We start from the raw sequence: 268,820 nt of genomic DNA, 5'->3' as shown, positions 1-268,820 counted from the left end.
TCGCTATGGTAACGCGTAAATATTTCTTTCAAAATAAGACAGAGTTAATAATAAAAACCCTGAAAACCATAAATTTCACGCGTGAGCTTCAACTTTCGCAGCCGGTACCAAACGACTCACGGCCCGGGGGTTGGGGACTGCTGTATAGCACAGTGTGTGACTGGTGCGCAGCAGCTGTGGTGCTCATGGTCAGAGTTAGATTAAAGGGTAGCAGAAATGAATTTGGATTTCAGATAATGACACTTAGAATATCAACTTTATACCAACTGTATTAGAATTTAGATTCGTATATTTGCATTCTCATGTAATATTATTTAATTATTATATTGAAATGTAGCACATAGTTCAGTTACCTTTGTACCAAAATGGTAGGTAGAATTGTCCTTCAGAGAGCTACTTTTTACTTTCTTACTCTGACTACCTTTCAGAGCCTGTTACATTTTCACTTCTGCTTGAGTGAAGAAGTTGTATTATTTAAGAAAAACATCTGTACTTCTACTTAAGTACAGAAAGTCTGTGCTTTAGCCACCTCAGTCACCTCACTGTAAATAAGTTTAACTACACATTTAATCGCTCAGCTATCCTAATATAAGACAAAGAATTTCAACAGTACAGTTTTTCTACATGATACAGAAATACTGCTCTAATAAATAAATCTGTCAGCACGACTCTCTGAGCTTAAGTAGTAAGAAATTACTGTGTAAAGTTACAGAAAGGTTCAGGTACCTCATGGCACAGACTGTCTTGTAATTATAAAACAGAAAGTTTTTGTTAATTTGCACAATGATCCACATAACACAAACAGTAGATAGGGGGAAACATGAACTTTCCCGTTATTTAATTGTTGATCTATTACTTAATTACTTTGGTGTCGTATAAATTGCCATGGGGGAGGTCTTTATCAGCAGAAAAAGCTGTAAAACTGCTGTAAACGTTTTCCAGTGTACCCGATAAGAATCTGTGCAGGGAGGATTCTGGCCTGCAGGCCTTAGGTTTGACCCCCCTGGTTTAAATGCAATGGTGCATGGTAAAATATGACTGTTTTCATTTCACATTTCTCATCCCACGTAGACTTTTAAACCAGAAATCTTCAATTAAAATTAAAACATGAGTTTGCATGCAACTACAGATTCTAACACTGTAGGCATGAGCATAAAAATGATGCTCCACCCATCATTTCTACACAGGTATATACATGCAGTATTAAGTTTTGTTTGAGAGGCTATGAGCTGAGTAAAAATAACCAAAACAAATATTAAACTATATTTAGCAACACTGCTTTGCTGTTGCCATGATCATGACAAACTGGAGTTATTTGTTTGCATAATTAAGGTCTAAACAAGTAAAAAGAGGTCATTCAAATACAAAAAAGGATAATGATTTGTTCTAGAAAACAGATGAACCCCACCTTTAGCTCCCTAAAAATAACTATTCCAACTACGTAACCAGAGCAACGGTGCTAATTGTTATGCCTGACATAACAAGCTATTTCCTAGTTCTTCAACAAACACACTCAGACTGAGGCACTATCAGAGGTAAAAATGTTCCAGATTTTTCTACAATTACATGATCAATGTAGTTGTTCTCCCAGGTGTTACAATCAAGCTCAGCATTGATACACCGACCAAACCAAGAAGTCAGGCTCTTGATCTTTTTTGATAAGATAAAAGAGCAAAAAACAAGTTCATCCGAACAATGCTGCAGCTCTTTACACAGAAACATAACTTTCACATGGTATGCTTTAAAGGTAGTGTCAATCAATTTTTGAGTTTATTGATCAGGGGAAAAGATATTGTACTGATAAATATGCATTGGTTACATGTCTTCTCATACTTAAAGTAAACCCATTAAAAATAAATAGGTGTGAGTGGCAGTTTATGGAAACAGCCATGTTGAATACAGTGGCCTAGTGGTATTTTATGGACATGCCTAGAGACTAGCCATCTACACTACTAGTCAAAACTTTAGGCAGACCTTCTCATTTTTGTTTTATTTAAAAAAAAAAAAAGAAAGAAAAATAAAGGTTAGGTCATTGTGTCTTGATTTATGCTCAATCATCCTGGTAAGTAAATCCCAAAGGTTAGTTCTGTTCATCTGGACATTTTCAGTGGGAGAAACGTTTCGTCAATCATCCAAGTGACTTCTTCAGTTTCAGCTGACTGCAGGTTTCCCCAACCTTAGAAACAGTACATTTGCACAATGACTGAAACCAGCCCACTGAAGGAACAATGGACAGTGAGGTCAATTCCTTGATCATTAATATGCAAATTGTCATGACCATGAGTACTGTTTCTAAGGTTGGGGAAACCTGCAGTCAGCTGAGACTGAAGAAGTCCCTTGGATGATTGACGAAACGTTTCTCCCACTGAAAGCGCTACGTCCAGATGAACAGAATCAGCTTTTTAGGAAAGGTTATGTTAGGTTTCGCTTTTTTTAAATGACTATTTACATTGTAGATTTTCACTAAAGGCATCAAAACTATGAATGAACATATTGAATGAACAATATTTAGTAAACAAAAAAGTGTGAAACAACTCAAACATGTTTTATATTTTAGATTCTTCAAAGTAGCCGCCCTTTGGTTTGATTACTGCTTTGCACACACTTGACATTCTCTCATTGAGCTTCATGATGTCGTCACCTGAAATGGTTTTCCAACAGTCTTGAGGAAGTTCCTAGAGATGCTGAGCACTTGTTGGCCTGTTTGCCTTCACTCTGAGGCTCATTTCATCCCAAACCATCTCCATTGGGCTTAGGTCAGGTGACCGTGGAGGCCAGGCCATCTGGTGCAGCACTCCATCACTTTCCTTCTTGGTCAAATAGACCTTACTCAGCCTGGAGGTGTGTTTGGGGTCATTGTCCTGTTGAAAAAAAAAGATGGTTCAACTAAATGCAAACCAGATGGGATGGCTTGTTGCTGCAGGATGCTGTGGTAGCCATGCTGGTTCAGTGTGCTTTCAGTTTTGAATCCCCAACAGTGTCAGCAGCAAGCACCCCCACACCATCGCACAGTCTCCTCTGAACAGTTAATGTAGAAATGTGTCTGCTACTGTAGCTCTGTGGGGCATTTATCTGCGCTCTAATCTGCGCTGTTAACTTTTTTGACTCTTGGTCTTCCTGCGGCGGTCCTCATGTGTCCTCAGTTTTATCGTAGCGCTTAATGGTTTTTGCAACTGCACTTGTGGGCACATTCAAAGTCTGAGCAATTTTACGGACTAACTGACCTTCAGTTTTTAAAGTAACGATGGACTTTCTCTTTACTTAGCTGATTGGTTCTAATGTGAATTTTAACAGTTGTCAAATAGGGCTGTCAGCTATGTACCAACCTCACTTCTGCACAACACAACTGATGGTCCCAACCCCACTAAGAAGGCAAGAAATTCCACAAATGAATCCTGACGCACCTGTGAAGGCCAAGGGTTTGCAGCACTGTCACTACTTTCAGGAGTCTAAAATATAAGACATTTTAGAGTTATTTATCATTTCTTTCTTTGCTACATACAATATCGCATAAAAGTGAGTACACCCCTCACATTTTTGTAGATATTTTATTAAATCTTTTCATGAAACATCACTGAAGATATGACACTTTGATACAATGTGAAGTGATCAGTGCACAGCTTGTATAATAGTGTAAATTTGATGTCCCCTCAAAATAACTCAACACATGTCTAAACAACTGGCAACAAAAGTAAGTATACTGCTAAGGGAAAATGTCCAAATTATGCCCAAAGTGTCAATAAGAAGAAGGAAAAATATAACCTCCAACAATATTTCCGAAAGTATGTTTGTGTGATAACGGCTTTGTCATTGTGGCAAGTTAGAAATGATGTGGCACATGCGTTACATGACAAATTTAAATCCAGCTGTTTTTTCGCAGCGTGCTTGATGTGTAAAGGCGTAAGTCTTGTTCCAGACTGTGTTATCTGTCATAGCCATGTATAATCCTATTTGACTGATGAGTCACAGCGACTCATCTCTTATGCTTTTTGCAATAAAACTTTCGATAAATAACGAATAATGGTAATTGTCTTGGACAACAGCAGATGACACTACATATCCAGTGCTTGTCATCAGCTCTCAGTAACCCTTTGTGTGTTATGACGTAAAGCTACAACCTCAGTTCAAGTGCAGAGCAACACAACAGTGTAGCAACCACCCACTGGTGTATGCCCGCAGGTTTGCTCTGAAACAGCTTAAGCACACATACTTTTACATTATGGATGAATGCTCTGTGCTGATACTGAGGTGGTCCAGCAGCACTCGAGTCCCAATGAATTCAGTTTCAAGTGCAGTATGAAAAAGACACCTGGGCACTCGGCTGCATTTAGACAAGGAAGGAGCCCCCGCGCTCCCTTTTACACACCTACACAAGCAGACGCGCATACCTGGAAGGAAATCATCCAATCCTGCATCCATTACAAACTCAAAAGGGAATAGTAAAAGCTCATTTCTCAGCATCCTTATGCAGATCTCAGTTTCTTTCAATCTCATTGTTAGCTTACCATACACGGACCATATATCTAAATCAATTCTTTTATAGAAATCTAGTGAAAAAAACTGGAAACATTATTAAAACAGAGATTTTATTCATCCCTTTGCTGGACATTTAGGATTCATTTCTACACATGAAGCTTTTCCATTTTCCTTCGCGGACCGTAGGCGACGTCTCGTGTGAATGAATCTCACAGGAGATGGAGCACCAGCACGGACAGGACAAGGAGACCTATTACACCCTGCTTCCCATCAATTGTTCTGACACATGGGTTGATGAGACTGAACTCGTCTCACCGCAGCAATGGACCCACTATGATGGACATGCTCACACATATTATCAAGTGCGAATTGCTCAGAAATTCTTCCTGTTAAGCTTTTTCTTTCTTTCTTTTGGTCCATGTTATTCCTCCCGTCTCATATGACAGAGATGGGAATGTACAGGGAGTGCAGAATTATTAGGCAAGTTGTATTTTTGAGGAATAATTTTATTATTGAACAACAACCATGTTCTCAATGAACCCAAAAAACTCATTAATATCAAAGCTGAATGTTTTTGGAAGTAGTTTTTGTTTTTAGTTTGAGCTATTTTAGGGGGATATCTGTGTGTGCAGGTGACTATTACTGTGCATAATTATTAGGCAACTTAACAAAAAACAAATATATACCCATTTCAATTATTTATTTTTACTAGTGAAACCAATATAACATCTCCACATTCACAAATATACATTTCTGGCATTCAAAAACAAAACAAAAACAAATCAGCGACCAATATAGCCACCTTTCTTTGCAAGGACACTCAAAAGCCTGCCATCCATGGATTCTGTCAGTGTTTTGATCTGTTCACCATCAACATTGCGTGCAGCAGCAACCACAGCCTCCCAGACACTGTTCAGAGAGGTGTACTGTTTTCCCTCCTTGTAAATCTCACATTTGATGATGGACCACAGGTTCTCAATGGGGTTCAGATCAGGTGAACAAGGTGGCCATGTCATTAGTTTTTCTTCTTTTATACCCTTTCTTGCCAGCCACGCTGTGGAGTACTTGGACGCGTGTGATGGAGCATTGTCCTCCATGAAAATCATGTTTTTCTTGAAGGATGCAGACTTCTTCCTGTACCAGTGCTTGAAGAAGGTGTCTTCCAGAAACTGGCAGTAGGACTGGGAGTTGAGCTTGACTCCATCCTCAACCCGAAAAGGCCCCACAAGCTCATCTTTGATGATACCAGCCCAAACCAGTACTCCACCTCCACCTTGCTGGCGTCTGAGTCGGACTGGAGCTCTCTGCCCTTTACCAATCCAGCCACGGGCCCATCCATCTGGCCCATCAAGACTCACTCTCATTTCATCGGTCCATAAAACCTTAGAAAAACCAGTCTTGAGATATTTCTTGGCCCAGTCTTGACGTTTCAGCTTGTGTGTCTTGTTCAGTGGTGGTCGTCTTTCAGCCTTTCTTACCTTGGCCATGTCTCTGAGTATTGCACACCTTGTGCTTTTGGGCACTCCAGTGATGTTGCAGCTCTGAAATATGGCCAAACTGGTGGCAAGTGGCATCTTGGCAGCTGCACGCTTGACTTTTCTCAGTTCATGGGCAGTTATTTTGCGCCTTGGTTTTTCCACACGCTTCTTGCGACCCTGTTGACTATTTTGAATGAAACGCTTGATTGTTCGATGATCACGCTTCAGAAGCTTTGCAATTTTGAGACTGCTGCATCCCTCTGCAAGATATCTCACTATTTTTGACTTTTCTGAGCCTGTCAAGTCCTTCTTTTGACCCATTTTGCCAAAGGAAAGGACGTTGCCTAATAATTATGCACACCTGATATAGGGTGTTGATGTCATTAGACCACACCCCTTCTCATTACAGAGATGCACATCACCTAATATGCTTAATTGGTAGTAGGCTTTCGAGCCTATACAGCTTGGGGTAAGACAACATGCATGAAGAGGATGATGTGGACAAAATACTCATTTGCCTAATAATTCTGCACTCCCTGTATTAGGTGGAAGAAATTAATATAATATATTGGCTATCTAATTTATTTTTGATTTCCCTCTGTGGTGTTCATTTTCTATTCTAAATTAAACTGACGACAGGAGTGAAAAGAGGGGAAACAGACAGCAGAAAAGAGCAGACAAAAGGAAGAGGCTCAGATTAAAAAAACAAACAAAAAAAACAAGAGGAAGGAAGGAATCATTAACAGCAGGTATAGTTTAGCTGTTATTTAAAAGATGTTCAGGTGGTCAATAGTATGGATTCACTTTAATGAAAACATTGTTTCACCTGCTTTTTGAAAAGCTTCTCTGCTGCCAGAGCTTAAGGCAGCTCGTGGCTTCCAGGAGCATCTGCGCTTTCATTTTTCCACTTTTCACATTTCATGATAAGCTCATCTGTTAACACATTGTTCCAGCAGCACATAGTTGGTCCTCTGCGATTTGTAGTAAATGAGCCTTTTTCTCATATTTAACTTTGAAACGCCAGTGGTTATCAGTCTATGTAGAGTACACTCAGTGTGAGTTGTGTTTTGCATGTTTCATTTCCATACAAATAAAAGGCATTATATTTTGTATTCACTGAGAAGACTATGTTTCCTCTCAGTCTAAAGATTCAAGTTAGTTTTGTATTCGCTAAATTGCATCTCATCAGCTCGGGACTAATTTGTGAATGTCACAAAAACCAAGCCAACTCCAGCGAGCTGGCAGACTCTTGCTTCTATTTGGTAGTCCAAACATGCAAAATTTACATCATCTCCAGCCAAATAAGCCATGGCAGCGTACCCATGTGGTTCTCTACAATGAGCATACACTGAATGATCAGCTCCATCAAAACATGCATGATTTGGCACATGAACTATAAGCTTTTTTTTTTTTTTAAACAACAATACTCCTCCTGCTATGTTCCCGTAGCTCCATTAAAAGAACTTACGGTTTTACTGCTTGAGGTTAATAAGAAAAGTACAAACATGTAGTCCAACTTATAATAATGCAACATGAGAAAATATCTGATCAACCTAAAATTCAGATTAAAAAACAAAGAAAAACAGACACATGAGAAGAAACACTGTGGAAAAAAGCCAGAGATTAATAATACCTAATGATTCAAGAGAGTGACGTATAAACTTAAGGTGAGTGATGAAAACACTCAGTGCATCATGGGAAGCCCCCAAGCCTAGGACTATTGCAGCGTAACTAAAGAAGGATTCAGGGTCACCTGTTCCAGCCCTAACTGTAAGCTTCATGAAAAAGGAAAGTTTTAAGCCTAATCTTAAAAGTAGAGATAGTGTCTGTCTCCCAAATCCAAACTGGAAGCTGGTTCCACAGAAGAGGGGCCTGAAAGCTGAAGGCTCTGCCTCCCATTCTACTTTTAAATACTCCAGGAAGCACAAAAACAGCGACGTCCTCTAATGAGGTGATACGGTGCTATGACTTTGTACGTGAGGAGAAGGATTTTACATTTGATTCTGAATTTAACAGGGAGGTTTTAGGACATCCTGATAATAATGAACCACAATAAGCATCACTCTGAGACAGGAAGTTTCTAATTTGAGAGACTGCACAAATGCAACAAACCAGTCCTACATATTTCTTTCATGTGCACATTGAAGGACATATCGTGGTCAAAAACGACTCAAAGATTCCTCACAGTGATACTGAAGGCCATCCAGATTCAGGTCAAGTCAAAAGTAAAGAACAGCCAACATTATTTTATAGCTTTGCCCTCAACAACATCTGAATCAGTTTCATCAAGCCTGGCACAACAGAGGCAGGCGTTTTTGATTTAGGGCAGAACACACGACACTTCTTATTATTCAGTCACCTTGTTGCTGTAGACTGAACTGCAAATAGTGTTAAATGTGTCATTGTGACTTTTGCAGAAGTCAAATTGCATGATGTCAAACAGGGAAAAGTGGGAAAACTGACTCGATTTCCACATTTAGTAATGGTGGGTAATGAGACTGTACCGAGATGGGGTCATCTATTTAAGTGACTACTACCTCATGTCAACCTAGGATGTAAAATGCAGCAGAGCTGTAACAGTCTGCTTGCTTTTAGTGTCATTATCATTCAGGAAAACATGTAGATACAGAAACATATTTTGTATTTCACTGGGAAGCCAGGTTTTTGCCCTCAGCTATATTCTCGCAAACTGTTCCTTCGTGTCCTGATCTTTGGCATCTCCTCGTCAGGACTTGTTATATAACAGCATCACTTTTCTTATTTAGAAAACTACTGGCGTCGAGGGATACAGCCCAGAAGAAGAGAAAACTGTCGAAATAAGTAGGCCTTTTGTTTTTTTATAGATATCCTGACCTGCAATACCAAGCATGGATCTGCCTCTTTAGAGGAAGAATGGCTTTTAGAGAAAACTTGCTCATTAATGCTTGCAAAAGGCTTCCAGCTGAAATGATGGCTTTTTTGGATTTTCTTCCCAAAAACAGGAACAGCTTCCATTAAGAAACTATTTCCTGTACAATAAATTTTCCTCCTAGCTGCTCGGCTAAAGCCTGAATCAGGACGCAAATATGTTATCGTGCACTTTTTCATTCAACTCGTACAGTATGTGCGCGTGCACATTTATCTGTATGTGTGCAGTCAGCTGCTATATTGACTGTATGTGAATCGTGCGCATCCAATTAAGTTGATGAGCCTTCATTAATTGACACCACATTTCTGAACCCAAAGCAATTAACAAAGCTTTTGAAGGAAAGGCAGCCTGTGACAAAAACTAGTGAAGGCCTATGGAAGAAGATGGGGTAAGCTGAAACCTTATTAATTCTCTCATGGAACATGGATTCCCACTGTCAGTCCTCCCGGTATTTATCTAAAAGCTCTAAAATGTCATCAACGAATTTGCACGGCGTGTTTACACATGCGGCACACATGGGTGGAGAGGAGAGGAGCCCGACAGGATGGTGGTTGTTTCTCGGCTGCGGCGTTGTCTGCAGGAAAGCTATCCGTATGGCTCCTCTGGCTCTACTTGGTCTCTGCAATGAATTATAAATGATCCTGTGGTGTGTCACGGCTGACAGACGACAGTGGATATACTGTAGGTTACTCCGACTGAGCAAACAGCGGCATCAAGCAGCGAAAAGATATCTGAGATGGCTTTATTCCTACACTTATACTTAGACACGGACTCATGTGCAGTAAATGTGAAACAGTATGAGGTTTTTTTTTCTCTTCAATTTAACAAAAGGGGCAAATGGGACTCTTTTCATCAAATCTGACTCATAGGGGCTGCAAATCAGACGGCTGTAACTGACAGAAACGAGGTAAAAGCTAATAAAAATATTATAATTAGGAACATAAGAGGGAGATACAGTTAGGGAAGAGGAGGCACATCTTTTTCGTCATCATGAGTGGATAAACTGCTGATGATTACGCATGCAGTGAAACCACTTGTGTATTCTACGTGAGTGCATGTTTAGGTCAATTTTTTTAACAAACTCATTACATGCGTATTTCATCAAAAAACACAAACATAGCATACAGTTGTTGATGAATGTGTCCCAAATGACAGATTCTGGTTTACTCTGATTGTAAGAAAGAACAGGGAAAATTTGGGGTTTTATTTGTGATAGATTTTGATATTCATCTTCAGTTATGGCCTCAGATTTCAATGTGCAAACAAAAAAAAGGGGTCTGTGGCGTGAGGGTGTATGGTAGGCAGAGAGAGGACTCAAAATGCAGGACTTGGCAGGTTTACAAGAACTTAAACAGATCAAACAGTTCACAAAATAAAATACAAAAAAAACAAGAAACACACCTTAAATTGAAATCTAGAACTTACTGTGTTCATAACAGAACAAATAGGAAACACACAAGGAAGGAATGATGACGATGTGACAAGGAACACGGGAAAACTAAGGGCCTAAATGCACAGGATAAAAAGAGGATGGGCAACAGGTGGAAAACACAGATGGAAGAAATCCAACTAATGAAACACAGGAAGCAAAACCAAACGGAATGCACATGAGATGAGGGACTATCAGAATAAAACAGGAAGTGGCCAGCACACTGAGACGTGCTTGACACTAGGACACTTGATAACAGACATGGAAACACACAACAGACTGGACACGAAAAGGGGAACAGACATTAAAGCAAGCAATAGCCAAAGTAGAACATGAGAACCACACACATGACGAGGCCAACAGACACGGGTTAAATGTAAACATACATGACTGACAACACACTCTGGACGCTGAGCAGCGAGGAAGGACTAAGAGACTGGACAAGAAAAGGGAATGAAATTAAACAAGAACTAATAACTAGAACTTCAACAAAACTCAGAGGCTCTCTCAATATTCTGCAACAAGAAGTCTAAACAAACTCAAAAACCCACGACAGGCTCTGAAAATAAAGACATACTTTACAAAATTCTTTATTTTATTTTTCACTTTTTAAAAGAATTAGCAAACATTTTATTAGCTGATCAGAAACTTCACATTTTTATTCTATTTAGAGAAGACAGGATTCTGACATATTTGTTTAATCCAGCATGAATTTTGAATAAAAAATAGCATTTTCTCAATTTTTCTTTTAGGTCACAACTGATAAAGAATTCCATATTAAAAAGTTCAATTCAATTCAATTTTATTTATATAGCGCCAAATCACAACAAAAGTCGCCTCAAGGCGCTTCATAGATGCAGAGAAAAACCCAACAATCATATGACCCCCTATGAGCAAGCACTTTGGCGACAGTGGGAAGGAAAAACTCCCTTTTAACAGGAAGAAACCTCCGGCAGAACCAGGCTCAGGGAGGGGCGGGGCCATCTGCTGCGACCGGTTGGGGTGAGAGAAGGAAGACAGGATAAAAGACATGCTGTGGAAGAGAGACAGAGGTTAATAACAGATATGATTCAATGCAGAGAGGTCTATTAACACATACAGGGAGTGCAGAATTATTAGGCAAGTTGTATTTCTGAGGAATAATTTTATTATTGAACAACAACCATGTTCTCAATGAACCCAAAAAACTCATTAATATCAAAGCTGAATGTTTTTGGAAGTAGTTTTTAGTTTGTTTTTAGTTTGAGCTATTTTAGGGGGATATCTGTGTGTGCAGGTGACTATTACTGTGCATAATTATTAGGCAACTCAACAAAAAACAAATATATACCCATTTCAATTATTTATTTTTACCAGTGAAACCAATATAACATCTCCACATTCACAAATATACATTTCTGACATTCAAAAACAAAACAAAAACAAATCAGCGACCAATATAGCCACCTTTCTTTGCAAGGACACTCAAAAGCCTGCCATCCATGGATTCTGTCAGTGTTTTGATCTGTTCACCATCAACATTGCGTGCAGCAGCAACCACAGCCTCCCAGACACTGTTCAGAGAGGTGTACTGTTTTCCCTCCTTGTAAATCTCACATTTGATGATGGACCACAGGTTCTCAATGGGGTTCAGATCAGGTGAACAAGGTGGCCATGTCATTAGTTTTTCTTCTTTTATACCCTTTCTTGCCAGCCACGCTGTGGAGTACTTGGACGCGTGTGATGGAGCATTGTCCTGCATGAAAATCATGTTTTTCTTGAAGGATGCAGACTTCTTCCTGTACCACTGCTTGAAGAAGGTGTCTTCCAGAAACTGGCAGTAGGACTGGGAGTTGAGCTTGACTCCATCCTCAACCCGAAAAGGCCCCACAAGCTCATCTTTGATGATACCAGCCCAAACCAGTACTCCACCTCCACCTTGCTGGCGTCTGAGTCGGACTGGAGCTCTCTGCCCTTTACCAATCCAGCCACGGGCCCATCCATCTGGCCCATCAAGACTCACTCTCATTTCATCGGTCCATAAAACCTTAGAAAAACCAGTCTTGAGATATTTCTTGGCCCAGTCTTGACGTTTCAGCTTGTGTGTCTTGTTCAGTGGTGGTCGTCTTTCAGCCTTTCTTACCTTGGCCATGTCTCTGAGTATTGCACACCTTGTGCTTTTGGGCACTCCAGTGATGTTGCAGCTCTGAAATATGGCCAAACTGGTGGCAAGTGGCATCTTGGCAGCTGCACGCTTGACTTTTCTCAGTTCATGGGCAGTTATTTTGCGCCTTGGTTTTTCCACACGCTTCTTGCGACCCTGTTGACTATTTTGAATGAAACGCTTGATTGTTCGATGATCACGCTTCAGAAGCTTTGCAATTTTGAGACTGCTGCATCCCTCTGCAAGATATCTCACTATTTTTGACTTTTCTGAGCCTGTCAAGTCCTTCTTTTGACCCATTTTGCCAAAGGAAAGGACGTTGCCTAATAATTATGCACACCTGATATAGGGTGTTGATGTCATTAGACCACACCCCTTCTCATTACAGAGATGCACATCACCTAATATGCTTAATTGGTAGTAGGCTTTCGAGCCTATACAGCTTGGGGTAAGACAACATGCATGAAGAGGATGATGTGGACAAAATACTCATTTGCCTAATAATTCTGCACTCCCTGTAGTGAGTGAGAAAGGTGACTGGAAAGGAAAAACTCAATGCATCATGGGAATCCCCCGGCAGCCTACGTCTATTGCAGCATAACTAAGGGAGGATTCAGGGTCACCTGGTCCAGCCCTAACTATATGCTTTAGCAAAAAGGAAAGTATGCTACTAAATCTCACAATAATCATTCTATGTGTCCAAACTTTAAACCATAAAATTTTAAGGCAAAGAAAAAATGGTTGACTAGAAAATGTTTGTAAAATATGCTGATTTGAGATGGAATGACTCATCATTCTGAAGCTACAGCTGTATGTTCCAGACAAAATCAGCATCTTCACCAGCAACTCGTTTATTTAGTCAAAGTTTTTAAAAAGTAGCGCTCAACAGTCTAACGGATACTTTGTCACAGAGATGTTGCCACAGGACTACATTACTCTGTAGGTGAAGTCAGAGTGATGGGCTCCGTCCATGCAAGCCTGGGGACGGATCCACAACATTCTGGCAACCACTGCACGGAAGAGAAACATTTATTCCCTGACTGGTTGCTGGAGGTTATTCCCTGAGCTGTTGGCCAAAGCTCCTTGCAGTCACTTTGGTTGCTTGCACACTGCACATCCAAAGAAGGACAAAGATCTGGAACAACTTTATTAGCTCACTGACGCGTTTCAGCTTGTGGCCTTCAGCCGTGGTCACAAGTTGCAGACGTGTCTGGAAGCTGCTAGAGCTTTGTGGCACAAGCAAGAAACAAAAAGTAAAAGTTGCTCTTTAAAGTGCAAAACTTTTACTTTGAAGCCAAGTGGGTTTCCAGTTTAGCTTCCTCTTGGCAAGTAGTTAGCAAGTGTTTGCAGACAAGTTGTTGTCTTTTATACAAAATACAGCTTGCAACCAATGCAGTGACAAGTAGGTTTTTGGGGAAACTTGCATTTTTCCTTAGTGACTGGTGGTTGTATCGCATCCAATATGGAGGAAACCTCATGATTAATTTGTCCAGGACTTTAGAAACACTTACTCTGATTTAAATCCTCTCCCTTCATTTTGGTTTTTGGAAAGTTTCACTTGATTCATCATGTTTTGTTTTTTTCTTTTTTCACCCCATGGTGTTTGCCTGGGAAAAGTCGGGCGCGTTAATGCGAACCGCAACTCACGTCAAAGCCAGTTAAGTACAAATCCATTAGATAAATCATTAAATATTAAACAAACAAGCTAATTGTCATTTAGAATGATGGACTCACACTTGGATGTGCGTATATGAGGCGTGCGCCGCAGATTTTGTGTTCAATGTTTGCGCTGGTGACACAAGAAGGAATCGGCCAATAAAAGGAGATAAGCAGCGGTCGTTATCTGTCATCAGGGGAAACCATTAACTAGATTTAAAATCCAGCCCAGAGAATCTCTATTGATTGCTGCAGTTGTAACGATCAAACACAATCTTAACAAACTAACCAAATATTGATCGGCTGAGATTAATATTTATGCGCCGCATGTGACACGTGCTATTGCTCAAGGAAATGTATAATACTGCGTGTTCTGGATCGCGTAGAATAACACAGCATATTGACTTTAAACTATTTTAATTTTTTATTTATTTGTTGTGTGATTAGGCAGCATGAATGTTAAAAAAAAAAAAAAGAACAACAGATAAGGCTTAAAAGGTTTGCACCACAGACAACAAACTGAAGGTGTGACTGCAGCAGATCGCTGGTCCGCTCTGTTACCTATTGCTCTGTAAGCTTTCCTGCAAGCTTTCCTGAATTTGAATGAGGTTTTTCTTTTTTTTCATGTCTCTCAGTCATAAAAATTAGAACTAATTAGTGTCAGTTAACTAAAATCCTCATACAAATGTTCTCACTATTCCTTCAACTTCCATTTCTAAATACTTGTTGAATGGTAAAGACAGCAGGGAAGTTAATGACTTAAGAACACACACACACACACACACACCCTTTGCCTGGCTCTTCCTCGAATAGGATGTACTATTAATTATGCGTTAGTGGAGTTTGGCAGCTGCTGGCTCTGTGAGAGTTCAGAGTAGTAATGTGACACAAATTTGGCAATTACCAGAAGTAAAGGGTCCAAGCACAGAGAAGAAGAAGAGTGTGTGGGGGTGTGCAAGCACTGACCCGAGAGAATGACAGATGCTGAAAGCACTGAGGTACGTTGCACATGTCAGAGATGCTACTGAGGAATTCAGAAGTGGAAAGCATCTATTAGTCTTCCTAAGCAGCAGTGATTCAGTCGATCCAATCCAAAAGATTTTTAGGGTGATATTCAGGGCTTCCCATATGGAAAAGATATATATAAATCTTATAAAGTTTGTTTCTGTCTTGTGTGAAACTTGTATGAAAAGCATATAAGAGTGAAAACAGATATAAGATCCCTAGAAAAATTATATAAATGAAATTTGTATGTTTTGGATACTTGCTAAAACAATACATGAAAGTGGCCACTTTCATGAGTAAATCATATAAGGCTTATATGATTCACTATATGAAGTGAAAGGCCACCAAGTCTTTTATAAGTTTTTTCTATTTCTTTTCCATATGGGTTATGTCACCCTAGCTCTTATAAATCTTTCTGAGTTTTATCACACTCACAGTCCTGTGAAAGTATTTGCTCCCTTCCTGAGTTCTTTGCTTTTTACATATTTGCCACACTTACATGTTTCAGATCAACAAAAAGAGACTAGGCAAAAATGGCATCCATGGGAGCGCTCCAAGGAAAAACACCACAGCTGACCAAAAAGAATAAAAAGGTTTGTCTCACATTTGCCCAAAAACATTTTGATGGTCCCTGAGACTTCTGGGAAAAATATTCTGTGGACTTGTGAGACAAACGCTGAACTTTTAGGAAATTTGAGTCCCGTCACATAGTGAAATCAGGTTGAGATGTTTGGGCTTGACCTTAAACAGACTGTTTATGGTGAAACCCCCCAGTGTGGCAGAATTAAAGCAATTCTTCAAAGAAGAGCGAGCCAAAATCCCTCCAAAGGGAAATACTCATTACCAGTAATCACAAACGCTTGATTCCAGTTATTACTCCCAAGGGTGGCACAACCACACCAAGCCAAGTAGGTTGGATAACATTTTTTCACTTAATAAATGAAATTATAATTTAAAAACTGCATTTTGTATTTACTTAGGATGATCTGAAACATTTAAGTGTGACAAATATGCAACAAAAATAAGAACTATAGATGTATATATTAATAAAATCTATTTATTAGACTTTTAATTACTTAAGTTTACTTTTTAATTATAGCTCCGGTATTTTTCCCTTTTTTGCACAGTAGAGCTGTGAAGATAGCAATGGGCGACCAGTTGAACTTGAATTTGGACCGCTGATTTTTCTTTCATGTGCTATATGGTTGCCTGCTCACTCAGTGAGCTCAAACAGCACATTAATAAAAGTAAAGTTTTTACTTTCCATTAAATATTTGTAATTTCTAGACCATGATCTTTTTAGGATGACAGTTAATTTTTTTTCTGAGCACCCTCAGGACTTCAAAATGCTTTGATGTGTTCAACAAAACAACATCAGTTGCTTTCAAAGGACCTTGCAAAGAAAAGCGTCTGGACTTCTTTAAGTTACTTCAAGACGTTTCACCTCTCATCCAAGAAGCTTCTTCAGTTCTAAGGTCAAATGGTGGAGATACCAGATATAACCTAGTGGGAGTATCCCCCCACAGAGGGACAAAAGGACCCCTTGATGATCCTCTAATCGCCTGAGCCAAGGTGTGAAACTGGGTGTGGGTCCCAATCAGCCAGAGTTTCGGGTGCGTTCATTGTGAAACCTGGCCTCACCTTATCATGCGAAATCCTGGGATCAGATGGCCCAGGATGTGAGTGGGCATTAAGGCGTCTGGGAAGGGATCTCAAAACTGGATTATAGATGGCAGACAGTTGGTGTTGTAAACCCCCGCCTCTGTTCAAAGATGGTCGCTCACAGTGGACATAGATGGCTTCTTTCACTCCTCTTTCAAACCATGACTGAGAACCTTCACAGACAACATCAGTTGCTCAAAATATGTTAAAAGTGTTTAAAGTGATTAGTTGTTTCCAGTGTAGGGAATCAACTGGTGTCCTGGACCTGGATCTGGTGTCTCTCCAGCTGTCACAGAATGAGAAGCACGGTATACCTGGACATGTCACCAGTGGATAGATCTATAAATCTGACTTTTAACTCTATATTTGTGGTTTTTTGGGTTTTGGTTTTTTTTTTTTGCTAAAGTAGAAATTCAACTTGCAGCTTTCGTGGAAACTTATAATATTTGTTGTATAAATTATCGGCTATACAGCATTTGTTTTCTGATGGGACTTTGTCAGCAAAATTTGACCTTTATCATTGCTTTGATGGGAATAAATAAAAGGAGTGGGTAGTAAGCTGAACACTGATCGCCACCTTGAATAAACAGAGTGCCACCTACGGAGAGAGTGCTGACAGGAAGTGCTGTCTGATTGACAGGTTATCTCTAGGAGGTGCAAAAACACTCCTCTTATACAGAGCTATTAGTACAGAGAAAGAAGACAAAAGCTTACAAGAAATTTAATTATGAGCACTGCAAACACCCACTGAGAGCAGATTTGGTCTGTTTCAAGAAGAGTGCCTTACAAACAACTCGTGTAACACATAAGCAGCAACCTGTAGGTCTGGAAAATGAAGCCAGTGCAGAACTGCTGAAAACTGCAGTTTCTAGCTTGAGAACTTGAGGCCAGATCAGAAGGCTGGTGTGATATGTTCACACCTAAAGCCTTCTTTTTGTAAAAATAAAAATAAAAATATGCAGCTACAACAGTATTTTCTTTTCTTCTTGGAGCTAAAAATGCAGTAAATTTAAACATTAAAAAAGCTAACAGTTAGCGTTAGGGTCAGGGCTGTTCTATCAGAGGTAAATGTACCATAAACGTGATAAGCTCAGCTTTGAATGTGACAGTCAAGGGCTAAACCAGTGGTTCCCAAACTGTGGTACGCGTACCACTGGTGGTACGTGGGCTCCCTCTAGTGGCATGTGGGAAGTCTCCAAGAAATTTTAAGATTAAATAATATACCATGTTCTGATTGAGGGATTTCTGAAAAATTACAACATACAGCTCTGCTATCACTTCCAACATAAAGACAGAAAACTAAACAGCAGTGACGGTTATAGGGTTATTGAAGTCGGGCTAGCTGGTATATAACGATGTGCTAACGTGGTGGCTAGCTATACAGCTGTGGTTAGCATAATATAAACATTATTAACACAGTGAAGAATGATGAACGCTAACTTTTTTAACGTGAGGGTTCCCGATGGTTAGGGACAAATGGCAACGGACAAAACTTCAGTCAGGAGAACAACTGAGATAATCCATCCACAATACGAGGTTAGTCAATAATATACTGCTGCATGGGCTGGGCTGAAGTTACATCGTAAGGTTTTAAAAACTGAGTTTTAAATTGAATAGCGGCAATAAAAACAGAGAGAGGCTGACAGTGATCACTGACTTTTTTTAGGAGCTTGTTCAGATTAAATACAACAAGATACAAAACATTAAAATGTATTAAAAACATAAAAGGCCTTAATAAACGCAGAGTAGTTTGGACCCAGAAGCAGGGTTTATAGATCATCACTTAAAAGATTGGATATCCCACCTGCTGTGAATGTTTTAGTGCGTAAACCATTAAACACCAGGGGCGGATCTAGAAGGGTGGCATGGGGTGGCAAGTGCCACCCTAAAATGATCCCTTGCCACCCCAGTTTTGCATATGACAGTGTTGTTTATTAAAATAAGATAGCATTAACAGTTTGAGCGTAGTTACAGTCAACAGTGAATATAAATGCTAAAACTGAATATATTGCATAGTGTTCCCCCCTCCACCATTAACAAATGGTTCAGCCCATAGGCTTTTTTCTTGTTTTCAGTAGCAAGTGATGGTTATGATTGTGCCAGAGCACATTTTGAACAACACCATGGAAATTTCACTTTTTACACAGGTGGTTGGATGTTACACTGTGGAAATGGAAGGAAGGTGAGTGTTATTAACCCTGCGTGGTCCACGGACACGCTGCACCTCCAAATCACATGACTGATGTAAGCTGACATAGCAACAAGCTGCAGCCACGCTGAGTCTCTATTTCAGCCCACATTGAAAGTTCGAACTTCAAAGTTTTTACATTTTAATTACAGGCCAGTAAATCCAGAGTTATGATAATATATATATATAAGCCATGCTTTTTTCTAAATACTGTCGTCACGTTTGTGTGTGTGTGTGTTTTAAGCGTTTTCTAAGGACAGCGCAAAAACGGTAAAGAAAGAAATAAAGCCACATGTTTCCTATCGGTGGAAAAATGTACCATGTCGACCAATTAAAAAAAAAAAGTCAACACGTGGGATTTGGTTGTTTAGGAAGAGGGGAGAGTTTTGGGAGTGACGGCAACGGCAGCAAGACAGAGCGAGCGAGAGAGTTTTTAGATGTGGGAGATTTGTGATGTTTAGTGTGGAGTATATAAGTGTGTTGTGTTGTGTAGTTGTTCTGTTGTGTAGTCGTTGTTTTGTTTTGTGTGTCAGTGAGGGCACTAATTAATGTCACTAAGACACATTTGCAACGTAAACACTGTCACTAAGTAGAAAACCAGCGGAGTGATACACCTCCTGTTGTCAGGCCTGCAGGTTTATCCCTGTGCTGTTCTCCTGTTTTTACTGGCACACAACATTTGTGGGGCATCTTATTGCAACACCTGATTGTTCTCTCATTTTAGTTTTAGTAATATTTTTAAATGGTTGTACAAAATAAAAAAAGGTCTATTGGCCGCATTTTTAGATAAATTGTTGTTTATGTTTCCAAAATGTACATTTTATATTTGCATTTCAAGTTATAAAAATTTACTCCACATGTCTGTGGTTTTTTTAACAGTAAAGAAATACTACTAGGATTTTAAGTTCTTTGTGTGATTTCAGATCAGTAATACTAATGCAGTATGTCAGTGAAAAAAACAGTTAAATTCAGTTGAGCTGAAAAGAAAGATACCAAACGAGGCAAGGGGAAAAAATAAAATGAAACAATTTGAGGGTGAAATACAAACGTAAACTCAAAAGGAGTCAAAAATGGCCGGTTGTATTTCAGACCTCAGTGGGTTCATCCAACAAATCATGAAAAATTAGATTTAAATTTTTGTTCATAACAGTGCAGATTTCTGACATTTTGTGTAATTTAAGCTGTAACAATGTGATTGTTTTCTAACAAAAAACAGTGTGAAACTTAAGTTAGACTTGTGTTTGTAAATGAACCGCCCCATGTTGTGTAGCTTTCTGGGTTTTATAGTTATTGGGCTACATATTTATTTATTATACAGGCTATACAGAAACTCACATGTTTTATGTAACTAAAGTGTGTAATTATGTGGGCTACAGACAATAATCAAGTTATAGACTGTATTTATATGAAAAACGTGTATACTTACTGCATTTGAATTATTTTAACCATATGTAACCACCTGCACATGTGTTTGAAAAAAAAAAAGGCTTTGATTTTGCCACCCCATTTGATTTCTTTGCCACCCTAAGAAAATTTCTCTAGATCCGCCCCTGTTAAACACCAGACAGATAAGTGAACTTATCACAACAACATACTATTATTATTATTATTATTATTATTATTATCTGCATGACTGTACTTGTTTTTTCGAGCACTGGCTTTGTCACTTTCTGATCCACATACACAGAAATCAGTTTGTTTCACACATGCTCAGAAATTGATTTTTCCAGTTCCTTTCCTGTCATACTGCATGTCTTCTGTACACACACGACTTCTGGTAGAGTTATGTCCAAGTTATGTGTGTATGTCTAAAGACATATCCCAATTAATAACAGCGTGGTTAGGCTTTCCTTCATAATTAATAATTTTAATTGTTACGATAAAGACAACGTCTTTGTAGAAACAAACGTGAAAATATAGTATACATTTTTTTAAAATAAAATTAATATAATTGGAGACCTGATATAAAGACAAAAACACTGCAATAATTTTTGAAAAATTACCAGCCAGAAAATAACATTTAAAACTGCAGCAGTTCGAGTATCAACGGCCTTCAAGGCATCCAGAAAGATGGGGGCTGAGATGTTACACTGAAGCGTCAACATCAGACTTCAATCACTCACATGGGTGTCATAGGGGCTTCATCCTTTATATATATAATTTAACCTTGTTTAAATGTTCACAAATAATTCCTTTATTCTCAGAATCTTTATCATCCATATATTTAAAACTGTGGACAAATCTTTTACTTTACAGAACTGCTGGAAATAAATCCAAAAATCCACACATACACAAAAATACTATGAAAACATTTATGGGTGGGAATGGTGGGGACGTTTCTTTTTTTCCTTGGAATAACACAGTCATATAGTAGCCCAGCAATGACAGGCTAAACGCTCCTAACTAGAGCTGGCATGAAGGAATTAGTCACAGAGCCATGACAACAGCCGCACTGAAACCCAGACAGTTATTTTATGTGGGCACTCGGTCTCTCTTTCTCACACATCCCGACAGCTACATCCAGCTCCCAGCTTATTGCATATGGATGTCCGTAGCCTCGAACCCTGCTGAAATGCAGTATGCATGGTATGGCTGTGTGTGTGTGTGTGTGTCTATGAATCATAATGAATATTTCATATTTGGCATGCCTTGTCCAGATAAGCAGATGGTACCTCTTCTGCCTGTCTCCTGTACACCTGGACCTTGTTCACGTATTAGCATTTAAGAATGTATTTCTCTCTCTCCACTCTCCTTTCTCTCTTCTTTGCACACACTGTGGTATGTACTCACTTTCCGGGAAAGGTCTGGTTAGTTGGGCATGGCTACATTAGATCAGCTGCTCAATTGCTTCCCGATTTCACCCTATTTTGTTCTTTTCAGACTCAAATGGGATCCATAAAAAATTTGAAAGTCATGCAGCCAGTTGCTTCTCTGTAAAACTTCCTTTTTTCTACTCGTATTTGTCTTACTTTAGGTTTAATGACCAAAGATGCTGTTTCACATTTGTCAGGAGAGAAGCAGGAAAACTTAACAAGGAAGTCGCTCCGTGAGGCGAGTGAACTAGGTAGATATTTGCTCAGAGCTAATTTTGGCAATAACGCTTCATCTTCTTTTCTAGAGTTGCTTAAAAATTAGATAAAAGCTTTTTAACTTCTACATTTTTAAACAAAAGTCAAGGCTAAGAAATTAACAATGTGCGGACTCATAAATGTTTGTTAGCAGAGACGTCTAATGCACAGCCACGTTACCCATGTGGCAGGCAACCCATTAGTCCATGTGGTCCACGAGATACCGAAGTAAAACAAAGACGAAGAAGAAAGCAACCTGAATCTACAGAGAATCCCACAGAGACGAAGCCAAACAGGCGAGGCAGCACTAAGGCTTGACAGACGATCTCAGAGGAGCCAAGCCGCCCATCTCCCAGATGGCGCCATCCACAACCGGTTAGGGGGGTGTAGGCTTCAAAATTCCTTTAAGAACTAATGAAGCTTCTGTCGCTGTGCGAAAACCTTTTTAAAACAAACCATGTTCAGGTCTGAGAGAAAGTGTGAAGCTCTTCAATTTGGTTATAGAGCTGTGAAAGTGAAAATGAAAAAAGGCTGTACTCCATGTTTCCTTTTTGTAATAACATTTAAATTGACCCTTGTGTGGATTTTATGATGTCATACGACCTGGCTGGCTTGTGCTTGTGTTTGTGAAGTGTTCAGATGACATGATTTACTCTTCTGACCGACGGTAAACCGCCAAGAGTTTTAATAAAACTGAGAAGTTTTATTTATAGGAGATATTTACAATCTAAAAATGGTTCCAGATCCTCAAAACATCTTTTGGTTATTGGACTAGCAGTTAGAATACGTTTCCATTTTTTCAATAAATCAATGAATAATCAAATGGTTTCAGTGAGTCTTTAGGTAAGACTGTGTGTTGAGCTGTTTAACAACAGGTCATGAAATGAAAAAGTGCATTTTAGCTGTAAGTTTTAAGCCCACTTAAAACTGTATGTGCTTATTTTGTAATAAAGTATTTAATCTGAAGCTTCAACAGTATAGGAAAAGCTCAGTTTGCATTAGCAGGAACTAAATCACCACATTTTGCAGGAATAAGACCCCACCGGAGTGATGTGGGTGGGCCTCATGGGGCCAGGGCCCGCCCACTTCACCAGCAGCCCCATCCTGACTGCCCGTGCTTATTCTTAGGTTTTGTTTTCAGCTATTAAAATGAATGTTTAAATAAGCAGCAGATGAAATGTGTTTACTTTTATTAAGTTAGCAAAGGCGAATCGCAACAGTCTGCAATTCAGCGAGCAGTATGTGTTAAATCTGAGCAGCACGTCACAGTTCAGAGGTTGCTCAGCAGAGAATTAAAAAACGTTCCTTAATATTTTTTTCCATTGTCTCTGTCTGTGGATGCCATATGTTGTGACACAGGCGTGACGTTTTACTCGGATTGAGCGTGGTGTTTGTCCTGTAATTAAAATTATATGTTGTGAGAGTCATTAACAAATAGGTCACACCTGTAGTTAAGTGAGTGTGTATCACTCGAAGGGGCAAATGGTAAAAAAACAAACAAACTAGAGAGCAATAAATAAAACAAGATTTAGGGGAATTTTTCAGTGTGACATAAGTGACATAAGTCAGCGTAGCTCACTCAGCAGCCCCTTTCTTATTTATATGACAGCAACAGCAGCAAAAAATGATAATTTTCTGGCAATTACTTCATGCTTGAAGCTTTACACAGTAATAATCAGACATCTGTAGACATCTTAACATTTTTTGGTTTTCATTTCAAGTCTGCTGAGAGAATCTTCCCCGGTCCTGTTTGAGTGGATGAGTCAGTGGATGGATGTTTTAACGGACTTTGGCTTCATCCAAGTAAACAGTCTGAGAGCAGAAGAGTAGCACATCGGCTGATTGGCTTTCTTGAAAGCATTGGCTACCATCTTACAATGTTTTCCTTTTTTCTTTTTTTAAAAATCGGCTTTGCTTTCTTTATTTATTTGACTGAATCTGAATGTGAACGTGGGATGGCACATGATCCAGGAAGCCCGTTATGAAAATACTTGCTGGCTACATTGCTCCCTAAAGTGTTCTAAGTAATCAGTTAATAGAAGAGGCGTTTCCAGACTTCACAGCTCTTTATACGGTAAATACATAAATATCGTAATACTTTCCTCGGTGGTCATCTTTATGAATTTGGTTATGAATACTGACTTTCACTAACCGTATGAAGTTTACCATGTTAGTGGTTTGGAGTGATTCCCTGATAGCATTGGAGTCTTGCTGGGAAAACCCTTCTGGAGTCACCGGCCTATCATAGAGCTAACATTTAAAGACAACCATTTGCACCTAAGGCCGATTTAAAGCTCTATGTAACCCAGCATGCATATGTTTGGACTTGGGGACGAAGCAAGAAGACCAGAGAGAACCCATACAAGCACAGGGAGAACATGTAATCTGCTCCAGCTGACTGAACCCAGAGCCTTCTTGTTCTCCCCTGCACCAGTGCAGCCATCTAACAACTGCATTACTGTTTTAATTCAGCTTTAAATTAAATAATACAGTAATTCTGAAGAGTTACTTGAAATGTTGTATCACAGAGAGAGAAAAAAAACACGTTTTCACAGCATGCTTTGCACTTTGATCCATTCAGTTGACTCATATTACACTAATGGACCAGAAACTGCGCGGCTGAAATGACACAGTGAGTCTTATCACTCCACTACATGGATATTAGATATAATTTTATCCTCGAGAATTTATGAAGTTCATTTTGTGCGAGTTTTAATGGCTTGTACGAGATGAGCGAACAGCAGTGAACAGCTGGGTCTTTCGGTGATCAAGGTTACTCGGGAATGAATTGGATCATTCTTTTTTTTTTCTGGGGAAGATTAAAAACTGCACGTTAGCCCCAGATGTGCTGTTGTAGTTTGGGCATGGGCTAATTTTTTTTTTAAATCAAATAAATGTATCGACATTGACCGTAACTCCTAATTTTGTTCCAGAATGCACGGAAGATGCCTTAATTTTGAAAATCAAGCCCCCCTCGGTTGAAGTATGTGGGTGATACAGTAAAGAGGCAACCTTTGGGAGGTTTTAATAAAGACAAAATGTCTCAAATGTTTTATGTAATTTAGGGCAAACTACCTCTCTTGACTGATTACTTGTCATTTTAGTGTAAGCCATGTCCTGTAACAGTACTAATTATCACTCCCTCTAAGACAAGGGAATTGACAATGGAGCACTCAAGACTAAAATCAATCTGCACTGATGTTTGTCTGAGGGGGTGTTAATTAGAAAGAGGGGGTGATAACATCTGTCTGTCCCTCAATCACAGCTGTGGTTTTGTCTTTTTTCTTCTCCTTTACTGTTCGTCAGGAGAAGCAGGAGCTACAGCGCAGCGATGATCGACTGCTACGATTTCTAGAAGGCCATCCTATCGCTGACCCTACCAAAAATACACCAGCGCTGCTCCTAATTAAATTATTACAGTAGATTATTTAATTTCCTGCGAGAAGCAGTCGATAATTGAAAAACAACTTGTTACTGTGTAGTTTGAGAGAATGACAACAGCTAGAGACAACACAATGGTCAGAAATGATTCAGGGAACACTCGATCATCACGGCGTGACACAAAGTCAATGAAGTTTCAGGGATGTCATCTGTCCAGCTAGGAAGCAGAAACCACGGTGAATGCATTTCATCTGCTTTGGTGCAAATGGAAGTGACAACAGGTGCACTGAAGAGACTATCGAGACAAACCCTAAAAAGGGAACCGTTTAGCAGGTGGTGGCCACAGACCATTGCATAATCCTCCTCACTGGTTTTTTCTTTAGTTTTGCTTTTCACTGGTGTCCTTCTCACTGCTGGTGGCATGGCACGTTCCCTAGCCCATTTAGGTTGCACAGGGACTCCAGCTCCAGGAATTTTTACTGTCTCCCTGCACAGTTCAAGAGTGTAGAGGAGATGCCGGGAGATACACGAGGAGAGCTCGAGAAGTCCGTAGAATGACTTCAACCAAGCAGCAGGAGCGCTATCTGGTCCATAAGAAGGAACAGGAGGAGCACTGCCAGAATGACCTCGAGCAGGTTATTCATGGGCATGTTTCTGACCAAAGGTCTTAGTGTCCGTGAGGGTGGGATGTAGTCACAGCCTAGCAGCTCAACTGGCATTCACCAGAGATCACCAGAACTAGCAGGTCCACCACTGGCACCTGATTCTCTGCACAGATGAGAGCAGGTTCACAGTCTGGAGACACCTTGGTGAACGTTATGCTCTCTACAACATCATCTGTGAATAGAATAGGGCACTGGCACCAGTTTAGCTCACCTGGTTTAAAGAGAAACCATATGCTGCAAGGCTCACTGCAGCAGCCTGAGTTTGACCAAGGGTACATTAATGTGCGTCTTCCCCCAATTTCTTATCTAATGCACTAATATTCACTGTTCTGGTGAACAAACACCCTTTAATTTTTCTTTTTGTTTATTTTTTGAAAACAACAGGACACCAGTAGTCTAATTTATTAATTAATAACAATAATAATAATAATAGGTTCAGGTGTAAGGATAATAATTTTACTAATATCTAAGCATAACAGTGGATTTAGTTGAATGGATTGCAGGAGTCCTTTAAACCTGGATTCTTTCTAATGGTCAGTAGTGGTATACATCAGTCTTTACAAATTACAATTATATAGAAGTCAGTGGAAAATGACCCTTCAGCTCATGGTTCAGTTTTCCACTTCATTATTTTGTGCATCCTTCCATAAAGCTTTGTATTAGTTTGGCTTAGGTCATGAAAAATAATCTATAACAGTAAACTCTGTCCCCAAAAGATATTGTACTCATTACACTCTGAATAATTTCACTAACGCTATCACCACCAGTGGGCATGCATTGCCTGGCTAAATAGCTCATTACACCACCTAGTGGTACAAGCTGATATTTGACAAAAGTACAGCCCAGCCCTGCTTAAGCTTCAGCTGATATCACTTCAACAAAGTACTGCACACAGATGTTTTTGGAAATAAAAAACTGAAGTTTTTTTCTTGACATTTTCTTAAGAAATGTAAAGAAAGCTTTTTAAAATAGGAATTTGCAATAAGTAACTTTAACAATCGTGTATGAGTCAAGGATATCTATCTTAGGCAACAAACCAGTGCTCTCAGTTTAAGCCGCAGACCCAATCTTAGCTTTTCCATAAAGTGTCAACATTTTAAATTTTTAACTTTTACCCTGTGGAACTTCCGTGTTTTTTGTAGTGCCACTGATCACCAGTGTTTTTGCTGTCAAAGTGAAAGATTTAGCATGCGTTTGAGAATGCAAAAAAAAAGGCACGCATCCATCCATAACTGCCTCTTTAAAAATGTACTACAGTTCTCCCAGCAGCGTCACATCACTTGTCCTCCATGCTGACAGCGAGGACGGCAGTAAAGCTTCTAATCTCTTGATCCCCCTGTCCTGTTCAACCTGATGGATTCATCCACAATCACTGCATGTCAAAATACAGCAGCCTTGAGACACACAACAATCACAACAGCATATGGCGGTGCTTCTGCTGTTGCAGAGGGATATTCACACAGGGGTCTATGCATGGTGGAAGGTTATCGGTCTGCTCCTCATTTTACACCAAATATCACATGAGTTTCTAGCTCAAGTCAAGTCATCATCATAATAATGATGAAGATGAAAAAATCCTTCACTGTCATTCCGTCTTAATTCATCAAAGCCTGCAGACCTTTGTGGTGACGTGCCATTATGAAGTCTCCCTGGTCTTCATTAGTTTTTATTCCAAACTTTTGTTACAGAGTAAGAACGAAAGAGAAAAGGGAATAAAGGAAGAGGAAATAGAGTTGGGAGCAAAGGAAGAGAGAGGTAGGGAGACGGCAGAGATATCAAAGAACATTTGCACTTTAAATGTATTTCTGCCATTCTCTTCAACTATCAGTTTAAGAGCAATGTATCCAGCTGGAATGCAGAAAAACTGGAGCCTTTGGGTAAATGCAGTGAAGCGTAATATCTAAATATGCATAAACCTGCAGTGTATAATTACAGATGCAGACTGAAGTGCTGATGACAGAGAAATGGTCTCAGGGTCACGGCTCCTCTAAAGATGTAAAGTGGAAGATGTTTGACATATTCTTCCAATAATAAAAAAGGTACTGCCATCTAAAAAAGAGAAAAAAAACAACCTTCTTTTCAATTTGTTCGACGTCAATAACACCGTGTGCTCCCAGAGAAATAAAACTGATCGAGTGAAATTGCACTGGAAACCGTATTGGCGATGATTCATGTTCGTGCGAGGGCTCGTTGTGTAAGCGGCCGCTTGTCTGGGTCCTTTAAAGGTGATCAGTGGGAAAAGGATCAGAGAAACAACTCACTATTGTTAACCTCGTGCATTTTTAATGCACATCCCTTCAATATTTGATGGGCCCAGAGACTTTGCAGATATTGTGGTGTCAACTGACACACGTCGGCTTTCGCAAATCTGGCTCCGAAGTTTAAATCTCAATTCTGTGAAAAAGAAAAGAGGCCACGCTTTCTGTGAGCTGTGCTTATTTTTTTCTTCTCCTGCATCAAGAAAGAAGGGAACATTAGCAGCATGTGTGAAATTAGGGCTCTGGTTTGGTTTTGTAAGCTGCTTTTCTTTTTTTTTATTGTGCTGACCTGATTTTCAAAGCCAACTGAGCATCAAGCTTGAACACTGACATGTTATTGTGACATATTATTATGACAGACCTGTTATTGTTACCTTTAAAAAAAGAAAAGTAAATCTATTAGAAAACAGTAGTTTCACTTATCCAGAACAAACAAATGCATGTGAGGATATACAGCACAACTAAAACCTGAATGACTACGACCCCAACCCTGCCCCTGGAAACCTAATCACTCAGTGGTTTGTTGTGCCAACAGCTCCGTGTTTGCCGTCCTCAGGTGATATTGACTGAATGATTACCTGCAATGAAACAAAGACTGTATTGCAGTCCCTTATCTCGCTATCAGATGACTTTTACATGTTGAGCACATATCATTTATGTCAAGGTGCGGTTTGTCTCCGTCATGAACGAAGGTTTACCCACGTGTCCCCTGTAGATCATTAACAACTTGGGTCCTTAAAATCAGTCATATCTAAATAAAATAAATGCTAAGAACAGTTACCACCTGAACCCTCAGACTCAACTTCTTTTTCTTATCCCCACCAAATTATATTTTTATATTTTGTAATTGCAACTTCAGCATCTAGCTAGCGCGACAAAGGATAAAGAGAGAACATAAAGAGAGTGACTTTTTAAGTGGCAGGTAATTTTAAATGCAGCGTTTCTATGAGCTCAACAAACATCAGCAAATACACAAACTGTGTGCAGTTTGTCTCACAGTGTGTTGCTAGCTAAAGGTCCAGCTAACTTCACTCAGAGATGGAAAAAGATAAGAAAGAGGGCAGGAGAGGAAGAAAAGAGGTTAGATGTAACGGTAATGACTGCTCAGTGGGATTTAAGAAATGGGAATGTAAAGCTTACATCTAAGTCTTTATGTTTTTAAAGCAGATATTGGGTCTGTACATTTAACATTATGGTTTTTTTTTATATTGTGAAACATGCTGTAAAACAAACTGAGGTAGACTAACTGTGTTATTTAAAGACTGCATGAAAATCCTCTGCAGGATAAACAGTTCAGTTTGCTGTACTGTGATGGATTTAAAGTAAAGAACAGTGTGTGACTGGTGCACAGCAGCTGTGGTGCTCATGGTCAGAGTTAGGTTACATCAAGTGTCACAGAGATTAATCTGAATTTAAGCTGATGCTGAGTTTATTCACTGACTTCCACCTTTATACCAGCTGTACAGTGTCTAATATAAAGACAGAATAAACTGTGTACTGTCAGTGTAGAGGATGGAAATCAGCCAGGACAACTCATTAAACATCTGCTGACATCTGGTTAAATTCAGGTGTGTAAATCCACAAAAAACAGTGAACCTCAGAGCAGCTAAACTATTTCCTCACTTGTGACTTCACCGTATCCTACACCTAATTTGCTTGAGATACACCCATGAGTCAGGGCAACATCCAAAATTGAAAGCTTAAAAGTTTAAGCTTCCCGTAGAGAGCAGTGCTGTTGATTTGCTTGAGGCGTGTGAGTGTTTCCTGCCTCAGCTGCTCGTGTGTGTCTGACTTTTTACCTTTTTTATGGGCGTTTCAAGGACAGCTGGTATCAGAACATAATTTTGCAGTACTTTTTGTCACTGAGCCGGATGTCTTTCGGTTTTTGCTGGGTTTTCCTCTCCATTCCTGCCCATTTGATGTATCCCAGGAGTTTATGCATGAGATGTCTAATGTTTTCTTGTTGTCTTATAAAGTGGAAGGATGATAGATCCAGTGGAAGGATGGATCTATCAAAAATGCACGTGACTAAGGTCTGAGCTCTCATTACTTAGACTAATTTATAAAACAGGCCACAAGGCTTTAAAAATCCAGCAAATTCATCTACAGCGCATCAGAGGTTCAGAATAAAAGCCTCAGCATGAAACAAACTTTGATGCTCTTCACCAGTGGGTTTTCCACAGTCACCAGAGAGGAAGAAACAAATGGAAAACTCTATGAATGAGTGGGAGGTTAAGAGAAAGGACCCAGAAAAGAACACAATCGTGACACAGATGCAGGAAAATGGGTGATGATGATTGATCTGTGTTCATGTGATGACCTGCGTGCATGTATGCATGTGTGCTGACTTTTTCACACCGGCTACATGGAGTTTAGTTTTTAAGAGTAGTTCATTCAGTCTTCAGGCTGTTGACAGACTTGCAGGAAACAAGAACAAGAAAGATGAAGAGACATGCTGAATGAATAAATAAAAGTATTATATTGACAGCAGCACCTGTTTATGCATGGCTGACTTCAAGGGGGTTGATTTAACAAACAAGAGGAGTGGGGGGGAAATCACAAATTGGCTGGGTGAATTATTAAAAAACAGACAAATTGTTAAATTAAGCCAGTCTCTGGAGAGACTGAGCTTATCTGGAAGCAAGACATAGACCAAAAAACAAGTGAATAGATGAATATTTATACTGAAAATGTAAAGATGTTTTATGTTTTAGCAGGAAGCCTGTGTCTTTTCCTTTGCGTCCTGCTGTGAGTTCAAATGTGGGGACCTCAAAACTGCAGCTGCTTGGAAAAACTTTCTGTATTACTGTCCACAAGCCAGTGCATGAAACGCAATTGGGCAGTTTCACTCATTGTGGCCAACTTGTACATGAAAGGAGTGGAAAAGAGGGCTCTGTTATCCTACCCTGGAACACCAAGTCATCAGTTCAGGTATGTGGATGACACTTGGGTGAAAATCAAATCTCAGGGTGTACCACAGTTCACTGATCACAGTAACTCGGTGGACCAACACATTCACCACGGACGACATAAAAAAGGACAGGTTAGACTTCTTAGACTGTGAGATTTCTATCAGTAATGGGGGACATCTAAAAGCTGATGTGTACCGTAAACCACGCATATGGATCAGTATTTAAGGTTTGACTCTTATCGTCTCAGCATAAACTGGGTGTCATGTCGAAGACCATCCACACAGAAACAGCAGGCAGGGAAGCAGAAGAACATCACATCAAGAAGGCCCTGAGTAAATGTGGTTATCCCAGCTGGACATTTTTCAAAGCTGAGAAGGCACCTAAAGAAAACTCCAGGTGATCCAGGAGAGAAGAAGGACAGCTCCTTCCTAAGCGAAAATCCTTAGTGATCCTTTATGTGTCAGGAGTGTCAGAACAGCTGAGACAAAATTTCTCCAAACGTGGCATTTTAAAACAAGAAATGCCGAAAATTGGTCCACCCTAAGGATCGGATCCCCGGCACAAACAGAGTATTATAGTGTACGCTGTTAAGTGCCAGGAGGATTGCCATGATTTATACATCGGGAAACCAAACAACTGTTGGGGAGGCGGATGGCACAACACAACGGGTGGCTGTAGCTCAGGTGGTAGAGCAGGTCATCTACTGATCGGAAGGTTGGTGGTTCGATTCCCGGCTTCCCCCTAGTCTGCATGCCAAATATCCTTGGGCAAGATACTAACCCGAAATTGCTCTCCGATGCATTCATCGGAGTATGAATGTGTGTGAATGTCAGTTGTGCTTGTGTGAATGGGTGAATGCACAAGTTGTGTAAAGCGCTTTGAGTGCTCAGAAGAGTGGAAAAGCGCTATATAAGAACTAGTCCATTTACCAAAAGAGCTAACTCGTCAGGCCAGGACTCCGCAGTCTTTTTACACCTACAGGCCAGTGGACACTCTTTGAGGCATGAGGATGTACTTATCCTGGACAGGGAGGAACGCTGGTTTGAGCGCGGAGTCAAGGAGGCCATTTACGTGAAAAGGGAAAGACCATCGAGGAGGGGGCTGATGTTTACCTTCAGGGGACCGTCATATGAATTTTTCGGTCACTTGGATTCTGACACCACATGAACAATGTGATGCAACCACCAGTTGCTAGGGAAACATTTGCTTTTGGAGGCGGTTCCTGGAGGCTGGTGGTGGACCAAAAAACCTTGTGGTCATTGCTTTGGTCGCTAGCAGAACAATCGCCTGTAATTTTTCCTTTCAGGGCAAGCAGGGCTTACCAATTATCAATTAAAAAGTGAAAGTGATATTTCCCATCCTCTTATAAAGCTTCTTGCCTATTTGTTTCCATTCTTTGCATCGCTGCCATCTTGTGACCGCAGTTCGCTTGTGTCTCTGAAAGTTGTTCTCGCCTTGGATCCTGCTGAAAACTGTAGCATGTCTCCATTTCACAGGTGCGGTAACAATGCCTGGTGCTCTCCGAGCTAACAGTTTAGCAGCTTTTCTGTTTGTTTGCACATGCACATTATGGATAAGCCTGTGGTGTTTGACACAAACTAATGGGAGGCGCGCAATGAAAGCTGCCTCTGGCTCTACTTTTACTGCTCTGAGATCAGTTACAAGTTGCACTTTGGAAACAGAAAGCATTTCCTGGTAAACAACCTTCTATGATTTGTCATCATGACATGGGTTTCTTCTCGCCAACCACCTTGGCAAACATCTTTGATGTAGAAAAGATGGAGTGTGAAAAGGTTATTAGTAACTACTTTAGAAGGAAACTTCGACGATCAAGAGGAGACATCAAATTTGAAAAAAACAAAAACAAAACAGGCGTGCTGAATAGGTCAAACCTCAGCTAGCACTTTCAGCATCTCTGCGTAATCACTCAAGTTAAAACAACTGTTTTGCCAACACAGAGATATAGATTTAGAGATATGTGGTCCTCACAGGAGAGTCACACAAACATTATTTTATAGAATATGATGTACTATAGTAGATTATACAGTTTAGTTTGTGTGTTTCAGTAGTAGTATTAATCCATATAACACTGATTTGGAACATATTCCTGCAGAATCATGTTTTTATTCTTACATTTATGTACAACACAGATCTGTGTGTGGTGAGGTTTAACAGGATTTAGATATATTTTCATTCCTATGCTTCCTCTGTGACTTTACTGCTCATAAACACAAATGAAAGAAGCCTAATCTCTGGAAAGGAGGGGGTTACATCTGTGAAGGAAAGTCAGTCATCCAAAGTCAGTCTCCTTGTGCTAAGAGGGTACGTGGGATGGATGGACAGGTAATTTGCACCGAAGAATAACTGTGCCCAGAACAGCAGGGGTCAGTGGGCTCCAACATGACTCTATGTTGCACCGGTCACTTCATGTGGTTGTCAGTGCACTGCTTTCTATGAAGGCTTGCTCAAATGTGTGTGTGTGTGTGTGTGTGTGTGTGTGTGTGTGTGTGTGTGTGTGTGTGTGTGTGTGTGTGTGTGTGTGTGTGTGTGTGTGTGTGTGTGATGCACGATGACCATGTAGAGAAGTGGTCAGCCTAGGCAAACTTTGAGGTTACAAGGCTGCTGTGAGTCTGTATTGATTTATGTCCCGCCTCACATTACTCACATTGTGTCTGACAATGGTGCAATTGTGGAGTTGCCATGACTCCCTGACAGGATGGGAGAAAGATGAAGATGTCATGATGAAATCAACATGGGAAGAAATAAAGTTCATTGTATACGTCTATAATTTACCCTATGGCTCCAGCTGCTACAGCAGCACAGTGTCTTCCACACGGCTCTATCCCATCTTCTGAAAAGAGGGGTTACCAAAAAAAACCCCAAACTACCAGGAAGGAAAATGAGCGAAAGCATGACTCAACATGTCACTTCAATCTTCCTCACTAGAAAAGGGGGCATGAACTTCTTAGGTTAGCATTCATTGAGTATTGTTGTCATCTGTGTAGAAGAGTTGGGTGAGTAAGTGTGCTCAGGATGTATGAGAGTGGGTTTGTGTGTGAGAGTGAAACTCATGGACTGTCCTGAAAATGGGTCTTTGCTTCCGTTAAGAAGGTTAGCTTGTATACATGAAATATTTCAGAGGTGGTCCAGTGCCAGTGAGTACTGACACTGTATTTAAAAGATATGAAGTCTCAAGTTTGGCATTATGGCCATCTTTGTTTTTTGGAGGGGGGAGTGAGTACATTTGGAAGAAAAGATGTCAGTTATGAACTAAGACTAGCAAGCTCGATTGGGAGTCTGTAGCAAAACTTTCTTGAATGCCTTGTGGCAATATTAACCACACAGCGAGCCCTGTTATCACATATTTGAATTAAAAACACAAATAGTCTTGAGAGATCTTAAGAGTCTTAAGTGTGGGTGACAGCAGACTGTAAGCACTTTCCTCGTAATCCAGGCAGCTAGCAGCCTCTAACAATGCAATAATGCTAAGCCACAATACTAATAAGAGCTAGCTCAAGCAGGCTTGGAGACCAGTTGCAGACCTGCTGGCAATCTGATTGCAAAGGAAAAATGTATGTTCCCCAACTGTTTGGCAAGTAGTTACTGGGGGTCGTTGGGTGAAATTAGTTAGAATAAGGGCCAAAAACCTCCTTGGGATTGCTATGGTTGCTAGCTATTTGCCAGTGTCACCTTTACTTTGTATGGAAATTGCAGATTTGTTCGCAAACAATCATAAACTAACCACTGAATTGTAAATGGACTGGTTCTTATGTAGTGCTTTTCTACTCTACCCGAGCACTCAAAGCACTTCATACAGCATGCCTCATTTACCAATTCATACAAGCTATTTTATCTGTGCTTGCTTTCTAACATTCACACAGATGGACAAGGATATTTAGCATGCAGACTGGAGCAGGTAGGGATCAAACCGTCAATTTTCTGTAGTAGATGATCTGCTCTACCTCCTGACTTGCAGGCACCCCACTGGGATTGAAACTCTGTTTCCAAAACTGGAAAAGGTGAACATTCAGCATTGTGTAACTGAGGACTGGCAATCAACTTTAATGTCAGCAACCAATCACAAAGGGCTTAAAACTTTTTGGGTATTTCAAAAATTGAGTCTTTGGGGGACTTACTCACTTTTGGAGCCAGACTCAAGTGGTTACTCAGTGAATGACAGTTTTTGATGTTTTAGCTTCCTTTTTTAAACTGCTTGTTCCTTATAGATGAGGTGGATGAGGTAAAGTCTTGGCCTGACACAAACGGTCCCAGAAGCAACCACAGAGAACTAACAGTTGCTGCATCTGGACATAAGGATGACTTTAACACCTTATTTTTAGCTCCCTGCTGAGCAAAATCTGTCTGTGCATTTCTGTCCACAGCTCTGTTCAGCAGGCATGAAAAGAGCCAACAGAGAAAAATCCAACTGCACACATTACATGACACCGCGCACAGTAAAAGATGGAGCAGACATTAGCAACTTAAGACAACGCATGAGAGCTAAATGAAAAATAAAATGGGGGGAAATGCATAAAATGTTTTTATGTCAGTCCGGTCAGGAGAAGTTTTTTGATTTTTTTTTGTTTTTCCCTGCCTTCACTGTGTGTGTCTTGTTATCTGTCTGAGTGGAAAGCCTCATTATCTCATGGGCAGGCTTGTTTTCTGGTTGTCTCTGTGATGAGGCGGAGCGTAAACATTTCTTGGCTGTGAGTTGGGGTCAATGTGCTTGAAAAGTCTTTGAAGACTGTGAAATACAAGACAAAATCGATGTGCATCTTTCTCTCTCTGTGGTTTCCTCTCCCTGCCACTCGTGCCACACATCTGCCCCCTCTTTACCGCCTTCCTGACACCACCTCAACTCAGAGGCTTCAATTGGATGTGAAGGCACATAAAGGGTGGGGGGGAGGGTGGAAGGGATGGTCACATTCCTCTGGAGCCTCGAGGACGTCACGCCCGTCATCGCCTCAACGTCAAGACTGCGTCAGCTGCCAGCTCCGCTCCGTACGAATGGGGTCGGCCAAATCCGCCCACGCCTCGGAGTATCAGGTGAAAAATCAGGTCCCTCCAAGAAGAAAGAAAGAAACTTCTTAACTCATTCACAGCAAACGTAGCAGCGCATAGATGACTCAAAATGACTTTTTACCCAGTAAAGTGTATTGGAGTTATGATGCACTTTCTTCCCTTCTCCTTCCCTTTTGCCCCCACTTGAGATCATCATGACTGAGATTTGATCTGATTTGACACCGCAATATACATGCAATGTGTCTCTGAGGGTAGCCCTATGAAGCTATATAAACTTGCAGTATTGCACAGCACTACTGTGTAGTGCTGTAATGCTCACCCTCGCCCAGCCATGTGACAGAAACTGCTCATTTCAGAAAACAGAAACCAGGGTTTCCTAAAGTAGGTGTCAGAGGGGGAAAGGGTTAAAAAGAATCATTTTTAATGGGACCGTAATGGGAATGTGCTGTTGAACCTCACGTTAAACCTCCATTTTTAACTTGTTAGTGGTTTTAATGGAGCTAGCTAGCTATCTGAAAGGTCCTCATGCATTTTAATCATTACTTCAATTTCTTCATGATTTCTTGATTCGGTTATTTTTCATTTTTTCCCTCTTATTAACTAATAAAAACTGTGAAACTATCTTTCAGCTCTTTGGTGGCTAAAGGTGACTGAAGCTTTCGGCGGATTCTGGCAGAACAGTCGAGTTTGTGCCGCCACCAAGGCGAAGCAGTCTGGATCTCGGTGCTCTGCGGGGCCTTCTCAGTCTGCTGCAGCTAATTGGCTCCTCTGAGAGCCGTGTACAGTCACTCATAAACACAGTGGATGCAGAAATCCACACGAAAAACACTGACACACCAACTCAGGACCTCCCAGCCATCTGCTGGGGGCTCGCACATACAGGTGCTCCTGTTTTCCCAACTCTGAGCTCAGGAGACGCTCGGGGTCCCAGCAGCCTGCTGTTGTGTTTGATCAGTGACGCCGCGCCGCTCCTTGTCATTGTGATTCTGCAAACCTGCGGTTCACAACTCATGTCTGTCCAAACAGCTGTTTCTTTTGTAAGAATCCCCCTCTCTCTGCTCGAGGACCAGAAGAGCACTTTACACAACAAGAGAGCTCATCATCATCATCATCACTTTTATGGCCCACAGAAGACCTGCATTTCACACAGCTTGCAAACCTCATCTTGATCAGAGCGCAGTCACTGCATCAACACGGTATCATACCACAAATCCACTGTGTCATAATTAACCCACAGTGGAGCACTTAGGAAGTGAGGTGTAGCACTGCTGACATCAAGTTGTAGAGAAAGGGAACTGCATTCGACTGCATTGGATGCACTTTTTTCCATCCTCGAGGGCGAGAGAGTGGCAGTCAGAAAAACACTCCAGCTCACGGGAACTGTAGAAGAAAAGAGCCGCTCAATACAGACGTCAAAACACAATCAGATTTAGAAATGGAAAAACTTGAGAGGATTAAAATACCCTCCATTATACAGCTCACATTTAAAACAGCTGCCTTCAGGTTCAGTGGTTCCACCCTCCCAGTGCTGCACAGTGGACCTCCATGTCTATTTTTGATTGATCTGCACCATCGTTGATCAATTTTGCTTTCAGAGAAACGGCCAAAAAAAGTTTAATGCTATTGTCAGACGAAGATTTTAGGCAGTTTTGTACTTAATTATACTAATAGGTTTGCTTTCCTTGCTTTTATCAGTAGTCGGGAAATTTTATCAGGTATAGTAATGTTAGGGTTTCGTTTTTTAAGGCCACAGAATAGGATCCCAGATCCAAGAAATGAAAACGAGCCTTGTCCAAAGGATGGCTGGGCTACTCTTAGTGATAAGAGGCAGGGGTGCCACCAGGGATCAGAAATATAACACTGTGCAGACATGGATCAATATTCTGCTTAGATAAATAATTTTTTTGATTAGATTGATGAGAGATGTGAAGCCATTTTTCTTCATTTTAATCAACATTATCAGGGTTTGTTTGTTTTGTTTTTAACATTGATTGGTTCCTTACACCAAAATAAACATTAACTTTTTGGAATGAAGTAAATAAAATAATAATTATAATAATAATTCAATAAAATTGTGTAAAATTGTTTAAAGATTTTAATTTATAATATTTAGTATTGGTAAATATAACCTAAATAATCTTGGAGAGAAAGGTGTCTGGACCCTTTTAGGTTTCTTGAAGACGTTTCACCTTTCATCCGAGAAGCTTTTTCTGTCACGATCCTGGGTCTTATGACCCAGTGTTTTGAGTTTTAGTTCATTTTTGATGTTTTAGTTTATGTAAGCCCTTCAGGTTCCTAAGTTCATTTGTTATCATGCTTAAGTGTTTCTAGTTATTATTTCCCCCTCGTGCTTCCACCATGTTAAGTCTCCCCTGCTTTTCATGTATTTCATGTCTGTGGCTTATGTTGTCAAGTTCAGGTTGTCATGTCTATATCTCACTCTGTTTCCTGTTTTATTGTGAAGAGGTCTGGCGTTTCTGTGTTCATCGTGTTCAGTTTTACTCTCCCACTGTGACGTCATTATGTTCATGTGTGCCAGCTGTTTCCCCAGGTGTTGCCACTTCCCCTAATCACCTCCTGTGTATTTAAGTCCTCTGTTTTCAGTGTGTGATTGTCAGGTCGTCTGTTGTCCACGCCATGTTTCCTATGCCATGCTTCCAAGTTTCTTGTCTAGGTTTTTCTTATTGTTTGTTTAGATTTCCCAGTTTAGGTTTGTGTTAATTTTGCTTCAGTTTGCCTTGCCCTTTGTTTGTACCTTTTTTACCAGCCATATTAAACGGCTCGCTTTTTGTTAACATTCAAGTTTTGTTCCCTGTTCCTTGGAGTCTGCATTTTGGGTCCTTTTTCAATTCATACAGTCTGCCCTCGCCAGACTGTGACATTTTCAGTTTTAAGAGCAACTGGTGGAGAGTCCCAGATTTTGACTTTGGTGACCCACACCCGTTTTTACACCTTGGCTCATGTCGTGTGATTAGGTAGACTCACTAGAGGATCAATAGGGATTCGAAGGCCCTTCAGATATCAGTGGGCCTGGTTAAGGGTCAGGAGTGTGGGGAGATGGGAGTGGGACTGAGCCTGAGCCAGAGGGTTGATCTGTTTAGCCGGGCAGCAGGTCGGCAGATTAGTTATTTAACACTCAAATGTCCAAAGTGTCTGCGTGCTGGCTAAAATAACACAAACGTTATCTTCTGTTAGGAATGAAGCTAACTAATAAGCAGTTTCTTTCATGTGGACTTCTCTAGGAGTTTATTTTCCACCTGTCTCTCTTTTCTTTTTTGAAGCCCAACGAGCCGTCTAGGGTTTAGTGCTCGTCATCAGCTAGGAGTGCGTGCACCTGGACCAAACCAAATCGTGAAATAAGGAGGGGGTGTTAGCAGCTAACTGAATTTTATTATTTGTTGCCAAAAAAGAAAATAAAGCTAATGATAGCAACAAAAAAAACCAACACCTTTATAAGTTGAGACAGTTTTAACGCCGTCAATGTAATGGTTCTCAAATGTAACTTGATATCTGAGTCTTCCTTGTCTAATGTCCGCCCTCCCCCTGTTTACTCAAGAAATGAGTCACCAGCAACATACCTAGATAAACAAGCTTGCTAGCCGTTTGCTGTCAGCGCTCCACTGTCACCCAAATATGCTTTCCATTTCTTTCTAATGAAAAAACAAACAACAAACAACAACAAACAAAAATAGCGGCTGCCAAATTGGGCTATGTATGGGCAGTCTATGCATGCATCACCCAACCCTGGATTACCTTAGTACCTAAAGGTTTTCTTAATGACTCCTTTTCTCTAAAACAGTGATTGTTTTTTGTGTACAGTCCTTTCAAAGCCTTTTCATATATTTTACTTAAATTCACGAAACCCCATCTGCTGTTTTTGGAGATAGGAGTCCAGCAGAGAGGATGTGAAGGTGTGGACTATTACATTAAAGACTAATCTAAATCTGCTTTAAGGTCTTTAATTCAAATAGACTCTAAAATGTAGTCATCTTTAGGTTTCCCCTGAGAGCCCTTAAACACAAATATAGACCATCAGCACCCTGGAGAATATGCTTAACCAGCTTATACCAGCTTTCTAAATTATTAATTTCATTTTTCTTGCTATGTGATAAAGAAAACTAAATGAGACACCCACTTGATGCACATAGGAGCTCTGTAAGAAGTAATGATGTAGCGAGACATTTCACTGAAAAGCAACATTAGAGAGAAGCTTTTTGCATTACTGATGTTTAATGTAAACTTCCAGTGGGGTGAATGAGGTTTTCGCTCTACATTATGCAATTTTGCATTAGTTTAAATGATGTATCTCAAGGAGATGGTGATTTTAGTACCATATCTTGTTGCTATTCTGACACTTCAGCTGTGAGGTCTTTTACAAAATAAAAATAATCATTGTGTGTAGATGGGGCTGCGGTCTCACTAGATGCAGTTTTCAAAATTCCACACAACACCTTAAAAAGTTCATTATGAGTTTTCCCTAGACTCTTCTTCTTTTAGCCTATTGCACATGTTTTGTAGCTATAGCTGACTGATTTAAAAGTCAGAGGCGAGTGCTTTTTGCTGTATAAAATCCAGAAACATGTTGGGAGTGTTGGTCTGTGCACGACAAAATTACTAAGATGTGGTTACTAAGAAGGTTTAAATGTTTACAACCTACCCCAGCAGTAGGCCAGGTTGTAACAAAGGATATAGTCGAACAGGTTAAAAACTTTGCAGTGCACAAATAGTCTGTGAAGTGCTGACACGATCATCGCCGGTCTGGAGTTCAGTCCTGCATGTGAGCTTGTCTCGTGATCTTGTAACTTTGAACAAAGATTTTTACCCATCGTGTCCACTAGATGGCGATGACAGCCCAGAATGCGCTAATCAAGGACCATCAACATGAGTTCCATGAGACTTTTATAACTTAATGCACAATTTTAATCAAACAATACTGCTCCATTTCTTCACATATTTTTAAACTTCTCATTGTTTCCTTACAGTGGGGACTGTAAAGCTGTTAGCAAAGAAAGGATGATTGCCTAATAGGATGAAGTGCTTGCTTCCCTCCCCCAGTGAAACCAGTGTCTGTCCAATCCAGTTAAATAGTAAGCTTGGGTGGGGCCGGGGGGGGGGGGAATCCAGCCTAGGGCAGGTTTACCCGTTTACTCAGTTATTCCTGGAATCTTTAACTGAAACTTAAGAAACTTAACACAGACCCTTACATTCAGTTATTTAGGCTCTAAATGTCTGCTTTAATACACAGTATTATGTTGTTTACCAGCTAAAGATTTTCCAGTTTCATGACCCAGCTCGGGACAGCGACCCCAAACAAATCAAGGTGCAACAGTGGTTCAAAGTCCAGACCTCAATCTGACTGATAAACCACAAATATCAACACTGTAAAGAAGAGAGGGCCAAAACTCATCCACAACAATGTGATGGACAGATAAAGTCATGCAGAAGATTAGTTGATGTTATTGCTGATAAAGTGGTGCTACAAGCTACTGAATTGTTGGGTGTGCTTAGTTTTTCCACTGGACTGCATACACTGTAAATACCAATATACTGTCTGGGGAAGTAAGCCAGGATTGGTCGACAAAAGGCTCAGTGGACGTCTGAGCCACACCGTTTGAGAACTGCACAGAACTGGGCATGAATATTGTGTTTTTTCATTAGGAAGCAGTTGTTAGCTGTAGTGTTATCAGAGTGAGGTCTCGGTTGCAGTACTAACAGTGGTTGTGTCAAGGTTTCACTGATTATTGAATGTGTAGTGTCAAGCTTTGAAAATGGGTGGCTCACTAAACAAAAACCAAAAATCTCAAAAGGAAAAAAAATTATTTTAAAAGAATTTCACTGGGCCGGCCCACATGTGATGAAACAGGGCTGTGTGAAGCAATCCTCAAGTGTTTTAGCGTGGCCTAAGAGCAAAAGAACAAAACAAAAAACCACTCACAGGAGATTTAAGTCAAAGAAACAACTTTATTTAAGTGTAATCAAAGAAAACCCCCAAAAAAAACTGCATAGGAAATGTTTAAAGTCCACAGAGTGCAGAGAGAGCAGCACGTGGCCGTTATCTTATAGTCTCCGATGCCTTATTTAGACTGAAGACCTGACATTTGCACTTCCATCCATTACAACGTGCATGTGTGTGCACACATGTGTAAAAACACACACACTGAGATTGAACTGATAACAACACACACTGCAGCGTGGATGAGAAAGCACCAGCAGCACCCATCTAAACTCAGCTGGCCACGCTGGCTCACCCCAGCTCTTGGACTGCGAGGAGAATACATTCAGTGGATTTCTGCACAGACGACACAGATGCAGCGCAAACACGCAGACACACGCACATGGCGCCCACTTGACACGCAACAACCAGCTGCTGGAAGAACAGGATACAGCTGACAGGACGAGACGGCTCCCACCTCGGCCGGTGGTAACACAGATTTTCTGTGGTCTCTGCCGTGTCGTGTATCTGCCACCAGCAGATGGCGCCGGCGAGTGAGCAGCAAGATGCCATTTAAGCCTTTTCTTCACAAAATACATTCTAAAAGGGCCAATGAGCATCAAGTGGTGTGAATAGTTGTACTTTTTGTTAAAGATAAAAATAAACAAACCAAAACTTGAACCAGAGGGGAAAGAAAAATAAAATCAGGGTACAAATTGAAAGCATTATTTTCAAATTGAGAAATTATTTGTTTTATATATGCAAGTGGACACACAAAAAGAATCAGACTAGTACAGAGATCATAACAGTGGGGGGTGGGGAGAAAAAAGTCACTACATTATCACTACACGATTCAATGAGACACCTGCAGCACAGCGCTGCTGAGAACTACCTGAGTTTTGTCTTTTTCCTTTCTAAACACATCCCAACCCCTTTTTTTCCCCCCTCGTTCTTTTCTTAAGCGTATACAATCATTTAAAAGCAGGTCTATGACCTCGCACACCTGGCTTTGCTTTGTTCTCTCCTGTTAAATTGTGGGAGGCCAGAAATAAAATGGTAGCACAAAGAAACAAAAAAACAAAACAAAAAGCAACGCAGAGCAGGGCCACAGTCGACTGATCATGTGCTCAGCGGCCATCCCTGCACGCTGTCGGGTTCGAATTCAAGAAGGGGAGGCGATTTTTTTAGTTTGTGCTGTTCCTCACACCTACTAAAAGGATTTCTCATCTTAAATTTGAGCAGGGAAGGTTTTTACATCACTTCAGCATGAAAGGACAGCATTCCTATATGCCCGCTCATATAAAGCATTTTAGAGGGAGTTGAGGAAAATTCATTACTAACGGTCGAGGGTCACGCTAGTCAAAACTCTGCCGGTTGTTTCTGTGGATTCAAAGTATGGCTACCCAAACAGTGGGTGCTTTGCAGAGCCTCTAGAGAACAGGAAATACAATCACAAAAGTCAACGGTTAATTCCATCCAACGCAATCCTAACACACACTCGCGCGCTCAAACACACACGCATTTTTGGGTATCCATTTTGGAAACACCACCCCAATAATCAGCTACCCACTCCATCTCAGTTTATCATCTATCTAAAGAGACATCAGTATAATACATAGACTTTTTAAAGCATGCAACAAAATTTAAAAAAAAAAAAAAAAAAAAAAAAAAGGTTTAAAATACATTTTTTTCCTCTTTAAGAGTGAAGACCTAAGGATCTTAAAGATAGAATTCTGTAATCTTAATTAAAAAATAAAACCCGATGCAACATGAACAAACATGTCAAAGAGTAATACTGAGAAGAAGAGGAAAAAAAATGTTCTACTTTACTGGTTGAAACTGGGTGTTGTAGTCAAAGCAGCAGTGGTTAAATGTGCTAATAGCTACATCCACAATCCTGTCATGCATTTGTTTAAACCAGTGATTCCAACCTATTTCACGATGTTCCCGCCATTCATTCGCTACCTGTAGCTATTACTACTACTATTACTACTACTACATTTTAATTTTTTTGACATTCCATCTGGCTATTTTAACTATTCAATCCAAGCTATTAGCTAACAATTTATCTGCTACCTGTACTTTTAGTCAAATAACAGATGTTTTATAAAAATTGGAAAAATAATTTTAGCTAGCAGTTTAAGGTGTCCTTTACATCCTTTGTTTACCCATTCAGTTTTATTTGTTTATCCATACTGCCATTCAACTGTTTGGCTATGGTTTTGGCAAACAATTTAACAGTTCATCCATCATGTACTACAGCCTGGTCTCGCACCAAACCAGAAACTGTCAAAGAAAAATCCCAAAAAACATAGCGGCTAATTTTTGTCTTCTTGATCGATTGTGTTTTTTACATTTTTATTCATAGACATGAATTGTGACCGAGCGCAAATTTGTGAGTCATTTGTCAGAAGCAGAATTTTCACCACAGAGTATAATGAAACATGGATGTAGCTTTTGAATGGAAAAACGAAGCAGATACGTCAGTGCCTTAAACCTGCATTCTATCCAAAGGCCACTAGATGGCGATAGCTATAGTTCTAAAAAAGGCTTCTGGTCCTTCAGAAATATGTGAGGAAATGGCTGTCTTGTCTTTCCTCCTAAGTTTGTGCTCAGCCACCTGTCTCAAGTCATACTAAAGTCCATTTTATAAATCTTGTACATACCATGTTTTTAAATGGAGGCCTATCCGTGGTACGCTCATTGGCTAATGATTTATGATTAACTACTCGTTAGCCAAATAGTAAGATTCACAATCTGACCTGCCCCTCATCAAAAATGTGGTTTTTGCGAGATTCACATAACAGTGGATGCCATCATGTTAGCCAAGTCTATCTTTTGTATACAGTCTACGATTTTATCCAGAGAAAGTGGGTACGTGTCACCATGGAAACCAAGAAAACAAAGATTTAAAAAGGAGGTGACAACTGTGATATTCTAACCCAAATTAAATGAAATCCCATCTTGAAATGATACAAATGATGTTGAAAATCTGAAATGCAAGACTGTCTCTGGTGACTCCACCATTGATTCCTCAGAATATCCTCAGATATTTTACCCCCCCTCCCCCATCACCACCACCACCACCACCACCTTTTAAAAAGTGGGGGGGAAAAAAAAAAAAAAAATCTATTTCATACAAAAATTAGTACAAGGGTAGTGAACAGTTTAAATGTGATTTTCAGGGACATCATATAACATTTAAATTATAAGTATTCATTTAAATTTGTGTAGAAACAACAGATTAAAGTTGTAACTACATTGCATGCCATTGGCCTACCATCAAGCTTTCCAACCATTTTCTCACTTTGATACTAGTTAATCATTTTGCAGCTTTTTCCGGATTTATTTTTTGTTAACTTTACACCTCACATTTCTTCATCTTCACTCGATCTTTATTGGGGAACAGGTTTTGCTCAGTTGGGAATCACTGCTTTAAACCACCAGTCTGAAAGGATACTCCCAGAGGCTACTCCTCTGGAAGAGCCAGCACCAAGCATCCTGAAAATCCACGCGGCAATATTGTGCTGAAATAAGAGGTAATTCATGTGCAGTCAAAAAAGGCGGACATGTGATGGTAACGCTTTAAAAGAGGACATTTCCTCTTGCCCTCACCCCCGGCTCACTAGAACAACTTACAAGTGGAATGGACATGTCCATTATCATCATGAGGTAAAGGTAAACGGGGCCCAGCCCTCTTAAATGCATCCAGTCAGAGGAAGAGGATTTATCCTCAGGTGCTCTGATTTAACATTTGTATCTTTGATAATAGTCCAGTGACATTAGTCGCCTACAAAGGCATGGTCCAAAAAATTTTAACTCTGCTTGGCACAGAACTATCACAAATCATTTTGGCACAATGCTTTCGTCTGAATCATTTGGTTTCTTGGTGAGAAAAAGCATAAACATACCCCGACATTTACAGTAGATGCAACAAACCAAGGGCTGTTCAGGTTTATGAGCATGGAGCGATGACCATAAAGCGCATTTCATTCAAACTTTGAACAGTACCGTGGATCTTTGGTCCTAGAACTATGGGGCATGTACTGTATTGTGCGGTATGTGAATGAGGTATAAATATCCTAGGAGGTATGCATAAATAAAAGAGTAAACACGATCTATTCAGAATGAATAACAAAAGTAGAGGTATTTGAAGGTTTACATGCACAGTAGCAACGAGTGACAAACTTGAGGTATTTTTTAAGAGTTGAGGTATATGAAACAGTTCTGAGGTAAAGGAAATGTGAGATGAGAGGATGGAAATCCTGATCACGTGCAGACAGACCTCACCTCAGAGGTGAGAGCCAGTCAGCCAATATTTAATAGTTCAAGAACTTTGCAAGGCTAAGGAAGTGGTTAACAAAACTGCAATAGTCTGGTGTTTGTGGTGAGAGGTAGATTGAAGGACAAGGGGATTCCCATAGTGCTTTCACCACAAATGAGTCTCCATCACTTTATGGGAATCTGGATATGTGCGAGGATGACCAAAGACGCTACTTTGAGCCTATGGTAAAACTGTGGCACTGCTCGATGAGCTGGGGGTGATAAATGTGAGGGGGGAGGGAGAATTTCTCTTTGGTGCAAGTATCTCCTGTACTCTATGACAAGGATCTAATTTAAAAATGCACTCACACAGGCAGTGCCTGTGTCTTAGTGGGAAGTGGAAGTACTTGTGCACCCAAGCACGTGTTCTTCTTCAAAACCCACAACTCATTTCAATGAGTGTTATCAACTTTTAGACTTCTCAACAACAATGATTATTTGAGAAATGTTTTACAATTGAGATTCTGATTTGCTTTAAAATCGCCAAATCTTCCGTTGGCCATTGTGCAGGATTTCTAACTTTGGTTGACTCTAGTAGTTATTCTGTAGACCTCCATCTTTAGAGGAATTGATCTACTAGCGTTCAGTCTGGAGGCGTCTCAACTCCAAGCATCAATAAGTAGGGCCGGGCTTTGGAGGTCGTCCTCTCTCATTGGACAGGACTGAATACTTGGCCCCTGGAGCCAAAGAAAGTGGCTTTGAACCACAATGTGAATGCAGAGGATTGTAATGTTAGGCCTTTAATCTGATGTCATTAATGTCATCTGAATGGCCAAATGAGGTGTCCATTTCCGAGGCTTTCGTCACACAGCACGCCTCATCATAAGGGTGTCATTCGATTACTTAAATAACCATTTTAATTTATTTTCTTAATTAAACGTTCAGACAAATCTATTAGGTACAGATCTTGGAAGATTCAATTCTAAAATCCTTTATCTAGTCCTCCTATTGGGAGACCACACAAAGGATGCTGCTTTCCTTGCATATTACTCTCTCTTTAACTGACTGGGTAGTAATTACTAATCCAGTCAGTGGGTTAGAGGTGAGGCCGGGGTTTATGGGGTATTATTCAAAGAATTCATATCATTAGAGGGGCTATGTAAAATCTGACCTCCTGAACTTTATATTTCTACACATCAGTAAATTCATCATAAAAGCCTTAGCCAGTAAAGCTAGAGGGAGAGCCTGAGGTTACAGTTAATTAATGACCTGAGCTCATTTTAAGTCTATCAAGTTTGGCATTGCTTCACACAGACTTCTTAGGCTATCATGACACTAACACCACCACAGAGCCACACAAAGACAACGTTAAATGCGAGAGCAAAAAAAAAAAAAAAAAAAGAAACAAAAACAAAACAAAGAAAAAAGCAAAACTACAAACATCAAAAGACGCTATTCTACGAGTTTCCTCTCAGCCAAGCCTTCTAATTAGGGCGAATCATGCAACCTCTACAGCGGTCTGAGTATTGTCTCAGCAACAACATTCAGGAGGTTTACTCAAATTTCCAAATGCACAGAAAGAATTCTATTAATCCTGTGCAAATATTAAATGTAGAGTCTATTGTTTTTTTGTCTCTCTTAAATAACAAAGTATAGAGGTAGACTTTTCTTCTTTGTAAAACTTCACGGACAAAAACCTCTGCTTGGAGACTGTGTACATTCATAAGGTAAATGAGGTAGGTACGGAGCAGAGAGTACAAGATTTGAACAAGTGAGAAATTCCCTGAGATGTTTCCTTAAGGAGAGCCGACAGAGGATTCGGAACAGCTGAGGCAGAGGAAGGGAAATATGGCTCTTTTTCTATTGATTATCAATTTTTAGAGGTCCCCCTTTGATGTATATATCACAGGTATCAGATTTTTTTTAAAGAATAGAAATGAAAATGACAAAAATAATCTATAGTTTCAATTTCCCTTCTTTTCAGCATGCTCCCAATCATCTTTGAGCTCTCCTCCTTTCTGCCGATCCATTCTCTCTCCACCGTTTCCTTCATCGGAAAAACTGCAAAAAAAAAAAAAAAAAAAAAAAAAAAAAAAAAAAAAAGGCAAAGGTAGGGAGAGAATACAAAAAAAGGTCGTTTTTTTCCTTTTAGAACTTGAGGATGCGATTATTTCCAAAGTCAACGACCACAATGGCTCCATCGGGCGACACGGCCACACCGGAGGGGCGATCCATCTGTCCGAAGCTGCTCCCCTGCGATCCGAATTTGCATAAGAAGTTTCCGTTGGGCTCGAATATTTGGATTCGGTGGTTGCGGGAGTCGGCCACGATGATGCGGTTCTCTTGGTCCACGGCGACGCCCTGGGGACGCAGAAACTGTCCGTTCCCGGTGCCCTCGGAGCCCAGGAAGCGAGCAGACTGGCAATCTGGTCGAATAACCAAGAGGCGGTGGTTGTTGAAGTCGGTCACCACCAGGTGGTCTTCGTGGTTAAAGGCTACACCTCTGGGAGAGTCGAAGTGTTTCCACAGGGCCCCTTCAAACCCGTACTTGTTGAGGAAAGAACCGTCAGGGGCAAAGAGCTGCACACGATGGTTTCGGGTGTCTGAGACCAGGATCTTACCCTCAGAGTTGACAGCCACATCCCAGGGATAATTAAACTGCCCATTCTTGGTACCCTTTTCCCCAAACTTCAGCAGGAACTGGCCTTCGAAAGTAAACACCTGTCAGAGAGAGCAAACATTTTAGAGCCTCTTATGTTTACATGAGGAGTAGACAGAAAGTAAGCGTGAGGAGCTATGTTTTATCAAAAGCTGACTTTTTAAAGGGCTTTACCCTCCCACCTAATTTTTCTGTGAATAATGGAAAGTCAAAGGCAATTCCAGCTGTGTTGATCATCTCTAACGGGGCTTTCATACCTGCACACGGTGATTGTCCTTATCAGCCACAACAATTCGCCTCTGAGAGTCACATGCAACCCCAGCCGGACGATCAAACTGACCAGGTCGAGAACCCAGAGAGCCAAACTTATGGTGGAAGGCACCGCAAGGCTTGAATATCTGGAGAGAAAACACCGTTTTATTACTCTTTAAAAGTTTCACAGCGCTCCATACTGCAAGACTCATTCATGCACTCACGCTAATGTAAACACAGCTAATGCTTTCATGCTAAGCATCACTCAAACACCTCAAACCAAGCTGTTCCTTGTATTTTATATCTAAAATTCATGCTCACTCTTTAATTCAATAAAGTGCTATTTCTAAGTCTTTCCGTTAGTGATGACATCACAATAACAAACCTACCTGTATACGGTTGTTGCTGCGATCAGCCACCACCACGTATCCCTCCTTGTCCACACAGATGCCCCAGGGTCGACAAAGTTGACCGTCTCCCTCGCCCTCACAGCCAAAGGATGACACTTGGGTGCCGAGTGACCCATAGCTCCGCCCAGACTTCACAATCACCTTGAAGGGGCTGCCCTGGATGTGCTGGTTGCACACCAGCACGGACAGGAGATGCTCCCCCTCACATTTTGGCAGGTAGCCGACGGTGTACGAGCCATTCTGGTGATCCGTTACATCAGCTGTGGACACGTTACCATCTGTAACCGACATGACTATTGCAGACAGCGCGTCCCCACCTGAAAGACGTGGCTCGCCATCGTGATCGTATCCAACCACAGTGAAGGAGGTAGGCTTACTGCGAAGGGCACTTTTCAGACCCTCACCGTGGGCTTTGGTCACGGGGGCAAAAGCCCCACTGCTAATCAGGCCCATGGACTGGATGGCAATGTAGAGAGCCTGCAGGGACCATTGATGCAGTTAATTGAGCTTCTGTGTTATAACATTTATTTGTAAATGTGAAAATACTGAACAGTGAAATGAGGTAAGCTAAGACTGGCTTGCGATCGTTCTAATGCTGACCTGGTCTGGAGGAGTGAACATGAAGCGGTCGTCCTCTTGTGGCTGCAGCAAGCCTCTGAGGGCCTTGAGTTCATGGATCTGAGTGAGCATTCGCTCCCTCGCCAGCAACACATCCAGGTGGTGGCCCTCATCCAACACCTGGCTTACAGCAGCAATGGTGCTGTCCAGCTTGGTGAGACTCTGGTGGAGTTTCTCCACCTGCAGGTACAGAGACTTGGCCTTCACCTGGCGGATCTTCTCCACCTGCAAGGAGTTGGTACGGGTGATTAGGAAGACAGCTACAGCGAATGTTTACCCACATTCAAGAGCATCCTGTTCGACAAGATTCAACTCATTAGAAATGCACTTTGACTCACAATAGCAAAGTAGAGTCTTGCAAAAATAAATGCACCCATCAACACACACAGTTAGCAGACTTATTTTGTTTCATGGTGTCACCCCCTCTTGTTCAAAAGAACTTAAAGGCTGAAAATGAAAAAGATCATTAAGAGAAATTTTCATTTTCACCCAAAGTCCTGCCGCTCACTCGATATTTTCCCCTTTTTCAGACCGTTCCCTGTGAACTCCAGAGATGTTTCCGTGGGAAATTCCCAGAACATCAGCAGCTTCTGAAATACTCCAAAGACCATCAACCATGCCACGTTAAGTCACTTAAATCACCTTCCTTCCCCATTCCTATGCCATTTGATCTGCAGCAGATCATCCTGACCATGTCTACTAAATAGCACTGCATAACTGCCATGTGATTGATTGATTAGATGTGTGTTTTAACAAGCAGTTAGCGAGCCTAATGATGTGCCTAATGAAGTGGCCGGTGAATAGTTTCTGCCATGTGGATCAGGTCACACACCAATAATGTCTATAAATACTAAACCACTAAGTTTAATGAAGGCTAGTAATGTTACTGTTATAAGTTACTTTCAATAATTTTATCAAACTGCTAAAACTACGACTAGAAGGAAACAGATTACGCACCTTCTTATTTTCTATCATATACATACGCAGTGAAAATATCAGGTCAGTGTACGTTTTACCCTGAACCAAAAAGCTCAGTCATCAAATGCTCTAAATGTGCCGTTTCAGACAGTTTTTTCTACTGTTAGCCCTGTATGTCAGATAGGATATATAACCGTCTCAGGTACGCATCATCAGCTGTGACCAAAGAACAGTCATCTGCCTTTTAAATTTTCCATTTGTGAAGGCCAGTCAATCCAAAGAAAGTTGGCCTTAAGTCAGAGCAGCTAAACAGCTCGTTTCAAGAGCATGAACTGAGCCCCAGCATAACATACAAGATGATTATTCTGAACTGTCAAGCAAAGAGAAAACCGTCTCCTCTTTTATGAACTGAAAAACATTTTCTTTATCCAAGTAATAAAATCATGATGTAGCACATATTCTTAATACCTTTTTAGAAGACCTTTGCAAGTGAAAAACACTGATAAAGATTTGTTTAAATGTTCTAAATAGTTGCTTATATATTTCTGTTATATTTTAAATACAACATTCACAAAACATCATCATCTATGCAAAAAGACGACTCTAGTCAAGATTTCCTAACCAATGTCCAGAGACCTTTTTCCTTTGTTGAACAACAGAACACAATAAAGTGCGTAACACTGTATCAAAGACACCAGGACTGGAGATGAAAAGCTGAGAGGGGAAGAACCAAAATGATTTATTAGTTTAAAAAAAAAATGGTGTGGTTTTTTCCACCTCTTTTTAAGTACTTTGACTCTCGTTTAACTGTAACACTGCTCCTGTTAGAAGTCATATTAGGTTCCATTAGAGTCAGAGAGTATAAAGCATTAAAGAGGGTGGTATAACCTGAGAAGCACCGACTGGGCTCTTACTTACTGCAACCCAACAAAAAAGAAAAAAAAAAAAGAAGTAAAACACAATAGCCCGACTGCCTCTGTGGTTAGAAGGACTTCTGATAGCGGGGAGGGACCCAAAAGAAACAAAGACTCCAGAAGAGAGGGATTCTTTGTTAACCCGTGGCATAGGTGAAACTGTAATTTGCATCTGTGAGACTAGAGTTACACTTAAGAGTCGCCGAGGACAAAGACTCAAGTTGGGCTTTCTGATGAACAGACAACTAGTTTTAGTCCCTCGGCTGAATGTGGTGAAGAGAGGAATGGCTGAGGTGGTGTGCATTTCAACGAGACAGAGCAAAGCAGGACCAGCTCCTGTCCTAGTTATTCAAGCGCACACCGACTCAGTCACGTATGCAGCATGTTTACCCTCAACTCAGAATCATGAAACTGTCCACTTTCAGATATACAGTGCTGGGTGACTGAAGAGCACCTGACTGGAGACTGTTTCCTTTATTCTAGCACCACTGGGCCGGGCCCACCAGTAACCCTCACAGTGGCCAGCAGAAGACAGCATCCCTGTCCTGTTTTACGTGTGGTACGACCGGTCTGTTGGTGAATCATCCTTATGCTCAAGTTGGTTGTCGGAGCATTTGGAGAGATGTGCAACTGGTATATTGGAAGACAGCACAGGAGCCCGTTTGCATTGGTTTAAAATGCAGTAAGTCAAACATGAGGAGCTGCTCAGTGCACCCAGCAAGTTCCCCATAGTATGAGAGCAAAGTCCGGAAACAGTCCTCATAGATAACACTGGTTACATTGTTACACTGCATTTAGGTTGATGCTCATCGTGTTTTACTCCAATTAGCCATTATAAAAACCTCTTTAAATTGTGTTTTTACTGAAAAATAGTTACAAATAACCCAAATACCATTTTGTTTAAATTAACAGACACATAATGGAACAAAACTAGCTTGCAAAACTCATAGCACATCAATATTATGCTAAGGACTTCCAAAGTGTTGTGAGGATGAAAGGCTGCTATTACTGTGGTGAGGATTCAAAAAGAGAAAAATGAAAAACCACAAGAATGACTAAAACAATAGAAGAGTTTGGAGGAGCACTGTGTCACGCTCCATCAGGTCAAAATATCAGACTTAGTCATATTTCCTAAACTCGCGACATACGGACTATTTTCATGTGATTCAAATAATGATACGCATGTTGGAGAATTGGAAGCAGAGTTATCCCAGGGTGATGGATCTTCCTGTAAACCTGGGTGGCCCTGCGTCTTCTGTAGGCTTTAGGCCAAACTGTCAGCGTAACAGCTGATTTTGTTTAATTAACCAATCTCGACATGTATGCTTTCAAGCACTGCGTATTCCCCTTAACTATGATTTACAGCCCCGTGTTTAATCCCCACGGAGACTCCGCCCCAATGGGTGCTATCATTTGCATTTTCACTCCTGCACTGGTGTGCGTGAACGCTAAAGCTGAGATGATTACATTGGATATGAACCACTTAAATAACAGTTATTTTACTGAAAGGTAAAAGGAAAGGAGAAAGAAAATGGATGGAGCAAACCAGATTTAAAAAAAAAAAAAAAACCTCCATCCTGAAGTCCTTTAAAGACTGGATGTCTAAAGTGATTGTGAATATGTCCTGCGTTAAAATATTTCTGGACTATTTTTGAACCAAGCTCCATTTTTCACATGCAAATAAACAGGTCCAGCCAATCACATTACTGCATTTCCCAACAAATGCACTCACAGCTCAAGACATGCACAGATGCTGGATATATAATGATATAGAAATGGTAACAACCTGAAATATGTAAGCGGTCATGATACAGCTTCAACTTGAAAATGGATTAATCCAGAATCTCTGTTTCTGTTTAGAAACGTCAGGACCAGCTCATCGTCACTTGATGCTGACTTCAGTGCATTTTTGAGGAAATTTTTTTATACGTTTTGTTTATACGTTACAACAAGTTTGAATCCAAAAAAATCCTGAAGTGTGGGGTGTTTTTCTTCTGTGTGTAATGTCCTTTATCCTTGTTGCTGTGGTGTTGTTGCTACAACATGACCTGTAGTTGCTTTTCCTATAGGAAGGTGTAACTCTGCGACACTGGAGGCAACATCTGAGTCTAGTTTGCTTTGTTTAAGTCCCACTTTCACAGGAAAAAAAAAAACAAAAAAACAAAAAAACATACACTCCACACAGAAAGACCCAAGCCGGTCAGTAGATTAAAACCCAGGATGTTCTTAATGTGAGGACAGTGCTAACTAGTGGTGCAACAGATCAAAAATCTCACGGTTCGGATCGGATCACGGTTTTAAGTCACGGATGGGATCAATTTTCGGATCAGCAAAAAAAGACAAAAATTTAACATTTACTTCTTGAGGTATTTTTTGCCTGTTAAAAACATTTAACTCTAGACTCATTCCACGCAATTAAAAAAAACCCCAATATGGTACAATATAGTTCAGTACAGTCTTTGTATCTACCACTCAATTCAATTTTATTTATAAAGTGCCAAATCACAACAACAGTCGCCTCAAGGCGCTTTATATTGTAAGGTAGACCCTAGAATAATACATATCGCTCATTATATCGCACTCTGCTGTGATATAATGAGCTGTCACGGTCACGTAGCTTTTCGTTGCCCTGGAGGTCCACCCATTTGTAGTAGTTAGGGCAACAGAAGATGCCTGGGACAGTTCAGCCACAACTTAAATCTTTTCCTGCTCATACATGCTTGGAACGATCTTGCCACTAAAGTGGACGCGAACGGGATATCATAGCGTGGCTCAAGCACGTTCATCATAGTTTAAACCCCTTGTTTTGCACAACAGAATACAGCCTTCCGTCTGCAGCTAAACACCCTAGCAGCTTTTGTAATAGCTTTAGTCCGGTCGGACTGGGCAGCAAAGGGCTGCTTAAATACTGTAAACTCCTCTGCTCCTCCACTTGGACCGCTAGCGCTGGCCATAACTATCGCTTGACAGACCCACCACACGCACCATACACACACTTTTTTTTTTTCTCCCCTCGTTTTTAAATCTTCGGATCACGTGCCAAACCGTGGAGTGGGATCGGTTTGGATTACGGATCAACCGTGATCCGTTGCCCCACTAGTGCTAACCCACCACACCACCATGCTGACCATGAACAGTGACCAGTAGTATACCTTTTAGACATCCAATATTTAGTAAAGAAGTGTTATCAGTCAAACGTAGTGACATTTGGACTAATATTTCAGCTATAATAAGACAATGCACTACCGCCAATCCATTTAAAACTCAATGGCTAAAGAGGAATCAGATCCGTGAGCATTCATTTTGGACTGATTTGTTATCTTTGATGGTGTGTGTTTTTAAAGGACTTTAAAGGACTACAGATAAAAAGGTAGCCGTTTGGCTAACTCTGGCACATTGACACTAATATGTCCCTTTTGAATAAAATGAGTTCAAAGTCAGGTGTAAAAATGTTTCACTAAAGGCTGATAAATACACAAAGTAGCAGCTCACCTTCCATAGAAGCTCACACTCCCTCTCCTCCAGCGCTTTCTTGTGTCTCAGGACAAGAGCCTTCACTTCTGTTTGCACCACTTTAGCCTTGATCTCCACCTGCTCGGACATGGCCTGGACCTTGTCCATGCTTAGCTAGAGACACACAACACAAAATTGTAAGATGTGACATAGAAATGCTGTCAACTTTGGAGACAATCAGAACAGAAAAGAAAACCCAGGCTGCTATTTAAAAATAAAAAATAAAAAAATATAATAAAAAAAAATAAAAAAATACCACTAGCAATGGAAAGGCACAAAGAGAGGACTATAATGTGCAAATGTAGCTGTCACTCTGTAGTGTGACAAAGGGCGGGAACGTATAAAGACTGGCCTGTTTTATTAGCCATATGGGACCCAGAAACAGGACGCAGAGGATCAGGAAACATAAAAGGACACTGTATGTGACATCCAAATCAGTGCACGAGCACCTGCAGAGATTTTGTGATCTATTCTTTTGTCACATTTGGTGGTACTTTTAGAAGGGAAGAGGAAACATGAGCCAGGAATAGGAAGTCACTTCACACTGCCCAAAAATGATGCAACTTCCTACTAGAAGGGACAGACTTTGGGGAAGAAAAAAAAAAAAAAAAAAAATCACATGAAGATCATGTTTGACGTGGATTTCTCCATTTGTTGAGACACTGAGGATTTAAAGTCCACAGAATGGATACTGAAAAGTATTGGAAGATGCCATTGCATGGTTAGACTGGTTAGATTAGACTAAAGTATTTACAATGTGAATCTCTGTGAACTTAAAAGCAGTCTCATTTTACAGTCGGGCTCAACAGAAAGAGCACGTTTATAACCTGGATCAATACAAGCACTGAAAAGCAATAGCACCAAACAAAAGGTCTTAGCTTTTACAACACTGAGTTTCCCTTTGCCTCCCCCCGCCTCTCAGTTTTATCTGGCCTTTCCTCTGGCAGTTTCTGGGGGGTCAGAGGGTGATCAGGACCTCACAGGGACGAAGGGGAGGAGGGTTTAAGTCTTCCTTTGTGATATCGGCCGCAAGGATCAAAGGTCAGCTAAACCACCGCTCGCGCTCTGCAGCCCCGGTCTTAAGACACATAACACCCCCAATGCATCCCTGCAGCAATAAAGCCTGGCAGCAGGGCTCTTTTCTCTTTGGCCTGGCTATTTGAAACAGCCAGCTAAAGGGACAACTAAATCAGGCCCCCAGAGAAGAAACAGCAGGACGGGAATTCTGAAGGAATCAGAGGGGCCGACTGTTGTCAAAGTTAATAAGGAGCCACGTTGAAATTAAAATGCTACCACCTTTTTCTCACCATCTGTACATTTCTACAAGACTGATTTTTTGATACTGATAGGAAATCTATTTAACGATTTCTTTCACCCTCTCCTCTCTTAACCATCTCTGTTTCCCTCCCTGTGATTTTTTTTTTTTGCATCTCCTGCTTCCACCCCTCCATCTCTCTCTCTCTCCCTCGCAGTCTCTGTGTCGCCATCATCTTCCGCATTTCTCTTCACATTCCCAGAGGAGCACAGCTTGCAGCACAAAGAGAGTCAAACTAACCAATCAAACCTTCTGAGGCATAGAGCTCCGGCCAACCAGGAGGTCACAAGTCCAGGGTTAGGGGTCAACGAAGATAATGGGTATAGAGTGGGCGGAAATTTCCTACCTCAGGGGACAGCAGAGTGTGTGCGTGTGTGTTGCCTATGCCTACGTTTGTGTTTGCACATTATCTGGCGTCAGTATTTACTCCCGCGGTGACCTGGACAAAAGTGGACAGACACACAAACACACACACAAAGCCCAAGGTGCTGCCAGACGACAGGTGGTGTATCTTATGACTCAGCTACTCGTACCCCAGTGCTTCTCATGAAACCAAGTGTGTGGTGTTTGTTGTTGTTGATGATAATGATGATCCCAGTGTGTGCTGTGGGACATGACTTTTATTTCTGGCCAGGAGTTTGGCAATCTATGTGGTGACATTTCTGAATTTGTTGACATAAGCGCTGCTCACGCACCAATAAATCAGCCAAGCAGCACAAAGATACAGAGAGTGTGACAAAGGCCAAGGGTTAAAACAAACAACAAAACGAACACACGAAAAAGCCACATTTGTTAACTTGCTATTTTAAACACTGGTATCGGCTGAGAATTTCACAATCAGTGCATCCCTACAACTACCCATCCATTAAGGTACAAAGCAAGGCGCGGTCACACAGAGGTTAAGCTGGGAAATGGATAGGCGAGGCACATGCTCTACTGAATAGATAGTACGTGCCAGCAAGTCGTGTGACCTCAGCGCAATGAGCTAGTGTTTCATGTTTTGGGTGAGTGTTTACCAAAGTCACAACCACCACCCCGCCTTTGAGGCAACTTAGATAACACTCGTGTGTCTGACGTATCCCTGTGAGCCAGTTACCATTTCAAACTAACAACTAATCCATTACCCGACTTTACGATTGGCTGAGTGTTTGACCACAAGGCATTCAAAAAGGAATTTATAAACTTTCTTTTTTTTTTCTTTTTTTTTTTTTAAACTGCTCATTGCAATTTATCCATTCTTCCCCCTACCTTAATCAAAATTTAGACTGACATGTGAATAACTGAAGATTCCACTATTACTCACAGAAAATCCTTCTGCTCATTGTTTGGAATTTTTAATGTGACAAAAAAACAAAACAAAACAAAAAAACCCAAAACATGACCAGGCAGACTAAAGTGTTAATAAAACTCACATTTTTTCCTCCAACTTATTCATGTGTCACTGTATAAGCAGGAATTTTGGTTGGGGGTGGGGGGGCTTAGGAAGCTGCCACCCAATCTATAATTATGTAAATGAAGAGAGGTGTTGTGTGTTTGTGTGGGAGTGGGAGAAAGAGGTGGAGGGGGAGCGAGTGAATACAGGGGGGCAAAGTGCTGCACTTCTGTGAAAGAAGAGGGGAGTTTTCCTTTCTCTGAAATCCTTTAAATACCTCATCTACCCTCCCCCATACTCCTTTCCACTCCTCCTCCCCTTTGACCTTCAGCCTTATCCCCCCCACCCTCACCCCCACTCAAAAGAACTCACTCCATACAGCCCCACCCCCCCCTTCTTTTAGGGCCAGCTGGAGACCTCTAACCCCTAAGGCTTCCCAGCACCAGGGACTGGTCACTCTCAAACATATTGAAGCTGATTGTCTCCCATAGGTGGTCACTCTGTCCTGAAGGGGGGGGGGGGGGGGGGGGGGGGGGGGGGGCACGCACAGCTGCTCTCTAGTTTCCACTCAGCCTCATTAGGCAGTGATAAAGGTTCATTTGGATATTTTAATCTTGGCAAGAACCTTGTTTTTGTCAGAAGTAGGACAACCTTACCTGTAAGTCCTTGAATTGTTTGGGTTTGTTGAGTTAGCACTCAAATCACGTTCTTCTGATTCTTCTCCAACACAGTGTGTTGAGTCACCTCACCAGCACCAACATACAAACAACAGAATTTATCATCAGTGAGGTTGCGGTCCTACCTGCACCGCCTGTCGTCCCTGCTGTGCATCTGCCAGCAGCTGGATGGTGATGGCCCGGCAGTCCTGAACGGCGTCTTGCAGGTAAACGAAAGTGTGGCCCATGTGACGGCCCATGCTGCACTCTCTGCAGATAGGCACCGTGCAGGTTTCACAGAAGAACAGAAACACCTGAGAAAACAGGTAGCACACGCATCGTTTCAGCTGTGCATTCAGACATCAACATCAAGCTCAAAGGGGCCAAAGTCTGGGTGCTGACCACAGCAACTCCAGTCTCAGAGGCATGCATCAGTTTGAATGTGTGTGAATGTTAGATAGCTATATAGCACTTACATAAAAAAGGAAAAAAAAAAAGTGCTTATATGAATGGGTGAGTGAGGCATATTGTACAAAGCGCTTTGAGTACTTGGGTAGAGTAGAAAAGTGCTATATAAGAACAGTTTAACATAGGGCTTAATGCTACACACATGCTGACACATGAACCTCATCTCCAAATAATAAAATCAAGTCTTCTCTTTCGGATACTGCTAATATGGTTGTGTCTGGCAAAGAAAGCCCCACCCATCTGCTTCTTGAACCGTCGGTTTATGTGGAGCAACCAAACAGAAGAAAGCTGGCTTAAAGGGAGGGCGGGACCTAAAGCAGCTCGTTTTAGAGAGTGGATACAATGAGGGCGATGCACTGAGGTCCAGCGTAAGATAAACGAGTCTGGTTTGACTGGATGACTTCCATCTATGCTGTATTTTGTTTTTTTGCATTTTAAATCGCTACTAGCACGAGCAGCAAATGTTCAGGTGATATGCGTTTTCACGCCTGTTACTGATGGATGTTATTTCTGAAACGGTGCCCGACTCCTCATCTCAACTATAATCTGGATGCAGCGTCGGCGTTGTGTTTTGCTGCTGTGAGTCAACAAAAGGTCGACGGTAAAATGAGACAAGCAGCATGAATAAATTAAGCACCACAATAAGAGTTAGTCACACACACACACACACACACACACACACACACACACACACACACACACACACACACACACACACACACACACACACACACACACACACCTAATTTAAGAGAAAAGGCTTTGAATGATAAAGAAGTTATCCATATGCATGTCCTAGCAGGGAGGCTCAAACAGAGCTCAAAACCCCTGAGCGCACTTCTCTTCTTAAACATGGCGGCCAAGAGGCCACCAAAACTCAATCAATACTCAATCTGGAAAGAAGTCTTGGGCTTGTTGAGATTTTAACACAAATATTGCTAATATGCTCCCATGTTTATCAGGATGCACCACATACAGGAGATGAGGTAAAAGCTGCACTGATCATCGTGGACAAAAATGTCCCTCAGGACAGAAATGGAAGATGTCATTTAACCTTTGCTGCTAAACGCTGAGCTTTGCTTTAAACCCTCCTGCTTGAATACCGATCGCTTGTAATGGAGGGCTAATTAAATATGCACAGGGCGTCATATCCCAAAGAGACACCAGATCAGTGGCACCCAATAGCAGGAGACCTGAGTGGATGGGGAGGGGCCTGCAATCAATTCATCAATATTGGCTGTTCCCCTGGGGAGCAGGATAATCTAATAGGACGCACACCTCCCCCTTTATCAGACTTCCTCCTCTTTCTGCCTCTGGCTGTTGGATCCTTTTCTTCTTGTGCTTTTCTTACAATCTCTCCTTCTGTTAACGTCAGTGCTTCACTTCGATCTCGGCACCACTTTGTCACTCAGTGCCTTCCTCTTCCCGGCTTTCCTGTCCCATCCCTCCCCCGATGACTTCTCACAAATTCCAGGAGCACAGGACACACAACAGCGAGGAATGCAGCTGGTTTGGAGAGGAGGGGGTGAGGAGGATGAGGAAGGTGATGTGGGGTGGGGTGGGGTTGAGCGATTGACGAATAGCTGCAAATCAGCAGTACAGGGATCAAACGCAACTCCTCCAAGTGACTACTGCATGACCAGTTATTTAATGAAATCCATGTTTAAGGCGGGTGGGAAAATAATTTTAGATGAAGACTCTTCTTATAATCATTTAGGGTGACAAATAGAGGGAATCAATTCCACTGAACACCTCTATCATCACTAAAGTTTAATATGGGTCATTCAGAAACCAATACCTCAAAGCTGTGTTATTTCAGGCTGCCATTTGTGCATGCTGTAACATGGCCAAGAGAAAAACAACAGGAGTCTTCTTTCACGGTAGCAGATCTTCGCTGCAAGGCCCTTCACACATTTTTAATCCTATCTGCTCCACACATGTCATCAACGGTCCTTGAGGTGAATCATACTCTCTCATACACACAGTGTTGGAGATTACATAACACCACCAGGCCTCTAGGAGCAAGGATCGATATTATTGACTTGCACAGAATACAGTCTCTTTAAGGCAGTGCTCTCTCTCAGCCTGCCTCTGTCTTCAGTACCTCTTTCAGTCTGAGGCAGGTTCTTTCTAGGAGATCGGTTGAAGTGGATTTGCAAGTTTTAAACTGTATAAGGACTGTGTTTTTATTAGAAATAGGAGAATCATGCCTGAGAGTTGTGGCTTTAAGTTAGGACCACAGATTGTACATGAAAGAGAGACACTGCCATCCTGTCGTTGCCCAGAGGTTAAATGCTAACATTTAATGAAACAGTGATGTGTCAAGTTATTTGCAAAGGACGGGGGTATTACACAGTCACTGATTTTAAAATTTAAAGGGGGGGAAAAAAAAAAAGTCAAAAATTGAATCTGCCCGAGTCCTTTTACTGCTTGTCTTCCCCCTGCTGTCTCACATTTTTCATGTCTTCTCTCTAATACCCTATATTAATAAAGGTTCAAAATTCTTCCCCTGGAGCTGTTATGGAGGAAACCAGTTTTTGTAAAAGACTATTTACTTTCTTTTTAAAAAGGAGTTTAGTTAAAAAAAAAAATATTTACAGATGCAGCCCACAGGCTTTTGGACAGTGAGACACTCTGTAATTGTGTTTATGTACCACCACAACTTTGCATTACCTGTTTAGGACTTATGGTCATTTTTAAGTAAACAGTGCCCCAATTTCAGAGGCTCAAAAGTAACTGGCCAATTTATTGATGAGCAGTGTCATGGTCAGGTGAAGCCTGTTCCCTGGTCACCCCATTACAAATTACATAAATATTCTGAGATGACTACAGGTGTTGGACTTGTATTTGAAAGCGTCTGACTAGAACTTCAATTGCCAAATCAAAATAACATTTGCCTCGAGGCGCTTTATAACTGTAAGATAAAGGTTCTACAATAATACAGCAACCTCCAAATAGCAGACACCCCCCTATCAGCAAACACTTGGCAACAGTGGGAAGGAAAAAACATGCTTTTAACGGGAAGAAACCTCTGGTAGAGCCAGGCTAAGAGAGAGGCCATCACTAGGATGGAAAACAAAAAACAAAGCTATCAAAGAGATAGCAAAGCTTTAACAGTCTGCAGACTTTGAAAGACCCAACTGTAACATTCACTTTTCAAACTTAACATGTGCACTGGTGTTGAAAATTGTTAATAGTTGACGCGTCGTTTGAAGCTTTGTAAGATCCCAAAACATGCAGGAATAAGTAGTAGGAATTAAGCGTGTAATAACGGACTGAAACAGAAGATGGCAGCACTGCATGTACAAGGATGCCAGCTGCCGTTAAACCCCGAAAAAGAAGAAGCAGTGTCCGGTATCGTAGCTGTGTCCAAATTCAGGAACCGCATCCTCCTGTTCCCACTTTTGTAGGCCGATTACGTTACAGCGACACGACGAAGACTGTCCAAATTTGAAGACTCCGACAAATGCGCCCTTCATTTTCCGGCTCACTAGAGCCGGTGAGAACACCGGACTCCCGGCAAATAATTTTCAAACCCACCTCCGTCTTTCGCTACTCAGGTTAAACATGATAAAAGTTACTTAGATAACTTAAAAATGTTATTGTTTGGCTTTTTTCAGTATTTTATTTGTTCCTGAGTAAATCGGTTTGTCTGAGATTAAAGTTATAGTTTTTACACAGCTGAATAAACGTCAAGCAGGCAACTGATTATCAGAAGTGTGAGATGCTCGAGAATATACTCCGGTGTCCTGTTATATTTTAGATAGCAAGGAGCACACGGCTGAGTTTATTAAATTCCACCGAAACAATCTGCAAATGTCATTAAAATTTAATAAACTACCATCTTGTCTTTATTTTTAGTTAGCACATACCTTAAACACTTAAAGCTGTAAGCTAATGATAGTTATATAAGAGCAGATGCTGCTGGCGCAATAAGCTGTACGTTTTATGTCCAATGGATGCATGATCTGATTAGTCGACTAATCGCAAAAATAATCAATGACTAGTCGACTATCAAAATAATCGTTTGTGGCAGCCCTAGAGACAATTCTGACATGTCCAAAATATTGTAGATGTCACATCAGGCAGCACCATGTGCTTGCCATGAAGAAATGAGAACAACATGAAAAGATGTGAAATGTGGGTAATGCCATCAAAGTTGTAAATTCCACAGAGAACAGCCTGGAGGGGAGGCCTCGAGGCAGAGCAGACTCACCAACATTATTTATTACACACTAATGCGTGGCACGAGCAAAGGCTTCAGGCAGAGGGACATTCTGCTCGTCTACATCCAAAAGGCATGGTGACACAGAGGGTCAAGTACCAATCACGTCCAGACTGCTGGATCTTTGCACACTTTTATTGCTTGAATGTTATTTTGCTCCTATACCTTCTTGGTTCTTCTGCATTCGGCTCCACAGTTCACAAAAGCCTTGTGCTGTAATGAGAATGTTAAATGAAATGACGATTTCATGAAAATGGTAAACACCTTAGCTAACACATCATAAATACTATTATTGGGTAATTCATAATAGCAAAAGGACTAACATCAATACGCGTTAATATTAGCCATTTAATCATTAAACAACTTTAACTTTTTAACATTTATGATAACCTATGTTTACCACTTTAATGTTGTTCAAACAGGAGGTCTGACCCCTGAAATTTGCCCCAAAATCATTGTTCAGTGTTGTGAACTTCAATTTTAGCTGTTAGTATTGCTAACAGCAACAGAGGCAATCGTGGCTCAAAGAGTTGGCAGTTCGTCTTGTAACCGGAAGGTTGCCGGTTCGAGCTCGGACAGTCTCGGTCGTTGTGTCCTTGGGCAAGACACTTCACCTGCCGCCTACTGGTGAAGGCCAGAGGGGCCGATGGCGCAATATGGCAGCCTCGCCTCTGTCAGTCTGCCCCAGGGCAGCTGTGGCTACACCTGTAGCTTGCCTCCACCAGTGTGTGAATGTGAGAGTGAATGAATAGTGGAATTGTAAAGCGCTTTTCGAGACCCTCAAAGCGCTATATAAATGCAATCCATTATTATTACTGTATGAAATGTAGGCATCCTAAATCTTAAAATTATAAAACTAAAAACAAAGAGGAGAAGCTGGAGAGGAAGAGGAGTAAACAGAAACTGATTCAATGACAAAAATAAATACATAAAAAAAATTTAGTGTTGATCTTTGTAACCTCAAAATCATGAATTGATTAATACACTGATGAGTTAGGGTGTGCATTTTCACCCGAATCTGACGTTGTGTTGCATTTTTGTCTTTTTAAATAAATGCCAATAGTTTCACGCCGCAGCACCGTCACAAAGCAAAAAGGTTAACTCCTGAGGGAAATAACAGCGATGCACAATGGCTGCAAGTTCCCCGTATTTGTATTCACACAGCAGCAGGATCAATCCTGTTTCCCCTTTCCCACCATGCAATGCACTGGGAAGGGGGGGGGGGGGGGGGGCACAAACTTCAATAGCCAATTTAAAAAAAAAAAAAAAAAAAAAAAAAAAAAAAAAAATCACTGCATGCAGCATGCATGCGCTCCCTGCGTGCACAGCCGAGTGGGGGGAAGGGACGAGGGCCATGTAATGTCACACAGTGGTGCCACAGAAACAGGGCTGCTTGGGAAACTGAAAACAAGTTTGCTCAAAAAACAAAACAAAAAACTAATCGCGCACGCATTGCAGCAGTGAATTTCTACAGCTGCCCACTGGTACCAGACAATGAATAGACGTTAACCTGCTGGATTACTTTTACAAAGCATAGTAGTGTCAATAAAGCAGTTTACCATCACATCATTTGACCAGCCCGCAACACGCTTTATCCACAAACCAACACAAGAAAAAAAAAAAAAACCTGAGTTTTTCCTGCTGCCAAGATTGCCGGGCAGAGACACTTGGATATCTGTAAACTTACGGCTTAATTCAGCTTGTTACCAGTTAAGAGACTCTTGTTAACACGACCTTTAAACTAGATTGAGATTTGAAAAGGAAAAAAAATTGTAAGAATTTATTAAATTGCACAAAAAACCAAGCAATTTTCAGACCTGGCAACCATATTTCTGTCAGCCCCTACAAAGCACTTATGTTTGACAGCTGAAATTTGTAGGTATTTGTCTACAAAGGGTGACTGTCTATGTAGACACTTTGTATATCAGAACCTCGTCTCCTCCAAAGCCGACTCAATGATCAACAGCAGCACAAGCAGAAGATTGTTGTCTCCAGTGTTGTTGACAGTAAGCAGCTCCAGCATCTAGAAGGCCGACTCACAGCCCTGCTAGCAACTGCATGTCCGCATGTGCAGCCTCCTCTAATTTGTACAAATACTATCATTTTAAACTCAACTGAAGTAAATTGAAGTAAGCTGAAGCCAGCAAGATTTAGCAAGTTTACACTTTAATTTCATAATTTTAAAAAACAGCTGTGATCCAAACGCGTTTCCTCCTGTATTTTATTTTTCCACCAACAGTGTGTAAGAGCTCTGTGAGAAAACTCATGAACATTTTAACCCAGAATGAATCTGTTTAAAGTTGAATTCATTTAAAACATCTTTTAAATGGAAATGGTTTCCAAAGTTCAAAAAGTGACGCATGAGTACAACAGGACTTGCTTGAATCATTTAAATAGAGACCTTCTGTTAATCTGTGTCATCGCCTCAGGTCTCTGTGCTCTTTTCTTTAACTGCCTGTCAACACAACGACAGAAAAGGTCAGAGCGAAAAGGAAAATTCCTAGAAGCTGATGTCACATGTCAGTGTGAATTTGTGAAAGGCAGTTTTATTCACCAGTGGAAAAAATAAAGCTTCAAGTAACCAAGTGATTAAGTAACTCACTTTATGTAATTACTATACTCAGACTGCTCATCTCTTTTTTGAAGACAACAACAAAACTTCAAACACTGCTTTTAAAGATAGTTATACTGGACTTCACTTGAAAGATGTTTTTATGTAAAACAAAGTTCAGCAATAAATATATTTCACACAATCACAAAGAGGCAAAAAAAGCTAAATAAATACTGTTGTTATCATTTTTAGAAAGTGTGTCGGTTTTAAACTTCCAAACACTTGATTACCAGTCCAGAATTGCAGCACACCCCATTGCAACACTTCAGGCAGGAGCAGACGTCAGGACATAAGGTTAAGCATGTGCACGTACACACACGAAACCTTCCTTTACTAAGACATGACTTAGAGGCCACAATGTGAAGTGCAAAAAAAAAAGCTGTCTCAGCTACAGCAGAGGTCCTTTTTCTTCAAACAGGCTGTTACACCAGGCAGATTTTATGCATCAGTCATCCTTCAGTGAGCAAACTAACTTCAGCATGTGCTGGAGTTAAATTAGAAAACTAGAGGAAGATCAGCAGAGTTACTCCACTTATGAAAGCTTAACCAGCCAGCATCAGCACTAAGCCACTTTGGTATGTTCGGGCTGGATAATCTGAGGAATAACTGATCCTAACATTCCCAGCAATCCTTGGAAAGCCATCTGGCAGACAAAGGTCCTTCGATGCAAATCACAGACACCTACTCTTATCTTTTGAGAAAACGCTCTGCATATCTTGTTCACAAAGTTTCTCCCTCCCCTCTTTGTTCCCACCATTGCTGTCTCTCTCTCTCTCCTCTCCTCATTCTCAACACCTCGCCCCCACCCCCACCGGCCGCTGCTCCGCCCTCTTGTGGCAACCCCGGTGGCTCGCTGCCACGAACACAACATGCACACGGACACTCCTGCCGATGTTTTGAAACTTAGCCAGCTACAACACGCGGAGGGCGGTGGCTGTAATACAACGATCTGATTGGACAGCCCCGCTGAAGGAAAAACCCACAGTCAGCTGGCCTCCTTTGCATGGACAGCATGTGAGTGATTGTGATGCGCTCACTGGAGCAGTGAAGTTTAAAAATAAATAAATAAATAAACTGAAGTAATGACACAGAGACGGGGCAGATAAAAGGAATAATCGCAACAATACAATTATGAAACGCAAGCCGGCAGAAAAGAGGAATTAAATGAATAGGATGTAATGTGCAGCAGCGTTCTGCCTAATAAACAACCCACATGCTCCATGAGCCTCAGCTCGTCACAGCCACCTCTTCCCCTCTTTTTCTTAACATAAGGCTTCAACTGTTATCTTGAAAGCTCATTTGCTGGAAAATATTCACAACGTATTTAATAAACTCTGACACTGGTTACAAAAACACAATGTTCACAGTCAGCCCGCCATCCTAGCTGTTATTCAGCATTTACTTTCTGTACTTTTGTAGCCAGTTCTCTGCACATTACTTATGCTCTGATGTTGCCACCTTTCTTTGCAGTCACCCTTCTTTGGTCTCACGTCCATCATCTGATTTGTCACACACCACAACATCAGCCCTGAAAGCTGAGAGATTCATTGTGAGTGAGGCTGCAAATAATGTCACAAAGTGAAGTGGCAGTAAGACCTGAAGTGTGAGTTGCATCAAAAACTGGTGCACGTGTTCCTCAAGCACAGAGCCATCACTCAAAAACTGAAGAAGCCCTAGCAATCACCACAAATCAGGCAATTAGCTACTCTTACGTATGAAAGGCTAAGATACTAATACAGACTAGCCCAAAACTAATATTATGAAGGAAGGATTAAGACTTATTTTTCTATTTTCTTTTAAAGCTACAGCTTCCCTGCTACACATATTCTTAATATAAAACATTCAAATGACTGAAAGAAAGTCTTGGGTTATTCTGAATGTTTGTGGGGGGGGGGGTTTTCTTAAGTTCTCTTAATTTTTACAACTAATGTGTATATCAGCTTTTTTCTAACTTATTGGAAAAAGAAAGCACGTTAGTCACTGGTCAAATCCAGTTGGTACAGTACAAAGATTACTTCTTCATGTTAGCGTTGCTTCTGTTTTGGAGGCATGGAGGAGGAGGACACTTAACATCTTAATGATTAATAAACGTTCTCTTTTGTTGGAAGAGGAAACCTTTAATGTTGGAATGTGAGCCAGAGTAAGTAGCAAATGTGATTGGTTTGCCTTTTGTGTTGAACAACTCAGCGTTATCACACAGTGTTTCACTTGCACAAATGTGCAATCTTTCAGAAAAAGCAGGTCATGGAAAACACATCCAAAAGTAACAACAAAGCATGCAAACTACCGCAACTGCATCAAACACCTGCTTAAAGCCTAAAGACTAAATAAAGTGAGGTGGACAAATTATGACTGGAAGCTGTGCAGTGTTACCCAAATAAAGTCAAATGTGTTAACAACACAATCCCACCGAGTGAGGTCAAATAATGGCCAATTAAAACCCCATTTGGACACAGCCACGGAGGAGGAAGTGGCAGGCTCCAGGTTTTGAATGGGTTTTAAATCCAGTTGTCAGAGAGAATGTGATAAATGCCTTCCTTTCTATCCATTAAATTTATATGGCCCAAAGTCCTCGAATGGACTTCAAAGTCAACACACACACACTTCCCTTTAGCCTACATGAAACACAGTCACAACACACAGGAAACAAGGAATGCTTTCTAATTACTAGGCACATGTTGCACATTAAAACTCTGGAAGTCCAACTTCATATAATCCAACTCTGGTGGCTGTGTGGAAACACACACAGAAACACTAAAATCCTCTTCAGAGGATAACTACCTACAGATGGGAGATGCTCTTGGATGAAAATGCTGCTGCCACACTCGTACAGATACTTTGAGTGATGAAAAGAAATCACTCGCTCCTCAACAGCAACAGCTGCTACATCACGCCGAGGAGACTTTCTGCATCTATAATGGTCATCGTCTCTGACACAGAACAGAGTGCTGATGAGAAAGACAGGAGTCGACAGAGGAAATACCCGGTGTGTGTGTGAGTGAGAGAGAGGGGGGAGAAAGAGAACCCAGGAGGTATAAACTCAAGTTACAGGAATTCCTCTGGCCTTGTATCAGCGTCAGTGTTGGGTTAGGTTTCCTTACAAACATTCTGTGTTAGCGAGCTCTGGGAGAGGGGGGAGTAGCGCTCAGGATCACAGAGCCGAGCATGCATGTGTTTTAAGTGACCACATTCCTTGGCAGAACATGACAATGGTTCAGTAAAGTTTAACAAATAACAAGATGAACTGTGGAAAAGCCTGACAAACGCTCCTCACCAGTACTGACTTTAAATCCTGACCCAACTGGTCCCTGAGCAGATACGAGAGCACCGTCAAAGTAATTAGTTCAACTTCACCTCATCCTCATACCGCTGCACAATTTAGGTACTCACTGCCCAGCATCCACTTTGTGCCTGCTCTCAGGCTGCTCCACCAACCCCCGAGACTATTTGGGCGTGTGCTGCTGAAAAACCACGCACGTGCACAACCACCCACGTAGCTATGGCGACAACAATTTAATTTGAAGCACAGGGTGACATTCTGTGGGATTATCATACCATTATCCCTCTCTCAGACCAGGATCCATATGTATTTGGGTATTGGAGGGTGACACCACAGCAAGCAGAGGGCACTCCTTCGATGTAATCCAATTTTCCATTGCTGCTTCACACTAACACACAGACGCAGCGTGGGACACTCTCTGCACAGTCCAGATTAGGAGCAGGGGCATTTATGCTGCTAAAGTAGACCAACATATTCACTTGGCCGTCATCTATAGTGCAGCAATACCAGCTCTCCAGCCAGAAGCATTAAGAGCAATTTAAAACTCAAGTTTTAAAGTTAGATTTCTTTTAGAGGAAGAGAATAAAGTCATAGAAAGCTTCAGCCATAAAAAAAGAACTCTGGATGACCACAGTTCATTAACCCAAGTTTCTCCACCATCTTCTTGACAAGAGGATAGCATACACAAAGTCACAAATTTAAATCTTTACATCCTCATTTCGCATTTTATTTTTTTTCCTCATAAATCAATCAATATCAGCATGCTGCAGCATTTGCGAGCAAAAAGTTGATGGACATTACTGATGCAGTAACAGTGAAAGAACAGAGCTGGTTAAAAAGCTTCACCCAAGATATGACCTCCCAGGCAGAAAATATTCATATATCAGTGCATTCCTGACTGGTAACAAGATTGTGTTCTTTTAGCTGTGGAACAGCCATGTTGTACTTTTATTTGAGGTTTTCAGCCAGAACACTACAACTACAGGCGTAGTTGACAGTGCTGTGTCACTGGATATAATGCTGAGTCACTACTATTGCAATGTGATACTGCTGTTGGCACTGTTTGAGAAGATTCACACCTCAAATTAGACGGTGTGTCATCAGCACCTGAAGCTACCTGGAAAAGGAGGATGGAAAGTGCTCTTGATTTGCTCACACTCACAAGTGCTGCTGCCTGCAAACATGAATAAAATGATATTCCCTTTTTTTTTTTACATTTTAAATGATAACTAAATTTAAATAAAATGTTAATATTACCACATGTTTTCTTGAAATGTGGAATATCTGCAGTGCAAACCAGTTAACATTAGCCATTTGATCAGTATCGTCATTTATAACAGCCGGTAGAAGTCAAGAAGAGTCGAGAGAAACACCCTTCAGCAATGTTGTGACAGTTGACGTTGTACAGAAGGTGCTCTTCAACTTCCTTATTGGACACATGCTTTTGGAACGCCACAAAGCTCCTTTTAAATTACAACCTACTCAGATCGACTCTTTTTCCATAACAATCGAGTACCACATGCATAATGTGCGTGGTCGTCATCATAGTAATGCAGCCGAGCGTCCTGTGATGCAATTAATATGTAACGCGAACGCGACAACAAAGGTGGACATCAAGGCGATGATATATCTGCTGCTCAGTCTGTGGCTTTTTGTCACTGTGGTGTTGTTTTTGTAGCCATTTCCCTTGTTGCCAGATTTCAAAAAAAGCTGTTTTGATTTTTGTGAACAATTCTTAGCGAGTATGCATGGACCGGTCTATCACATCTTATACTGTGTGGCCAGTTTCCTTTACGGCCTACAGAGCTTTGTCTCCCATCCACAACTCTTCACTGGCAATTCCACCAGTTGGAAATCAATCAAATCCAAGCTGTAGCCAAAATACCTTAAACGAGTCATCTGTAGATTAAACCAGTAGGGTAAATATGCAAACGGCAAGAAAACTCAAGCCAGAGCAAATTAAGATTCATTATACGGATTCTTTAAAGGGGGAGAGGGGTGGCTTTCTCCATTACAGCTAATGAGGTTAAACATGAGTGAGGGTTTCAGCACGTCTCTCCAACACCATCACATCTTTTCTTACAATGCTTGAAGAGGCTGAAAAACCTGATCATGCACAGAGTATCAACAGACAGGATTCCCACTGCACGTCAGCAGCTGCCAGTACAAACAGTCGAAATAAGAAGCATCAGCTGCTTACAATTAACACCAAACCTTTACACGTCTGCAGACTGCACTGCATCATTTCTTTTAGTGTTTCTCCAAACCAAACCGCTGCCTGAACCAGTGTTCTTCAGAATGTTTTCTGGGGGAGTTTGGAAGTTCAGCACATATTATCAGAAGTCCTTCTGGAGTCAAGTTTTGCCTCTTAATGGCCATCTTGAATCTCAGAACAGCTCAAAACAGTACCTCAGTGGGCTTGCTTAACTCTTCAGATGGAACAGCTCCTAGAAAAACTCTTGAGGGCCCTCGCAGACCAAGCCAGCCTCGAAGAACTAGCCCAGGCAAAAGCCGCACATAACACCTCTCGACTTCTGCTAAGAGTTACACCTGAATACACACAGAGCCTACAGCTGATGGCCAGCTGAACGCCAGACAAACATGAATATCTGGATTTACATGAGAGGGAGCAACTAGTCAGAATATATTCTGCAGACGGTCAAGCAGAAAACCTTTATTGCTCTAGTACATGTCTATTTATAAAGGATAATTCAAATATAGAGCCCCGTGATCAGTAACTAGCTCCCATGATGCACACAATTACAGTACATAAACATCTGATTAAAACTTTGCTGTATAAGAGTATTGAGAGGCCTTTACATTCTCATACCCAGAACTGTACGAGACTATATGTGGTTTATGAAGAAGCTATACTGACTCACTGTGCACAAGTGAAGCCGTAAATGTCAGTAACTGGATGACAGAAAAAAAGATGTGAAATTTATCACTTCAGCGATTACATCAAATTATCTCCTATTGATACTTTGTTGCCAGATATTAAAATCATGTTGTCACTCTTAAAAGGTTTCCAACTCTTAATAGATCAGCAATGATAATATGGAGCAAAGAAACCAATCCCCTACCTCAGACAACCTAAGAAATTGTCTTTCAAATGGGTTTCGTGTAAACTATAAGGCAGACTAGTATACAGGATTTAGTATAACACAAGAAACTGATTTTGATGAAAAACGACCAACTATAAAAAAGCTAAAATTGTTTCTCCCGTCAGTCAGAAAGACTAGGCAGTTGATGAAAGTTTAAGATATGATAGACACAGTCCTGGATGCTGGACAATGTCTCAGCTTTCTCAGTGCTTGCAGGCAAAGAAAGACTCGCCTGCTCCTGTGTCATTCCCTCCCCCAGGGCTGAAGCTCTGAGTAAGTGAATGGGAAATGAAGCCCTTACTGGAAAACTGAACCCACCTACTTACTGGCAATGGACAGGGGGTATGCGGGGGTAGGGGTTATTCTAATTAAAAAAAAAAAAAAAAAAACTTAAAAAAAAAAAAAACTTAAATTGGAAAATTAAATTGGAAATTTGAACTGGGCTTTAGTGATTAGTTGGGTTACGTTTTTAAACACTGCCCCATTTACTTAAATTTCACACATTTTAACGAACACCGGGTAACTGAACCCCACTCACGCCAGTAAACAGCTAAAAGTAAAGCAAGAGGAAGCTGAGCTAAACAGCGCTAATGGTGGGGAGGCAAAGTCATTAAACTGATACTTTACTTGGGAGACATTACCTGTGTTGTTACATTATTGTTGGCAAAATTAAATGGCAACATTTGACTTTCCTAACATCTGTTTCAAACAGAGAGGGTTAAGGCTGTTTGTTCTCTTTTTTACCCTTCACAAGCCTCCGCCTTGTGGGTGCTTTAAGGCTGAGCACTTAACACACCCTGAGAAGTTTTTGAGCACTAATGACAGGCTTTCCCCTTAGGTATCTGGGGGGCCTCAGGCACAGCACGTAGAGGGTGAGCATTTTCAGGCTGTTTTTGCAATCATCTGTGACAGCCACCATTTCTCCCTGCTTGTCATGGATTTATTTCCTGTGACACACTAACACACAGCACAGGAGCCTTCATCACCTCCGGCAAATAAAACTGGGCTAACCACCCTAATGCTCCAAAGGCACCAACAGCACAAATACAGCTGATACGTGCAGGTCATTGGCTCAAATTAGGCAAGCCGAGAACTGGGAAAACAGCCACACCCCTAACTTTAAGCCTTAGCAAATTCTAAATATCCCCCTCCTACATTTGTTATTAAGGGTTAAACCACTCATAGAGACCAAACATGTGTTTTAAGCCAGACTATAAACAGGTTTATATTTGCTTTAAATGCATTTTAACATGAGACTCTATGAAGAGAGACTTATTTTTGGAGCTGGCCTCAAATGGCCAATCAAGGAACTGCAGTTGGGTTTTTCGTGTGTGAAATGATGGTAGATTTGTGTGTGTTTTGCTCATAAAAAGGTTCATCTTGGAAACAATGGAAACAACAGTCCCCAATGCATTTCTGTTCTTATACTCACAATTAGGGGCCAATAACTATAGAGATTGACAGACCACGTGACTTTCGCGCATTGCATGCCGGGAACTCGTGGCAAAACAATCCAAGTACCGCATCAAATGCGAGCATTTGCAGCACCGCAAAACGTTCATTCTCCGGTTCCAATACCTTCTTGCTTTTTCTTTGCTCCCCAAAAAAGTTATGTACAAAATGAAGAAGAGCAACAATGCCGGTCCGTACAAAGACAGACTTGATGAAAAGTCAAAGAAAGACACGAGGAAAAAAAAAAAAAAAAAGAAAAAAATCAAAGGAGTGAAAGGGTTAGACCCTTACGAGCACACAGAGTGGACAAAATACGTTAGCGTGCTGCCCAACTTTCACCACGCTAATTATACGGTTCTTGGAGTGAGTGCATACACTCATGAAGTTTAGTAACTTCAGGTCACTGCAACAAGCCCAGGTACAGTTTACCGACGGATGGGTACAGGACCTTGAAATGCACCGTGTAGAACGAAAGACCATTTTCATTTCATTTTCATTTATTTATTTAACACTTGGTACAACAAATCAAACAAACCAACCACACTTTCTATCAATAAAGCACTACAACCATGTGTGAAAAGGAGCAGGAAGAAGAAAATATTCTTATTAAACCCTGCCCCCTATCTACATTCCAACTTATATTACAAGTGGGCACCAAAAATCAGGGAACAAACTAATATTAACATTTATCTCCGGTCCTAACCCAAACCAAATGACCAATTTACAATCAGAATATACCACTCCACATAGTAACAAGGAGAAAATAAAATTAAAATAAATAAAACAAAAAATTATAATGGATCCATTTTCAATGAACTCCAATTTCATTCGCATTCTTCATATTGAGTTATCGTTTTAAGCATGTAACACTTTTTAAAACAATGTAAACTTATACAATTCTTTAAATTATAATGAAGAGAGTTCCACAGTCGTATACCCCTAACCGTTGGACTCATTAATCTTTGTGTAGTCCTAGCTAACTGTATAATTTTAATAATTTTGATTTTATAAATAATTTATTTGTATGTTCTCTATATTTAACATTATGAATCATTCATATCACTTTCTTCTGTAATAAGTTTAGAGGTTTTATAGTATTCTCATATGTTTTCCCCCAAACTGCAACACAGTAACTAAAATATGAGAAAAACAATGAAAAATATAAAATGCGCATTGTTTTATAATCTAATAAATCTCTTACATTTCCCAAAATATAAATGCTTTTAACCATCTTCTTTCTAATATAGTCAATATGTGATTTCCACGTCAAATTTTCATCTACTATTACACCCAAAAAAACGAAATTCAGTAACTCTTTCAATCAATTCTCCATCAATGGACATAATGACTTCATCCTCCTTTAGACGATTGCCAAATATCATGAATTTTGTTTTTGTCAGATTCAAAGATAATTTATTTACATCAAACCATTTTTTAATCTTAACATCTCAGAAGTCATAATTTCAACCAAATCTTTCAAATTCTCTCCAGAGCAATAAAAATTTGTGTCATCTGCAAATAAAATAGAATTTAACCTTTTTGATACGTCACAGATATCATTAATATATAAATATATAAGTTTAGGTCCCAAAATTGAACCTTGAGGAACGCCACATACAATCTTCAATCTTTCAGAGGTATTGCTGAGATAATGTACATATTGCAACCTATTTTCTAAATAACTCCTTAACCAATTCAATGCCACTCCTCTCACACCATAGTTATACAATTTAGAAATCAAAATAGAATGTTGTAACGTATCAAAAGCTTTTTTTTAAAATCAACAAATACCCCCACTGTATATTTATTATTATTATGGGTTGCAGATGAAATATCGTCAATGAAAGTCAACAATGCTAATGCCGTTGATCTATTTTTACGAAATCAAAATTGATTTTCATTTATTAGTTGATATTTTTCAATAAAACTATCAAGTCTTTGCGCAAAGAGTTTTTCAAGCACTTTTGAAAACTGTGACAAAAGAGACACTGGCCTATAATTGTTAAAACTATGCTTATCTCCTGATTTATATAAGGGTATCACTTTTGCCACTTTCATTTGATCAGGAAATACTCCTGATTGTAGCGAAAGATTAAAAATATAGCAAAGAGGAATCCTTATACAATCTAAAGTCTTTTTAATTATAACCATGTCTATACCATCACAGTCAGTAGATTTTTTATTTTTAAAATTTTCTACAATTGCTACCATTTCTTTTATGGTAATATCAGCCAAGAATATGGAATTAACCATTCTATTATCTCCTTTCCAGGCTTCCTCATATTCTGGATCGTCATTTTTCCTAATTAAATTTGCTAAAGTAGGTCCAACATTTACAAAAAAGGAATTGAATTTGTTTACTACTTCAGTCTTGTCTTCGACAACTTGATTATTCTTAATAAAATAATTAGGCCGATCTAAGGGTGTGTTCTTGTTACCCAATACCTCCTTAAAAATATTCCAAATGCCCTTAATATTATTCTTGTTTTCCTGAAAAGGTTTTTTATAGTAGTCTTTCTTGGCTTTCCTCAATATTAATACCAACTTATTTTTATAAACTTTATATTTCATTTCCGCATTCTTTGTTCTATGTGTTATATAATCCCTATATAAATTATTTTTCTTTTTACACGCATTTGCAAGACCCTTAGTTATCCAAGGTTTCATATTCTTATTCTTTTTCTTATGCTTAAATGCTACCAATGGACAATCATCGTACGTATCATAAGTTTACCAGTCTCACAAATCGTCTTCATAAATACACATTCGTTAACAGTTTATTAATGGGAACTTTGAGCTAAACAGTAATTAATTAATAGTGGAAATACCTTCTGGTACGCGTTACAGATATGTAGCAGTGACAATAATATTGTATGCTGTAATCGTACTGGGCAATTAGTGATACAAAAAACCTGTTTTATCCTGTGAATAAAAGTATATGTTTTTGTCAATGTACCATGGTAATAACAGAAGCGAAACCCAATATTGTGTCAAGACAATTTACTATTTATGCACAATAAACACAGGAGCATAGCGCGACAATTTCTGTTCAGCGCCAGACTTGCTTGTAACCTATATCACCAATTATGTTAAGAAAAATGACGTATTAACTGCTAAAAAACACTGACCTTCGTGTAAATGCTTGGAGCAGACTAACCTGTGAGCTGGAGTGTTATGGGACGTTATATTTGGTCGTTGAATGGCTGCAATCCAGGCCATCCGTCGGCTCTTTGTTACTTCGGAAACATGGCTCGAACAATTTCTCTTCAACGACGTAATCCGATAACAATTGATCTCTTTACCCGTCGGCTTCCCGTGGCTGACATGCGACCGCTAGTTAATAATACAACAGCTTCTTGCCATTTTTTGTTTCTTTTTATCGCTGTGTAACCAATTTCAATTGAAAGCCTGCGTGCGCTAGTACCTCTTGCCATGAGTTCCCAGAATCCTTTGCGGTTTTACCCCTGAATGACGTCACATTTTCAATCTCTATTGGCCGATACTGGCCTTATAGACCGATATTGACAAATAACATTTACTGATGTTAGCTGCATCACATCAATCCCATATTAGTTAAAACTTGTCTCATGGCAAGTTCAAACCATAAAACAAGTCAATTACTTTTGTTATTTAACAAAAATCAGCAACAAATGACGACAAAAACAAAGATAAAAAGACATCACCATCACCTTCTGGCTGATGGTGATGACAATTTGCTTCAGTTTAGAACAAAGCAAATAGCCGTCTGGTCATGAAAGGGCACATTTTCATAAAGTCAAACCCTTTATTTCTCAGCGTTGTATTCTCAGTGTGCACAGCGAGCCTTAAGTCATTGCAAGGTTCTGTTAACAATGAATGGCATCCTGCGGCGTCTACAGCGTTTAACTGCTGGGACAAGGCTACACATGCTGCTGCAACTTAAAAGATTGATGTGCAACCCACGTCTGTTATTGGTTATGTGAAAAAATTAGCTCTGCTTTAACATTTGCAGTCTATTATTCTGTTTGATTAAGTGACTTACTAGAATGCAGGTAAATGTACCGGGTGATATTCTGCACTGGTCTGCATCTGCTGACCACTCTCGATCAACCGGTTTGCTGACCTGCTCGGGCAAAACTGCGTTTTGTTTCTAGAAGATGCGGTGAGAACTATTTGGAAGCAACTCAACAGAAACCAGAAGTGGGTCAAAAATGACATTCCAAGACCTCCTGCTGGTGCTATTTGTTATTCTTCCTGACCATATGACTCTACCAAGAAAAAGCTGTTTTCCTGTTTGACGGGCCTTTGTAGTTCTGCCCAGATCACACAGCGCACAAGGAGAGAATTCCAACTTGTCTTTCCCATTACCAGAGCAAAAGTAGATCTCCACAGCATGTCCAAAGCCAAGAACTTCTAACAGTCAGAGAAACATGTGTGCACTTACTACAGGGGCCTCTGTCTGCCCTGAATGGATGGTGTGGTACAGATTAACCAGACTCTGTGTACACACAGAGCGAGAGAGAGTGTGTGTGTGTGTGTGTGTGTGTGTGTGTGTGTGTGTGTGTGTGTGTGTGTGTGTGTGTGTGTGTGTGTGTGTGTGTGTGTGTGTGTGAGTGAGAGAGAGAGAAAATCCAGCTTAACACACGTGCCTGTTCATCTCCAGGGTACTAGGTGAAGAGCCAGTTAGCTCCCTTTGAATCCAAGGCCATATGGCCCCCCAGTATGACTCCATACTACATACTGAGACTAAAAACTAGCCAGTATCTATAACATACTGGTACTATGAATGAGTGTTTGTCCTCCCCAGTGCTGGACTTACCTCGCTGTCGTGGTGCTGGCAGTAGCTCATGCGATCCTGGAACAGGGACAGCAGCGCGAAATTGTTCTGCAGGGACTGGGCGAGGGACACTGACATCCCTGGCTGGCTGGCGTTGCTGTTAGCGTTGACCCTGCTCAGATGGAGGTTCTCTCCCAGGCGCTCGATGAAGTGGTCTTTGGTGAGTCGCACCCGCTGGTGTGCTCGCACGCAGTTATCACACAGGTACTCCTGGCAGTCAAGGCAGTGGGATGTGGCCAGGTTCTCCTCGTCGCAGGAGCTGCACTGAGGCTCTCCCAGGTGGTGCGAGTGCAACAGGCTTCCACGTGACGGATGACTGAAGCCAGAGGAGCCTCCACCCAGACCTCCCCGGGAGTGGTGGTGGTGGTGGTGGTGGCCATTCTTGTTCTGGATCTGCTCCTCTGAGCTCACCACCACATCCAGCAGGTTGCTGAAGAGGAAATTGGAGGAAGGCAGGGAGTCCACTCCGGCCTCTGAGATGGACACCTTCTGGTCGCAGGTGGGGCACCGCAGCTTCAGCGGGTCCCCGGGACTGCGCTGTCCCTCCAGGCACTGCCTGCAGAAGGCGTGCAGGCACGGCAGAACGTGGAGCCTCTTGGTGGTTTGGCTGGAGGAAGACGAGGTGTGAGATGAAGACGATGAGGTAGAAGAGCTGGAGGAAATGGGAGCAGAAGAGCCGCACAGCTCCTTGCAGAGCGGGCACGTCTGCAGGTCCGAGTCGGGAAACGAAGCCATCTGCAGCGTCACCAAAACTGGGCTCAGTTTACAACATGCACGACGACGAGGCTGAGGTATTCATTTGGAGACACATCAGCCCGTTTGGGGTGTGTAGAAGATAATTATCTCTCCGCGTTAATGTGGTGTTTGAGGTAGATTCAACGATTTAAAAAATGAAAAAGGAAGAAAGATTTGCCACAAAAAACAAAACAAGGAGGTAGCCACTTATTCATAAAGTTATTCAAAAACAGTTGTGAGATCAGATGAAAAATCAGAATACTTAAATCAGTTGTGTGAGGCGTTTTTTTCTCTCTTTAGCAGAACCGACAGTCCTCCTTTTAAATACAGCATTCAGCAACAGACGACGCTGGTGCTTCCGTGGAGAAAAATAGTGCGATGCTGTTCGGGATAGCTCATAACATAAACCCGAAAATGGAAAGATACTGGGTCGGCTGGGGGGCTCGGTCTCTCCTCCCCCACCAGATCGGCAACATGACTACAGGACAGAGCTACAAAGCAGCACCCGGACGAGTAGCTACCTCAAATTTTTTCCCTTTAGTTCTCCGTTATCGCTAAGCCTCCAAATTCAGACCGGTGTGGCTGACCGTCGGGATCCGTTCAGGCGGCCAACGGTCGTATGGTTGTCGCAGCGCGAGCCTTGGACCGCGAGAGCTTGAATTATTCATCAAAGCAAGGGTATCATAGCGTGCCTCTGGTCACCGAGGGTTCACCAACAACCACAGCGAGCCTCCAACAAAGCCAGACCACAAGACAGCGCGTCTATCCCCAGTGTGGGAGAATTCACCGGCCCACCTTGTGAGGAGGCCCCCTTCCAGCTCACCTTTCCCCGCTGCTGGTCGCTCCCTCCGGGTTCTGCGTGGAGGAATGCGCAGGGTTTTCTCCCCGGCTCGGTGTATGGGGGTGGGGGTGGGAACGGTGGCTTACAACCAGGTGAAACTCGGTACAGCGACAGTTTGGACCTTTAATGTGCTGCTGCTGGTTTTTCTTTTATTCTCGGATGAATTTTTTTTTTTTAAAAAAGTCAAATTAAAAACAAGCTGTGCGCTCTCATGCGCGTGCTGCTGGGCTTGCAGCTCCTCGAGCTGCTCTTATCGGACTGAGGAGGAGAAATGGAGCCAGCTACTTCCGCCCTAGGGGAGGAGAGAAGGGTGTGAGCCAAACGCACGCTCCCGATAGCTGGGGGTATGTGGTCACGTGCGCGTGAGTGCGAATTTAAAGGGATTCGCTGTCATCAATTTACCTTCCCTTCATAATATACTGCGCGTATATTTTATTATAAAAGAGTATAGTTGTTGTTTTTAGTTTAGACTAGCTAATGGCTGCCGAAGTCGAGAATCTGGGCCTGAAAATGTCAATTTTACTAAGTAACCTCAATGGTGTTCTTGTACATGCACGAAATATCACGATCCGCGTGTACTGGCGACAACTGTAAAGGTCTGGGGTTCGAACCCTGCCTGATCCAAAATGTAACTCAAAATGTCCTCTGGTGAGATATTATCGCTGTGCAATAGTCCACATTTTGATATTGATCTGTTACCAAGTGAATACAGTCAGTATTGCTGAAAACAATACCGATACTTTTAATTTACAAACCATCTTATGTAGGGAACAGGAGTTTGTCATATTTTAAAGACCTGTAAATCACTGTGATTTTTTAAGTTCAGCAATAATTAGTTAACACAGCAAAAAAACTAAACTTTGTGTATTTTTAAATAGTTTTGTGTGTGTGTGTGTGTGTGTGTGGGGGGGGGGGGGGGGGGGGGGGGGGGGATTTGAAATGTAAATGTGCCTGTCTCTTTGGGCCAGCTTCTCTCGTTTAACTGTGTTATAGGCTATATTGTGCATGTTTGAGATTTTTTTTCACTTCCAAAATAATAATTAATTTCACACAATTCAGTGGGCTGCATACTGAACTTGGAGGACAGCATTAATCATATCATGCTAGTGTTGAACCGACATCAATACCATCGATCTTTTGATCAGTCTCTACAAGATACTGAACCCCGAGTTTCCCCTGACGCATCTCTGTATGTGGATGATGGATGGATGTTTTACAGATGTAGTTACAGACTCACTCTCTTTTTTTTTTAAGTTTAATCCATTGTATCAAGCAAAGAATTTTCTGTTTTCTCTAAAATAACAGTAGATGCTCTGCTAAGCTAATGCCACAGGGTTCACCAACACAGGGGTGTGGCTAAAGTGGGCTAAACGGTGGCATCCTCCCTCAGTTTTGTCATATCAACGCAATCATGGGTGGAAATGATCAAAGTGAGAGAACATTGCACTCAACTGTCCACGAAGCACGATGTGTTACACTGTTCCTCGAATAAGCTACTGCAGGCACAGCGGATGATTGCTCGTGGCACTGACTGCAGAATTAGTGTATTCTTTAAAGCTGAAGAAGAAGAATTCCCTGTTTGTCAGATGACACGGGCCAAAGTGCAAAGGGTTGTTTTGAGAGACTGAAGAAGGCGCTCATTAAGACCACTGCTCTGAGTGAAAATGAGTCAGACAAACGGCCCTCTGTTAGGGTGCCATCCTGGAATGACACATGCACAGGCGCCCGTTTTCCTGCTCGCTGTATCATCTGACTTCGTGATCTCTTGACAGAGTTCACATAAAGTGTCGTCTCTACAGATATTCATAGTCCACAGACACGTGAGGGCATATTTTGACTCTCATTGTTAAAGACATATCTCCTTATTACTTGAGCGTCTCTCAAAATGAAGCTCTAAAAGGCAGTGAAGCTTGTGAGTTCAAAAGTGATTTCACCATCACATACTGACATATTGTAAGAAACCGAGGGGTCAGTAAAGGGACCATTAAAGCCTGTATTGTACTCCACTTGCCTTTTTAAATGGCAGCATTTGTCTCATTGCTGACCCTACCTTAACACAATACTTCCCCCTGGTGGGTATGAAGCTCTGCCACACCTTCACAGTGCTGTTTAATCAGTGCAGAGTAGACACACATGCATGTAAAGAATGACCCATCTGGACAGTCTTGATGCATGCTCAACCATCCAGGTAAGGAAATCCCAGAAAGTTGATTCTGTTCATCTGGATGAAGAGTTTTCAGTGGGAGAAACCTTTCCCAGTCTCAGCTGACTGCAGGTTTTACCCACCTTATAAACAGTACAGTGGGGCAAAAAAGTATTTAGTCAGCCACCGATTGTGCAAGTTCCCCCACCTAAAATGATGACAGAGGTCAGTAATTTGCACCAGAGGTACACTTCAACTGTGAGAGACAGAATGTGAAAAAAAAAAAATCTATGAATCCACATGGTAGGATTTGTAAAGAATTTATTCGTAAACCAGGGTGGAAAATAAGTATTTGGTCAATAACAAAAATACAACTCAATACTTTGTAACATAACCTTTGTTGGCAATAACAGAGGTCAAAGGTTTACTATAGGTCTTTACCAGGTTTGCACACACAGTAGCTGGTATTTTGGCCCATTCCTCCATGCAGATCTTCTCGAGAGCAGTGATGTTTTGGGGCTGTCGCCGAGCAACACGGACTTTCAACTCCCGCCACAGATTTTCTATGGGGTTGAGGTCTGGAGACTGGCTAGGCCACTCCAGGACTTTCAAATGCTTCTTACGGAGCCACTCCTTTGTTGCCCGGGCGGTGTGTTTTGGATCATTGTCATGTTGGAAGACCCAGCCTCGTTTCATCTTCAAAGTTCTCACTGATGGAAGGAGGTTTTGGCTCAAAATCTCACGATACATGGCCCCATTCATTCTGTCCTTAACACGGATCAGTCGTCCTGTCCCCTTGGCAGAAAAACAGCCCCATAGCATGATGTTTCCACCCCCATGCTTCACAGTAGGTATGGTGTTCTTGGGATGCAACTCAGTATTCTTCTTCCTCCAAACACGACGAGTTGAGTTTATACCAAAAAGTTCTACTTTGGTTTCATCTGACCACATGACATTCTCCCAATCCTCTGCTGTATCATCCATGTGCTCTCTGGCAAACTTCAGACGGGCCTGGACATGCACTGGCTTCAGCAGCGGAACACGTCTGGCACTGCGGGATTTGATTCCCTGCCGTTGTAGTGTGTTACTGATGGTGACCTTTGTTACTTTGGTCCCAGCTCTCTGCAGGTCATTCACCAGGTCCCCCCGTGTGGTTCTGGGATCTTTGCTCACCGTTCTCATGATCATTTTGACCCCACGCGTGAAGCCCCAGATCGTGGGAGATTATCAGTGGTCTTGTATGTCTTCCATTTTCTGATGATTGCTCCCACAGTTGATTTTTTCACACCAAGCTGCTTGCCTATTGTAGATTCACTCTTCCCAGTCTGGTGCAGGTCTACAATACTTTTCCTGGTGTCCTTCGAAAGCTCTTTGGTCTTGGCCATGGCGGAGTTTGGAGTCTGACTGTTTGAGGCTGTGGACAGGTGTCTTTTATACAGATGATGAGTTCAAACAGGTGCCATTCATACAGGTAACGAGTGGGGGACAGAAAAGCTTCTTACAGAAGACGTTACAGGTCTGTGAGAGCCAGAGATTTTCCTTGTTTGAGGTGACCAAATACTTATTTTCCACCCTGATTTACGAATAAATTCTTTACAAATCCTACCATGTGGATTCATGGATTTTTTTTTCCACATTCTGTCTCTCACAGTTGAAGTGTACCTCTGGTGCAAATTACTGACCTCTGTCATCATTTTAAGTGGGGGAACTTGCACAATCGGTGGCTGACTAAATACTTTTTTTGCCCCACTGTACATTTGCATAATAACTGAAATAAGCACCACTGAATGAACAATGAGCTGTGAGGTCAGTTTCTTGATCATTTATAGGCAAATTGTCTTGTACAGTGAAGAAGTGGAAAAAAGGGCTCTGTTATCCTGCCCTGAAACACCAAGTCATTGGTTCAGGTATGTGATGACACCTGGGTGAAAATCAAATTTCAAGACGTACCACAGTTCACTGATCACAGTAACTCGGTGGACCACCGCATTAAGATCATGGGGAAGGATATGAAAAATGACACGGGTAGCCTTCTTAGACTGTGAGACTCCCATCAGTAATGGGGGACATTTAAAATCATCTACTTGAGCTCAAACCGAGTGTCATCAGGATGCTACAACACAGAGCAAACACCATCCCCACAGAAACGGCGGCCAAATGTATATTATACATTTGTTTTGTATAATATTAAAAGAGGAGGACAACTGCTCCCTGAGCGAAAACCTTCAGTGATCCTTTATGTGTCAGGAGTATCAGAACAGCTGAGAAACATCTTCTCTAAACACCGGTCTCTGTGGCTTTCAAACCATGTGTCAGCAAATGTGTTTATTTTATGGTCTGCTCATGTCAAAGTTCGCCATCTAGTGGCTGAATAGCAGAAACACCACGTAAGGGCCACAGCAGGGCTTTTATTCCAAGCACTGAAGGGAAAGTCAAGTCAGTGAGTTCTGGATAGAAGCAACTAAATTACATTAAATTATTTAGCTGTTCTGCCACAAAGTAAAAAAATCAAATAAAAACCTCACCAAATAGTATGCAAAAACTTTTATTGTCAATCAGCACTTTGATATTTTTGTGACAGACATTTCAACCTATGCTGCAAAGACTCTGCAACAATATTAAATCCACCTTTCTGTCACGCACGATCAGACATGTCAGTCAGCCAGGGTTGTGCTTTTTAACCAAGACACCGCGTCAAATGCTTCACGCCTCAACTGATGTTCCAGTAATCAAGCTCCTCAAACATGTCGCAGTCACAGATAACTGATTTTTTTCTTTCATGAGGAACCCGTCTTCTACTACAGGGACCATAAAATGAGACCCGTACAGTGAGCGATGCTGGCTGCGAAAAGAAGAGGAAAACATGCCTGAAAGAATTTTGAATAGGAAAGTTCTCTGGAACAGAAATTATAAGTAATGTTGTGTATTGTAAAGTGGCCAGAATCTGAGATTCCAGTAACGCTGCATTTACCCGCTACATCATTGCTGGAGGAGAAATGTTAAAGACTGCAGGGAAGCAACTGTGGTCAAATCCAAAAATCACTTTTTAGAGAAATGTCCTTTCTCATTTGAAAGAAGAAGAAGAAAAAAAAAAAAAGAGCCTTTTTTTTTTAAGTAGAACCTTTTTATTTATATATATATATATATATATATATATATATATATATATATATATATATATATATATATATATATATATATATATATATATATATATATATATATATATATAAAAACTTCATACAAAGAAAAGGTAAATCACAGCTCCTTAACTGGCAACAATTGAGGTTTTGACATTAATATAACAACATAATACTGTCAAAGACTAAACACCATTATAAATATATACCTATTTACACTCAGATGTTATTTACAATGAAGTAAACACAATCGTGCAACAAACATGCTGGACTCTGTTCCTAAACAGAGTTTTTGCTTTCAAAGAGTCAATCTCACAAACAGATTGACAAATCAGCTAAAAGAACTCAGGAAACAACCTCTTAACCTATTTTAAAACTACTCTGAACCAAAAAAAAATAAAGATAGAAAGAAAGAAAGAAAAGAATAGTAGTTTTTGGTCTTTGTGTTTTTCTGCTCCTCAGTTCAAGTCAATTGAAACATGACCAAGAAATATGCAATCTTTCATATTCCTGATTTCATTGGTTGTTTTCCTGAGAGTCAGCGGCTGTTGAGCACAAGCAGTTTCTAAAGGAAAGAGAAGGAGTTCTGTAGACAGCAAAGAAATAAACAGCTGGTGGTTTAGTGTGTCCACACCTCATGGGCCCACAGATGATTGTGGCGGAGCCAGCGGCGGGCAGAGGGAACGTCCAGCATGAACACTTGTTCTTGTTCTGAGTTGACTGCTGTGTAATGGACTATTAGTTTGGGCTGAGGGATACAAGCTGCAGAGAGGAGGCGGCTGCCAGCAGAGAGGTACTCGCTCTCACAGCTTTGAGTCCTGGAAGAGGAGAAAGCACGAACATCACGTACCACTGCAGTCGAATCTTTACATACACTAACCATGGACAATCTTTTTTTTATAATTTTGAATGCAAAGAGTTCTTTTTTTATTTATTTATTTATTTCTGGGTGAAATTATCACATATCAAAGTTAATTGACATCAATCCAGCCCCCCCCCCCATGCCAATATTTCACTGATTCCATCTGAACAGACTCCTTATACACAAAAACACAATTTACCTTTTGAGAGTAATGGTGAGAGAAGTAATGGGCTCTGATAGGTGGTGAATGACTGTTGCGTTGACAGTGATGAACATCTCGAAGGTGAGAGCCAGCTCCACCTCCCCCAGTCGACAGGGGACAATCAGTGTCATGAAACCAGGGGGAGCTGAGACTCCAGGGTAGTAGCCCACACTCAGAGAATCTAATGAACATGAACGCAGCGAGCACACCTCAGAGTCTAATCTAATCCAAATCTTTGACCATTTGTAAACGTTAGCTGAGACTGATCAGACTCAACATCTGGTGCCGTAATAGAATCTGCAGCTGTTTCCTGCCTTCGACAACTCACATTTATGATGCAATGATGTAAGTGTAGCAGTAAAAACCAGAGTGTGGTACTTACGTTTGAAGACTTCCCGAGCCCGGAGCCAGAGGTTTTGCTTGCCCAGTTTCTGTAAAAGTATCCGAAGCACTGTGTGGTCAACAGCCAGGTTTTTAGAGAGCATAAAGTCCACCGTGTCTGAAGCCACAGGAAGTATCTGCCTGTCCACACACACTTGAAGGTGAGAGTTAAACAAGGGGCTGTACCTGGAGATATCCATCGAGTCTGGAGAAAAAAGAAAAACCTCTTTATCAACTAAATTTTTCTCACAGCTGAGCATCTATTAGCGCTAGCAAACACTGTACAAAATTAAACCAGCACTTTCTAATCAGAGTGTAGCGAGTCAGTTAAACTTGTGGGATACTGATCTGGCCAGTTTAGTAGCAAAGCTGACTAACCTGCTGTATCATTGTTTGTTTGTTTTTTTTAACTTTAATTTCAGCTCTCTGTAGGTTACTCACCACTTGACTCTTTAACTCCAGGAAGATTACAGAGAAGCTCCAGCGTGTCTCTGTGAGAGGTTTTTTCAGCCAGACGTATCAGCACACGAGTCCTACTCTCCAGATCGGCAGGCTCACACGGCCATGAGGACGAACTCAGGAACCACTTGTTTTCTGGATTAACAGATGTATAAACAAAATTTAAACAATTCAGCAAATAACTGGTTTCACAGTTCTACAACATTACCTACAAGACTATGAAAGCTAGCATTTCTCAGGGCAGCGAGACGACTATCACTTTTAAGGTTTCCACATAAAGTCTGAGGACATAAAACCAAATTTGCTTTTACTGATTTACAGGGAAAGAACTTTAAGTTTGTGAGTGTTAAGAAAAGACATTAATGGAAACCTATTATTGAGGATTGTGCAAAGTCTTGAGTCATTTTTTACACTTTCCTCGCAAGAAGCCAGACTTGTCTTTGTTACACAACTGATCCTGAGCAGCAGCTCTCAGCACTTTCTGATGGTCATTCAAATCTGTCTTTTAGACATTGGTTGCTTTTCCCCTCATCTTCAGCGCAGTCCTTGCACCTGACCACTTTCTTGTTTGCAAAGCTACTTAACACTGACATAGAACTCATCCAAGCATAAAATGATTCATAATGGCCCATACATATCAGACAATTTCTGACATTGATTCTTCAGGCACTTTGTTTTTAGCAGCCAGTCACAAAAACAAAAGAAATCATGTTTTCATCTTAAGAGCTCAGAAAAAGAAGAAAACTTCAGTTCTGATCCGAAAAAGCCTCTTGGATCAAATGTCTTGACAAACGTAATGAAGTCTCCTTTTTTCCAAGCTCTTAAGACTACCATGAATGAGAAACTACACAGACATAATTTGTTCCCATTTCTTTATGCCAAAGATGACACAGTTTAGACAGGCGCAAAATAAAATCTTTGGGATTCAGCTTGTTGACACAAACAGCTATTAGCTGTAAAGCTGACATATCTCAGCACCAGTTAAAAGTTGGCCCTTTAGTTGACTTTGCTTTGCTAATGCAGCATAAATCCCATTTTTATTCGAGCTGTGAAACTCTGCACTTATAAACCATGAAAATAAAACGCTGGTTACATTTTAAGCATGACGACATTAGCTAAATAAACATCGATCAGCTTCACGAGTCACTACCTCGGAGTGTGTTCAGAGCTCCCTCCACGCTGCCACTCAGGAGGAAGACCTCTGCAGCCACAGTGATCAGGCAGCATCGTGACGCTCCGTCCTCGTTCCCAAACAGACCTTTCAGAGTTGAGAAGCCGACTTTTAAAACAGACAGCGTCTCGACCACCCTGCGACCCTGCATCAGTAAACATGACACAGACAAACAATGACATCCTAAATTCGAAGATGCTGCTCAGATGTGACGAGGAGAGTGTGATGCGAGCTGCACGGCCTGATTACCTTGGCCCACTGATGCGTTTTGTGGTACCGTAACATCAGAGAGACTCCAATTCTGCCTACGAAACTCCTCACCATGCTGTCCTCACTTTCATTCTGACACACTAAAGAACATTTGAATGAATAAATAAATGAACAGCTACTTTTTTCCCCTCCAGACTGGAATCTGGAAGGTGCTAGTACACAGAACCACACTGGGAGAAGAAAACTGATGTTTATCTCTACTTAGAGCTTTTACCTGTCTCAGCAAATACAGAAAAGGGCAGTGACAGCTTGTCTTTGCCCTCAGACAGGAGCGCGACAGCAATGCGACCACTGATGCGCTCCACTTGGCTGGGGTGCTGGTTGGACTGGCAGATCCCTCTAAAAACCTCACCTATCCTCCTCCAGTCCTCTTGTTTCATACAAAGCTGACACAGACAACAAATACAACAAATACACACATGAGCACAACGCACCACCATCTTTACAGACAAAGCTGTCAAAAGATGTGAAGCTCTTACCTCCATTTCCACAATGGAATGGGCTAAATTCAGGTACTCTGGAAACGGTGCACCAGAGGAAACCCTTTAAGAGTGAAAATAAGAATTATAAGAGTTATGATTAACAAATGAAAACAATTGTGAACTTTGTGGCTCACTCACTTGTTGTTGCCGGACACCGAAGGCGAGTTTGGATGAATCATTTGCTGGAAAAGAGGAGTGTTCCTTACACAGTCGAGGCAGTCCAAACTCAGCTCTAGTCCAGCGTTGGCCATCTGTAAACATACAGACAGGTAGTCTAAATTCTTCCAGAGGCACATAAAGCAAATGAGCTAAACTCAGAGCATAATGAAAGGCAAACAACTGATACCTTGAAAGTGAGCTGCATGAGTTCAGGCACAAAGCCCATCACACCCTTTTCTCTCACGCAGTTAAAAAGGGAGAGGAGGAACTCGTGGCTGGGCTAAAAAGAAAACAAGATCAACGTCTAATCTCATGTCAGCATCAATCAGTTGTTTAGTTTTCTCCGTGGTTAATGTCAGGACTGCTACACTGACCACTATGTTGTGAGCCAAGCCAACACTGAGGACGGAAAAGACCTCGGACAACATGCCAGCTTTCAGCAGAGCCCAGAGGAGGGAGAAAAATATCGGCAAAGAGAAATACACTCCTGGCGGGTTTTTCTGGTAATATCCTGTAAACACAGCTCCTGAGGAGAACAGGGGTAGAGCAGGAGAGGAGAAAGGAGACCGATGACGCAGCAAAGATGGGCAATCAGTTTAGCATGCAGCGTGCACAAAGGCTGTGGGAGAAAAAGAGAAGTGGGAAGGAAAGGAAGGAAACTCACCTGCTTTCTGAAGGCACGTTGGATTTTTGATGAATCTTGTCACGTTTTCAATACAAAACTAGCAAATGAAAAAGAAAGTGTGCAATTACAGCGATGTCACAACAGAGGGTGATGTTGGCCCTGCAATCTCCAACAATTCGATTTGATTTTTTAAATTCAAGATTAAAAACATAAAATGTACACAATACACAAACAATTTACTGTCTTTGGTGAAATCAAGAAAAAATAAATAAATAAATAAATAAATAAAGTAAAAACCACAGAGTGTACCTTTTCATCCCCCTCCATAGGCAGATGTTGGAAGCGACACATTTTGAACCCACAGGTCAGTGATTCACTGAAGTACAGCCTGCAGTACTGGGCATTTAGACAGCATCACACAGTCAAGTTATAGCAATGCAATTCACCCACAGTGCAAAACATATTTATTGTACAGAAGAACGAACTGTACATCTGCAGTAACCACGGCGACATTAGTTTAATTCTTTTGGGAAACCTCAAGCTGAAACCGAATGATTGTCAGAGCAGACCGTGAAACTGAGGCCATTTCTGTTCATGGTTTAGAAAATGGAAATCGTGCTGTATTCAGCAAGGATTCATTAGTTTTAGAGACCACAAACTCATCAGTGAGTTGTTTACTGAGGTCAGAGATTTAAAGGTATTTAAGATTCATTTTCAAAAAGGCCACATCCATCTTTATACACAGACTATGGAAAGGACCCTCATATCTCCAGATACTGTATATATGACAGTAATTTCTTTATAAGTTTAAAATTAGTTGTCCTACTAGAACTTCCAAAACCAGTTCTGACTTTTCCAGATTTATTTCAGTTATATTCTATTAAATAACTGGAAAGTCCAATCTATGCTAACGCCACCGAACATGTATTTAAACTGAGCATTTTTTCAGTAGCAACATGGTAATATACAAAGGAACACTTACAGAACTTGATTTCAGGCGCCTAAAATCCATCATGTTTGCGGAGTTTGTGATCCATGCCCCTGCTTGGAGACCAGAAGAGCCAAAGAATAAAGTAACGCTGAGCACTCACATTGGCAATTAAGTTATAAAATGAGGAGTTATTAGTGAGAACAAGATAAACGCAACAGCAATTAAAGTTCATTGTCTGAGCCCTTTTCATTCTCCCTCACCGGTTCCCATGGACATGAGTGGGGGGATGTTTTGAAAGGAGTTCACCGTCTTGATGGGCTGGCTCCTGTTACAGAACATAAACAATATGATGATCGCGAGACTGAAAGATTAATGTGACAAATCAAAGATCAGGTCATGTGCACTAAGCAAACTGGTACCTTTCTGGGCCACTATTTACATGATTGCTGTTGGTATCAGATTGAACCTATTGGAGAAAAAAAAAAACAACAACACATGACAGATACACTATTGTGCATTTATTATACTTTAGAAGCAGGATAACGTATGAAACACCCATTCCTTTGAAAATAAAATTATTTAAATTCAGTATTTGATGTGTCAGATCTTTAAACATTGTCGCTGTAATACATCAGACTCAGTGCTCTCTAAAATGCACAGAGAGCATTTATGCAGAAGAAGCCCTATTAAAAGCCCTGCCATGTTTTTCTACAAAACCTCAGGGAAGTTAAAACCACTGACGTGCACGCTGCTCCTTTCTCTATCTATCTGATTGTGCAGAGGACCCATTACTTTACCACATGTTTGCTTTGCTTCTCAGTGGAGGTAGGGCATGTGTCGCTCTGTGTTCCAGTATGGGTGCTGCTAGAATGAGGTCTCCATGGCCTGCTGTTACTCTCCTCTATAGGATTTGAAGAAGAAAAAAAAACAATCACAAGTTAATCTCTGGTCTACTGAAGTCTGTTCCAATCATAGAGGGGAATTTTTTTTAAAGTATGTCAAAGTTTTGGGTCATTTCAGGCCATTGTCTCCATTATAATGGCCATTATCAAAGTTAGTTGAGTTAGGCATCTTAAAATTTCCACTTACTAACTAAAACGTCTGAGACAATAACTTGAAATTTTGAACAAACATCTGTACTGGACAAAATATAATCACATTTACCACATTTCATCTCTCACAAAAGGACCACAAGCTTTGAAACTCGTGTAAGAAAATCAACTTACTGCACAATATTAACCAGAAAATCAATCCTTTAAAGCTTAATGGCGATAAACAACTTAGACATGTTGGTATTTTCATGTGGGACATCATAAGCAGTCAGTTAAATATAAAATGCAAAAAAATTTAATTTCCTTTTAAAAGCAGTGAGTTTCTCATTTAGGAGCTGTTGGGATTTTCAGTAAGCTCCGTAAAACCAGTTTACATGTCTCTCTAATCTTTGAATTAAAAACAGTTTGAGATATTAGGAGCAATGCAAGAACTAAGTAACTTAGTAATGTACTGCTGCAGAGGTGCCAAAGTGGATTTTAGCCACATAAAAGAATCAACCAGGACATTTTTATTGCTTTAACTGCAGTCGGACTGCTCTTTCCAGCAAGTAAGTGAATCCATAAAACTCCAGACTCACGCTGTTTATCTATATCTGTAAAAAAAAAAAAAAAAAACAAGCAGCTTTCTCCATTTCTTTCACAGCAACTAGGGCTGTGTGATATGACCAAAATCTCATTTCCCGATATAAGACATTTATCATCCCAACAATGATAAATATCACAAAAATTTTACATTTTCTGTGAATTTCGGGCAACTTGACTTGCGTGAAGTGGCTTCAGCTGGGCACCGATGCATTAAACTACATTTTAAGGCACAAGTTGAAACAGCCACAGTTTTATTTGTGAGCATTTATTACACGGCGCGCTGCAGGCAAAATCCTGTTCTAAGGTTTATTTTTTAGCACCTGACGGCTCTTTTTAGCTTCTTGTCCGTAAACACTCTGCATACTATTTCATGTGATTCGGTTTATTTTGAAAAATCTTAACAGGATCTTCAGCTTTATTGTGAAAGGTTTATTTGGAAAATAAGCGGACGGCGGAGCCACGCGATAGTTTTACTGTCATTGTTGCTAATGACAACACATAAAAGCAGTCGCTTGTCCGTCCGTAGTGTGGTTATATTAAATATAAGAGAAAGAGAGAACTTAATTAAAATTAATTCTACAGTGACCATCAAAACCATGAAAAAAATATTACCGTAAACAATTTATTTTGTGACACCACGAAACAAATGATAGCGTAAAATGAAACAATAGATGTTTTCATATGGTCATCTGATATATATCATTATATCGAACAGCCCTAACAGCAACCCTGTTACTTTAGATCATAACAGGTAAAAATCACAGACTCTGGCTGTCAGACGAGCACTGCGTCCCATCCATGTGGCAGAACTTTAGGTTGAGTCACAAACACTGACATGCCTTTACTTTTACCGAGCGTTCTACTGTTTTTACTTATTTTCCTTTTTTTAAAATGTTTAGCTTCTTTTGTCTTATTTTCACTTTATACATATCGAAGGAAACAATAAAATATAGAAGACACTGTCATCATGGCTCAGTTTCTCTGCGCACTGATCGTACCTGTGTTATTGGGACTGTCACAAGGCAAATCCACAGTAACTGGAGCCAATCTAGAACAAAAGTAACTTTTATTTATAAAGCATTCAACAATTAATCTGTCACTTGCAGGACTTAATGTTAAATATAAGACCTTACCTCTCTTGCAGCTCCTGTGACGCTCCATCTCTTCTTGGAGTATTCACCACAGCAGCAGGTTTGGTTCCCGGAGCCTCGGCAGCTCGGGTAGGACCCAGCTTCAGCAAACTTTGATCAGGCAGGTTGTCAAACAGTTCTGGGTCGTCCTGGATCACGTCAACAAGCAGGATGTCCTGTTCGTAGGCTGTTAACTCGTCCAAAATGCCAGGCTGAGAATCACCAGCTGCTTCTCCTTGGGTTTTATCCTCTTCGCTGTTTGCTATTTTAGACGGGCTTGATCCCTCTTCTGTGTCTGAGTGTGATTCTCCATCACTCAAGGCCGCACCGTTCTTTTCGTCGCTGCAGGAAGAAGAGCAGGGCTCTGTCAGAACACCTGAGCTAAGGCTCGGCTTTATTTTACGATGTAAGGAAACTTGTTCTGAAATTCGGTTACCCTGCTCCACATCATCCTCGTCATCACTTTCTTCTTCACTGCTGGGAGAAGACTGAGGTTCCCTTGGTGTCTCAGGAGTTGTAAAGTCTGACAAGTCTCTTTCCAACTCTTCAATATGGTGCTCAAGACAATCCTTGCAATTATCATTTTGTGGCAAGTTGCTCACATCTTTGTTCATTTCTTCCTCATCTGTACTGCTTGAGCTGCAGCACGAGAAGCTTCTCTGGCACAACTGCCGTTGTGGTGAATGGACAGGGGAGAGCAAAGGTGGAAGCATGAATTCATTCAAGTCTGACTCTACGCAGTGTTCCTGGGAGATGCTGCACAATAGTGAACCCACTGAAGCATTGCCCCTAAACGAACTTGCACAATAATATGGGTCCAGTCTGGGGGGGCTCCTGCATGGGAATGGTTCCTTGTCATTTTCATATTCATCTTGAGGAAGGACAAAGGATTCACATGTATGAAAGGAGTCAGGGCTGTGCAGAGGAACATTGGGAGAGGAAGAAGCTGTTTGGGCTTCTTCACAGGAGGACAATATTTTGTCAGCAACATTGACTCTCTTGGGAATAAGCGATGAAGGTGGGAGAGAAGATGTTGTGGCTGAGAGGCTGCTCATGCTGCCCTGTGTGAATGGAGATGACATAAGAGACAGAGTGGTGGCAGTGTCCCAGTCACTCAGGCCGAGGACTGAGGGGGAAGGGGTCGATATGGAGGTGACAGTTTCTGGTCCATTAACTAGCAAAGCCGAGGCTGAGACTCCATCAGTGCCACGCTCCCTTCCACACTGAGCTGGAGGGGGGAATGATGCCGTATCTGAATTAGGCCTGGTTTCTAACTCTTCAGGCTGGTTAAACAGCGGTGAGGTCTCCATGTCTTTTCTGTGCCTTTTCTCATTTCCCTGAGCAAAAGCGCTTTCTCCATCCTCTTCCCATTTCTCTGTAGGTGCCTTCGGGGGAATGTCCTTGAACAGGTTACTGGATGAACCTGGCATACTTTGATTAGCTGTTGCAGAGTCAATCCCATCCTTTGCTGATGGATCAATAGTCCCTGCTGTGGTAGAAGCATTTGCTGTGCAAGTCTTTGAGAAAGGCCAGGCCATGTAAGTGCGTGCACATGAAAAATGTATTTTTCTCAAATACGCCCTTACTCTCTGGCAAGTGTACGACTCTGGTGCATCTGTATCCTCGTCACTAACATGATCGATGAGATCTGACAACACGTGTGATCCATCAGCATTTGTGGGATCGCCTTTCTGACCACCTGAAGCGCTACACTTATCGGTGGGCGCGAAGTCCAAAGTGCTGCTGCACTCAATGCTATCCCCTACCTTTCCTTTTTCTCTACAAGTCTCTGGGCTTACTGGATCTGATCCTGGACCAAGGTCCACTTCAGCATCTCTGTCACGCATGCCACCTCTGCAGTTGCCTGTCTTTGTATGCTCATCTAGTAAAAAAGAAGCAGAACAAGTTGCAGAGTCTTCGCCTGTCTGACTCCGGTGGAAAGGACTCACGGTATGATGGGATAATGGCTGTGAATGCATGCCTTCATCCAGGTGGTTCTGGCGGGTCAGACTTTGAGACTGACAGACGGTCTTCTCATCCTGAGCACTTGGACAGCACTTGCTACTTTTAAACAGAGCCTTTTTCTCAGTTTCTGATTCATTATGCCTTAAACAAGTAGGCCAAAACCGTATTGAAGCTCTCATCTCCTGCTGGAAGCAACGCACAACCTTGTTCTCGAGAGCATCCGGTAACACATACCCACAATCGTGACCGCAAGCTTCACATTTTTTGGCAACGTCACAAAGGATCACTTTGGGATACTGGTTTATCCACACGATAATCTTCTTAGAGCTCTGAGTGATTGTGTTTTCTTTTTCGATTTCTGACTGAGTAGCAGGTGGCTCTGACCCTGGGCTAGCTCTTTTTAGCTTACCCGGCACCTTGCGCTGAGGGGAAGTGTATTTACATTCCCCACAGACACCACAGTGGGAGGCTCCGACGGCTCTTCTTAGTAACACTTCTGAACCAGTAAGACCGGAGAGGTTTGGCTCTTTATGTCTACCAACATCTGCAAGTGGAAACAAAACACTTGTCAGAGAGTGCAAAACGAAATAACAATGATTTACCTAAGCATCAGAAAGAAAGATCACCGTAGCTTTCTTTCCTTTTTTCTTTTTAATAACTGCTTTTCAAACAGCATCGATTCCAATCAATATCGGCACCATTTGGGATCATCTCATTCACCATCTTGAACAAAGGCTTAGAGCAATGACTGATTTCATTAGAGGCAGGAAAGTCAAACAGACCAGTTAATCACAGAGGCATCAAACGAAAAAAACCTGAACAGAAATCAAGAAAATCAATCAAAATTTTAAAACTGTATATATACTGTATATTCTGTATATTTATTATCTCACTCTTATTGCCTGTTTATGCCCCGTCCTTACCCTCAACGTCATGCTGCTCTGGTGTACCTTAATTGCACCTTGAGGATAAATAAAGTCTTTCTGATTCTGATTTTGAAAAGCCAAACCAGGAGATATACGAACCAATCGTGTTGCTGCACTGAGGAACGTGGATGACGTCCTCACATATATCGCGGTGGATATATTTACTCATGGATCAATTAAATCAACAGTGTCTATTCAAATGAACTAGAATGGCATTTGCTCAGTGTTCTGTCAGGATGAGCAGGGACCTTTTCCCCCCCCCCCCCCCCGCATATAATTTTAAATTCTGATGACATCTCAAAGTTAAGGTGCTCTCTTTGTTCATTTAGGTATAGGCTTCAAAATCAGCTGAGATGGCTTCTGAGTCGCGGAGACTTGCTTCTTGAAGAACTTTGTTAGGATTTGTCCTTCTTAACGTCTCACCCTTGAGAAAATAAATAAAATAAAAATCGATTTTCATATCAGTTTAATTTACCGAATCTACCCAGGCACAACCTTTTTTTGAAGGCTAACCCATAACTGATTATAATTGTGACTGGTACAACAAAAAGGCAGAGAGGTTTTGAATTATGTCAGAAAATAAGCTCCATAGGAAATAAATGAAGACACTTTTGTTAGGCCATAAATGTTCTGTGTTCAGTGCAATGACACTGTACACATAATTTACCAGACAACACCTTCTCTGGGACAATGGACATCATTAAAAAATGTAAAAAAAAAAAAAAAAAAGATTCACAATTGGGGCACTATTTACTGAAGTATTTCATATTGCAGGAAAAAAATGTCTAGAGCTTGTGTTAACCAGAGATCTTATTTCAGACATCTAACCAAAATATCACTCAAAAGATTGACTTTAGGGAACTTGAAATACAAAAATGTAAATGTGTGTTAAGGTTTAGAGAAAGAAAAAAAAAAGCTCTTACTTTATAACTGGTTATGATTTAGTAACAACGACTGACTGAGCCTGGAAAACATACATTTGGTTAACGTTCCCACTTCTAATAAAGAACTGTAAAGAGTAGGTTCACTAAGCTTGAGTGGCAGCTATGTGGAACAGCTTCCCAGGCTGTGAATGAGACAATCCCCAAATTACCCAACTGAGGTTTTGTCGATATGTGAAGCACTAACCAGGTGATATTAAACTGCCTGCCATTTGGACGTTTGACTATCACGAGCAAGTGAATAAGGCCTCAGTCACACAGGCCCGCAACCATCAGTAATGAGGGAAAATTGAGTACTCCAGCCAGTTTTGACTGGATGCTAGAGGTTAATGGCATTCACTAAAGGATTGCTGATAAACCGGTGCGAGACCCCCTGGCAACCACCTGCTACTAGGGAAAAAGGTGTATTCCCCAAACATTTGGATGAAACATACTTTTGACTGCTTTGGTCACTGACATAGTACCGGGATTTTGGTTTAAATGATAGCGAATGACTTGCATAGGCTGAACTTTTACTTTCAAGACCATCTTCAGGTTTTACTTCAGCTGGGAGAGCAGTATTTGCAGACAAACATGAAAAACTACAGGCAAGTGCACCATCTTTTTGAGCAACGTTCAAGAACATAAGAACCACTCCCAAAAAGTGTGGGAATAGGCATGTTTCCCTAGCAACCGGTGGTACTATCACGTCCAATATGGGGACAAATCTGTAACAACATTGTTTTTATACACTTTATAAAATAAATAGATTATATTAAAAAACCTTAATAGGAATATACAGCCGGGGATTTATTTAGTCAATCTAGCTCATGTTCAGCAAGTAAGACGAGTGCCAGCTATATGAACAGGAAATGTATCTGCTATTAGCAGGCTGCTAGTTAGTGTATAATTAAACTCCATCAACTCCAATCCGGGCAAGTAATAGCTAAGAAGATCCTTCATGTCAGGTTCAACCATGAACTGCATGATATCCACTAAAACTGGATCGTGTTCAGTAGGACTTTACCACATTGTTAGCTTAGCATCTGACACAATTTGGCACAAATTAGCAAAGAGTTAGCTAAAAGCATAAACCTATCACAAAACGCCCAATTGTAAAATCAATTTAAAGGCAGTGCAATTTAACCAACCTTAAAACCTTTAACCTTAAAAACTCTAACTTATAATCCAGCTAAAGTGCACCTTACTTGGGATTCCCTTCGCACTCCTCCCGATTTTGCAGAAGCAGCAGCGGGCTGAGGATCACACCCGGCGGACGTGGCCTTCACTGAACTCCGTCCCTCTCTAACACCGACCCTCACGCTTTTAGCCCGGCGTGCCACACCACTTTTACCATTAACGTCGCACTGTCTGAAAGGACATCTACCCGACGTTAAATCGGTCTGTCTCCTCCTCCTGGCCAGAGTCGCCTGGCTTGTCAGCTTCATTTGATATTTGGACCTTTCACTCCTTGGATTCGTCCTACCGTGGAGCCGTTTGAAAACACACCAAATAAACCGCGGTCTGAGGCACGTGTTTCTGACCCCCCCTGCTCTGTTGATACTTGCCTCTAGTGTTCGGCCCGTCTTGTTTATCAGCGCCTCGTGACTCAGAGTCTACTTTACTCTTTGTTTTCTGCGTACCTGAGCCATTCTCCTCCGGCTCCTCCTCGTCGTGAGTGCTCGGCGGCTGTGTCTTCTTTTCGGAACCCATTGTGTGCGTTAAGTTTTGGTCGGGTTCATTGCTGCCCGGAGGTGACACCATATCTTTCTCTGAAATTAGCTGCACGGAATCAAAGTTTTTCTCTTGTTTTTTGCTTTCAGCCTTAATTCTATTCAGTAACTTTGGGACTCGTCTCCGCCGCGGGGTCAGCTTTAACCCAACAACGTCTTTTAGCGCAACTCTGTTGAGTTTCACCCTGCTAGAAGATGGAAACATGCTAACAGTTAAAACTGTGCCTTCCAAAACTTATTAAATAATTTACCAGGCTGCTATAAAAGTATTTTTCAGAGTAACGCTGGAACTTGTTCTTCTTAAACCATCATTACGTTACTATTCGGGGCCCTCGCACTCGTGTTCCTGCCGCTCACTGTTAATTTGAGATTGACATGGGGAGCTAAGGTGTGCCCGAATCATTGCGCATGCGCAGATCATTTTGCGTTTCTTAGCCGTCCTACGCACATTGCCAAATAGCTTCTATAACTATACTAACTTTTAACCAGAGGTGGCCCAACTATAGATATTCTGTACTCAATTAGAAGTGCACATACTTGTATTAAAATACTCTTGTAATACTCTTGTTAATGATTTAACCTATTCACTCAAGTAAAAGCAACAAAGTACAGGCTCTGGAATGTACTCAAGGGAAAAGTAACAATTGAGTACGCTTCTACCAGGAATTTTGGTCTAAAGCCAACAGAATCTCGCACTATGTTAATATAATAAAATCATATAAATTGCTGTGAACACAAACTTATTTCAAAGAGAATTTTAATTCTAATGATTGTGCATTAGTTCTCCAGGCTTTGGTCTTTCAAAGTCTTCTCTGGACATTGGCTGCTTTTTCACTCATTTTCATTCTTGTCCCTGTATTGGACTATTTTCAGAGGAATATTTTCATGTGCTAAATGACTAAAACTTGACCCATGAATCATTGAAGAGTTAAGAAAAATGGTACCAAAAAGCCTGCCAAAAACTCTCCACAGCAGACGAACAACAACTGAAAGTCATGTATGTAAGAAACAGGAAAAAAACCCAGCAATGACCTGACACAGGACGTGAGACATGCATCTGGCCCTTCAGATGATCCATCTACTGTTCCCCACTCGCTGTCTGAGGAGGGTGCACAGTATCCTGCGGGACCAACATCACCCTGCGCGCCACCTTTTCCATCTGCTGCCCTCAGGGAGAAGGTACAGGTCTATACAGGCCAGAACATCCAGACTGGCCAACAGCCTGTATCCACAGGCTGTGAGGCTCCTGAACTCTGCCCCCCTCTCACGGACAATAACCATATCCAACTTCTTAATAGCAATGAACTGGTCTGCATTGGTGCATCATATCTTTATTCTCTTCCCCCTCCTGCCCCCCCCCCCCCCCCCTCTTTCTTAAATAGATAACTATCATATCTGATATCATATCTCACAGTACAATAATATTGAATGGGTTGCATTGTTGTATTTTGTCATGTTTCTCAGGTCTTTGTCTGAATTTCTACGAACATTATTGCTAAGGATTGTCTTATTGCATTGGAGTCACACTGGGTTAAATATGTACACTTGGGTTTTAAGGGGTATTTATTATTTTCTTCTTTTTTTTGGGTTGTATGGAAGCCCCAAACGCAATTTCATTGTTCTTGACAATGACAATAAATAAATAAATACTAAAATACTACTAAATACTAAAGCCTCGTCAGAAATGTTGCAAGTGAAAGGTTGGCTGTAAAGAAGCCGTACCTAATAAAGGGAACTGGGAAGAAAAGGCTTATGTATGCCAAATTACAAAAGAAGTGGACTGAACAACATTTCTGATCACGTAAGGAACCCAAAATTCTTTGGTTCACATCACTGTATGTACAGACTAATGTACAGGTTGCTGTTCAGGTTATACCCTGCTTTTCACCCTATCCCTAGCACATCTGCAACCCTGAATGGAATGGATGGTCATCAGTAAGTACATAGGAGGACAGAAGAGAAACACAACAGTGAGTTTCTACAGTCATCAGTAAAAGATGGTGGAAACTTTGTCTTGGTTTGGGGTTACATGAGCTAGTTACGATGAGGATCTTGTTGAAAATATAATATGTGTTTATAATTTCAATCACTGATGAAATTATAAACAGAGAAAAGTACCATCAGACATTGATCTCTGTGCAATACCATCTGCAATGTATGGTTTGGCAGCAGATTTATTTTTCAGTATGACAGTGATCCCAAACAGACTGTCAATGAAGCATACCTGGATATAAAAACACACAATGGAGCACTATAAGTCATGGACTGGCCTCCCCAGAGCCTGAATCTCAGCATTAGTGTGGGATCATCTTGATCATCTTAATAGAGAATGGAAGAAAAGGCAGCCAACATCCAAAGAGCTTTGATTGTCTAAGAAGCCTCGAACTATTCCTTGACTCTTTAAATAAATTATGAGCAAGCTTGCCTAAGAGAGTTCAGGTAGTGTTGAAGGTGGTCATACCAAATATTGACTTTCAAGCTTGTTAGATTTGTACAATCTCCGATTTTGCCTTGTATACTGTATTTCCTTTTATATTTGCACATATCAATAAATCACCTCACATATTTCCACATTTCCAAGAAATATATAAAGAAATAAATGGTGGCTTGAGACTTTTGCACAGTACTGTAAATAATAAATAAATTAGCCGGCATTTTGCTGGTTGTCTGATATGCACCACTACCTGAATGAGTGATGAAATACATGTCACTGGAGTAGAGTTCCACCGGGAGGAGGCCCCGGGGCAGACCCAGGACACGCTGGAGAGATTATATCTCTCGGCTGGCCTGGGAACGCCTTGGTATTCCCCCGGACAAGCTGGAGGAGGTGGCTGGGGAGAGGGAGGTCTGGGCCTCTTTGCTTAGGCTGCTGCCCCCGCGACCCGACCCCGGACAAAGCGGATGACGATGGATGGATGGATGGATGGATGGAGTAGAGTTCAGTAGCAGTGCAGTGTTAGAACAGTCATAAACCTTGAGATTCCCCTGCATAACCCTTCCCATTTTCATTTTTAAGGGTTCTTTAATTCTCTTAAGGATATTACTGACTGGAGTGAGATAGTCCAAGGATCACATTCCAGCCCTCAGGCCATATTTAGATGATATAGCTGCATATTCTCATGTGAGTGTAATAAGTACATTAATGGGATGAAATAGAAAACTGTTTTTATCCAAGGTCTAAAACTAAGACATGAACTAGAGTGGTGCAGCAAATACTGTGTGTAGATGTGCGAGTGAACCGAAACTGTAATTGTTTGATATTAGTGTGTGGTGGAGGTGTGGTCCCGGGCTCGGCTGCAGGGGTGGAGTGGTGCAGTGGGCTCAACGGGGCGGTGCTGGGGAGGCAGGTGAGAACACAGCTGGTGGCGTTTGGACTGATAACAGTCTTCTTTCCGTTTTTTTAGTGAGGCGGGAGAGGTGTGCTTAAAAAAAGCTGAGACCGGCACTGCATCAAACTGTGTGTGTGTGGAGTGCATTCTACGTAGTTCTTTTCTGAATTGACTGAAAATGCCCAATTATGGCTATAGCATCCTGAAAGCGGGGCTTAATTTTAGAGGTGTTTTATATACTTCTTTCCATCAACCACACTTGTGCCAGCTATTCATGCAGATGTCTGAAAAAAGTATGCTATGTATTTTGTGCATAGTTTTCAAGTAGATCATGCATCTCTTGAAACGGGGAAACGAGATGAATGCAGCATAATGATGGATGCAGATTAATAAGAAGGAGGTAAAACTGATGTGCCATATATTCATCACATTTTATAATGTTAAGTTTCACATGTGTTGGGGCTTATGTGATTCAGTCAGTGTGCACTAAAGTTCAAGAGCGCTGGCACCACAGTAAGCCCTTTCCTTGGGCTTATCACACAAAACCATAAATGTCCAGATGTCCAGTCATAAATTAAGTTTATTTACATCACTGAAACTTTCAGATCGTGAGGCAGGGTACAACCTGGACAGGTCAAAAAGTCAAATATAAAGGCCCCAAAATAGAGCCCTGTGGGATCCCATTACTGTTTGATTCCTATTTAATATGGATGGAACTAGTGAGGAGTATTGGCAACTCTGACATTTTATTACAAATTATAATTGGGACAACAACAAAAAAACTGACAAATGTTCTCAGAAATATTTTGACGACTTTATTTAATTACCCTACTAAAACGACAGATAATTTATAGTCTCATTTTTTCCATATTTTTTGGAAGATTTACTCTCACAATGGCACTTCAACTGGGTTTTTTGTTGTATTTTTTCAGGTATTATAGTGTGTAATTTACAACACAGGCAATTTTACTTTCAGTCAAGTGAGAAGTAGTTTTTACAAAAAACAAACAAGTAACAACATGAACGAATGTAAGAGACTACAACAACAACCAAACTAGAACATTAGCTGACAAATACACGCAGAATGAGATGTGAGGGGTGATGGTGAGACCCTGGTGTTGGGAAGTAGCCGGTCCCTGGACTGTGGCGGCCTGATTCACAACACCAGCTGTCCCGCCCCACCGTGTCCGTGTCAGCAGATGGCGCTCTGATGGGTAAAGTTTTTTTTTCCAGTGGGAAACTGAGAGGCAGTTCCACCTCATTGCATCCTCCCTGGGTGCACAGAGTCAGCTATGCCTCTTCTTCTCTCTCCTAATCTTCGCTACATCTGTGGCAGCTGTGAAAAAAGAAAAAAAGGAAGAAGAAGATGCAAATTAGAATCCGAGGAAACCATCTGAGGTGAGCAGAGAGAGAGACGCCGAGACACGAGGGAACTTTCTCTGGGTTCCTCTTGTTGGGTTATCGTAAATCCAGACGTGAGCGAGATTCTGGGAGTCTCTGTCCCACCTCTCTACACCTGCCAGACATTAGACCACCCACAACCCCCGCTTTAGCTCTCCACAGCTCCAAAAACATCCTCTATGCAAATTTTATAATCACGCCACAGCGATGAAGTGCGTGTGTGTACGTACAGTGAAGAGGGGATATAAGCTTTTACTTAGCATATGAAATGAGTTGGGATTAGAGTGAGATAAAGAGCAGAGTGAAGAGCGGAGCGAGTATTACGAGCGGAGGGAGTGTTACGAGAGAGGTCACTCATAATTTTGCTTCTATGAAGCACTTTAAATCTTCCTGACTGCTCTCACAGGCTTTGGAACAGCACGCTGGGCTCGACTCAGTGATAAAGAACACCAGTGGTTTTATCCGTTATTGTGCACTTCAAATTAAAATGGTGGTGAATATCAGCATGATAAAAGAACATTAATGAGAGAGGAAGAATCACCTATCCACCCAGTGATCCCAAACCGGCGAGTCTGATTCCTCCAAAGTGTTAAACGTTTTCACTTTTCTAGCTGATGCTAATTTGTTCTGGAACAGACCCATTAAAGTAAGTCTGCAACTAGCTGTCATGTTTAATATAAATTAACCTTCCCATTATTTTCTTAATTAAACCATTAACAGTTTAGGAAACTGTGTAAACGTCACACAAATACCTACAATTAAGGTCGAAAATGAAGTCCTGTCTGGACTCCTCCCCCTTGATTAATAAACATCACTGTTTCACTCCTGGATCGCCCAGGCTGCTGCAGCTTATTTGATCTCTGCCTTAATTTGCTGACTTGGGAAAACTAACTTTTATATCCTGAATACTGTGCTCATAACAGCTTCCTGTGGGGGCTTATTTGGTGTAAAGCTGAGATGGAGAAGTAAAAGAAAAATAAAGCACTGCCTCTCATTCATCAGTTAAATGTTGCGACACATGGGAGGCTAAGCTAAAATCCAATTTCCTCAAGAGGGCAATAGGAAATATATGTACGCTTTCCTTCAAGTCTGCATCTTCAAATGACTATACTGACAGAGAAAGCGGTGTACGAGGAGTGTGTTCCCTTTGTGCGCGCTCTCTGCTTTCCTGTGTGTGTGTGTGTGTGTGTGTGTGTGTGTGTGTGTGTGTGTGTGTGTGTGTGTGTGTGTGTGTGTGTGTGTGTGTGTGTGTGTGCACAGCAGTTGTTCTTCGTCTCGCACTTGTTTCCTCGTGTGCTGCTGCTGTCCACTGAGAAATACCTCTCTGGAGGAAAAGTATGGGTTTATTTGTCATGAATAATTTGAGACATTACACAGTACAGTGGCCCCTTCTGCAGATAATTCAAGCATATACACATCAATGTAAAATAAAGAAAATGCCACAAACATCAAGCTTTAACTACATTTTATATTTTAACAGAAAACAGGAAGTGCATTCGTTTTTTTGCAGTTAGAAGCTGGATGCGAGATTTGCCGGGAAGGCTGCGATTAAAGCTGATTTATTAAAAACACTTCAAATGGTGCTTGGAGAATACATCCTGAGGAGTTGTAGACAACAACAAAAAAACAAACAAAACAGAATATTTCAGTATTGTACGTATTGTAAGTTGTTTAAGGGGAGTACGTCTACATTTAGACGTTCCCTTTGTCACATTTTCTCCATTTTGTCACCGAGCCATTAGATCGGAGGGCTCGGAAAGACGGGGATCTATTTCTTTGTCTTTCGCTGGACCGGTTTGAAGCTGACGGGAACGCGAGCAGCAGCTGAATTCCTTTAAATAGCCCTGCCTGCTTCATCATATGGTTGCTATGGCAGCCAGCCCCTCGTTTCAAGATAACGTCAAGACCCCCCCTCCACTACCCCTCCTCCTCACTTCCCCACCTCCACCTGAGCACTATGGATCTACACAGCTGCTCGGCAGACAAAAAAAAAAAAAAAAGCCATTTAACAGCATATACAAATAACGCTTTGTGTGCTCGCCGAGTGAGAAATAATCAATATTGGCGCTATACATGTGAGCGAGTTCTCAGAGGGCGATTCAGGAGAAGTGCTTATTGAAGAAAAGTGAGTGTTTAAGGCTTATAAGAGAGGGAGGAAAAAAAATTGTTAAGGAGGCAGAGAGAAAGAGTGTGATGCAAAAATGAGCAGATCAAAAGTGAAACAGATGAGTGAACAGCTGGTACAAGAAATGGGGTGATGCTGCGAGAAATGGAGGGTGAAAAAAGAGGCTGAATGATCTGTGACATTTGTGCGAGAACGCAGGAACCGAAAGATAAGGCGGCGTAATGGCAGATCTATTCAAACGTGTCTCTTTCTTCTCTTTCAACCGCCGCTTTCTCCATCTCTTCCTCTGATTTCTGCCGCTGCCGGCCCTCCTCCTTTGTCTGCTCCTGCCTCTTCAGTTTTTTGCTTTTTTTTTTTATTACCTTGAGCTCGCAATTAGTCATATGTTTAGCTAAGGGTCAAACAGGATGTTGCACGTTGCAGGATTGTAGGCATTGCAACTGGAACTACGTGGATAGAGTGGACTTTGTTCTGAGTGTCTCCACTAAGCACACTCACAAAACTACTGCGAAGCTTAAACGTGTGAAATCAATTACAGAGACAGAGAGAATCTGCTGGTTTCACGAAGCCAGGTTTAAAGAGTGCTTCTTTATTTATATCAGGATCTGAGATCAACAGAAACAAAACTGTCAAACTAGCTTATTTTTGGTAATTAAGTAAGTATGTGGTGGGCTGCATTTAACATTTAGCCCTGCATTTAATTTTAGATGGGCCCTTTGTAAAAAAAAAAAAGAAGCTTAGAAATAACATTAACTGAAATAAAACTGTGAGATTGATTGAAAAACCTCTTTTCAGGAGACGTGAGGCCTTAAATCTTAGGACTTAAAGGGCTTTGTTGTTCTTCGGCACCTAAAAATAATCAAAAATTTGCAAAACGTGCTCAGATGAATGAACATTAACCAAGCAGCTAAAGACAGACCTGATTTTTTGAAATCTAAAGAGCAGTGATATTTTGAACCTACCACAGCATAAATGATGACTACATCTAAAGCTTTGACAGAATGGTTTCAGCACACACGTGCTCAGATTTTCATGTAAAAGGAAGTCGAATTAGGAAAGGTTGGCTGTGAATAAAGTCTGCATGCAGAAAAAGAAAAACAGCGAGTCTCCAGAAGACGAGAGGAGAAGTCAAAAAGGAGTCGATAAAGAAGGCACCCTCAATTTCCTCTTAAAACACACAGGCGGGCTGATTGCATTTGAGAGAGTTGGGCGCGTCTCAGCATCTCCTAATGCGTCTGTAAATTGAGTTGGAAAATGACGATGTCTGTTGTCTTGGGAAGGAAGCCAGGGAGGCAAAAAGCTTTGCTGTGGAGAACATCCTCCCCTCTCTGCATTTTAGACCCACATTATTAACCGCAATACCCACTTCTGTCAAACTCTCCTCCTCTTTATTTATTTATTTTTTTTAGCAAATCATCACACGCTGGGGAAAACGAAGAAAAAAATGGTCACAATGATGATTTCTTTAGTTTCCCGTTTCCTTCCTCTTCCTCTTTAAATCAGATGATAACTGTCTGCGTTAATGGAGCCGAGCGGTCCGCTGTATGGCGGCACATCTTATATATTATCTCTAGAAAGGTACTGACAGGCTGCGAGGTGTTATTGCGAGTATAAATAGACGTGACTCTGTGTTTTGTGTGTCTGTTATTAAGGAGCTGTGGTGGTCAGCTCTGAGAGCAGCAGCGATAAAGATGCTGGCTGAGCATTTGCCAAGCATCCATTTCCTTTTTACTCAGGTCTGAAAGGCCGTCTGCCAAACACAGGTACACACACACACACACTCATGTCCTCATATTACCTTTTAGTCCAAAGTGAGCATCCATATAATTCCATTCAAACAGTTTAAGAAAACAAGATTATGTCTTTACTTCGGCCTCTTTAACTTTACCTCTTGTATGGCCCGATTTTTAAATTGTCCTTAGGTTAGCACCGAAAACCAGAAGCTCTTTTAAGTGAGTCTCTACTTGTACTGCTCTGTAACAGCACGTATAATTATCAGATATTATGACGGATAAAATATCGCAGGATGTGCGTTTGTCTCATTTAGAAAACAACACGGTGCGTTTACGGTTATCTGGTCCCCATTAAGAGTAGAAGGTAATTTCAGAGATCATATTCGACGTTTTCTTAAATTCTTCTATTTTTTTTTTTTTTAAAGCCAAGCTGCCTTTTTTTTCTCCCCTGGAGCCTCTATTGTATTTATAGGCATTAAGCTAATGGCTCCTTTGTATTGATATTACAGTAGTTGGCAGCGAGAGCGTAGGGGAGACAATTATACACTCAATCAATAGCAGATAGCAGAGGTATCTCACGTTCACACGCATACTCTCTTTATGTCACACACACCTATACATACACATCCACAGACACACCCCATCAGCAGGCCCGTCTCATGTGAACGTACGGCGGCGCGTTACTCGTCTCCGTCTTTCCTCGCCGCTATTCGACAGGACGTTGTGTCCATGCCATCGCTTGACAAATGCACTGGAAGCGGCGGCAGAGATCTATATGTGTACGCCCGACCTTTGGCGTGCGCACGCGCACACACGCCGTCGCTCTCTCTTACACATGAGCACACAAGCCGCACACCCACACAGTCGCGATAAGGCCCGAGCGCTGGTAGTCATTTAGTTCAGCTTTGTCTTTTTAGAGCGTCTCCCTGATGAACTGCAGAAAAGGCGAGCACTTGCAGTATTTGAATTTTTAGCAAAACGGCACAGCTTTAGCTTAATCCAGTGATGCTTATAATCTGTGTGTGTGTGTGTGTGTAGGCTAATAAGAGCAGAAAAAAGTGGGTATGTAAATGAAAGAATGCTGCTTATCTCTGTACAAAAGCGTGTGGGACTACATGTGTGCGTGTGTACTTAAGCAGGCAGCCACCTCTGGAAGCTGCTCTTTCTTAGATAATGTATCGAGCTGCTGTCAGAAGAGAACTGATGAGGAAAATGAACTCTGTGCTCTTTGTGTAAACGCATGAAGAGATCCGAGGATGTCAACAAACAAAATGGCCGTCAGTAAACCCCCACCCCCCTTAAGATGACAAGGATACGCCGCTTTTCGTCGCTCGGATTGTGACTGCGAGAAGCAGCCTTGTTTTATTAGCGGCTCTTTGTTCATTCACCCGCTTCGGCTTTTCCTCCATATTATCTGATTGTCTGGCCTTTGGGTTTAAGTGCAGATCTATAGGTTTACGATATGATTTTGGCACGGAGGCGTGCCAATGGAGCACTAACCCTGATGACTCCTGCGAGTTGCCAGTTCTGCGCAGGGCTGGGCTGGCTGTTTGGGCGGATGGATGGGTGGGTGGGTAGCTGGACGTGGTGCTGGCCGTGCATTTGGGTCCTGGACTGGCCAAGGCAGAGAGCTGTAAAGAAACAACAAAGTCAGCTTTTCGGCAGAACACATTCAGCACCTTAATGGCGATCTTGTGATAACGCAGACGTTTTGAAGATGGCCGCCGTGAAGCCGAAAGCCAAAAAAATAAAAATAAAAAAACGGAGATGTTGAGTCTTCTTCTCAAAGCTAAACGTCTGCGCTTTTTTACCGAAGCCAGGAAACATAATCATCAACTGTTACAGTAAGATGGTTTGACATAATGGCTCCTACAGTCTAGGTATACTGAGGTGGGTAATTATGGATTAGCAGAGCTCTCCGGCGAGCGGAGACTTCCCCTGACACAAAGCAAACGAAAAAAAAAAAAAAAAAGCAAACGCAGGATTACTCTCATATAGACTTATCGCACACACACACACACATTTATATACAATCAGGCATACAGACAGACAAATACACACACGCAGCTATACACGCCTCAAACCTACACACTCTTGTCGGCCATCACAGACAACATGCCGGCTCGGCAGCCATTTTGCAGGACTGTTCTGGAATCTTCAATTAGGGTAATTGTTGCTTACGCCGTCATTTTGCAGCGTTCGAGCCGTCACACGAACAAACCGCGCTGTGCCACTTACCTCATATTATCCAAAATATATAAGAGGACGCCTTAATTGTGGGTCTTCGACGTCTTTTTTGAAGTGTGTCTCTGCGTGGGGGGCCTCTCAGTGGAAACCCACGACACGTATGACGGCCGGCGTGTCAGTTGAGTGTGCAGCCGTGTGTGAACTCCACATGGCGTGGATGTATGTACGCTGCATGGCTCGCTGTAAACGTACATTACGGTGTTGGGTGTGTGTGTGTGTGTGTGTGTGGGGAGGGGGCACGCCCTACAGCTTGTCAGTGCTCACATATGGAGGAGGAGGAGGAGGAGGAGGGGGAATGAGTGTGTGCATATGAGCTCGGAGAAAAGAGGAAATGGAAGAGTGAGAAATGGAATAAATTGAAAGGAGGGAGAGAGAAGAAAAGGACACTGAAAGAGAAACGTACAGCTCGTTCTTGTCACCACCATTTTCCCTCGCAGACTGTGCAGTTTGGACACCGAAAGCTTCATTTTTTGGGGAGGATATGGATGACTCAGATCTTACGATGTATAGAATAGCACTGAGTGACAGCCCACACCTGTCATGCAATTAATAAACCTCCATCTGTTTGACTTCGATGCATCGTTCCTTGTGTTCAGAATATGGGTCCCGTGCACTTGTGTGTCACGGGTCTGAGCCCGGTTCTTCCACCCTCGTAGACCCTTAACTTTCTTGTCTCACCCACACTGCGCGATCCACCACAAACCTGATGTGGGAAAAAGATGGAATAGTCTCTTCTTACGTAAGAGATATTTTTGTCCAAAGTAAACGGGTCCTTCTGAATGCAAAAACCTTCATTAATTCAAGCGTCCAACTGTCTGATACAGCATTCCCCCCCTTTTTAAAATAAAAGCCCATAAAATGCTAATCAAGAGGACTATAAACTTCCCCAGACTGCACTCCCTCTACAAAGATCTGCAGTCACATGGGCAGAATTTAACAAAGGCCACCTAAGGATATGAGAACATCTATTACAGTAGCTGACACAAAGAGAGGATTGATAATTTAGTGTCATATGGACGGGGTTGAACCAGTTCACAGCCTTGTTAGAGGGAGGCTCTGCTGCTGGTGCCGCTGCTGCTGCAAGACGGCGGAGGGTTAGGGTGGGATGACGACCGGCTGTCAAATGGGACGGGTTGAACGAGGGTGTCAGAGAGGACCACGCGCACAGCGGCGCAATGCAACTCACACGTGTGACGAACAACACCATACTCATACGTGGCGCTCACGCGTTACAGTTTGCAGGCGTTTATGGAGCGTATACCATTCAATGTACGGACCCAACCCCCATCACCCCCACCCACACATCCACCCACGACACGAGACTGCACATATGATCCAACGCCCCTTTGTCTGGGATCATCGGTCAGTAACGGATTGGCACATTTATGTTCCTCATCTCTCTCTCTGTTCTATTTTTTCCCTGCCTGCTCGAACTCTGTCACATGCATGCATGTAGTCATGTGAACGGTTGATAACCCACTGCCCCCCCCCCCCTCCCAGCCCGGACACACAGATTTTAACCCCGTTCTGTACGTCTATTACACATTACAGTAGTGTCATGACCGCCAACCACCCTCCCTCCCGCTTCCTCTCAGCCTCCGTGTCCTCAGAGCGCACCCCCACCCCCACCGACCGGCTGATCATCTGCTGTGACCGTGTCCTCCTATCACCGTGAGTCAGGAGTGTTCGACGAGGATGGGGTGGGAGGTGGTGGTGGTGGGCATCCTATTTGACTTCTTTTTTTTTGGGGCTTTTTCTGATCACATATGATTGCTGACAGGGAGAACTTTCCCACCCATTGGCGGAGGTGTGAGCAGTGGTGCTACAGCGCCAGACAGAGGGGACCCTTTGTCTCCCACCACCACAGGGAGGGATGGCGTACATACGCACACACACATATACGCATATACTGTACATTCTGGCATGGCTACAAACACACACAAATCCACACACTCCACTCAGCTCCACTATTGTGTTAACAGCATCCCAAAAAGTGACACATGCCAGAGCACATCAGCAGCTGAACACCTGTGCATGTAACTCTGCCAATTCAACACATTCCTGCATGTGCAGTCACTTCATGTGTACAGCATGTGTATCAAAGTGTGTGTGTGTGTGTCCTCAGACTCACCTGGAGGCACCCCCGGAGTTGGTTGTCGTGGTAATGCAGCTTCAACTGGGGTTGCAGATCTGTGACACCTGATGTCCCTCCTCCTCCTCCCTTTCACTCTCTCTCTCTCGCTGCTGTACCATGGGATCAGCAGCTACACCCTAGCACTGACAGAAGAGGGGGAGACAGAGAGGAGGGGGTTCTTATCGAGCCACTGGTGGATCGTACCACCAGCCGCACCGAGCCAAGGGGACGTAAGGGGCCAGAGCTGACAGGGAGGGCCCGGCCGACTGCCTCCAAACCTCCCTGCTGTCTGCTCCGAGATGGTCTCTCCCCGCTCTGATTGGACGACGTGCTTCCTCCTTCATCAAAATGTAAAATTCCAAGACAGAGAGAGTAGTGCATCGTTTGTGTGTGTGTCTGTGTGTGTGTGAGAAAGAGAAAAAGAGAGAGTGTGCATGTGAGAGAGAGACAGACAATGCAAGAGAAAAGAAGATGTGCATTTGAGAAATACTTGTCATGCAGACTAGTATGACTGTGGGCATGAATTTAAGTGTGTGAGTGTGTGTGTTGATTCGAATGTGTGTGTGCGAGTGTTTGCGCCTTTGCGTCAGGGAGACAATATACAGGATGCCATTGTCTGTGTGGGCGTGTGATAGAGGAAGAGGTAGTCGAGGGAGAGAGACACAAGACAAAGAGAGTGAGGGATAGGAAGACATCGTGAGTGTGAGTGTTTCAGTGTGTGTGTGTGTGTGTGAGAGATGGAGGGGGAGAAAAAGAAAGCAGTGTGTATGGCCTGAGAGATGTCATCATTAGTCTCTCTGCAGTGGTTGGTGTTGAGCTGCAAAGAGCTTGTCAGTCAGTTTCTGTCACAACATGTCACTGAGTGGACGCGTGTACACACACACACTTTCCCAGAGGGAGATCATGTCAAGATGGGGGCCAGGCTGCTCTGACAAGCACATCCAAAACCTCCCCGGTAACCTTTCACCCCCCCCACTCCTCTGCCACACGCAGGATCAATCCCCAGATTCATATTCATATGAAGTGCAAACATCTGATTTTTGCAGGGGGGAGGGGGGCAGGTAGAGGCAGTAAAAAGGGCGAGAGAGTGGCAAGAGGCAGATGGCAGCCGGCGCTCACATACAGCCGAGTCTCATGAGAACCAACCGCTGAAATAGTGCTGACTCACTGCGCTCTGAAGGCCCTGAAACACACGCAGTCCAACCGCCATATCTCGTGTGTGTGCGTGCACGCAAATCTACCCCGAAAATGACAAAATCGACAGAGCGAGTTTGAGGAAAATGAGGCCACACAACGAATGGCGTTTTGCTGGCGTTCAATCGATCCTCGCGATCCCCTGCAGAGGGGAGTTTTACCCTCGCACATAAAGCAGACCTTTCCTTTTTCCCTGGCTTTTCTCTGCCTCTTTCTCCTGCTGCCGATTTAATTACCTTCTATATTTATCGGAGCTCAAGATGCTATTTTGGTTTCGAGACTCTTGTCACTGATATCGGGAGGCTACATTATTCAGAGTGAGAGCACTGGGGGCCATCAGACAGAGCAAGAGCACTGCTGTTAACCCTATGGAGAAGGATGTGTCGCACGATGTGTGTGTTTGCGTGTTTGTTCCCTTTTGCTCATAACATAAGGTGTGGTCTGTGTTTCTCCTGTCTCCATTTTGTGACTACTTCATCTCAGATCTCTGCTTCAACCAGAGCATCGAGAGAAAGAAGACGACTGTTTCGCACGGGACGCACTAACACTGTCACCGACGAGTTACCACAGACAAAAACAAAGAGCCGCGTCCATCCTTGTGCACACGCGTGCACACAGGCAGGCACGCACGCAGCGACAAACTCAGTAGGTATAGATCGCTGTCCTCCATATTTGGTTGTGATTTATGATTGCTCTTCAGCAGAGGCCACAGTCATCTGGGAGATGATGGCCATATTGATCTGATAAACAGTTTCATTTACTGCCAAAGCCTGCCATTTATACTCACACACACACACACACACACACACACACACACACCGAGCAAAGACACATAGGTTCACAGCAGGAATAACCCAGCTTTCTGCTTCATCAATTCCTCACCTCCTCCTCCACGTCTGCTTTTCTGTTTCTCTGCTCTTCTTTTCTTCTTCTCCTCCCCCCCAGGCCACCTCGCCCTCTCCTCTGCTCTCAGCACGCTTTAACCCGTTCCACTTCGGCCCTCGCTCTCGCTCTTTCTATCAGCACCGACTGTCGTTCACCTGGCAGCAGATGCCACGCTCCATGGCCTCTTTGTTTCTCCTATAAATTCCACAAGGCTTCACGTTAAGCTTACGTTATGGTTTGCCGATGTTTATCAGCAAACACAAGAAGACCAGACGGTTAAGGTTGGGTTAAGTTTACCATTACACGAAACAATGCACAGAATATGATCACAAATCAAGGAATAGATTTTAAGTCTATTCTACTGCAAAAAAGAGGCAGTGTAACTGTAACCCTTTGCACAGGTCGCACAAATACCATAAACCTGAAGATTTTCAAGATACTATATCCAATGCAGATGCATGTAAAGGCACCAATGTCCTTTAATTTGCCACTTTTCCGGTACAGCGTCTGCTGATGATGTCTGATTGCTCCAATTTTTGCAGCGCTGATACTAGTACAGTGTACTGACAGCTAATGAGCAGCCGTCCTGTCTCCTGCACACTCTACCCAGGCAATACCCTCACCTAAACCAAACTAAGTATTCTCGGCATTTCTCTGCATCCACAAAAGCACAACTTCACACAATGTGCTAATCTGACTTTCTGACTCTTTGGTTTGTGTGTCAAAACAATTCTAGTCGCACAGACCAGCAGTGCTATTTAATACAACATGAAATTTATCCTCTAAGTTATGGTCACCATCAGTGTCCAGATCCAGAACATCTGGAACTCAAAATACTCAAAAGCCAACACACCAAGATCAGAATCTTGAACACCAATTGTGAAATCTGTGTTGCTCTATGATGCAGAATTAATAAGATACCGATGTTGATCAACAGCTGGCTGAGGAAAGTTTTAAAGGTCTACTGGCTCAACAAGATCTGCAATTACGACCTGTGGGGAAAAAAGTGAAGCAAGTACCTGTAGAGGGAGAGATGGGAAGAAGATGATGAAGATGGACAGGAAGAAACCAACCAACAACATCACCACCAGACAAGCCCTGATGTGGAAGCTCCAAGGGAGGAGAAAAAGAGGAAGGCCAAAGAATGCAATGCATCGCAACAAGACCTTCGAAAGAATACAAGAAATTGATACACACCTGACATCAGATTAAGACTATAACTCAAAACTGAACACCTTGGAGGATCCCTTGTTGATGGCCTACATCCCAGGAGGAATGCTGGGCATAAGTAAACTGATTGGTTTACTTATGTCAAAGTGCCGAGTACGGTACGACAAAAGTACAACTTTAGTGTGTAACATTACTCTAAAAAAATAACAAGGCACTTTGTGAAGTCTCCAAGTGGCATCCTAACTAGTTAACCTTTATACAGTAAGAAGCTCTGAGAAGAAAGCACACCACGGCCTCCCATCATTACCCACTGAAGTGAAGCGGAGACTCTGCTATGCCTCGGCGTTTTGTAGTCTCTGTTGTTGTGCTAGCTGTTACATTTGGTGCAGAATCACCTGCGTCAGATTTACCTGATTTACATGCCCACGCCTCACCAGCAGCACAGAACCAAGACTCCTTTTTATGTAGGCCTGCCACAACATCCCCAGTTATAACTCCCCGGTGTTTGAGCTGCTGTTTTATGATATTCACTTCATCTTAACCAACTTGACTCGTCTTCATGAATGCATTTCATTTTATAGTACTTTTGCATTAACATAACAGGTTTTGCTGTCTCTGTGACGACTTGCTCTTCTACCTGCTTTCTGAGTGGTGTTTGGAACTGCTATTCACACTTTTTATGCACATTAAAGTCTAAAAAGTTGGGTTTTTTTTAAAATTGCATTTGCATTTGTATGCAGCTGTTATCAGCAACTGATGTTAAAAACTGCACATGTTCAGTCTGCGTCGCTTTGAACTGAGGCCCGCTGTGAAATGAAATAGGGACTGATCTATCTAATTTAATTTTTTTAAAACTGATGTCAGGAATTAATCCAACATTAGAAGGACTAATGTTTTCCTGAGATTCACCACCATTTAATTGGTGTGAGGGGTCAGGCTGCCTTAATTAGACCTTCTGTTATGGCTAAAATTAGTAGGAGAGTTTAAGTGTCTGATGACAGCCAAAACATTTGTGCTGAGGCTTTGACGCTCTGAAAAGAATAAAACTGTGGCATGAAACTCTGCATATATGTAAACATTATACATCATCACTGAACAGCCTTCATTAAAACTGGTAAAACGCCTTCATTTTTTTTTTATAAATAATGCCAAAACGAGTGGAACTGAAGAAAAAACACCACTGAGTGTACAATATATTCCCCCCACAAGCACATATACACAAGCACTAACCCATACACACACTAGAAGGCTTTCAGTTTCTAAATCAATCCCACATCCGTAGCTAATGCAGTGCTGGGCCCTCTTCAGGAAGCATTAGGCCTATTAGTCAAAGTGTGTACGCATTCCTGTGTGTGTGTGTGTGTGTGTGTGTGTGTGTGTGTGTGTGTGTGTGTGTGTGTGTGTGTGTGTGTGTGTGTATACAAGCCGCACATTCAGCAGTAGCAGATCTCGGTGGATCCTGTGGGGTCAGCAGGTGCAACAGGGAATGAGGGACCATCTTGTTGTGTGTGCGTGTGCGCGTTCCCTCCCCTCGATATCCTCCGGGCTCTTTATCGCTCTAAAATTATCCTCCATTTACTGGAAGACAGTGGACGGACGGAGAGAGAGAGAGAAAGAGAGATGTGGACACTCTAGTTTGAATGTCTTCCTGGATCACTTATGGGCGCAGAATGAAGAGAATAACAGGCTAGCTGCTTTATCGAATAAACTTATTTCATAAGTGCAGATGAGTTAAGAAGCCAGACTGGAAGGGTGGTAATGCCACAGCTAACCGGGTGAGACATTTCAGCTTCACAGAATAACTCATTTGTCAGATCAGACACAGCAGGGAAGCATGAACCTACTGTAGCTACACTGAAACGTCGTAGCTGCTACAGCTAAGCATACTCCCCACGGAACAACTCTGGCTCTCTTTTCACCAACACGTTGCTAACCCCAGTGGGATTGTTACGATTGAATTGTTTTAAATACCTAAAAATGAGAGTGACAGTACACTCTGCAAAGTGACTTGTGTCGTTGTTCTTCCACTGTAACGCCACAGTGAACAGAAAGAGTGAATACTGAAGTGAAAAGACTGTCAGTAACAGAGATACCACCTTGACCTGCGTAACAAAGCGTGTATATTTGCACAGAATGATGACCGTGGATTTTGTTCCCTGGTCTGTTATTGCTTTAGGGAGGGATCTCCTCACAGTCAGTATGGACAGGAGGAATGATTACAGTGACCTGAAACTGTCACTGTGTATAGGCGTGTGAGCACTGTTAGACAGGCTTGAAAAATGTGAAACCATCCTTTAAGGAAGTGAAACTAAAACTAAGAAGACTTCTAAGTAACAAATTTAAAGGACATTTATTTGATGCTCTGCAAATAATAATCCTATAAACTAATCCTTAATAGTCTCACAAGCAAAAACCACCTATTGCTTTTGCTAGTAAGACTAGTAAAAACTGTCTGTAGTAAATTTATCTTTATCTTATTTCTATTTGTTGTATCACTGTATATAACAACAGAATGATCAGAATTATACACACATACACACAAAACCTAAACTGTAAACCTCAGGTCGCACATAACCTGTAGTTTTAGGAGACATGTAATAAACTATATCTATATATCTTGTTTGTAAGTCTAAATTTACACAGACTGATCGTTTAACCTCAAACTGCTGCCGTTATACCAGTGTTAACTTTGTTGCCCAATAATTTTCATCATTTATTTTTCATCGTTTTTCTTCTTACAAATACAAGATGGAAGCTAAATAAAAACTATGATTAGGTGTATCGGTGCTTTCGTCATTAAATAAAAATGAGATGAAAAAATTCCTGAGAGATGAGATCCAGTCAGAACTGATTAAGTTGTGTAGAAAGGTGGATGATCCAATCAGAAGTAATCTTTTTGTGCAGTAAGGTTAGACACGCACGTTTAATTTGCCCCCCTGGCTTTTTTTGGTTTTTTGGTTGTTGGTTTTATTTTCTGAGGCGGTACGACGAGCTCCGTGTTTCTCATGAAAATGCAACGAATTGTGAAAGCTTGGGAGGAAGGGAAGAGCAGACGTACGGACACATTTCACACTTAATGTCAAAGAAAATAAGATGCACTGCAAACTGCGTGAAGCAACTCTCACCGGTAAAAACACGACGAGCCTTTACACTTTGTATTTTAACTGAACCCACTCCAGATTTAGTCTGTTATAAAAAACATATTAAACATTACATTTAAAAACAGTTTTACATTAAATTTTGCAAAACATGCCGTAGGGTTCATGAAACAAACACAAATGGAGCATAGAACATAATGCAGCATTCATGGGAGAGTGGGATGAAATTAAGATGATAAAACAAAAAATCAAAAGAATTGGGATTTTGTTTTTAAAAGAAAATATATAGATGCTAATAATCAACGTATGTGTGACGATGTTAGTGCAAAGTCTCGTTCAGATCAGCCCACCCATGAAGGAGGAGCTAGGGCACAGACAGACATATATACTGACGTATGCTGTGGTCGTTACAGTAAGATACTGGGCCTCGTCTCAAGCCCTCAGGTCATCCTGTCTGAAACCAGCTGCTTTAGCTGCGATCCACTCTACTTTAATCACCTCCATCTCTGTGCACACGCACACACACACACACACACATATGGCAAAAATAAAGAAAACAGTATAACAGGTGCCTTATAAACAAGCCATGGCCTGCAGTTGAGATGCCGTGCAATCTGTTGAAATAAAGGACCGACAGCCGCAGTATCTCAAAATAAAACTCATCTAAAGCGAGCTCCAGTTACGCTCGTGTGCAGCTAAATGTTGATTTATATAAGAAATAAAGCAGAAGAATAAACACATGCTTACTGCGAGGATCTTAATTAAAGTGTAACATAATCTGGTTATGTAGAAAACGTGTGTCTAGCCTGGGTGCTCTTTAGGGTTCACAGGAACTACAGCTACCTGCAGCAGGCCTCCCATTAACCCCAGTTCAGATGGTTTGGATGCTCTCGAAGGCTTCATGTTGAATTAATAGAAATTCTGAAAAAAAATAAAAAATAAAATAAAATAGTGGTCTCTCTCGTAGGGATGCACGGATATATGCGCCTATAGCCCAGCACTGAGCTGAGTACAATTTTGATTGCGGTGCCCCGACCTTTTGAAAAATTCAAGGACAACATGTCTCTGCTGGACTGTTCCTAATGGAATGGGAAGCCGTTTCTGGAGAACCACACTGTTGTTGACTTTTTTAATTTTTTTCTTTTCGCTGTGAAGTTTTTGTAATTTGATTGAGGTGCTGTGAGAAATCTGAAAACTTCAGCAGATGAGACGTGCATGAAAATCAAACAGAAATCAGTGTCATCTGCCCCTGATTTAAAAATAAACATCAAAGTCTGTCTGTAAAAACCTGTGTCACTCCACTTGGAGGAGTCACTAAGCAAAGAGTAATCATGTTAGTCTGTGTTTTAGTGGAAACTTGCAGAGCCTGGTGATATGGCTGAATGCTGCTCTGAGGCAAATCCCAAACCAAATGCCTTTTTTTCCTGAGAAATACGATTTTTTAACAACAAAAATATCTTTCAAGAGCGCTAATTAGACTCAACGTCACAATCGAACACTCAAGATCCATCCTTATGTGCTTTCATCTTACATGCAGACCTCCATTTCCCCTTGTGACCCTCCATCAAGTGTCCTTGTACACCCTCTTCCTCTCTGTATTTGTCCCTGAGGGTTCTACCATCCTGAGCTGGATCAAGTCTCAGTAAAATCAATAGTATCCATGCATGCAGCTTTTGCATGACCACTTGAACATGCACAGACACTGGCGTTGCTTCACCTTCATATACAGTGGGGCAAAAAAGTATTTAGTCAGCTACCGATTGTGCAAGTTCCCCCACTTAAAATGATGACAGAGGTCAGTAATTTGCACCAGAGGTACACTTCAACTGTGAGAGACAGAATGTTAAAAAAAATATCCTTGAATCCACATGGTAGGATTTGTAAAGAATTTATTCGTAAATCAGGGTGGAAAATAAGTATTTGGTCAATAACAAAAATACAACTCAATACTTTGTAACATAACCTTTGTTGGCAATAACAGAGGTCAAAGGTTTACTATAGGTCTTTACCAGGTTTGCACACACAGTAGCTGGTATTTTGGCCCATTCCTCCATGCAGATCTTCTCGAGAGCAGTGATGTTTTGGGGCTGTCGCCGAGCAACACGGACTTTCAACTCCCGCCACAGATTTTCTATGGGGTTGAGGTCTGGAGACTGGCTAGGCCACTCCAGGACTTTCAAATGCTTCTTACGGAGCCACTCCTTTGTTGCCCGGGCGGTGTGTTTTGGATCATTGTCATGTTGGAAGACCCAGCCTCGTTTCATCTTCAAAGTTCTCACTGATGGAAGGAGGTTTTGGCTCAAAATCTCACGATACATGGCCCCATTCATTCTGTCCTTAACACGGATCAGTCGTCCTGTCCCCTTGGCAGAAAAACAGCCCCATAGCATGATGTTTCCACCCCCATGCTTCACAGTAGGTATGGTGTTCTTGGGATGCAACTCAGTATTCTTCTTCCTCCAAACACGACGAGTTGAGTTTATACCAAAAAGTTCTACTTTGGTTTCATCTGACCACATGACATTCTCCCAATCCTCTGCTGTATCATCCATGTGCTCTCTGGCAAACTTCAGACGGGCCTGGACATGCACTGGCTTCAGCAGCGGAACACGTCTGGCACTGCGGGATTTGATTCCCTGCCGTTGTAGTGTGTTACTGATGGTGACCTTTGTTACTTTGGTCCCAGCTCTCTGCAGGTCATTCACCAGGTCCCCCCGTGTGGTTCTGGGATCTTTGCTCACCGTTCTCATGATCAGTTTGACCCCACGGGATGAGATCTTGCGTGGAGCCCCAGATCGAGGGAGATTATCAGTGGTCTTGTATGTCTTCCATTTTCTGATGATTGCTCCCACAGTTGATTTTTTCACACCAAGCTGCTTGCCTATTGTAGATTCACTCTTCCCAGTCTGGTGCAGGTCTACAATACTTTTCCTGGTGTCCTTCGAAAGCTCTTTGGTCTTGGCCATGGCGGAGTTTGGAGTCTGACTGTTTGAGGCTGTGGACAGGTGTCTTTTATACAGATGATGAGTTCAAACAGGTGCCATTCATACAGGTAACGAGTGGGGGACAGAAAAGCTTCTTACAGAAGACGTTACAGGTCTGTGAGAGCCAGAGATTTTCCTTGTTTGAGGTGACCAAATACTTATTTTCCACCCTAATTTACGAATAAATTCTTTACAAATCCTACCATGTGAATTCATGGATTTTTTTTTCACATTCTGTCTCTCACAGTTGAAGTGTACCTCTGGTGCAAATTACTGACCTCTGTCATCATTTTAAGTGGGGGAACTTGCACAATCGGTGGCTGACTAAATACTTTTTTGCCCCACTGTATATATAATTAGAAAAGTCTCTACATGATTATTGTCATTATCCCCAGACAAATTAAAGTTTCTTTACATTATCTCATGATGGACACAGGTGTTAATATCAGGAACATCCATAGTAACCCCTGTGGTGGCTGACGGGGCCAGCACAGAGTTTTTTGATAGTCTGAGGATAGAAATGAGGATGGAAGACGGAGAGTGTCAGTGGAAAAGTGAGCGAGAGGAGAGGAAGAAGGAAACAAGTGCAGAAAGCGAGACAGTCAGACTGGCCATTATAAATCATATCCGCTGTTGGCGCCGGCCACGTATCCTAGCAACCAGACAGACCCTCCGCCTCTCCTCCATCCCCATCTCTTTCTTCTGCTAACAGCCTGGTCACTGTTATTACCCATACTGCACTGGGCTATGGCCCATAAACTCATGGCAGAGTTTGGTTTGTGCTTACAGTTTGCAGACTGATGTAAGGAGGGCTTGTACTGAGCAAAGCTGCACACAGTGCTCTCTCACTCTAACGCACACACAACATGTGACTGAAAATATTACGGTACCTTCAATCACTGTATGCTGTATGGTTTTATTCATTCATTGATTTGCAATATAATCCACAAAAGAGCACAAAACTATGGACAGGTTTAAGAAATAGATGAGAAATGACTCGTAACAAATTACATTAAGAAAAGCATACAATGTCACACACAAGCCTGTGTGGACAATAGCTATGCTGAACGTCAACTCTTTGGCTACATTTATATAAATACAATGTTGCTAACTCTGCCGTCTGTAAAACATGGAGGAGGCTCTGTCGTGGTTTTGGGGGCTACATTTGAACCAGTGGTGAAAATCAAAATTTATGGAATTATGAACACAGGAAAGTACAATCAGATCACTGATCCACCATGCAATGCAATGTGGTCGCATCTGATCAGCAACAGCTTCGTGTTTCTGCATAACAATAACCTCAAACACAAAGCCACTGCAGTAAAAGCATACCTGGAAAAACACACAACAGTCATAGATTTTTTCCCCAGAGCTCATACCTCAACATTTTTGAAGCGGTGTGGGATCATCCTGACATAGAACGGAGCAAAACGCACCCAACATCCAGACAAGAGCTTTGAATGTCCTTCAAGAAGCCTGGAGAACTATTCCTGAAGACGACTTAAAGAAATACGAGTAAGCTTGCTTAAAAGAGTTCAGGCTGTGTTAAAGAATAAAGGCGATCCATAACAAATACTTCAAGCTCATCAGAATTGTGCCTTAGATGTTGTATTTCCATGTATGTTTACATATATTTATATGAACTACTGAAATTTCTAAGCACTATATAAAGAAATGGTGGGTGGCTTGAGAGTTTTGCAAAGGTCTGTAATTAATAAATCAACATTTAAATTATCCTGCAATAAAAAAAAGCTGTAAAAGAGCAGAATAGTGCTCCTTTTGTATGTAACCTGGTAGTGTATCTTACTGGGACATAATTTAGCCTTTGTGCTCTTTTGTGTGAAAATTCAATAGCCTTTCTAACAGGAAACGATGCCACACATGTAAAGATGGACTTTAACCTGACACGTCATTAAGTCAACTGCAACTGAACAAAAATAATAATCAGAATTGTTCCTTTTATGTTGCTTTTAAAGATTTTTTCACACGTGTCTCAGCACTAAATATTTTACAGTAGTTAGCAACGCTTTGGTGTTTCTCCTGTTTTTGTACATTCTATTTTGGGACAATAGCGCACCTCTACAGCACAGGCTTCTTTATGCTTTAAGTACTCTGTTTTGGGGAAGTACACTTAATTGTATGCCCTTTCCAGTATAAACACATAACATACTCAAAACCTGCTTAGCATTACAATGTCGTATTGATTGGGGACTCAGCTTCAGCTTACCTGACTCCTGTGGTTACTTGACATCTAAATGCAGTGTTTTGGGATTTTTTAGCAGTATTTTTGTCAGGTAATTTAAATAATGGGTGGAAACTGGAGGAATTTTTTTGCTAAACCTTAACATACAGAATAAAACTTGACTTAAAGACGCATCTAAATATCAGTGTAAAGATCTCTGGGAAACTGTCTAAATCTGATGCATCCACTCTGATGTCACAATAAAGCCGCACACCTGCAGCGATTTTACACTGAATTGTAAAGGTTTTGCCATATTTTCTGAAATTTCCTCTTGATTGTCCCAGGACTGGTGAGACTGAACAGACTCTTTGTTTAAGTCAGTCTGGTGCCAGACCACGGGTTACTGATTTTGATCCTCAGATAAAACAAAAGGCTCGAGCTAGCATGACTAGCACTTGGCTGTGATGCTCGACGAGCAGGCCGGCTCTCTGCTGCAGCTTTATGCAGTCTCCTCACTAAAAGCTTCACCCAGTTACTGGTCTCCAGACAGTTACGGGCTTACCTCTTCTCTTTGGGCTTGGCTACTGCCTCATTGTCTACTGGCTTATGAAATTCTGAGTACTCAGCAGAGTGAACGGACAGTAACACACAGGGAGAATGAGTGTGCGCATCTATGGGAGCAAAGGAAATGAAGCACTCAGGAACCACTCAGTCAACCCATAGTCTGAGAGCAATCACAAGTGGGTGGTATGAGAGGAAAATTGTGTTTGAGGAATGAAGGACAAAGTTGCCAGAGAGTGTGTGTCTAACTGTGCATGAGTGTGTGCTCGGACGTATGTGTGTGTAAAGGAAGTACGCCACCTTGTGGACCAGGATTGACAGGAACCTCCTGCTATTGTCCATCTGTGAGAGAGAAAATCAAAGCACAGGTAGTCAAATGTTGGTTCTTCCTTATATAATGTACTGTATTTAACATGGGCAATTTGCTGGTGGGGGATCAGGGGTGGGTTTCCATTCTTTGGTCTACATATCTTTGCCTCAGGCTGCTTAAACAACAGCTAAACCTAAACTAAAATTACTTTAGCACTGCAATGCTATACTGCAAACAAGGCTAAAATAAGAATTCAGCTTGCACCGAAAATAAAGACAATACTGTCTGGGGACCAAATACACTTCGATCCATGAGAGAAAAGAAATGAAAACAATCCAGAGCAGAGGACAGCAGTCGACCAGCAAACCAAACTGTTTTCTTACTCTGACACGTAGGAAAATACTGTAACGACCAACTTATTTATTCATTTTACTGGTGATGGCATGTTGCACTGTTGCATTTTAAGATGTATGTTAAATGTTGAAGTGGTATGCGTGGACAAATGGCGCTACAGTAAATAAAGATTTGACATGTTAAAATAGCATTTAGCCCTTTTCATTGTGCTTGACTGTGTGTACGAAAGGCCAGTCACACAGGCATAGAGACCACTCCATGACCGTGTGGCAACTGCTGCCTGTGAGGGAAAAATCTCCATTTTTCAACTGGTTGGTGACTGGTTCCTGGAGGTTGCTGGCTGTTGTTAAAACTGCACTCACAGGCCTAGAGACCAGTCAGTGACCCTCCTGGCAGCCATTGTCGGTAGATGAAATCAGACACAAAGAAGGTGTTGCACCAAAAAAACCTTTTGGAATTGCTTTGGTCACTAGCAGATTGATGGAGTTACCTGTAGGTTGCATGTTTGTATGTGAACACTCACAAACTACTCTTGGAGCTGTAGTGAAACTATGAAAACGGGAAACAGAGATCGTTTGCTTTCAAAGTAAAAGTTGTGCCTTTTGAAAAGTGTTGGGTGCTGAGCTGAGGCACAACTTTTACTTGAAAGGTAAACCTTTTCAGTCTCGTTTGCACTTTTCACAGCTTGACTAAAGCTCGGAAAGTAGTTTGCAAGTTTTTGCAGAGAAGTTGGCGTCTTCCATGTAAACTACAGGTAACTGTGGTAACCTTACAGTGACCAAAGCATTTACAAGGAGGTTTTAGGTGCAGCACCCTTTTTGCAAGTGATTTCACACAGTGACACCCACCTACCTCCAGGAACCATTCACCAATGTTTTAGGGAATCTACAGTTTTTCTCTAGTGACCAGTGGCTATGTAACGTCTGATATAGTGGATAACTCTTGAGCTACGTCGACATGACATTCTGCGTGAAAACTGAGATACCTGAACTATTTTCATTTTTAAAAACTGGTTTTGTATCATTCAGTATTAATGGTGCCCTCGCACATGTGCAAGTTACCCATGCCATGTGCACCAATGCTGCTTCCAAACCATCATGTTGATATCTGTTTGATCATTTTTTTAATCTCTTTTTTTTAAGGTATTCTAGTCTTAACCTTCATTTATGACTGTATTCACAAATTGTGCTTTAGAGGTGTTCCTGAGCCTTTGCAGTGATTTCACATGTAGAATAATGGTGCTACCTGAGGGGCTGAAGATAACGGTCATTCAGTATGCATTTTATGGCTTATCTTTTGCTTGCATGGACCACTCCTGAATCCTTGAATGATATAATGTACTGTAAATAATTAAATCCTTTGTCATTTTACATCCAGAAACTTTGCACTTTAAATACATGCCCACACATGCTTTCACAGAGTGTTGTCCCTCAGTTATCTTTACACGTGAAAGAGTCAGCCTGCCTAGGACACTCTTTTTAAAACCAATTATGTTACTGACTTGCTTCTAATCAAGCTAATTAGTTGAGATGGTATCACACATATATTTCAGTCTTTTTGTTGTCCCTTTAGAACTTTTTACTTACATTTTACTCAACATCGGATAACATTTTGCTGAATTCATTAGCAGACTGTTACTCGATGAGGCTTTGCAAAACACACAAATAACCTTTAAATGTGCAGCTAGAACACACTAACTGCGGGATAATTTCTTGAAGGACACTCATGAGCTTTTCAAGGCTAGCACGCCTATAAATCTATAACGCCCTCCCTTTAAGAATTAATGAGAATCACAGTAAGAGTAGAAAAGATAGTGAAGGGACTATTCCTGCAAAAACATAATCATACTTTACAGTCACATCCTTGAAGATAAGGCAGATTACATGAAAAGTTCATTATCTTAAATTATACTAAGAAAAAAGGATTAGAAAAAAGTTCGATAGGGATCCAACGTGACTGATTTTCTCTGTCCATTTTAGCCTGCATGTAAGCTTGAAAGGGGAAAGAATATCCTTGGGTTTGTCACTACAATACCTAAAAAACAGATGTATTTAAATTTTATATACAGACAAAAAAAGGCCTCTGGCTAAAAGGGGGGCTGCTGTTTGATGTAATTTAAATAAACTACTTTTTACAGGATTACTTTTGTCATAGTAGCGATAATGCAGATAATAGTTTAATATTTAAAACAGGCTTTAAACAGTTGTTTCTAGAATTTTTTTACAACCTAATATAATATTATATAATATTATAATATTATGCAAGTGGCATTAGTATAAACTTTTAAGGGAACAATACATATTTTTGGAAATGTATGTAATTAAGGTAAACAGTTCAAACACTCTCGTGCAGGCATCTCATTATTTGCAACTTATGCTAATTAGCATGCCAAAGCTAGCTCTAACAAAATCCGAGTGTCGCTGGCAATTCTTTAAAAACGTTTCTTCCTTGGATTAAGCGTTTTATAGCCTTCATTAGTTCGGTTGTATTAAACTATATGAGATGCTGTGCGAAAGAAGCACATTAACAATATAAGTTACACAAAGCCAAGAAGGTGACGTAGCCAACCTGAGTACAGAGGTTAAAATCATGATGTTACCTTCAATACAGTTGGAAAAAACAAATACGAAGCGCTGAAAATGCCAACTCCAAAGAATTAAATAACCCCAAGAAATTAAATGAGCGGAGGGATAGCTGAACTCTAACTTATTATGAAATGTACAGCATTCTAATTAAGCAGCATGTCGTTATTATGTTAGGCAGCTATTTTTATTTTCCGTCCGAATGTACTTGAACGCAGCACCACAGACCGTAGTTTTTCAACAGTTTCGTAAGCTCGGGAGGAGACCCTCACTGCAGGCTACACAATGCGAAGGATGGCGGAGGAGCTACAACCTGCCAAGGAGCAGAGGTGAGTTGTTTTCGTTTCTTTCTTTCTTTCTTCCTTTCTTCTTCACGTTGGACATGCTAGTTGTTTTTGTCGTTTAGTTTCTTCTCAGCGTGAATGCTGTTCATTTGTGTGACAACAAACACAACTTTGTTCTCTTCGTGTGAACCCGCATTAGTGTATTCACAGGTAGATTAAAAAAAATAGATCCACCCACACTAAACCTATAGGAAAACGGTGTCGTGTAAATATACAGGCCACCCGCTTGCTGGCAAACGTCCAAAGTGAAAAGTTTTCGAGCCCGAATCTTCCTGTTAATTCTGGCTGCTGTGTGAGTGACTTCCTATACAAAACTTTATTGTAGAAAAAATACTTTAAATCTTAGGGTGACCAAACGTTTTGCACTTGTTGAGTTGTAAAACCCTATATGACTTATTTTTTTTATTTTTTTATTTCACCATTCATTAACCGCACAGAGAAGGCATCGTTAAATATGTCAAAGTTTTCTTTAAGCAAACAGTATTATTAAAGTTCTTCATGACTCGGCCAAGTGTCCTCTGTTTTTGAAATCAAAATATGGTCACCCTATCTTATCGGCGTCTGCCTTTGTCCTCCAAATGTTAAAATCGTGCTGATTTACAATGCATTTGACCATAAGTGACCCAAAATACACAGAACAAAGACATGTTTGGGCTTCTTTCTGGACATTGATTGCATGTTGTTGTCAAGTACTGCATACCAGCAGCACTGATTACAAAAATATCATATAGCCAAAGGTCAGTTTATTGTTGGGTTTGCACGTGCTTTGTGTCTTTCATGCATGTTTTTGTGTATCCTTTCTGTCTGAGTCACAGTTCCTGGATATCAAGTTGGCTTCCCTCCTGGTGTCCCACCTCTCCTTCTCAACTAAAAGATGCCGAGGAAAAAATCCTCAAGAGTGAGTGTGTCTGATGTAGCTGTTTCCGATCTGTAGTTTATGTGTTTCATAAAGTCAGAGTTAAAACAGTTTCTCTATCCCTGCCCTATAATCTTTTCTGTCTGCCGCAGCTGTGAAGCGGCCTTTCTCCAGGCAGCATGTTCGGATATCGAGTGGCAACTACCTGTGGACCTTAGCTTTCTCCACGCAGCAGCAGCAGTCAGCAGCCCCGTGTGTCCCACAGCCCCCAACCCCGCCCACCACTCCTTTGGTTCTGCTGCACGGCTTCGGAGGTGGTGTCGCCCTCTGGGCTCTTAACCTGGATTCTCTCTCCAGCAGTGGACCGGTCTACGCTCTAGACCTGCTGGGCTTTGGCAGGAGCAGCCGTCCCCAGTTCAGCACCGACCCCAGGGAGGCCGAGGATCAGTTTGTGGCATCCCTGGAGGAGTGGAGGGAGAAGGTGGGGCTTCAGGAGATGGTGCTGCTGGGACACAACCTTGGAGGATACCTGTCTGCAGCCTACACGCTGAAATACCCACACAGGTGCTTTGTGTCTGTGTGAGAGTGTGTGTGAGAGGACACAGTTCCAGGTGGTTTTCTAGTTTAGCCATCTCTTTTTTTTTTCTTTTTTTTTTTTTGCACCACTTGCCAAATAAACTACAAGCCCATATATAAAAAAAGAAGTAAATGTGTGGAGTTTTAATTGAATTTCTACATTTTAGTTTGTACATTTGATCAGGTAACTGCATGTGTGTGTATGCAGGGTAAAGCATCTGCTGCTGGTGGAGCCGTGGGGATTCCCAGCACGCCCAGAGAACCCCAACCACAACTCCATCCCAATGTGGATCAGAGCAATTGGCGCCGTCATGAGCCCCTTCAACCCTCTGGCCGGTCTCAGACTGGCTGGACCTCTAGGTTAGCACACACAAACACACATTGAACACACACTGAACAAACACATATTTGTTTCTCTTACGCATCTGTGTATTTTGAATGTTTTCAACTTCTAAGTGACAAATTATTATCAGCAGCGATGGGGGTTGGCTTAAAATGTCCCAGTTATCTAAACCATGCCATACCACTGTTCTTGCATCATTTCAAAATTAATCCCCCAGGAAAGAAAATAATTCCTATAAAAACGATACGCTTTTAAAAAAATACAGTAAGTATTTTAAATACTTCCATCCACCATGCACTTCCATCTTTATGCTTACATAAGCTCAGGTCTATTGGTAGAAGGCTACGGAGGTATTGCCAGATGTTCATTTTGCTAGCAGTGTTTTCCAATTCTCGCAGGGAATTCTGAGACGGTTCCAGGCCAGATGAGATGTATAGTCTTAACTTTCGAGTTCTGGGTCTATCCCAGTGTCTTCTGGCTGGGAACGACCCGAAAAAAAGGAATTTGCACAGGAGGCATCGTAATTTAAATACACATATACCTTCTTTTACAAGAAGCCCCACCCACCTGCTGTTATATATTGGTAAATATTCTGTCTGTGTGGGGCAGCCAATCAGAAGATAGCTGGGCTAAAGAGAGAGGATGGATGAACTCTGATCAAAATGACATAAATATAGATTACTTTGAACTGTGAATAATGCAGTAATTACTCTGGAAAAGTCAAAGAGCAAAAAATATGAGGATAAAATTGGCAGTAACGCCACCTTAAATGCCTTTAATTAATTCTATGGCAACACCCACCCCCCCACCCCAGCTTCTTCTGAGTCGGGGGAGCACCAGACATCAAACGTCTGCTTGAGGTGCCATTGTTCTATTCAAAGGTCTGAACTGTAACTAAATCTCCTTCTTTTCTTGTGCGTCTCTTAGGCCCGATGCTCGTCCAGACCATCAGGTCAGACTTCAAGCAGAAATACTCCTCTGTGTTCAGTGACTACACTGTGTGTGACTACATCTATCATCTGAATGCCCAGACTCCGAGGTGACGAACATTTTAAACCATCCGTGCACAAATATGTCCATTCTCAGAAGATCTTAGGAGCTTGTGCATTTTTCTTTTCTATTTTTTCATTTCAGTGGCGAGACAGCCTTTAAGAACATGACCGTTCCCTACGGCTGGGCTAAGAGGCCCATGCTAGACAGGATCGGCCAGATCCAGGTTGAAATTCCTATTTCTTTCATTTATGGATCCCGGTCCAGTATTGACAGCCACTCTGGATATGCATTCAAGAAAACCAGGCCAGATGTGGAAATCCGAGTAGGTTCTCTATTTTACATTTTGCACCTTTAACTTTGTCAGTACAAGGTTCAAAATACATTTTAAGCAAGATTTTAAGCATTTTTTTGTGCCTAAATCTGCCTGAATGTATGTCAAGTTACTTTTATTTGCCTTGTGGAACGGTGGCACCTTTATCTCAAAACTATTTCGCATCCACTGTGTGTGCGCTTGTCAGGTGATCAGAGGAGCGGGCCATTATGTTTTCGCAGACCAGCCTGAGGACTTCAACCAGACGGTGCTTCAGATTCTCGCCAGGACGGAGGAGAAAGGGGAAGGAACAGAGCAGTGAGAAAACACACAGGAGAGCCAGAGAAGTGTTATACTGTAAGACTCTTCATCAGTGCTGGATTGAGGATTCCTCATTATCTGTCTAATACTCCATGAGGCCCGGCGTCTGAAGTCAGACGGTGCCACAGGTTTATTTATCCTGCCTCAAGCACATACAACAATTTTGTAAATAATTGTGAAATGCAGCCAGTGTTGCATTTGTTGCTAAATGTTTTTGAGATTGTGGGAAGAGGAGCTGGGTCTAACATTTTTCCTAGAACTTGTTGGGAAACTCTTATCAAAAAAATGAAGAAATGTCATCTCAAGGGAATTAGTTGTTTTCTGTATGGATCTAGACAAAGTAAACAGACTGTTCCTTTTCTGACCCCTCACCCGCTCTGTGAGAGATATGAGGGAGAAGTAAGTGGGGCAAAGGGCTGGATGGGATTTTTAGGAAACCTTTTCACTTCTAAGAAGAGCCGCTGTGACTGTGTGGGAAGTGACCAGCAGGTGGCAGCACAGTAACAGCGTGCGTGCATCAGCGCCTCTCTGTTTTGCACACTCGTGCCAGCGAATCCCACACAAAGTAACCTCACATGCATATTGAGTTGAGTGACCTACTCAGGAGACCTGGACAGTGATGCTCTAAGAGCAGTACGTCGCTCGGCTTGCTGCTAAGTCACAACTGCAGTGACAGAATAGGGTCAGAGATGAGTGCTGGACTAAAAATAGGACTTCTGTTCAAAGACCCATCAGCATGAAGGAAACATGTTACTGTGAGACATTAAATTTGTGAATGTGTGAGTGTGCAAAAATACTATTATCTGTCCTTTTGTTTGCTCTTTTTCCGGTCGTATTGTACACTCCATTTAAATCCATTTTTAACCCTGTTTATTGTATAACTCAGTAAATTGGAGAAATTCAAGCTTCATCTTCTTTTGTAATTTTCTGCATCAAAATACACACTACACAATTCAAAACACACACATCAGCCGCAACATTAAAACCACTGACAGGCACAGTGAACAGCACTGATTATTTCAGTTTGCCTGGAAACCTTAGGTCCTGGCATATATTTGGATGTTACATGCACAACCTGCCAAAACACTGCTACAGACCCAGCTATGGCAAAGAGATATTCTCCCCAGCAGGAAAATACACCCTGCTGCACCTTAAGAAGTATTCAGGAAATGCACTGAGAAACAGCACAAAGTAAAATAAAATTGCACTGAGCTAAATTGAGGGATTTTATTTATCAACTTGCTTTATATTGAAACATACAGATCCTACAGTGTAAGGAAGGGAAGAAGATTTCCATTTTAAGATGGGAGAGTGAAAGAAGAGAAGAAAAAAAGAGCACAGCGATCAGAAAAAAATACAAATTATGAGAGAGAAAAGTCATCATTTTGATAGGCAGACGATGGGATACCATATAAATGCACCGAGAGTGGAGTTCAAGTGCTTAGTGCATCATGGGAAGTCCCCAGGAAGCCTGAGTCTACAGGGAGTGCAGAATTATTAGGCAAATGAGTATTTTGTCCACATCATCCTCTTCATGCATGTTGTCTTACTCCAAGCTGTATAGGCTCGAAAGCCTACTACCAATTAAGCATATTAGGTGATGTGCATCTCTGTAATGAGAAGGGGTGTGGTCTAATGACATCAACACCCTATATCAGGTGTGCATAATTATTAGGCAACGTCCTTTCCTTTGGCAAAATGGGTCAAAAGAAGAACTTGACAGGCTCAGAAAAGTCAAAAATAGTGAGATATCTTGCAGAGGGATGCAGCAGTCTCAAAATTGCAAAGCTTCTGAAGCGTAATCAGAATCAGAATCAGAATGGGGTTTATTGCCAAATGTTGAGCAGGTTTACAACATTAGGAAATTGCTGCGGTGCTTCAGTGCAAACATGCTGTCATAAATAGCACTTAAATAGACATGGAAAGAAATAAAAGTAGGGATAAGAATTAAAAGTGCTACGTGGAAAGATATGTGCATGAGATATACATGAGATATATACATGAGAATAAGAATTAAGAGTGCTACGTTGAAAGATATATACATGAGTGCAGGTGGTGATCAGTGCCAAACATAGAATGATGCAGTGACACAGCGTAGGGTCATGTGTTAATGGCGGGTACAGTCATATGGTTATTGTTCATGTGTCCAACAGCAGAGGGGAAGAAACTGTTCTTATGGCGAGAGGTTCTGGTGCGAATGGACCGGAGCCTCCTGCCTGAGGGGAGCAGGTCAAACAGACTGTGTCCAGGGTGATCATCGAACAATCAAGCGTTTCATTCAAAATAGTCAACAGGGTCGCAAGAAGCGTGTGGAAAAACCAAGGCGCAAAATAACTGCCCATGAACTGAGAAAAGTCAAGCGTGCAGCTGCCAACATGCCACTTGCCACCAGTTTGGCCATATTTCAGAGCTGCAACATCACTGGAGTGCCCAAAAGCACAAGGTGTGCAATACTCAGAGACATGGCCAAGGTAAGAAAGGCTGAAAGACGACCACCACCGAACAAGACACACAAGCTGAAACGTCAAGACTGGGCCAAGAAATATCTCAAGACTGATTTTTCTAAGGTTTTATGGACTGATGAAATGAGAGTGAGTCTTGATGGGCCAGATGGGTGGGCCCGTGGCTGGATTGGTAAAGGGCAGAGAGCTCCAGTCTGACTCAGACGCCAGCAAGGTGGAGGTGGAGTACTGGTTTGGGCTGGTATCATCAAAGATGAGCTTGTGGGGCCTTTTCGGGTTGAGGATGGAGTCAAGCTCAACTCCCAGTCCTACTGCCAGTTTCTGGAAGACACCTTCTTCAAGCAGTGGTACAGGAAGAAGTCTGCATCCTTCAAGAAAAACATGATTTTCATGCAGGACAATGCTCCATCACACGCGTCCAAGTACTCCACAGCGTGGCTGGCAAGAAAGGGTATAAAAGAAGAAAAACTAATGACATGGCCACCTTGTTCACCTGATCTGAACCCCATTGAGAACCTGTGGTCCATCATCAAATGTGAGATTTACAAGGAGGGAAAACAGTACACCTCTCTGAACAGTGGGAGGCTGTGGTTGCTGCTGCACGCAATGTTGATGGTGAACAGATCAAAACACTGACAGAATCCATGGATGGCAGGCTTTTGAGTGTCCTTGCAAAGAAAGGTGGCTATATTGGTCGCTGATTTGTTTTTGTTTTGTTTTTGAATGTCAGAAATGTATATTTGTGAATGTGGAGATGTTATATTGGTTTCACTGGTAAAAATAAATAAATGAAATGGGTATATATTTGTTTTTTGTTAAGTTGCCTAATAATCATGCACAGTAATAGTCACCTGCACACACAGATATCCCCCTAAAATAGCTCAAACTAAAAACAAACTAAAAACTACTTCCAAAAACATTCAGCTTTGATATTAATGAGTTTTTTGGGTTCATTGAGAACATGGTTGTTGTTCAATAATAAAATTATTCCTCAGAAATACAACTTGCCTAATAATTCTGCACTCCCTGTATACAAGCATGATTAATCATTCAGTTTTATTTATATAGCTATAAGTCACAACAGCAGTCACCTCAGGCTGCTTTATATTGTAAGGTAAAGACCCTACAATAATACAGAGAAAGCCCTATGAGTAAGCACTTGGCAACAGTGGAAAGGAAAAACTCCCTTTTAACAGGAAGAAACCAGCAGCAGAACCAGGCTCAAGGAGGAGCAGCCACCTGCCACCACCAGTTATTTTCAATTAATATGGTTCTGTGAGATCTTTAAGATATAATGATGTCTGGTTATTCAAGACTTTTTATAGAAGGAGAAAGTCCTTGTTAGGACTCATCACTCTTCAGGGAGCTTTTTGGACGACCTGATAACAAGGAAGTACACATCGAATTTAGAAGTAAGAAATGCATTGACTAGTTTTCCGCATCACTAATTTGGGTGATATTTTATCAGATGGAAAAGGCGGCTTCATAAAGGCTTGTTTAACACTGAAATTAAAGGACAAAGAATCAAGATGTCCCCCAAACTCCACAGATCTTATTAAGCATAAGCAACGTTGTGCAAAGATGATTCACGGAGGCGCCATCTACCACCCCACAGAGGTCTGGTGTCCGTGCCCTGATGAGTCAGGGTTGTTTTGGTGACCCCGTATCTTTGATTAGAAGCTAAATATAAAGTATAGCCTGAGTTTTGTTTACAAGAAAACTTTAATGCTGTAGCGGCATGCTGAAGGTGAAAGTTGGCACTTTCACCTTCAGCATGGGAAAGGGAAGAAGATTTCCCTGCTCAGTAACTTCACTAGACTGAGCAGGAGATTATTTGAATGTTATTTCTGAGCTTTGAGCACCGTGGCCTTTACCGATGTAACCCCTCTGTTAGCTCTGCCCGTCTCCATCATTACTAAGACATCAACCCGGCCCACCCGAACTGTCTCCTGGCAACAGGGTAGCCACAGAGACGGAGTCGTTTAGATTGTGGACCTGCAGGAAGCGATGCTGTGGTTGGACGGGGTGATTATGGGTTGTTTGTTTTTCTTGAAGACGTCGGATGGCTCATCATCAAAGAAGCGAGGACCGTTCAGCAGGGGCTCCACGTGCACTGCTTTTTTTTTGAGGACACACACACACACACACACACACACACACACACACACACACACACACACACACACACACACACACACACACACACACACACACACACACACACACCATGAGCACAGACCACTGTCCTCACTTGCTTAATAGACCTGGAGGCTTACTCATCGTGTCTCTGTCTCTCTCTGTCACCCACTCAGTCACATGGACATGAAATCATTTCATTACAAAAAAGGGAAACAAGTGAGAGAAGTGACAGGAGCTTTCATACTGGGTTTGGATATAATTGAAAGCCTGAGGGCCTGAAATAACAGGTGTGCGCCTACAGAAGTGCACACTGTGCCACTGCTGCCGCCAGCCATCGGCTCTCGGTGTCGCTTTAATCAGCAGAAACACACACAGGCTGGAGCTGCCAAAGCATCAGGAAAATTGGTGTTTCATTTATTTACAAGACTGCAGTAATGTTGCATATTATTCTGACTATTTCCGGGTCGCACAGCTGTAAGTTTGCTCAATGCTCGAACACTTTTCTGCATACATTTCTTTTTTTTTTATGTGCAGTTAATCCATCAGACAGTTTTCCAGGAGTCCAAAACATCTGCTTAGCTAAATGCATCAATCACCACTTTGACAGACAATTAAGTTAATTTTTCATGTGGCAATCAAACAATGTAATTAGATGCATGCATCATTCACAGGCAGCTCCACTCCCCTCCGAACAATCCGAACAATAATAGTTAGCTCATCGGTGACTGATGATATTTACAGTCCGGGCGTTTATTTTTAGCCACAGAAGTAGCAGCCAGACAGACATTTGCACAACAGAAAAGATTGTGCGGAGTGAAATCAGTGTAGAATAAAAAAAGGTAATATCTTCCTTCCTTTCTTTCTATCTGGCTGTCTAGGGAGTTGAAATATCAAAGATCTGAAGAGTGCTCTGATTTTTTCCCCAGAACTCCATAATGTTCTCAGCCTTTATGCAGCGAGAGCACTTCACAGCACATCGCGGCTCTCACGTTACATGGAAAGCGCCAGAGCTTAATGATCTCAGCACTTAAATTCTGACTGAGCGCTTCAGGGAAGACTAACAGAGCCAGAGCCCCGAGTTTGCCATCTGGATGGTTGTTCTCTGCACGCGTGTGGCACAAAAGCTGGTGATGTGATGACTTCTCTTCATCTCGCAGAAGGACTGAATAGAATCCAAAGAGGCATTAAAACTTTTTATATTAAGGATCATCAGCAGTGACATCACTGGGACTGCTGCTGAAGTAGCAGTGCTACTGATTCATAAAATCCTGTAGAGGTGGTAATTTATCTCTCTTCACCGAAACTATTGATCCTGCAGAACTAAATTTGGACTCAGAGCTACTTCCTGTCACCAAGCAGATTTCCACACCCGTCCCAGCTGCTGGTTTACTTTGATTTTAAAGCACAGCTAAGCTTTCTTTACCCACCCTGATAAATAACAGCAAATCACATACTTCAGAGGGCTATACACTGGTCACCGTTTGCTTTCTTGGGTACATCTTGCTACAGTTAACAGGTTGGACTCTCTTTTTAGCTCAAGAACAGATTCAACAAGGTGCTGGAAACATTTCTTAAATATTTAGGTCCATGTTGAAATGGTAGCATCAAGTCAAAGGTAATGTGTCTAAGGATTGAGATCTGGTGACTGTGGAGGCCTTTAAGTACAGTGAAGTCACTGTCATGTTCAGTAAACCAGTGTGAGATGATCTGAGCTTTCAGACATGGTGTGTTATCCTGCTGGAAATAGCCATTAGAACATGGTCAGCCACAATACTTGGGTAGGCTGTGGTTTATAAACGATGCTTAGCTGATACTAAAGGGCCCACAGTGTGCCAATAAAATATCCCCCACACCATTACACCACCATTAACAGCCTGAACCTTTGATGTGGGGTGGGATGGCTTCATGATTTCAAGTGATTTACTTCAAATGCTGACCCTACTTTTTAAATGTGGCCGCAGAACTCGAGACTCGTCAGACCAGTCAGTGCTTTTCCAATCTTCTGTTGTCCAATTTTGGTGAACCAGTGCGAAATGTGGCCTCAGATTTCTGTTCTTAGCTGACAGGAGAGGAAGGCTGCACACCTTGAAGTTATTTGAGTTACTGCTGCTTTCCAATCAGCTTGAAGCAGTCTGTCCATTCTCCTCACCTCTGACATCCACAAGGTATTTTCACTGCTGCTCACTGGATATTTTCTGCAGTAGATCAGCAGTTATTGAAATACTCAGACCGACCCATCAGCCATCAACAACAAAACTATGTTCAAAGTCTTCTTTCTTTCCCTTTCTGATGTTCAGTTTGATGTTTAGCAATGACAATGTCAGTTTTATTTATATACATTTCATCAAACTCAATGTGTTTAACACAGAAGATAAAAACCTATGCAGGTGTACAGTGTCCTTAGGCAGTGAAAAGGGCAAAATAAAACTTTGAAAAGTAGTAAAATAGAAGTTAACATAAACACTCATAATATTGAGTGTAAGCCTGTGAAATCAAAACTGGTTTTTGGAGTCATCTTGACCATGTCTACATGTCTAAATTGCTGGCATGCTGACATTGGCTTTAGATATTAGATAACAGGTATGGCTAACACAGTGGGAAGTAAACGTATATACACTTTAAAATGCCCTTGACTTGCATAAGGGGACTGATCATGCCCAATTCCAGTTCCATATTTTTATACTTTGACTCTAGTGGAGTATTTTTTCCCGATACCTGGTTCAAACAAGCTTTCTTCTGATTGGCAGTAGGTGGGTGGGGCCTCTGGGCTCAGGTTTAATCCATGTTTATTATGAACATCGACCATTGCAACCGCAAAGCCATTTAACCTTTACATACTGTTTGGGTCAAATGTGTCCATTTATGACATTGGATTGCTGTAACAATAACAAATCTTTTTGCTGTTCCAGCTGTTCCAGGTCAAATTTCATCCATGTCAGTGTGTGATTCATTTGTCCTGGATTTTATTCACAATTACAGGTCAAAACGAGAAAAACTGTGATTTTAGTAAAACTTGAAACTGTGAAACTGCATGTGTCATGTCTGTGATATGCTCTATTGGACAGTAGTGACACAGTTCAGGGGAACTTTTGACACTGTCGTGTGAACTGCCTGTGTTCCCGCCCCATGTGCCCAGGTTCCCATGGAGACAGGCACTTGATGGTCTTTGAAGGATCATGGAGAAATCTCAAAACACAGGAAGAGTAAAACAGCACACTAGCGATCATGTATGGTGAACATGAGGAAAAGCAGTTCCGTGGAGGTCAGAAGATGCCACGGTCGAGAGGCAGATGAACTGTTTAAACCTTGACTTGTAAAAAGCTATTTGAGAGGCCACTAAGACTAAAAAACACTATATGAATGCAAATATATTTAAAAACGTAATCTATTTACGCTGAGCCAACTGAGATTAAAACACATATTTAAAGAGGAGTCGGGAAAGTCATGAGATTATAATGAGGGTGGAAAACACATGTGAAAATCCCACACATGCTAGGTTTCCTACCACTGCTCAGAAAGCAGACTATTTAAACATTGTAAATCAACCTATAGTTCAAACTTTGGCATAGATTTTGACCGGAGCTACACTGTGAAGGCATGAATAGTATAGTATGTAAGGGTTTATAGTGCACTTGTCAACTGATGCAAGAAAAGTTTCAATCTCTTTAATGCAATTTTACTTTAAATTAATGCTTTGATGAAGAAACAGTTTTGAACTCTTCTATATTTTTTTAGTTTTAGCGATCATTTCACCATCTTTCAGTCACACTGCTCTCGTTTGTCTCTTCACTGTCCACAGACACTCTGTCTTCAATAAAGATCTAAAAGCAAGTCAACAACTACAACAAATGGCAGGGTTATCATTTATCATTTAGGGCATGCCTTGGAGTTGGTAATTTTTCAATTACCAGTTGCATGCAGCGTCCTCCGGTGTTTCTCAATCAGATCAGCCTTTAAATGGCACATCCACTTGCAAAGCAGCAATGGTCAAAATGCAGAACTTGAGGCCTCAAATGAGTCCACAACAAACAGGTAACCCTGAGTGGCTACAGCCGTCACAGTCTATGAATTTGCTTCCAAACATCATACCTAAAAATAAAGTTTTATATTTTTAAAAATAGCTTGATTCTTAGCACGAGCTGCACTCCTCTCTGGTGCACATGAGACTTTATATATCTGTTTTATGCACAGCTTAGTTCTCACCATGACTAATAAATTGGCCTGGGTTTGTAAAATGAGTGGAGTTCTACTTTAAAACTGAACAATGAGTGTTTATCATTCCCCTGCAGGTTCTTTATACCATGTGTGAAAACAGACCACAGGCTACTATTGTTAATTATGTTCAGACACAAAGGGCTTTCTTGCCAGAATTTCTGCCTTCGGGTTGAGAATTCTCTGTGGGTTTGGGTAACATCCAACAGGCCTTTGTCATAGTTAAGATCAATTAAAACAGCTTTCATAACCAACAGGATGTGGCTCTAGTGGAGGTCTGCCATCCCCACTGATGTCCTTGCAAACAGTAACATCTGCATCGTCAACCCAACTCTAAGCATCTTTGGACTGCTCTTCCAACACTTAGAGCCTTATCTCTGCTTCCAATGTAGCTTCCCCCACATAAATTTCCTGGATCCTGTTAGCGCCTCTGTTTCTTGCTCATAAAATTTGAGTTTCACAGGTTTATTTGTTGTTAAATTGCAAGAATGCCTGTGGCACCTTCTGTGTAATATCTGTGATAGGTTTTCTTTCTCAGTAGCGATTTCCTCCTGTTTCCCCTTTTCCATGCTGTCACGGCTAATGAAATTTGCCTTTAATTGATTCAGATTGAATTTTCCCCTCTCGCTCTCCCTCCTGCCTGTCCTGCCTGGCAGTCCTTGAATTTGCATGGTTGACATGAGCAAACAAAACTGCTAAACTATGAATACACTTATCAAATGAACACACACAAACACGATTGCGTGGTTAGTTTTGTGACGACATTAACTGTATAAGACTGTAAAATTATGTCATGTAAGACATTCTCTAGCCCAAACCTTTGGCTTAACTCTAACCTAAATCCCACTGCTCAGTGCTGTAGAAAACTGAAACTGGTCCCCACAAAGATAGCTGAGCAAGTATACACACACACATATACACAGACACAAACACATCACTCTCAATGTCAGATAAAAAAAGATGGCAAAACAGTGTGTGTGTACTCAGAGATTAACTGCTATGTGTGTGTGTGTGTGTGTGTGTGTGTGTGTGTGTGTGTGTGTGTGTGTGTGTGTGTGTGTGTGTGTGTGTGCTGCTGGTTGGAAATAGTCACAAAGAAATTAAGTTTCAAAATAACAGAGGAGTGCAGTGTCTCAGCAGGCTGCACTTAGCCTAAGAGGTGTCCGTCTGGCTCACAGAAATTGTGTGCTGCGTTGTGCGTCTGTGCATGTGTGTGTACTGAGGGACTTTGTTTCTTGCAGCAGTTTTATCAGCCGCTCCGCTGACAGCTCGGTGGCAGGAGTTCAGCCTCACCATTCAGCTCCTCTGACAGTCAGATTAAATGTTGCGCTGACAGATACAGCTTTCAGTCTGCAGCTTAAGCCGCACAGAGACCGTACATCGTAAAAACACACGGCCACACCCATACCGAACGACTCGTTTAGTAATCAATTGACTGCTGTGTTTTGTTGTTGCTTTGAATCAAGACTTTACACACTTAGCTCCATAATTGTTTTGTTCAAAATCACATTCAACAAAGGGCAGACTTTCAGCTTAAATTCAATGTGTTTAACAAAACATTTACATTATGATGGACATACTGTTTAGCCATTTTCATACACAGTCCTCCAGAGACACAAAATAATTTGATAAGCTAACATACGTAAGGATTTTTAAAATAATATTTAGATGAAAACCCTTTGCTGGCAATGACTCCCTGAAGTGTAGATCTAACAGACGTCACCAAATGTCTGGGTTTTACTCTTTGAGATGCTCTTCCAGGCCTTTATTCGACCCCTCTTTATTTGCTGCTTGTTTGGGGGTCTCTCTGCTTTCGGGTTTGTATTTAATAACTGAAAAGGATGTGCTGTTGGATTGAGATTGACTTGGCCATTGAAGAACATCCCAATTCTTTGCCTTGAGAATCTCTTTAGTTGTTTTTGCAGTGCAGGCTTCTTGCTCTCGAGTATAACCAGTGGTTTGTACCTTGCTGTGAATGACCTCACTCCTAACATACTCCTATGTCCTAGAAAGTGTTCTTGAATTGGTTTGATGTTGTGAAGTTGCTTTTCTTCTCCATGGAAATGATTCTGTCACCATGCCCTTTCGTTAAGTCATTCTGGCCTTTTGATGTTGCTTTGTGGCCATTCTTTTTGAGATTGTGCCAGATTGCTGATTTGGCCTCTACTAAGGTTTTTACTCTTTTTCTGATGGGTTTATTTTGGTTTTTCAGTCTCATTTGCACTCAAATGTCTTTCAGCTTCATAAGTGAAATGAAGGTAAAAAACTATAAAATAAAAAATCAACTTCAGGTATTATGTCTGGTCCCGCTGTCATGAAATAAAAAAGGAACAAGCCTCAGCTGGCTGTGAAACTGCTCTTTGGTGAATTGTCCAATTACTTTGAGCCTCTGAAAATGGAGACTGTGTACAGTAACTGTAAATTCCTAAATTGTTAATGCAAAAATATTTGTAAAACCTCCTTAATTAAACCCGAAAGTGTGCATTTCAGACACTTCTTGAGTGATCACATGTGCAGAAAGCTAACAAGAGAGTGTAGAAACAAACATACGAAGGTGTGAATGAGCTGTTGGCTGTGTCAGCTTGTGTGATGTATTACACCACTCAAACTACAGTTCATGTTAGAAGTGCAATGATGTATTTTTAATACTAATGAAACAATAAGCTGGAAGCGCCTCGATGTATTGCACCCCAGATGTGGAGGCAGTTATAACACCCCAGCAGTTATAGACCCACATCTGATGGTTATAAATTCAATAATTACTCCCTTTTAGCTCTGTATTGTTGAGAAATATCTGTCTCTTTAGTAGCTGCATGCTCCACTAAGTTAACACTGTTCACAAGCTGGTGGCTAACTGAGTTTGACTGCTGTTTAGTGCTGGGCAGGTAAAGTACAGTTGGCGCTTAGAGTGCTTGCTGCAGCCAAGAAATGACACTGTGAGCTGTGAAAGAAATGTGCTACAAAAAAAAGGGGGGGGGGGGGGGGGGGGGGGGGTGTATTCTGGCAATGCTGTTCATCATTAGGAGCAGACCCTTTCAGTCTTTTTTCCATTCTAAATGTTTAGCATTTCAGCTTCAAGGATGGGGAATACTCTCATTACAAAGAGTCACAGGTTATCACCAGATAATCTATCTGCTGCTGTTAGTGTAGATAGTTCCTCTCAGCAAGTCAGCCTGGCTGATCCCCGATATACTCTTGAAAAACTCATTCAAGTTTGGCCTCTACATCATGATTATCATATTCTAGATGTTTAGTGATTTCAGTATATTAAAACAAACTAGTGAAGGAACTAATAGAGTTTGAATATACAGAAAGATATTGAGAGAAATCAGATGGCAGTGACGTCTCTCACTGCTGAGAACGATGTGGGTGGATGATAGGAATGAATCCGGCACGTGCCTCGGTGCACACGTGACATCCTCACTCTGGCACACTCTCCTCGTCGATCCATTCACTCTTTTAAAAAAAACCCCCGTATGACATTTTTGTCACCTGCTCATTTGCGTGTACGTTGTCCTACATGGCTGCTGTGGCAGCTTGTTCGTGTGTCACTGTTGCTGTGCTCGGCATCACTGCGTGAGTGTATGAGTGTCTGTGTGTCTGAGCCTGTGGGTCGCACGGGTTCACGCATCGACCCGAAAGCTCATCTGGTCTGATCTGATTTCCTCACAGCTGGCTGATGTGGAACAGTAGCCCAGATGTTGCAGAGATTACAACTCCCTGCTGTGTTTGTGGAGGGGTTGTGGCCGTTCAGGAAAATAAACACAATGGGACAATTTTTAGCGCACACAGGCCTACTCTGATGAATCAAGCCTCTTCCACAGAGACAGAACTCCCTGTTCTTTCTGTTTCTAGACATCAGATAACAAGCACAAAACATGTCGCATCAATTGTGCACGTCCTATGGTGTGGCACTTTAGGCTATATCACCTACCTTGGAGAAATTATGTGTGAAAAGTGGAACACGTGCTAAAACTGAACGATTAAACCACAGTCGACTTGGTTTGGCAGCTTTGGAGGCAAAAGTCATAAAAATAAGTACTACGTGAAGCACAGCGCTGGCCAAACAGTGCATTCACCATTGATTTTTATCGCATCTTTTGACCTTAATTAGCAAACAACATGGCTGCATAGTAGTTATTTAATACTTACTGTATTGTAAAAGATGAGCACAAAGCCGAAATGGAAGTGTCTAAAATCTCCAAAAGTTGATTCTGTTCATCTGGACGTAGCGCTTTGTGGGAGAAACGTTTCGTCACTCATCCAAGTGACTTCTTCAGTCTCAGCTCAGGGAGGTCAGCTCCTTAATCGTAATTATTCAAATTCTCATGACCATTGATCAACAACCACTGACCAAAACCCACTGATCAAAGACCACTGATCAATGGCCATGAGTACCATTCACAGAGAGTTGGGGAATGGCTGCAATCACAGCATTGTAAGATGGTGAAAGATGTACCCTTAGGCCCCTCCTCGATTCAGAGATGGTCTTTCCCTTTTCACATAAATGGCCTCCTTGACTCTGCGCTCAAACCAGCGTTCCTCCCTGTCCAGGATGTGTACATCCTCATCCTTGAAAGAGTGTCCACTGGCCTGTAGGTGTAAATAGACTGCAGAGTCCTGGCCTGACGAGGTAGCTCTTCTGTGTTGTGCCATCCGCTTTGCCAGAGGTTGTTTGGTTTCCCCGATGTATAAATCCTGGCAATCCTCCTGGCACTTAACAGCGTACACTATGTTACTCTGTTTGTGTCGGGGACCCGATCCTTGGGGTGGACCAATTTTTGGCGCAGCGTGTTTTGGGGTTTAAAAGCCACAGAGACCTGGTGTTTAGAAAAAATGCGTCTCAACTGCTCCGATACTCCTGACACATACGGGATCACTACAGGTTTTCGCTTAGGCAGCAGTTGTCCTTCTCTGCTGGATCGGCTGGAGCTTTCTTTAGGTGCCTTTCCCGCTTTGACAAAAGTCCAGCTGGGAAACCACATTTACTCAGGGCTTTCTTGATGTGATGTTCTTCTGCTTCTATGTCTGTGGGGATGGTGTTCGCTCTGTGTTGTAGCATCCTGATGACACCCAGTTTGTGCTCCAGTGGATGATGAGAGTCAAACCTTAGATACTGATGTGTATGTGTAGGTTTACGGTACATGTCAGCTTTTAGATGTCCCCCATTCCTGATGGAAATCTCACAGTCTAAGAAGGCCAACTTGCCATTTTTCATATCCTCCCTGGTGAACGTGATGTGTTGGTCCACCGAGTTAATGTGATCCGTGAAATGTGGAACGTCCTGAGACCTGATTTTCACCCAGGTGACATCCACATATCTGAACCAATGGCTTGGTGGTGTTCCAGGGTAGGATAGCAAAGCCCTCTTTTCTACTTCTTCCATGTACAAATTGGCCACAATGGGTGAAACTGGGGAGCCCATGGCACACCCATGTTTCTGCCTGTAGAACTGACCCTTGTATGTGAAGTAGGTGGAATGAAGACAATGTTATAGGTGACAGAGTTGATCAACTCTGTCACCTATAACATCTCCAAGTTTCTGGCTTCAATCCTCAACCCGCTGGTGGGCAGCTCTGAAAACCACATCCAGAACACCCTGGATTTTGTTGAGAAGGTGAGAGATGTCATTATGGAGGCAGATGAAACCATGGTCTCGTACGACGTTACATCTCTCTTCACTTGCATCCCAGTCACGGAAGCGTTGGAGGTAGTCCATAAGAGATTACAGGATGACACCAACCTCAGCAACAGGACCACTCTCAGCATCGACCAAGTGTGTTTGCTTTTGGAACTGTGTCTTCATTCCACCTACTTCACATAGGGAGTGTTCGCCCAGGGCGGCAAACAGGCTAGGACCGCCTCTGCTCCCAGCCCATTGTTCCTTCAGTGGGCTGGTTTCAGTCATTATGCAAATGTACTGTTTATAAGATTGGGGAAACCTGCAGTCAGCTGAGACTGAAGAAGTCACTTGGATGAGTGATGAAACGTTTCTCCCACAAAACGCTACGTCCAGATGAACAGAATCAACTTTTGGAGATTTACTTTCCTGGATGATTGAGAATGCATCAAGAAGTGTCTAAAATATTCATTCTTCTGATGACCAGCAGAGGTCGCCAATTCTTATAATAAAAAAAAGAAGCAACGCTGTACAGAAGCATGAACTGTATCTAAAAGATGGAGATCAGTCATTGGCTTTTTCAGTCTGCATTTTTGAAGCATCAGTCTTATCATTCTGGCTGGGGGCATGTTTATTTCTGGGACCCAGAAATGACCATATTTGGACAAAGGGTGGCCGAGATAAGTTATCACCTAGGGCTAGTGAGCTTTCCTAAAAAACAAAATATTCATAAAAAATATGCAATAATTTGACTGACTGAAACCCAGACTTCCTGGACGGGCTATACCACCTATACCACAAAGCTAGCCATGTAATTTGTCAGATAATTTCGTTTAAAATGCCCCATGGCAGAGAGATCCAAGTGAGTGACTGAAATAAAACAAATAAATAAAATGTCATATTTAATCCATGTAACTTTATGGCTCATCAGTAGCCAAGCCTTTATACCAGGCAGTAAACACAAGCTTTCAAGCTTTATTTGGTCATTTTTAACACAGGTTGTCTCCCTTTTGGAGTGAGACTCAAGTGGTCATTAGAAGAACTGCAGTTTTGCCACAACCTTGTTGGCTTCATTGTTCAGCATTGGAGGCTGATGCTTGTACAGAGGCCAAGTGGAAAATTTCCCTATTGTTCGCATGATTTATTGCATGTATACACACTTTGCTCAAGACTTTGTCAAATTTTTGTTTCAAGTCCTGCTTCACACAAGTGTTTATTTTTACTGGCCCACTGGGAGTACATTTGATAGGGATTATGCTTGAGAAAATGCAGGAGGCTATATATACAATGGATGAGTAGTATTCTTTTAATATTTAAAATTAAAGCCGGATAGTCAGCCTGAAAGAGTCTGCAGTCATTTGGAGGGCACAAGAAATCTCCGCAGAGAGCCCTGTGTTCACTGTGAGGAGAAAATGTCTGCCACATGGACCCAAGTGGATCCTCACATATATTATATGAAAAGAAACAATGTTTCACAGGACTTTATGCAGTCTGCTGAAAAACTAAGTCTGTCCTTACTAGCCAGGTGCTGCTAATCAAATTTACTTGACTAACAGATCATCGGCAAGTGTGAGCATAATCATAAAAGAGGTTTTAGCAGTTTGCATGTCTGGAGCATTCAGGTGTGTTAACACAATGTCACAGTCTTCCCACGAGTGGATGTCCCAGCAAATTTAGCCCAAGATCACACAGTGCAATGCTCAGAGTCTGCAGGCTTCAGTTAGCATGTTAAATGTTAAAGTCGATGACAATAAAATTAGAAAAAGACTGAAAATCATGGCTTGTTTGGCTGTGCATAGACAACTTATTTTAAAAACTTTACTTCAGAAACTACATTCAACCACACTTGCTGAATCAGGTTTATAGTAACTGCCATTAGGCAATAAAGACAATATCTTTTAGACCTCATTAACCAACGGGTGACATCACCATGGCTATTATATATAGAACCTGTGCTTTAAACCTCTGATACACTGATGGCAAAAGAGAAAACATTTACAACATTCGAGAAACAGACATGAGACTCCATTCACATCATTTTATTTTAATAGATCTCTATCATATACATACAGTACAATATGCTCAAGACAGATCTTATGGCACATATATTATTGTTGTACATTTTGCAGTCGCTGGTATTGCTGTGAGGTTACAGTAAAGTGACCATTTGAATCTGTTACTTAGGTAGATACAATAGGTGGCTTGACCTCAGTGGGTTAAGAGTAAGGTTGCTACAGCAAAAACACATGCACTGTCAAGTTATATATTCCGCTAGGGGTGGGTCACACATCCAGTTACACAGGCTGACACTTTAAGGGGCGGTGTTGTTGTTTTCCATTTAAACCCCTCGATTGTTGTTGTTGTTGTCTTGGAATACGCTACAACAGTGGCTACTGTGATCCTGGACAGCTACGGGATGAACATGGTTTGGGTTTGCCCCAGTTTTAAATTTTTCTTCCTTCCACTGGACATAGAAACAGGGCCACTTCACTTTAAAAAGCTGCCATTGCACATTTAATAATTTGATTATGTGGCGGTGGAGATTTCTGATCTCTTTAAACAGCTTTAGAGCTCTGGGTTCAACCAAAACCTTGGATATCCAGTAGGAATGACGAACAATGGTGTGTTAGGATCTAGTATTCAGGTTTCTACCGCAATACAACATTACCGTTAATACTACAGGTACAGAGTACTGCTAGGTATATTCACATATGTACAAACTCTGCCGTTCACCTGCAGAGACTTGACGAGCGAGTGTGCATTTCCTTTTCTATAGAGCATGTTCGAGATAGAAAAATAAAACAGTGATAAGACTACAAAATATTGTGTGCCACCGTCATCATTTTCACCCTGTATTGGTCCTTGTTTCAGTGAAAACACTTAACTCTTTCAGTCAAAGCATTAAAATAAAAAAAAGATAAAATGTCCAAAATATAATTTAAAAATTATATTAAAAAACAGCATCAAAACACAACAAAAAGATGATATGTAACATGATACTTTAAAAAAAATCTACAGCTTTCCCTTCGGCTTACCAGAGTGCTGACGGTGTGAATGTTGTGCGCATACGGTATTTAAGAGTGTGAAAGTGTGAGCACCTTCGGTATCATCATTTAAACACACCTGCCGGTTAGGACCTCCCCCCCTTCCGTGTTTTGTTGAATCTGCTGAAAGTGCTTCACATACTTGGCATTGCACCCAGTGTCCTCCGTGGAGACTTATTGTCTCTAAATGTGCAATTTTTGGCATTTGGACCTCCCAGTTATTCACCAATGCGTGTCAAAACAAAAGGGAAGAAATAGAAATGCAAAAACAATGCGCATTCATGTGGTGACATCACTGAAATGAAAGCAGAATAATAATGGTCGCAGGAATATGAGCGGAGGAACATGGGAGGTGTGCTCTAGATGACCTGGCAGCAGCTGTGTGGGGTTGGCGTGCAGAGCAGACCCTCCTTGGGGCTCCGGTGAATGTTGACGGACAGAGTCTTGTCGCTCAGAGGCATCTGCAGCACACGGTTCTTCATGTTTCTGTGGTTTTCCCGGGCCAGGTCCAGCTCTCCCAGCCTCAATCGGCCTGAGCAGGGTCCCTCCAGCAGTGGATCTGCCAGTGCGTCTCCCAGCGGGGGCTGGTGGTACAGGTTGCCCCTGGGCGAGGGGCCACCCAGGAGCGAGACCTTATCTAAACTACCAGTGGATCCGCCCATGCACATTCTCCACATGGGACGGTCCTGGGCATCTCCACCAGCACTGCCGGCACTGCCAGCAGCAACACCTCCGCCACCTCCCCCTCCTCCCCCCGTTAAGTTGTGGAACTGAGAGCTTAGGCACAGGCTCATCAGCTTTAGGCTTTCCACCAGACCGCTGGCAGCCTTGGCTGTGCCTTTACCTTGGCCTGACCCTGATCCAGGACTGGCACAGTTGGAAGGACTGTCCTGTCCTGCCCCCGTTTTCTCTCCATCCTCTTTCCTCCCTCCTCTCTCAACCCCATGTTCATCTAGACTTGCTGTGTCAGGTTTATAGTGACTTTCTGTATCATCATCGCTAGTCTCTGAGCTAGGAGTGAACGTGGCAACTGGTGCCAGTGCACCAACAGTTTTAGGTGAGGACATGAGTGTTGAAGGTGAAGGTATCCTAGAGTTCAGATTGAGGCTGAGGCTGGGTTTGGGCGGGCCAAGTCCTTGCAACTCCCTGCTCTCTTCCTCTTCCTCCTCGTCCTCCTTATCCTCCTCGTGGATCTGGTTGAGAATTGGAGCACTCATACGAGATGTCAGCCGATTACCGGACAAAGACGACGATGAGGAGGAAGCTTTGCAACGAAGCACCACTTGAGAAGGCAGTGTACAGGGGGGCAAACATTTGTCTTCTGCCCCATCTTCTTCCTCATCCTCTTCCACGCTGAAAAGGCTGGGACTCCGAGGTTTTCCAGGACCCACTGAAGAAAGAGAGCCCAACCTAAGGGGGTTGGAGTGGGGCTTTGCCAGAGGTCTGAGCCCTCTCTCCTGGTTTTGTTGTGGCGCCTGCTGCTGCTGGCTGGATGCTAGAGTGTGATTTTCCTGCCGCTGGCTGACATCTAGAAGAGCTGTTTTAGGCCTGGGGCCTTTGTGGAGGCTCTCAGCACTACGGGCAGGGGACTGCGGCCCTCCAGGGTGGGAGATAGCTGGACCCCCTAAACCATCGCTGACATCCTGGTGAACATCCACTCTGGTGGGCCAAGACTGCCTGCAAAGGGCCAAATACAATGTTGAGAATTAATAAATTACATACGATTCTTAAGTTATTTCAATGGTGGCAAAAAAATGACATTTACTTTTTTTTTCAAGAGACAAAAAAACTGATAAATAAATAGAGTAAATACCTAGCTGTAATCAGCTAGAAAGGTTAGCATAAAAACTTATAGCAGCTAGCCTGGTTCTGTATAACATAACTAAAAATATAAAGCTAAATAAAACACTGAAGATTCCTAATAAACCCCCTTATAGCATATATAAGATATATGAAGTACACAAATATACCGTAAGCTACCAATTTATCAAAAGTTAGCAATTTTCTATATTTATAATCTCAAACCAAAGCTATCTGCTAACTGGCTCCAGGCTCTGTGCATTAATTAAAACCTGTGCATGCATTAAAACCATATAAATGTAAAAAAGTGATACCATGTATAAAATGTTGATCTTCAGGTGTTTGTTAATGACTCTCTTCCACCTCGTGTTACTCACTATTTTACGTATTTTAACAGTTTACACCAAGCTAAGCTAACAAGCCGCTAGCTATGCTTCACTGATTTGTTCTGAGACTCAAAGAAAATTTCTCAAAATGCTGAATTATTTACTTCTCTAATGGTAACAGCCACATTATTTTCTCCATTTATCCTACATTAGAATAAGAGTGGTAAATGGCCATGCTGTTAATATTTAATTCTGTTGGAGTGGTTGAATTTAAGTTCAGTGCTATATTGCTAGGAATTTATGAGAGATGGTTGAAGGCACTTTGGGAAATATGATGCTCCTCTCCAACTCTGACTGGCCTTAAAATTGTGATGCAAGACAATAGAGCTAAATATGTCGAATCCACAAAACAAGCAGTGAGATTATTCTTTAATCTATATTACTTTTTTCTTCTAATCTCATTTACTTAATATTTTCATAGAATTATATAAAATTATCTTTATTTTAGAGGTTTAGTGTAACTTCATAGTTAAATCTTCAATGTTAGATTCAGTCTCTCAGAAGAGAAAATAAAAAGACGCTGCTTTTGTTCTGTTGCAGGATATTTCTGGTAGCACATCCCTCACAGTGTTGCTGATCTGCAGCCTCTCTTCTATTCTCAGTGTGTCCTTCAATCCCTGCTGAAAAAAAAAGGGCTCCGTCTGTCCATCCTCTGTCAGACTTGTTTTGCGTAAACTGACAGTACGCAGCACTGCAGAGGCAGCATTCTGTCTGTCTCAGGAAATGTTTGTGTATGTGCGCTGGGGTGTGTGTGTACCTGAATTGGGCCTTGCTGGGGCTGGGTGATCGTGTCTGGCTGTGTTGCTCCTTCTCTTGTCTCTCCCTCAGCATCCTCTCGGCCAGCAGGAAGTAGGTAGCTGTGATGTGATTGTACTGGTTAGACTCCAGAGCCCTGTGATGGAGGAGACAGAAATCAAATTGAGGTCCAAAATGCACAAAAGTATGCACGCGCACACACATATATGGAACACAGATCAATGCCTCACCCCACCCGTGAGTGGAAAAGGGAAGTGACGGGAGTGGAGATTTAATTTGACAGCTCAGGATTGACTGCCAGCTGCTTGTTAATGCCAATTAAACTGCTGAAGACACTCAATTACACTTCAGTGGGACGAGTGAACCATGACGAATTTTCGGAGATTACATAAGATAGAACAGCTTTGCATTGATTTTTACTTATGTGTGATTGTACGAGAGAGGGACACATACTCAGTTATGGTGTCTCTGTCTGCGATGCCCCCGAGCACCATGCGTTGGATGATGGAGCCATGCTCCTCCTCCGACAAGCTGCGATGGGACACCAGAGGAGTAGACAGCTTTGTGGCTGGGGAGGGGTCGACACCTTGAAGCCACTGATGGCTCTCAATCTGCTCTAGGGTCGCTCTCTTCTTGGGGTCTCTCTGCAGCATGTGGCCTATAAGACTGGAGGGAATCACAGTGGAGGTAAGTACTCCTGACACACCAGAGAAACAGCTGGTCGTTGATGTAGGAATGTTTAAAAGGCAGAAACTGGTGTTACGAATGAAATAAGAATGGATGGTAATAGAAAATTTTAATTTATTACAGTTGCAGGGTTTTGTCCAAACCTGGCCATGTTACCGAACAGACTTACAGATGGGACAGAACTAAGGTATCTCATTTGTCTGGTTCTTTATTCTTTTTCTAAGTACTTATTGTTTTTATATGTGTAAAATAGCTCATAGCAACAGTAGGCTATTAATCTTTATCAGCTAACCTAACAGCTAACCTCCTGGCACGAGTTCAAGCCTCCAGGCCTGTAATACAAGTAGGTGTACAGCATGCAGAGCTTCCAACAAACTGTGCATGCTGTACACCTACACACGAGTGGAACAGGGTGTTGCCTATTCAGCTGCTAGCCGCACAGCTAACAAACGAGCCAGGATTATGAAGCGATGCGTTTTCTCTTGCAAATTATCAATGCACCTAATCTAGACTGATTAGAAGTTAGCGCTTATGATATCTGACTGCACGTGTTTCTCCTCCAAACAGTAGCAGTACTGAAAGAACCCTGTTTGGGTCTGCATACAAGCTATTTATTTTTTGCACTCTGGCTTAGCAAGATATACTAAATCCACTGGCTAAATCCCCCAAACAAATAGGTAGAAGTGCTGTTTTATCAGGCCCACGTTGGCAATAGATTTGGATGAGGGTTCAAATAAACATCACAAAAACTGGGCTACGTGCCAATATTTGGGGTGCTTTGTGAAAGTCAACCTGACCCAATGAAGCCATGTTCACTAACAGTATGTGTCTGCAAAGCTTCAGCCGTTCAAAATGTATTCTGCAACTATTTCGCCCAGCTCTGCTTTGACTCATCGTTAAACCCTCACAATGTTAAAAATAGAAGTCCAATTTTAAAGGGTGCATTAGATACACTTAACGCAGCACTGCATCTCTGGTGGAGCAGCTGACTGCAGCACTGAGTGAAAGCAGGACAACGAAGGGAGACCGCACCTCTCTCTTTGCTCTCTTTTCTTCACACATCTACAAACATGAAATATGCAGCACCTGCAGAGTACTCTGTCCATCTTTGCAGCTATGTGCGTGCGCTTGTTACTTACTCTCTGCATGCATGGGAGATGTGCGACGGCACCGTGTATTTGCAGTCCATGATCATAGTGAGCGTTTCGCTGTCATTAGCCTCCTGAAAGGGGGGCTGACCACAGACCAGCATGAAGAGGATCACGCCCAGACTCCAGATATCTGCAGAGACACAGAGAGAGAATGTGGTCAGTTTATAATGAACAAGTCATTACGGTCAGAAAAAAGCTGTTGTTTTTGTAAGAAGGCCAGAAAATAAAGATGACTGATCAACTAAGTGAAGCCCGCATGTTCTGTCTGCTTAGCGACCTAGATAAAGAAGAACCCCCCCCCCCAAAAAAAAAAACAAAAAACAAGAGCTGTCTCTTCCCCAAGTTCAAATGAAGCATGAATCATATTCGATCAGAGCCATTTCCATGAATGTGTGCCAGCTTAGGACACATCTGTCTAACCGAGGATGAAGCTCAGTGCTGCTGCCTGCCGCCAGCGTCATGCTCACACTTACACTGGTGCACGCGCTTCCACACAAACGCGCCGTCCAGGGAAAGTGGGTTAACGTGTTCATCCCTCAAAGCTTCATACAAATGCTAATTTTATGGAACGCTTCTCTTGGTCTGATTCAAAAGAGCAACTTTATTGCTCAGGGCTTCCACTGCTGCTCGGGTCAGCAGGATGGTCCACTGACACACATTCTGCTGTCATATACAGACTGCGAGCAGAGGCTGTGACATAAAAGCAAGCAGACTCGGTCTTAGTCACGGTTTTGACCCATTTTCAGCAAATTTCATAGTAAGCTTTGTCTGCTCTTAAGATTGACTTAAGTAAAAAACACAAAATCCAGGTTTAATTTAGCACCTGTATCATTTCTTAACCATAAAATGATTTAATCACACATCTATAAAATGCATTTGACCATTAAACTAGTGGTGTGCGACACTTCAAATTTTGACATTAATCCGATACCCACAAAATACAGGGCCAGTATTGCCAACACCAAAACTGATACTGATATTTTTAACTTATAAAGTCAGCTTATGTAGGTGAGACCATTGTGTCATGATTAGATGAATCATCATCAATTTGCAATTTTACTGAGGTTTTTACTTTTTACAATAATTCGTTTAAACAACAAAATACACATTTCTGCTTTTCATGCATTTTGAAACTGTGTTTTTTTGGACCTGAAATGTAAATGTGCTGTCTTTAAAGCACTTCGGGTCGACATGTGTTGTTTAAATGTGCAATCAATAGGTTGTAAGTAAAATAGATGTGACAGTCAACACAAAAAGGCATCTTCTCATTTCCAGAAAAAACAAATTTATTAGGTAAACCAAATACTGAACTTGGAGGATAGGATATCAATATGATATCAGTACAATATCGACAGTATTGATACTGTGGATATTTGGATCGATCTGCCCACATCTACATTAAACCCCACAAACATGTTCCATTTTACTTTGAAATAAGTCACATTATGAAAGCTAAAGAGATGCTAGTTAGCATCTGGTTTTCAAACTGAAATAAATTATTTTATGTCACTAGCAACTGTGGAACAAGCTGCAAGCTGTTCGCTCCTTTTAGATTACTTTTTAGACTTTCCTGAGATAAATTTGGGCCCTTGTCAGCTATGAGATACTCTTTGTTCATTAGCTAGTTCATTGTGTTTGTTAGCTAGCTAGGTGCTAATTTTCACTATTAGTGTTTAGGCATTACATCAGTGTTTAGAAGAGTGGTGACCTAAGGAACTTGGAAAGAAAGCAGCTAGGCTTCTTTAAGTTTTGAAGACATTTCACTGCTCAGCCAAGAGACCTCTTCGGTTCTAAAACCAAAAGGTGGAGAGTCTCAGGTATTTAAATCCTAGCAGAGGTCGAAGATGCTATGCAATGTTTCCATTTTTGACCGAGAAGACAAATGGTTTGAAAGAGGAGTAAAGGAGGCTATTTATGACCACTGTGAACAACCATCATTCACCAGTGGGCATGGCTTACAACACCAACTGTCTCCCACCTACAATGGAGTCTTAAAATTCCTTCTCAGGTGCCTCAACCCCCACTCACATCTTGCATTAGCTGATCTAGCTGATCTGTGGTAAAGACCCACAGCTTTTTTCACACCTTGGTTAATGTGATGGCACACATGACTAATAGCGGGACAACCACCACCTAAGGGACAGCCCCCACTAGGGTTTTAATACCTGGGACTCTCCACCATTTGGTTTTAGAACTGAAGAAGCTTCTTGGACAAAACTTAAAGAAGTCCAGTCGTTTTCTTCCCAAGTTCCTTAGACTATCATGACCTGCATGACTGAGAACTTAGACAAGAGTGGTGATGATAAATGTAATAAAACCAGCTTTTGCAGTGCAGTCATTTTGTGAGTTCCTGTGTGACTATATAGCAGGTAGCTAGGTCCTAAACGAGCTTGCTAGCACTCAATCCTTGCGCCCAAATATGCCAATTTCTAGCTAAAAAAAAAGACAAAAAAGCAAACCGTAAAAAGATAATAATTAAAAAAAATTAAAATGGGAGTGCAAAAGCAATGGGTGATGTCGCTGTAGCTATGTCCACCTTTTATATACAGTCCATGGTTTTCTCAAAGGAACAGCACATGGTACAGCATGCTACAATTACTATCTGAACAAAACCTGTGCTCTTCTAACTCGGAAGTTTGAGAAGACCCAAAAAAAGGAGGTAAACAGATTGGAAGTGGGTTTACAGTGCTCGGGACCCCTGGTGATACGTCTTCATATCACTCCAGTTTGCCAGGATACGCAGGAGAGTTCAATCTGGTGGAGTAAATGTGGCAGTTTACTGTGGGTGGTGAGGATTTATTGCTTTGAGGCAGTGAAAGAGTGCTCCATACTGCTGATGGAGGGAGCAAATGCTGCTGCAGCCCCCACTGCCACCTTACCCCCAACCAACGTATCCTAGCAACCGCGACCCTGCTCCCTCATTACTTGCGTCAGCGGTCGGCCAAACTTCCTTCCTCGATAACTTTATTTATAAACCAGATGGCTCACACATCTCTGGATAACACTGTTCGCGTCAGCGCACATCAGCATCTCTCTCGCTAACAACGCCGACTCTTTATTGGTGACAGCTGGCAGTGTAAACATCCTTTCTGCTGCCCTGAACACCGTTTTAACAATGATAACCAACAGGATAACCAGTCCTGTCTTCACCGGGTTAACCCTGAACACTGAGTGGGCCAACTCAAGCATCCTGTCCTACTCATCTTTATACAACATCTTCTTCTAAATCAATCAATCAATCAATCAATCAATCAATCAATCAATCAATCAATCAATCAATCAATAAACATTTCCATTTATGTATGGTCATTAAGCATAGATATGCTTTGAAGTATGCATGTACCCAGAATAATCACTATTAGGTAAGTTATTTCTTTTTTAGGTGTAGGTTGTGCTTCATGAAGAGGAAGAGGAAATCTATATTTAACTTTCCATTTACTGAAGACAAAAAGGAGGGAGCCCACACACCGAAGAATATTTACAGAGAGGACTCATTTGTCCAACAAAATCATTTTAAGTTTTTCATAGAAGAATACAGTTTCGCGCACATATCTGGGTCTCAATTTTCCTTTTAATTTCACTTCTAGTCTGCCATGACCCATTCATTTTTCAACTTAAGGCTGAAATCGCTACACTGAGTGACAAAAACAAGTATTTTAAATACAGAGTGATTGTTAGTTACATTTATACAGCAGTAGGGCTGAACGATATATCGCATTTGCGATAATATCGCGACATGATCAAGTGCAATTTTCTAACCGCAAAGGCTGCGATTATACTCTGGACATGTCCAAATTCATGGGCTGCATCCTCCTGAGGCCGCATTTGTAGACCGATTACGTCACAGCGACGCGCCGAAGGCTGTCCAAATTACTACCATATCCCAGAATTCATAGCGCGGCCCAGCCAAACTCCAGTTTCCAGCAATGGCGGCCGCTACTAAGTTTTAAAATTACTCATACTAATCTTTCTGGGTCACAAAATAAACTTTTAACATATTTTCAGGCGAGAAAGTAGTTGTGTAAACATCAAATATCTGCTCGGTTTATCAAGATATCCCATATTTGCAAAAGTGCTTCGACGTTTTCAGAGGCGTCTGCTACCCACCAGCTCGACAGCTAGCCGGGAGCTCGAGGGTTACTGATGCGGCCGAGAACGGCACAACTCCCGGCACATCATTTTCAGATCACCGCGGAGTTTCGCTGCTCGGGTTAAACGTAATATATAAGTCACTTAGACAACCTAAAAATGTTATTGTTGGGTTTTTTTCAGTGTTTTGTTTGTTCGTGAGTAAATCGGTTTGGCTGAGATTAAAGTTATTAGATTAGATAAAATAAAACTTTATTAATCCCCCGGGTGGGTTCCTCCTTGGTTTTCACACAGCTGACTAAACGTCAAACAGAAAACTTATTAAACAGAAGTATGAGACAGTCGAGAATTTACACCAGTGTCTGGTTATATTTTAGATAGCAAGAAGCAGACGGCCGAGTTTATTAAACTCCACCGAGACAGCGGTGACGCTAATCAGAAGGCTAGACCGTCCAATTTCACGCCTTTAAACTTTAAAGGCGTGTTTGTGTGTGTGTTTATACAATTGCTATTATGTTTGCACTTTATGTGTAATGTTACTGACTGCAGAGATCAGTAAGATGTGTGTATTTTTTATTTATTAGTTTTATTTATTTAATATTATTTTTTAATTGAATGACTGTCTAGTAGTTCACAGATGTCGAAAAACTGTGTGGTAAAGCCACTGATTTTTTTTATGTATATTTCTGCAATCTGCACATTGTACTGACTTTCATTTTAATGTTTACACCAGGGTTCCTTGTCAGCACTTTATGCTCAGATGTTTGTAAGCTAAAAATAAACTATTGTGTATGTTCAAATATACTGTTGTGATTGAAGAAGTTAAATAAAAATGTCAGTCATCAATTCATGCATCACCTCATGTCATCATAACAGAGGTCTGTCTTCCAGGAAAGAACAGTTTAAAATTAATGTAATATAGTATTGGCCATACTATATGACGTATTGCTTGTCTTTGTTTAATAATACAGAAGACAAAGACCTTAAAAAATAATCGCATATCGCATCGCAATCGCAATATTGGGGCAAAAAAAATCGCAATTAGATTATTTTCCATAATCGTTCAGCCCTATACAGCAGTAAGGTTTGATGGGCATTTTCACTATGTTCTGATATTTCATTAAGTGACAAGCAACAATAAACAGCATACTAACCTCTAATGAAAAACTGTGAGAGCTAAGAGATGAAGAAGTTAAATTTGAAGCAATGTGACACCATTTATAAATAATTATAGTTTTTGTGTGGTTTGCTTGAAGCTTGGAGTGTTTGCCTCCTGCAAATTGGCTCCTTCTGCACAATCTGCAGGACTGACTCATGTTTAATCTCAAAATATTTTCAGCACTTCCTGAAAAAAAAACAAAAACCAATGCCAAGCAGGCCCGAAGTGAGAAAGCCAGGCGAGGACAGCTTCTTATCTCTGCAACAAACTGGGGCGACCGCCACATGGCAAGTCACCGGAAAAGCTCAGTTGCCCTACAGACTGTCAGCAGGTAGCCTGGCAGCAGTGTAATCCCAGCCCAGGTTTCCTCAAAGACCTGAACGTCAGGACTGCTGGCCTCCATTTAGCCTGTTCGCCCATCAGACAGCACTGCTGATACAATCACACAATATTACATCCCGGCTGGGTGGATAATCCCTGCAATCAAAACATCATCATCTCAGCTGAATGAGCAATAGTGCACAGGCAGTATGCACGGTCCAGAGAACAAACGCACACACGCCGCAAAATGTCCACTAACAAGTGCTCAGACAGGCCCCACACATTCAGCAACTCACACATCATCCATACGAAAACACACACGCGCAGTCAAATAAGACTATTATTGCTTTCAAAATATGGACGCCGCTTGGCACAAAAGAGAGTGAGAGGCAGTGAAGGCAGACAGAAGAAAATAGCCACTGCAAATCCACTCAGTCAGAAAAACAGAAAATGCTTTTCTCCTGCTCCTGACAGAGAGGCATCTGTAGACAGAGGGACTCCTGATGCCTTTTTCTCGCTCTGTCAGTTTCCCTCTTACTTCCCTTTCTTTCTCTTGCCCTCTTTTCCCTCACTCTGCACAATTATGTTTGATTTGTTTTCCGTTACAATATAATTCAATATCTTAACTGCACCTCAGCAGCAAGAACTGGAAGCACCATTGATGGGAGAGACGATGTTGGGGTGGGGTGTTGGGGGGTGGTGGTGGTGACACTGAGGTGAGTGCGCGCTCCAATTACAGAAGAAGAGAGTGCTGAGAAACCAATTTCAGCCCGATCTGATATCAGATTTTGTTATTCACAGAGAGGCAAATGAAAGCAAACTGCAGACAGAAATAAACTGCAGGTGCAGGACTGCAGGGCTGTGGATCATCTCATTTCCAGGCTTCAAGGTATGCTATCATGCTCTGAACTTTGAACAGCTCCTCTCCTTCTATCAGCTGCCTGATAATACCGGCAGTGTGCCAAGCAGGTCTACAGGTTCCTTACAAACCATTGCAGGCCATATAGCTTGGTCAGAGCTATCACAGCTGAGACAGTGATTGAATGTGAATGTGAGCTGCTGCTTGATACAACACTGCACTAACAACTCAGATGGTGTCCTGTTTTAGTAAAGCTAAAGCTGTAGGAACTAAAATAAATCACCACAGATGTACCCCAGCAGCTACTCTCTGTCACTTCTTCAGACTTACCCACAGCAGGAGCGTCGTATTCATCCCCCAGCAGTATTTCAGGCGCTGAGTAGGCCAGTGAGCCGCAGGAGGTGTTTAGTTTTTTCCCAGGTTGAAACCGGTTGCTGAACCCGAAGTCCGTGAGCTTGACGACACCCTGCTTCTCGAAGAACACCACGTTTTCAGGCTTCAGGTCCCTGTGCACCACATGTAGCCGGTGGCAGTAGGAGATGGCATGGACGATTTGGGCAAAGTAACACTTGGCCACCTTAAAGAGGAGAGACAAATGTAAAAAAATACAATAAAAATGCTCCAAAACCCAGAAAACAAACAGCAAACTAAAAAGAAGTTAGCAAGAGTTAGCTTGAGAAAAGTTTGGAATAGATAAAGAGTCAGGATCTGCAGAATTAGAGCGGGAAAATTTGACTCGAACTTGAATATTTAACTCCAACAGAATGCTAATGTTAGTGTGGTGTTTGCAACTTGTTCCTGTTTTTCTGAAGTGGCCAGAAAGTACATGTAGCTAGCTAGCTTAGCAAGAAGACCAGAATAGCTAATCAACGATCGCAGAAACATGGCAAATACTTTGTTTTTCCACTTTTGTTTTCTGATAAAACAGACAACATAACTATTATGCAGTTAGTGAGTTTTAGAGGTGCTTGTATGAAGAATTTTTATTTCCTTTAGGCACGACCCCATCTCTTCTTAAACACGTAAGAAAATATGAAGGGAACTTTGAACAACCAGTGTCAAACATACAGTGATTATTAACAACTATATGTTTTTATAAAAGATTTATTACAAATGTGATTATCATCTTTCTTTCACATGTCACATTGAACATATGTTGCCTGTATGCAATGTTGTGATAAACAAAATTTGCATCTGCAAAGGAATTTTGTTCAACTCGCCGCTAAATATGGAATAAAGACCCCTTTTGCCCTCCTTTAGTTACAGTGTTATTGCTTTCAGCATCACTGTTGCTTACTTATGTCTAGAATTTATTAACTTCCAAGTATCTGCATATATAATGCTTCTGGCTACCATTGAACTGTTCTTCACTATATTTCCTCACATTTTTATACTAGCTAGAAATAAACCAAACCAATGCAACCAAATTCTGTTCTTTTAAAAAATGCTTCCCTTCCCATCTCCAGATAAACTAAATTAATGTGTTAAGGTTCTTTCTTCAAGTACCCAAGATCAAGTACAGAAACAAAGAAGTAACTCAAGGTTTGGTAGACTGCATGAAGGACACCTCTGCATGTTCATTAGCCCCACTAACCTCCTCGCTGAGGCCTCCTTCATGTTTCATGATGCAGTCATACATGTCTCCTCCGTCGCCCAGCTCCAAGATGAGGTAGAGCTTTGTGGCTGTATCGATGACCTCGTAGAGGCGTACCACGTTGGGGTGTTGCACCATCTTCATGCATCGCACCTCCTGAAAAAGGTGACCCCGTGCAACCGGGTCCAGCTTCGTCTTATCGATCACCTTCACCGCAACCTGAAAGACAGAAGTTAGAACTGATCAGAACAATAGCAGCGCTGGTAACGTCAGCAGCTGTTGAAGCACTTGCACAGAAACAGTGAGACTGTATTATCTTCACTTAGAGGTGCTTAGTAGAGCTAGTACAGATGTTCTGATGTCCACCAAGAACAGAATCACACTATCAGAAATATTTAGTCTCATCAGTGCTCCCAGTCACCCTTCTTTGGTATGCCTGTTTCTAAGAACAAGGGTGACGTCTTTAAAAGTATTTTTAAACTTTTTTTTCAAAGTGAAGAAATCTAGTAACTGCCAACAAATGATTGAACTTGCATATACGGACTTGGATGAGCATACCTTTTCTCCAGTGAATACATGGCGGGCCAGTTTGACCACAGCAAAGTGTCCACGACCCAACGTCTTGTCCAGGTCGTACAGCCCTGCAATCTTCCCATCATGATGGCGCTTCAGCCCCGCCATGGCGGTTGGCGGATGGGGAGGTCGGAGCTGCCTTCTGTCACCTGCCGGTCTTCGGCTGTCAGTCCTTCATCTTCTCCTGATTAGGCTGAACGTACGTGAGGTTGGTGGTGGTGGTGTTTGAGCTAATTCTGGGCTAACTGTTGATCTCCTTGTGGTAGATTTGATAGCAAGATACTCAACTGGTTGTGGCAAATATTTCGGGTTTTGAGTGCTCCACTCAGTTCAGTCCCACTTCGCTATGATCTGAGGGTGAGAACGGGGAAAACAGTAAGAGATACAAGAAACCAAAACACAGCCACTCATGATAATAGTCACTTACTCTGCTAAACAATGGATCATGAACCTGTCTGATGAACTAATATTTGCTCACCATTACTGCTCATTACTTTGGCATTAGCTGGACCAAGGCACAGTATCATAATAATAATAGCTCGAATTGCAGAGAGTGAGCCAAGAGTCTAAAGTCCAGTTGTTATGTAAGGTTATCTTTAACAGTGCTTGGAGAAAACTTGAAGAGTCGTGGTTTGTCATGCTCAGCATCTCATTGTGCAAAAAAAACAAAACAAAGCATAACTAAAACCAATATCATTAGCTTTGTAGGTATTTGTTCATAAACTAGTGTTGGATAAATTATAACTCTGAACTAAGAGTAACATCAGGGAACAGCAAGCAGAGACCATGAGTGTTCAACAGCCCATCCTATCCAAAACTCTATATTCTATTATAGACTATGGGATTGCTGTCTGCCAGAGTCAGAAAAAAAACTAACAGACTGACATATTTTAAGGTATAACTAAACAGCAAAATCAACTACATTTATAATATCAATTTTTTTTAAAGTGTCTTTATTTGCTATGAAATTTTTAAAAATGAAAACAGAAAATAGCAATAAAATATGGAGAACCCAACACAGTACATTAGGAAATATAGTGACAAGTTTATATTCAGAGAGGATATTTGGAGATTGACTTTTGATCATGTTTTGACTCACATTTGTATGTTACATTCATACATGTAGTTTTTGGCCAACAGACAAGCACTACACCTACTCTGAGTTGCATTTACTGTCTCAGTGCTGTGCAGGATAAAAGGCTAGGACATATGCACTGTTATTTTAAGGGCTCAAAAAACTTGTATTATTTTTTATAATTAGGTTATTTCTTTGTTTTGTTTTTCCTTTTACATATTGTAAGAAATTGTGCCTAAAAAGCCAACAAGGAAGTGCCTTAAAGTGGCATTTAATAACCACCAGGGGGGAAACCCAGTGGTTGCAAAAAGACTTCTGGTCCTACAGCAGTCAATGGGGGAAAACTCCCTGAGCCCTGACTTGTGGAAACACTTTTCCTGATTAGTTTAGAGTCTCATTCAAATCCAAATGATCATTAAAATGATCTCATTTTGGTTTTTATCGAGCAACTCCAATGAGAGACTGGACTACAGTAAGTTCATTTTGGAAATCATGATCACAACGGAGGATTGTACATATGTTCTGGGCTGGGTTTCCCAGTCAGATCTTCCAATCCCTAAATTAAAAAACCCAACATGGTTATAGCAAAAATGCTTATTTTGAGACTTTCATTATTTTTCAAACAATATGTTAATTGAGTTTTATATTACAGAACAAGCAAAGAAGAGACTTTAAATTTTAATGGGTTACCTCACGGTAGCGGTGTCCATCTGTTATACTAACCACCAAATTTTTTTTTTTTACAATTTTACAAACTTCATTAAAGATTAAAGCATCTGCCACATCATTTTCCATCACTCTAGCAAGCCACTCAATTATTTCTCCTGATTCACATTAGCTCAGGAATGATACTGTACAGGCTACATTTTGATTTTCTATCTGTCACCTTTTGCCTGCCCAAGATGACAAACTAAACTAGTTCATCTCAAATTCTGATACGCTTATGTCAGACGCCCCTGCTCCGATTGCCACAAGCTTCTCTCGTCATGCAGTGTGTTGCTTCACGGCCCTGGGTTACGAAACAATGCCTGCAGGGGAGGCATGCCATTCCGCTTCCAAGAACCTGCATACCAGGAGCATGGCGACGACACAAAACACACAATTTGCAGGCCAAGAACATTCCTGTGTACTGATCCTCGCCTAGGTGTGTCCAACTCACCTGAATTTAAAAGACAACACATTTCCAAACAGGTGTTGTCAGGGGACACACCTATCAACTAAATACAGTAAGAAAAGCTAAATAAAAGCCGCTCTAACCTAGTAGCAGTCTGCGGTTGCTTAAATCAGACTATGAAAGCCTAAAACGCTCTTTGGGCTTTTTGGGAGAAATGTACCTGTGAGAAAAGAGTGAGTCATGTTTCTTATAATAGGAGGCTGACATCTTCATCTTTCTGATTTTTCTTTCACTCACACACACAGACGCAAAGTAATATCAACAGAGCTGAACTCTTTGCCTCTTTGACAACGACAACATGTAGGTGTTAATGCTTCAAGACACTGAAGAAAAGAAAGGAGACACACAGACACACACACAGTCCTCTCAAGAGCGCACACACTGATGCACTCGTCTGATGATAGGGCAAGTTAGGTGAGGTCAATGTGCGTTGCTGTGTGCTGATAAGCAAACCTAGGCGTTGACATTAGCCCATCTAAATCTAGACCTCATGTTTATCTCAGCAGACTGAGACCAGTCTAACGCCTGGTGATGGAAACAACAACAAGGTACAAAAATGCACTTTTGGTGAAGTTTGCTCTCTTTTTTTTTTATTTTGTTTGGTTTTTTTTAACAACAAAGCCAGCCATCCCTCTAGTCTCTGCGACATGTGAACATACTGTACAACTGTATACCAGTCATGCATGCAAAGACATTGGTTGTGTAACCGGTCCAAGGTGATGGTGGAGTATTGATTTACAAGGTTTGCGTGCGCGTGTGTACTTGCGTGCAGAAAAGTACACATACGCAGATTATGAGGCCAAGGACCTGTTATAATTGCTGCTCCAGACTCCCAGCCTGTGAGACTTGAGATAAACTGGAAGAGGGTGTGGGGTCATCAAATCTATGGTTAATAGTAAAATCAGTTTCCTGGTACATTTGATTAAAGTATAGACCAATAGGCTAAATATAAGCACCATTGTTCACATGCAAACTCTTTGATAGTAAACAGTTCCTGCTTCAGGGTCAAAGACACGCAATTTAACCTCCAACGCGGCTCAGATAAATCCCTGACCCTGATGCTCTACTTTATCTGCATTAATTTTCGTTTTTATGTTCCTGCTGTGCCAGTAAATGACAGTGGTTTTATAACAAACTAATACAGAAATAACAGGAACATTAGAGTGCCAGCAATCCCCCATGCATATAAGAAGTACACTACAACACCATGAGCCTCCTTCAGCTCTGTAACCCGCACTTCCATGTCTCCTCTGTATGTTATTGAAGGTGTATAATAAAGTTCCATCCCTGTAAACTAGCTTCCCTATACCACGGGAAACACTTCATGCGCCCCTCACACCGGATTCATCAATCTCAGCGGTTTTCTGTGTTAAAGCTGTTAGATGACCACCCTGCCTTTTATCTCTCACATTTTTATTTTTTTCCTACACCCGCATAGGTGCTACTGCCCATATGGGACCAGCCAACTGTCAACATGCCTGCTGGCTGCATCCACAACAACATGACAGTGCGGAGAAGAGCAGCCTGCGCAAACGGCGCACATACGAGAGGCGAGCGGACACGGGCAGCATGCTAAAATGATACCCGAAAGATGCGCAGTGAGGGGAAAGTGCCCCCCAGCTCAAACCCAAAGGAGGCCCAGCTGACTTAACACACCTTTACTACACAAGACCCCCCCCCCCCCCCTCCTCAAAACACCACCAGCATGCATGCACGCAACTACAGCAGTCCTACTCACCACAGAGGAATCTGAAGCAGCGTCCATTCTGGCACATTTACACCTGCGGGAGCGCGCGGGGCTCCGGACGGTGAGCCGCAAGGTTTTAACGAGACCGCAGTTCAGTGAAAATCCCGGTACCGAAGACAGCACACCGGCCACGGATCATTCCAGCGAGTCCCCGTGTTAATGTGTCACACTGTGAACTCAGGATCTCTCTCCCTCCCCGAGCTTTCAGCTGCGTGAAGTAAACACAGAGGGCAGGCCGATCGAGGGCGTGTGGCTTTCAAAATAAAAGCGTAAAGGAACTAGTGTGGGAAATGTGCGAAAATAGATAAACAAATAATACAGAATTTAAAAAACATATTCAAAAACTGCGGGAAAATAATAATCACTCGGATACATGTATTTAAAATACATTTAATAGTTTCATTAGTTCATTCTCTGACTCTCCCCAGAGATTAATGTGTTTTTTTAATCCCGTCTCATCTTCCCTGAGTCTGGTTCTGCCTGAGGTTTCTTCCTGTTAAACACTGTCCCTTCCCAAGTCCCTTCTGCAAGGGGGTCGTTTGATTTTAGGGGTTTCTCACTATTATTGTACCTTACAGTATAAAATACCTCGAGGTGTGTGTTGTTGTGGTTTGGCGCCATATAAGTCAATCTGATTTGAATTGAACTTTCTGGATTTGGCACAGTTTGGGGCTCGAGTGTTTGCAGGTTTTTCTCGCTATTTTTTTTTAATTTAAATTTTTTCAAAATCTTACAAAGTTTGATAATATTTTGAGGAAGAAATCTGTATCAGGGCAACTAAACTAGTATATTCACACGGACAAGTCAGCAAACGTGCTTAATCCTTTTGCATTATAGATATGTGACGTACTAAAATGCATGACAACAAAAAATATGTTTTTTTCTTTAAAATTTCACAAAGTATTAAAGAAAAAAAAATACCATTAACAGAAATCTTTCTTTTTTATTGTCTCCCTTCAGATGTTGAACATTGCCTCCGATTTTTGTTGTTCTAATGGAAATAAAGAGGAAACCTGACGTAAAATGGAGCTTTACTTTGGTTTTATTTTGAAAGACATTAGAGAGCGTTTCCGGTCTTGTTACGGGTAAATGACGGCTCCATGATCACTGCGCATTGGTACCATTCATCTCTGACGTCAGAGCTACGCTCAGAGAAAAGCGTGTTTATCGGGCCCACGATAACAACACTAAATATACTTTATCTCATTTCTTATTAACTGACCTGTGCTCCTGCTCTACAGCCCGGCATTAGTCATTTAACGCTTTCAGGGTGAAATATATCCCGGGATGTTTAATGCGGCTCGGCCCCAAAACAGAACAAAGGCTCGTTATCATCGTTATTTGTGTTTTAATGATACTGTAAAAACCAGAGCAGCTGTGAATCGGACCTCCGATTGCAGGCCTCCTCCAGTCCTCGGGCGCATTATCTCCGTGTCCCTGCTCTGTGCACCCAACCAGCTGGGAGACGTTCAAGCGCGCTGTTATGTAATATTTACAAGCTCCTCTCTGAGGTTTGAAGAGGAACCTGTTTGGCTGATGACAGCATCTCCCAAAATGGTGGCTTATTTCAGCCAGGACTGGGGAGCGCTATAAAAAAGCTCTTTAAAAATAAAAGTAGGGAATCTGTTTCAAAGAATTGGTGCAAAGCTGCTCTGTGCTTTACCACATAATTACCATACTAAACATCTCACAGCTAACAGTTATTTAAACAAATGATTTACTGAGCAAAATGACGCACGTCAGCTTTGCATTTAGTGGCTCAGATTTAAACATCTGAAAAACTATCACTTGTTTTTAAGTAAATATGAAGAGACAAAGAGGCTATGCTCCACTACATCAGCCAAGATTAACCAAGACTGCCATCTAGTGGCCAAGTGACAAAATGGTTCTTGGCGCTCGGTTTTTATGTTTGTTTGGTTTTTTTTTGCCTTACACTCCAACGATCACTTTAGCGACACGTTGAGGCTAAATTAGGAAGCACAGAGTAATTAAAAACGGAAGTATTTACGTTAAATGATTAATTGACTGTCAGTTGTCATATTAAGTGTGGTTGGATAGGTTAACCTTGATCCCAGGTATAATAGATAGCCTATAAGTAAGACATATACAGATTAAAGTACACTGGGCAGAAATGACCTTTTGTACATTTATTACTCTTATAGTGATTACACCAGTGTCGCTGGAATGTTTATAGTTTGTAATACATTGACAGGGATTGTGATGGGCTCCTTATGAGTTATTACACAAACACTTCATTTCCTGCTTTCTGCTTCATTTTTATGCACCACTGTGTATTACAAGTATGTTCCTGCATCAGCTTAATGTAAAACAAACTTAGGCATTGCTCACAGGTCCATATATATTTGACTGTAACAGTTATAGTCCTGCACATCCTGCATTTTGCTCATGTTAACAGTGTTATGACTCCAGCTTGGTTACAGACACAAGCCTGGATATTATGGATCTTTGATCTTTAAAAGAAACATTTTATTTTGAATTCTTAAGTTTAAAGTTTGGTTGTTCATTTCAGTACTTTAAGCATTACTGTAAAGGAGGCCATATGCCCAGATGAAATATTTAATTTAAGGTGGTCAGCACAGATATTAGAATGACAAAAAAAATAACTTTATGAAAGCAGCCAACTCTGTGTTGTAGACATCCCGTCTCAAAGCTTCAAATAAGCTGTGATTACAAATTTTACCCAATACTTTAAGAACATTTACTCTATTACTTTGCTCTATGTTTTTACATCAGTTACTTTTCTGAGTTCACAGAAGCTTTGGAAACTTTAGGGATAATGTCCTCATATCAAAATTTGGGTTTTGGTATTTCTATGTACCAGCAGCTCAGGTTTAAAGGTCTAAAGCAGTTTCAATCTGATGATAAAAGAAGAGAAGACAACAGGAGAACAATTGAACAGGACATTTATTTTGTAGAAACTGTTCACTTCTTTGCAGCCTCCTTCTGCAGCTTCTTCACCTCATGCTTGATGATCTTGTTCCTCTGCAAAGGAAAAAACAAAACAGAATGCATTAAAAAATATTCAGTGACTGCTGGAGGATAAACACTACTGACCTGCACCCTGCTTACTGGCACAATCACTAACTAAATCACTATCCACTAACCTCAGAAGCTCTAACCATGTGTGTATATAGTGACAGTGCAGCCTCAAAGAGCATGTTTAACAGGCAGGAAATATCAGAGCTGAGGGTTCCAGTGTTTGAACCTCAGGAATAATCTGAAGCCACTCTGCTTGCTTACTTGGCTCACATATTTGAGGCATTTTGTGTTTTTGCCACACTTACCATTCTCTTGGCCTTCATCACCTTGTAGCGGTCGAAGTCAGACATCTTGGCCTTCTGCAAAGAAATCCAAGAGGCAAGGGTCAGAGAGCGCCTGGGGGTGGTTTGCTTTTTTGTGTGACTGACTAGAATCCATTCAGCTGTGGCAGACGGCCAAACAGGTGAAAGTAAAACACAAGTACCAACACTGAATCTCCATCACAACAACTTCCACCAGGCTCGAAACCTTTCCCATCACAGGCTCCGGGGTCTAAGAAAGTAAGGGCAGATACTTTCCACAACCCTTCTCAGGCTCACCGAGACATCCTTGTTCTGGATCTGAGACTTCATGAACTTTGGTTAAGGTGTGAATACTCTGCTCGCCACATTTGATTCATCGTACTGTCGATTATTTTAAGCATTTGAAGTAATTCCAATCTGCACTGAAGATATTTGTCCTAGTAATGAACCCATTTTATATATGTCGCCATATATATAATCTTCTGCATTGCTGTGACCAACTAGACTAGAACAATCTGTTACACAGTCACGCAAAAATGAAGTGTACACAGCAATTTTGTTTAACTTTTGTTTAGTAATGACAGATCCGACCTTAACCTCTAAGGTGCACACTAAGTGAGCTACAAGGTAGGGCTGGGCTATATCATACCGTTCACGGTAATACCAGTGTAATTTTGGGCAACGATAGGAAAATGAAATATCGCGATAGAACATGGGTAAAACGCGCATGCGCAGTTCCTATGTTTACATGGCGGCGACGGAGAATAAGAAGGGCGAAAGCGGATCGTTGAATGAAACCGATGAACCAGAATTTGTTTGTAAAAATTCTGCAGCTTCAGTGGTGTGGAACTGGTTTAGCTTTCGTCCGTCAGATACACAACAAAGCACTATTTTTGGTACAGCATGCTAGCGGGCCGTCGTTATTACCGTGTTGTTTGGAAAATACGGCACACTTAAAATCAATCCTTTGATTTTTCTGAAAATCGACAGTGCCCCTTATAATCCCGTGTGCCTTATGTATGAACTCTGGTTGTGTTTACTGACCTCGAAACGATTTCATGTCGTACACACGGCGCTCGAAAATCTGTCAAATGTTTCAGTACGACTTTGCTAAGCTACGAACCCGCACCGCTTGATGGAATGTCAGAGCATTACAGCTATATTAGGCAGGCGCCTCGCGGAGTGATACGTACTGTGCTTCAACATAATATTACCGTATTGTGTGTGTATAACCTCTTTTTAAGTTTTGTGGATATTATACATGGTTATGCTAAGGATATGTCGGCCAGTTTCCACTCGAAATGCATTTTGGTTAAACTGTCAGCAAGGAATTTGCACTGTTACGTTTTTATATAACTTTAATGCACATAAAAAACAGCTGCTTGTTTAAGTGAAAATACATTGATGGGGTTTTTTGCACTAATAAAGTTGTGGAGTTGTAAAGTATTTTGTCTGGTGTCAATTATATCGTCAGTTATATCGTTATCGCAAATTTTCAAATGTATATCGTGATAAATATTTTTGGTCATATCGCCCTGCTCTACTACAAGGTATCACAACATTGCTGTTAAACCCTCAGAGGCATTTGTGTAATCTTATGTCTTCAGACGTGAACCTTTTGGAAACAGTTCTGTAAGTACCACCCAAAATACTGTGATAGTTTTTCTTTGTGTATTGTATGTGGTATAGCTTCATTTGACTGAAAAAAAGTTTTGTATGAAACTGGTGCTGGCAGACTGGTCTATGTGAACTATGTGGTAACCAGTTCAGTATTTTCTACAGCTATTGATAAGGTGGTGAGCTTCCATCACCAACTGAAGTCATTACCACTGCAAACATCAGAACAGACAAGTACAACAAACAACTGGAATCATATTGCAAGAAAGCAGCATCTTAGACCACACTGGTCACACGTTTAATGAGATTATGTCTTCACCATCAATAAATCACAAATAATGAAATCACATCTATCAACCCAGCAGACAGACGTGAGATGTTTAATGATGGGTTTTCACATCCGCGTCCTCCTTTTCCCCCCCTCCAAAACTATTTTGGATTTGCCATTAAAACAATATTAAAGACTATTTAATTCAGTGTTTAAGTGTCCCCCTTTCTCCCATAACACTAATTTAAAAACTTTAGAAAGTGAAACACGGCCTTACCTTCTGTCTTGCCTCGATCTTCTTGGCCCAGCTGCTCTCCGTCCACTTCTCGTTGACTTGGGCCTTCTCCCAGGCTTTCCTCACAAACTTCTGGCGAGCACTGTGGACCACCACAAATGTTAAGTACTGATAACATGGGTGATCATTACTGTTTCACATTATATATACCTAAAGCAGCACCAAAACACAACCAGATTCTTGCTCCCATCGGCGCTCTACAGCCCTGTTCATAGCTGGAATATCCATTACTAAATATGATCACTATCCACACTCACCTGTGGGGAATTTTGATGACATAGTCTGTGAGGTGCATGCACTTGAAGGGCATGGACTGCCTCCTCACCCCTGTGCAGGGACCATCAACAAGAGCCTAGAAACCACAAAAGACAGTTCACATCAATAAGTCAAATGTAGGGGCCTACACTGACCTACCAGCTATAATCCAGAGCACTCACTCTGTTTTGGTCAATGACATCCACGATGGCCACCAGCTTGCCAGCATGGGGTCCGAACGAGACGTAGGCCACACGGCCGATCTCAACGAAGCGCTTGAACACCTGGAGCAGAAAAAGAGAGCAGAGCACTGCTCACCAGAGTGCCGAGAGGCTGAGGAGGAAGCTGGGCACCTTTTGTTTGGTTAGATAGGTGCTTTACAAGCTTTGTTAAATAAATTTAACGTTAAAAACAGAACATACGAAAACCTTTATGTATATATATATATATATATATATATATGTATATATATATATATATATATATATATATATATATATATATATATATATGTATAAGGGGCATTTAAGGAGACTGTGTGACTACCCGGCGATGCATTGTACCAATTAGCTAACGTCAGCTAGCCACTGTTTCTGCTAACTACGATAGGCACCGAACACAAGGGTGCGTTTAACAGTTTTTTATAAGTTACCTAAAAATCACACTACGCCCAACCAGCGAGATTTATGTTACGCGATTTAAGTCTACGAACTGAGCGTGCTTCCCCTCTCAGCTCTCAGGCCCACTCAGCCTGATAGACCACGTTGTGTTGCGGGGAACTGCCGACATCTTACAAATACCTCATTAAAAACGCAAAACTGACACAGTACTGTACAAAAACCTCATAGATGTGTGTATTAGTGCCTTAAAAGTACACACGGCCCCATTTTTTCCCACAGCAATTACATATTTACATTAAAAAAAAGATATTAAATCTCTGACACTTTCATGGCGAACTCACCATGATGGCAGTCCGGGAGCAGAAAGGACGTTAGAGCTTCCGCCTGGCGCACATACGGCTTCCGGTTCATTCTGGCACATGCGCAGTGACGGAGTCACTTGGAAGTGACAGAGAAACTTTCATGCGTTTTCCGAAATGCAGACATAGACTACAATGTTATAAAAAGCGTAACAGAAGAGCATCAGATTAAGGAGCTTCATCCCTTTGAAGATTTTCGGAATTGTTACGGTGTTTGCTTTACCCGCGTATCATTCTCCTACTTAGAAAAGAATAGAACAGAATAGAATATAATAAAATAGACCTTTATTGTCATTGTACATGTACAACCAAATGTTGGGTGCTCCACACCACCTCTGCCGGATTAAAATATAAATACTAGGTGCAAGAATAAATAGCACACAGGAGAAATTTATTCAAAACAAAACAAAAAAATATACATAAATACAAAATCAATCGAAAGGCACACATTAGACAACAAGTTGTAAAGTGCTTGGAAGTAGTAGAATAGTGTTTATTGACATCTGCCTATGGACCACCATGACACACACCTGTCCTAGATATCAGAGGCGGCTCTACTGTGTTGGCATGGGGTGGCATGTGCCACCCCTAGTGCCACTCTACTTTGTTATATGACAGCTGTGTTTATTAAAATAAGCTAGCATTAACACACTGATTTTGACATTTTTTTTGTAAATTTAAACATGTAACAATTTGATTATTTATAATAAAAGGAGTGTGAAACGTAACTGACCCCCTTCATGTTGTGTGGCATTCTCGGCCTGTAGATGGATAAAGTCCTATTTAATAAAATGTTTAGAGTTAAAAATAAAAGAAGAGCATGTTTACTTTGTGACTGACAAGACACACAAATTCTTTTAATTCATTAAACCCCCATTCTTGAAAAGCAGGGAACTGAGGCCTACTCATAATGACATGAGTAGAGAAAACAATTTTTTTGAGGCAATGAGTTTCCTTTTTTTTTTTTAAGTTCAGGGAATTAGATTTTACTTTTTTATGCTGTGACCTGCATAATTTCTCTCTACTACATTAACGTATTTGTGATGTAAAAATTATTAAGAAATTGTTTTACTCTCGCTTTTAACATATGCCTAAGAAATGCCACAATCCAGTAATGCAGCTATTTAAATGATGTAATTTACATCCAACATTTTTCTGGTCAGGTACTGAAAACCCAGCTGGGTAATCTGCAGTTACCCAGCTGGGTTTTCCTTTTCGCACTTAAAAGAGCTTGATTGTGAAAGATTAAATTGCTTTTGTCCACTGAAGCTTTAACTTTGGCTGAAGTAATAAATTAGAAATAAATAAACCAAATTATCTGGGACTCTATTTCACATATGCATGAGCAACCATTAATGAAAATTTAAAGTTATGTTTTATCTAAATAACTATTTTTGTAATGCAGCCATTTATGCTGATATTTTTTTCATGTTGGATCAGTACAACTCTATTCCTAAATAGGCCTCTGAGGATTTGAGCACTTGGAAAACATCATGCAAACTTCCTCTTAATTGTAAAACACAGATCTGTGGATGTTGGAAGACATGTGTGGTTCTGATCAGCTTTGTGGCGTGAAGATGCTCCTTTTGTTAATATTCTTAAGTCCTGAAGAATACTCAAACACTAAAATCCTGCTATCTGGAAACTTATATGTGGACTCTTAAAAACAAAGATGTGGAGCATTGTTATTGTTATTGGAAACTTTTTTATTTCATTTACCTTTTTCAGTTACTGTTGTTGATATGTTAGCTGTAAGAACAAGTTCAGATTCTCTTAAAAATAATAATGCCAATATGTCCTGTTAACAACACCATGCCCTCCCATGTTTTAAATGCACTTTAGAACAGCGGTCCCCAACCTTTTTTGCGCCATGGACCGGTTTATGCCCGACAATATTTTCACGGACCGGCCTTTAAGGTGTCGCGGATAAATACAACAAAATAAAACTAATACCGGTACTGAAAAAAAGAAGATTTATTCATAACACACGTGAAAAGACCCAGGAAAACCGAGTTAACGATCAAAACGATAACAAAATAACGCTGAAAACCGATAAAAACCCTGAAAACCATACATTTCACACCTGAGCCTCAACTCTCGTGGCCCGGTACCAAACGACTCACGGACCAGTACCGGTCCGAGGCCCGGGGGTTGGGGACCGCTGCTTTAGAACAGCGTGCAGCAACACTGCGCTAGACGGAGGGAGTTATGGGGTCTTCACACACCCCTGTTCTCAGTTAGCTATCGGGGTGGGTCGGGCCCCTTCTGCGGGCTCTGGGGCTGGGGCTCGGTCTACTCTGGCACAGCTGACTTCCGGCAGAGCCCGCGGGCACATCACTGCACACCGCGGGCACATCACTGCAGCCCCCTCTGGCTTCTGCTCCGTGGCTGCTGGGTGACCCCTTGATTGGGGCTCTCATCAGCTCTTCCCAGGAGGGTGGCACAGATGCCCGTCTGATAGTCTGATTGTAGTGAGCAGAACTGGTGCAAAGTTTGCAATGTTGTTGAGGAGAGTTTCTTGTGGATATTTCTCTCAGATTTTTGTCAGGATGGTCTGGACTGTGTCGTTTCTGATGGAGCGGGAGAAGACGGCCTTTTCTCCATTGCTGTGAGAGTTTTGAAGACTCGATCCAAAAGGGTCTTTGTGACACTGGTGGAGAGTCTGCTCAGACTCTGAGAGGACATGTTCAAGAGGGCGTGAGGAGGAAATTCCCAGAAGCCCTGCAAGACATGTGGAACACCTTTCACCACTTCCTGTTTGGAGGTTTGTGCTTCTTGCTTCTTCTCTTTAAAGCAGGGGCAGGGAACTCCAGGCCTCGAGAGCCAGTGTAGGACACCGGCTCAGTAGAGTGAGTACTCAGTACTGGTTTTTTGAGGCAACAAGTTTCCAAACATTATTCTGATGACAGTACAAAACTTGACTTTTACCTCGAGGTTGAGGAAAATTCTAGTTGTTTCTTTCTTGCGTTGTCACATTTACAAGAATTACAGAAATCTAAAAAGTGTTCCAGTAAATATGTTGTTATACTGCAAGAGCATCACAAGCATTCAACATGAAACCTTCCCAGCTTGGGGAAAAAACACAGGTGATCCTGAGATTTAATGAAGAAACAGCAGCTTCAGATAAGACTTTCTGGTAGCTGAGATCAGCACCGTGTTAAGCACGAACACTTTGACCAGACTTTGTGCGTGTACATTTTTATCCACAAAGTTGTTGAAAGGATGCAAAACCCATCAGAGTATGGATGACATGTAACAGTAAAAGACACTGAATTAAAACAAATGTGATTGAACAGAAGATTTCCAACAAAGACATAACACAGCCACAAAAATAAAAGGGTTAAAGTATTTTAAAAAATTCAAAATTAAGATAAAAACAACTATTTGTATCAAGTTATGTCACATTTTCTCAAAAACAATAAAAGTAATAAAGTAAAATAGTTATTCAAATAAAAAAATTAAGTATAAAATATAAGAAAATGTTTGGTTTGTAGTGCCACCTTTTGTGTAGGAACACTTGAGTAAAAATGTCATTGATCCAGCGTTGATGAGTCATATCAAGAAGTCAAAGCCTTTATGCCTTAGACTTTATGGACGCAGCTTTTTGTCGTTAATTTCTGAACTCTTGTGCTGCTTTTCCCTAACTCAGTAAGCCGTTGTAGAAATGACAAAATAAAGTAAATAGTGCACAGCGTGCGGTTGCTTTTTGTTACCCACTGATCACCGGTTACAAGTTGACTTCTTAAATTAACCTGTTTTTATTATTATATCAAACGTCATGTATCTGTTTTTGTCTCATCTCTCGTGCAAATTTCAGACAGGTGCTTTAAAAGCTTCACCTCAATGCCGTGACCCGGATTCGAACCGGGGTTGCTGCGGCCACAACGCAGAGTACTAACCACTATACGATCACGGCTGCTCAGCTGCAGACTGAAAGTCCATGTAGTCAGTCACCTCCAATCCACAGGAGTCCATTTTAAACCCACTAAGCAGGACTGTACATTTTAAGTTTGACACTTTTAGGTCGTATCAACATTAGAACTACAAACATTTCGTGCTTTTCACTGCCAGTTACAGTCTGGATCTTGCTTCTTTTTTTCTTACTTCACCATAAAAACTGGAATCTGCATGTTACATCTGACCTGCACGATGTGCAGAAGAGCACCAAAATGTATTTACGGTCAGACCACGCGAGGTCCCTGTGTTAATGCAGATACTGTTACTGTGCCACGTGCGTAAATGTGCGCACCGTAGACACAGAGTTTGAGATCGATATGAAGGAATAAACACAATAAAGATTGCAGATGATCATTTTCTGACCAGCCGTGATCGTATAGTGGTTAGTACTCTGCGTTGTGGCCGTAGCAACCCCGGTTCGAATCCGGGTCACGGCATTGAGGTGAAGCTTTTAAAGCACCTTTCTGAAATTTGCACGAGAGATGAGACAAAAACAGATACATGACGTTTGATATAATAATAAAAACAGATTAATTTAAGAAGTCAACTTGTAACCGGTGATCAGTGGGTAACAAAAAGCAACCGCACGCTGTGCACTATTTACTTTATTTTGTCATTTCTACAACGGCTTACTGAGTTAGGGAAAAGCAGCACAAGAGTTCAGAAATTAACGACAAAAAGCTGCGTCCATAAAGTCTAAGGCATAAAGGCTTTGACTTCTTGATATGACTCATCAACGCTGGATCAATGACATTTTTACTCAAGTGTTCCTACACAAAAGGTGGCACTACAAACCAAACATTTTCTTATATTTTATACTTAATTTTTTTATTTGAATAACTATTTTACTTTATTACTTTTATTGTTTTTGAGAAAATGTGACATAACTTGATACAAATAGTTGTTTTTATCTTAATTTTGAATTTTTTAAAATACTTTAACCCTTTTATTTTTGTGGCTGTGTTATGTCTTTGTTGGAAATCTTCTGTTCAATCACATTTGTTTTAATTCAGTGTCTTTTACTGTTACATGTCATCCATACTCTGATGGGTTTTGCATCCTTTCAACAACTTTGTGGATAAAAATGTACACGCACAAAGTCTGGTCAAAGTGTTCGTGCTTAACACGGTGCTGATCTCAGCTACCAGAAAGTCTTATCTGAAGCTGCTGTTTCTTCATTAAATCTCAGGATCACCTGTGTTTTTTCCCCAAGCTGGGAAGGTTTCATGTTGAATGCTTGTGATGCTCTTGCAGTATAACAACATATTTACTGGAACACTTTTTAGATTTCTGTAATTCTTGTAAATGTGACAACGCAAGAAAGAAACAACTAGAATTTTCCTCAACCTCGAGGTAAAAGTCAAGTTTTGTACTGTCATCAGAATAATGATTAGAGTTTCAATCATTATTCAATTACACACGTGTTTCATAAGGAGTTGGAGCAGGTGGACAATCAGTCAATCGGTGCAGCCTAAAGGCATTAAGTGACAAATAATTCAGCAAAGGAAACACATGATCACATCTTGCCACAAGAGGGCGGTAAAGGCATAAAATAAGATAAGATAAGATAAGATAGAACTTTATTAATCCCTCGGGTGGGTTCCTCTGGGAAATTCGACTTCCAAAAAAAGCACAGCAACGACCGAAGTTACAGTTACAGAACTGTTATATATATATATATATATATACACACACACACACACACACACACACACACATATATAAATACAGAGACAAATATAAATAAAATATACAAAGGGGATAAATAGAATAAATAGGAATAAAAAATAAAAATACAAGTGAATTGCACATTTCAAGTATTGAGTCTATTGCACTGTTGACTATTTACAAAAAGTATTGCACAAAAGGTATTGTACAGTGAGGTGAAGAGGCACTACAGCTTAGTTGTTCCCCCCTCCTTTGTCCTCCTGTTTCCCCTCCCTCTCCCCTCCAGAGAGGAGTTAAACAGTCTGATGGCGTGTGGGACAAAGGAGTTTTTAAGTCTGTTAGTTCTTGTCTTGGGGAGAAGCAACCTGTCACTGAACAGACTCCTCTGGTTGTTTATGACCGTGTGCAGAGGATGCCCAGCATTGTTCATAATGTCCAGCAGTTTCTTTAATGTCCTTTTCTCTGCCACTGTCACCAGAGTGTCCAGCTTCATGCCGACCACAGCGCTGATGTTACAGTCTAAGATAAGATAGAACTTTATTAATCCCTTGGGTGGGTTCCTCTGGGAAATTCAATTTCCAAAAAGCACAGCACCGACAGAAGTTACAGTTACAGAATATTATATATATATATATATATATATATATATATATATATATATATATATATATATATATATATATATATATATATATATATATATATATATATATATATACACACACACACACACACACACACACACACACATATATAATACAGAGACAAATATAAATAAAATATACGAAGGGGATAAATAGAATAAATAGGAATAAAAAATAAAAATACAAGTGAATTGCACATTTCAAGTATTGAGTCTATTGCACTGTTGACTATTTACAAAAGTATTGCACAAGGTATTGTACAGTGAGGTGAAGAGGCACTACAGCTTAGTTGTTCCCTCCTTTGTCCTCCTGTTTCCCCTCCCTCTCCCCTCCAGAGAGGAGTTAAACAGTCTGATGGCGTGTGGGACAAAGGAGTTTTTAAGTCTGTTAGTTCTTGTCTTGGGGAGAAGCAACCTGTCACTGAACAGACTCTTCTGGTTGTTAATGGCCGTGTGCAGAGGATGCCCAGCAGTTTCTTTAATGTCCTTTTCTCTGCCACTGTCACCAGAGTGTCCAGCTTCATGCCGACCACAGAGCCAGCCTTCCTGATCAGTTTCTCCAGCCTGCATGAGTCCTTCTTTGCTGTGCTGCTCCCCCAGCACACCACAGCATAGAAAAGTACTCCAGCAACCACCGACTGGTAAAACATCCTCAGGAGCTTCCTGCAGATGTTAAAAGACCTCAGCCTCCTGAGGAAGTACAGTCGGCTTTGGGCTTTTTTATACAGGTGCTCTGTGTTGCATGACCAGTCCAGTTTATTGTCCACCCACAGCCCGAGGTACTTGTACTTGTTGACCACCTCCACCTCCTCCCCCTCTACCTGAACCGGCAGTGGACCTTCTCTGGACCTCCCGAAGTCCACAACCAGTTCCTTAGTCTTTGAGGTGTTGAGTTGCAGGTGGTTTGTGTGACTCCATGCGACAAAGTTCCTCACCAGACTTCTGTACTCCTCTTCCTGATCATCCCAGATACACCCCATGATGGCCGTGTCATCTGCAAACTTCTGAATATGGCATAATTCAGAGTTGTAGCAGAAGTCAGAGGTGTACAGGGTGAAGAGAAGAGGGGACAGCACAGTTCCCTGTGGTGCTCCTGTGCTGCTGACCACAGTGTCAGACGTGATGTCCTTCAGCCTGACGTACTGTGGTCTGTCGGTGAGGTAGTCGCAGTGTTGGGAAGGTTACTTTTAAAATGTATTCCATTACAGAATACAGAATACATGCCCCAAAATGTATTCTGTAACGTATTCCGTTACGTTACTCAATGACAGTAACGTATTCTGAATACTTTGGATTACTTAATATATTATCATGCTTTTTACAACAACATGAATGTACTATTGCTGTGTGATTTATTACTATTACTGAAGGTCCGCGACTCCGAACTGTAGTAAAGGGACCTCTGACTAATACGGCGGGGTCCCTGTCGGCTCGTAGCCGAAAACTAGCTTTACTTTGTTGTGTGGGTCAACTTTTCTTGTGACAGACAGAGAGAGGCGTTGAAAGACTGCTCCAACGGAACTTATTGTTTTCGGAGGAAAACACGAACACGGTGTACAGTCGAGTCTTAATAGCTTACTTACAACTGGGCTCGTCAGGCACTCTTCTTGGCTGCAGTGGTTATTATTATATTTACATGTTTCCAGCTCCCGTTTTTCCTCGATGACAACTCGTACCTTTCCATTATCCTTTTTTCTCCCTCCTCGCGCTCACAGACCCATAATGTGTATGGCAGTCCATTCTCTCTGCAACACGGACTACACTGCCCATGATGCTACATTCTTTAGAGCTATGCTTGTAGCATTCTGCCTGTTAGCTTAGCACAACAACGAAAAGGCGCTCTCTCACCCAGGAAACACACAGTCGCAGAGAGAGAGAGAGCGTCGCCCTGTAACCGTGGCAACCGTAACGCTGCCGCCTGGAACAACAGAACGTAGCTGTCAAACAAAACCCAAACAGTCCTGACCCGCGACAAAATGAAACAGGAAAGTACCGCAGTGTAATCCATTTATTTCAACAAAGTAACTGTATTCTGAATACCACCCTTTTAAACGGTAACTGTAACGGAATACAGTTACTCATATTTTGTATTTTAAATACGTAACGGCGGTACATGTATTCCGTTACTCCCCAACACTGGGTAGTCGGATATCCAAGCCACCAGGCAGGGGTCCACCTCCATCCTGTTCAGTTTTTCCTGAAGCATACAGGGCCGGATGGTATTAAAGGCACTGGAAAAGTCAAGAAACAGGATTCTGACCGTGCCTTTTCCCCCATCCAGGTGTGAGTGGGCTCTGTGTAGGAGGTACAGGATGGCATCCTCCACTCCGACACCCGCCTTGTATGCAAACTGTAGTGGGTCCTGGGCATGTTGCACCTGTGGTCGGAGGAGGTTGAGGAAGAGCCGCTCTAGAGTCTTCATAAGATGTGACGTCAGTGCCACCGGTCGGAAGTCATTCAGCTCATTGGGCCGGTTCCTTTTGGGGACCGGGACGATGCAGGATGTCTTCCATAGGGCGGGCACTCTCCCCAGTCGCAGACTGAGATTGAAGACTCGTTGTAGAGGCTCCCCAAGTTCAGCAGCACACGCCTTTAGCATCCTAGGACACACCTTGTCTGGGCCTGCTGCCTTCCTGGGGCGAAGCTTCCTCAGTTGCCTCCTGACCTGATCCACTGTGACACTGGGAGATGTTTGGGAGGAGGGGAGGGGGGGAGATGTCTTGCTGCTGAGAGAGGGATTGGAGGAGGGGGGTGTCATGGTGTCAGGAAGGGGGGGAAGCGAGGGAGGTAGGAGAGTGGGGAGAGGACTCTGTAGTAAAGGTGAGGGTGAGGGTGGGGGGGTTGTGGGCTGGTCAAACCTGTTGAAGAAGTTGTTGAGTTCGTTTGCCTTCTCCACAGTCCCCCCCACTGTGCTTTTCTTGGTGTTGTGGCCTGTGATGGTTTTCACACCATTCCAGACCTCCCTCATATTGTTCCTCTCCAACTTCTGCTCCACCTTCCTCCTGTAGGTGTCCTTTGCTTCCCTCAGGCAGCGTTTCACCTCCCGCTGTGCTGCTTTCATCTCCTCCTTCACTTGCTCCTGAAAGCCTTCTTCTTCATATTGAGGACAGCTTTGACTTCCTGTGTTACCCACGGTTTGTCTAATCAGTTCCCAGAACTTAAAAAATGTTTGGAAACTCGTTGCCTCAAAACACCTGTACTGAGTGCTCACTCTACATCCTGACTCAGTACTCAGGACGTAGAGTGAGAAGAGAACAAAAGACAAAAAATGGAAACGCACACAAACAACTAGTCACCACTTAAAGTGTGAAGCTCCCCAAAATGAAATCATATCCACTCTGCCGTGACCCAGATTCGAACCGGGGTTGCTGCGGCCACAACGCAGAGTACTAACCACTATACGATCACGGCTGGTCAGAAAATGATCATCTGCAATCTTTATTGTGTTTTTTCCTTCATATCGATCTCAAACTCTGTGTCTACGGTGCGCACATTTACGCACGTGGCACAGTAACAGTATCTGCATTAACACAGGGACCTCGCGTGGTCTGACCGTAAATACATTTTGGTGCTCTTCTGCACATCGTGCAGGTCAGCTGTTACACGCAGATTCCAGTTTTTACGGTGAAATAAGAAAAAAAAAGCAAGATCCAGACTGTAACTGGCAGTGAAAAGCACGAAATGTTTGTAGTTCTAATGTTGATACGACCTAAGCGTGTCAAACTTAAAACGTACAGTCCTGCTTAGTGGGTTTAAAATGGACTCCTGTGGATTGGAGGTGACTGACTACATGGACTTTCAGCCTGCAGCTGACCAGCCGTGATCGTATAGTGGTTAGTACTCTGCGTTGTGGCCGCAGCAACCCCGGTTCGAATCCGGGTCACGGCATTGAGGTGAAGCTTTTAAAGCACCTGTCTGAAATTTGCACGAGAGATGAGACAAAAACAGATACATGACGTTTGATATAATAATAAAAACAGATTAATTTAAGAAGTCAACTTGTAACCGGTGATCAGTGGGTAACAAAAAGCAACCGCACGCTGTGCACTATTTACTTTATTTTGTCATTTCTACAACGGCTTACTGAGTTAGGGAAAAGCAGCACAAGAGTTCAGAAATTAACGACAAAAAGCTGCGTCCATAAAGTCTAAGGCATAAAGGCTTTGACTTCTTGATATGACTCATCAACGCTGGATCAATGACATTTTTACTCAAGTGTTCCTACACAAAAGGTGGCACTACAAACCAAACATTTTCTTATATTTTATACTTAATTTTTTTATTTGAATAACTATTTTACTTTATTACTTTTATTGTTTTTGAGAAAATGTGACATAACTTGATACAAACAGCTGTTTTTAAAGATCATTTTGATTTTTTTGTTAAATACTTTAACCCTTTTATTTTTGTGGCTGTGTTATGTCTTTGTTGGAAATCTTAAATCTAACCTAAAATTCAGTGTCTTTTACTGTTACATGTCATCCATACTCTGATGGGTTTTGCACCCTTTTAAGAACTTTGTGGATAAAAATGTACACGCACAAAAGTCTGGTCAAAGTGTTTGTCCTTAACACGGTGCTGATCTCAGCTACCAGAAAGTCTTATCTGAAGCTGCTGTTTGTTCCTTAAATCTCAGGATCACCCTGTGTTTTTTCCCCAAGCTGGCAATGTTTCACGTTAAATAAAGAATCAAAGAAATCCTGACTGTGTGTCATTTCCTCGAGCGAGTTGTTCAAAGATTCAAGATTCAGAGTGTTTATTGTCATGTATACAGAAGAAATAGCATTTCTCTGTGCAATGAAATTCTTCCTTTCCTGTCCATACGCAAATGCCAAGTTAGGGTAAGGGTTAAAGGAACAAGATAAAAATAAGTATAAAAATAAGAAAAAATATGAAGATAAATAAAGATATGGGGTGGAGGCAGGTCTCCTCTGGACTCTGCGATGGTAGATGCTCTGCAGAGAGGGCAGCAGAGTCCTGATGATCTTCTCCGCAGTTGTTATCACTCTCTGCAGGCGTTTGCAATCCATAGCAGTAGTTCTGCCATACCATGCAGTGATGCGGCTGGTCAATGTGCTCTCCACAGTGCAGCTGTAGAAGCTGCTGAGGATCTTGGCCAACATACCAAATTTCCTCAGCCTCCTCAGGAAATACAGCCGCTGCTGAGCCTTCTTGACCAGCTGTGTGGTGTTCAGTGTCCAAGTGAGGTCCTCACTGATGTGAAAGCTGAGGTGCCAAAAGCTGCTCACCCTCTCCACTTCATTCTCCTGGATAAACAGCGGCTGGCGAGGCCTCTTCTTCTTGTTCATGTCCACTATCATCTCCTTTCTGTGTGCTCATACTCACATTCACAATTTGACATGTTTTTCTCAAAAACTTAAATGCTTGTGATGCTCCTGCACAATAACAATATATTTACTGAAGCACTTTTTAGGTTTCTGTAAATCTTGTGAATGTGATAACTCAAGAAAGAAGTAATTATGATTTTTCTCAACCTCAAGGTAAAAGTCAGAGGTCAAGTTTTCTGAAAATGTTCTTATGCGATAACTGAAGGACGGGGCAATGTATACCTTTTAAACTGATACCTTTATCAGTGGTTTTCTCAGTTTCTGTAATCCGATTACTTTTTTCAGGTAACGAGTAAAGTAAGGGATTACTATTGCAAAAACGGTAATTAGATTACCGTTACTTTCCCGTAGGAACGCTGCGTTACTAAAACCGTGATTTTTTGCGAGAATGTCTCATGACAGTGACGTAAGCAAGTGCGACGTTTGTGACAACAGCTGTGTGCAGATCAACAATGGATCATATATCGAGTGCGGGAGAGAATGTGAGCGTGCAGCGTTTAAAGTGTGGAAGTACTGACCTTACTTTGAGTTTGATTCCATAAAAAGTGACAAAAACATTAGCATCCGTTGTGCGTGGGAAGAAAACTTCTTTTTACACCAAAAAAACTCCTAAACTTCCAAGCAAGCACTGAGTGCGCTACCACGTAATGGGAAACTCACAGAGAAACTCGCGGATTCTTCCACTGACCGCTGCGGCACACCTGCACCAGGGTAAACCTCCACCTGCCCTACTCCTGCTTTACAGGTGAAAATAGAGCAACAGGACCGCTGAGTCTTTGACTTTATTTATTTTCTGCTGTGCTTTACTTGCATCTCAAAGAGTGAGTGTAAACACAATATATATATATATATATATATATATATATATATATATATATATATATATATATATATATATATATTTATTTTATGTGCTGGAATGTGCAGAAAATAGGTTTGAAATATTAAACAAATTTCTTCCAGTCAGAGAATGTTGCATATAATTACATTTTTTGCTCAATGCATAAAGTTAAAAGATTAAAACTAATAAAACAAGTTTTAAAAAGGAACTTTTCCATTTGATTACATTTTGTATGATGGATTATGTAGAAAAAGTAGAATTGGGCTGAAAGATCTATCACTTTATCACCTATTCAGGTTGTAAATCGTGTTTTTAAAAAGTAACTAAGTAACTAAGCAATTAATTACTTTTGAAAATAAGTAATCAGTAAAGTAACGGGATTACTTTTTTGGGGAAGTAATCAGTAATTAATTACTGATTACTTTTTTCAAGTAACTTGACCAACACTGGTCACTAATAGGGATGGGTATCGAAACCCAGTTCCTGTTGAGAACCGGTTCCCACTGTTTCAATTCCTTGGAATTGTTTGCCATTTTTGCAAACGATTCCCTTATCGATTCCAGTCGCCCCGAATGACGTCACCACGTTGCTGAGCGTCGCTTACCTGGCAGGAAACACGGTGCCTAAGCGCAGGGCTGGACTGGGACAAAAAATCAGCCCGGGCATTTTGACTAGAAACCAGCCCACCAGGTATTACAGGAAAAACCATAAAGCCTTTGAATGAAAACAAACGTTGTTGTGACAGTGATGTACACTGTCTTGTTGGTACATATGTATCAATCTAATAAACTTAAACCTACACCATCCTCCCCATTCTGGTATTCTAAACAGTACTTAGCCGAAACCCAAAGACTGCTTGGTTGAGTTAACTTCTTGAACTATCTACAACATATGGTGGAAACCTGACATTAAGACAGAAAAGACTAGATGTAAGACATGACCATTACTGAATATTAAAAATAATAATTGACAGATTTAGTGATATTTTCATAAACTATTTATTTACCATATCAATAAACAGCATGGCAGGGCAAAATATTTTTTCTAACATGGCAACCTTTAAAAAGTGAATGGAGACAAAGACAGGTGAGAAAGAATAAAACTTAACTGACTTTTTGATGGCATTTTACACAAAGTACTAGTACAGTATCTAGAAAATGTGGGAAAATACTGGCATCATGTACAGTACTTTCTTCTGAAGTAATTATGTTGGGACCCTGAAAAAAACTTACTATGTACAATAATGAATTTCTATAAATTTGACATCAGATGAAAACTTTGGTTGTAAGATTCGGATAATTATTTGTTAAAAGCTTGAAATTTTAAATGAGAATAAGAAAGAAAAGTATTTCTTTGTGCCCCCCTCTCCCTGTTAATGCCCTACCTGGCGCCCCTGGCAAAACTTTGCTAGACCCGCCATTGCACAGTTACCAGCTGTCAGTTTAAAGGTGCTTCTGCTGTTTAACGCGACCTCTGCTAGTTTCCTCTTTCTGGCACAAAGCGGGAGATAAACAAGCAAGAGAGACGGGACTTGCGGCAGAAACGCTGATCATTGATCAGTTTCATGATTGAAGTAGCAGCAGGAGAGGGAGGGGGGAGAATGAGAGAAGAGGCAGCTGACAGCATAAAGACAGAATAAATCCAGCTTTTTGTCTTTTTTTTTATTGTAGCTGAAGTACAGAACAAATCGCGTTTATTTTCAGCTCAATACAAAACACGTAATATTAACTCTGAATACCAGAGGTATAGGCAACTCGACTAACTAACCTTATGAATAAAATAAAGTTCACCAGTAACATCATAGCACCCGCCCAACTGTATCGAAACTCCATCATGCTAGCTAGTACGCAGTACGAGTTATTGTAACTGACTGTAAAAAGTTAGCACAACGAAAATAAACTCCACCTAAACTTGGTTTATATCTGACCCAGATAGACTGCAGGTCATAACTTCTTACCTGAAGCTCATTTCACCTGACAGTCGGACCGGCGGCCGCCTTGGGTCTCTCCTCCTCCGCCTCCCCTTTCCCCCATCCACCTGCTGGCCTCCACCACTTGCTAATTTTACTGAATCTGTGAAAGCTCCACCATAGCCACTACCAAACAATTGAGTTATTTTTACACGTTTGCCAGCATCTGTCCAATCCGCCACCTTTCACTGTTTACACGGTTACGGAAAAAAAAGACAACAACAACAAAACATCGGCCCATTTAAAACGAAAAATTACCATCGGCCCACCGGGCAAATGCCCGGTATGCCCGATGGCCAGTCCAGCTATGTTTGCGCCCCTCCCGTCTCTGCTCAGCAGAAACACAAGAGTGACGTGCAGCGTGAAGCGAAAAAAAGTGAGAGAGAGGGTAAGAGAAAGAAAAAAAAACCCCACGGCTTGCATCGTTCACTTCAAAGAGTCAGCTCTAAGAGCCATTTCGTTTGCGACTGACCCATCACTACAAAAAAAGCTACACAGGAGAGAAACCACTCAGTTGCCCTGTGTGGCAAGACATTTGGCCTCTTTGGAAATTTGAAACAACTCCTGAGGATTCACACATGGTAGAAATCCTTTGGCTGCTCAGAATGTGGAAAAACATTCAGCTCTAAGTCTGACCTGAGGGTTAACATGCGAATCCACACAGAATAGAAAAGATTCATCTGTAGCCTCAACATTAATTAAACAAACTTTCACTACCTCATATAATAATCACCAGTCTCCTGATTTGATGGTGGATGGTGCTTGGTGGGTAGAGTAGCTTTAAAGAGGAAGTGATGGAGAAGATGGAATTGGCCTTCAGAGTGTGAGAACTGCTTTTCTTCTCATGTTACTCTGTGAAGCCAGAAGATCCAGAGCACAATAGTAACACCATGTGCAAGTAATTAATGGATCAATTAATGGGTTTCTTGTCGTGTTTTTTTTTTTTTTTTCATCTCTAATCAGGTGCGGTTCTAGGATCAGAACTTTGGGGGTGCTGAGCACCCAGAGAGCTGCCCAGCCAGGCAAGATAAACCTGTCTCTGTCAGTCCCTGCATCCTTAAATATTGTCCCGAGTTCTCTCTGACTGTCTCCTTGGTGCACTTAAACCCCTGTTCCTCCCTGTCCTCATCGTCTGTTATCTTCGTCTCCGTTATCAGTCATCATAATTTTACCATCTCTGTGCAAGTCTGCAAATTTCTTTATTAAATCATAAGATTCTTAAATTCATCAAGTCTCTCTGTCCCTGGGTCCTCATCACAAAACATGACATCACTGTTTTGTACATTTTAACACAATTTAATCCCCACATTTGTGAAAGAAAAGCAAAACACTTTTTTGAAAAGTCTGTAACAAAACCATCAAATCTGATAAGGGTTATTTAAATGCTGCAAAAGAAGAATGGATTGGGATAGAAAAAAATACATATCCTAACCTTAATTACTGGGGGAGAATAATGAATGATGCTCATTGTGAGTAAAAAGTAAACTGAGTGCATTTTTTGGACAGATATTCACTTTTAATGTGTATGTATAATATAATACAAATACATAAAAAACACTCCCAAAACAGAATAAATTATTACAAATAAATTATTACAAAATATTAATAAAAACTATAAAAATGGAGGCAACTTTGCCTGTGGTAGAATGTATACAATGTATGAAAAAAATCTTTATTGCAGAAACTAATTTAATAATACTAATTTTGTGTTGTAAGATTTATGACTTTCATGCTTTCATAGCGGTACTTAGGAGAGCTTGACATTTTTCTCAGGTGGTACACACTGTAAAATGTTTGAGAAACACTGATAAGTTAAGTGTATGTGTGCTTTTGGAAAACATTTAAAGCTGCTGTACAGAATCTTTGAAACAAGCTTAAAACATTTTTAGAATATAAACAGAGCATCTGCTTCTCTTTAAAGCTCCTCACTCCACCAGGGCTGTTTGGCACTTTCTGATAGAGTGCAAATGTAATGTATGTACTGCGGCTGAGGTTTTAGTAGAGTTGTGGCTGAACCACATAAAAATATATCATTAATTTTAATCTCCCCAATCAATGATAATGTTATGTTGGAATGTTGTTAAAGAGGGTCAAAAATGTTTCAACCCAGTTTGTTTTGCAGATTCTGTATAGCAGCTTTAATATAGGGAGGACACAACTCCCAGATTGTGTGAGTAAAATCAGGTTTTTTCTCTTGGTCAGTTTAACAGTTTCTGTTGTGCCTGTCACTATTCCCTGTCTGTTTTCTTACCTGGTTCTTCCTGACCTTGTACTTTCTCCTCATGTTCCCTCTTTCCTCTCTCCCTCTTTGGACTGACAATCATACACAAATAGATTGTATTCAATTAGATGAAAAATTACATTAATATGAAAAAAATTCTAATAAGATCACTAACAAAAAGTCTTCTCTCAGTCTACTTTCAACAAAAAGGCAAATAACCACATGAACATCTAATAAAAGATATAAACATTGAAACACTGATCCAACATTATTCTTGAATGACGGATCATTTGATTTTACACTTTTACCTGAATGTGGCTCCTTTTTTTGGAAAAACTTCCTTATATCCAGTATGAACCTGGCTGTCTCTCTGTACACACACACACACACACACACACACACCAGGAGTTTATAAGGTTAATGGGCATTCAGTCAGTTAGCTAGTTAGTATCCATTTCAAACAGGACAGTGGTAACCAAAAGTAGGCTGCGGACAATTTTAAGTTTTAGATTTTATATAGGCTGTATACATTTCAATGGGAGCAACAGGACGGTCAAATGTCGCTGATTTTACTACACTTAAACCTCCACTCCGCTGCGTCTCAGCCACCATCTCTGGCAGCAACGGCGCTAGAGCCAGAGTAGGGGAGAGCTGGAACAAACCATTTTGGGAGGGGGGGTTATCTATACTTTTGTTGTTAAAATGTTACGTCTCAAACAAGTACAGTACTGTATGCTTTTTATATTTTTAGTAATGTGTCACACAAAGAGCAAATATTGTCAAAAAAAGTAAGAAATCTTTGGGGGTGCTTTGATTCCTTTTGGGGGTGCTTAAGCACCCCTAAAAATGGGCTAAAATCGCCCCTGTCTCTAATGCTGAAAGTTATTTAAGACCCCACCCCCTACTGCAGAGAGTAAGTTTTAGTTAAGGAGGAATCAATAAACCTGATAAGAAATATATTAGTGAACAAGCCAGAGTGCAATGATAAAAACATTCTGACTGATACTATGTAATACATAATTCAGTGTAAATCTGTAAGACTGTATGTGTTCAGCTGATCAGTCTGCTCTGTGTCACCAATAAATCATAGTTTTAAATACTTGATGACACTTTGCCTTGTGTGTAAATAGGTGTGAACACTGCAACATTATTATTATGGTACATGAAATTTCTAAATGTTAGGTGTATTCTGAGTTTGTGGGACAGTTAGTCCCTTCATTCTTGGAGATTAACTTCAAAGCTGCTCTGAGTCCTGTAACATTCTTGGTTTAAGAGCAGAACTGAAGTGAAGTCCAGTCATTGAGATAAATTTCATAGCAGACGGTAGGAGTGGTCCGAGTCCAAAATAGATCTAAGTGTGCAGAGTCACTGCTGCCTTCAGTGACCATTCACCATTCACTCCCTGAGACAGCAGTGGGCCAAATGTATTATGTCAGATAATTTGAAACTCCTTCAGGGGCTGATACAACGAGTTCACTGTTACAGCCGATAGGAACTCCTGCTCAACACAAAAACTACAACCCTGGATTCTTGAAAAGGTCTAAGTAAGACTAAAAATGTTTTAGTTTAAAATAAGTTTACACACTTTTTTTCAGCAACAGAAGTGGGCTGCAGCAAGTAATGAAAATGCAGTTAATTAAACTGCTTTTCATTATGCAGTGAAGCACAGAGCAAATAAAGATAAACACCAATAAGAAAGAAAACATACACCTAGGTACACACAGGTGTATGGTTCTGTGTAGAAAAAGACCTGTACATCTTTCTTGGAAAAAAGGAGCCTCATATAAAGCCTCTTTCTAAAATAAAGCTTTATTTAAACAGATGTTCTGTAGGCAACTGATTAATAAGGGGGTCAGAGGTCCATCAGTGACTGTGATGCAGTAACAGTGAAATGTCCATCAGTGATTGGCGCGTCAGTGTGATGTCATCCTCTAGTCATGTGACTCTTAAAGCAGGCTAAGAGGATTACTGAATCTCTCTTCAGTTATTGTCTGCTTCAGTCTTTTGTTTTCACAGAAGAAGACAAGGCATTTGTGGGTTGTCAAGATTTATTAATCACCTGATGAAATTGTAGATGAAGCTTAGTGAATTCTCTGTGTTTCTGCTGCTGGTCTGCATCTCTCTGCAGAGAGCTGACAGCCATTTACCTAACTTCAGTCCTGGAACTCCCCCTCTGCAGGTAGGACAAATGCAAGCTGGGAAGAAAACCAGTAACCCTGACACTGAGCTAATCAGCTGCAACCAAAGTCAGCTCTGATTTTGACTTAAATCAGAAGTGTATTATTCAGATTAATACCACAGGTGGCAAATTTACAGGCAATATTTACTTCAGTAGAAGTACAGATACTTGTGTTAAAATAAAGCTTCAGTAAAAGTTGAAGTACGGATTGAACTTCTTTACTGACATAAAACTGAAAAAGTACAGCTCCAGAGTAACCAGACAGGATAATGTATATTTAAATATATAACTTTCTACAGGACTGAATATAATATTTTTATGTAAAAGTCCAGAGCCTCTGAAGATTATCTGAGTACTTCTAACATTACACAAAGCAAAGGTGTCCATCACGCTTGTTCATGAAACTTGGTTTATCCATTTTCTGGAGCGAGCCAACAGTGAAGCTCTGAAGATTTCCCTCTGAGGGAGCTGTAGAGATCAATGGTGAAGATCATTGATCTATGCAATAAGCTTTAGTCTTTCTGATGTTTCTGAAATTATGCCTCTCTCAGTGGGTCAACAGAACATCTGGCACAGGACAGCTGTGATAAAAGAAAGGGAGGAAGTTTCTCCAAACCTCTGGACCCAGGAAACCCAGCTTGGTCCTGATGGTCTCCCTCATTAGGTTTACTTAACTGTGAATCTAGCTGTTGATCATAATGTGAACGATGTTATTACATGAAAAGAACAAATTACACTAGTTTTTATTTAAAGTTTATGTGTTACCAGGCTGTAGAGTGCTCAGTGAGTGTAATGGATCTAAAACTGTTTAAATCTTTAGTCTTATATCATCCTCAGTCTTATGTTAAAATCTCAAAGGACAATGTTTGATGTTTAGTAAAGACGCTGGATTTGTGATTCCTTGCAAGCTTTGTTTAATGGGTAACTGAGCAGGCATTACATGCAAGCAGCTTGACTCCAGCGTCTTCTTACTGCATGCATGCGCAGTGCACTATTCTGAACAGGTAATAATAATAATAATAATGGATTGCATTTATATAGCGCTTTTCGGGACCCTATTCAACCCCCATTATTAAACAATACCAGTCAGATGTTCTATGTCCCCTTTCTTTAGGTTAAGACTGTATAAACAACAGATTCTAATCCACAACATTATAGCCTGGACATTAACCATTCACTTCAAACCTGGAACTGTCATTGGTAAGAATATAGTAAACATTTAACATTTGACCTTGTCAACATCACGTTACATGTAGTTTCCATGGATTTCGTTTTCTTTGTGCTCTGGGGAACAGGCGGTTGATGGTTGGACCACGGTAGAGTCATCGTGGGAATCTCTGTGTTGTGGTGGTGCTTCAGGGACTGGGAGGACATGCCTGCGGTTCCGCCTATACTCTCCGCCTCCTGACTGGACAATGTATGATCTGGATTTCTTATTAGTCCCTAAGGAGTCATGTCCATGATGCGTTTGCATCCTCACAACCTCACTTAGCACGAGGGGACGGAGTGGTCTGCTGGAGTTGTCATAGCATTTCTTTTGTGCATGGCGCTTATGAACTAGGCTTGTCTTAACAGCTGTGTTGCTTTTGGGCCTGGGAACCAGCAGATGTTGCATGATAGTGCATGTTTGCCTTGACATGAGCCTTTCAGCTGGAGAACCTAGTGTGTGAGCTTGAGTGGCTCTTTTTGTTTATGTGGCCTGGTACTGTTGCACACCGGACACGCAATTGTTTCTTGCCCTATATCTTCAGTTATTGTGGGCCAAAACATGATAGCATGGGCCCTGCGTTTAGTAGCTTCTGTGTCTGGGTGCCCTCTGTGGAGGACAGTGATTTAATCCTTTTGTAAAGACTTTGGGATCACTGTCTTCAGGCCTTTCTTGACAATGTCATCTTCAAGGGGGAGTTTATTTGATATGGGTAGTATTCAAAGAATTTCTGTGAGCAGCTGAGTTTGTCTGCAAGGCCAGGCCTTCATTGTGACAGTGCTCAGTTTCTGTAGCTCTGGATCGGAGGCAGTGTGCTCCCACAGTTCAGTCAGCCTAAGGAAGAGATGTGTTGGATCAACATGATCTTGTTGTTGGGTTCGGGAGCAAACAAAAGCATTCTAGCTTTTTAAATGGCAATGTGTAGCTTTTTAAATAGGTTTAATGTATGTGTTGTAGGTTGCTAACATTATTCCCTCCTGTTTGACATTTTAAAAGCTTGTGTTTTCAATTATCAGTACAGCATCACTTTCAGGTGCATTTTCAATGCTTACTTCATTTAAATGCAATCTTCCATGTCCTTCTTTGGGTCCTCCTGGGCAAATGTGTAGTAAATAAAGGTATTAGTCACCATCCTTTGTATCATGCTTTTTATGCAGGGGAGAATACAGGTCACAGCAATAAACATAAGAACTAAAACAACAAATACTGGGGTCACAATCTACAGTAGCATGTGCTACCAAGGTCCAGAAGTCAGCCATGCGAGCCAATCCTGTGTTGAGGCTCATGGTGTGTGGTCTGCCACATGCCTTTGCAGCACGGTTAAGTTCTGTAGGTCCTCATAGATGTCGCTGCCAGTGGAGTATTCGTCTGGAATGAATGTGCAACATGTCTCACCAATTAGCTTACACAACCCACCTTGGGATGCGGTTAGCAAGAATGTTATACGGCCATAATCCAGAGCTGTGAGTGGATAGTGGCATGTGGGCACATACGTAGCAGTCCATCTTGTTGTTAAGGTGCGCCGTGGTGTTCATCATCTGCCACCAAAAGTTCGTAGAATAGCCATGAGGTTATTGAGTGTGGCTTCCTCGGTCCCATAGTGCTTCAGCTGTCGTCATGAACAGGAATACTTTCAGCCACGCTGTCATCCTTGTTGCTGACTAAAGGTAAGGGAGTCATTGGTTTCTTCACCGGGTTTGAGATGGAAGGTCCTAGAGGCTTTCTTCCCCCTTTGTAGTTGGACTCGGGCTCAGCGTCAAGGTGCGTGATCTTCTTGCAGTGACTCTGGTGAATCCATGTTGATCTTTCAGCAATGTTATTTTTAAAAGGAAATTGGATCCAGTTGTTTTACTGCTGTTATGCTGCTCCCTCCTGTTGAGTCATGACCACAAAGACTGCTTGGTTGAGTTAACTTCTTGAACTATCTACAACATATGGTGGAAACCTGACATTAAGACAGAAAAGACTAGATGTAAGACATGACCATTACTGAATATTAAAAATAATAATTGACAGATTTAGTGATATTTTCATAAACTATTTATTTACCATATCAATAAACAGCATGGCAGGGCAAAATATTTTTTCTAACATGGCAACCTTTAAAAAGTGAATGGAGACAGAAAGACAGGTGAGAAAGAATAAAACTTAACTGACTTTTTGATGGCATTTTACACAAAGTACTAGTACAGTATCTAGAAAATGTGGGAAAATACTGGCATCATGTACAGTACTTTCTTCTGAAGTAATTATGTTGGGACCCTGAAAAAAACTTACTATGTACAATAATGAATTTCTATAAATTTGACATCAGATGAAAACTTTGGTTGTAAGATTCGGATAATTATTTGTTAAAAGCTTGAAATTTTAAATGAGAATAAGAAAGAAAAGTATTTCTTTGTGCCCCCCTCTCCCTGTTAATGCCCTACCTGGCCCCCCTGGCAAAACTTTGCTAGACCCGCCATTGCACAGTTACCAGCTGTCAGTTTAAAGGTGCTTCTGCTGTTTAACGCGACCTCTGCTAGTTTCCTCTTTCTGGCACAAAGCGGGAGATAAACAAGCAAGAGAGACGGGACTTGCGGCAGAAACGCTGATCATTGATCAGTTTCATGATTGAAGTAGCAGCAGGAGAGGGAGGGGGGAGAATGAGAGAAGAGGCAGCTGACAGCATAAAGACAGAATAAATCCAGCTTTTTGTCTTTTTTTTTATTGTAGCTGAAGTACAGAACAAATCGCGTTTATTTTCAGCTCAATACAAAACACGTAATATTAACTCTGAATACCAGAGGTATAGGCAACTCGACTAACTAACCTTATGAATAAAATAAAGTTCACCAGTAACATCATAGCACCCGCCCAACTGTATCGAAACTCCATCATGCTAGCTAGTACGCAGTACGAGTTATTGTAACTGACTGTAAAAAGTTAGCACAACGAAAATAAACTCCACCTAAACTTGGTTTATATCTGACCCAGATAGACTGCAGGTCATAACTTCTTACCTGAAGCTCATTTCACCTGACAGTCGGACCGGCGGCCGCCTTGGGTCTCTCCTCCTCCGCCTCCCCTTTCCCCCATCCACCTGCTGGCCTCCACCACTTGCTAATTTTACTGAATCTGTGAAAGCTCCACCATAGCCACTACCAAACAATTGAGTTATTTTTACACGTTTGCCAGCATCTGTCCAATCCGCCACCTTTCACTGTTTACACGGTTACGGAAAAAAAAGACAACAACAACAAAACATCGGCCCATTTAAAACGAAAAATTACCATCGGCCCACCGGGCAAATGCCCGGTATGCCCGATGGCCAGTCCAGCTATGTTTGCGCCCCTCCCGTCTCTGCTCAGCAGAAACACAAGAGTGACGTGCAGCGTGAAGCGAAAAAAAGTGAGAGAGAGGGTAAGAGAAAGAAAAAAAAAAAACCCCACGGCTTGCATCGTTCACTTCAAAGAGTCAGCTCTAAGAGCCATTTCGTTTGCGACCGACCCATCACTACAAAAAAAGCTACACAGGAGAGAAACCACTCAGTTGCCCTGTGTGGCAAGACATTTGGCCTCTTTGGAAATTTGAAACAACTCCTGAGGATTCACACATGGTAGAAATCCTTTGGCTGCTCAGAATGTGGAAAAACATTCAGCTCTAAGTCTGACCTGAGGGTTAACATGCGAATCCACACAGAATAGAAAAGATTCATCTGTAGCCTCAACATTAATTAAACAAACTTTCACTACCTCATATAATAATCACCAGTCTCCTGATTTGATGGTGGATGGTGCTTGGTGGGTAGAGTAGCTTTAAAGAGGAAGTGATGGAGAAGATGGAATTGGCCTTCAGAGTGTGAGAACTGCTTTTCTTCTCATGTTACTCTGTGAAGCCAGAAGATCCAGAGCACAATAGTAACACCATGTGCAAGTAATTAATGGATCAATTAATGGGTTTCTTGTCGTGTTTTTTTTTTTTTTTTCATCTCTAATCAGGTGCGGTTCTAGGATCAGAACTTTGGGGGTGCTGAGCACCCAGAGAGCTGCCCAGCCAGGCAAGATAAACCTGTCTCTGTCAGTCCCTGCATCCTTAAATATTGTCCCGAGTTCTCTCTGACTGTCTCCTTGGTGCACTTAAACCCCTGTTCCTCCCTGTCCTCATCGTCTGTTATCTTCGTCTCCGTTATCAGTCATCATAATTTTACCATCTCTGTGCAAGTCTGCAAATTTCTTTATTAAATCATAAGATTCTTAAATTCATCAAGTCTCTCTGTCCCTGGGTCCTCATCACAAAACATGACATCACTGTTTTGTACATTTTAACACAATTTAATCCCCACATTTGTGAAAGAAAAGCAAAACACTTTTTTGAAAAGTCTGTAACAAAACCATCAAATCTGATAAGGGTTATTTAAATGCTGCAAAAGAAGAATGGATTGGGATAGAAAAAAATACATATCCTAACCTTAATTACTGGGGGAGAATAATGAATGATGCTCATTGTGAGTAAAAAGTAAACTGAGTGCATTTTTTGGACAGATATTCACTTTTAATGTGTATGTATAATATAATACAAATACATAAAAAACACTCCCAAAACAGAATAAATTATTACAAATAAATTATTACAAAATATTAATAAAAACTATAAAAATGGAGGCAACTTTGCCTGTGGTAGAATGTATACAATGTATGAAAAAAATCTTTATTGCAGAAACTAATTTAATAATACTAATTTTGTGTTGTAAGATTTATGACTTTCATGCTTTCATAGCGGTACTTAGGAGAGCTTGACATTTTTCTCAGGTGGTACACACTGTAAAATGTTTGAGAAACACTGATAAGTTAAGTGTATGTGTGCTTTTGGAAAACATTTAAAGCTGCTGTACAGAATCTTTGAAACAAGCTTAAAACATTTTTAGAATATAAACAGAGCATCTGCTTCTCTTTAAAGCTCCTCACTCCACCAGGGCTGTTTGGCACTTTCTGATAGAGTGCAAATGTAATGTATGTACTGCGGCTGAGGTTTTAGTAGAGTTGTGGCTGAACCACATAAAAATATATCATTAATTTTAATCTCCCCAATCAATGATAATGTTATGTTGGAATGTTGTTAAAGAGGGTCAAAAATGTTTCAACCCAGTTTGTTTTGCAGATTCTGTATAGCAGCTTTAATATAGGGAGGACACAACTCCCAGATTGTGTGAGTAAAATCAGGTTTTTTCTCTTGGTCAGTTTAACAGTTTCTGTTGTGCCTGTCACTATTCCCTGTCTGTTTTCTTACCTGGTTCTTCCTGACCTTGTACTTTCTCCTCATGTTCCCTCTTTCCTCTCTCCCTCTTTGGACTGACAATCATACACAAATAGATTGTATTCAATTAGATGAAAAATTACATTAATATGAAAAAAATTCTAATAAGATCACTAACAAAAAGTCTTCTCTCAGTCTACTTTCAACAAAAAGGCAAATAACCACATGAACATCTAATAAAAGATATAAACATTGAAACACTGATCCAACATTATTCTTGAATGACGGATCATTTGATTTTACACTTTTACCTGAATGTGGCTCCTTTTTTTGGAAAAACTTCCTTATATCCATTATGAACCTGGCTGTCTCTCTGTACGTACACACACACACACCAGGAGTTTATAAGGTTAATGGGCATTCAGTCAGTTAGCTAGTTAGTATCCATTTCAAACAGGACAGTGGTAACCAAAAGTAGGCTGCGGACAATTTTAAGTTTTAGATTTTAAATAGGCTGTATACATTTCAATGGGAGCAACAGGACGGTCAAATGTCGCTGATTTTACTACACTTAAACCTCCACTCCGCTGCGTCTCAGCCACCATCTCTGGCAGCAACGGCGCTAGAGCCAGAGTAGGGGAGAGCTGGAACAAACCATTTTGGGAGGGGGGGTTATCTATACTTTTGTTGTTAAAATGTTACGTCTCAAACAAGTACAGTACTGTATGCTTTTTATATTTTTAGTAATGTGTCACACAAAGAGCAAATATTGTCAAAAAAAGTAAGAAATCTTTGGGGGTGCTTTGATTCCTTTTGGGGGTGCTTAAGCACCCCTAAAAATGGGCTAAAATCGCCCCTGTCTCTAATGCTGAAAGTTATTTAAGACCCCACCCCCTACTGCAGAGAGTAAGTTTTAGTTAAGGAGGAATCAATAAACCTGATAAGAAATATATTAGTGAACAAGCCAGAGTGCAATGATAAAAACATTCTGACTGATACTATGTAATACATAATTCAGTGTAAATCTGTAAGACTGTATGTGTTCAGCTGATCAGTCTGCTCTGTGTCACCAATAAATCATAGTTTTAAATACTTGATGACACTTTGCCTTGTGTGTAAATAGGTGTGAACACTGCAACATTATTATTATGGTACATGAAATTTCTAAATGTTAGGTGTATTCTGAGTTTGTGGGACAGTTAGTCCCTTCATTCTTGGAGATTAACTTCAAAGCTGCTCTGAGTCCTGTAACATTCTTGGTTTAAGAGCAGAACTGAAGTGAAGTCCAGTCATTGAGATAAATTTCATAGCAGACGGTAGGAGTGGTCCGAGTCCAAAATAGATCTAAGTGTGCAGAGTCACTGCTGCCTTCAGTGACCATTCACCATTCACTCCCTGAGACAGCAGTGGGCCAAATCTATTATGTCAGATAATTTGAAACTCCTTCAGGGGCTGATACAACGAGTTCACTGTTACAGCCGATAGGAACTCCTGCTCAACACAAAAACTACAACCCTGGATTCTTGAAAAGGTCTAAGTAAGACTAAAAATGTTTTAGTTTAAAATAAGTTTACACACTTTTTTTCAGCAACAGAAGTGGGCTGCAGCAAGTAATGAAAATGCAGTTAATTAAACTGCTTTTCATTATGCAGTGAAGCAAAGAGCAAATAAAGATAAACACCAATAAGAAAGAAAACATACACCTAGGTACACACAGGTGTATGGTTCTGTGTAGAAAAAGACCTGTACATCTTTCTTGGAAAAAAGGAGCCTCATATAAAGCCTCTTTCTAAAATAAAGCTTTATTTAAACAGATATTCTGTAGGCAACTGATTAATAAGGGGGTCAGAGGTCCATCAGTGACTGTGATGCAGTAACAGTGAAATGTCCATCAGTGATTGGCGCGTCAGTGTGATGTCATCCTCTAGTCATGTGACTCTTAAAGCAGGCTAAGAGGATTACTGAATCTCTCTTCAGTTATTGTCTGCTTCAGTCTTTTGTTTTCACAGAAGAAGACAAGGCATTTGTGGGTTGTCAAGATTTATTAATCACCTGATGAAATTGTAGATGAAGCTTAGTGAATTCTCTGTGTTTCTGCTGCTGGTCTGCATCTCTCTGCAGAGAGCTGACAGCCATTTACCTAACTTCAGTCCTGGAACTCCCCCTCTGCAGGTAGGACAAATGCAAGCTGGGAAGAAAACCAGTAACCCTGACACTGAGCTAATCAGCTGCAACCAAAGTCAGCTCTGATTTTGACTTAAATCAGAAGTGTATTATTCAGATTAATACCACAGGTGGCAAATTTACAGGCAATATTTACTTCAGTAGAAGTACAGATACTTGTGTTAAAATAAAGCTTCAGTAAAAGTTGAAGTACGGATTGAACTTCTTTACTGACATAAAACTGAAAAAGTACAGCTCCAGAGTAACCAGACAGGATAATGTATATTTAAATATATAACTTTCTACAGGACTGAATATAATATTTTTATGTAAAAGTCCAGAGCCTCTGAAGATTATCTGAGTACTTCTAACATTACACAAAGCAAAGGTGTCCATCACGCTTGTTCATGAAACTTGGTTTATCCATTTTCTGGAGCGAGCCAACAGTGAAGCTCTGAAGATTTCCCTCTGAGGGAGCTGTAGAGATCAATGGTGAAGATCATTGATCTATGCAATGAGCTTTAGTCTTTCTGATGTTTCTGAAATTATGCCTCTCTCAGTGGGTCAACAGAACATCTGGCACAGGACAGCTGTGATAAAAGAAAGGGAGGAAGTTTCTCCAAACCTCTGGACCCAGGAAACCCAGCTTGGTCCTGATGGTCTCCCTCATTAGGTTTACTTAACTGTGAATCTAGCTGTTGATCATAATGTGAACGATGTTATTACATGAAAAGAACAAATTACACTAGTTTTTATTTAAAGTTTATGTGTTACCAGGCTGTAGAGTGCTCAGTGAGTGTAATGGATCTAAAACTGTTTAAATCTTTAGTCTTATATCATCCTCAGTCTTATGTTAAAATCTCAAAGGACAATGTTTGATGTTTAGTAAAGACGCTGGATTTGTGATTCCTTGCAAGCTTTGTTTAATGGGTAACTGAGCAGGCATTACATGCAAGCAGCTTGACTCCAGCGTCTTCTTACTGCATGCATGCGCAGTGCACTATTCTGAACAGGTAATAATAATAATAATAATGGATTGCATTTATATAGCGCTTTTCGGGACCCTATTCAACCCCCATTATTAAACAATACCAGTCAGATGTTCTATGTCCCCTTTCTTTAGGTTAAGACTGTATAAACAACAGATTCTAATCCACAACATTATAGCCTGGACATTAACCATTCACTTCAAACCTGGAACTGTCATTGGTAAGAATATAGTAAACATTTAACATTTGACCTTGTCAACATCACGTTACATGTAGTTTCCATGGATTTCGTTTTCTTTGTGCTCTGGGGAACAGGCGGTTGATGGTTGGACCACGGTAGAGTCATCGTGGGAATCTCTGTGTTGTGGTGGTGCTTCAGGGACTGGGAGGACATGCCTGCGGTTCCGCCTATACTCTCCGCCTCCTGACTGGACAATGTATGATCTGGATTTCTTATTAGTCCCTAAGGAGTCATGTCCATGATGCGTTTGCATCCTCACAACCTCACTTAGCACGAGGGGACGGAGTGGTCTGCTGGAGTTGTCATAGCATTTCTTTTGTGCATGGCGCTTATGAACTAGGCTTGTCTTAACAGCTGTGTTGCTTTTGGGCCTGGGAACCAGCAGATGTTGCATGATAGTGCATGTTTGCCTTGACATGAGCCTTTCAGCTGGAGAACCTAGTGTGTGAGCTTGAGTGGCTCTTTTTGTTTATGTGGCCTGGTACTGTTGCACACCGGACACGCAATTGTTTCTTGCCCTATATCTTCAGTTATTGTGGGCCAAAACATGATAGCATGGGCCCTGCGTTTAGTAGCTTCTGTGTCTGGGTGCCCTCTGTGGAGGACAGTGATTTAATCCTTTTGTAAAGACTTTGGGATCACTGTCTTCAGGCCTTTCTTGACAATGTCATCTTCAAGGGGGAGTTTATTTGATATGGGTAGTATTCAAAGAATTTCTGTGAGCAGCTGAGTTTGTCTGCAAGGCCAGGCCTTCATTGTGACAGTGCTCAGTTTCTGTAGCTCTGGATCGGAGGCAGTGTGCTCCCACAGTTCAGTCAGCCTAAGGAAGAGATGTGTTGGATCAACATGATCTTGTTGTTGGGTTCGGGAGCAAACAAAAGCATTCTAGCTTTTTAAATGGCAATGTGTAGCTTTTTAAATAGGTTTAATGTATGTGTTGTAGGTTGCTAACATTATTCCCTCCTGTTTGACATTTTAAAAGCTTGTGTTTTCAATTATCAGTACAGCATCACTTTCAGGTGCATTTTCAATGCTTACTTCATTTAAATGCAATCTTCCATGTCCTTCTTTGGGTCCTCCTGGGCAAATGTGTAGTAAATAAAGGTATTAGTCACCATCCTTTGTATCATGCTTTTTATGCAGGGGAGAATACAGGTCACAGCAATAAACATAAGAACTAAAACAACAAATACTGGGGTCACAATCTACAGTAGCATGTGCTACCAAGGTCCAGAAGTCAGCCATGCGAGCCAATCCTGTGTTGAGGCTCATGGTGTGTGGTCTGCCACATGCCTTTGCAGCACGGTTAAGTTCTGTAGGTCCTCATAGATGTCGCTGCCAGTGGAGTATTCGTCTGGAATGAATGTGCAACATGTCTCACCAATTAGCTTACACAACCCACCTTGGGATGCGGTTAGCAAGAATGTTATACGGCCATAATCCAGAGCTGTGAGTGGATAGTGGCATGTGGGCACATACGTAGCAGTCCATCTTGTTGTTAAGGTGCGCCGTGGTGTTCATCATCTGCCACCAAAAGTTCGTAGAATAGCCATGAGGTTATTGAGTGTGGCTTCCTCGGTCCCATAGTGCTTCAGCTGTCGTCATGAACAGGAATACTTTCAGCCACGCTGTCATCCTTGTTGCTGACTAAAGGTAAGGGAGTCATTGGTTTCTTCACCGGGTTTGAGATGGAAGGTCCTAGAGGCTTTCTTCCCCCTTTGTAGTTGGACTCGGGCTCAGCGTCAAGGTGCGTGATCTTCTTGCAGTGACTCTGGTGAATCCATGTTGATCTTTCAGCAATGTTATTTTTAAAAGGAAATTGGATCCAGTTGTTTTACTGCTGTTATGCTGCTCCCTCCTGTTGAGTCATGACCACGTCCATGGCTCAAAATTTCAGCAGCAGTCTTGTAGAAGTGTTCATAATGCAAATGACAACAACAATGACACAAAGGAAGACCCTCTGTAGAGTGTCAACCTCTGTATGGCACAGCGAAAAAACATTAGGTGATAATCTTTGAGAAATTGCCGTCAGTCAGTTCCTGTCACCGCCATAGCATCTGTTTTCTGTGTTGTTTACAGAATCATGATGCCATCCCTGAACTTCCTCTGTGCTTTCGGTTGGAGCTTGGCATGCTCCCCTTATCCTTCAGATAACCATTCTGTTGTCCACCATCTCCTGTTGATGCTCTCTAGGAAGCCCAGTGGTACAGCTCTCTGCGGGTCGTCAGCTGGAGGTGGTCTCCACCCCTCACTGATCCTCTTGTCGCCTCTCTCATAGCCTCAGTCTGCATCTGCATCTCATTTTCTTCTTCCATCACTTTACCTTTTTCCACCTGTAATTTAAGCCTCCCCAGAAAATCCTCGTTTGCCACATGGCCCTTGCCATGTGTCAACTTCACACAATTAGACATACATAAGAAAGTTAGTTGCACATTCTCTCTTAAAGATTCCCAGGGCTTGTCTGTTAGGCTGAACGAATGGACTCTATGGCAGAACAAACGCAGGGAATGCAGAAAGTGCTCTTTATTTACAGTGTCTGGATTATTTACACAGGGTGGGAGATTATGTACAGTGATAAATAAACGGAGGGAAACCAGGAAAGGGGGCTGACACGCACTCGCAGGGAAAGGTGTAATCGGCACACACAGGGTTGATCTACGAGAAAAAGGAAAACGAAATTTTAGGGGAAGATACCAAACATCCATCCATCCATCCATTCGCTTCCGCTTATCCTTTTCAGGGTCGCGGGGGGCGCTGGAGCCTATCCCAGCTGTCATAGGGCGAAAGGCGGAGTACACCCTGGACAGGTCGCCAGTCTGTCGCAGGGCTAACACATAGGGACAGACAACCATTCACACTCACATTCACTCGCACATTCACACCTAGTGGCAATTTGGATTGTCCAATTAACCTATCCCCACAAGCTGCATGTCTTTGGACGGTTTGGAGATACCAAACAATCAGTAAAAAGCGGCAATAAACATGGGGAGAGTTGGAGAGCTCACTTCTCACACTGGCAGTACAGGTTTGGGCGAGAATCTCCAGGATGCGAAGGTAAAGATGCGATTGATGTTTGAAGTGATCCCGGAAATACGGCTTTACCAGCAGCTGACAGGCAAGCGGGTGATGGATCCGGCTAAGGATACAGGACAACAGGTAAGCAGACAAAATCCAAAACATGGGTTGGCTGTAGTGCACACCGCAGAGATTAACAAACACGTTACCACTCAGGGAGGCAACAATACTCCGACACCAGATGTCTGTCGCGCTGCTCCTAAATAACGCTCCATCAAATGACGTCTGATGTACCACCGGTGTGACAGCATCCTGTGAGACACCGTCCCACCTACCTGTGCTGAAAAAGGAAGCAAACCCATGACACCACACCAGAGAAACCCTACCAACTCCTAATAGTCCCCCCCCCCTCAACGGGCGGCCCCCGGAAGGGCTTACCAGGATGTCTCTTGTAAAAGTCAGCAATGAGATCAGGGTCCTCAATAAACGAACTCGGAATCTAGTACTGATCCTCAGGCCCGTACCCCTCCCAGTCCACCAAAAACTGAAAGCCCTGGCCCCAGCGGCGCATGTCCAGTAGCTGCCGGACTGAATAGATAGAAATGCCATCCACTACTCCGGCGGGCGGGGGAGGGGGGGGGGGGGATCGGACGGGGGGCACAACGGGCTGCGAGAAACAGGTTTGAGCTGGGAAACATGGAAAGTAGGATGAATCCTCATGGAAGCGGGCAGTTGCAGTCTGACACATACAGGATTAATGAAGCATTGAATAGTGAAAGGACCCAGAAAACGGGGCACCAGCTTTCTAGACATACATTTCAAAGGAACAGTTGCAGACGACAGCCACACCTTCTGTCCCATGGATTATAGAGGAGCAGGGGATCTCCTCCGATCCACCGTACAGTGAGCTCGTGTCACAGTCTAAAGCAACACCGCCTTGGTCTGACGCCAAATCCTCCTGCTGCGGCGCAGGTGGTCCTGCACCACTGGGACCACAACCTCCGCCTCCTTAGAAGGAAACAGTGGGTGCTGATAACCCAAACAAACCTCAAACGGAGAGAAACTGGGGACAGAACAGGTGAGAGAGTTATGCGCATATTCTATCCAGGAGAGATGAGAGCTCCAGGAAGCAGGATTAGCCAAAACCACACAACGGAGCGCGGATTCCAGTTGTTGGTTCGTCCTTTAAGTTTGTCGATTAGACTGTGGGTGATAGCCCGAGGAGAGGCTCGCCCCCACCCCCAAGGCAGCACAAAACCCCTTCCACACACGTGACACAAACTGAGGTCCCCTGTCAGACACAATGTCCTGGGGAATCCCATGCAACCGAAAAACATGAACACCGAGTAAGCGAGCAGTCTCAAGGGCGGAAGGGAGTTTAGGCAAGGGAACAAAATGGGCAGCCTTGGAGAATCTATCCACGATGGTAAGGACGACCGAGTGACCAGAGGAACGCGGCAGCCCTGTGACGAAGTCCACAGCGATGTGCGACCACGGGTGACTGGGGACGGGCAGGGGATGCAAAAGCCCAGAAGGCGCCTGGTGACGGCTTTTAGAACGCGCACAAACTTCGCAAGCCACAACATACTCGCGCGCATCCCTCTCCAACGAAGGCCACGAAAAGGACCGTTTCGACAAAGACACCATACGATAAATGCCGGGATGACAGGCAAAGCGCACAGTGTGCAGCCAATGCAGGATGCGCGCGGACATGGCGGACATACATAATTATGAGGTCAATCAAATGGACCAATATGGCAAGGCCATGATGATCCAATTGGTAAAGTAAAGCCGATTGGCATCTTTCTTGGCCTTCAGACAACAATTCTGATGGCTAAAGATCCAAGCGGAACAGGCAAAAAAAACAAAAAACAAAAAAAAAGCGCCCAGGTGGAGATGCCCATCGTCCGGCGAAATCTGAGACAGCACGGCTCCCACGCCGGTATCGGAAGCATCAACCTTAACATCAAACTGTCTGAACACGTCGGGGTGGGCGAGGATGGGAGCGGAGCAAAACAGCTCCTTAAGCCGTGAAAAAGCCCGTTCGGCTTCCGCCGTCCACTGAAAAACACGAGCAGGAGATGTCAAACTAGTAAGCGGAAGCACAACTCGACTGAAATTCTTAATGAACCGCCGATAAAAATTAGCGAATCCCAGAAACCTCTGCAATTGCTATTGTGTGGAAGGGGTCGGCCAACTCACAATGGCTTCAAGCTTACAGGGGTCGGCTCTGAGCTGTCCCTTTTCCAGTACGTAACCCAAAAAGGACACTGACCCCGCATTTGAAGACACATTTCTCAGCTTTCACTAACAGTTTATTTTCCAGAAGCCACTGTAATACACAGCGCACCTGCTGTACGTGGTCATCCAGTGATCGGGAAAAAATGAGAATGTCATCCAGATAGACAAAGACAAAATGGTTCAAAAAGTCCCGCAACACATCATTGATCAGAGTCAGTCCAAATGGCATTACCATATACTCATAATGTCCCAGCGGAGTGTTGAACGTCTTCCACTCATCCCACTGACGTATGCATACCAAGTGATACGCATTACGTAGGTCCAAATTAGTGAAGACAACCGCTTCCTGTAACGGAACAAAGGTGGAAGAAAGCAGTGGAAGGGGATATTTATTCCTCACAGTGATGGAAATAAGTCCACAATAGTCAACATAAGGTCTGAGAGATCCATCCTTTTTCCCTACAAAAAAGAACCCTGCAGCCACGGGTGAAGAGAACGGCCGAATCAAGCCTGCCTCCAGAGACTCCGTAATATAGGCTTCCATGGCAGCCCTCTCCGGCCTGAAGAGGTTGTACAGCCGATTAGTAGGCAGCAAAGCTCCAGGCAACAATTCAATAGAACAGTCATATGGCCGGTGGGGAGGCAGAGACAGAGCGCGACGTTTGAAAACTGACCTCAGATCATGATAGACCTCCAGCACAGACGACAGGTCCAAATCTTTTTGTGTCGATTCGGGAGCACCGGCCGCAGAGGGAGGTAAAGCAGACCGCAGACAGTGTGACAAACAGTGGCTACTCCAACTCTCTATACGACGGGTGGCCCAGTTGATATGGGGATTGTGGCGCTCGAACCAAGGATAGCCCAAGACTACAGGGGAATCAGGGGACGCGAAAACAAAAAAACTGAGAAATTTGCGATGATTGCCCGAGAGAATTGATGAGACAGGTTCCGTTTCATGGGTGACTGAGGGCAAAGCCTGACCATTGAGGGCAAAAACCGAAACAGGGACCTCTAGAAGTCGCATTTTAATACCGAGAAGACGTACCAGACCGCTGTCAATCAAATTCTGTTCACCCCCTGAGTCTAAAAGAGCTAAACGGACTTTACAAAACAAGTTTCCCTGACAGCAGAGTGCTCATCTTAGCTAGGTAGTGATGGTAAATTCGATTCTTTTTACTGAATCGAGTTTTAATGAGTCACTCACCAAAGTGAATCAGATTTCTTGAGTCATTTGAGTCACTGAGTCAGTTAACCAGAGAGTGCAAAAATGTATATTTTCACTCAAACTTGTTTGTTTCTCTTTTAATGTAAATCCTACTGCTAAGATGAATGATTGTAAAAGAAAACAACTATTTTATAGAGCAAAAAAAATTCTAAAGGGAACATTTATTTATTTTTTATTTTATTTTATTAATATTTTCCTTAAATGTGTCAAATATATATTTTCTCATCTAAATGTGCACTGAGCTGTGAGCCAGGGGGCGGTAATGCGCCTTAACATTGGTTGCCAACAGTGTTGCCAACTCCTCAGTAAGGAAAATCGCTATTGGTTGTCCTAAAAGTCGCTAGAAGTTGCTAAATGACATCATCGCCTAATTTGCATAATTGGTCATGCTAATCTAATTGTAACCTATGTTGTTGGAGAGAGAAATAACATCGTGGAAGAGACATAAAGTGAGTAAAAAATGTCCTAAATGCATTTAGAGTTTATTTAGAACTACAAATTAAATTTCTTTTAGCAATTATTGTTTTTTTTTAATGTCACAATTCCAACCCTGCTCCTTTACCTGGGCTTGGACCGGCAAAAGTGACCCGAAATAGGCACTCTGGTGGAGTTACTTTGTGTGTGTGTGTTTATAAGTAGTTTTAAACCTTGTGATCCACAAAACAGCATAAGAGTATGTGATGGACCGAGTTGAAAAACAGGAGTCGTCCCAGGAATTATTAGAAAAATATAGTTTCCATTTATTTAACCCCCAAAAATTATATTCACAAGAGTAATAAATGTTGAGCTCATAAAAGAGGTCAAAGAAACAAAACTGAACTCAGGCAACGACTGCAAACTTAACAAACCAAATGACTGCTACAAACATACATAATTGACCTAACATGAAATGACATACAAGGGTATATATAATGGCTGATCAGACCATTGTGACACATGAGGGGTAGCAAACAAACACAATCATAAATCACAAACGATGCAGTATTAATAAACTAAACACCAAAGAAGAAAATCAAAAACCCCATTAAACCCTAAACTCAAATATTTAATTAAATACAAATACTTTGTTTTTAAAGTAAACAAAACACACATTACCCCCTTCAGCAGGAAGTGGTGGTGTGGTCCAATTATCTTCCTTCATATTTAATGGTTTCAAACCCTGGCTACCATCTTTTGTCCAGCAACTCCCAGGGATGATGGCAGGTAAGAAATAAAAAGACAAAAGTTAGTCAGAAAGCAAAGAAATGAAGTAGTATGAATACATAAGTAAACTAAATGTGCGCGCTTACAAATAGAACAAATGTATCCAAACCAATCAATAAAGTTATTGGCAACTAAAATGTATTACTATGTTCAAATGAAGAATGAAAATACAAAAGTTACCGACTTTAGAGTGTAGCCACAGGTTTGGCCATCACAGAGTAAAAGAGTAAAAGAAGAACTGACTGCGTTACAGCACCTGCTGCTTGTTGAGAGTAAAAGCAATACGCGCTTTCACTCTGAAAACTCGCTAAATATAGCGACAAAGTCGCTAAGTTGGCAACACTGGTTGCCAACCAAGAAGAAGAAGAATCTGTAAGCCAGGAGGGAGGGGTGAGTGAGTGATTCGTCTATGCTACGATTCAGCACAGGAAGGGAGGGGGTGAGTGAGTCAGTGATTCGTTCAACTCGTTTGAGCTGTGAGCCAGGAGGGAGGGGGTGAGTGAGTCCTGAGTGATTCGCTTATGCTACGATTCAGCACAGCAAGGGAGGGGTAACTCAAATGTGCTGTTAGCATGTTTGCTGAGAGATGCTACTGTGAACCGAGGAGCTATTGTCTTGATGTGAGCTTCTACTCAGGGTTTTTTCTTCCAGTTCAGAGCAGAGATGTTTTTGTTAAGAAACTGGCTGTTTTTTCTCCCCACAATTTTAATTATAAGCTAGATATATTTCTACTAATGGAATTAGTTTGCTAACAGCAACAGAGATGAGTCATTGAGTCAGTTGCGCTTGTGAATCATGATTCACGAGTCAGTAAAGTAATTATCGAGTATTGAATGATTCGTTCACGAATCGAACATCACTATAGCTAGGTCTCAGGACCTAGCTAAGAACGGTGGTTACGGATAAGCTTACAAACACGTTTAACTTACCGAAAAAGTGCAGCGGGGTGCCGGGTCCTTCTGTCGGGTAGTCCAGTATACTGAAGAACACCTCAGGCTGTCAGATTAAAACAGTCGTCATGGTTTTGTAACGTAAACGCTGGAGCTCCTGTCTGCACCCCCGCTCTATCTCCCATTCCCGAACAGAGATACGTAAGTTTGTGCGTGACTGCAGCTTCCAGTCAAAGCTGTTACAATTACATCACACCCCAATTTCACAGCATTATGTAATGTAATTAGAATCAAACGTATGAGAAAGGAGACCCCTTGAACATAAAACAGCATCGTATGAACTACTGACGCTGTCACGTCGTCCATGTTTGTTACAGTCATTGGCTGGGACCTGACAACAGCGCCACCTGAAGGAGGCTTCTCTCTGTCTGATAGCTTGTGTTCTGACACCTGAGACCTGAGAACTGACAACTGAGAGCTGACACCTGAGACCTGACTTTTGGGACCTGACACCTGAGTCCTGACAATTGAGGCCCTGACATCTCAGACCTGACACCTGACGAGTTTTTGTCTGAGACCTGACACTTGACAGCTTTTTGTCTGAGACCTGACGGATGTCCTAAAATGTACACCATACTGCCATTTCTTTTTGTGAGAGCTGAGTTTCAGTACCAGCTAAAAAGGACTGTTTAAGTTTAGTTTCAAAACCACCAAATAACAAGCTGAGTTTTGTGTTTCTAAGACTGTAGGAGATAAGGCTCGGGACTGGACGACGCTAACGCGTTGACGCCGTGCAGTAACAACATTTCTGCCTCTTTCATGGCTCTGTACTTTATTCTTGTTAGTGCCACATGGTCTAACAATCCAGCTTTAGGTGGCTTCCAGGTGGCTACCAGGTGTGCAGAATACAGTTTAATCAAAAAGTTTGAAAGCTGTGGCTACAACTGTAGCTTACCTCCACCAGTGTGTGAATGTGAGAGTGAATGAATAGTGGAACTGTAAAGCGCTTTGAGGGTCTTGAAAAGCGCTATATAAATGCAATCCATTATTATGATGATGTTTCACAATATTAAAAAAAATCCTAACTTCACAGACACAGTTCACAATAAACAGCTTGTGTGCTTGCTGTGATTTCTTGAGCTCATAGTAACTTTAAAATTATTTTCCAGTGTTATTCCCTTTTATCCTCTTTTGAACCTTGAATGCTGTTAGAGGCCGTTCAAGTCCACTTTGTTCTGGGGTTGTTTTTTTTTTCTCTTTTAGCCGTCGGGTGCCAGCCTGTGGAGGGGGGAGGGGGGGGGGGGTACTGTCAGGGTTCCTGGGTCGGTGTTCCAGTGTTTTCGGTTTTGTTCATGTTCAGTTTATTTTGCCACTTCCATGTGCTCACTTCCTGCTTTTCCTGTGTTGCTTGTCTTGTGTCATTAGCCAGATTATGTTCAGCTGTGTACTCACCGGTCTCTCATTATCATCCTCATCAGTCTGTGTATTTAAGCCCTCTGTTTCTACTCGTTCACTGTCGTGTCATTGATGTTAATGTCGTCTGTATGTTCAGTTCGTCAACCGGTCAGTCGTTCGTTCGTTCGTTCGTTCAGTCAGTCAGTCAGTCAGTCAGTCAGTCAGCCAGCCAGCCAGCCATTTCCTACCTCTGTACTGTTTGTTCACTCCATCGGCAATAAACATCCACCTTCACCTACCTGCCTGTGAGTCCAGTGTTTGGGTCCTCCTTCTCTCATCCACGACACTACTCCTGACACAGTAAATAAAAGCCTGTTTAGAAAATGTCAGAAGCAGAAAGTTAAAATATTTGTGTTAAACTGAAGAGAGAAAAGGTAAAAAGTTATCAGAAAAAATAATACTCAAGTAAATTACAGACGCCTGAAAGAATTTTAGTCAAGTACAGCAAGAAAACTATTTGTACTTTGTTACTTTCCACCGCTGATTAAGCACAGTTTCAAATAAGATAAAGAAATCAATAAGTAATAGATTTGATCCAAACACTTTTCTACTTTAATTGCACACTGAAATCAATGTGTAACAGATTTCCTTTTATGGTCAACGTCGTCTCCATAATTGGTTTTAGCACCAATTGGCTGCCCCTCTGCTGGCTATCTGAAGCTCACCAACCAGGAAAAAAATTGTCTCTAGTTTTACTCTTTTAGCACAGTGTGAAAGATGAATACTTAATTTGATTGTTTCTGCTTGTATTTACAGTCATGTGTTGGTGTTTGTTATGTAGGTGTGTCAACTTTTTTACATTTTGTATTTTTATTATATTCTCATTGTGTGACCTCCCTATATTTATGTACAGCACTTTTGCGAACTTTATAGTTTTTAAATGTGGTTTATAACTGGATTAGATTGAAGAGGCAGAGCTAAAACTTGTTATTTAGACAGAGTATGAACTGAGGGGCTGCACCAAGTCCTAGAATAAGATAAAGAATCATTACTTTGTCCTGTGAATCATGCCAAGATACACTAACAGAGTCTCTGATTAAAAAACATGGAATATGAAGCAGAATAAGACACCTTTAATATGTGTCATCTCTCAGGTAAATGCTTCAAACATCGCCTCAGCTGTCAAGGAAAACATCTTCAGACGACTTCCTGGACTTTGTCGGCGTTTGAAGAGACGCAGAGTCACTGTCCTGGTAAAAATAAACTGACACCTCAGGGAAGAACCACTCAAGTCCTTTCAAAATAAAGCATGCCACCTGAGTGTCCACTGTGATTCATTTTCAGTGTAACTTGGAGAAGTTCTGTTGGGGGCGGAGTCAGACAAGTCATTCAGGTCAGCTGTGTCAGTGCCCGCGGGGTTCCAGGTGTTCACATTTCTTTCTCCACAGCCTCTGAGTGATAATGCTTTTTAATAAATATGAGAAAACTTTTTGTAAAGAGTTTTTTTTTTGTTTAGATTAAAATATTTCACATAGCACACACAGTATGATACAGACTGAAGCTTTAACACATTGTGAAAGTTAAATATCAAGGAATGTTTGAATAAAAAAAATGCCTACTTTCTGATGTGAATGAGAATTTATAAAGAAGAAAGAAGAAGTGTGGTGAATAATATATGATAATGCAGATGTTAATCATACAAAGTAAACTGGAGCGGACCCTAAACACACTTTGATCCGTGTAATAGATCTTATAATTTGGATTCAGAGAGTTTATAAATGTTGTTGTTCATGCAAAGTCACACACAAATCCGATTTCATTCCATCAGCATGATGTTCAAAATTGAAAGTATATCAGCACTTCACTGAAATGAAAAACAGGAATAATGATAATCAACACTGATATGATGTGAATCACTTTTGTCGATGGTTTTCATTAATGGTTTGATAATGCATCGCTATGAATTATGGAATGTAATTACTTCCTCTCATAAAGGATGCTTTAGTGTCTCCTCTGCAAAAAGAGGTAATAAAGGTAGCACTGAAGCACATTTCCTTTTGAGAGAACTTAACTAGCTCTGACTGTGGCCACAGAGACTTCAGGTTCAGTGTTCAGACGGATCAGGCCTGTTCAGTTTCCACCTGCTGCTGACACAACTCCACGATTCCCTCAGGGATTTGAATTCCAGGTGCAGAATTTTAACCAGGGACAACCTTGGATCAAAGCTGGACAACTGCTCCGCCATTGAGTCCACTTCTCTTGGAGGACGGTGTCTTGTTCTTGGCTGGGAAAGATGAACTCTGAACACTTACACATGTGAGTGAGAAGCGGGGAGAGAAGCTGCTGCCTGCGAGTTTGCTGTAGGAGAAGTGCACTGGCAGAGAGAAGAGAGCTTGAGTTTGACCAGGTACCAAAGCAAATTTTTCATACTGGACAAATAATGTAAATATGACGGTGTATCACAAAAGATTGATATCAAACTGATCACTTGACCTATATTATGTTACTTGCTCTTCAAGTGAATGAACAAATGGCGAAATGAAAAGCCGAACAACAATGCTGTTTTTTTTAGAGAGTCTTAGCTTACATGTGTGTTTATTTCATATTTTCAGTTATTACCTTACACAGCTAAATAAAGCACTCTAAATCGGTTTTAGTTATGCAAGAAAGTGCAATAAACTACAAAAAAATTGAAAATAGTTTTTGTTTTTTTAACATATATTTCTAGTTAGAGAAATTTAAGAGGCTTATCCCTCAAAACTGTAAATACAAAAAAGTTGCACAAAATAGTTTCCCACCACAGGAAATTTATTTTGAGTGTCTTCATAGTTTTATTTTTGAAATACACCAATTTTTATATACTGCAGGAAAAACGAAAACAAATATTATAGTCCTAATTTGCAAAAAAGCAGCATATGCATCTAAATAAATTATTTCCAGCAGTGCAATTTGAGTTCTAAGCATCCCAGACATGACACAGAAAGTCATAAAGTCAAACATAACTTTTAAAAACACCAGTATATGCTCATGAGGCCCTGATGGTAAAAAACTACATTTCCGCGAAAATGACGCCACTTCCGGTTTCGGGGCAGGTAATGCGATAGTTCACGCTGTCGTCTATTGTAACTAGGAAGTGGTATGAACAGCTGATCGGATCGGCAAAGCGTGTTTCTGGAATATTATGTTTTTGTTGCTGCAAGTGCTTTTTATGCAGTTTCTGCAAAGCTATATGTGGAAGGAAACTGTGACCTAGGACAAGCTGATGGCATAAGATGTAAGTACAACTCCTCCGGTTTCATATACAAAAAAAATTATTGCTAGCTTACATGGCTGCAGTGCTACCGGGATTTAAAAGTAGTTGCGCAAAACGGAGCGTGCCCGCTCTGACCGGTTTTAAAGGGTTAAAGCGTGGAAGTACTGACCTTACTTTGAGTTTGATTCTGTAAAAAGTGACAAAAACATTAGCTGTTCACTGCATGGGAAGAAAACATTCTTTTTACAGCGAAACTCCCCCCCCAAACTTCCGAGCAAGCACTGAGTACGCTGCCACGGTAATGTGAAATTCACAGAGAAACTCCCAGATCCTTCCACTGACTGCTGCGACACACCTGCACCAGGGCAAACCTCCGCCTGCCCCACTCCTGCTATACAGGTGAAATAGAGCAAATAGAGAAATAGAGCAACAGGATTGCTGAGTCTTTGATTTTATTTATTTTCTGCTGTGTTTTACTTGCATCTATTTAAAAGAGTGAGTGTAAATGGCCTGCATTTGTATAGCGCTTTTCTAGTCCTTAACATATTTGACATAAGATAAAAAACAACAACAACATGAAATCCAACATACCTGATAAAAAAGGTAAAAGAAAGAAAGGCCTCCAAGTAAATAATTTGCCCACTCCAGCTTCTACGACCAAATACAAACAGTGGGGAAGAGGGTTAGCTCAACCCACCACAACTTCCAAGCTAGCAAGGAGTATATATTCATGCTAGCATTTAGGGCACCTAAAACACATTTATGATACACACATACTACACACTTATAACATTAACCAGCCAGCCCACCAAGATCAGGAGCACCTATCATAGGAGGGGTCTCATGAACGCCATCTTCGACTGGGTCAGCGGCGGATTGCTGATGGATCCATGATAGTGTGCGGTCATCACACTCGCCAATGCTGGAGACGGAATCCACAGTACGGGTGGCAGGAGGTACGCTCCTGTGTCCCCAAAAGATGTCACAGACCCATCCAGGTCAGACTCAGGGGGGCCACTGACAACGCTCACAGCAGGATGTGCAGGATCGTCGTTCAATGTTGTATCCAAGGGCAAAAAGTTAACTTGAAGGAGCAGGTTGCGATGCACCACACGCTCATGACCTTCTTTGTCTCTGATACGGCAGATGTGAAGAGCAGGATCCAAGTCGACTACCGTGTACACAACAGGTCCCCATTTGTCAGAGAGCTTCCTTTTTCCTCTGACTCCCTTGTTTGCCAACAACACCTGGTCCCCTAGTGATAGAGGCAGACCCTTCACCTTTCTGTTGTACTGGTCAGACTGGTGTCTCTGCTCCATCGTGATGTGCTCCTTGGCTTGGAGCATAGCAGAGCACAGGTCATCCATCAGTGACTTGACATAGATATCATAGTCACAAATGGTGTCATCATGAAGGACATCCCGAAACATGAGGTCAATTGGCAACCTTGGGACCCTCCCAAACATCAGGTAGAATGGCGCAAAGCCGGAGGTCTCGTGTGCTGTACAGTTATACACAAACGCTATGGACTGTATCATCTGCGGCCATTTCTGCTTACATCTGGGGGGGGAGGGACCGTAACATGTTTCCAAGGGTGCGATTAAATCTCTCTGTGGTACCATTACCCATGGGGTGGTATGGTGAAGTGTGGGATTTGGCAACACCACCCAAAACCAGAAGCTCTGCAAGCAGCTCACTCTCAAAACTAGCTCCCTGGTCAGAGTGAATGCGCTGAGGGAAGCCATACACACAGAAAAATCCATCCCAGAGCTTTTTAGCAACTCTCTTAGCTGTCTGATCCGGGCAGTGGAATGCATGTGCTAATTTTGTGAAGTGGTCAGTAATCACAAGGACATCCACAGACTTGTTGTTGCTGTCCTCAGCTGACCAGAAGTCAATGCACACAGGTTCCAGTGGAGCACAGGTCTTAATGCTTTCTAACGGGGCCCTAGCTGCTGGCTCTGGGGTCTTGCTGAGAACACACCTGCGGCAATTTCTCACATGATCGCGCACATCCTTCTCTATATCATACCAGAAGAAACGCTGACAAGCCAAGGAGAGTGTGAGTGTGCGAGGTTGACCTTGATGACCAGCATTGTCGTGTATGCCAGACAGCACCACTTGTTTTAGGGAGTCAGGTACCACAAACTGGAATCTCTTGTGTTTGGCCAGTGGGTCCCTCACAACTCTGTAGAGGACACCATTGAGGAATGTGAGCTAATCCCATTGTTTCAGGAGCAGCAACGTATGTTGGTGCTCTGACAAATGGGGACCTGTTGGGTCTGCGCTTACGCTCAACATAGCGGGCTACTCTGGAGATCCCCTGTTTGATGAGACAGGAGATCAGCATGGGACAGCGCATGAAAGACATCACAGTCAGGTGGACTAATGGAGGTCAGGTGACCAGCGAGGGATGTTGCACGCTGGCGAGAAGCAGACTCCCACTCACAGAGGGAAGGCATGTCATCAGTTGACAGAGACACATCAAGCACAGCAGAGGGTGGAGCACTGCGTATCGATTGAGGTTGACAGGTCAAACGGAAGGCATCTTGGACACTGGCATCTTTCACATCACTGATTTGCTCTAGCAGCTCAAAGTAAGGCTCCGACAGGAGGCGCTGGGCCAAAGGCCTCACAAATGGTTCCCTGCTCAGGGTGTCTGCCACGATGTTCAGCTTTCCAGGAGCATATTTGATCTCAAAGCAGTATGGTGCAAGCTTAGAGACCCAACGCTGTTCACAGGCATCCAGCATTGGCTTAGTCAGAATGTATGTGAGAGGATTGTTATCAGTCCAGACAGTGAACCGGTGACCCTGGAGCCAGTGGCTGAATTTATCGCACACAGCCCATTTCAGAGCCAAAAATTCAAGCCGGTGTGCTGGGTATTTGGCCTGACTGCGGCTGAGAGACTTACTAGCAAAGGCTATAGGTCTTGCTCTCTCCTCACCAGTTGGCACCTGGGATAATACAGCACCCAGCCCATCCATGGAAGCATCAGTTGAAAGGATGAATGGCCTCTCAAAATCAGGATGTGCCAGCACCGCACAGCTGAGGAGTGCACCTTTGAGTCCCTCAAATGCCTTCTCGCAAGCAGGAGTCCAGTCTTGAGGGGTGAGCTTACGAAAGGTTCCAGGTTTCCGACTCCCATGGCAGCCTTTAGTCCTCTTCTGACCGGCAGTTAGAGCAAAGAGTGGCTTTGCAATATGAGAGCACCCTGGAATGAAATGCTGGTAAAACATCACCATGCCAAGGAAGGATCTCACTTTCCTCTGAAAAGGGGTGCGACCGTCACCATCCATAAGGTCAGTCTTCTGAAAACTGGCGATAACCCTCACTTTATCCCGATCAACCGAGACACCACCAGCATCCACGACATGACCCAAAAACCTCACATAGCGTCTGAGAAAGTGACATTTTTTCTGCGTCAGCTTCAGATTGCTAGTCCTCAGGCGAGAGAAAACAATCTCGAGACATTTTAGGGCCTCCTCTTCTGAAGGTGCAAACACCAGCAGGTCATCAAGATAACACAGGAGGCTGGAAAAGTTCAAGTCACCAAAGATGCTGAGCATCATCCGCATAAAAGATGCTGGGCTGTTGCATAGACCCTGGGGAAGTCTGTTGTACTCATACAGGCCAAGAGGTGCAGTGAAAGCCATGTACCATCTGTCAGACTCATGGAGGGGAATGTTGTAGAACCTGGATGTGAGGTCCATGGTGCTGAAGAAAGCATTCCCACCAAGGGCAGCAAGGCAGTCAGCCTGATGGGGCAGTGGGTGAGCATCCTTAACGGTTTTGGCATTGAGCCAGCGGAAGTCAGTGCATATCCTCAAGTCACCTGACTTCTTCCAAACCATTACCAGTGGTGCGGCGTATTTGCTGGTGGACTTACTGATGATGCCTTTCATCTCCATGTCTGACAGCACCTCTCGCAACTTATGATAGTGAGCCGGGGGTACTCTGTGATAGGGAAGCCTGAAAGGGTGGTCGTCAGTGAGGTGGATATGATGGACAAAGTCTTTCACCTCACCACAGTCCAGTTTGTCTCTAGAGAACACATCTTGGTAAGTCAACACAAGCCCCACCAATTTCCTCTTCCACCCATCTGACACTTCACAGCCCTCAATGTCAATATCAGCCAACCCAGCGTCTTTGAGTAGCTGTGCAGAGTCAGGCACAGAGTCTGATGAGGGAGGATTGCAAAATGCATGTAAGAAGAAAAATACCTTATACAGAGAATTTATAATGAACAGAAGTACAGAAGCTGAAAATAAATACAAGAAATATAAAAATAAATTAACGAGTATTTTAAGGTCATGTAAAAAGGAATACTATGAAAAATTACTGATTATGAATAAAAATAATATTAAAGGGATCTGGAAAACATTAAATACCATCATCAAAAAGGGCTCGGGGCAGGCAGACTATCCTTCGTATTTCGCAAATAATGATAGAAATATTACTAATATGAGAGATGTGGTAAATGAGTTCAATAAATTCTTTGTAAGTGTTGGGCCAGACTTGGCTGAAACAATTCCTGATATAACAGATTCTGTAGAGAAAGAAACTAGACTCATTGACCGCAATCCTCATTCAATGTTCTTAACGGTGGTGGAAGAAATGGAAATCATTGATATTGTTGGGAAATCACAAACAAAAAACTCTACAGACTCTGACGACATTGATATGGAAATCGTTAAGAGAGTGATAGAGGGCATTTCCAAACCCTTAACACACATTTGCAATTTGTCCTTACAAACTGGTACATTCCCAAAACAAATGAAAACAGCTAAAGTAACACCACTGTTTAAAAATGGTGACAGACACCAATTCACAAATTATAGGCCTGTCTCTCTACTTTCTCAATTTTCAAAAATACTGGAAAAAGTCTTTAGTAATAGACTTGACAAATTTATAGATAAACACAAAATAATAATGGATAGTCAGTATGGTTTCAGATCAAATAGATCAACATCATTGGCATTAATGGAACTGATCGAAAATATCACCAACAATATAGATAAAAGACAATGTATAGTTAGTGTATTCATTGACCTAAAAAAAGCTTTTGACACAATTAATCATGACATATTACTTGATAAACTGGAGTATTATGGCATTAGAGGAGTGGTGTTAGAATGGGTAAAGAGTTATTTGAGAGACAGGCAGCAATTTGTGAAAATTGGGGAATATCAATCAGAGTGTATGGACATTGTTTGTGGAGTTCCGCAGGGGTCAGTATTGGGACCAAAGCTGTTTATCCTCTATATCAATGATATATGTAGAACATCAGATATACTACAGTTTATTCTATTTGCAGATGATACAAATATTTTTTGTGCTGGAGAGAATTTACAGCAGCTTTTGGAAATTGTCACACAAGAAATGATTAAACTGAAAACATGGTTTGATAGAAATAAGCTATCATTAAATTTGGAATTTATGTTATTCGGAAATTGTAAAAAAGATGCAGGAGCAAAATTATTAGTAAACAATGTTGAAATAGAGCAAGTTTCGGATACAAAATTTCTGGGTGTGATAATAGATAACAAAATCTGCTGGAAACCTCACATAAAGCATATACAAGCCAAACTGTCAAGAAGCATCTCCGTACTGAGTAAAGTTAAATATTTTTTGCCTTCCAAATCACTCCGGGTACTTTATTGTTCACTTATATTGCCATATTTGGAATACTGTGTGGAAATTTGGGGAAACACATATAAAACTGCACTTCAACCAATATGTAAAATTAAAAAAAAAAAGCAATCAGGATGATTACTAAAGCAGGATTTAGAGACCATACTAACATCATGTTTTTGAAATTAAAAATACTGAAGTTTATGGATCTTATAAAACATAAAACTGCAAAAATTATGTACAAGGCCAGATACAATATGTTACCAGGAAATATACAGAGGATGTTCTATGACAGAGAAGGAGACTATGAATTGAGGGGGAAATTGAATCTAAGGATTCTTAAAGCACGGTCAAAGGTTAAAACCTTTTGTGTCACTATTTATGGGGTAAAACTGTGGAATAGTTTTACTATAGATCTACAGCAATGCTCAGGAATTAGTAAGTTCATGAAAATACTTCGAAAACTGATTTTGGAAGAATATGATACCGATAAAGATGATCACCCATTGTATGTATAAAAATATCAAATTATATCCAAATTATATCAATCACGGTAGCCATGTTTATATAGGTTCTCCTCGTGTATTGTGTGGAGTATGTGATGATGGGAATTAGGTGAATTATGTGGGATCAATAAGATGTTGAGCAGGGGTAGGAATTAATAAGTATGTTCATACTTCTTCCTACTCCTTTTCAGACCAAACATTGTTACATTATGTCAGACGATTTTGTTTTATTTCATTATTTTTATTTTTTTGTTTATCTGAACACATACGTGTGTGTGTGTATATCTACATATATATTCGTATCTGTAAATGAAAATATATGTAGTGTGTATATATTGTTTTTTTGTTTTATATGTCTGAAACAAATAAAGATACAACAATACAATACAAAAAAAACTGGTATGCTGGTCAGTCAGAGTCTCGCAGAGACCTTGAGTGATGGGCAGGTCCTCTACAGCAATACAAGGAAAGACATCCGCAGTCTTAGCATTGCGACGAAGTGTCACAGGGCTCTCTGTTGGGTTAAGGACTTTCATAGGGACCCAACGATCTCCCCACATGGGTGTTATAATGTTCCCCACCATTATATTCTTTGGAGTGGAACGGGTTGACGTGGGTTCCACAATGGCAGTACTTTCTGGAGACACAAGGGCAGAAGCTGGCAGCTTTCCCCAAACTACATATTATTTTTGTGGCAGGAGAGTGACACTCTTCCGCAACCTGACTGTACCTACTTTATCTGGCATCACAGGAGCAGACCACCGTGAGATACAACTCAGCAACTGCAGGAAGTCTTCACAATCAGTGCCAGTGTAATTGGAGTTAATAAGCTCCCAGTAATTTGTATCAGCCTTCATCTTCTGAATGATGGGCCGGATCACATTGCTCCCCACAATGAGTTCATCTTTTTGCCCAGGAACCACAAACGTTGGCACAAGCAACCTAGACCCATATATTTCCAAATCACAGATGCATTTGGGTTGTGTGAGAAGGCCACCGCAACCAACCAGCACCACATTTTCAGAGACCTGCTGCGGAATCAGAGCAACACCAGCAGCTCTTAGCTTGTAATCAGCCTCTTCACTTAGTGTGCATGACATAATTCCTGAATCAAGCATGCCTGTTAAGGACCACCGGCCACTGACGGACACTGGGGTGTAAAACAACTCACTAGCCCTGCCAACTCTTTGTGAACCCATAATAACAGTCTTCTCATCAGAGAGGCCACTACAGCAGTTAACATATATGGTTTCTGGATCTGTTACATTTGTGAGGGTTTCATTAACACTGCCCATGCTACCCCTCTCGTTACATGGGCTGGCTAGTTTAAAGCAGCATTGGTGGGAGGAGGGACTGAAATGCTTTGTTTCTGGCGCAACTGTGGGCATTCACGCCTCATGTGTCCAGGGTCAAAGCGGCTGTGGCATAGCTTGTACAGCCTACAATGCAAATGGGTTGTGTGTTCATGTGAGCCACACACTCTGCAAGAAGCACGATAAGCACTGCGGTGCCCATGGGAATGACCCGTGGGTTGTGGGCACCTAGGACCAGTGGCTAGTGATGCAGTGCACATGGACAGAACCTTGTCAAACAGTGCTACCATCTGTTGAACATCTGGCTCAGCTGGAGGAGGGCCGGAAACTGGCAAAGATTGGAGCATGACATGAGGAGTCGAGGGAGGACAAGCCGAGGGCTGCTGCACACTTACCATGTCACCAGAAGAGAGAGGCTGACATGTGTCTGCAGAGGGAACAGAGGGCATAGGGTACGAGGCTGGCTCATGTGTTACTGGGACTGCTTGAGCACTACTGGAGTGGGGCTGGCTGTTAACAGTAACAGGGCTCAGATGTGGGATGGACAGACATGCTGTATTATGAGACAAAACACTAGACTGTCTTACTTTCCTCACATAGTTGTCCAGACGGTTCTGAACCTCAGCCGCAGTCCATTCCTCAGGAGCCTTCAGTTGAAAAGACAAGGCAAGACTGTGATCAGGACAGTGATTAATGAACATCGAAACAACCTCACCACTGGGGTCCTCTACCAGTTTGCCACGCCTGCGGAGACACTCATCAGCAGCGTCAATGGACTTGTTCAACTGGATCCAGTAATCCATGGCATTCTCACCTGGTCGTGGCACAGTACTGTAGAAATCTTTCATGGGCAGGCTGGAATATGTCAAGTCGCTGAAGTTAGATCTCAGTATGTCAAACACAGGAGTGATAAGATCATTCCCATTCAACTCAGGGCGGCAACGAAGTGACACCTTGACCACATATCTGGCATTATAAACTAGTTTTAAAAAGAGACTTTTTCATTTGATTACATTTTATATGATGGATTATGCAGAAAAAGTAGAATTGGGCTGAAAGATCTATCGCTTTATTACCTATTCAGGTTGTAAATCATGTTTTTAAAACGTAACTTAGTAACTAATTACTTTTGAAAATAAGTAATCAGTAAAGGAGCAGGATTACTGGTTTGAGACCGGATGTAGGGTTGTACATTTCCGATAGTTTTACTTTGCGGTCAATCGCTACTACGAAGATTTACTCCAAAATCATGTCCAAAACTCGAAAACGGAAAGATCGCGTTAAGTTACAAAGAGCAGAAGGTGGGAACACTCACCACTGTTGTGTCATAAAAAATCTAATGATCAATTTAAAGAGTTTAGATCGATCAGTTGTTTACGTCACTCAACACAAGCAGAACTGCATCACTGCAGCAGAAGACACATCGTCCACATTCAGAAGCACATCTCTGTATAGTGACTGGTCTTGTGATTTAAACAGGCAAATGTTCAGCATTCAAACTACAGGTGAAGAATAGTCAAACCAGATGTTTCCCGTTAAGTCGATATCAGCTAGTCAAGTACACACCTACACAACATGTTAACAAACCGTGAAAAAAAGCCACACAAAAAATGAACGATTGCTGGTAAGGGTTTCTATACATTAGTATTTACGAAGGGTATGTTGTGACTTACCTTCCAAATTACAGTGGTCCCTCGCTATAACGTGGTTCACCTTTCACCTCGCTGTTTCGCAGATTTTTTAGCGCACGTTTGCATGCTTTTTTTTTTACGTCACCTTGTGTCCTGATCGCTGCAGACGATCTCCTCCGTGACGTCTCTCCTGTACAGTACAGAATCGCTGCATCGATCACTAGCAGTGTGACTCTGAAGTGCAGTGGATGTCGACGAAACGTTTTGCACTGTCAAAAAATAAAATTGGCTACTTGATTTCACCTATCGCTGCTTATTTTTAGAACATAACACCCGCGATAAACGAGGGACAGCTGTTTACAGATACTGAGAAATATAACATTTGAATCCCTTTTCTCTTTTGCTCTGAGGCGCGGGGGAAAAAATCAACAAGTCGATGAAGATAATTTACAGATATATTGGGTAAATGCCCAAGACATCTATAGAAATGTAAATCGCGGCTTGATTCATTCATTTTCTTAACTTGTTTTGGACCGTAAACAAAGCGCGAATAGGACACCGGAAACAAAGCTCCCCACAGGAGTTTCCGCACCGGAAGTAGCATATGCTAACGTGCACATAGTTTTTTTTTAGTTTTTTTTTAACGTGCTCATAGTCTATCACCTGATTTCAACAGCAGCTGACGTAGGCCGTGTCCCAATTAACAGCGGCCTCCCATGGACGAACATGATAGAGCCTGCCTGAAACTAGGAGAAAAATTGAAACGGGAGTGGCATCCAGGGAGGGAAACGTGGGTGTACGGGGCACGGGAGCCAACCCTGATGCGCGGCCTGTGAAATGCGACCCAGGGGTACTCTGGGACCCCCGGGGTCCGGAGCTGCCCCGAAGGGGAGCACAAGGGTTAAGCCCACGTTGGCAGCTTCAGTGCTAGCATAGCCATGGTCACTGACTTTAGCATGCGACGACGTCTTAACATTGGGGTTTGACGGCACAAATTGCAGCTTTGCATTCTTAATAACCTTTTAGACAAATTGCATCAATATGATTGTATTTGGTCCCCCTTTACAAGCTGGCTTTCTGTAACTTGAAGAACAGAGGAGTAATGACAGAGTGGTGGTGTGGGAATTGGTGTGCGAAGAAAGAATAGGATAACTTCCCTTTGTTTTGTTTTTTGTTGTTGTTCTGTTGTTTTTGTTTGTTTGTTTTTAAACTATTTATTTATGTAGTTATCCTTAAGCTCTGTTATTGAAGTTTAAAATGAAATAAATAAAAATTGTTGATGATAAAAAAAAGTTTAAACTTCAAAGCTCATGCATGCATGCACATCCAGTGCTCAGTGTCTAATTGTGTGTTTGTGTTTTTACCTTTTTGCAGTAGCGCAGTGAAACATTTGGGCGGTGGATAAATAATGGAAAATAAAATTCAGACTACAGACGGCTTCAGGTGAGTACACATGGTGCACAAGGACCAAAGCTCACCTCAACCTGGACAAAATGAATTATTTTACACTGATACTGTAAACTTTTGTTTGTGTGTCAGGTTTCCATACATCGGAAACAGCTGCTGCATCTGTAATTCTGTCCATCCCGAGGAGAGTCCACACTCTACATCAGATCCTTGGCTCACCTATAATGACGCACAGGTGCTGCACACAACTGGATCTGCAGCTTGTGAGGAACAGCAGCACTCAGCCTACATCCTGTTTTACAAGATTAACGTAAGAAGACACAGCATCTCATCCTGAAGTGAGAGAATGGCACGCCAGCTGCAGCCTAATCCAATCTCTCTTCTTTTCTTTTTTCGGTGCCCAGACACCCTTCAGTTTCATCATGTCATCCCTAACAATACAATGTAGAGTTGGATGGAGGATGAAGACAGCAGAGAGCAAAAGAAACAGGTAAGAGCAGACAGGTAGTCAGAGTTAACAAAAACTTTTAAAGCCAGTGTAGCTTCTGTTTTGAACACATTTATTGATGACAATTTTACATAAATAAGCAGTGTGTTATACTGTTATCAGATGTGGAGTCTCACGAACCACTTTAATAGTGACTTGTGTCTCAAATACTGTTTATTTGTCTTAGTTACAGATAGTGAAATAAAAATGGAACGAGAAGCGTAGGATTTTGAATTGATACCATTGGTGCATCTACTAAAGTTCTGGGGTCAGTTTGAATATCAGTGACCTTGACCTTGAGTTCAAGTTTTCTGAAAATCTTGTGAATGCTACAACTCTGTGACGAGAAGTAAGTCTCCTAGGTCTTTAAATTTGTATATAGGTGAATCTAGTAGGAAGCTGAAGGGTTGCACTGCGGGCCATCTGTAGAGGTGTAGAGTCAACAACCTGTCTGTGAACGTGGACAAAACAAAAGAGATTGTTGACTTCAGGAGAGCACAGTGGGATCACTGCCCACTTAACATGAATGGATCCTCTGTGGAGGTCGTCAAGAGCACCAGATTTCTTGGTGTCCACCTGGCGGAGAACCTCTCCTGCTCCCTCAACACCAGCTCCATAACCAAGAAGGCCCAGCAGCGTCTCTACTTCAAGCAGAAGCTGAGGAAAGCCCATCTCCCACCATCCATTCTCACCACCTTTTACAGTGGGACTAACAAGAGCATCCTAAGTAGCTGCATCACTGTCTGGTATGGTAACTGCAGCGTATTAGATCGCAGTACCCTACAACGGATTGTGAGAGCAGCTGAGAAGATCATTGGAGTCCCTCTCCCCTCCTTATAACACCCGCTTGCTGGAGGACCCCACACAGCCTTCAAACACACTCTTCACCCTGCTGCCTTCTGGAAAGAGGTCCCAGAACATCCGGGCCCTCGCTACCAAACTACGGAAAAGTTTCTTCCCACAAGCCGTCAGACCCCTGAACACTCAGTGACTGCACTGGCACACGCACACCTTCACACATGTCACTACCAAGCACTTATCTGCAGTATCTCACACTCATACACATACATACAGACACCAAGTTACTTTTGCACAATACTCAGCATTTTGCACATTTCCATTGTCTTGTGTCTGTATCGTCCTGTTCTGTCTAGTTTTGCACTGTTTTGTCTTGTTTATTTTTGCAATTTATGCACACTGCACTTTATGTAGTCCTGGGTTTGTCCGTATATGTCATATATAGCACCAGGGTCTCGGAGGAACGCGGTCTCATTTCACTCTGTACAGTACCTCTGCACGTGGTTAAAATGACAATAAAAGCCACTTGACTTGACCTGTTTTTGTAGCAGTTGCTTGGAGACGAGCACCATACAGTTCAAATGAGCATACATTCCAAAATATGCAAATGAGCCCCATACATCATAATGCTGATGTTTGCTGTTCAGGGTATGAACGTTCTATGCTGAAAGTTTATAAATATACAACCTTTGACTGCTTGTTTTCAGTTGAACTTTTGCAAAGCTGAGGAGATTTTGGCTGCGATCACATCAAGTCCAAAGATGTTTAAACTTCTTTTTCACAGAAAGGTAAGTTTGAAGAGACTCGCAGCACATTTCTCTGAATGTTTTCTTATGGTAAATAAGCATTTTTGAAACTTTTAAGGAAGCTTCTTGGATGATTTCTGTAAAAACTGAATTTTGAATCCAAATGAAGGCTATTGTATTTTCTTACCATATACTTTGTTTTATGCCATTACTGATGTTGCTTTTCTTGTTTCTAAACAGAAATCACACAAACAAAACGTGGCAGAGATGGAAATTCCTTCTACGTCTCATCAGAGGTAAAGAAATGCGCCGCTCTTTAATGCTGCTGGAGATATTTATAGCAGTGGTTTAGTTGGAGCTGTTTTATTTCCCTTTTATTGGTGTTTTGTATTTACATCTTTTTTACTACTTCTAGTCTTGTCTATAATTTCTATTGATTCAGAGATTAGCGTTTGAAAATGTAGAGTGTAAATGTACAAAATACATGATTTTGTTCCATTACAGTTATTAATTTTTATCTGCAATCTCCAGCATGTACTCCTTGTTAAAAATTTCCACTTTGAAAAATAACATTTACACTTTTGTCCTCATCAGCATCCCGGATGCTTGTGTTGCTGAAAATGGTCAAAAGAAGAAGAGAAAATGGAGACACCTCTGCTGTTCCTCGGTTTGCTTTTACACGAAACATATGAAATGCACATTCTCTTTAAATTGCACTTGTTAATTTAAAGTGACTTTACTTTTTTAATAAACTTATGTTTGTTCGTCCTCTGCAGCAAACTGACAGCGATGCAGAGGCAGAGAGCAACACTGTGAAGACACAAAAAAAGTGTCGCTGGTTTCTTTTTAAATTCTGGAAGGTATGTTTTATGGAAAGAGTCACTGTCATCAAGCATTTACTCACCACAGTTAAATGCGAAGAATTAAGAGCAATTTAGCACATCCATGTCCTCAAATTAAGTTCAAAGATGTTTAAAGGTTGTTTTTTTTTTCACAGAAAGGTAAGTTTGAAGAGACTTGCAGGATGTTTCTCTAAATATTTTTTATGGTAAATAAGCATTTTTGAATCTTTTAATGAAGCTTGATGGATGATTTCTGTAAAAACTGAATTTTGATCAGAACCAAATGAAGGATTTTGTATTTCATAGGACAAACTTTAAAACTCAATTTAAAGCATGAATAAATTGTTTTTAATTTATTTAAAGATATTCCTATATATCTGCTTCATGAGCTGACAGCTCACTGAAGTGATAAATAATATGAAATAATACCAAATTTTCTAACTGGACACTTTTCATGGAGAGACTCCCTTGGTATGTTTGTTTTATGCCATTACTGATGTTGGTTTTCTTGTTTCTAAACAGAAATTACACAAACAAAACGTGGCAGAGAAGGAAATTCCTTCTACGTCTCATCAGAGGTAAAGAAATGCGCCGCTCTTTAATGCTGCTGGAGATATTTATAGCAGTGGTTTAGTTGGAGCTGTTTTATTTCCCTTTTATTGGCATTTTTCTTCCACCTTGTGTATTTACATCTTTTTTACTACTTTTGGACGTCCTCCAAAATGTTTCAACTTCAAAGCTCATGCATACATGCGCATACACTGCTCAGAATCTTGACATCTTTCCTAATTTTGTGTTTGTGTTTTTACCTTTTTGGAGCAGTGTAGCATGCGGTGGGAAAAAAATAGAAAGTCAAACTGGGACTATAGACTGCTTCGGGTGAGTACACGTGGTGCACAAAGACTCACTTTGTCAAAGTGGAGAAAATGAATTATTTTACACTGATACTGTAAACGTTGTGCGTGTGTGTCAGGTTTCCAAACATCGGAAACACCTGCTACATGAACTCCTGCCTGCAGAGCCTCCTCAACATTGAGGAGTTCATAAGAGACATCAGGCGTCAGGGGGTTTTGTGGAGCACAGATCCAGAAGCTCAGCTCTTAAGGTGCGCTACGTCAACCTTCTACTTTCTTCAAAAACCTGAAGAACAAAGAGATCTAACAGCAGAAATGTCTGTTTACCCTTCCTTTCTACAGAAGGCTCATTGATGTCAGGGACTGTCACGAGTCAACAGATTATGGCCTTAAAGATCACCACCTAAGAGCTTTTAAGAAGGCATTCAGCAGTCAAGCTCCTGAATACACCGGCAGTGCACAGAAAGTGCGTCAGCTATTTGGACATTTCGTTTTTTGCTTTACCTTCTGATTTTGATGTACTGTTTTAAATCTCTCTGCTTTTCTTTCAGGACGCTCATGAATTCCTAACATTATTCCTCGATGAGGTCAAAAGGCTCACACCTCACCTGGAGAGGAACGCAGCTCTCCTGGGCCAAAGTTATAGCTGCCCAGTAGAAGACCATCACATTTTTAAAATGGAAAACATGAGGACATGCAAGAGGTAAGCCTGTCTTTCAGAAACGCAGAGCTGGTTGCAATATTTTCATATACCTCTTTTCCACGTACCTGATCTTTACTTTAACTACGTTACTCCTGAAATGTGTAGCTGCGGTCACCAATCATCACAGCAAGAGGAATTCACCAGCTTGTCTCTAGACCTTGTTCCAGAGGGGTCTATTATAAACATGTTAGAGACATACTTGAAGGTAAGATCACAAATTCCAATAGAGTTGTCGTATCAGCGATCTTAACACACTTTTTTGTTAGTGTTTGTGTGCATGTGTGTGTGCATATGTTGAGATTTCTTTCTACCATAAAGCCTGTTTTCTCTGTGCTGTTGTTCAGGAACAAGAAATAGAATTTCGCTGTGATTGTGGAGGGACGGCCTCAGAACTGAAGTCGTCTTTTGATACACTGCCAAGGTGAGTAAGGTCACATCAGAATTGATCGACTGACCAGGTTTCCAAACTGTGGCGCATCAAATATCAGAGTTCTTCGAGACAATACTTGAGCAGTCGTTTTCTCCCATCTTCTGTTTGTGTTTGACACTCATTCTTCTTATTTTCTACCTTGTTTGTGTTTTTTTTCTTTTCTGCCAGAGTTCTGATCTTGCATCTGAAGAGGTTTGGCTTTACACAAACCTACAAGATTAAGAAGGTGGATGACCCCGTCAGGCTGCAGAGGGACTTGGTGGTGCCATCCAATCAGGTAAAAACAGACTGCAGAACGTCTCAGGCTACGTCCACACTAGCCCGGATAGATTTGAAAACTCCGTGTCCACACTGGCGTTTTCAGTCATTTTCAAATAGTTGTGCGTCTGCATTGAAACGGCCGAAAACGCTTACGTTCCAGTCCTGCGCATGCGCAAAAGTGAGTGAGAATTACAGAATTTGAAGAAAAGCTATCCGGAGCATGTACAAACTGATATTAATCTTTTTTAGGGCTGTCAAAGTTGAGAGCAATCAAAACAACTGCTGTCTAATGCACTCGGCTTATCTTTGTTTAATTGCTCACATGACTGCATCACATGACCAAAATGCGTCATCGTTTTAGAAAGTCTGCGTTTTCGAGTGTCCACACTGCGATGGGACAACTCCGTTTTGAAATGTATGCGTTTTCGAGAGGAAACGCCGTCTCGGTGTGGACGGGAGGTCAAAGCGGAGAGAAAACGATGCGTTTTCAAACGAAAACGCATTAGTGTGGACGTCGCCTCAGCAAATCAGCTTAATTATGGCACTGATGTGAGACTTTATGAAACTAACACTCTTTGGATTTGTTCCTTCTCAGGGTGGTGGCTGTTATAGTCTTTGCAGCATCATCAGTCATTATGGAGGCACAGAGTCAGGTAAAACAACAGACTTGTGACAAACAGAAAATGAAACTTGCTACTTTTCAGTGAAGGACTCACACACAAAAGCTTTTGATGTTCTAAGAAGCACTAAGTCAAAATCACTGTTTGCTTGAATCAGTTGACTTCCAGAAGTTGGATTCATTTGTCTTAATGTGATTTCAGGACACTACATCTGTAGTTCTGTCCATCCTGAGGAGAGTCAGCACTCTACATCAGATCGCTGGCTCACCTATAATGACGCACAGGTGCTCCACACAACTGGATCTGCAGTTTGTGAGGAACAGCAGCAGTCGGCCTACATCCTGTTTTACAAGAGAAACGTAAGAAGACACAGCATCTCATCCTGAAGTGAGAGAATTTTTAAATGTCCTGTTACCTTGTTAACCAGTTTTGTCTTCATTCTCAGTTCTGAAACAGGAAATGGAAGGAAGGAAGGAAGTTAAGGTCATCATCATGCTGAGAAGGAAAAGCAGTCGTCCCAGCCCACCATCGCACACTGGAGGACAAGTATAGGTAAGTATTGCCCTCAGGAGGAAGGGTCCTGCCAGAGAGCCTGGTCCTCCCAAGATTTCTTCCTCCAGGAGGGAGTTTTTTCTTGCCACCGTCGCCCCACATTCACTGGTCTCATCAGCAGGGACATTTTTAACCTCCTAAGACCTGAACTTTCATGGCATGCATTTTTAATTCCTCTGTGCCATTTAGGTTGATTGGGACCCGATGAAGGTAAAAACCAAGACATCAGATTCAGACTATCTTTTTTTTGTTTCTCAAAAGAATGAGATCCACATATGAGGACATTCATTTTAAATTTCGATTGAACAGTGGCAGTGTCATGTCCTCCCTCATAAGTGGATATCAGGTTTTTGAAGAGCAAAATTTTGTATTTTGGTCTAGACAACCCAAAATGTTATGTCTACATATGTGGACACCAGGTCCTAGGAGGTTAAAACAAAATCTACTAGAGATCGTCCTTTTCTGGACCAGTGTTTGGCTTGCTCTCTGGGAACAACAAATTAGTGCTGTCAGCGTTAACGTCATTAGGTAAAATGACGTTAACGCTGACAGCACTAATTTGTTGTTATTATTATTAATATTATTATTAATTTATTTGTAAAATAAATTAAATTAAAAAAAAAACAAAGAAATGATTTAATTCTTTATTTTATTTTGTTTTATTAAAATCAAAATAACAACAAAAACAAAAATAACTAATAAAAAAATATTAAAAGTATTCAGCAGTGTTTTGTGAAATTTGTAATGAGCCTTAGTTAAGTTGATGTCACAGAAGTTTCTGAATCATTTAGATTGTTCAACAAACTGATTCACTCAGGTAAAGATGGTGAGCTGGAGCAATGGTACCCTTGGAGTTCAGTTTAAGTTTTCAGACAAATATTCCCTCGATCAGTTGCAGCTTCTGCTTTTAAATAAATGATTTAGCTGCAAATGTTTAGCTACAGGTAGCAAAGTCCAAAAGTGACACCAGCCAAACATGCAAAAAATGCAAGATGGTGGTGCGCACAGATACAGCGGCTCTATGCTCTCCACTTACCCAATTTCACTGTGCAAGAAACTGCACAATGACAATAAAAAGCTCTAAGTCTAAAACAGTTTCCTGTCCAGTAAAATCGGGCAATTATTCGCTCCAGAGTTTTATCCTACTCCAGGTGAGCAGCCATCGACTTGTAATGAGCCAGCTAAAACAATAATTTCTCAGTGGCTCTTCTGGCACCAACAAGTGGGTGTGTTCTTCCATCGTGCAAGTGTCACGACACACTGAACATGGTCTGAACATGGATTTTCCCTCGATATGTCTTTTCCACCAGTACTATGGGGTATTTGTGAATATCCATGACTGACCCGGCCAGGTGGCCAGCTGGTCTTTGGACAGGGTCACGGCAGTTTCAAGGTTCAACAAAATCCCTTTCACTGACAGACTGAAGGAAAGCTCCTCAAAAATGGAGGGTCTTCAAGCTCCTCAGTGGCAGGAAAAGGTTTCCCGGACCCAGTGTTGTATATTTGTTTCCCAAAAGATTGAACTAGTGGAGAGAAATCAGGTTCTGAAACCATCCAGAGGACAAAGTCTCCAACTGGTTTGTGGAAGTCCAGTTTCTCCAAATTAATCAGCGGGTGAAATGTCTCTTCATGGATGGTTTTGATTCTGTTGTTATTCACGAACAAAGCCCTCAAAGCAGCATATGAAAGAAAGTCATCTTTCATTGTTGTCTCCAGCGTGTTAAAAGAGAGATCGAGCTCAGTGATGAGTTTTGAAGCGGCTGCAGGGACTTCTCCAAGGTTTTGGCTCGAACAGTCGAAGGATGTTGTTCACAGTGGTGACACTGTTGACTGGTGATTGACAAGCACTGAGATACTAACATGACAAACACAAGAAACATCATGACTTATTCTCCTGAGTGCCTGCAAAACACAAAATCAAACTCAAAGCTTTTCTCTCAGGTGCTGGTGTGGCACAATCTAATGATAAAAAAGGTCATGCTAACAGCTTTTGGAGCACAAAATGCATTACAGGTAAACCCAGTACCCAAACATGTTAACAAGGATAAAGAAAAAATCTGAAACAAAAGCAGGTAGTGTGGTGATTTATGTTGTGAGGATGCTTTCACTCCCATCAAAGTCACCCAGTGTTGAGAACCCAAATGAGCCCAAAAACCTCAAGTGGCTGCAACCAACAGCGAACGTCAAGAAGTGGATACTTGCATGTTGAGCCAGAAACATGCAGAAAACCCAAAAGAGGCAAGACAGCACATCTTGGTCCCACTCAGGCAGTACGAACACCTGGAAAGAGGAGCCCACAGTTCAGACCCAAGGTCACTGGTAAGGACACCAGCCAGTTATAAGTCTAGTTTTAATTTTCATTTTAGTGTTATGGCCTTTCTAAGGGTGGCCAGACCATAATATGAGGGTGATCCACCCCTGTCTGACCCCAAGCAGCACATCACACAACCAGTACAATTTTGATGGTGATTTTTTTTTCACAGTGATTGAATTCTAACAAAGGAAAGGAGCGAACTATAGCTTCGGGGTGGACCCCAAAACAACAAACAAAAGGGACCGTATCTAAAGGATGTACAAAACTTATTTATGAAAAGAATAAAACCAAATGACAATGTCTTATCTCCCTAACTAAGAAAAACATGAGAAAAGGGTAATCAAATAAAAAGGCAGTCCACCCCTACATGCTCCTGTATAAAGAGACGGGTAACACAAAGCCTGCAGGTTGAGGTCCATGGCAGTGTCATCTTATATGTTGTCTCCAGGTCATTAGCCAATCTGTATGGGCCGTCCCATGGATGCACCAATCACGGAAAGGCACCTGCACACTCAGATTTACATATGAGACAACATTACGACAACAGTCGTAACATTAACTAAAAATGTTTTTCACCATCTCGTTTTAACTTCTGGTTTAGCTTCAGCTAACTAAAACTAAATGGACCTTGGAAATAATCACATCTTAATAGAGTGAACCATAGACTGTATAAAAGATAGGACCATTGCAACTTGACTGCAGCACTTCACCCTTTTACATAGTCCCAGCTCTTCTCTGTCATGTTGTATGGTGCTGCAAATGTCTTCAGTTGGTGAAAGGTCTGGGCTGCTGGTGTCTTGTTGTGCTTGCTATGCATCCCTGACTCGTTTCTTCTTTCTGCATCAAGTAAGGAATGTAGTGAAAGTTCCCAAGAGGTTAAAAACACCACTGAAAAAATGCCATCAGACCTGAGTTGGGACACTTGGATTATGGAGCTTCTGGACCAAGAGAGTGGATGGGAGCATGTGTTTAACAAGTAAGAGTATAACGTCCCCCAAAATGTCCCTAACTAAGAAAAACATGAGAAAAGGGTAATCAAATAAAAAGGCAGTCCACCCCTACATGCTCCTGTATAAAGAAACAGGTAACACAAAGCCTGCAGGTTGAGGTCCATGGCGGTGTCATCTTATATGTTGTCTCCAGGTCAAGGAGACAACATATAACATAGATAGACAGACAGATTTCAAAATAGCCAGCTGGAATGTTAAGGGGTTGAATAACGGGATTAAGAGGAAGAAAATATTAACATATCTAAAGTTATTGTAACCCACCTAAAATTTGCCTCATGAAAATGAACTGCTGTTCCCAAAGAATGTCAGTAGGTGGCACTATGAGATTGTTTAGTGCTTGTGAACTTGAGTTGAGAACTGTAGAGAAGGAGAATAGCGCTAAGGCTACATATGCTGGTCGGAGCTACTCACCGAGTTTTTCTTTAATCCTTGTTCAAGAAAAAGGTTGTGTGTGAAGACACAAATTGGATTTTACTTTTCCGCTTGTTGGGAAGCGCGGACACTTTTTGTTGGTGCTGATGTACCTCTGTTTTTGTGTTGTTTGTTCATTTCCGGTGAGTTGACTAACTGCGCTAGCATAGCAAGCTAATCGTTAGCTAATCATTAGCTTAGTATAATGTAAATTCCATGTGTTCCTTTTAAGTGCTGTATTATCTTTTTATTTCTTCACTTGTAAATGTTTTAAACCAATCGGAAATATTTCTTTGGAAGCTAGTAGGTAAGTTTTATTTATTGTAATGAGATGATAAATATGAGCAGTCTTTGGCTAAATAGTACTGCGACCATGTTTTGCACTTTCCTCGTGCATCAGTAATGTACATTCTCTCAATTCATTGGATTGATGTGACTGCTGTTCACAAAATATGAGATTTGAGTTAAATTTGTATGATGTGGAAATTGTTTTAAGGTTCTTTGATTAATTTTATTATTGATTGCATTAAGTCGTTATATACAAAGAGTGAGAGACATTTGGTCACTAGTGTTGATTAAGTTGTTATATGATATTCATGTAAAATATGTTCACTGCCCTGTGCAGGTTGGTTTTTTTGTTGGAGTCTAAAGTTGCGAGCCAGGATTCCGGATCCCCAGCTGCGATGCAGGAAAGATTTCCAGCCTACTTAAAGTGACAACTGCGTGACTTCTTGACAGATAAGCTTATGAGATCTCAGAACAATACGCTACCCGGGTAGTACTACTAACATTAACACTATACTCACACACCTGAACTGAAAAGAACACTGAACTCTGAACTCTAAAACTGAATACACAGACTGACAAATAAGATAAGATAAGATAACCTTTATTAGTCCCACACGTGGGAAATTTGTTTTGTCACAGCAGGAAGTGGACAGTGCAAAAGTTATGAGGCAAAAATTAGAATACAATAAGAATAAATACAGTACACAACTGTACAGAATAGAATAAAATAAAATACTATATACAGTAGAATAAAATAAAATAAATATACAATAAGATAAAAATAGAATACAAATACAAATACTATATACAACTGAGTAAAAATACAACGATGACAGAAAGGATTATTGCACTTAGTATTATTGCATATGTATGGATGTGTGTGCTTGATCAGTTAAAGTCTTTATTATGGAGTCTGACAGCAGTGGGGAGGAAAGACCTGCGAAATCTCTCCGTCCCACACCGTGGGTGCCGCAGTCTCCCACTGAAGGAGCTGCTCAGTGCTGTCACAGTCTGCTGCATGGGGTGGGAGATGTTGTCCATCAGGGATGACAGCTTAGCCGCCGTTCTCCTGTCACTCACCACCTCCACTGGGTCCAGAGGGCATCCTAGAACAGAGCTGGCCCTTCGGATCACCCTGTTCAGTCTCTTCCTGTCCCCAGCAGAGATGCTGCCGCCCCAGCAGACCACGCCATAAAAGATAGCAGAAGCCACAACAGAGTCATAGAATTTCTTCAGGAGTGGGCCCTCCACTCCAAACGACCTGAGTCTCCGCAGCAGGTACAGCCTGCTCTGCCCTTTCCTGTAGAGGGCGTCTGAGTTATGAGTCCAGTCCAGTCTATTGTTCAGATGAACACCAAGGTACCTGTAGCTGTCCACAGCCTCAATGTCCATACCTTGGATGTTCAGTGGTTGCAGTGGAGAATGCTTGTGCCTGCGGAAGTCTACCACCAGTTCCTTGGTTTTACTGGCGTTGATCTGGAGGTAGATCAGCTGGCACCAGTCCACAAAGTCTTGGGTCAGACCTCTGTACTCCTTGTCGTCCCCATCAGTGATGAGGCCGACTATTGCAGAGTCATCAGAGAACTTCTGCAGGAAGCACTGGGTGGAATTGTGGGAGAAGTCTGCAGTGTAGATGGTGAAGAGGAACGGAGCCAGAACCGTTCCCTGTGGGGCCCCCGTACTGCAGACGACCCTGTCCGACACACAGCCCTGAGTCCTCACATACTGTGGTCGGTCGGTGAGGTAGTCCAGGATCCAGGTAGTGAGGTGATGGTCCACTCCAGAGTTCACCAGCTTGTCCTTTAGAACCGAGGGAAGAATGGTGTTGAAGGCACTGGAGAAATCAAAGAACATGATTCTCACAGTGCTTCCAGCGGTCTCCAGGTGAGCGAGGGAACGATGTAGGAGGTGAATGACGGCATCATCCGCTCCAATGCCAGGCTGGTAGGCAAACTGAAGTGGGTCCAGTGATGAGCTTATTAGGCGCCGAAGCTGAGCCAGGACCAACCGCTCCAGGGTCTTCATCAGGTGGGATGTCAGAGCCACCGGCCTGTAGCTGTTGAGGTCCTTGGGGCGTGAAGTCTTTGGCACTGGTACAACACAGGAGGTTTTCCAGAGCTGTGGGACTCTTCCCAACCTCAGGCTCAGGTTGAAGAGGTGCTCCATCACCCCACACAGTTGGTCCGCGCAGGACCTGACGACCCTCGAGCTGATGCCATCTGGACCCGCTGCCTTCTTGCCATTAATCCTCCTCAGTTCCCTCCTAACCTGGGTGGTTGAGAGAGACAGGCTGGAGCCTTGTGTTGAGTGTGTATTGGATGCTGTTGTTGGGGGTGGGGGGGAGTGAGCAGGGTGAATAGAGGAGGTGTGAAGTGTCTGAGGTGGAACAGCAGCAGTGGGGGTGGGTGAGTCTGCAGCCGATGTTGCAGACTGCCTCATGGCTGAGTCAAATCTGTTGAAGAAATGATTCAGTTCATTTGCCCATCTCACATCCCTCCCAGGCAGAGAGTTCTGCTGTTTGTGGCCCGAGATGGTTCTGAGGCCTCTCCAGACTTCACCAACGTTGTTTTGTTGAAGCTGGTTCTCCATCTTCTGCCTGTAGCTCTCCTTCCCATTCCTTATCAGTCCCCTCAGCTCTCTCTGCACCCTTTTCAACTCCTCTTTGTCTCTGGATTTGAAGGCCCTCCTCTTCTGCTTGAGGACGGTTTTAATTTCTGGGGTAATCCAAGGTTTGTTGTTGGAGAAACACCGTACAGTCCTGGTAGGTACAGTGTTATCCACACAGAAGTTTATATAGTCAGTAATGCATGTAGTAAGGCTGTCGATGTCCTCACCAAATATGGACAATTGGAACTGTTGTGAACTGTTGAATGACTGTTTTTGGTTTTGTTTTGAATAAATGTTGACTGTTCTTTGAGCTGTGTGTCATTCGCGCCTTAGTCGATTCCTAGAGACCATAAGCCTAAGATCCTAACTTTCTCTACATTCAGTAGTGGTAAAGTATTGTGTGTTACATTATCAAGAGTTGATATAGCCTTTATTCAAGAAATGCACATGTGTAAGTCAGAAGCCTTAAAACTTAAATGTTCCTGGGTAGGTAAAGTCTTTTCCAGTCCTGGAACTGGTAAAAGTAGGGGAGTGTCGGTTCTGATTCATAAAGCAGTTAGCTTTACTGAAACAAAAGTAATAACAGATAAGGAAGGTAGATTTATATTGGTTTATGGACAACTACTGGACACACCAATAATTTTATGTAATATCTATGCACCTAATGCGGACATACTCACCTTTTTTCACAACCTGTCACAGTATCTTTTGGAATTAGAAGGTGCACAAATAGTGGTAGGAGGAGATTTTAATCAAATACTGGATCAAGACCTAGATAGATCACTTCCTAGGAGAGGCACAGAGAGTAAATCTGTAGTTGCCATAAGGCAGATGACCTCAGATTTAGGTCTGAATGATATTTGGCGGACAATGCATCCAGAAGGCAGGGAATATTCCTTTTACTCTCCGCCTCATAATGTTTATACTAGAATCGACTACTTTCTTATTTCTGAAGCCTTAGTGAATAACTCTATAGATTCAAGTATTGGTAATATAGTATTCTCGGACCATGTGCCAATTTTTCTATGTCTTGGAAATATTTTACAGATTCCTCAAAGCCGCAGATGGCATTTAAATGTGTCCTTAATTAAAGACTCTGGGTTTATTAAATTGATAAGAGATGAAATACAATTTTACAAACAGACAAATAATCGAGAGGACACTACATTGGCTACTTGGTGGGATGCTATTAAGGCATACTTAACCCTCGTGCGCCCTGGACCAAAAAAAAAAAGGGGGGGGGTCCCGCAGACCCCGGCAGCACGGACCCAGGTCTCGTCGCGAAACAGGGCGCCGGTTCACGGTGGGGACAGATGGGGGTCAGGCGGACCCCCAGCTATAGCGGGTCTCGTCACACCGTCGGACAAAGGCACCTAATTGGTTGTAACCCTCCATCGATCGCGTAAGTTACGATGGCAAACCTTGGGGTCTGGAGGGAACCCAAAGCGCCACGGCAACAACTCTCAACTTCACATCATCATCATCATCGTCTCCTTCTTGAGAGTGTTCGCGTACACCGGCCTCAGTGAGGACCTCGGACTCTCCGTTCCTCCTCGACCTCCTTCCTCCTCCCCCGTTCTCCTGCTCCCCGCAGGCGAGCGCTTAGCCGGATGGGCCTTGGGTTGCGCGTAAATGGGCCTAAGTGAGGACCACGGGCTCTCCGTTGCTCCTCGTCTTCCTTGCTCCTTCTCTACCGTTGTCATGCGCCTCACTAGTGAAAGAGAAGCTGTTTGGCCTGCCTATTACGCGAACACCATCCTCCATTTATGCTCCTCGCTAGTGTATGCTTAGGTCTGTGGAGGGCCGGTTTCGCGAACATCCCTTTCGGTGAGGACCTTGGGCTCTCCATTGCTCCTCGTCCTCTTTGCTCCTTCTCTACCGTTGTCATGCGCCTCGCTAGTGAAAGAGAAGCTGTTTGGCCTTCCTATTACGCGAACACTGACCTCCAGTTGGACCTCGGACCCTGCATTGCTCCTCATACTCCTTGCTCCCTCTACATCGTTCTCAAGGGCCTCGCTAGTGAAAGCGCAGCTGTTTAGCCTGCCCATTAGGCGAACACCGCCCTCCGTTTATGCTCCTCGCTAGTGTACGCTTAGGTCTGCAGATGGCCGATTTCGTGTACACCCCCTTCGGTGAGGACCTCGGGATCTCCGTTGCTCCTCGTCCTCCTTGCTCCTTCTCGTTCGTTTTCATGCGCCTCGCTAGTGAAAAAGCAGCTGTGTGGCCTGCCTGCCTATTACACGAACACCACCCTCCAGTTGGACCTCGGGGTCTCCGTTGCTCCTCCTCATCCTTGCTCCCTCTACATCGTTCTCAAGAGCCTCTCTAGCGTACGCTTAGGTCTGCGGAGGGCGGGTTACCTGAACACAGCCTTCCGTTTAGACCTCGGACCCTCAGTGTCTCCTCATCCTCCTTTCCCTTTTTTTAAAACATTTTCCTCGCTCTCACGCGCCTCGCTGGCGAGCCCTTAGCTTTGGGGAGGGTGGGTTTCGCGAACACCACCGTCTGTGAGGAACCCAGTACCTCCTTCTCTCACACACACACACACACACACACACACACACACACACACACACACACACACACACACACACACACACACAGGAGGCAGTGAGGAGTAGAAGGAGGTTGTTGCTACGCCTGCGTCGCGAAACCAGGGCTCATTGTGTGTGCGCCCGGAGGAGCTACGGGGGAAACACATGGGACAACCAACTAGTTTGGGGCCATGGTTTATTCAACATGTATTTTCAGTGTGGTTTAACTTGTTAATCTGATCTGATATACTTTCCTTGAATGTGCCTTAATTCACCTCTTTTTTTCTTTCTTCTTTTCTTAGCTTACTGAAAATGTTGGCGACCAAAGGCCGGATCCAGGGATGTGTGCTGCTTGTGCTACTGGCGTTATGTGGGCAAACTGCTTGCTGTCAACATCAATACAAAGATAACAAAAAAATAGCCTAGTGTAACGTAGTGTTTTATGTTTTTTTTTTTCTAGAATGATTCAAATGTTACTATCATTTCCCCAACCCTGCAGGCTCTGCGACCCGTGAAGAACTGAGACTCCTTCTGGTCGGTAAAACAGTATCGGGAAAGAGTGCATCCGGAAGCACCATCCTGGGGGATGCGAACGCTTTCAAAGAAGACGTTTCGCCTGAGTCTGTCACCGACGGCTGTCTCAGAAAAGAGGCAGAGGGCAAAGACGGAAGAAATATCGCTGTGATCGACACTCTGGGGCTGTCTTTTGGATGAAATTGATGAAATGGTGGATTTCAATGGAGGAAACCACTACACCAACGAGATGTATAGGGCGGCCCAGAAGAAACTCGAAGGAGAAAGGCTGAAGAGGAGAAAGGAGGAAGAACAAAGAAAAAGGGAAGAAGAGGAGAGGATCGAATTGAAGGAGCGGTGTAAATTCTTCCGCCTCGCTTCCCTGGGATTATTTGGCACAGGAGCGTACTTTACATCTTATGTTCTCATGGGGCTCGGTGGAGCCCTTGGATATTCTCAGTTAAAGACGCCGAGCTTGATGGTTGGGCGTCTTCTTTACTCGTCGATACCGTGAAAACTGCGTAGGTGTATCACCTACTCGACCTAGTGATCAACGAGTACCGCACCGAAGCATGCAACGGGTGCAAGACCAATCACCCCAGCCAGAGACAACACGAGTGTCTGCGAGTCTTGGTGTCAGGGTCCCTGTGCCTACCCAGTCGGCTCAGTATGGCTACATATGTTTTTCATTTTGTTCCTGCTCTCTCCCTTCCTCTCTTTCCCTCCTCCCTCTGCCAGGGCGGAGCTCACCTGTGGGCTTCTGCCCTTGGTCCATGCACCTGGTCGCCATCACGCACCTGTGGCTCGTTACGAGAGTGTTCCAGCTCCTTTATAAGACGGCAGCTCTGTGTTTCTCGTCGCTGGACAGTTGCCGATCCGCATTCCCTGGACCAACCCCTGTGTTTCCTGAGTGATTGAGTGTGCGAGGAGTGGAGTACGTCATCGTGTTTTCTGTGGAGTGTGGAGAGGAGCGTGAGGAGTGGACGGAGTGCGTGTGGACTTTCAGCGTCTTTTCCCTTTGTGTGTGGACCCCCGGAGCCCGCCTTCCCCCTCACCTCTGTAAATAGATCACCTGGTGTGCTGTAATAAAGATTCTTGTGTTTCCCAACTCAGAGCCTGCGCGTGTGTCCGTTCCATCCCGCTGTGACACTTGGAGGATGACTTTTACGCTGAACATTATTACAGCATCAGGAAAAGACTCCTCATGCCGCGTTTCATTCCTTCCATTCAACGTCTCCTGATCATGTATTCACAGCCACCGAAGGCGCTGTACAGCACCGAGCACCTGAAACACGGACAGTTTGTTGATATTGTAATCAAAAATACAGCCCCGGGGGGGAGGGGGGGCATTTTAAAAACGCACCCTCCCTATTGCGCATGTCCCTAAAAGGTATGGCCTTCCAGATTGCCTCAGTTGTATCGTGAGTGTAATTTCAAATAAAATAAAACTCAGAAGCGTCTGTGTGTTGTCTTCTTCTTCTTCTTCTTCTTCTTATCATCATCATCATCATCATCATCATCATCATCATCATCATCATCATCATTATTATTATGCTGCTTCATTTTTATGTACTGGGGTATCAATGACCCCCACGCTGCCGCAGCAGCTTCTGTGCGTGGCCCCCAAGTGCTACATTTTCTTTCCCGATCCCCTGACGAACCCATTAGAATCGCTCTGGGGCACTCTTCGACCCCAAATGATCGTTCTGGGTTTTTTTTCATTTTCATTCACCTGTCTCTACTGAGGGTGGGGTACTTTGGGACCCCCGGGGTCTGGGGCTGCCCCGAAGAGGAGCACAAGGGTTAAAGCCGGTCAGAGCGGACATGCTCCATTTTGCGTAACTATTTTTAAATCCCGGTAGCACTGCAACCACGTAAGCTAACGCAATAATTTTTTTTACATATGAAACCGGAGGAGTTGTACTTACATCTTATGCCATCAGCTTGTCCTAGGTCACAGTTTCCTTCCACATATAGCTTTGCAAAAACTGCATAAAAAGCACTTGCAGCAACAAAAACATAATATTCCAGAAACACGCTTTGCCGATCCGATCAGCTGTTTGTAACACTTCCTACGTCCATCAGCGTGAACTGTCGCATGTCCGCCATGACCTGCCCGAAACCGGAAGAGACGTCATTTTGCGGAAATGTAGTTTTTTACGATCGGGGCCTTATGAGCCTATATTTGTGTTTTTAAAAGTTATGTTTGAGTTTATGACTTTCTGTGTCGTTTCTGGGATGCTTAGGACTCATATTGCACTGCTGGAAATAGTTTATTTTGATGCACATGCTGTTATTTTGCAAATTTGCATTATAATATTTATTTTCGTTTTTCCTGCAGTGTATAAAAATTGGTGTATTTCAAAAATAAAACTATGAAGACACTTAAAATAAATTTCCTGTGGTGGGAAACTAGTTTGTGCAACTTTTTTGTATTTACAGTTTTGAGGGATAAGCCTCTTAAATTTCTCTGACTAGAAATATATGTTAAAAAAACAAAAACAATTTTCAATTTTTTTGTAGTTTATTGCACTTTTTTGCAATTTGTGTAATTACTGTGCACCTAATGCAGACATATTATTAAAGCTTGGGCTATAATGGTTGTATTGATGTATAGCAACTTGAAATGCTCCCAAAAATGGCACTACAGCATGAAAAAATATAATATAAGCTCTGGCGGACTTGGTTCTATGGTAGGTCTTAAAGGGTTAATTAAGGACACATTTAAATGCCATCTGCGGCTTTGAGGAATCTGTAAAATATTTCCAAGACATAGAAAAATTGGCACATGGTCCGAGAATACTATATTACCAATACTTGAATCTATAGAGTTATTCACTAAGGCTTCAGAAATAAGAAAGTAGTCGATTCTAGTATAAACATGAGGCGGAGAGTAAAAGGAATATTCCCTGCCTTCTGGATGCATTGTCCGCCAAACATCATTCAGACCTAAATCTGAGGTCATCTGCCTTATGGCAACTACAGATTTACTCTCTGTGCCTCTCCTAGGAAGTGATCTATCTAGGTCTTGATCCAGTATATGATTAAAATCTCCTCCTACCACTATTTGTGCACCTTCTAATTCCAAAAGATACTGTGACAGGTTGTGAAAAAAGGTGAGTATGTCCGCATTAGGTGCATAGATATTACATAAAATTATTGGTGTGTCCAGTAGTTGTCCATAAACCAATATAAATCTACCTTCCTTATCTGTTATTACTTTTGTTTCAGTAAAGCTAACTGCTTTATGAATCAGAACCGACACTCCCCTACTTTTACCAGTTCCAGGACTGGAAAAGACTTTACCTACCCAGGAACATTTAAGTTTTAAGGCTTCTGACTTACACGTGTGCATTTCTTGAATAAAGGCTATATCAACTCTTGATAACTTTAGATATGTTAATATTTTCTTCCTCTTAATCCCGTTATTCAACCCCTTAACATTCCAGCTGGCTATTTTGAAATCTGTGTCTATCCATGTTATATGTTGTCTCCTTGACCTGGAGACAACATATAAGATGACACTGCCGTGGACCTCAACCTGCAGGCTTTGTGTTACCCGTCTCTTTATACAGGAGCATGTAGGGGTGGACTGCCTTTTTATTTGATTACCCTTTTCTCATGTTTTTCTTAGTTAGGGAGATAAGACATTGTCATTTGGTTTTATTCTTTTCATAAATAAGTTTTGTACATCCTTTAGATACGGTCCCTTTTGTTTGTTGTTTTGGGGTCCACCCCGAAGCTATAGTTCGCTCCTTTCCTTTGTTAGAATTCAATCACTGTGAAAAAAATCACCATCAAAATTGTACTGGTTGTGTGATGTGCTGCTTGGGGTCAGACAGGGGTGGATCACCCTTATATTATGGTCTGGCCACCCTTAGAAAGGCCATAACACTAAAATGAAAATTAAAACTAGACTTATAACTGGCTGGTGTCCTTACCAGTGACCTTGGGTCTGAACTGTGGGCTCCTCTTTCCAGGTGTTCGTACTGCCTGAGTGGGACCAAGATGTGCTGTCTTGCCTCTTTTGGGTTTTCTGCATGTTTCTGGCTCAACATGCAAGTATCCACTTCTTGACGTTCGCTGTTGGTTGCAGCCACTTGAGGTTTTTGGGCTCATTTGGGTTCTCAACACTGGGTGACTTTGATGGGAGTGAAAGCATCCTCACAACATAAATCACCACACTACCTGCTTTTGTTTCAGATTTTTTCTTTATCCTTGTTAACATGTTTGGGTACTGGGTTTACCTGTAATGCATTTTGTGCTCCAAAAGCTGTTATTTTGTGCAGCTGTGCTCCAAAAGCTGTTAGCATGACCTTTTTTATCATTAGATTGTGCCACACCAGCACCTGAGAGAAAAGCTTTGAGTTTGATTTTGTGTTTGTTTTGCAGGCACTCAGGAGAATAAGTCATGATGTTTCTTGTGTTTGTCATGTTAGTATCTCAGTGCTTGTCAATCACCAGTCAACAGTGTCACCACTGTGAACAACATCCTTCGACTGTTCGAGCCAAAACCTTGGAGAAGTCCCTGCAGCCGCTTCAAAACTCATCACTGAGCTCGATCTCTCTTTTAACACGCTGGAGACAACAATGAAAGATGACTTTCTTTCATATGCTGCTTTGACGGCTTTGTTCGTGAATAACAACAGAATCAAAACCATCCATGAAGAGACATTTCACCCGCTGATTAATTTGGAGAAACGGGACTTCCACAAACCAGTTGGAGACTTTGTCCTCTGGATGGTTTCAGAACCTGATTTCTCTCCACTAGTTCAATCTTTTGGGAAACAAATATACAACACTGGGTCCGGGAAACCTTTTCCTGCCACTGAGGAGCTTGAAGACCCTCCATTTTTGAGGAGCTTTCCTTCAGTCTGTCAGTGAAAGGGATTTTGTTGAACCTTGAAACTGCCGTGACCCTGTCCAAAGACCAGCTGGCCACCTGGCCGGGTCAGTCATGGATATTCACAAATACCCCATAGTACTGGTGAAAAAGAAATATTGAGGGAAAATCCATGTTCAGACCATGTTCAGTGTGTCGTGACACTTGCACGATGGAAGAGCACACCCACTTGTTGGTGCCAGAAGAGCCACTGAGAAATTATTGTTTTAGCTGGCTCATTACAAGTCGATGGCTGCTCACCTGGAGTAGGATAAAACTCTGGAGCGAATAATTGCCCGATTTTACTGGACAGGAAACTGTTTTAGACTTAGAGCTTTTTATTGTCATTGTGCAGTTTCTTGCACAGTGAAATTGGGTAAGTGGAGAGCATAGAGCCGCTGTATCTGTGCGCACCACCATCTTGCATTTTTTGCATGTTTGGCTGGTGTCACTTTTGGACTTTGCTACCTGTAGCTAAACATTTGCAGCTAAATCATTTATTTAAAAGCAGAAGCTGCAACTGATCGAGGGAATATTTGTCTGAAAACTTAAACTGAACTCCAAGGGTACCATTGCTCCAGCTCACCATCTTTACCTGAGTGAATCAGTTTGTTGAACAATCTAAATGATTCAGAAACTTCTGTGACATCAACTTAACTAAGGCTCATTACAAATTTCACAAAACACTGCTGAATACTTTTAATATTTTTTTATTAGTTATTTTTGTTTTTGTTGTTATTTTGATTTTAATAAAACAAAATAAAATAAAGAATTAAATCATTTCTTTGGTTTTTAAATTTAATTTATTTTACAAATAAATTAATAATAATATTAATAATAATAACAACAAATTAGTGCTGTCAGTGTTAACGTCATTTTACCTAATGACGTTAACACTGACAGCACTAATTTGTTGTTCCCAGAGAGCAAGCCAAACACTGGTCCAGAAAAGGACGATCTCTAGTAGATTTTGTTTTAACCTCCTAGGACCTGGTGTCCACATATGTAGACATAACATTTTGGGTTGTCTAGACCAAAATACAAAATTTTGCTCTTCAAAAACCTGATATCCACTTATGAGGGAGGACATGACACTGCCACTGTTCAATCGAAATTTAAAATGAATGTCCTCATATGTGGATCTCATTCTTTTGAGAAACAAAAAAAAGATAGTCTGAATCTGATGTCTTGGTTTTTACCTTCATCGGGTCCCAATCAACCTAAATGGCACAGAGGAATTAAAAATGCATGCCATGAAAGTTCAGGTCTTAGGAGGTTAAAAATGTCCCTGCTGATGAGACCAGTGAATGTGGGGCGACGGTGGCAAGAAAAAACTCCCTCCTGGAGGAAGAAATCTTGGGAGGACCAGGCTCTCTGGCAGGACCCTCCCTCCTGAGGGCAATACTTACCTATACTTGTCCTCCAGTGTGCGATGGTGGGCTGGGACGACTGCTTTTCCTTCTCAGCATGATGATGACCTTAACTTCCTTCCTTCCTTCCATTTCCTGTTTCAGAACTGAGAATGAAGACAAAACTGGTTAACAAGGTAACAGGACATTTAAAAATTCTCTCACTTCAGGATGAGATGCTGTGTCTTCTTACGTTTCTCTTGTAAAACAGGATGTAGGCCGACTGCTGCTGTTCCTCACAAACTGCAGATCCAGTTGTGTGGAGCACCTGTGCGTCATTATAGGTGAGCCAGCGATCTGATGTAGAGTGCTGACTCTCCTCAGGATGGACAGAACTACAGATGTAGTGTCCTGAAATCACATTAAGACAAATGAATCCAACTTCTGGAAGTCAACTGATTCAAGCAAACAGTGATTTTGACTTAGTGCTTCTTAGAACATCAAAAGCTTTTGTGTGTGAGTCCTTCACTGAAAAGTAGCAAGTTTCATTTTCTGTTTGTCACAAGTCTGTTGTTTTACCTGACTCTGTGCCTCCATAATGACTGATGATGCTGCAAAGACTATAACAGCCACCACCCTGAGAAGGAACAAATCCAAAGAGTGTTAGTTTCATAAAGTCTCACATCAGTGCCATAATTAAGCTGATTTGCTGAGGCTACGTCCACACTAATGCGTTTTCGTTTGAAAACGCATCGTTTTCTCTCCGCCTTGACCTCCCGTCCACACCGAGACGGCGTTTCCTCTCGAAAACGCATACATTTCAAAACGGAGTTGTCCCATCGCAGTGTGGACACTCGAAAACGCAGACTTTCTAAAACGATGACGCATTTTGGTCATGTGATGCAGTCATGTGAGCAATTAAACAAAGATAAGCCGAGTGCATTAGACAGCAGTTGTTTTGATTGCTCTCAACTTTGACAGCCCTAAAAAAGATTAATATCAGTTTGTACATGCTCCGGATAGCTTTTCTTCAAATTCTGTAATTCTCACTCACTTTTGCGCATGCGCAGGACTGGAACGTAAGCGTTTTCGGCCGTTTCAATGCAGACGCACAACTATTTGAAAATGACTGAAAACGCCAGTGTGGACACGGAGTTTTCAAATCTATCCGGGCTAGTGTGGACGTAGCCTGAGACGTTCTGCAGTCTGTTTTTACCTGATTGGATGGCACCACCAAGTCCCTCTGCAGCCTGACGGGGTCATCCACCTTCTTAATCTTGTAGGTTTGTGTAAAGCCAAACCTCTTCAGATGCAAGATCAGAACTCTGGCAGAAAAGAAAAAAAACACAAACAAGGTAGAAAATAAGAAGAATGAGTGTCAAACACAAACAGAAGATGGGAGAAAACGACTGCTCAAGTATTGTCTCGAAGAACTCTGATATTTGATGCGCCACAGTTTGGAAACCTGGTCAGTCGATCAATTCTGATGTGACCTTACTCACCTTGGCAGTGTATCAAAAGACGACTTCAGTTCTGAGGCCGTCCCTCCACAATCACAGCGAAATTCTATTTCTTGTTCCTGAACAACAGCACAGAGAAAACAGGCTTTATGGTAGAAAGAAATCTCAACATATGCACACACACATGCACACAAACACTAACAAAAAAGGTGTGTTAAGATCGCTGATACGACAACTCTATTGGAATTTGTGATCTTACCTTCAAGTATGTCTCTAACATGTTTATAATAGACCCCTCTGGAACAAGGTCTAGAGACAAGCTGGTGAATTCCTCTTGCTGTGATGATTGGTGACCGCAGCTACACATTTCAGGAGTAACGTAGTTAAAGTAAAGATCAGGTACGTGGAAAAGAGGTATATGAAAATATTGCAACCAGCTCTGCGTTTCTGAAAGACAGGCTTACCTCTTTCTGCTGAATGCCTTCTTAAAAGCTCTTAGGTGGTGATCTTTAAGGCCATAATCTGTTGACTCGTGACAGTCCCTGACATCAATAAGCCTTCTGTAGAAAGGAAGGGTAAACAGACATTTCTGCTGTTAGATCTCTTTGTTCTTCAGGTTTTTGAAGAAAGTAGAAGGTTGACGTAGCGCACCTTAAGAGCTGAGCTTCTGGATCTGTGCTCCACAAAACCCCCTGACGCCTGATGTCTCTTATGAACTCCTCAATGTTGAGGAGGCTCTGCAGGCAGGAGTTCATGTAGCAGGTGTTTCCGATGTTTGGAAACCTGACACACACGCGCAACGTTTACAGTATCAGTGTAAAATAATTCATTTTCTCCACTTTGACAAAGTGAGTCTTTGTGCACCACGTGTACTCACCCGAAGCAGTCTATAGTCCCAGTTTGACTTTCTATTTTTTTCCCACCGCATGCTACACTGCTCCAAAAAGGTAAAAACACAAACACAAAATTAGGAAAGATGTCAAGATTCTGAGCAGTGTATGCGCATGTATGCATGAGCTTTGAAGTTGAAACATTTTGGAGGACGTCCAAAAGTAGTAAAAAAGATGTAAATACACAAGGTGGAAGAAAAATGCCAATAAAAGGGAAATAAAACAGCTCCAACTAAACCACTGCTATAAATATCTCCAGCAGCATTAAAGAGCGGCGCATTTCTTTACCTCTGATGAGACGTAGAAGGAATTTCCTTCTCTGCCACGTTTTGTTTGTGTAATTTCTGTTTAGAAACAAGAAAACCAACATCAGTAATGGCATAAAACAAACATACCAAGGGAGTCTCTCCATGAAAAGTGTCCAGTTAGAAAATTTGGTATTATTTCATATTATTTATCACTTTAGTGAGCTGTCAGCTCATGAAGCAGATATATAGGAATATCTTTAAATAAATTAAAAACAATTTATTCATGCTTTAAATTGAGTTTTAAAGTTTGTCCTATGAAATACAAAATCCTTCATTTGGTTCTGATCAAAATTCAGTTTTTACAGAAATCATCCATCAAGCTTCATTAAAAGATTCAAAAATGCTTATTTACCATAAAAAATATTTAGAGAAACATCCTGCAAGTCTCTTCAAACTTACCTTTCTGTGAAAAAAAAAACGTTTAAACATCTTTGAACTTAATTTGAGGACATGGATGTGCTAAATTGCTCTTAATTCTTCGCATTTAACTGTGGTGAGTAAATGCTTGATGACAGTGACTCTTTCCATAAAACATACCTTCCAGAATTTAAAAAGAAACCAGCGACACTTTTTTTGTGTCTTCACAGTGTTGCTCTCTGCCTCTGCATCGCTGTCAGTTTGCTGCAGAGGACGAACAAACATAAGTTTATTAAAAAAGTAAAGTCACTTTAAATTAACAAGTGCAATTTAAAGAGAATGTGCATTTCATATGTTTCGTGTAAAAGCAAACCGAGGAACAGCAGAGGTGTCTCCATTTTCTCTTCTTCTTTTGACCATTTTCAGCAACACAAGCATCCGGGATGCTGATGAGGACAAAAGTGTAAATGTTATTTTTCAAAGTGGAAATTTTTAACAAGGAGTACATGCTGGAGATTGCAGATAAAAATTAATAACTGTAATGGAACAAAATCATGTATTTTGTACATTTACACTCTACATTTTCAAACGCTAATCTCTGAATCAATAGAAATTATAGACAAGACTAGAAGTAGTAAAAAAGATGTAAATACAAAACACCAATAAAAGGGAAATAAAAGAGCTCCAACTAAACCACTGCTATAAATATCTCCAGCAGCATTAAAGAGCGGCGCATTTCTTTACCTCTGATGAGACGTAGAAGGAATTTCCTTCTCTGCCACGTTTTGTTTGTGTGATTTCTGTTTAGAAACAAGAAAAGCAACATCAGTAATGGCATAAAACAAAGTATATGGTAAGAAAATACAATATCCTTCATATGGATTCAAAATTCAGTTTTTACAGAAAAAGAAGCTTCCTTAAAAGTTTCAAAAATGCTTATTTACCATAAGAAAACATTCAGAGAAATGTGCTGCGAGTCTCTTCAAACTTACCTTTCTGTGAAAAAGAAGTTTAAACATCTTTGGACTTGATGTGATCGCAGCCAAAATCTCCTCAGCTTTGCAAAAGTTCAACTGAAAACAAGCAGTCAAAGGTTGTATATTTATAAACTTTCAGCATAGAACGTTCATACCCTGAACAGCAAACATCAGCATTATGATGTATGGGGCTCATTTGCATATTTTGGAATGTATGCTCATTTGAACTGTATGGTGCTCGTCTCCAAGCAACTGCTACAAAAACAGGTCAAGTCAAGTGGCTTTTATTGTCATTTTAACCACGTGCAGAGGTACTGTACAGAGTGAAATGAGACCGCGTTCCTCCGAGACCCTGGTGCTATATATGACATATACGGACAAACCCAGGACTACATAAAGTGCAGTGTGCATAAATTGCAAAAATAAACAAGACAAAACAGTGCAAAACTAGACAGAACAGGACGATACAGACACAAGACAATGGAAATGTGCAAAATGCTGAGTATTGTGCAAAAGTAACTTGGTGTCTGTATGTATGTGTATGAGTGTGAGATACTGCAGATAAGTGCTTGGTAGTGACATGTGTGAAGGTGTGCGTGTGCCAGTGCAGTCACTGAGTGTTCAGGGGTCTGACGGCTTGTGGGAAGAAACTTTTCCGTAGTTTGGTAGCGAGGGCCCGGATGTTCTGGGACCTCTTTCCAGAAGGCAGCAGGGTGAAGAGTGTGTTTGAAGGCTGTGTGGGGTCCTCCAGCAAGCGGGTGTTATAAGGAGGGGAGAGGGACTCCAATGATCTTCTCAGCTGCTCTCACAATCTGTTGTAGGGTACTGCGATCTAATACGCTGCAGTTACCATACCAGACAGTGATGCAGCTACTTAGGATGCTCTTGTTAGTCCCACTGTAAAAGGTGGTGAGAATGGATGGTGGGAGATGGGCTTTCCTCAGCTTCTGCTTGAAGTAGAGACGCTGCTGGGCCTTCTTGGTTATGGAGCTGGTGTTGAGGGAGCAGGAGAGGTTCTCCGCCAGGTGGACACCAAGAAATCTGGTGCTCTTGACGACCTCCACAGAGGATCCATTCATGTTAAGTGGGCAGTGATCCCACTGTGCTCTCCTGAAGTCAACAATCTCTTTTGTTTTGTCCACGTTCACAGACAGGTTGTTGACTCTACACCTCTACAGATGGCCCGCAGTGCAACCCTTCAGCTTCCTACTAGATTCACCTATATACAAATTTAAAGACCTAGGAGACTTACTTCTCGTCACAGAGTTGTAGCATTCACAAGATTTTCAGAAAACTTGAACTCAAGGTCAAGGTCACTGATATTCAAACTGACCCCAGAACTTTAGTAGATGCACCAATGGTATCAATTCAAAATCCTACGCTTCTCGTTCCATTTTTATTTCACTATCTGTAACTAAGACAAATAAACAGTATTTGAGACACAAGTCACTATTAAAGTGGTTAGTGAGACTCCACATCTGATAACAGTATAACACACTGCTTATTTATGTAAAATTGTCATCAATAAATGTGTTCAAAACAGAAGCTACACTGGCTTTAAAAGTTTTTGTTAACTCTGACTACCTGTCTGCTCTTACCTGTTTCTTTTGCTCTCTGCTGTCTTCATCCTCCATCCAACTCTACATTGTATTGTTAGGGATGACATGATGAAACTGAAGGGTGTCTGGGCACCGAAAAAAGAAAAGAAGAGAGATTGGATTAGGCTGCAGCTGGCGTGCCATTCTCTCACTTCAGGATGAGATGCTGTGTCTTCTTACGTTAATCTTGTAAAACAGGATGTAGGCTGAGTGCTGCTGTTCCTCACAAGCTGCAGATCTAGTTGTGTGCAGCACCTGTGCGTCATTATAGGTGAGCCAAGGATCTGATGTAGAGTGTGGACTCTCCTCGGGATGGACAGAATTACAGATGCAGCAGCTGTTTCCGATGTATGGAAACCTGACACACAAACAAAAGTTTACAGTATCAGTGTAAAATAATTCATTTTGTCCAGGTTGAGAAGGTGAGCTTTGGTCCTTGTGCACCACGTGTACTCACCTGAAGCCGTCTGTAGTCTGAATTTTATTTTCCATTATTTATCCACCGCCCAAATGTTTCACTGCGCTACTGCAAAAAGGTAAAAACACAAACACACAATTAGACACTGAGCATTGGATGTGCATGCATGCATGAGCTTTGAAGTTTAAACTTTTTTTTATTATCAACAATTTTTATTTATTTCATTTTAAACTTCAATAACAGAGCTTAAGGATAACTACATAAATAAATAGTTTAAAAAACAAACAAACAAAAACAAAACACAACAACAACAAAAAAACAAAACAAAGGGAAGTTATCCTATTCTTTCTTCGCACACCAATTCCCACACCACCACTCTGTCATTACTCCTCTGTTCTTCAAGTTACAGAAAGCCAGCTTGTAAAGGGGGACCAAATACAATCATATTGATGCAATTTGTCTAATAAACCATAAGTCACTTTTTCGTAAGACGCCAACTTAGCCATTGTCTTTAGCCACTCTTCATAGGGAGGGGGGGTTCTTTTTCCGCCAATGTCTTAGCAGGACCCGTTTGGCCGTAGTAAGAGCCAAAATAATCCATCTTTTTGTATAACTGGAAAAATCTACAGGGAGTGCAGAATTATTAGGCAAGTTGTATTTCTGAGGAATAATTTTATTATTGAACAACAACCATGTTCTCAATGAACCCAAAAAACTCATTAATATCAAAGCTGAATGTTTTTGGAAGTAGTTTTTAGTTTGTTTTTAGTTTGAGCTATTTTAGGGGGATATCTGTGTGTGCAGGTGACTATTACTGTGCATAATTATTAGGCAACTTAACAAAAAACAAATATATACCCATTTCAATTATTTATTTTTACCAGTGAAACCAATATAACATCTCCACATTCACAAATATACATTTCTGACATTCAAAAACAAAACAAAAACAAATCAGTGACCAATATAGCCACCTTTCTTTGCAAGGACACTCAAAAGCCTGCCATCCATGGATTCTGTCAGTGTTTTGATCTGTTCACCATCAACATTGCGTGCAGCAGCAACCACAGCCTCCCAGACACTGTTCAGAGAGGTGTACTGTTTTCCCTCCTTGTAAATGGCTGTAGCCACTAATCAGAAGGTCGATGGTTCGATCCCAGGCTGCATCCTGGCTGCATGCCAAATATCCTTGGCAAGATACTAACCCCATGTTTGCCTACTGGTGGTGGTCAGAGGGCCCGGTGGCGCCAGTGTCCGGCAGCCTCGCCTCTGTCAGTGTGCCCCAGGGCAGCTGTGGCTACAATGTAGCTTGCCATCGCCAGTGTGTGAATGTGTGTGTGAATGGGTGAATGACTGAATGTAGTGTGAAGCGCTTTGGGGTCCTTAGGGACTAGAAAAGCGCTATACAAATGCAGGCCATTTACCATAAATCTCACATTTGATGATGGACCACAGGTTCTCAATGGGGTTCAGATCAGGTGAACAAGGTGGCCATGTCATTACTTTTTCTTCTTTTATACCCTTTCTTGCCAGCCACGCTGTGGAGTACTTGGACGCGTGTGATGGAGCATTGTCCTGCATGGAAATCATGTTTTTCTTGAAGGATGCAGACTTCTTCCTGTACCACTGCTTGAAGAAGGTGTCTTCCAGAAACTGGCAGTAGGACTGGGAGTTGAGCTTGACTCCATCCTCAACCCGAAAAGGCCCCACAAGCTCATCTTTGATGATACCAGCCCAAACCAGTACTCCACCTCCACCTTGCTGGCATCTGAGTCGGACTGGAGCTCTCTGCCCTTTACCAATCCAGCCACGGGCCCATCCATCTGGCCCATGTTAAGGTTCAAATATTGAGGAAGGAGAGTAAACACAACCATGGTCCAGAAGAGCTTGGTCAGACAATTGATTTTAATGAATACACGCGTGGGAAGACCAGTTCCGTTCGCAGACAGGGCTGATCTCCGACTTAATCAAAGCATAAACAGATTTTTTATACCATCAGGGCTTGAACTTACTGACACCCCCCCTCATCAAGACTCACTCTCATGTCATCAGTCCATAAAACCTTAGAAAAATCAATCTTGAGATGTTTCTTGGCCCAGTCTTGACGTTTCAGCTTGTGTGTCTTGTTCAGTGGTGGTCGTCTTTCAGCCTTTCTTACCTTGGCCATGTCTCTGAGTATTGCACACCTTGTGCTTTTGGGCACTCCAGTGATGTTGCAGCTCTGAAATATGGCCAAACTGGTGGCAAGTGGCATCTTGGCAGCTGCACGCTTGACTTTTCTCAGTTCATGGGCAGTTATTTTGCGCCTTGGTTTTTCCACACGCTTCTTGCGACCCTGTTGACTATTTTGAATGAAACGCTTGATTGTTCGATGATCACGCTTCAGAAGCTTTGCAATTTTGAGACTGCTGCATCCCTCTGCAAGATATCTCACTATTTTTGACTTTTCTGAGCCTGTCAAGTTCTTCTTTTGACCCATTTTGCCAAAGGAAAGGACGTTGCCTAATAATTATGCACACCTGATATAGGGTGTTGATGTCATTAGACCACACCCCTTCTCATTACAGAGATGCACATCACCTAATATGCTTAATTGGTAGTAGGCTTTCGAGCCTATACAGCTTGGAGTAAGACAACATGCATGAAGAGGATGATGTGGACAAAATACTCATTTGCCTAATAATTCTGCACTCCCTGTACATCAGAAATTTCTGTGGTTATACCAAATATGGACTGTTTTGGTGAGATAACAAATCTCCTTTTTAAAACACTGAAAATTACCTCCATTATATTTTCCCACCAATCCTGAAGTGCCGAACAGCTCCATAAGATATGTAAAATCAAAGCATTTTGACCATCACATCTCCAACATTCGTCCGTAGAGGCCAGGTTCCATTTATACAATTGTTGCGGTGTTCGATGCCACCTATGGATTATCTTAAATTGAATCAATCTACTGCCTGTTTCTTTATACATAGTATTAATATTTTGAAAACATGAATCTCATTCAACTGAAGATATGTCCAATGCCATGCCCTGGGCCCAGTAGCCCTTAACTTTAAGGAGAGGGTCAGCTGACCGTTCTTGCAATAAGTGATAAATCTTAGAGGTAATGCCTTTACCCAAGGATGATCTTGAGAGCAGGACTTCCACAGGACAACTCAAAGGGGTTCCCAGCCACTTCGATAATGAACTATGTATTTGGACATATCTCCAGAATTGATTACGCTGCAACTTATATAACTCCACAATTTTATCAAAGCTTAAAAAACATTTAGTCCCACAGTCAAATAAATCTGATACATTAAGGATGCCTGCTTTACGGCACTGTAACCAGTCAACCGATGTCCCTCCAATTAAAATTATTTTATTACTCCATAAGGTTGCCGAAGGTGATTTAATAAAGTCCCAGCGACCTGCCCTATGTAATTTAAACCACAGTATCTTTGCAATTATAGGATGGGTAGTTTTATGACTGGTATCAAACAGCTCCCTCCAAGGAGAAATACCGCCATTAACTTCCGTCTCTATATGGGACCAGATGGGTTTAACTGGTGCAGTAGGTAACCAAGCTCTAAGTTGTTTCACGTTCATCACCCAATAATACCATTGGAAATTAGGCAATGAAAAACCTCCTTGTTTTGCACTCGCTTGAAGTTTCTTAATACTTAAACGATGTGGTGAGCTATCCCAAAGAAACTGCCGCATTAAAAAGTCTAGATCTTTGAAATACTTATCTGGAATGTGTAATGGAATATTAGATAAAATATAAAAGATCATGGGTGCAGTCATCATCTTAATACAACTAATTTTACCCCATATTGTGAGACACACTCTGGACCATCTACCAAATTCCATTTTTATCCTTTCAAACATTGGCTCCATATTTGCTCGAACCATCTTAGTGTAATCCGAGGTAATTTGTATCCCCAAATACCTCAAACCATTCACGGACCACAGAAACTCCCTGTCACGGCGAGTGAGATAAGCCGTATAAAAATAATAAATGAGGATCAATCGCAGGCAGTAGTGGAGGAGTGAAGGTGGTTTATTGGACACGAAATAAATATAGACAAACAGCAAATGGAGCACAAACTAAACTAGACTGGAGACAACTACTGAATACGAACCGGAACTCAAACATGAAGCAAGGTGGACGACGGTACAAGATGGTGACGGCAGGGAACACACGGATGAAACATGGTGGAAAACACAGACAGACCAGCAACTACAATGACAGAGGACACGACTTAAATACACACAGAGAAACACAGGGGAATTACACACAGGTGGTGGACACAGCTGGGAATAATCAACAAGACGAGACAGAGGTAAAACTGAACACACTCACATGGGACGCAGACCTTCACAATAAAACAGGAAACGAGAACACTACACCAAGACGCAGACCTGACACAGAGACAGACAGAATGACACATGGAACTAGGGCTGAACGATTATGGAAAATAATCTAATTGCGATTTTTTGCCCCAATATTGCGATTGCGATGCGATATGCGATTATTTTTTAAGGTCTTTGTCTTCTGTATTATTAAACAAAGACAAGCAATACATCATATAGTATGGCCAATACTATATTACATTAATTTTAAACTGTTCTTTCCTGGAAGACAGACCTCTGTTATGATGACATGAGGTGATGCATGAATTGATGACTGACATTTTTATTTAACTTCTTCAATCACAACAGTATATTTGAACATACACAATAGTTTATTTTTAGCTTACAAACATCTGAGCATAAAGTGCTGACAAGGAACCCTGGTGTAAACATTAAAATGAAAGTCAGTACAATGTGCAGATTGCAGAAATATACATAAAAAAAATCAGTGGCTTTACCACACTCAGTTTTTCGACATCTGTGAACTACTAGACAGTCATTCAATTAAAAAATAATATTAAATAAATAAAACTAATAAATAAAAAATACACACATCTTACTGATCTCTGCAGTCAGTAACATTACACATAAAGTGCAAACATAATAGCAATTGTATAAACACACACACACACAAACACGCCTTTAAAATTTAAAGGCGTGAAATTGGACGGTCTAGCCTTCTGATTAGCGTCACCGCTGTCTCGGTGGAGTTTAATAAACTCGGCCGTCTGCTTCTTGCTATCTAAAATATAACCAGACACTGGTGTAAATTCTCGACTGTCTCATACTTCTGTTTAATCAGTTTTCTGTTTGACGTTTAGTCAGCTGTGTGAAAACCAAGGAGGAACCCACCCGGGGGATTAATAAAGTTTTATTTTATCTAATCTAATAACTTTAATCTCAGCCAAACCGATTTACTCACGAACAAACAAAACACTGAAAAAAGCCCAACAATAACATTTTTAGGTTGTCTAAGTGACTTATATATTACGTTTAACCCGAGCAGCGAAACTCCGCGGTGATCTGAAAATGATGTGCCGGGAGTTGTGCCGTTCTCGGCCGCATCAGTAACCCTCGAGCTCCCGGCTAGCTGTCGAGCTGGTGGGTAGCAGACGCCTCTGAAAACGTCGAAGCACTTTTGCAAATATGGGATATCTTGATAAACCGAGCAGATATTTGATGTTTACACAACTACTTTCTCGCCTGAAAACATGTTAAAAGTTTATTTTGTGACCCTGAAAGATTAGTATGAGTAATTTTAAAACTTAGTAGTGGCCGCCATTGCTGGAAACTGGAGTTTGGCTGGGCCGCGCTATGAATTCTGGGATATGGTAGTAATTTGGACAGCCTTCGGCGCGTCGCTGTGACGTAATCGGTCTACAAATGCGGCCTCAGGAGGATGCAGCCCATGAATTTGGACATGTCCAGAGTATAATCGCAGCCTTTGCGGTTAGAAAATTGCACTTGATCATGTCGCGATATTATCGCAAATGCGATATATCGTTCAGCCCTACATGGAACCTGAACTAAACTAAACGTGAGATACAACCGAGAACAAATCCTTAAACATGAATAAACAGAAACATAGAATTATTATTATAATAATAATAATAATAATAATAATAATAATAATAATAATAATAATAATAATAATAATAATAATAATAATAATAGGGCAGCACGGTGGCACGGTGGTTAGCACTGTTGCCGCACAGCAAGAAGGTCCTGAGTTCAATTCCAACATCAGGCCGGGGTCTTTCTGTGTGGAGTTTGCATGTTCTCCCCGTGTTTGCGTGGGTTCTCTCCGGGTACTCCGGCTTCCTCCCACGGTCCAAAGACATGCAGCTTGTGGGGATAGGTTAATTGGATAATCCAAATTGTCACTAGGTGTGAATGTGCGAATGAATGTGAGTGCGAATGGTTGTCTGTCCCTGTGTGTTGGCCCTGCGACAGACTGGCGACCTGTCCAGGGTGTACCCCGCCTCTCGCCCTATGACAGCTGGGATAGGCTCCAGCGCCCCCCGCGACCCTGAAAAGGACAAGCGGAAGCGAATGGATGGATGGATGGATGGATGGAATAATAATAATAATAATAATACTCATAACGCCCAAAACCACAACAAACATTCAAAAATAAACTAATCAATCAAAACTCAAAATACTGGGTCGAAACTGACCCAGAACCATGACAGTACCCCCCCCCCCCCCCCCCCCCCCCCACCTCCAAGGGCTGGCCCCCGACAGCCCCAAACAAAAAGACAGCAACAAAACAGAGCACCAGACCAGGGTGGGTGGAGGGGGTCAAGGAAGGAGGCAGGACCAGACGAAGGCGGAGCTGAAGCCGAACCAGATGAAGGCGGAGCTGAAGCCGGACCAAACGAAGATGAGGCAGGGCCAGACGAAGGCGGAGCCGGACCAGATGAAGGCACGGAGGCTGGACCAGGCGTGGATGAAGGCACGGCAGCGGGACGGCTGCGGAACCAGACAGTGGTGATGCTGCAGGCAGTGATGCTGCAGGAGGTGATGTGGATGCAGGCAACGGTGTAGAAGCCACAGGGGATGATTCAGCAGGTGGTGGCTAAACAAACTTCCCCGGACCGTCAGCAGACGTGAGGATGTGCTTGCTGGGTCCTCCAGGACCCCCAGCAGACGAGGCATGGTGCTGGGTGGGCTCCTCAGACCCACCATCTGACTTGGCTTGAGGCTGGACGGGCAACTCGGGCCCCCCAGCTGACGACAGTTGAGGCTGGCTGGGTTCTCCCGAACCCCCAGCTGACGACACTTGAGGCTGGCTGGGCTCCTCAGGCCCTCCAGCCGACGAGGCAGGATGCTGGCTGGGTTCACCTGAACCCCCAGCTAACATGGCTTGAGACTGGACGGGCCCCTCTGGCCCTCCAGTGGAAACAGACACTGAAGCAGCAGGCACGGAGACCTCTGCCAGTGTGGACACTGGCTGGGACTGAGCAGCACAGTGGCTAGACTCAGGCAGCAACAGTGGGATGCAGTCCTCAGAGGGCTGAAAGTGTTCCCCAATACACTCAGCAGAGGACGGAGGCGGACGGGTGAACTCACTTGAACTCTCAGGGGGTGCTGAGAGCTGAGACTGTTCTGGTGAGTTCTCCGGTGAGGCTGCTGGCGCTGGCGTCTTGACCTCTAGGGGTCCAGAGTTGGCTGGTGACTGACACCCAGCCTCTGGGGAGGCCCTAGAGGGAGCAACTGTCTCTGACATGGCCAGCTTAAGAGAACCAGCAGATATTGTGGTGAAGTGTGTTCCCTGCTTTGAATGAGATAGTGAGGATGGTGGCTGAGTAAACGAGCGGACAGACAGCTGAACTGGTGGCGACAGAGCAATAGGCAGCGAAGCGGCTACAGAGTGACCTACAGGTAGCGGAGACGACTGTAGTGGAGTTGTAATAAGTGGTGGAGTGGGTGACTGAACTGAGGGCAGCGCGGCTGCTGACTGAACTGAGGGCAGCGCGGCTGCTGACTGAACTGAGGGCAGCGCGGCTGCTGACTGAACTGAGGGCAGCGCGGCTGCTGACTGAACTGAGGGCAGCATTACAGGCCTGGCATTTGACTGGGATGGAAGTGAGGATGGGACAATGGAGCGGACACGGTCATAAACATGGAACGAGGGTTCAGAACAGGCAGTCTTAGAAGCTATGGCCATGGTTGAGAAATCATTGTTATCCTCAGTAGAAACACAAAAAATTGCGGTAGCGGCGGGGGGGTGTAGGTGAAGCTCGTGGAGAACGAAACTCTGCACGAGCGGATGCAGAGAGTCCAATAGCCAGGGATAACCGGAAATAAGGTGTTGTAGGTTGGCTTCCACAGTGTAAAGAGAGGCGTCTCCCTCATGCTCTAACCACTGGTTAATTAATCTAGAAGCAGAGTCAATAACGGCCTCCCGAAGCTCCCTGGGTGGACTGAATGCCGCTGGATCCATAGCTGGCTGGTCCGTACTGTCACGGCGAGTGAGATAAGCCGTATAAAAATAATAAATGAGGATCAATCGCAGGCAGTAGTGGAGGAGTGAAGGTGGTTTATTGGACACGAAATAAATATAGACAAACAGCAAATGGAGCACAAACTAAACTAGACTGGAGACAACTAAACTACTGAATACGAACCGGAACTCAAACATGAAGCAAGGTGGACGACGGTACAAGATGGTGACGGCAGGGAACACACGGATGAAACATGGTGGAAAACACAGACGGACCAGCAACTACAATGACAGAGGACACGACTTAAATACACACAGAGAAACACAGGGGAATTACACACAGGTGGTGGACACAGCTGGGAATAATCAACAAGACGAAACAGAGGTAAAACTGAACACACTCACATGGGACGCAGACCTTCACAATAAAACAGGAAACGAGAACACTACACCAAGACGCAGACCTGACACAGAGACAGACAGAATGACACATGGAACCTGAACTAAACTAAACGTGAGATACAACCGAGAACAAATCCTTAAACATGAATAAACAGAAACATAGAATTCTAATAATAATAATAATAATAATAATACTCATAGCGCCCAAAACCACAACAAACATTCAAAAATAAACTAATCAATCAAAACTCAAAATACTGGGTCGAAACTGACCCAGAACCATGACACTCCCAACTGTTTAAATAAAGTATGGGGGCAGTGTCCTGACATAGGCATTGCCTCTGATTTATCCCAGTTGACGCGATACCCTGAAAGCAGCGTAAAGCTTTCTATACATTCTAATAGGGCTGGAATTGACTTCCCAGGCTGGGTCATAAGTAACAACACATCATCTGTATATAATAGAAGCTTATGTTGACTATTACCCATCGAAATTTCAAATATATTTACATTATTTCTCAGTTTTTGTGCCAAAGGCTCTATAGCAATTACAAAAAGACCGGGGCTAAGGGGACAACCCATTTTTGTGGATCTCAGTAAAAGGAATAGGTCTGATATGAGCCCATTCGTCAATACTCGCGCTGAAGGCGAATCATATAATATCTTTATCCACCTAATAAAATTGTCACCAAAACCAAACTTTTCTAATGTCTTAAACAGATAATCCCACTCAACACAATCAAAAGCTTGTGCAGCATCCAGCGATAGGGCCACTGTTGGATATACTGAATCATATACATAATTTTGCAAATTAACCAACCGCCTAATATTATCTGAACCATAGCGGTTTGGAACAAAACCAGATTGGTCTGCATGAATTATTTTCGCCATTACTACTTTTAATCGACCCGCTAAGACCTTTGCCAAGATTTTTTGGTCAGAATTCAGCAAAGATATGGGGCGGTAACCACTTGGGTCTAAAGGGTCTTTCCCAGTTTTAAGAATAAATGTTATAAGTCCAGAGTGCATTGACTGAGGTAATGAGCCTACTTTGAACGCCTCATTATAAACATCGAGCAACAGGGGACTTAACATATCCTCAAATGCTCTATAGAAATCCAATGGTAACCCATCTAATCCTGGAGCTTTATTAAGTGGCATACTGTTAATTGCACGGGTAATCTCCTCCACTGTAATTGGAGCATCTATAATCTGCTGGTCAGTAGTAGAAAGCTGTGGCAGGTTTAAATCAGTAAAGAATGCTTCGAATTTCTGTTCATCTAAACTCCCTTGTGTAGAATAAAGATTATTGTAAAAGGCCCTGAATCCATCATTTATATGTCTAAAAGAAGTTAAAATAACCCCATCTGATTGTCGTATGCCTGGGATATGGTTCATACTGTCTTTCTGTTTAAGACGGTATGCTAATAAACGACTCGGCTTTTCTCCCATTTCCCAATATGCTTGATTAATGCGAAATAAAGCGTATTCTGCCTTTCTGTTGTACAGTACATTCAACTTATATTTAACTTTAACAATTTTATTCAACGTAACTCTGTCTTTTGTATGGGAATGTACTGCCTCAAGTGCCTTTAATTTGGCTTCTAACGTAATGATATTCTTGTTAGCTGCCTTCTTTTTAAAGGAAGCGTAAGAAATTGTCCTCCGCCTTAAGTATGCCTTCATAGCATCTGTCAATGGAAAATTGTATTTAGTAGTCAGTATAATCTTTTAGTGATATAAGTTTGCATATGGTAGAATACTGCTTGTAGTTATTTGTATTAGGAAATATTTAACCATGTATGCTTAGAGGCATATAATTAATTGTGTAGTGACAGGATGTGTGATCTCTAACAGGCTGCAGGCTTGGTGTGCACCCCAGGAATGCACCCCCACGTCCTGGGAGCATGAGAGGTTGCACCTTGTTTTATTGTTTTAACATAGCTATGTCTGTTTTAGTCTAAGTGCCTTTTGTTTAGATGAACTGCTGGACTTCCCCACCGTGTTATCTAGGGTGAACCATCTAGGGTGGGGGAGACTACCCTCTTTGTGACCAAGGATGTACCTTTTGTGCTTTTATGTATATGACCCTTTGACAAGCAGTAACACACACACACACACACACACACACACACACACACACACACACACACACACACTGAAGTATAAAATAAAGACAAGGGCAAAGCTCAGCGCGAGTCTCAGTCTGGAGGCTGCCCTTGCTAGCAAGTAGTTCTGTGTGTTTCTCTTCTCTGAGTCTTTACTGAAGAAGTGTTTTAGAATATTTTCCCTAACAGCATCCCACCAAGTAGCCAATGTAGTGTCCTCTCGATTATTTGTCTGTTTGTAAAATTGTATTTCATCGCTTATCAATTTAATAAACCCAGAGTCTTTAATTAAGGACACATTTAAATGCCATCTGCGGCTTTGAGGAATCTGTAAAATATTTCCAAGACATAGAAAAATTGGCACATGGTCCGAGAATACTATATTAGATTAGATTAGATTAGATAGAACTTTATTAATCCCTCGGGTGGGTTCCTCTGGGAAATTCGATTTCCAAAAAAGCACAGCACCGACAGAAGTTACAGAGTTACAGAATATTATATATATATAATACACACACACACACACACACACACACACACACACACACACACACACACACACACACACACACACACACACACACACACACACACACACACACACACACACAAACACATATATATAAATACAGAGACAATATAAATAAAATATACGAAGGGGATAAATAGAATAAATAGGAATAAAAATAAAAATACAAGTGAATTGCACATTTCAAGTATTGAGTCTATTGCACCGTTGACTATTTACAAAAGTATTGCACAAAAGGTATTGCACAGTGAGGTGAAGAGGCACTACAGCTTAGTTACCAATTCTTGAATCTATAGAGTTATTCACTAAGGCTTCAGAAATAAGAAAGTAGTCGATTCTAGTATAAACATGAGGCGGAGAGTAAAAGGAATATTCCCTGCCTTCTGGATGCATTGTCCGCCAAATATCATTCAGACCTAAATCTGAGGTCATCTGCCTTATGGCAACTACAGATTTACTCTCTGTGCCTCTCCTAGGAAGTGATCTATCTAGGTCTTGATCCAGTATTTGATTAAAATCTCCTCCTACCACTATTTGTGCACCTTCTAATTCCAAAAGATACTGTGACAGGTTGTGAAAAAAGGTGAGTATGTCCGCATTAGGTGCATAGATATTACATAAAATTATTGGTGTGTCCAGTAGTTGTCCATAAACCAATATAAATCTACCTTCCTTATCGGTTATTACTTTTGTTTCAGTAAAGCTAACTGCTTTATGAATCAGAACCGACACTCCCTTACTTTTACCAGTTCCAGGACTGGAAAAGACTTTACCTACCCAGGAACATTTAAGTTTTAAGGCTTCTGACTTACACGTGTGCATTTCTTGAATAAAGGCTATATCAACTCTTGATAACTTTAGATATGTTAATATTTTCTTCCTCTTAATCCCGTTATTCAACCCCTTAACATTCCAGCTGGCTATTTTGAAATCTGTGTCTATCCATGTTATATGTTGTCTCCTTGACCTGGAGACAACATATAAGATGACACCGCCGTGGACCTCAACCTGCAGGCTTTGTGTTACCCGTCTCTTTATACAGGAGCATGTAGGGGTGGACTGCCTTTTTATTTGATTACCCTTTTCTCATGTTTTTCTTAGTTAGGGAGATAAGACATTGTCATTTGGTTTTATTCTTTTCATAAATAAGTTTTGTACATCCTTTAGATACGGTCCCTTTTGTTTGTTGTTTTGGGGTCCACCCCGAAGCTATAGTTCGCTCCTTTCCTTTGTTAGAATTCAATCACTGTGAAAAAAAATCACCATCAAAATTGTACTGGTTGTGTGATGTGCTGCTTGGGGTCAGACAGGGGTGGATCACCCTTATATTATGGTCTGGCCACCCTTAGAAAGGCCATAACACTAAAATGACAATTAAAACTAGACTTATAACTGGCTGGTGTCCTTACCAGTGACCTTGGGTCTGAACTGTGGGCTCCTCTTTCCAGGTGTTCGTACTGCCTGAGTGGGACCAAGATGTGCTGTCTTGCCTCTTTTGGGTTTTCTGCATGTTTCTGGCTCAACATGCAAGTATCCACTTCTTGACGTTCGCTGTTGGTTGCAGCCACTTGAGGTTTTTGGGCTCATTTGGGTTCTCAACACTGGGTGACTTTGATGGGAGTGAAAGCATCCTCACAACATAAATCACCACACTACCTGCTTTTGTTTCAGATTTTTTCTGTATCCTTGTTAACATGTTTGGGTACTGGGTTTACCTGTAATGCATTTTGTGCTCCAAAAGCTGTTATTTTGTGCAGCTGTGCTCCAAAAGCTGTTAGCATGACCTTTTTTATCATTAGATTGTGCCACACCAGCACCTGAGAGAAAAGCTTTGAGTTTGATTTTGTGTTTGTGTTTTGCAGGCACTCAGGAGAATAAGTCATGATGTTTCTTGTGTTTGTCATGTTAGTATCTCAGTGCTTGTCAATCACCAGTCAACAGTGTCACCACTGTGAACAACATCCTTCGACTGTTCGAGCCAAAACCTTGGAGAAGTCCCTGCAGCCGCTTCAAAACTCATCACTGAGCTCGATCTCTCTTTTAACACGCTGGAGACAACAATGAAAGATGACTTTCTTTCATATGCTGCTTTGACGGCTTTGTTCGTGAATAACAACAGAATCAAAACCATCCATGAAGAGACATTTCACCCGCTGATTAATTTGGAGAAACTGGACTTCCACAAACCAGTTGGAGACTTTGTCTTCTGGATGGTTTCAGAACCTGATTTCTCTCCACTATTTCGATATTTTGGGAAACAAATATACAACACTGGGTCCGGGAAACCTTTTCCTGCCACTGAGGAGCTTGAAGACCCTCCATTTTTGAGGAGCTTTCCTTCAGTCTGTCAGTGAAAGGGATTTTGTTGAACCTTGAAACTGCCGTGACCCTGTCCAAAGACCAGCTGGCCACCTGGCCGGGTCAGTCATGGATATTCACAAATACCCCATAGTACTGGTGAAAAAGAAATATTGAGGGAAAATCCATGTTCAGACCATGTTCAGTGTGTCGTGACACTTGCACGATGGAAGAGCACACCCACTTGTTGGTGCCAGAAGAGCCACTGAGAAATTATTGTTTTAGCTGGCTCATTACAAGTCGATGGCTGCTCACCTGGAGTAGGATAAAACTCTGGAGCGAATAATTGCCCGATTTTACTGGACAGGAAACTGTTTTAGACTTAGAGCTTTTTATTGTCATTGTGCAGTTTCTTGCACAGTGAAATTGGGTAAGTGGAGAGCATAGAGCCGCTGTATCTGTGCGCACCACCATCTTGCATTTTTTGCATGTTTGGCTGGTGTCACTTTTGGACTTTGCTACCTGTAGCTAAACATTTGCAGCTAAATCATTTATTTAAAAGCAGAAGCTGCAACTGATCGAGGGAATATTTGTCTGAAAACTTAAACTGAACTCCAAGGGTACCATTGCTCCAGCTCACCATCTTTACCTGAGTGAATCAGTTTGTTGAACAATCTAAATGATTCAGAAACTTCTGTGACATCAACTTAACTAAGGCTCATTACAAATTTCACAAAACACTGCTGAATACTTTTAATATTTTTTTATTAGTTATTTTTGTTTTTGTTGTTATTTTGATTTTAATAAAACAAAATAAAATAAAGAATTAAATCATTTCTTTGGTTTTTAAATTTAATTTATTTTACAAATAAATTAATAATAATATTAATAATAATAACAACAAATTAGTGCTGTCAGCGTTAACGTCATTTTACCTAATGACGTTAACGCTGACAGCACTAATTTGTTGTTCCCAGAGAGCAAGCCAAACACTGGTCCAGAAAAGGACGATCTCTAGTAGATTTTGTTTTAACCTCCTAGGACCTGGTGTCCACATATGTAGACATAACATTTTGGGTTGTCTAGACCAAAATACAAAATTTTGCTCTTCAAAAACCTGATATCCACTTATGAGGGAGGACATGACACTGCCACTGTTCAATCGAAATTTAAAATGAATGTCCTCATATGTGGATCTCATTCTTTTGAGAAACAA

The 268,820-nt window shown here is 41.7% G+C and overlaps 9 protein-coding genes and 1 long non-coding RNA gene across 12 annotated transcripts; 4 read left to right on the top strand and 6 right to left on the bottom strand.

The window, feature by feature from the left end:
• Nucleotides 1-46,319: 46,319 nt before the first annotated feature.
• Nucleotides 46,320-81,468, bottom strand: trim71 (tripartite motif containing 71, E3 ubiquitin protein ligase). Its single transcript, XM_080863377.1, has 7 exons — nt 79,012-81,468; nt 59,220-59,387; nt 55,710-55,844; nt 50,368-50,610; nt 49,747-50,244; nt 49,363-49,503; nt 46,320-49,167 (listed from the first exon to the last, which is right to left on the bottom strand). The coding sequence occupies exons 1-7, from the start codon at nt 79,762-79,764 to the stop codon at nt 48,595-48,597; spliced, it is 2,511 nt and encodes an 836-aa protein (XP_080719503.1). The 5' UTR covers nt 79,765-81,468; the 3' UTR covers nt 46,320-48,594.
• A 4,547-nt stretch (nt 81,469-86,015) lies between these two features.
• topaz1 (testis and ovary specific TOPAZ 1) lies at nt 86,016-100,053 on the bottom strand. Its single transcript, XM_080862372.1, has 20 exons — nt 99,652-100,053; nt 94,201-96,706; nt 94,066-94,115; nt 92,228-92,331; nt 91,850-91,896; nt 91,691-91,755; nt 91,482-91,543; nt 90,809-90,895; nt 90,539-90,596; nt 90,249-90,400; nt 90,062-90,154; nt 89,854-89,966; nt 89,713-89,776; nt 89,448-89,619; nt 89,213-89,313; nt 88,943-89,108; nt 87,775-87,927; nt 87,335-87,538; nt 86,950-87,133; nt 86,016-86,706 (listed from the first exon to the last, which is right to left on the bottom strand). The coding sequence occupies exons 1-20, from the start codon at nt 99,944-99,946 to the stop codon at nt 86,508-86,510; spliced, it is 4,875 nt and encodes a 1,624-aa protein (XP_080718498.1). The 5' UTR covers nt 99,947-100,053; the 3' UTR covers nt 86,016-86,507.
• A 28,209-nt stretch (nt 100,054-128,262) lies between these two features.
• On the top strand, nt 128,263-132,677 carry LOC308384631 (1-acylglycerol-3-phosphate O-acyltransferase ABHD5-like). Its single transcript, XM_080863167.1, has 7 exons — nt 128,263-128,359; nt 129,190-129,272; nt 129,383-129,794; nt 130,015-130,166; nt 131,077-131,188; nt 131,284-131,464; nt 131,661-132,677. Exons 1-7 carry the CDS (start codon nt 128,316-128,318, stop codon nt 131,772-131,774), a joined length of 1,098 nt encoding a protein of 365 aa, XP_080719293.1. The 5' UTR covers nt 128,263-128,315; the 3' UTR covers nt 131,775-132,677.
• Nucleotides 132,678-148,235: 15,558 nt separating this feature from the next.
• Nucleotides 148,236-167,617, bottom strand: LOC308384300 (SNF-related serine/threonine-protein kinase-like). Its single transcript, XM_080862799.1, has 9 exons — nt 166,613-167,617; nt 162,914-162,976; nt 162,611-162,818; nt 162,053-162,271; nt 160,789-161,035; nt 154,019-154,160; nt 152,646-152,858; nt 152,194-152,328; nt 148,236-150,927 (listed from the first exon to the last, which is right to left on the bottom strand). Exons 3-9 carry the CDS (start codon nt 162,731-162,733, stop codon nt 149,610-149,612), a joined length of 2,397 nt encoding a protein of 798 aa, XP_080718925.1. The 5' UTR covers nt 162,734-162,818; nt 162,914-162,976; nt 166,613-167,617; the 3' UTR covers nt 148,236-149,609.
• A 1,911-nt stretch (nt 167,618-169,528) lies between these two features.
• On the bottom strand, nt 169,529-173,371 carry rpl14 (ribosomal protein L14). The gene is made up of 6 exons (XM_080862800.1): nt 173,320-173,371; nt 172,541-172,642; nt 172,361-172,455; nt 172,086-172,185; nt 169,927-169,980; nt 169,529-169,624 (listed from the first exon to the last, which is right to left on the bottom strand). The coding sequence occupies exons 1-6, from the start codon at nt 173,320-173,322 to the stop codon at nt 169,565-169,567; spliced, it is 414 nt and encodes a 137-aa protein (XP_080718926.1). The 5' UTR covers nt 173,323-173,371; the 3' UTR covers nt 169,529-169,564.
• A 51,587-nt stretch (nt 173,372-224,958) lies between these two features.
• On the top strand, nt 224,959-228,009 carry LOC308384163 (uncharacterized protein). Of its 3 annotated transcripts, none has more exons than XM_080862550.1 (6): nt 224,959-225,204; nt 225,679-225,747; nt 225,844-226,021; nt 226,116-226,201; nt 227,704-227,784; nt 227,983-228,009. In XM_080862550.1, the coding sequence occupies exons 2-5, from the start codon at nt 225,713-225,715 to the stop codon at nt 227,705-227,707; spliced, it is 303 nt and encodes a 100-aa protein (XP_080718676.1). In that variant the 5' UTR covers nt 224,959-225,204; nt 225,679-225,712; the 3' UTR covers nt 227,708-227,784; nt 227,983-228,009. The 3 variants fall into 3 exon arrangements, with proteins under 3 accessions (XP_080718676.1, XP_080718675.1, XP_080718677.1); XM_080862551.1 differs by having other exon boundaries at nt 224,963-225,094; XM_080862549.1 differs by having other exon boundaries at nt 224,959-225,747.
• Nucleotides 228,010-228,340: 331 nt separating this feature from the next.
• Nucleotides 228,341-232,513, top strand: LOC308384859 (ubiquitin carboxyl-terminal hydrolase 37-like). Its single transcript, XM_080863490.1, has 13 exons — nt 228,341-228,409; nt 228,519-228,602; nt 229,107-229,162; nt 229,407-229,463; nt 229,558-229,689; nt 229,781-229,904; nt 229,990-230,141; nt 230,247-230,346; nt 230,486-230,562; nt 230,740-230,848; nt 231,428-231,485; nt 231,654-231,811; nt 231,898-232,513. The coding sequence occupies exons 5-13, from the start codon at nt 229,586-229,588 to the stop codon at nt 231,901-231,903; spliced, it is 888 nt and encodes a 295-aa protein (XP_080719616.1). The 5' UTR covers nt 228,341-228,409; nt 228,519-228,602; nt 229,107-229,162; nt 229,407-229,463; nt 229,558-229,585; the 3' UTR covers nt 231,904-232,513.
• Nucleotides 232,514-235,707: 3,194 nt separating this feature from the next.
• Nucleotides 235,708-243,166, top strand: LOC308384249. Its single transcript, XR_013969287.1, has 4 exons — nt 235,708-235,882; nt 236,365-236,514; nt 241,471-241,538; nt 241,668-243,166. It is a non-coding gene; the product is annotated as an uncharacterized lncRNA (long non-coding RNA).
• A 4,308-nt stretch (nt 243,167-247,474) lies between these two features.
• LOC308384755 (ubiquitin hydrolase B-like) lies at nt 247,475-249,726 on the bottom strand. Its single transcript, XM_080863337.1, has 6 exons — nt 249,632-249,726; nt 249,415-249,491; nt 249,129-249,237; nt 248,492-248,549; nt 248,166-248,323; nt 247,475-248,079 (listed from the first exon to the last, which is right to left on the bottom strand). Exons 1-6 carry the CDS (start codon nt 249,650-249,652, stop codon nt 248,074-248,076), a joined length of 429 nt encoding a protein of 142 aa, XP_080719463.1. The 5' UTR covers nt 249,653-249,726; the 3' UTR covers nt 247,475-248,073.
• Nucleotides 249,727-249,832: 106 nt separating this feature from the next.
• LOC308383985 (ubiquitin carboxyl-terminal hydrolase 29-like) lies at nt 249,833-253,588 on the bottom strand (the record flags this gene model as incomplete). Its single annotated transcript, XM_080862270.1, has 9 exons — nt 253,503-253,588; nt 251,920-252,000; nt 251,672-251,727; nt 251,301-251,373; nt 251,108-251,191; nt 250,551-250,606; nt 250,250-250,306; nt 250,024-250,155; nt 249,833-249,932 (listed from the first exon to the last, which is right to left on the bottom strand). The coding sequence occupies exons 1-9, from the start codon at nt 253,536-253,538 to the stop codon at nt 249,833-249,835; spliced, it is 675 nt and encodes a 224-aa protein (XP_080718396.1). The 5' UTR covers nt 253,539-253,588.
• Between the last annotated feature and the right edge of the window lie 15,232 nt (nt 253,589-268,820).

Source organism: Rhamphochromis sp. 'chilingali' (genome assembly GCF_963969265.1).
Source record: "Rhamphochromis sp. 'chilingali' genome assembly, chromosome: 17".
Taxonomy (NCBI): Eukaryota; Metazoa; Chordata; class Actinopteri; order Cichliformes; family Cichlidae; genus Rhamphochromis; species Rhamphochromis sp. 'chilingali'.
This window is presented reverse-complemented; position numbering and strand designations above follow the sequence as displayed.

Coding starts and splice junctions, on each gene's coding strand:
- topaz1 (XM_080862372.1), bottom strand. CDS start 99,946: ATGTTTCCATCTTCTAGCAGGGTGAAACTCAACAGAGTTGCGCTAAAA. Junction 90,155..90,248: donor GCTTGGCTCACAACATAGTG/GTCAGTGTAGCA, acceptor TTTTCTTTTTAG/CCCAGCCACGAGTTCCTCCT. Junction 89,314..89,447: donor TTCTGTATTTGCTGAGACAG/GTAAAAGCTCTA, acceptor AATGTTCTTTAG/TGTGTCAGAATGAAAGTGAG.
- LOC308384859 (XM_080863490.1), top strand. CDS start 229,586: ATGAACTCCTGCCTGCAGAGCCTCCTCAACATTGAGGAGTTCATAAGA. Junction 229,905..229,989: donor ACACCGGCAGTGCACAGAAA/GTGCGTCAGCTA, acceptor CTTTTCTTTCAG/GACGCTCATGAATTCCTAAC. Junction 230,563..230,739: donor TCTTTTGATACACTGCCAAG/GTGAGTAAGGTC, acceptor CTTTTCTGCCAG/AGTTCTGATCTTGCATCTGA.
- trim71 (XM_080863377.1), bottom strand. CDS start 79,764: ATGGCTTCGTTTCCCGACTCGGACCTGCAGACGTGCCCGCTCTGCAAG. Junction 50,245..50,367: donor TGTTCACTCCTCCAGACCAG/GTCAGCATTAGA, acceptor TGGTCCCTGCAG/GCTCTCTACATTGCCATCCA. Junction 49,504..49,746: donor GCAGCAACAACCGTATACAG/GTAGGTTTGTTA, acceptor TTTTCTCTCCAG/ATATTCAAGCCTTGCGGTGC.
- LOC308384755 (XM_080863337.1), bottom strand. CDS start 249,652: ATGTTAGAGACATACTTGAAG. Junction 249,492..249,631: donor TGTTAGAGACATACTTGAAG/GTAAGATCACAA, acceptor GCTGTTGTTCAG/GAACAAGAAATAGAATTTCG. Junction 248,324..248,491: donor TTATGGAGGCACAGAGTCAG/GTAAAACAACAG, acceptor ATGTGATTTCAG/GACACTACATCTGTAGTTCT.
- LOC308384163 (XM_080862550.1), top strand. CDS start 225,713: ATGGAAAATAAAATTCAGACTACAGACGGCTTCAG. Junction 225,748..225,843: donor CAGACTACAGACGGCTTCAG/GTGAGTACACAT, acceptor TTTGTGTGTCAG/GTTTCCATACATCGGAAACA. Junction 226,022..226,115: donor TCCTGTTTTACAAGATTAAC/GTAAGAAGACAC, acceptor TTCGGTGCCCAG/ACACCCTTCAGTTTCATCAT.
- LOC308384300 (XM_080862799.1), bottom strand. CDS start 162,733: ATGGCGGGGCTGAAGCGCCATCATGATGGGAAGATTGCAGGGCTGTAC. Junction 154,161..160,788: donor ATACGACGCTCCTGCTGTGG/GTAAGTCTGAAG, acceptor GTGTCTCTGCAG/ATATCTGGAGTCTGGGCGTG. Junction 152,329..152,645: donor GACAGAGACACCATAACTGA/GTATGTGTCCCT, acceptor CCTCCATCACAG/GGCTCTGGAGTCTAACCAGT.
- LOC308384631 (XM_080863167.1), top strand. CDS start 128,316: ATGCGAAGGATGGCGGAGGAGCTACAACCTGCCAAGGAGCAGAG. Junction 131,189..131,283: donor CTGAATGCCCAGACTCCGAG/GTGACGAACATT, acceptor TTTTCATTTCAG/TGGCGAGACAGCCTTTAAGA. Junction 131,465..131,660: donor GGCCAGATGTGGAAATCCGA/GTAGGTTCTCTA, acceptor TGCGCTTGTCAG/GTGATCAGAGGAGCGGGCCA.
- rpl14 (XM_080862800.1), bottom strand. Junction 172,456..172,540: donor ATGTCATTGACCAAAACAGA/GTGAGTGCTCTG, acceptor TGTGGTTTCTAG/GCTCTTGTTGATGGTCCCTG. Junction 169,625..169,926: donor TGATGAAGGCCAAGAGAATG/GTAAGTGTGGCA, acceptor TTTCCTTTGCAG/AGGAACAAGATCATCAAGCA.